The following is a 228,807-nucleotide window of genomic DNA, read 5'->3' as shown; positions in this document are numbered from 1 at the left end:
TCAGCTGCTGGAGCGTGCGCGTCGCGACCGAGGCGAGAGTCGCCCGCAGAAGATTTTCTCACCTGTACATATTTCCTTATAGAGGGAAACTTCTGCGGGTGGCTCTGCTAATCCAGCCGAGTCCGTCACCCTCGAGCCGGACGTCTTCCACACTGCTGGAATTGCTGTCTTCTCCAAGATGCAGCGGACTTGTCACCCGCTGTTTATCGTCGAGAGCTCGCTGGCCCGGACCTGCCAGAGGTCCCGTCTGTAGAGGGACGGGACAGTGGGACAGTGAGACCACCAGTGTGGAGAACATACGGGGCGGACCTGGGGCTGCATCCGCGTGGAGGCTCGTATCGAATCATGTCCCATGAACATCGAGGGGGTGGCTTTGGAGAGGGACCCCGGGACAGCGGTACTCAGTACGCTCAACGCACTGGGGAAACTGTCTCAGTGATGAAGACGACGGCCGGTGACGACAAGTGGGGCCATTGGCCACCGTGCACTGGTTTATTTGGATCCAAATGATATCTTTGGCGAATACCTGGGAAGCCGGGGTAAATTTGACCTACTTTGGCACAAACTTAATCTTTTCCTCCTGAAAGATCACAGGGGCAGGTCCATCTTAATGACTCCGTGAAGGGGCTCGAATGGACCTGAAAATAAACTCAGAACAACAACAAGCAGCAGCCCAGTGACCTTTAGCAGAGTTTAAAGTTTCATCGAGATGCTTTTTTTTCAATTAACAAGAGATGTGTTCATCAGAAACACAATGCCCCCTATTGCGCCGCATTGAAATTTTCGCATACTAGCTGCAATTAAGTGTTTTTTAATATAAAACGCGTCTTTTCACTGTATGCAAACGGTACATCCGGCGACCTACAACATTGGCACACGATTTAAATTGGCCGTGTTCTCGGTGGTAACAAGACCTTTTCCAAACTAAGTGCAACTGGTTTCTTTTCCTGTTTAAGCCTCGAAATGGGAACTAGTTTATCTGTTTTTCAATCAAGTAGCAATTTACTGCAACAGTTCAAAGACTCTACCTACCATAACAATTATTTTGTATTGATAAATTTGTCACTTTGGTTTAGTTTAATATATGTTTAATAAGACAAATGCCAGTTTCTTATTCGATTCGAATAAGGAACCAGTTCCTTATTCAAACCGAATAAGGCACTGTGTTTTCATTAATTAAAACTTATACAAAAGGTTTTGCAATATATATTTTAATTGGAAACCTACATATACAATGATCTGTATTTATATGTGGTACACGTTGGTTCATTTTTAATCGCATCCTTAAAGGAAGAAAATGCTAGTTCCTTAATTGGCTTGAATAAAGAATAAGGAACTGGTTCAAATTTGCTTATTTAGCCGCGAAGAAATAACTGGATTATCAATAAAAACTAATATGTTGAAATGTACTAGTTTGCATTATTTATATCAAATAAATGTAAAATAATTTAATATATATTCTATGTGTGATTGATATGAGTATTGGAAGAAGAAAATGTCAATTTGGTTTAAACCAGAAATCCTATGCATGCGCGAAGAAGAAACATGAATATGTACTGCAATACATAAAGTAAATGTATTTTAGTGGTTTTTTACTTAAAAATTGTATGTATTATTGTTCTTATAAACTTTATCAAATATGTTGATCTTGAATTAGGAACCAGTAAAAAGGAACCAACTTACTTTCCATAAAAAATGGCTATATTAACAATGTCTGCCCTGTTAACCCAACCACTTTAAGTCGGATCATCATAAAACTGCGTGACCATGTGTGTTGGCAATAATATCTTGACAAAGTGCAATAACCAATTGCTTAAAGCACTACTGAATTATGGCCCTTGAATTATTAAAAAGTTGTCAAATTAACATCGTCCGTTCTTTATCTTCGACTGTTTAAATCAAATAATTATTAAATTTGTTGATAATCTGTTTGGGCATATAATCCCTGACAAGTTAAACAAGACTATTGTCAAGCAATATAAGTCCCCTACCGTCTCCACCATTGTCAGAAATTCCAGATTTTTTTATATATATTTGTTGCCATAGCAAACATTTTTTTTATTTAGGAACAAAATGAAATGACGTGCATAATATCCATATTGCCATCTATCCATGTTTCAAGTTTCATGAAAAAATATTAAGAACTTCAAAAGTAATTGCAGGATCCAGAAAACCACCATTTTCAGCAGTATTTCTAGTCTATTTGTTGCCATAGCAACCAGAATTTATGACGTCAGAACAAAATGAAATGACGTGCATAATGTCCATATTGCCATCTATCCATGTTTCAAGTTTCATGAAAAAAATATTAAGAACTTAAAAAGTTCTTGCAGGATCCAGAAAACCACCATTTTCAGCAGTATGTCTAGTCTATTTGTTGCCATAGCAACCAGAATTTTTTACGTCGGAACGAAACGAAATGACGTGCATAATGTCCATATTGCCATCTATCCATGTTTCAAGTTTCATGAAAAAATATTAAGAACTTTAAAAGTTATCTGAAATCAAATTCAAATAGTTTTTTATTGTATTATCCTCAAACTTTGTGTCCATACTTGTAAACATAAATGTAATCTTGACTACCGGTAATTAAAGTAACATAACTACTCAAAATCAACGAAAATTTCGCACATTTTTTCGTATTTTTTTTTTTTTTATCAATTAAAACTCAGTGTTCCTTATGGCAGTTGCCGAAATTTCAACGCAAGATGTGGTCTGGTATAATAGATGTTTGCAGATACAAAATGCTCGTTTTTCGGCGTAAGCTGTATTAAGCCAGCTTTTCACCCTGACTTGACCTTTGTAAGTGTCCAATAATACTCAAATAAAATTTCCCGCGGCTAGGTACGAATGAATACACTTCATTTATTCCATTGGCTGATTTGAGAATAACACCAGAACATTGGAAACATATCCGCGTCTTTGTAACACTGTTTTACTGCATGAAACAATTTTATCTCTAATGAAAAGGCTCAATAGATGGAACAGTTTTACAATCAATTTTCGACATAAATACAGTTTGTGCGTTCACCTTTTATTTTCAGAGAATTACCAGCGCAAAAGCGTTTATACTAAAGGCTATGTTGTCATATTTAGTACTTACTTGCATTGCATTTCAACCCGCGAGGTTCGGGTCAATTCGCGGCCATTTGTGAAAGTCAGAGTTTATATACAGTTCATCACCGGAGTTCGCAGAAGGGGTTGCGATCATTGTGTTACACCGGTCTTACTGACAATAACGTAGTGACTGTAATGCATTGCATTCCAATCCGCAAGGTATCAAGGTCAGTTTGCGGTCAGTTGCAGAAATCTTTATATAAACGCCGTCTCGTAAACTTTGTGCACTTGAAGTCTGTTTTGATCAGAAAGATACTAAATCAAGATATTCGGCGATGTTATTGTGGTATGTCAATCATCGATTTTTGATATGGTTTCAACATTTGCATGATAAGGACCAATTTTGATAAAATTAATTAGAAATATTTATCCATTTAGACCAGTTTATTAAGCATGAGCACAGTAATTCGCTATACTATAATTATGCAATTAAATAAGATTCGAGTATTGCTGGCTGACCTATATGCACTCGTTTATTTTCATGTTTCTTGTGTTTTTCTATTCTGTAAATATAGATATCTGAGTAATAATATCACATAAAGCAAAATAAGCCACGAAATCTGGTATGGCGCACCAAAGGGGTCGAAACTTTAACTTCTGCTGCAGCAGACAAAAATGCTGCTCCAGCAGCATTTAAATGCTGCTTGAGCATCAAATTACTGCTCTAGCAGCATCTTTGCTGCTCGAGCAGTATCTAGATGCTGCTCGACCAGCAAAATTCCTGCCCGAGCAGCATTTTTTTCTGCTGCAGCAGAAAAATCCTGCTCGACCAGCTTTATTTTAAGAATAAGCCCTTGAACCCCTCAGCCAATCAAATTTGAGCTTACAAACGGACGACATAAGCTACCTCTACGGAAACGAAATAGACCTTAGAATAACTTTAGAAAAACTGCAACAAACTCATAATCTGTGTTTTAATCAATTATTATTAAATTCTCATCCTTTTTCCGTAGTTGTTCATAAAATAATAATTAAGCTTTAAAATCTATAAGTCATGTACGAACATGCCAATTTGGTTGATCAATTGCTCCAACGTTACATGATTTATGCGTATGTGTAATCTTATTCTGATTGGCTGATGCCATAATCTAAAAATAAATGCTGGTCGAGCAGGATTTTTCTGCTGCAGCAGAAAATATGCTGCTCGAGCAGCATCTAGATTCTGCTCGAGCAGCAATTTGCTGCTCGAGCAGCTTTTAAATGCTGCTCGAGCAGCATTTTTTTCTGCTGCAGCAAAAGTTAAAGTTTCGACCCCTTTGGTGCGCCATAATCTGGCGCAACACCCCGTAATTGATTTGCTTATGATGTAGCTAAGAACTGCGCAGAAAAAAGGCATCCGCTACTTTTTATCTCATAGAGATAACTTTTGATCGTTCATAAACACCGACCACAATCAACGCCGTATATCTTTTTTTTAAAGATATTTCTTGTTATAATTGTTTTGCATATTCAAATCCGTTTTAATTTACCTCAACAATATCTATTCATAGGACACATTAACACTCACATTGTGTTCGTGTGTTGTATGAATAGATATATTCGCTGGAAATTAAAATGGAATTGTGTCACAAATAAATAAAACGAGCTTTTTGTATCTACAAAAATCTATGTAATTATACCACATTTAGCGTTCAAATTGTGGCTTTTGCTATAAGGAACACTGATTGTTTAGGTGTTAACTTTATTTTACGAAATGCTTTACAAAATGTTCGTATATTTTTAGCGTTATAGAGACTTTAAGATAAACAGTTAGATCCTCTAAAGCAGTTTTGATTGATGGTCCTTAAATTATCAAGACTAAGTTTTCCTACTCTCTAACTAAAATAGTTTTTATCGTATCGCAATCAAACTTATTTTCAGAGTAAACATTTCTAACTCAAATTCCTATTTTGTTAACAAATAAATGTAGCATTGACCTTTAAACAGGCGTATTTTGAGACAAGTTGGCACTCTTTTACATGTACATATACATGACCCATTTGTTTAACTAACAAGAGATGTGTTTGTCAGAATTTGAAACACAATGCCCCCTAATGCGCCGCTTTTTTTTTGGATCTTTGACCTTGAAGGATGACCTTTCACCACTCAAAATGTGCAGCTCCAGGAGATATGTGCATGCCAAATATCAAGTTGCTATGTTCAATATTTCAAAAGTTATTGCAAAACTTTACTGTAAGGTTAAAGTTTTGGGACAGAATGACAGGCCAAAAACAATATGATCGGGGGCATAAAAAGTTATAACAAGAGCACCGCCTTGCGGGTGCAGACCGCTCATCTATTTTCTTTTTAAAGGTGAAGGGACTCTCATTTTCAATCACAAAGGAGGGAGGAGTGGAGTGAAGAGGGGTGTATAGTGTGGGGTTGTGGACATTTATTACATTATCTTCCAAAAAAGCGAAAAAAAAAAAAAAAAAAAAAAAAAAAAAAATCGGGGGGGGGGGGGGGGGGGGGGGGGTATAGTGTGAGGGTGTGGTGATAATTTGTGAGATGATCTTAAAAAAAAATAAAAATAAAAAAAATCAAAAAAAAAAATTTGGGGGGTGGGGTGGGGTGGGGGGGTGGGGGTATAGTGTGAGGGTGTGGTGGTCATTTGTGAGATGATCTTAAAAAAAAAAAAAAAAAAAAAAAATTAAAAAAAATTGGGGGGGGGGAGGGGGGGAGGGGGGGGGGAGGGCACGGGGGATGGTTTGGGTGAAATCTATAGTGGTATGTCAGGTAAGAGTAGTTTCATCAAAGTATCAATCAAATCTAATCATAAATAAAGAAGTTATGGCAATTTTAGCAAAATTTAATAATTTGACCTTGAGAGTCAAGGTCATTCAAAGGTCAAAGTAAAATTCAAGTTGCCAGGTACAGTAACCTCATGATAGCATGTAAGTATTTGAAGTTTGAAAGCAATAGCCTTGATACTTCGAGTGGATCGAAACACAAAATTTAACCATATATTAAAAGTTACTAAGTCAAAAAACGGCCATAATTCCGTAACAATGACAACCAGAGTTATGCAACTTGTCCTTTTACTGTACCCTTATGATAGTTTGTGAGTGTTCCAAGTATGAAAGCAGTATCTATGATACTTTAGGGGTAAAGTGACCAAAACATAAATCTTAACCAAATTTTCAATTTTCTAAGTATAAAGGGCCCATAATTCCGTCCAAATGCCAGTCAGAGTTACATAACTTTGCCTGCACCGTCCCCTTATGATAGTTCATAAATCTTGCAAGTATGAAAGCAATAGCTTTGATACTGTAGGAATAAAGTGGACCTAAACACAAAACTTAATCATATTTTCGATTTTCTAAGTATAAAAAGGGCACATAATTCTGTCAAAATGCCAGTCAGAGTTACATTACTTTGCCTGCACAGTCCCCTTATGATAGTTAGTAAGTGTTGCAAGTATGAAAGCAATAGCTTTGATGCTTAAGGAATAAAATGGACCTAAACACAAAACTTAACCAAAATTGTCAATTTTCTTAGTATAAAAAGGGCACATAATTCTGTCAAAATGCATGCCAGAGTTATCTAACTTTGCCTGCCCAGTCTCCTCATGATAGTAAGTAAGTGTACCAAGTTTGAATGCAATAGCATTGATACTTACTGAGAAAAGTGGAACTAAACGCAAAACTTAACCAAAATTTTCCATTTTTTAAGTATAAAAAGGGCACATAATTCTGTCAAAATGCACGCCAGAGTTATCTAACTTTGCCTGCCTAGTCCCCTCATGATAGTAAGTAAGTGTACCAAGTTTGAATGCAATAGCATTGATACTTTCTGAGAAAAGTGGACCTAAACGCAAAACTTAACCGGACGCCGACGCCAACGCCGACGCCGACGCCAAGGTGATGACAATAGCTCATAATTTTTTTTCAAAAAATAGATGAGCTAAAAATGTATGTTTGTTTATTTTTTGACCTTTGACATTGAAAATTGACCTTGACCTTTCACCACTCAAAATGTGCAGCTCCATGAGAAGTAAGTAAGAGATTGAACGGAGAAATGAATTTTTTTTTTTACCTTTGACCTTGAAGGATGACCTTGACCTTTCACCACTCAAAATGTGCAGCTCCATGAGATACACATGCATGCCAAATATGAAGTTGCTGTGTTCAATATTAAAAAAAGTTATAAAAATTAGTTTTTTATATTTTGACCTTTGACCTTGAAGGTTGATCTTGACCTTTCACCACTCAAAATGTGCAGCTCCACGAGAAGTATGTAAGAGATTGAATGGAGAATATTTTTTTTTGACCTTTATCCTTGAAGGATGACCTTGACCTTTCACCAAAATGTGCAGCTCCACAAGATACACATGCATGCCAAATATGAAGTTGCTGTGTTCAATATTAAACATGGGCTGTTTGTAAAACATGCATGCCCCCCATATGGGCTGTCAGTTTTAGTGGCAGCCATTATGTGAATACGTTTTTTGTCACTTTGACCTTTGACCTAGTGACCTGAAAATCAATAGGGGTCATCTGCCAGTCATGATCAATGTACCTATGAAGTTTCATGATCCTAGGCGTAAGCGTTCTTGAGTTATCATCCGGATACCATTTTACTGGTTTGAGTCACTGTAACCATTGACCTAGTGACCTGAAAATCAATAGGGGTCATCTGTGAGTCATGATCAATGTACCTTTGAAGTTTCATGATCCCAGGCGTAAGCGTTCTTGAGTTATCATCCGGAAACCATTTTTCCGTGTCGAGTCACCGTGACCTTTGACCTAGTGACCTGAAAATCAATAGGGGTCATCTGCAGTCATGATCAATGTACCTATTAAGTTTCATGATCCTAGGCGTAAGCGTTCTTGAGTTATCATCTGGAAACCATTCGGTGGACGGACGAACGGACCAACCGACCGACATGTGCAAAACAATATACCCCCTCTTATTCGAGTGGGGGCATAAAAAGTTATGATAAAAAACTTTGAAAATACAATGATTTTTGACCTTTGACCTTGAAGGATGACATTGATTTTTCACCACTCAAAACGAGCAGCTCCATGAGATACACATGCATGGTAAATATCAAGTTGGTATGTTCAATATTGCAAAAGTTATCAAACTTAAACCAAGGTTAAAGTTTTGGACAGACAGACAGGACAAAAACAATATACCCCCGATCTATAGATCCGGGGGCATAAAAAAACAAGTTGTAATTATGGAACAAACACAGGAAAACTTCAAATAGTTATTAAATTTATTCATTTTCTGTTAAAAATACATTTAAAACAAAATACATCAAGAATACAACATACTAAAATACACTAAATAAAAAAATGTGAGTTCCATTACAAAGGCAACACAATGAGTAACACAAATGGAATGACTACTACAGTATTACCATGAAATATCGAAATTAAAAGGCAGGCCATATGGTGAACACTTCAAAATGGTCCTGGCTCTGGGTAAACAGTGCTAAATGCATGTGCCTAAAGTGTCGTCCAAGATTAGAATGTGCAGCAAGCACAGGCTACTCAGGGTTGACACTTTCCACATATTGTAGACTTTCCCTTAAAAGAGACTTCCTTTAAATAAAAAATCCATATCAGCTGGAAAATGTCGTCCACAGGCATATCTGGGACAGCTCTTTAGCATTCATTCAACCCCATTTCACCACAGCATGGTTCATAAATACAAGTACACAAAACTTTGCCAAGCTCAGAAATAAGCAAAGTTTATCCTCAAGTGAAGTGATAAAGATTATGGATACAATTATAGCAATGTAAATAAAACAATTTCTTAGTATTGTGAGATGTGACATTGTGAGATGAGGATGTTCATTTTCTAATACAAATATTTTGAAAAAAAAAATTAAATATATTAAATATTTGATTGATTCATTAAAGAAAATTAAAATAAACTTTCCAGCACAATGTGACCTCATTGTTCCCCACTCCAAGGAGCTCTACACACAGACACATGCTAGTAGTGTACGAACGGACATTCACCTGTCAAGGGTTGACAGAAAACTAATTAAAACCAGTATTGATATGTTTTGTCAATTCAAGTATTGCCATTTAACATCTGCATGGCTAAATAACCATATGAATGTATAAAAGTCATGTTACTTTAACTAAAACTTCATTCAATGAAAGTCTGCAGTACATAAACTCTGTCGTGTCTGTTTTCATAGATCAATACACAAATACAGAATTTTTATGATCAAGAGAGGCAGACATCTCAAAATACAAAGACTTAACAGCAAAATACTTAGACACATATGTTGTGTAAATTGGAAGATGGAATTCTCACATTTCAGGTCTTTCTGCTCATGGATGTTTTATTATGCAAATGCCATGAATGAGATACCAAATGGTTGTCACAGCTTTAGGACTTACAAGCAATCCTCTATCGGTGAGGAGAAATCCATTTGTGATGATCTCAAAAGTACATTGTGTGACCTTATATGCCATGGTAAATGATTAATTGACTTTGTTTTCATGACAAATATACTTAATGTATATAATGTATCCTCATGACTTTCTTGTGATCTATGAATCATATAACAAGACTGCTTGTGAACAAGGTAGGGCCATGAAAAGACAATAAGAGGGCACAAATGTACCACTGTTTGCTCTAAATCAAATATAGGAATTTAAAACTGTAATAGCACGCATCATGTTCAACTGAGCTTGGTTCTAGGAAAACAGGGCTTAATGCATTAGCGTTGAGTGTCGTCCTTGATAAGCCTGTGCAGTCCTCACAAGCCAATCAGGGATGACACTGTCTGTCGAGAATAGATTTTAGCTAAGAAGAAACTTCCTTCTTACTAAAAATACAATAAAAGCAGGAAGTGTGGTCACTGACTAACCTATGCCGATTGCACATGCATTAAGCCCCTTTTTCCCACAACAAGGCTCAAATAATGGCATTCTGCTGCATTTGCAGTTTCAATTAACATATTAACAATAATACGTGTGCAATGCAGAAAAAAAGCCATCAAATGCATTTTTTTTTACAAATAATAACTGTAAATTACACATTCTCCAATGGAGAACTGTACATTCAAAGTGAGAACTTTCTGTAAGCTGGAGAGGATATATGTACAAATGCAAGAGCAGATAGCCAGAAAAATGTCACAGACTAGTGTCAAGTCACCATCACATATAGCACATCATAAATGACACATTAAAAGTACACATCAAAGTACAGAGGTACATCGTTATCTTCTTCATTTTCCAAACATCCATAATTTTATATAAATACAAAAAGGCTATTGTACAAACAATGATATTTTTAAGCAATTTCAAATTGGACCATCTGTAGTAGCCTCACAAAAACCCTACAAAACTATTATTTGGATAATAAAAACACCCACAAATATTTGAACATTTACACAGAAATTTCATATGTAGCATCGTATACACTCTTTTTCTTTTCCTCGGCTTTCTGATTTTTATTTGTATTTTGTTGTGCAAATCTATTTGTGTTATTTTGCATGTTATTTTGGTCGTTTTCTCGAGCGTTCAACATAACCCCACTCATTTCAAGCGCCTTCACAAAGGACATGGGTCTCTTGTAGTCCGTGTCATCCCCGCTCTCTGCAGCGTAAGCACCCTGACCACTGTACCCTCTAGCCTGCGCATATGCACCCTGACCACCAGACCCTCTAGCCTGCCCAGGCAGGGTCTGAACAACGTCACGCCGAGGGTTTCGCCCTACCCCAGGCCGGTCTAGATTATCCTGTGATCGTCTTGTCCTGGCATCAGGACGGTCAAGGTTATCCTGGGATCGTCTCGTCCTGGAATCAGGATAGCGGACATTCCCGTTGTTACCTGGTGGTGAAGTGTAGATCCTGTCAGCGTCCCGAAACCGCTCCTCACTAGCACTTCGTACTGGGTGTCCATTACTTCTATATTGCCTATATGGTGCTGTGGTTGATGTGTTTGAACTGTAGGCAGGCTGTGATTGACCTATAGGTGGTTTACTGAGCTCAGTTTTAGACACTTTGGGACTATTCACATTTGTTCTAGGTTTTGAGCTTTTGGTAGGTGAACAATCATCTTCTGGTTCCGCTAAAGGTGGTTTCACTCCTCGCCCTGAAGTAGAGTTGGCCACGTGCTGGCGCGACTGATTCCTGTCATATTGTGCATCCCTGCGCAGGCTACTCTCTGGACTGGCCTTGAGTTGTTGATAGCTGGCTCCGACCGAGGATGTCTGGATTAGAGGCTGCGAAGTGTCAAAAAGATTTGTGTAAGAGGCGGATTGCTTTTGTTTGGAGGGAGCAATATCAATGCTAAGACTCTCGTGGGAAGGGGAAGCATCCTCCTCATTATTGTCATCGTAATCCTCGACGAGTGATAGACGCATGCCATCTCGGTCCTGTCGTGCAAAGAATGATGGCAATATTAGTGGAGAAGGCAGAGCAGTATGGAAGCCTGCACAACACCGGTGTCAGCATGTCAATGACCGGTGTTGTGGCTCTACATAATCACATATAACAAATACACAGACACAAACTGTCCAGCACCTGATTGGTAACTAAGATCTGCGCGTACTATACAGGTGTGATAGCACTATACAGGTGTCAGAGTTCCCTGTGGAAGAAAACAGGTATGTGTTAATCTGAAGACACTCAACAAATAGTGCATACTGATATACCACCACAAGTGGGGCGAATTGCAAATTCTCACTAAAGAAACTTAAAATTTTAGTATCTGGAACATATTTAGGAGTGAAGCAGTCCTGTAAACTATATTATTAATGACTGTCAATAGTGGTCATGGAAACCATAGAAATGCCCACATCTTGGAATTTAACCAAAACAAATTATTGAATAATTTCTTTTGGCAAATTTAAAATAGTTTCATTTGTAAATTATCGGGACGGGTGATGCTCCCCAAAGGTTTTTTTTGTCACAATAATGCACTATATATTCAGATAAAAGGAAACGTCTTGAGGGCACAGTAGTTGGATGGACAAGAATTTTTTACACAAAACTTTTAAAGGGCCATAACTCTGTGAAAAATCATCTGACCAGAACCCGCTGATAATATGCACATCTCCTTTTGGTAGTGAAGCTTCCCATAAAGTTTCATTGAATTCCGGTCATTAGTTGCTGAGAAATAGCCCAGACAAAAATTGTGCACAGATGGACAGACGAAGCAGCGACTATATGCTCCCCCCAAAATAAATTTTGGGGGAGCATAAAAAGTGAAAAAAACTTTAATTGGAAAAAAGAGAATATGATGAAAAGTGTCTCATAGCGCTAACATAATTCTTAAATAACAAAGTAACCTGGTAGAAGTGTCACAACAACAAGCAACAACACTGCAGGCTTTCTGTACAACAATCAACGGGAAATCCTTTAATGCAAGAAGACATCTTAACCCTTTCCCACTCAGAAGCAAAGTGAAAATGGCTAAGTGCAAACAGCATAAAACCAGAAAAGCCTAGGAGAAACTCGCATTCTGTTCAGGTTTTATGCTGTTTGCTACTCATCAGTATCTAAGGGTTGGAAATGAAGCCTTTAAAACTTATATCTAGTAAGAAAGGTCTTTACTTTCTAAGGGACTACAATGCGTCAAAATACGTATCTAAGTGGAAAAGGATTAAATACATCATATCAATATGATAATAATTCATTTGAGCCACTCTCTGAGAAACAAGTCTTAACCCTTTGCATGCTGGGAAATTTGTCGTCTGCTAAAATGTCGTCTGCAGAATTTCTAAAATTACCATTTTCTTCGATTTTTTTCCAAAGAATACTATCAGAATAGCAAACAGTTTGGATCCTGATGAGACGCCACGTTCTGTGGCGTCTCATCTGGATCCAAACTGTTTGCAAAGGCCTTCAAATTTGGTTCCCGCACTGAAAGGGTTAATGCAGGTGAGTAAAGTATATTCCTAGATTAGCCTGAGCAGTCCGCACAGGCTAAACAGGTTTGATACTTTCCACCTGAACTGGAATTTCACTAGGACGAGACTTCCTTTAAACAAAAAAATCCATAAAAGTAGAAAGTGTGTTTAATGATTAGCCTGTGTGAACTCCCCAGGCTAATCTGGGATAACATTTTTCAGACATGCATTAAGGGCAGTTTTCTGAGAGCACGGCTCATTGAAACCATGAGCAGTAAGCACCAAGGAAGTTATCTGGGTCACAACATCAGCTGCATGCCTGAAACATTTAACACAAAGTCAGGGCTGCACCATAAAACAGTAAAATCTCTCATCATAGATGTATTGTATGTGAATCAGTGCAGGTATTATATTTATACAAATGGCCTGTGACATTTCTAAATGAGATACCCAGTTACATGTATTTCCCAGATTGGAATGTGAGTTTCCCTTCTGTTCAGGTAACCAATGTGACCAAGGAATGAAGATCATACATGTACCAGCAAATACCAATGTATGGATTGACTGGACAAATGCTGAACATTTACAGTACTTTTCACACTGTAATGAAACACACATCTCACAACTAAACAGGTTTAACTCCTTGAACAATAAGTTTTTTTCCTGTTCAAATTCAGGAACAGTAAACGGCCCCATTGAAAATAGAAAAAAAAATTACCAATTGAAGGTTTCCAAACAAATTAATTTGTTTAGATCTCAGCATTTAGTTCATCTCCTCATCTCCCATACATCATTTGAACCTTTGTAAATATAAAATCCAACACACTTTTATTTTTAATTTTGAAGCATTTGTTAGGAAAATAACAACAACACTAATTTTCCAATCTTAGTAAAAACACTGCAATTTTCCCAATCCACAGGAACCGCGTCCCATTCTCAAATGGTGAAAAAAAAACACAACTGAAAACATACTGGTATACTAAATAATTGTGTCGTTTGATTGTTCAGCTTTGTTTATGTATATCCATGTTTCTTTTTTCCTTCAATGATTTTTTTTAATAATTATACAAGACATGTGTACATAGGTCCTAAGGACAGTGAAGCCCATTCCACTCTTGCCTCAATATTCAGTGTATTCCAAAGGCAAGCTGTTTTCATAGTCAGATCTGAGTTATGACCTTGACCTTTGAGTTAGGAAGACATACAACACTTTGTGTTAAGATGGAAAACATTTGTGCAAAGTTAATTTAAAATCCATGAATGTATTGCAACGTTATTGGTGAAGCAGGAATGTTCAAGCTATTTTGTGGCCAAATTTGACATAATGTCTCCCAATAATGTTCATAAGTGGTAAGATATTTAAAAATTGCATGATTAATGACAAGTTACAGTCTAGGCAAGTTATTCTATGGCCAAATGTTAACTTTGACCTCTAAGTGTTAGCTTATCTTTTTAAGTTAAGGAGATAGGTGCTACATGAGACATATTGTCTTATTATTAACATTTATGCAAAGTTACTTTAAAATCCATTAGCATATGGCAAAGATATGGCTAAGACAAGAATGTTCAAGCTGTGTTATATACGAATCTGACCTTTGACCATTAAATGTGACCTTGTAACCTTGACCTTTGAGGTAGCGAGGAAGGTGTTTACACACAACACATCCTTTTATGATGTTTAACATTTGTAAAGTTATTTAAAAAATCCATCAATACAGGGAAAAGTTATGGTTTAGACAGAGCGTTTAAAACAGTAAGACAGCGCAGGGACGGACAGTGCGGCTGCTAAACACTGCATTCTTAGGAAGGCACACAAAAATCTGCTCCAAAGTCAGTGGCCATCCTAGAACAAAGATTCACAGGGCAGAAATCCTCAAAAACAAGTGTATGTGTAAATATTGAAAACAAAGTCTCATTTAAAATCCTCTTCAGATACAATGTATTTATCACATGCCATACCCTGTTTCCCATTTAATAAAACCATTACATATTTTTTTATATTACACATGTGTAATACAACATTTTTAAGCGTTTTCATTGGCTTAGTTTTCGTTTATTGACCGATCGCATATTGTTACTTTGCTGAAATGATGTTGCAACGTAAAATGACATCATGAAATGTAAACAAAATTCGGGATTTATCGTTATGTTTGTGTAAATATTTATTTGATTTGCTCATTTAAAAGCATGTGATAATAAAAAAAGATCTGACACTCGTTGTCATATACCATATTTTATTAAACTCTTCCAGGAAATTCGTTAGAAGGCTCGCCAAAGGCTCGTTTACTTACAAAATTCCTGAACCCGTTTAATAACATATGGTATGATATGACAACATCCTTTAAAATAACATATCAACCTGAGTTTACAATCAACATGTTTAGGGAAGGTTATTGAATTTTGATCCTTCCCAAAGCAATAAAATGTTGAAGTCATAAAGTGAACAAGGAATAATAGTAAGGTACATGCGTAGGAGAACTTGTTAAAAAATACAAGAAATAAGCATTTAAATCGGATAAACTAATACAGGTAAATCTTAATTAACAAGGGACAAATAAACTACAACATAGTTGACACATGCTCTGACAATTAATAAAAGTACTCTTTTGTAAAGAAATCACTACTTACATTTTTTACATTACGTTTTACACCATTGCTAGTGTCTGCATACATTTTGACTTCTTTATCAGCTGCTATATACGTGACCTTAGTTGAATCTAACTGTATAGTCCTTGTTTTTCTTACATATGACTTTAACCTGTAAATATCAGAGTACAGAGGTCTCATGAAGTGCAAAAACTACCAATAATTTAAATAATATATTAAAGCCACACAAGTCATGACTTAGCAAAGACATCTGATAATATGTTGCATCAAGGCTTAGGCTGTAGAAGGTGTTGGTATGCTATACAAGGTGTTGGTGTGTCAAAAAATCAATATCTTTACTACAGAGCTGAACAGGTTCAATATTTGTAACTTAATGCATGTAAACAACAATAAAAATACATCGAATTTATAACCACAGATTTCAAATGAATCGAAGTTCAGCAGCCGTATGAAAGTATTGCAGTAAATAAACACTTACTTTGGCCACACTGGTCCAAATAAAACATATCTACAGTTTTGGGAACATCCTCTTGTGAATGGATTATGACCTCCTTTAAACTTCCCTGTCACCTGAAGGTTGGAAAAATATCAAGTGAAACAAGTTTTAAATTTACTTGCAAATTATTACTTAATATATAAACACTGCATGAATATATTGCAGAAGAATATTATGTGAAACAAGAGCTGTCTCCATAATATGAAATATGCCCCCAATAAACGCTTTGATAGAAGTTATGAGCATTTTTCGAAACCTAAACGCAGACCCTAAGTTCAAGGTCAAGGTCACAGATGTCAAAATTTGTGTGCATGTGGAAAGGCCTTGTCCATATACACATGCATACCAAATATGAACGTAACATCTGAAGGGACATAGAAGTTATGTGCATTTTTCAAAACCTAAACGCAAAAGTGTGACGGACAGACAGACGGACGGACAAACGGACGGACAGTGTGACTGCTATATGCCGCCATATCGAGGGCGTAAATAGCACAGCACCATTATTCTGTAAAACACGTATGCCCCCATCTCCCCCGCGACTTGAAGGAAAGTTGTCTCTATGACAATGACCTTAGATCTGTTGCTTTGAAAATAATAACGAGTCCTCTTTCTTTGACACTAAGCAGATAACTACTTTATATAATCTTAAGATATAATGTCAATACCAATTTCATCATACAAGTCTTGTGACCTTGACCTTTGACCTGATGACCTCAATCTTAAGAGCTGTATTCCTTTCCACTTAAACAACCATTAAACCAATTTGCATAATTGGTCAAAGCGTTCTTAGTATACCATGAGAATGAATTTCCTTTCACAGGCCCTTGCTACAAACCCCTTTGACCTATAAATTAAAAGGCATCATTCCAGCAACCAGCATACCAATTTAGATAACTGTCTGTCGAAGTGTTCTGACAAAATAGAGTCCCAAAACGAATTTCCTATAACAAGCCCATGACACCTTTTACCCTTTGACCTAAAAATCAACAGGCATCTTCTCTTTCTCAGAAGAAACCACTATTCCAATTACCATGATTTCAGATCAATGCATTCTTAAGATTTCATGTGGAAACAAATTTACTATGACCCAAAATTACATGAACCAGTGACCTCAATCTTCTACCTTTTAACCTCCAAATCAAAGGGCATCTTTATTTCCAATCATAGCAATTTGTAGGGTTGAAGGTAAAAGTTCTCTAGATATCACGCAGAAATGAAAGGTCTACTGACCAACCTACCGACCATCCCAACCATCGACTCACAATATAACAAGAGCACCGCCTTGCGGGTGCAGACCGCTCATCTATTTTCTTTTTAAAGGTGAAGGGACTCTCAATTTCAATCACAAAGGAGGGAGGGGATGAGCGGAGAGGGGTGTAAAGCGTGGGGGTGTGGACATGTATTACATTATCTTCAAAAAAATGCGGAAAAAAAAATGCAAAAAAATGCTAAAAAAATTTCAGGGGTGGGATGGGGGTGGGTGGGGGGGAGGGGATTCTTGAGTGCCATGGTTGGACGGTATTTAAAAAATAAAATAATAAAAATAAATATTTGTGTTTTTTAACCGTTCCAAAAAAAAATAATTTGGGGGGGGGTGGGGTGGGGGGGGGATGTATAGTGTGAGGGTGTGGTGGTCATTTGTGAGATGATCTTAAAAAAAAAAAATTAGGGGGGTGGAGGGAGGGCACGGGGGATGGTTTGGGTGGAGTCTATTGTGGTATGTCAGGTAAGAGTAGTTTTGTCAAAGTATCAATCAAATCTAATCATAAATAAAGAAGTTATGGCAATTTTAGCAAAATTTAATAATTTGACCTTGAGAGTCAAGGTCATTCAAAGGTCAAGGTAAAATATAACTTGCCAGGTACAGTTACCTCATGATAGCATGAAAATATTTGAAGTTTGAAAGCAATAGCCTTAATACTTTAGAAGTTAAGTGGATCGAAACATAAAATTTAACCATATATTCAAAGTTACTAAGTCAAAAAAGGGCCATAATTCCGTAACAATTACAACCAGAGTTATACAACTTGTCCTTTTACTGAACCCTTATGATAGTTTGCGAGTGTTCCAAGTATGAAAGCAATATCTATGATACTTTAGGGGTAAAGTGGACCAAAACACAAAACTTAACCAAATATTCAATTTTCTAAGTATAAAGGGCCCATAATTCCGTCCAAATGCCAGTCAGAGTTACATAACTTTGCCTGCACAGTCCCCTTATGATAGTTAATAAGTGTTGCAAGTATGAAAGCAATAGCTTTGATACTGTAGGAATAAAGTGGACCTAAACACAAAACTTAACCAAATTTTCTATTTTCTAAGTATAAAAAGGGCACATAATTCTGTCAAAATGCCAGTCAGAGTTACATAACTTTGCCTGCACAGTCCCCTTATAATAGTTAGTAAGTGTTGCAAGTATGAAAGCAATAGCTTTGATACTTAAGGAATAAAATGGACCTAAACACAAAACTTAACCAAAATTTTTAATTTTCTAAGTATAAAAAGGGCACATAATTCTGTCAAAATGAACGCCAGAGTTACCTAACTTTGCCTGCCCAGTCCCCTCATGATAGTAAGTAAGTGTACCAAGTTTGAATGCAATAGCATTGACACTTTCTGAGAAAAATTGAACCTAAACGCAAAACTTAACCGGACGCCGACGCCAAGGTGATGACAATAGATGAGCTAAAAATGAAAACCAATATACCAACACTTCTTCTGACGAGAGTATATTTACTGTTTCTCATAAGTTTATATATGCAAAATTAGTTTGTCTTGTTTACAATTATAATTTTAAATAGGGAGTTTTATTTTGTCCTTTTTCCCTTTATGTTGTACTTCTCCTTAAAACTTGCTTTTATAGGCAAAATGCGGAACAGTAATTGCACAAATATGTCACTCATAATGTTTAACCAAAACCACAGAAACAGGAATATTGCCTGTAATATACAATGAGACAATCATTATGTGAGCCTAGTTCTGGGAAAACTGGGCTTAATGCATGTGCGTTAAGTGTCGTCCCCGATTAGCCTGTGTAGTCTGAACAGGCAACTCAGAGAAAACACTTTCTGTTTTTATGGAGTTTTTCGTTTAAATTAAGTTGCTTTTAAACAAAAATCAAGTAAAGGCTGAAAGTGTCATCCCTGTTTACTTTTTGCACACGCAATGAGGCCAGTTTTCCTAGATCTAGACCTATATGTTTGATGAGCTTCATCACATACAGCTATGCTGTCCTAACCCGATATGTACCTGTTCATTTGTAGTTCTCCCACGTGACACCAGCACAATGTGGAAACAGGTGAGACCACCTACTGGCAGCACCAGTAGGCCTATGATACACATGGTCACAATGCTGAAAGTAAACATTAACATGACCTTCTAAAATTGAATTGTGGGATCTGACTCTATTTGATGTCCAATCCAGACTGAGGTATTCCCATTTAGCATATGTATATCATATCAAATGATGGGTATGTATCAGAAGCTGTCCTTATTTTATGACAAAACAAGAGATGTGTTTGTCAGAAACTCAATGCCCCCTACTGCCCCGATTTGATTTATTGATTTATTTTTTATCATTTGGCAGGTACAGATAATTATCTCCCTTTAAAGTTTATAACTTGCCTTGGATTTGGTCTTTTGACCTTGAATGATGACCTTGACCTTTCACCACTCAAAATGTGCAGCTCCATGAGATACACATGCATGCCAAATATCAAGTTTCTATCTTCAATATTGCAAAAGTTATCGCAAAACTTTAACCTAGGTTAAAGTTTTGGGACAGAATGACAGACAGGCCAAAAACAATATGATCATTCAATGCGGGGGCATAAAAATCAAAAAGTAAATATTGGTTTAAATGAACTGCAAAATATCCAAACTATAATCTCAAAATTGGCAAAAGTAAAAGTTTTCTTGCATTTGACTGCAATTAAATTATATATCTATTTAGTGACATGCAAAATAATTTTGACAGATGAAACGTGCTCATTTAAACCTCTGGTGGTATAATTCACAGGATAATATCTTTGAGCTTGATTGGACCATTACAAAAACACATATGGCTTTTTAGCAGCTTTTTATTTTGACATGTTTTCATACTTTGATCCCACTTATTGCCCATTTTCATCACTCTAGCTTAATATTTAATAAATGTGCAGTGGTGATTTAGTCATGTTTTCCTTTCCTTTATGTCTCAGTTTGTGAAGGACCAAATCTGTGTCAAAAGGACCATTACATTATATGATTAATGGTCTTTAACTCTCCTTCAGACAAAAAATTAGCGTCAAACACTGTTACAGTATTGATAATCTACATGAGCATAAAGTGTCATCCCAGATTGGCCTGTGTAGTTCACACAGGCTTATAAGGAAGACACTTTCCACTGTCGTCGTATTTTTTGTTCAATAGAAGTCTCTTCATGGCAAAAATCCTGTTAAAGGAAAAAGTGCCGTCCCTGATTAGCCTGTGCCCACTGCACAAGCTAATCTGGAATTACACTTTACCCAAATGCATTAAGCACAGTTTTCCCAGAAAGGGCTAAAATAATATACAGTAAAGCCCTACCTGACAATATTACTGATGGTTGTGAGGTTGCCCTTGTGATGCAGCACATAGAAGAGACTAAGAGTGAACAGGGTGATCATGAGAACACTCAGGGACAGCAGGAACAGGAAGAAGTAGCGGTAATTGCGACGACCGATGCAGTTGTTCACCCAGGGACAATGATGGTCAAATGTCTGAAAACAAGGAAATTCTTATCTAAAGCTTTGTCATCAGTCACTGCTTTGTCACAGGAAATATCCCTGCGCTTAACATGTCATGCCAGATTAGCCTGTGCAGTCTACACAGACTAATCAGGGACCACACTTTCTGCCTAGTCTAGATTTTCATTTGAAAGCAACTTCAAGTGAAAAGTTTCATAATGGCAGAAAGTGTTGTCCCTGATAAGCCTGCGCGAACTGCACAAGCTAATCTAGGACAACACTTTACGCAAATGCATTAAGCCCCCTTTTCCCAGCGCACAGCTCAAATAGATTGCTGCAAATGAAAAATGTATGTTTTACATCTTCACTTCATATTAATGACACCTTGAGAAATGTAGAAGTAGTTTGCTCCACAAACTTACAACAATTTATGCCTGCCATGTAATTATAAGTTTAAGGGCACATAACTCAGGAACTTAAGGATCAGTAGGCATGTAAAAACCTTGATGTTTACCTCGATGCAGTTGTTGCAGACACTGCAGTGGGAGCACCTTGGAGGTCGATAGAACTGGCAGGTGGCACACCACTTCATGCGTACTGTGATACCCTTGATCTCTACGTTCTTGTACAGAGGGGCACGGAAATCATCATCCTTTACTTCGTCTTCATGGGCTGTAACAGGCAGCCATTGAAAACAATATCTTATACAATGTAAATGGTATGCGTTACAGTTAGCTTCAATAGTTACAATAGAAGAATTGATCCTCATTTATGCATTCCAAAGTGTGTCATTCCAGACAACGCAGCGCACTGTGCAGATACAACACTTTCCACTTAGACTGGATTTTCTATCATATAAAAGACACTTCCTTTAAATGAAAAATTCTATATAAATTTGGATACCTTATCTGGGACTACACTCACATGCATTAAGCCCAGTTTTCCCAGAACAAGTCAATTAAATCAAAAGATCCTACTAAGCCATACAGGGACATTATTATCAAAGTTAAGCAATTAGCCTTTGAAAATAATCTTGTAAAAAACATACATATATTCTATATCACAAGATACTTCCATCTTCCACATGTGACAAGATACTTGAAAGTTGTTTATCAACTTTAGAATACTAAATGTATGCAGTATTTCACATTGTTAAGTGTGACATAAAAAAGAAATGAGCTGGGAAAACGGGGTTTCATTTATGTTCAGATAAGCATACAAAGGATGATACTTTTGATATGGAATTTTCGTTGAATGCAAGTTTCTTCATAGCAAGAAAAAAGTTTAGGTGGAAAGAGTTGTCCCTGATAAGCCTTTTGGACTGCACGGGCTAAGCTGGGACAACAGTCTACGCACATGCATTCAGCACCCGGGCTAATCTGGGACGACAGTCTACGCACATACATTCAGCACCCAGGCTAATCTGGGATGACAGTCTACGCACATACATTCAGCACCCGGGCTAATCTGGGACGACAGTCTACGCACATACATTCAGCACCCGGGCTAATCTGGGACAACAGTCTACGCACATACATTCAGCACCCGGGCTAATCTGGGACAACAGTCTACGCACATGCATTCAGCACCCTGGCTAATCTGGGACGACAGTCTACGCACATACATTCAGCACCCGGGCTAATCTGGGACGACAGTCTACGCACATACATTCAGCACCCGGGCTTATCTGGGACGACAGTCTACGCACATACATTCAGCACCCGGGCTAATCTGGGACGACAGTCTACGCACATACATTCAGCACACAGGCTAATCTGGGACGACAGTCTACGCACATACATTCAGCACCCGGGCTAATCTGGGACGACAGTCTACGCACATGCATTAAGCACACAGGCTAATCTGGGACGACAGTCTACGCAAATACATTCAGCACCCAGGCTAATCTGGGACGACAGTCTACGCACATACATTCAGCACCCGGGCCAATCTGGGACGACAGTCTACGCACATGCATTAAGCACACAGGCTAATCTGGGACGACAGTCTACGCACATACATTCAGCACCCAGGCTAATCTGGGACGACAGTCTACGCACATACATTCAGCACCCGGGCCAATCTGGGACGACAGTCTACGCACATGCATTCAGCACCCAGGCTAATCTGGGACGACAGTCTACACACATACATTCAGCACCCGGGCTAATCTGGGACAACATTCTACGCACATACATTCAGCACCCAGGCTAATCTGGGACGACAGTCTACACACATACATTCAGCACCCTGGCTAATCTGGGACGACAGTCTACGAACATACATTCAGCACCCGGGCTAATCTGGGACGAAAGTCTACGCACATACATTCAGCCAGGGGTTTTTTTTAGAGAAAGGGGAAGACGCTGGACGCTGGGTGAAAGGGGAAAAAAAGAGTGCGAAAGAGAGATATTAGGGGAAAAATTAAACTGTTCATTTCAATGTCTATAACTCATCAAAAGAGACTTGTCTCTGTCCTTTTTGTTCTTAAACACATTTAACAGGTATTAAAGTCAAAGTCCTTAATAAAGTTGCAGGTGTAGATCTAATAATGGGAAATGTTTTCAACTATATTTTTGTACTGGGGCCGGGGGACGATGTCAATTTTGTGATTTCAATTTCATGATGAATGGGTTGACGATCTTGATTTGCTACAGTATTGGAAGGGAAAGGAGCGGCAGCTGCCGATTGTCTACTTTCACTTTCACAATGTTCGATGTTGATTACCTCGGAATCCTGCTGGGTTATAACGGTTTTCAATGATTCTTTCTTAAAAAATGCCTCGATGCGTTCAGTATCTTCCGAGTTCGAATGTTTTATTTTGTTTGTGTAAGAACGCTAATTGTGAGACATTATTTTCTGTTTTCACGTTTATACCTCGGCTTGCACATAGCCCGGATGAAAATTCGACTGGTTTCCGGTAATTAATTGACGAAACACCCTTTTCGCGCAAGACCGGTATCCAGTAAAATAGTCACATGATTATTACGATTAGTTGCCCAGTTTACATGACGTTATTTAAGAGCTATATTTAGAATAACTGGGATTCCCAGATGTTGTGTGTTCGTCTGGAGAGAGAGAGCGCGAATTCGTTGTACATGGTGCAAATTGGATAATTGTCGAATGCCCCAAGGAAAAATAAACATTTCTTTGAGAGAAAATATTATATTTTGGTGAAAAATGATATTTTTGGTGGGGAAATTGTATTTTAAGGGGAAAAATTCTGGTAGGGGAAGACGCCGAATATCGGCGTCACTTTCTTAGTAAAAAAAAACCCTGATTCAGCACCCGGGCTAATCTTGGACGACAGTCTACGCACATACATTCAGCACCCGGGCTAATCTGGGACGACAGTCTATGCACATACATTCAGCACCCGGGCTAATCTGGGATGACAGTCTACGCACATACATTCAGCATCCGGGCTAATCTGGGACGACAGTCTACGCACATACATTCAGCACCTGGGCTAATCTGGGACGACAGTCTACGCACATACATTCAGCACCCGGGCTAATCTGGGACAACAGTCTACGCACATACATTCAGCACCCGGGCTAATCTGGGACGCCAGTCTACGCACATACATTCAGCACCCAGGCTAATCTGGGACAACAGTCTACGCACATACATTCAGCACCCGGGCTAATCTGGGACGACAGTCTACGCACATACATTCAGCACCCGGGCTAATCTGGGACGACAGTCTACGCACATACATTCAGCACCCGGGCTAATCTGGGACGACAGTCTACGCACATACATTCAGCACCCGGGCTAATCTGGGACGACAGTCTACACACATACATTCAGCACCCAGGCTAATCTGGGACGACAGTCTACGCACATACATTCAGCACCCAGGCTAATCTGGGACGACAGTCTACGCATATACATTCAGCACCCGGGCTTATCTGGGACGACAGTCTACGCACATGCATTCAGCAGCCTTTGTCCAGAGGGAGGCTCAAATGTTTATGGTTTTATATATATATAATTTCTTTAACATGCATGAATTGTAAAGATTGAATTAAATTCACAATGTCCAAAGTGAACAAGAGATGTGTTTGTCAAAAACACAATGCCCCCTAATGAGCCGCTTTGATTTTTTTTTTACATCTGACCTTGAAGGATGAATTTGACCTTTCACCACTTAAAATGTGCAGCTCCACAAGAAGTAAGTAAGAGGTTTAATGGACAAAAAAATATTATTATTTTTTAAACTGACCTTTGACCTTGAAGGATGACCTTGACCTTTCACCACTCAAAATGTGCAGCTCCATGAGATACACATGCATGCCAAATATGAAGTTGCTGTGTTCAATATTAAACAAGAGCACCGCCTTGCGGGTGCAGACCACTCATCTATTTTTCTTTTTAAAGGTGAAGGGACTCTCATTTTCTATCACAAAGAAGGGAGGGGGGAGTGAAGAGGGGTGTATAGTGTGGGGGTGTGGACATTTATTACATTATCTTTCAAAAATGCGAAAAAAATGCAAAAAAAATTCGGGGGTGGGGGGGGGTGGGGATGTGGGGGGGGTGGGGAGGGATTGTGCGATGGTTGGACGGTATTTCAAACATAAACTAATAAAAATAAATATTTGTGTTTTTTAAACCGTTTCCAAAAAAAAAAAAAAAATTTGGTGGGGGGGGGGGGCTAGGGGGGGTGGGGGGGGTATAGTGTGAGGGTGTGGTGGTCATTTGAAAGACGATCTTAAAAAAAAAAAAAAAAAAATGGGGGGGGGGGGAATTCGGGTGGGGGGAGTGGGGGGGGGGGGGGATTCTTGGGTGCGATGGTTGGACGGTATTTCAAACATAAAATAATAAAAATAAATATTTGTGTTTTTTAACCGTTTCCAAAAAAAAATTGTGGGGTGGGGTGGGGTGGGGGGTGGGGTATTGTGTGAGGATGTGGTGGTCATTTGTGAGATGATCTTAAAAAAAAAAAAAAAAAAAAAAAAAAAACACACAAGATGCGTTTGTGAAACACAATGTCCCCCTATATGACGTTTGACTTTAAAGGATGACCTTGACCTTGTGAAGGATGACCTTGACCTTCACCTTTCACCACTCAAAATGTTCAGCTCCATGAGATACACATGCATGCCAAATATCAAGTTGCTATATTCAATATTGCAAAAGTATTCATAAAATAAGCGATTTGGGCAAAATATATTTGACCTCTGACCTTGAAGGATGACCTTGACCTTTCACCACTCAAAATGTGCAACTCCATGGGATGCACATGCATGCCAAATATCAAGTTGCTATCTTCAATATTCCAAAAGTATTTATAAAACAAGAGCACCGCCTTGCGGGTGCAGACCGCTCATCTATTTTCTTTTTAAAGGTGAAGGGACTCTCATTTTCAATCACAAAGGAGGGAGGGGTGGAGTGAAGAGGGGTGGTTGGACGGTATTTCAAACATAACCGTTTAAAAAAAAAAAAAAAGATAGGGGGAGGGGTGGGGTATAGTGTGAGGGTGTGGTGGTCATTTGTGAGATGATCTTAAAAAAAAAAAAAAATTAGGGGGGGGGGAGGGGGGGAGGGGGGGAGGGCACGGGGGATGGTTTGGGTGGAGTCTATTGTGGTATGTCAGGTAAGAGTAGTTTTGTCAAAGTATCAATCAAATCTAATCATAAATAAAGAAGTTATGGCAATTTTAGCAAAATTTAATAACTTGACCTTGAGAGTCAAGGTCATTCAAAGGTCAAGGTAAAATTCAACTTGCCAGGTACAGTAACCTCATGATAGCATGAAAGTATTTGAAGTTTGAAAGCAATAGCCTTGATACTTAAGAAGTAAAGTGGATCGAAACACAAAATTTAACCATATATTCAAAGTTACTAAGTCAAAAAAGGGCCATAATTCCGTAACAATGACAACCAGAGTTATGCAACTTGTCCTTTTACTGTACCCTTATGATAGTTTGTGAGTGTTCCAAGTATGAAAGCAATATCTATGATACTTTAGGGGTCAAGTGGACCAAAACACAAATCTTAACCAAATTTTCAATTTTCTAAGTATAAAAAGGGCACATAATTCTGTCAAAATGCCAGTCAGAGTTACATTACTTTGCCTGCACAGTCCCCTTATGATAGTTAGTAAGTGTTGCAAGTATGAAATCAATAGCTTTGATACTTAAGGAATAAAATGGACCTAAACACAAAACTTAACCAAAATTATCAATTTTCTAAGAGTAAAAAGGGCACATAATTCTGTCAAAATGCACGCCAGAGTTATCTAACTTTGCCTGCCCAGTCCCCTCATGATAGTAAGTAAGTGTATTAAGTTTGAATGCAATAGAATTGATACTTTCTGAGAAAAATGGACCTAAACGCAAAACTTAACCGGACGCCGACGCCAACGCCAACGCCGACGCCAAGGTGATGACAATAGCTCATAATTTTTTTTCAAAAAATAGATGAGCTAATAAGCGATTTGGGCCACATATTTGACCTCTGACCTTGAAGGATGACCTTGACCTTTCACCACTCAAAATGTGCAGCTCCATGAAATACACATGCATGCCAAATATCAAGTTGCTATCTTCAATATTGCAAAAGTATTCATAAAATGAGCGATTTTGGCCATATATATTTGACCTCTGACCTTGAAGGATGACCTTGACCTTTCACCACTCAAAATGTGCAGCTTCATGAGATACACATGCATGCCAAATATGAAGTTGCTATCTTCAATATAGCAAAAGTTATTGCAAAATGTTAAAGTTGGCGTAAACAGACAGACCAACAGACAGACCAACAGACAGAGCAAAAACAATATGTCCCCCACTACTATAATGGGGGACATAAAAATTAGGGGGGGGGGATTCGGGGGGGGGGAGGGGGGTGGGCACGGGGGATGGTTTGGGTGGAGTCTATTGTGGTATGTCAGGTAAGAGTAGTTTTGTCGAAGTATCAATCAAATCTAATCAAAAATAAAGAAGTTATGGCAATTTTAGCAAAATTTAATAATTTGACCTTGACAGTCAAGGTCATTCAAAGGTCAAGGTAAAATTCATCTTGCCAGGTGCAGTAACCTAATGATAGCATGAAAGTATTTGAAGTTTGAAAGCAATAGCCTTGATACTTAAGAAGTAAAGTGGATAGAAACACAAAATTTAACCATATATTCAAAGTTACTAAGTCAAAAAAGGGCCATAATTCCGTAAAAATGACAACCAGAGTTATGCAACTTGTCCTTTTACTGTACCCTTATGATAGTTTGCGAGTGTTCCAAGTATGAAAGCAATATCTATGATACTTTGGGGGTAAAGTGGACCAAAACACAAAACTTTACCAAATTTTCAATTTTCTAAGTATAAAGGGCACATAATTCCGTCCAAATGCCAGTCAGAGTTACATAACTTTGCCTGCACAGTCCCCTTATGATAGTTAATAAGTGTTGCAAGTATGAAAGCAATAGCTTTGATACTGTAGGAATAAAGTGGACCTAAACACAAAACTTAACCAAATTTTCAATTTTCTAAGTATAAAAAGGGCACATTATTCTGTCCAAATGCCAGTCAGAGTTACATTACTTTGCCTGCACAGTCCCCTTATGATAGTAAGTGTTGCAAGTATGAAAGCAATAGCTTTAATACTTACGGAATAAAATGGACCTAAACACAAAACTTAACCAAAATTTTCAATTTTCTAAGTATAAAAAGGGCACATAATTCTGTCAAACTGCACGCCAGAGTTATCTAACTTTGCCTGCCCAGTCCCCTCATGATAGTAAGTAAGTGTACCAAGTTTGAATGCAATAGCATTGATACTTTCTGAGAAAAAAGGACCTAAACGCAAAACTAAACCAAAATTTTCAATTTTCTAAGTATAAAAAGGGCACATAATTCTGTCAAAATGCACACCAGAGTTATCTAACTTTGCCTGCCCAGTCCTCTCATGATAGTAAGTAAGTGTACCAAGTTTGAATGCAATAGCATTGATACTTTCTGAGAAAAGTGGACCTAAACGCAAAACTTAACCGGACGCCGACGCCAACGCCGACGCCAAGGTGATGACAATAGCTCATAATTTTTTTTCAAAAAATAGATGAGCTAACAAGAGGGCCATGATGGCCCTAGTTCGCTCACCTGAGAGGAGTCGGTTCATTCAATCTTTACCAAACGTCAAACTTGACCTAGATATTGTCCAGACAAACATCCTGGTCAAGTTTCATCATTATTGAACTGAAACTCTGGCATATGGAGTGTTTTTGTAAGATTTGACCTGGTGACCTATATTTTGAGTTGACCCCCCGTACCAAACATCAAACTTTGCTTACAAAAATAAATTTTATGACCAAGATTCATAAAATCTGAAACCAAATTGTGACCTCTAGAGTGTTTACAAGGATTTTGTATAATATAATGCAAATTTGGACAATCTAAGGGCAATAATTATGGCATTAATTATGTGATATATATAAAACCAATCTTTTCACCAAGTTTTATGATGATTGGGTAAAAAATGTGACTTCTAGAGTGTTCACAAGCTTTTTTTACTATGTATAAATATAAGAAAACTGCCCCACCCCCGTCAGCCATGTTATTCAACTGACCGGAACCATTTTTGAACTCAACTCTCATATCAAGGAAACAAATGTTCTGACCAAATTTCATGAAAATTCAGGGCCCTCACACTACTTTGGGGGAAGGGGTCCGCAGCCCTTAGGAGGGGGAATTTTCGCGGCGTTTCCCTTTTTGGGGGAATTTTTTACTTACTCTCTCATTATTTCATTCGTACATGTTTGCACTATATTCATTGCATTTTTCATAATTTAGTATGTTTGAAAAGATTAAATTGAAATAGAATTGAGATATAATAATCATGAGACACATCTTTCTATTAAAAAAAAAAAAAAAATTTTTTTTTTTTAGGGGGAATTTTTTCCCCCAAAAGGGGAAAAAAGTATACTTTTCAGGTGGGGGACTGCCGCCGAAATTCGGCGGCAGATTTGATAGATTGAGGGCCCTGAAATTGGGCCAAAAATTTGACTTCTAAAGTGTTCACATATTTTCACTATATACATACAGTCCAACCACGGCCGGTCTGTGCCGCGACCGTCGATTAACACTATATAATGCACCCCTCTTAAGCGGTAAACCCGTTTCTCCGGCCAGCGGCCAGCAATTTTGCATCCCAAATGTTAAATTACCCCCATATGAGTGGTCACGCGCAAGTAAGTCAGTCATGTACATTGGCAAAATTACACAGACGAAACGGCGAAAAAATCGATACGTACTTCAGTCTGCGGTTTAGGCTCTGTAGTACTGAAGCGTGATGTGTGATAAACATTTTGACAGCCAGTTTGCAAATTGCAAGTAATTAGCGGCGGATTATCGGGTTATCAGGTTAAAAGCAATATGCGACCGTTTGATCTTTTTGTTTCCGCACGTGCGAATAACACCTATTATTACTGGAAAGGAGATTCTTAATTTATAATTTATTATTTGTAGCTCATACTATTTCAAGCACACATTTATGACAAGTATCGGCTAATTAAAAGTTAAAAAGAACAACGAAACTTTTAACCGAAATCAACTGCTGATCTACATGTTCTCTGTGCTACAAAGTTTTTATCCAAAAATCAATACACGCATGCTTTCGAACCATGGGTATGGCTGAGTACATTGGTGCATAATTTTCGCGTGCTTTTGTCGGGACAAAGGAAATACACGATGCTAGAATTTGTAAACGTCTCGTTAAACAATCAGGAGTGCGTTTCGGATTACAAATTATTATTCTCATTTGGGAATAAAAACAAAACATTAAATTTGTTTTATATTTACAATGATTTCAATATAAAATTTGATAAAACTCTTTACGCGGCGAAAAAATGTTTTTATAATATTATGCATGAAAAGCACGATTACCAGGAGGATTACACCCGGTTGCTATTATCAGTCTCTTAAGTAACTGGCCACGATTTTATCGTGAAGGAGATCACTGTCGGGACCAATTCTTGCGGTAGGTATTCAAAGCCATAAAACTGCAATTAACCGATTAAATTATCGATTTATAGTGACACGGGAGTAATGCACGCATAACTGATTCACAACTGTTCCCATCTTAAGTGCATTGGAGCCATACAACGCGCACTGTGTAAACAATGAATCATGAGAATGATTCTTTTTCATTGATTTGATTCTGATGATGATGATATTGATGATGATTAGAAAGATGCATAGAATATTTTTTTGAATGAAAATGCTGTCTTATAGCTGATTTTAGAAAGGAAGAAATAAAATTATTTTAAGTCTATACATTGTTTAGTACATGTACACATATTTACCATTTTGTTTATACAAAAATCGAACAGTTGGCCATGCACTCATCAACTCCAGACTCCCTATGACCCAACCCCCTCTCAGCGATTTTCCTCCTTCTTTATAAAGTACCGGTAAACGGTACTTTCCCAATCGAACGAAAATTCCCAAATTCCCAAAACGGTACTTTCCCAATCAAGCGAAAATTCCCAAATTCCCAATCGGCATCTGGAAAAATCCCAATCAGCGTCCGAATTTTTTCTCAAAACGATAGAAAGTTTCGTAAAAAACCAACTTTCGGCGAGCGAACAAAGAAAATCGTATAGTTGTGTGTAACCACGCGCTCGATTAATTTCGGGTTTTATTATTCAGCGCATTCAATCAATAGAGTTGTTACTGTTTCCGGTTCTTTTGCCAGGCAGCCAGCGTACTGTTTTACGTCGGTTTGTAACCTTATCGCAGTTTGAAATGAGTCATAATAGCAAATATTATGCCAAAAAACCAATCGGAACCATCTATCACAGGACACATTGACAGCAATAATGATGCTGTGCAGGGAGGGATGCAAGCAACTGAGTGATGATCAAACATCAAAGATTGTTGAAATTTTCACAAAAATGAAAGAGAGAGACATTGCTTTAAAAGAGATTAAAACAACTAGTAATTGATTTGGTGTGTTCTTTATAATATTTTGTTATTTATATAAACTTTATAACTTAATGGTCATTAAGGCATGCCTGCAAATGATTATTTAAATGGGTATGTTCAATTAAGTATGAACTGTATGATGTATTCAATAAGACCCAAACTTCACGACGCGATTTTCCCAATTTCAGGATTTCACGACTCGATTTTTCCCAATTTTGAGGTTTTCACGACTCAATTTTTCCCAATCGGACCGGTACGGGTACTTTTCCCAATTGGACAAGGAAAATCGCTGCCTCTTAAGAGGCCACCCCGCTTAAGCAGCCAATTTGGCTGTTTCCCTTGACTGGCTGCTTAAGAGGGGTTGGACTGTATAGAGAACGGATGGACGGACGGACAGACGACGGACAAAGACCGGTAACAAAAGCTCACCTGAGCAATCAGGTGAGCTAGAAAAAAATATCAAACCTCGAATAACAATTAACACATAAATGATACACACAACTACACTGTATTATTATGAAAACATTAATAGGGGAGTAACTACTGTAAACTTAAATGCAATATTTAGAAGAGTTGTCTCGCATGTTACATGACCTTAATTCATGATTGTTTACAAGCCTTTTTACTTGGAAAACCGACCCCCCCCGGCAACCATGTTTTTCAACGGACCGGAACCATTTTCAAACTTAACTCGCGTATCTAGGAAACAAAAGTTCTGACAAAATTTCATGTAGATTGGACAAAAAATGTGACTTCTAGAGTGTTCACATGTTTTCACTATATACATATAGAGAAAAAATGCCCTGCCCACTGGCGGCCATGTTTTTCACCGATCTGGACCATTTTCTACCTCGTCCAAGGAATCAATAAAACCAATGTTTTGACCAACTTTCATGATGATTGGGCAAAAATTGTGACTTCTAGAGTGTTTACAAGGTTTCTCTATAGCCAAATAAGGAAAACTGCCCCGCCCACTGGCGACCATGTTTTTCAACCGACCAGAACCACTTTTGAACTCAACCAACAGATCATTAAGACAAACATTTTGACAAAGTTACATGAAGATTGGGCATGAAATGTGACTTCTACAGTGTTTACAAGTTTTTTCTTTTTTTGACCTAGTGACCTAGTTTTTGACCCGGCATGACCCAGTTTCGAACTCCACCGAGATTTCATTGGGACAAAGCTTCTGACCAAGTTTCATGAAGATCGGACAATAAATGTGGCCTCTAGAGTGTTTACGAACAAATGTGGACTGACGGACAGACGACGGACAAAGACTGGTCACAAAAGCTCACCTGAGCAATCAGGTGAGCTAAAAAGTAATGATAAAACTTGAACCACGGTTAAAGTTTTAGGAAAGAAAAATACAATGATATTTGACATTTGACCTTGAAGGATGACCTTGACCTTGATTTTTCACCACTCAAAATGAGCAGCTCCATGAGATACACATGCATGGTAAATATCAAGTTGCTATGTTCAATATTGCAAAAGTTATCAAACTTTAACAAAGGTTAAAGTTTTGGGACAGACAGACAGACAGACAGACAGGACAAAAACAATATACCCATGATCTATCGATCCGGGGGCATAAAATCCATGTCAGTCTCAAAACTCACAATTTAAAAATAAATAAATAATGTTTACAAAAAAGTTTTAACTATTTGCTTACCTCTTGGGTAAATACCAGGATCCATGAAAGTCGCTAATCCAAAGTTAGCAACAACAAATATGATTAACAGGCCAACATATATTGGCAACCCCAGGCTGACTGTGTACAGATAGGGAAACCTGAAAGCAATCATTGAAAACTAATAATTATAATTGTAACTGAAATATATAACAAGAGCTGTCAGAAGACAGCCCGCTCGACTTTTCGACTGCTTGACAGTATTATGTACCATCATGGTGAAATTGTTATATTCCATAAGGTCAATGTAATATAGTCATATTCTAACTGGAAGAGGACCACAATAACATATTGATCGCTCATGTTTTAAAGAAGTGGTACATTATAGACAATTCTGAGTTCAGGTATATTTTCCACAATCTATTGAGCATTTGTAAAGACAAACTAATAAGATTATATTTTAAGTTTGATAGCAATAGCTTGGGTGGGATGGTTGGACGGTCTTTCAAAAATAAATCTTTGTGGTTTTTTTACCATGTTTAAAAAAACAAGAGCTTGTCACAGTAGTGCCAAATCCCCGCCAAAATGTGTTTGCTTGTTGAAAACATTTGTTTTAGAGAGTAGAATAATATTTGTACATGTAAAACATGCCACCTGTGTCATCTATTAATATTTCAAGGATCAATTAGTTATATAGTGCTGGAGTTATGCTGTAGAGAATAAAATATATAGAAATGAAAGAAAGGGAGGTAATTTCAAAAGATGACTATAAACAGTTACTGTTCTTGATCACTGTATTTTTCCTTAAGGTAGTGCACCCGTAATTGGCACCTATCCAAATAAAATCTAATCTATTATTTTCTTAATCAGCATCATTTCACTGAACTACATGCAATTTTTAGGTAGTCTTTCCATGCTTTAAAAAAAAAAAATACTGATTTTTTCAAAACCACCCCCACACTCGGCTTTTGTTCAGTTTATGTGCACCCCTGGGGTATATGAAGGTTCCATAATTCATCCAGATTTCCAAATATGGGCATGCAGTTGGTGTGTACAGATGCAGTAAAGGTGTTTAAAGTTTAAACAAGATGAAAAAGGTTTTCTTTTACAGACATTGATTTATTTTTATAACTGATATCTATGGAAGAGAGCCATGAAATGTAAGTGGTTTCAGCCAAGTAGAAATTGGGTTGGTTAAAAGTGACATAAAATTCAAAATAGTATCATTTAAGTAATATTTTGAACTTTTTATTGATACACTATATAAAGCAAAAATACCAAGAAACAGACAGATTTACCGTTTACTTTTTGAAATAAAAATAACAAGGGACAAAATTGTCACAAAACCAGGTTTTCATTGTGAAAAAAAATCTGATTAAGGGAGACAACTCAAACTGAACTTTTGAAATGAACAAACAAAATTAACCCCCTTTGTAAGTTTGTTTCAAAATAAATCTATTTTAAGTTGTGGTGACCTTGACATTGGAGATATTGACGTGATTCTTTCGTGCGACACACCGTCCCATGATGGTGAACAAATGTGCCAAATAATTGTAAAATCTCACAATGAATGACATAGTTATGGCCCAGACAAGCTCATTTATTGCCAATTTTGACCTTTGAACTCAAAGTGTGACCTTGACCTTGGAGATATCGACGTAATTATTTCGCGCGACACACCATCCAATGATGGTGAACAAATGTGCCAAATGATTTTAAAATATGACAATGAACGACATAGTTATGGCCCGGACAAGTTTGTTCCGCCCGCCCGCCAGCTTGCCCGCATTCGCCAATCTAATAACCAGTTTTTTCCTTCGGAAAACCTGGTTAAAAATGCAACACGCATGGTTCGTATTTTCAGCAGTAAATCACCCAATTTAGCCATAACGTTTTAATTTTAAAAATTGAAGAATGTGCATAAAAATTGCAACAATTTAACAATAAACATAGCTTATATGCCATATTAAATCAAATTACGTAGGAAAAGAAATAAAACGCGTCGCAAAAAAGTATATGTCGTCGGCAACATTTGAACCTGCGCGAGAATATCCCAAAAGATATCAAGTCACTCGCCTTAACCACTAGGCTACGGCACCTATTATTAGGCTCTTTAATCTTCGAAGAAAATCGCGGGAAATCATAAGGGGTGCACTACCTTAAACTCATCTATTCATTTTACAGTGAATACTTCAGTGTTCAAATTATAATATTATTGTAAAAAGGGCTGTTTGTAAAACATACATGCTCCCCATATGGGCTGCAAGTTGTAGAGGCAGCCATTGTGTGAATACATTTTTTGTCACGGTGACCTTTACCTTTGACCTAGTGACCTGAAAATCAATAGGCGTCATCTGCCAGTCATGATCAATGTACCTATAAAGTTTCATGATCCTAGGCCTTATTATTCTTGAGTTATCATCCGGAAACAATTTTACTGTTTCGGGTCACCGTGACCTTGACCTTTGACCTAGTGACCTCAAAATCAATAGGGGTCATCTGCGAGTCATGATCAATGTACCTATGAAGTTTCATGATCCTAGGTGTAAGCGTTCTTGAGTTATCATCAGGAAACCATTTAACTATTTCGGGTCACCCGACCGTGACCTTGACCTTTGACCTAGTGACCTCAAAATCAATAGGGGTCATCTGCGAGTCATGATCAATCTACCCATTAAGTTTCATGATCCTAGGCATATGTGTTCTTGAGTTATCATCCGGAAACCATTTTACTATTTAGGGTCACCGTGACCTTGACCTTTGACATACAGACCTTAAATCAATATGGGTCATCTGCAAGTCATGATCTATCTACCTATGAAGTTTCATGATCCTAGGCATATGCTTTCTTGAGTTATCATCCGGAAACCGTTTTACTATTTCGGGTCACCGTGACCTTGACCTTTGGCCTAGTGACCTCATAATCAATAGAAGTCATCTGCCAGTCATGATCAATGTACCTATGAAGTTTCATGATCCTAGGCCCAAGCATTCTTGAGTTATCATCCGGAAACCACATGGTGGACAGACCGACCGACCGACAGACAGACCGAAATGTGCAAAGCAATATACCCCCTCTTCTTCGAAGGGGGGCATAATTAGTATATTGGAACCTTTAGTGGGCCGTAATATTTTCAATTAGTTCATACAATCGGGAATCCTCAGACAATTCCGCCATAATGTGGTGTAGCCCACTGTCCGAAGCGTTCAGATTGTTAGTTCATATAGACACCGTTTTGGGCCGGTGTCAATATAAAAAGTTACTTCCGCCGAAATAAGTACGGAAAAAGGTTCTCTATTAGATGCATTTTGGTTAGGAACCTTTCATAAACGGAGTTCGCGCCCAATATTTTACAATTCGTTACGAGACCCAAACCGTCGGGAAAAGACATTGTGAAGAGTATACTATAACATTTAATAGCGCAGGTGGTGACAGATTCTGAAATATTCGGCTCAAAACACCGCTGCGATTCCGTTTCTTAAAAACTAACAACATCGTGATTTCCACTGGCTTGTCATTGATGGAGAGGGTTTGGCAATGTGAGTATGATCTGAGGCTGAAAGGCAGGAGTGTTGAAACTGGTTTAAACAAAATGACTCAATCATCCATTTGTTAATATACAATTAGTACTAATATTTACAAACAACCATTGTCACTGTGAAATACTAATGACTTAATTGAAATAAGAATTGCTGACAATTATCAATATCCAAAAATGACGCGCTTATCTGATCCAGAAATATATGAACGTTTCGATCAAATTGTAAAAAAACTAATTGACAAATAGTTTTGAGGGAAAAACTAATTGTTACAAAAAGCTTGCAGTGAAAACATATTGACCCAAAATCTTATCTGTTGCCCTGGTACTTGCAAATTCGGAATTACTCGAAATACTTGGCTTTGTCCGTTGCCAAAACATATACATTTAAAAGAACTGTTGATGTGTTTGAAACTTTGGATTAATATCAATATTATGCGAAAATAACATATCATGTATGTTGTTTTAATTTGCGCATTATGGATATATTTACGTTCTATGTGTGTTTATTTATGCCAGAAAATAGTTTATGCGGCTAATATTTCCGATTAAACTGCTGCCCGGATTCTGGGCGGCGAGTTTCTATGGAAAATCGGGTTATCAGTTGCAACTTCCAGCGATCCTGAGGGTCAATAGCTGGGAGTTGTATTATTTCAACTAATATGCTATAGTCTGGTTGAGTCAGTGCCCTCAGACTACTTTGGGGGAAGGGGTCCGCAGCCCCTTAGGAGGGGGAATTTTCGCGGCGTTTCCCTTTATGGGGGATTTTTTTACTTACTCTCTCATATTTACATTTGTACATGTTTGCACTATATTCCTTGCATTTTTTATAATTTAGTATGTTTGCAAATATTAAATTGAAATAGAATTGAGATATAATAATCATGAGACACATCTTTCTATTAAAAAAAAAAAATAATAATAATTTTTTTTTAGGGGGAATTTTTCCCCCCAAAAGGAGAAAAAAGTATACTATTCAGGTGGGGGACTGCCGCCGAATTTCGGCGGCAGATTTAATAGATTGAGGGCCCTGTGAGTCGTGTGTAATTTTCATAAAGTTGTTACATCACAAATATTTTATAAATATATGACCATGAATCATAATGAAAATAATTATTAACCTTTCTTCTTTAAGATTTGTTGCTTTTTTCCAAATGTTTATCGTCTTTAAACATCAAAATAATTGACTGTGTTGATAGTGTGAAACGACCATCATGAAAATAAGCTTCCGGTTGATTGGTGGGTTCTGATTGGCTGCCAGAATTTCAAGATTTGCATACTATAAATAGCCTTTCAACTGACCTTGCAGGACAGGTTAATTTCTTGTGAAAAAAATGTCAACAGACGATGTAGCATGGTAAATACTCATAAATAAACAATTTTGTGTTACTTTGAAACACTATATGAACGATACATAAATGAGGAAATACTTCATAAGGACCTATCAAGTTATAATGAATTATTACACTATTTACTTGTTTTTGACGCATTTTTGATCGGAAAAAATGGTGACCGTGTCAAAACATTTTCTGTAACGAACTGCATTATGTGCGAACGTTCTATCGCGAGATTTCACGCGATTTCTATACCCACGACTCAACCAGTAACAACCATACCATACCATGTTGCAGTATACACTACGCGGCCCGCGATTTTTGCCTAAATCACCGACACGCGGTGGTCATTATTTATTTTGGGTGAAAAATCATCGGAATCTTGCGCGTTTTATCATGCTAGATCGAGCACGATCACCGCCAATGCGATAAATATAATCTCTGTGGTGATTCACGGTGATTCACCGCGCTTCGTCGCATTCCCGGTCAACGTGGTGAAGAACGATTTTCCTACGTTACATGTACATATATAATCTTTACAGAGATTATAGCAATATGGGATTATTAGCATTGTTGGTAGATATAATTGAGTATCCTTTTTAAAATGTCAACATGTATTTCACACCCATTTCCCCGACAGTTTTTTTTTGTCTTTTTAAATGCTGCTTATAAAACAAAACGGTGTTCGCACCTAGCTGTATGATACCGCACCCAGAGGAGTGATAATTGCGTTTTTGATTATGCAATTAACAGTTTGAAGCCATGGAGAACTCATAACTGATTGTAATGTAATTGTCGTATTTTTCCGAGTCTCTCAATTCCCCAATACATACGTTCCGTCTTTATCCATTACTCGATAATCCTGCATATGCCCGATTTCCAGTTTAAAAGCGAATTCTGGTTAATATTGACAATAAGAGTCCCAAAGAATGTCATACACAAACGTTGGAAATTATCAAATGAATTGCGGCATATGTTTCTATTTAAAGATTTGATGAAATAAGCGTCTGATCAGATCAGTTGTATTGTACATGCGTAAATCACCTGACACGGTTTGCACGCGTCGTGTACAGCTATTTTCGGTTACAAATTCTAGCCACAAATACATAGTGCAAATGAATTAAATTAATTTATTTGTTCTGATAAAAAGCGCACGAAAATTGGTGTGTGTGTGTATTTATTTGTAAATAAACATTTCATAGTGGGTAAAACATTGATATCATTAATTTTAATTTCCATTAAAAGTTTCGTTGTGAATTTCAACTTAATTACCGGGGTACCTCGCGAAATACTTGGCATTGACATTTCCTCTAAATAAAATATAATTAAAACACCCTGTATTGTAACCGTTACGCTGTTTCAGTTCCTTCGTTATTGAAACAATTATTGCATTGTATACTGACTACACACAAATGTCATGTACAGTTCGTAATATTCTTCAACGACCAATAAACAAATAAATTTAAGTTTAGATTTAATGCAACATGTACACGTCATTTTCTGGGAATCAAGAAAGGGAGTTAATATTGTGAAAATAAACCAATATCTGTTTATTGAAATTGTCAAACTTATATTATATATATACAGTGAAAACTCTCTTTACGACCACCTCGGTATTCCGACCAACTCGCTAAGTCGACCACCATTTTTCAGTTCCGATTTGTTCCTTCTTTATTTCAATGGTCGTTACACTCACTAATCCGACCAACCCGCTAATCCGCTATTACGACCACTTTAATCAGTACCAATTATCGATATTGTTCTTAATTGACACCCGCCAAACGACCAGTAATTTTCACACCTTACTTGATCTGATGTTGTGGTACTATCGGGCTTGTGTACGAAGCCATTCTGACCCAATTAACCACAATTAACGACAACGGTTTTTGGCATCGATTTGCGACACAGGTGTTAGATTTTCGGCACTTGTTATAATTTTAAACCCTTGATTGACAATTAGCTATTATTATTATTGAGTCTTTGATGGGTAAATTGGTAGTTGTTTGGTACACACTTTAAAGATTTATTACGGCGAATAATTTAACAGTTAGGTTATTTGAGTAACACGGTTTTGTTCGTGATGGATATAAAAACCGACTTTTATACCATATCGTTATTCAAAATGGATAAGCGAAAACGGAAAGAGTTGTGTTTAAAAGAAAAGATTGATTTGATCGACGCAAGTGATGGGAAATCTCAACGACGATTTATTCGGCATTGGAAAGACTCGGGTTCAAGCTATTCTAAAAAGAAAATCTCGACTTTTATTCGACAAAATGCTAAGCAGACGACAATTGACTCATTCGTTAAGTAAACATCAAGGATCTTGATGAAAAGTACATATACATGTATTTACACTTCTTTAATGAACAACTTGAAATACTATCTTTGTACAATGTATAAATACAATGTATAAACGGATGACTGTTATATTGTATGCAAACAGATAAAAGTTCAGTGAATATTTACGTTGTTGTAATTATATGTCCATCAAATTCATGAAAACTCAGAATTAAGACCACCTCGCTATTAAGACCACTTTTGAAAAGTCCCACAAGTGGTCTTAATAGCGAGTTTTCACTGTATATATATATATATATATATATATATATATATATATATATATATATATATATATATATATATATTAGCAATCCTTATGAAAATAAATATCGTTATTTTAAATGTTTTTTGCAGGTCTGTTTCCAAGAGCATAGACTATATTGGAATTACCTGTGTGAGCTACTTCAATATGTTAACAGCTATACAATCATTGTTTTGACAGACGACACGTGCTTATCTTAAGTTTGTTTCTGGTACAGGTTTTTTTTTCCACTTTTTGGGAAGATAGCCCATGGCTTTGGAATTGGGAATTTTATCGGCAATTTCATGAAATTGGGAAAATAAATTCATTAGCCTTTTTATTCCAAACGAAAAGTCCACTGATAATACTAAATTTCATATAACTCTTTATAATCATTCAAATGAAAAGAACAAAATCATTTACTACTTTGTTATATGTAATTGCATTAAAATTGTGATAAAATACACATTAGACACTTCTTTCTAAAAAAAAAAAAAAAAATAAATATTTTTTTTTTATTTTTTTGGGGAAATTGGGAATTTTTTGCCACATTTTGGGAAAAAAAGTATACTTTTTGGGATTGGGAACATAGCCGAATTTCGGCTATAAAATCGGGCCAAAAAAAACCCTGTGGTAATACACAGGATATTGGATGTTCGGGGCTAGATTGGATAATAAAACAAAGACGCAGTCGGCGGTTTTCAGCAGAACTTTTGTACTTACCAACTTAATCGATAGTGCACATGCTTATCTAACATTTAGGGATCATCAACACGGGTCCTAGCAACTTCCACGGACCATAATACACAGCCCGATGGTTACTTTTAGTAGCACACGTGGTCAGAAACTAACAAGTTCAAGTAATATAGCACAGAGATTATGCAGGGCTCGAAATTAACACTCGCACACTCGCAAAATGCGAGTGAAAAATACCGATTGCGAGTTAAGTTTTCAGCCACTAGTAATTTTTTGCGAGTAGAGAAATAGCGAAAAAAAAAAGTATTATTGCTAAATGCGTTCGACGTCCTGAACGCTAATCCATAGGTCATAGAACGTCCTAATACCCGTATGCGGAAACGCGCACCTTGTATATAGACTGGTATACTTATAGTACAGATACGAGGATGGTATTGGTACAAAGAACGTTAAACAGTCGACTAATTCACACGTGTTCATTGAACTTGAACATACATGGCGTCGAAGCGAAAAATAACATGTAGTTTCTTTTTGCCCACAGATGGAAATAACAATACGATAGATAAAGCAAAGTTAACTGTTGAATAAAAAAAACGATATTAAATTATGTGTCCAGCAAAATTTGCGAGAATGTTTTTGATTTTGCGAGTTGGTATTAAAGCTGCTCGCAATGTTTTGCAAGTAGAAAAAAAAATTAAATTCGAGCCCTGTTATGATCTGAAAAATTGCACGAGGTCCGAAATGAAACAGAATGCCACCAAATCAAACGATTTACAGCCTAATTTTAAGTGAAACAAACTATGTCAGAAACATTTAAAATAACGATAATTCCGAATGATCACAGCTTCAATTTTCAAAAGTATATGCTGTTCATCATTGCTCGAGAAATAGTAAAGACAAACGTTTACTATTGTTCCATCAAATAAATTTTACACGCTACTATTTTATTAAATAGATCTAGCAGCCCAATTGCGATTGGAGACGCGTACAACATCTGAAGCAATTTGTAAATTTAAATTTAGATACACATGTTAAAGTCATTTTCTGAACATCGGGACGAAGTATAAGTATTCATTTTACAAATAAACCATTTGATTTTATTCAAATGGTCGACATTTTTTATATTTGTGTCGTCTGTGTATTTTCGCAAGTTTCATGCAAATATATATCGTTTATTTCAACGTTTAAAGCAAGTCTCGTTTCCGAGATTAAACTTGTAAATTTCTTCAATGTGGTTACTGACCTACAAAATCATTGACAGATGACATCCGATGGTAATTGTATGAAGTATGCAGAGAAGCTGACGAAATGTTAAAACAATCGCGTAGAAGTAAAAATATCAGGTTATTATCTGTACCTGTTTCTTATATCAGCGAATTATCGCCGAGTGCCTCGGCATGATTCAGAGTGAAAACTTGTTGTGTCTGCGGAGAAACTTTGAGAACAAAAGAATCTGTAGCTGCGAACTTTGTTGGTTGTGCGTGAGCCGTACTGTTCAATTGTTATTTCAACAAATAAAGATATTGTTTGGAAATCAGAATTCGACATTCAGCAAGTACGGTGTTTACTTTCATATTGGAATACATTTTCGCGATATAATGTGATCGTCAATAATAATGACATTAGTTAATAAGTTGAAATTTAACAAGGGCTGTTTGTAAAACATGCATGCCCCCCATATGGGCTGTCCGTTGTAGTGGCAGCCATTGTGTGAATACGTTTTTTGTCACTGCGACCTTGACCTTTGACCTAGTGACCTGAAAATCAATAGGGGTTATCTGTGAGTCAAGATCAATGTACCTATGAAGTGTCATGATCCTAGGCAAAAGCGTTCTTGAGTTATCATCCGAAAATCATTTTACTATTTCGGGTCACCGTGACCTTTGACCTTGTGACCTCAAAATCAATAGGGGTCATCTGCGAGTCATGATCAATCTACCTGTGAAGTTTCATGATCCTAGGCATATGCGTTCTTGAGTTATCATCCCAAAACCATTTTACTATTTCGGGTCACCGTGACCTTGACCTTTGACCTAGTGACCTCAAAATCAATAGGGGTCATCTGCGAGTCATGATGAATCTACATATGAAGTTTCATGATCCTAGGCGTATGCGTTCTTGAGTTATCATGTCTGACAACCACCTTAGTCCAACTTGTTGACGCTCTCAAATATTAAGCTACTTTTTATATAGGTAATATTTGGAGCGTCCAACGGCTGAACCATTCGATTTGTGCAAGGAATATTTTCCTTCTTTGTCTATATTGTTGCGCAAGGATTTTGTGCGCAACATTCAAGCCCCAATATAAGACACTTAATATCAACGGATTGCAATAATATTTACATACCTGTGTAGATAATTCATTTCTCGATAATGTTCTGTAAAAATTATGTAATGACACTTTGAATTTTGCACGCCTGAGCAATTTAAATCCAACCACTATTCAATTTTTCAATATCTCTTGATTCGCTCGCTGTGTAGATATAAATCGATAACACGACCTCGATGTAAAGCATCTGGTTTAAAGTGGAAGAATAAACAGCGTAAAATACAGTTTGCATGCGTCTGTTGTGGTGCAGTGTGTTACATAGTAAACCGATGTTATACTTTTCTGGATTAATTTAGCATTGTTTTTTTTCAAAATTGACAATTAAAAAGGTTCTGAAATAAATAACATCTTTTATTTTTATACTGTACATAAATAAGATTGATACAGATCGTACAGAATACCGTCCTATGTAACGTAGAATGTAAGTACATAAAACAACACAGACAGAGGTGCGAAAAAGACATGCATAAATACTCACTGAAACTTAAAACAGTGAATAGAAACTGCACCATATCTGTTTTGAACATATGCTTATTAAATCGACAAAGATTAGCATACTAGATCTAGTTAGGTAAAAGTCGGTGTTAAAAGCTCATGTTAAATAAAATTACGCGTACACGTTACACCGTAATGCCTTCTTCTGATTGGTTCATATTTAAATCAGTTTCATGACATGGCTACAGGTCAGTGATTGTTTTGCAGATTTAAGCAGAAGTTTAACTGAAGAATTTATGCCTTTCTTACTTCGAATCGACGATATTTGATGTAAAAATGGACTTCTGAATGAGTTGGTAATGTTATTTTGCAATTTTACGCAAATTGATGAAAATTTAAACTTTCTGGTTTCCACCACAAAAAAGGTCCTTCAACGATGAGACGTTCCAAAGAATTTAGCCCATATAAAAAGTATCTCTAAATTCTTTGCGCGTCTTATAAATTAGACTAACAAAACCTGGTGGACGGACCGACAGACCGACCGACAGACTGACCGACATGAGCAAAGCAATATACCCCCTCTTCTTCGAAGGGGGGTATAAATATATAGTTGTCAACGCCAATCACAGCGATTTGCGGTGTTTTACGATGATTCAACAGCTGATCTTTATCGCGAGATGGTCGCAGTGAAATCACTGCGGAATCACTGCGAATCACCCGTAGAGTGTTATCACGGTGAATCAACGTGATTTGCGGCAAATCACTGCGATTTGCCACATTGGCCCAAACGTGGTGATTTAGGCAAAAATCGCGGGCCGCGTAGTGTACTTCGATTTAGCTTAAGGAACTTCAGGACTGCATACAGTTGTATATTAATTTACTGACTAGTCACAAACATTCGGACAAAGCAAAGGTGATTTTTAGGTCATGGCAATAACTCCGGTTGTTTTTAAGAAAAACATACCCCACCCACTTATATTTCTATGCAAAAATAAGATGAAATTCTTACACAAACACTACGAATACTCCACTTGTCCCCAAAAGAAGTGTCCAGGCACACACAGCCGGAATAATTTTGGTGGAGCATTCACACTTCGCCATGATGACCGATCAATGTCTTCACATTAACCACAACATTTTGTTAAAACTGCCGTTATAAAAATTGACTTCAGAAGTTGTGCAGACATTTTTTTCCAAACCGAACAACACAGAAAATACAAACAAAAAATAGTTCAGAATTTGTAAGTGTTTCAGCCGAATCTACTCAAGTAAACCAATTTTATTTGGTATAAAAAGTTAATAGAACTAAAAAACTTTAATTTGCTTATTTGAATAGCTTTTTATATGTAATTGCTTGCACATTAACTCGATTCACATTTCCGTTGACAGTCGCGTGCCGAAACGGCTCGTGAGAGAAACTTCCGGTTGTCTGAAAAGCTAAGAACACAATTTGTTTTTTTTTAATATGGGAAACCATCATGCCCGTCCGTCACATCAAAGATCTGATCAAATCCCAGAACATCCCATTAGAAGATCGTCAAGCAAGTCAAGTTTCGCGTCTTCGTATTTACCAGCATTAGAAAAACTTTTTCAAGTAAGCGGTGTCTGTTATCTTTTTCCCGTGAAATTAATCCTACACACAATATTCATTGAATGTAGGAATCAGGGTCGTGATTTCTCCTCCTTTCAGCTGATTTGCCCCTTTTTAATGTCAACCTGAATTTTTAAATACCTATAAACTTAGCTTCGCCTAACTCAATATACACCTTTTTTTATCACTGTAGTCCAACTTGTTGACGCTCTCAAATATTAAGCTACTTTTTATGTTTTTTTACCTTGATTTACCTTGATCTTCGGGCCGTAATATTAGACAAAGTCTATCGTGGCCCCTCTTCTTTAAAATGTTATACGCGACATAGTGCGCTACACAGTTGATTTAAATTTTTTCTTATTCCAGTTCTCTTTGTTCAAATTTGATTTGAACACATTTAGGGATGTTGAAGAGACAGTTTCTTCTGAAAGGGCATTCCACATGTTCACTGTCCTAGCTCCAAATGAATTTAGCTTTACATTATGATGACACTTTTTTTTGATGAATTTTAGGTGATGACCTCTCAAATCCCCTTGAGCCAAGTTAAATATATTGCTCCATTTTAGGTCGTCCATTTTAGGTCGTCCAATCCGTAAATAGACTTATACAGAGTAATCATATCACTCCTATCTCTTCGGTACTCCAGAGTTGGTAGACCAAGGAATTTTAATCTTTCTTCATATGGGAGGGTAGAACATGCAGGAACCAGTCGTGTAGCTCTCCTCTGAACATCCTCAATCTTTTTAATGTCCTTTTTAAGATATGGCGACCAAACATTTGATCCATATTCAAGAATAGGCCTAACTAATGATTTATAGAGAGGAAGCAACATTCTGGTAATATTTGGAGCGTACAACGGAGGAACCATTCAATTAATGGTGGAATTTTTTCCTTCTTTGTCTATATTGTTGCGCAAGGATTTTGTGCGCAACATTCAAGCCCCTGCCGGGATTTTAGGCCAGGATTTATTGGTAAAATTAGCAACATAAACTATTTTCTGGCATGAATTAACACAAATAGATCGTCAATATATCTATAATGAGCAAATTAAGATAACTTACATGATGTGGTGTGCTCGCAGAAGAAAGATTTTAATCAAAGTTTCAAACACGTCAAGCGTAAATGTAAATGTCAACTTGTTTGTATATCGAACAGTTTTTATTAACCAAAAGAAAAATTAAAGGAACGCATGCGGTGTGTTTACAACATGTACTAAGTAACGGTTTACCTATGCTTTTCTCCGAACATACAATTTATGTTTTTAAGAAAGGTTATTTTCAAATATTAAATATTTGTTTTAAATGGACAGAAATTTTATATATAAATTGTTCAAATTTTAATTAATACTTATGTTAATTGTATATGAATAGCGCTCAGACAACAGACATTAGAAAGAAACAAAAGGAACGATGACCCTTAGATCTGCCGTAAGGGAAATATAACACAACAGCATCTACAGCAGCAACATTTATTAGCTCTAAAGCATACAATTGCTTTTAGCCATAAACAAAATAGAAAATAACAAAAGTGTAGTGCATGGATTATAAGAATTATGAAAACTAGGAATTGATAGAAGTTACAAAAAGTAATCACTGATAAGTAACATAAGTTGTATGACTTTCAATTGATAATGACTTATTCATCAGATACTTTAATAAGGTAAGACATAAATTAAAAATTCACTTCTTAGTAACATAAGACTTATCACTTTAATATTGATATTGAGTGTAATTCATTGACTTCTGAGATAGACATTATAATACATTATAACAATAAGTAAAACACTGGAGCATGATTTAAGAACAATGATTTATATAAAACAACCCATTCAAAGTGTAACTTGTATTCATACATATATTCGAACACCATATATTCATATGTATAGATACATATAATCATGGATTTCCCCAGGCGATTTTAGCCCAGCGGACTAAAATGCGTGCGCTTGACATATTCACAAGAGCTTGCAAGCTTTAATCCGAATGCTGTCTACATTCGGCCAACGTTCAATCAAAACATGCACGCTCTTATCAGCGCTCTTATCAGCGGTGTGTGCATAAGGGGCATAGGTAACACGTATGAACGATTTACGGGTCGTTAATGGGTATCGATTATGGTCGTAATATCATAATAATGGTCGATAATGATCTATTATTACCGGTACATGTGGAGGTAGAGCAATTAAAGATATGCTCAAATTGTTTATTTGTTTTATTTTAATTAGTTTAAACCTATTTATTTTAGCTCGATTGCATCGAAAGCCGTATGCTTTTATAAACGCTCTCGAATCTGTTTCCTGGGACTAGAACCAGTACTTGGTGTCTTTTGAGGGAGATCGAAGGAACGCTCACAGTGAGGTTTTAACCCGTGACTTCCCCATCGCCAGGCGGACACCATATCCACTACGCCACGGCGATCTTTTAAATATTTTAATTGTTAACGACTATTGCAGAAAATAAACAAGTATAAAGAACTTGCTTCAAAAATAAACCGTAACTGATGGGTGTTGCGGTTGTGCGTAATTTAAGTTATGAATACAATTAATTGGAATCAAACGTCTTATTTGATTGCTCCCGACCATTTAAAATTTGTTCACACTATTTTCTTAACGGCGACTATAACTTCACAGTACCAACATTTAATATATTCAGGTACAATATATACATATATATAGTTTCTCTCATATTTACGGAATTCGCTATATACCTAAAACACATTTTTCTTTAGTCTCTGTGCATGACAGAATACAATATAATAAACGACAAGAAAGTGGAAGCAAGATTTTCCATTGGTCACAGAATGTTTTTCAATCATTGTTTTGCTTTCTGTTTATTTTGGTTGTTATTTAATTTTATAATATATGACTTGACTGAAATGAATTGAGGTCAAATACATAAATATTATGAAATTTTGTGTTTTAGTAGCTCCAAAGTAGTGTGGATTTTGATTTATAACATTTAGAAAGTATATAAAGAAATCGACACCAACCACCTGCCGCTGTGCCTGACCAAATTTCTGGGGAAATGCCAGTACATATATATTCTTCGCTTGTTATTCTTGTCTGTGTATCATTACATTCTCATCAGTGACAATTATCAAATGAAAAATCTCTCCAAAACACCTATCACACCAACACATCCGCATTTTGCACAGCACCTCGAACAACACTGACAAAGATCACACTCACATACAGAACAATTCTTTAAAACGCAACCTTCCCTAATGCATAACTCACTTTCACCCATCTCTTTAGTTAACAAAGTCTTTAATACTGACAGCCTCAAGCACTCAACACTCTTAAACGTCTCTCTCAGTCCACTGTCTCCCACTAACGAACGACCGTAGGGATAGACAACTGCAAGGGACGGTTTCCCATCCCGGCCTGCCCTCCCCACCTCCTGCCAGTATGACAAAGGATTTCTTGGTGCACCCCAGTGGACGACTAGACGAACATCCGCAATGTCAATCTGTAAATGACCAGATGTTAGATTTGTATTTTCAACACGGAACATAATGCCCACGTTATCGACACATAATAAGTTCACCAATGCATACATACGCATTGCCCTGTACGCCATGAATTAATCGCTCTGTACTCAATCAATTTATCAATAACTTGATAATTAATTCGATAAATGAAGAGACTTCAATTATTAACAAGGTTCATGTATTCAATGTACCACATCTCCATGCCGTAATATCTAGATCAAACAAACACGTTTCGTTAATCTATTTACAGAAAGCTCGAGTAGTTGGTCACATTATTAATTGTCCAGTAACTTACCCCCCATTCCAAAGGCCACAGTCGCCACCACGATCTTCACACTTCCATCCCCGGAAAACTCGTTCAGGATTCGATTCTTTGATAAGTCGGTGGTCGAAGCATGGAACATCTATTTCAATTTGTATGTCAATACATGCATATACCAAAAACACTCATATGGTAAACAAATTAACACATGCATTACCGCCTTTCAACTTTATGTACGTCTTCAATGCGGACTCGAAATATAAAATGATTTAATTAAACAATAGTAAATTATGCTCGATTGGTTATTGTCGGCTCAGATACTACTTCAAGTACCCGGTGTAATTAAAAAATATACTGCAAAGTATGTGGGGTACAGAAAATATATACCGGTTTTAAAAAGTATTCCGGAGTATGACCGGGTGCGTATTTTCCGTATCCGGGGTACATTGTAGAATACTTCTGAGTACTCGGGGTACTTTAAAGTAGTACCTGAGCCGACAATGACCAATTGAGCGTAAATTATGTGTGGTGTCCCTCGTGGTTAGGCTTTCGCTTTCAATAAGCACGATCACACACAGGGAAATGTATGTAAATTTATCAGCTGTATGTGTATATGGTACCCCAGGTACTTTAAAGTTTACTACACTGTTCCCGGTGTATGGAAAATATACTAAAAGAACCCCGTCGTATTGCCGGGTGCCTTTAAACGTATTATTCGTACCCGGGGAACATTTAGTTTACCTAAGGGTACACGGGGTACTTTAAAGTAGTTCCTGAGCCGACAGTGACCAATTGATTATGTGTGGTGTCCCTCGATTGTGCTTAGGTTTTTGCTTTCTGTAAATCTTTTAGCTGTATGTGTTTATATTTCATTATAACAATGCATATGCATTTCTTTGTTCTTTCTTGTTTTGTTTGTTTAGTTTCTTTTAAGGTGTTTCTTTTTATACGCCCGTATAAAATACGGGACGTATTATGTGAAACCCCTTGGCGGCGGGCGGCGGGCGGAAGGCATCACTTTGTCCGGACTCTAATTCAAATTGTATTCATTCGATCTTCACCAAACTTGGTCAGCAGTTGCATCTAGTTGATATCTAGGCCAAGTTCGAATATGGGTCATGCCGGGTCAAAAACTAGGTCATAGGGTCAATAAGTGCATTTTCAAAGGGGCCACTTTGTCCGGACTCTATTTCAAATTGTATTCATCCGATCTTCACCAAACTTGGTCAGCAGTTGCATCTAGTTGATATATAGGCCAAGTTCGAATATGGGTCATGCCGGGTCAAAAACTAGGTCATAGGGTCAATTAGTGCATTTTCAACGGCGCCACTTTGTCCGGACTCTAATTCAAATTGTATTCATCCGATCTTCACCAAACTTGGTCAGAAGTTGTATCTAGACAATATCTAGGTCAAGTTCGAATATGGGTCATGCCGGGTCAAAAACTAGGTCACAGGGTCACTTAGTGTATTTCAAGCATTTAGCATGGTGTCCGCTCTCTAATTGAAGTAGTTTTCATCCGATCTTCACCAAACTTGGTCAGAAGTTGTATCTAGACAATGTTTAGGTCAAGTTCAAATATGGGTCATGCCGGGTCAAAAACTAGGTCACAGGGTCACTTAAACCATTTCAAGCATTTAGCATGGTGTCCGCTCTCTAATTGAAGTAGTTATCATCCGATCTTCACCAAATTTGGTCAGAAGTTGTGTCTAGACAATATCTACATGTAGGTCAAGTTCAAATATGGGTCATGCAAGGTTAAAAACTAGGTCACGAGGTCTATTAGTGCATTTCAATCATTTAGCATGGTGTCTGCTCTCTAATTGAAGTAGTTTTCATCAGATCTTCATCAACTTTGGTCAGAACTTGTGTCTAGATGATATGTAGGTCAAGTTCAAATATGGGTCATTATAAAGTTATCAAGTTGTCCAAAGCCTTAAAACGGGCGTATCTTGTGACAGTTTGGCACTCTTGTTTCCATTTCTTTATACTTTGTGTGTGTGTGTGTGTGTGTGTGTGTGTGTGTGTGTGTGTGTGTATGTCTGCAATATTTTCTATGTATACATGTATATTAAATAATCTAGTCTAATAGCCGAAAACAAATGTGGAATATGTTCAATGAATATTTTAATTGGTGCAGAAAGTGTTTCATAGCATTTCAACCCTCATTCACTTAGTAAAATAGTTAAAGTTACACCAACACCACATAGTATCTTTATTTTAATAACAACTTGTTTACAATGCAAACATACGCCCGATATTATTAAAGTTACTAACGGAACATGCCACTTATCCGATCGCAGCGAAATTACAGTCAAAAGAATGTGTCCTAATTCAAACAACTATGTAATACACAATACAATTTCAACTGCTACCATAAGACCAGATCGTCAGATACCACTGTGAAAACAATTTGTGCAGTCTAACCCTTTCTTTCCCTTTGCTCTAATCGACAATAACAACTTCCGCCATAAACAATTTGATGTCAATTTTATGTTTTGAGCATTTCTCAACAAAGTAGACGCAAATTGACGTCGATTGTAACAGGTATTGTGTTTTTAACAATGTATTAGGTTGATTTAACTCGATTTTAACTCGACATATGTGTGACATTATTTTTTACATTGATTTTAATTTTACAAAGAAGAACTATGAGCTGTACGTATGTACTCATAAAAGCTCAGAGCATTCAAGAAGAACTATCAACGGATAGCAATAATATTTAGGCCACGACTTTTTTTTTTATTGGTTTACAAAAATTATTTTGAAAATGGTCCATCGGGCGGTCGAAAAAAAAAAAAAAAAAAACATTGGAAAAAAAAGTTAATACTAATAACATCAGAACAAAGACAACATATCTTTTATAACCTTAACACAGAGACAAAAAATCAAATTATGCAATGAAACACATCTATATCTTCAAATAAAATGAGTCCTAAAAGCACCTTTTGTAACATCAGGCAATTTTAAACACTCCATTACATGACATGCGTTCTTCTCCCATTAAAACGAAAAACTGCGCTTCATTTCCATAATTCGATGCGCACCATTACGCAATGCGATGCCCGTTGCATAAATCTTATATAAGATAAACTACTCATACACAAATTACCCGGTATGTGTTTGCTCTTACTCGACTTATGAGATCGTACATGAAAAAAAATCGAGGTAGATCGATCCATGCGTCGTCGCGGTAAGGTTTGTCAAAGTTGTTGTTGTCATGAAAACTCGTTGATTTACAACGCAAAACGTCTTATTTGAACTGACGCGAATTAATTTAATCATATTTGTCAACTTCGCTTTTGCTTTATTTTGATAATTTAATCCGAAGTTTAATGTTAGCAAGTGTTTTTTTTACTGGAATTGTAAACAAGGAGTCAGTTAAAGTCTTCCGAAAATGTGCAGTCTGTGTGAATTGACAGTTTGACGTCATCAAAGGAAAGCCGCTTTTTGTCGGAAGCAATAAAGCGACAAATTTCGCGCCGAAAAAAATGGCTTCCTTTGTCTAGCAATCAACATGCCGAACCAATTGTGTGTTTGTTTCTCAATTGCAATCCTCCAATTTAATAAAAGCACGTGCATAGCTCCGCCTTCGAATCTTTTTTTTACTGGAATTGTAAACAAGGAGTCAGTTAAAGTCTTCCGAAAATGTGCAGTCTGTGTGAATTGACAGTTTGACGTCATCAAAGGAAAGCCGCTTTTTGTCGGAAGCAATAAAGCGACAAATTTCGCGCCGAAAAAAATGGCTTCCTTTGTCTAGCAATCAACATGCCGAACCAATTGTGTGTTTGTTTCTCAATTGCAATCCTCCAATTTAATAAAAGCACGTGCATAGCTCCGCCTTCGAATCTTTTGCAGAGAACGGAGGCGGAGTTTAACGGTCAATTGAGCTAGTGTTTTACGCAAGTTGAGTTCCGATTTGCCGAAATTACTCGACCCTAAGCATTGAAACGACAAATACATTTATCAATGATTTTCCGAGATAAACCGATTTGTTCCGATTTCCAAACTTTCTGTACAGTTCCTATAAACTATGGCGGACGTGTTTACAAAATTCCTAAACACATATATCGTAAATAATGGCAGTGTTTTATTGGATTATTTATACTAATTATCAAATGCTTTTTTATCTACTATAATATCGGGTTTGTTTAATATAATTAACATGTTAAACAATATAGTTGCGTCACAGACTCGGAAATAAATTTTGATGGGGTCGACATTTTACTGACGCTGATTTTCTTATTGTCTGTAATTTTTACCCGAAATAAATTTTGAGAAGTACCCATAAAAGGACTGGTACATAATGTGTCACATTGAAAAATATCCCGATCTCTGCAATATATGTGAACCAATCGTTGATTGTACTTACTTGATTTTATTCGCAACCGTACTCAAACCGGATCGTTTTTTTTCTCGCTTCGCTCGTTTTGCAGTGCGGTCGGGTATAAAATATTTAAAAAAAAGACGATTTTCCGATTTTATTTTTTTTCCCATTTTCCAAAAATTAGGGTCGGCGGTTTTGTAAACCAAGAAATATAAAAGTCGTGGCCTTACATACCTGTGTAGATAATTCATTTCTTTATAATGTTCTGTAAAAATTATGTAATGACACTTTGAATTTTGCACGCCTGAGCAATTTAAATCCAACTGCTATTCAAATTTTCAATATCTCTCGATTCGCTCGCTGTGTAGATATAAATCGATAACACGACCTCGATGTAAAGCATCTGGTTTCTATGTGGAAGAATAAACGGCGTAAAATACAGTTTGCGTTTGTCTGTTGTGGTGCAGAGTGTTACATAGTAAACCAATGTTATTATACTTTTCTGAATTAATTACGCATTGTTTTTTTTTCTAAAGTGACAAAAAGTTCTGAAATAAATTTCATCTTTTATTTTTATACTGTACATAAAAAATATTGATACCAATCATACAGTATATCGTCCTATGTAACATAGAATGTGGGTACATAAAACAACACAGACAGAGGTGCGAAAAAGACATGCATATAAAGTTGCTGAAAGTTAGAAGAGTGAATAGAAACTGCACCATATCTGTTTTAAACATATGCTTATTAAATCGACAAAGATGAGCATACTAGATCTAGTTAGGTAAAAGTCGGTGTAAAAAGCTCATGTTAAATAAAATAATGCGTACACCTTACACCGTAATGCCTTCTTCTGATTGGTTGATATTTTAATCTGTTTCATAATATGGCAAGAGGTCAGTGATATTGTTGTGATTTAAGCAAAAGTTTAACTGAAGAATTTATGCCTTTCTTAACTTCAATTCGCTATATATGAGGAAAAAATGGACGTCTGAACTAAAACGGAATGAGTTGGTAATGTTATTTTGCAATTTTACGCAAATTGATGAAAATTAAAGCTATCTGGCGTCCAACACATTTTGGGTCCTTCACCGATGAGACGTTCCAAAGAATTTAGCCCATATAAAAAGTATCTCTATATTCTTTGCACGTCTTATAAATAAGACTATTATCACTGTTGATAGGATTTTCCTGAGTTGATTGAGTAACTCAGGTAACCTATCAATCTATTTCTTTTTAACCCCCCACGCATGGCCATAATGTATCAGTATTGAACATAGTCATTATTATAAAAGAAGAAGAAGAAGAACCCTGTAATAAGGGTTGGGCATTTTCCTCCCTTGAGGTGGTTCTTAAATCACCTATCGTACGATTCCCTTATTTCGAGCATAACCTAATTTCTATCACTTTGTTTACATTAAGAATGCGGCTCATGTAATTACGTCACACATGTGCGCTTTGAGCATTTTGTTTTACTAACATTACTACGCTTGAAAATAATTAGGCCATCCTTAAAAATTGTTTGGCATAACCCGACCGACACACTAAAATCGGCCCGACTGAATTTTTTTTTTGTTACTCTCCCAAAAAAATTTTTTTTTGCTCGCTGAAACTTCTTTCCGCTAAATTTTTCCTTTCCGCTTTTTATCCTTTCCGGTTATTTGCGTCATTTAATTGAATGCTCTTTCAAGGATATCTATAATAGCAATAAACAAAACGCACACCGGTATTTATTTGAGTCGCCTATTTATTTGACATATGCATATGCTATTAATTAGACTTTAAATACAATTAAACCACTCCTGTTTTTTTCAGGATAATTTTGGAGTAAAAAACAAATTAATTAATTATCACCGTTCATTTCAATTCGGCAATCAGCAAAGATGTGTAATATTATTGCCATATAACTAATTATTTAATTATCACTCTTTAATTCAGATCAGTAAATATTTGGTAGAAAGATAAAAAGTGGTCAGCTTAGAAATATTTATTGACGGGTATTGTCACGTTTTTGTTTCATTTGCTTATCTCTTTATACGACTTTCCGATCGGTTGCTATTTTGAAGGCAGACGGCGATATTAAATGTGTATTCAAATTATAAAACATCTGCGCATGAATGACCCAATATTATCCGATAGCTCCACCTGTTCTCACGTTTCATTCGACAACGTCATGTCATGTGTAAGCGAGCTCAATGCTGATTGACCAGCTACCATGTGCACTTCATTAACAATAAGGTCAAGCAATGTCTAATCGGGTACAGACCGGGTTTCGTTAACTGTTCGAATTGCGAACACTTTCATTGCAACAAAGAAACAAATATAGAAAACCAGTCCGGATTAAAATGGTGGATGTTTTCAGCGAAATGTTACTAGATTTTTGCATTTTCGTGATTTAGATTTTTCTTGAGCCAAATTCTCAATAGTTTCGCAAATGACTCAAATGGCGAACGACAGCGCGAGCATTGCAAACGTGTTATTATTGGAATAAATGCTCACTATTACAGGGCTCACGCTGTCGTTCGCCATTTGCATAAGTATAGCTAAATTTGCTCAAGAAAAATATAAATTGCGAATATGCTTAAATCTCGTTAAATGTCATTGAAAACATCGCCATTTTAATCCGGAGTGTTTTTTTTAAAACTATTTTTCTCTATGAACAATTTTAAGCGCATATGTTAGCTGGCCAATCAACATTGACTTCGCTATCGGGTAATTTTGGGTCATTCATGCGCAGATAATGGAATATACAGTTGATATTGTCGTCTGCCTACAATATAACGGCCGATGGCAAAAGTCGTATACAAAATAAGCAAATGAAAAGAAGCGTAACACTCAATAAATTATTTTTAAGCTGATCACTTTACAAATTTCTACAGACGATCGATATGAATTAAAGGATGATAATTAAAAAATTAGTTACATGTTGAAGATGTTGCACCTTTCTGTCCTTGATTGAAATTAAAATGTTATAATTACTTTGTTGTTTTTTACTCACAAACTATGCTATTGTTAAGTAATATGTCAACCAAATAGTATATTAATTACCTTTTTGCTAGGTTACTTGTTTTCATTTTCTGTAGTCAAACGATATGCACATTTGATTTCATGTGCAAAATGCGTACAATTTTTCAGACTGTCGTTTTCGGAAAAAGTATTTTTCGTTGATTATATTTTATTTTCGAAGTTCTTAATAGAAAAAATAGCCTTACGAATACACGTCTGATGATACGGACTGTGCAGACAAATCTTTACAAATTTCCTTTCATGAGGCAGAAGACTTGGAGCTTAATTTGATAATTACTTTTCAGTTTGGTATATGTCGGAGTTCAATGTCAGAAAAAAAAATATTTAAAAAAATAAAATCCCTACCTACCTACCCACCCAAATTTACCTGGGTCGGGTTATGCCAAACAATTTTTTAAGGATGGCCTTACAGACACGACTTAAATAAGGAAAAATCCAGTTTAATTGCATTTAAAAATCTTGCTTCAAATGAAATCATTCAAATGTATGCCTACAGGGCTCAACATTAACGGTTGTCCGATTGCCCCTGGCAAGTAAAAGTTGGGTCCGGGCAAGTTATTTTATAATCTAGTTGTCCGCCCGGTCAAGTGCAAAAAAGAACAAAGAAAAATGTGTGTTTCTGTGGTTAAATAGTACAAATAATCACGAATTATTTGACTAATGCACGAATTTACCTCGGCAATGTTGTTTGCGGTTGTCCGAACAAACTACGCATGGTGCGCATGCATTTACAAATTCAGGCTTTTTCCGCCCTATGCCACGGGTCCGAAATTCGGCCCCATTCCCAATGCAAATCTGGTTGTTTTTTTCCCAATTGAAAAAAACAATTCCCAATTCAAAAAAAAAAAAATTTTTTTTTTTTTTTTTTCTCCTTAAAATTATATAAGTTGACCTGATCCAGTGTAGAAAATAGAAAGTATTGCATTATTAAATTATCTGTTGCCTTGAATTTGTTTTAAAAACTGTAAAATATGTTAATGATTATTTAAGACTTTCCTTATTTTCCTCAAAATACGGCGCTTCACGCATTTATTTCACCTCAAAAAATGCCGAGCCTTTTCCCCAAATTCAGATTAAAAAACCTGCACTTATCACACATGTTCATAATATTTTGTAAAACTTTAATAATAAGTTATCCAAATAGTCGTTATTTACCAGTTAACGGCTTCTTTGAAATATAAGAAACACTATTTACATGCGATAATTTTTCCCAATTGAGCCAATTTTGCCATTAATGTTTTTCCCAAAATGGGGGTTTTCATGACTCGAAATTCCCAAAATTCCAGTGTGGCGTTTTCCCAAAATGGAGCGGAAAAAGCCTGAAATTTATTTTTAGAAACGTCGTAAATGGCTTGGGATTCCAAACACCGGCTTTTAAATGATATTATGATTATCTTTTTCATTACTATTCAGTTACAAATAACATCGTTGGTGTTTTCAGTCACGAAGAAAACTGCTAAAATTATATAAATATAAAAACAACAACAAATGGCTTCGGTAGATATATATATATATATATATATATATATATATATATATATATATATATATATATATATATACACAGAGCTCCAGATAAGGGTCGTATTTTCGTAATTACGAATTATTTTCAAGTCCGTTACGTATTTATTTTAAAATCTTGTCATACCATTAAGAATTACAAAATCAAGTTACGAATATTATTTTTACGTCGGTTGGTATAGATTTTTATTGAGTTCTTTTCGCGTATTAAAGATCTTTGCGGTGCTTATATAGAATGGTTATTGGGTTTGTTTAACAAAGCGCATTTTTTCCAATAAAAGCGGCGTATACAGTCTTATCTGTCAAAAAACAATGGCGGCGCCCAGAGAGCGTCCTAAAAAACTGCAAAGCGCCCAAAAACACGCTTTTAACATATTGTACGCAAAGTGAGCCGAAGTTGAATATTTAGAAAGACATTATAGAAAAGATCTTATACATGTTGGATGTTCAGTTGCCGACACAGTCGGTAAAACTAAACAAAAACGCGACAAGACGGGTCCAAACTTAAACACAAAAAAAACATTGAATGAGTGGAAGGGACAAGTCCCGTGGCTAATCGTTGAAAAGATTGAAGGGGAGACCCGTTTTAAATGTGAAATATGTAAAAATTTATCTATGGCATGCAATCTAAACACAGTTTGGGCACATGAAGGTATTGGAAAAATAAAATTGTATAATACTGAAAAGACACTGTTGAACTCGTATAAATAAAGTTGCTAGTATGTTTATTTTGATTTTTTTTGCATGAAAATAAACATTATTATTTATTTTTAGGTCATTTAGAAAAAATAAGAATTATTTTCCAAAACTTAGAAGTTACGTAAAGAATAAAATTTCAGAGTTAAGAATTCTTTTTGAAAATCTGGTAGTAATTTAAGAATTTAACAAAACCTTATCTGGAGCTCTGCATATATATATTTCATATTTTGCGACATACATTTTCAACAATCTTTTGCTTTACGTCAATTGACATTTTTGTTACGGTTCACGTGTTGTTTACAGTACTGTTAGCAGACGAGAAATGTCTAGTTTATTTAGCTTCGGCTTTACAAGTAACTGTAAGTCTGAAAAATCCAATGAAAAATGCACAGAAATTTCATCCGAAAGTGCCAAACAGTATGAATTGAAGCGAAAGGCAATTTTTTTTACCAAAATGGAAAAGTGATTTTGAATGGTTGAGATATGATGAATCGTTAGAAGCAATGTTTTGCAAACCATGTGAACTGTACAGTGATGACAAGAGCTCATCGTTCATTTCTGGGTGCACTACTTTTCGCCTTGAATCTATAAAAATGCATGAAAAAAGTTCATCACATATGCTTGCTTGTTTATAAAAAATATGAGGTTTACAGATAATGTGATATTTCATGTTTAGGCAAGTGGCTTTACGTTCACGGCAAGTAGATTTTCTAAGTATTTAGTACTTGGTTTTTAGGTTAATGTTGAGCCCTGGCCTATTTCGTGCATTTTTTCTGTTATCTTCATTAAACTTGCACATAAATTGCAGACCACTGCACTAGTGTAAACACAACACTTTCATGTATTTGATTTATTTTAAAGAAAATTCTTTTACTTTTTCACGATTCCCAGAAAATTGTGCGTGGAACAATCTGTGCACGCACATCGCGAAAATAGTTGACATGGTGATATACACTCGTTCAGTGGGTAAACCCTGTCCTGATTGGATGATATAAATGTTATCAAATCTTTTATTAGGAACATATATGCCGAAACTTTATTTGAAGAAAATGTGAACGTAGTTTTGTTTTCAATTCTTGAGCACGTTTTCGTGTCAATGTTGCTCAAAAGAAGATTGACCTATACATTTTTAGAAACTGAAGGATTAATTTAACTTTTTTAGCTCATCTATTTTTTTTTTTTAATTATGAGCTATTGTCATCACCTTGGAGTCGGCGTTGGCATCAGTGTCCTGTTAAGTTTTGCGTTTAGGTCCACTTTTTTCAGAAAGTATCAATGCTATAGCATTCAAACTTGGTACACTTACTTACTATCATGAGGGGACTGGGCAGGCAAAGTTAGATAACTCTGGTGTGCATTTTGACAGAATTATGTGCCCTTTTTATACTTCGAAAATTGAAAATTTAGTTAAGTTTTGTGTTTAGGTCCCTTTTATTCCCTAAGTATCAAAGCTATGGCTTTCATACTTGCAACACCTACTAATTATCATAAGGGGACTGTGCAGGCAAAGTTATGTAATTCTGACTGGCATTTTGACAGAATTATGTGCCCTTTTTATACTTAGAAAATTGAAAATTTTGGTTAAGTTTTGTATTTAGGTCCACTTTATTCCTACAGTATCAAAGCTATTGCTTTCATACTTGCAACACTTATTAACTATCATAAGGGGACTGTGCAGGCAAAGTTATGTAACTCTGACTGTCATTTTGACGGAATTATGGGCCCTTTATACTTAGAAAATTGAAAATTTGGTTAAGTTTTGTGTTTTGGTCCACTTTACCTCTAAAGTATCATAGATATTGCTTTCATACTTGGAACTCTAGCAAACTAGGGTACAGTAAAAGGACAAGTTGCTTAACTCTGGTTGTCATTTTTATGGAATTATGGCCCTTTTTTGACTTAGTAACTTTGAATATATGGTTAAATTTTGTGTTTCGATCCACTTAACTTCTAAAGTATCAAGGCTATTGCTTTCCAACTTCAAATACTTTCATGCTATCATGAGGTTACTGTACCTGGCAAGTTGAATTTTACCTTGACCTTTGAGTGACCTTGACTCAAGGTCAAATTATTAAATTTTGCTAAAATTGCCATAACTTCTTTATTTATGATTAGAATTGATTGATACTATGACAAAACTACTCTTACCTGACATACCACAATAGACTCCACCCAAACAATCCCCCGTGCCCCCCCCCCCCCCCCCGAATCCCCCCCTATTTTTTTTTTATTTTTTTTTAAGATCATCTCACAAATGACCACCACACCCTCACACTATAACCCCCCTCCCCCCCCCCACCCCACCCCCCCCCCCAATTATTTTTTTTGAAACGGTTAAAAAACACAAATACTTATTTTTATTATTTTTTGTTTGAAATACCATCCAACCATCGCACCCAAGAGTCCCCCCCACCCCTCCTTCCTTTGTGATTGAAATTTGAGAGTACCTTCACCTTTAAAATGAAAATAGATTAGCAATCTGCACCCGCAAGGCGGTGCTCTTGTTTATAACTTCTTTTAACAATTTAACAAGTTTATGTTTTATTGGCAAACATAAACATGTTAAATTGTAAATAGAAGTTATAAAAAGAGTTTAATTAATCCTTCAGTTTCTAAAAATTTGTTCAATGAATTGAATTTTCGAAGTTTTGTTGACCTCATGCCTATTGCAATCAAGTACTCTCGCTTTCAGATGTGACGTCTCGACTCAAGGTAAACAACGCGCATAGTGTATGTAATTTGCGGGTGTGTATGGAACTATCAGCTTTGCATGGTTAAACACGCTGTAAATAAACAATTTTGACATGGATTTAATGGGAATGAAATAAATCTTTAAAGGTACATCGTTTATTGCGGCATTGTTTGAATTAATTCAGAAATTCTTTTACTTGTATCCTTAACTGCTCAACTCAAGGTAGTTGGAGGATACAATAAACACATTTTTGTTGCAGTAAACAAAGAACGGGTAATAGACATATCTCGGCCCTATTTCACCAAAGAAAGTGTTTTAGATAGACAACTTTACTTTGATTGAGGAAAATGGGAATTAATTTATCTGCTTAAAGTGTCGTCCCAGATAAGCCTCTGCAGTCCCAACAGGCATAACAGTAGCAACACTGCCTAAACTGGAATTTTTTGCTAATTTTTTTTTTCTGTGAACAAAAATAACCATAAAAGCTGCAATTATTCCTGATTAGCCTGTTCAGACTGCAGACACTGGCATGACACATGACGCACTTGCATTAAGGCCTATTTTCATGTTTTGTTTCAGAAACTTGAGCTCACTGCAGAGGAAGACAATGGCCATCCAGGGGAGATCACCAGGGCTACATTTGAGGTAAAAGTGGTCCTGTGAGACCTCCATATGTTAGTGTAGGTACCACTTTCAGATATATGAATAAAATCAAACTTTTCTCCCCCCTCCCCCATCACATGATTTATTTAATGCGTGAATGCAAAATTTAATGAGTGAAATACATGCACTCATTGACTGAAAACATTACCTGTATCTATTTTTAGATGTATGGCACACTTGGTAAATATGATTATGAGTCTTGTCCTTGGAAAACTTGGCTGAATGCATGTGTGTAAGGTGTTGTCCCAGATTAGCCAATGCAGTCTGCACAGGCTAATCACGAATGACTCTTTAATCCTTAATCTGATTGAACATGTCGCAGTGGTGTAGTGGATATGGTTTCCATTGAGCGATCAGGAGTTCATGGGACCAAGTCCCACTGTAGGAGCGTTCTTTAGATTTCCCTCATAGACACACAGTACTGGTTCAAGTCCCAGCAAAGGACTTAAGAGAGTTTTCATATTAGCCTTAGGCTTTCTATGCAATCCAGCTAAAACAAAAAGTTTTAAACTAATCTTATTTTTGTTTAGAAGAGTCTTGCTGTAAATGATAAATTCCATAAAAAGCAACAAGTTTATTCCCTGATAAGCCTGTGTGGACTGAACAGAATTATCTTGGTAAACAATGTATACACTTTCATAAGCCCAGTTTTCCCAGAATGTTGCTTATATGTTCATGACATGCCTGCTTCCAGGGTGTTTTCAAAGGCCCTCTGCAGCTGTTTGGCAAGCTCTTGTATGAACAAATGGTGACCAACAATCACCATAGCGACAAGGTGAAGGAGCGCATCAGCAGCGAGCAGTTTGTCAAGTCTAGCAAGGCTTTACTGAGTCTGTTTGACGCGACTGATCAGCACAAGTATTACTTCAAACTCTTCGCACAGGGAAAGGAATATCTCACTCGTGATGGTAACCACTTCACTTTTCAGCTTTTCATCCATGCTCTAAGAAAACCGGGTGTAACACAAGTGTCGCCCCATATTTGCCTGTGCAGTCCAGGGTGTAACACAAGTGTCGCCCCATATTTGCCTGTGCAGTCCAGGGTGTAACACAAGTGTCGCCCCATATTTGCCTGTGCAGTCCAGGGTGTAACACAAGTGTCGCCCCATATTTGCCTGTGCAGACCACACAGACTAATCAGACACAACACTTTATGCTTTTATGGAATTTGTCGTTTAAGGCAAGTCTTTTCTTAATGAAAATCCAGTTTATAAAGTGTTGTCCATGATTAACCTGTGTAGATTGCACCAGTTAATCTGGGATGATACTTTTTGCACATGCATTAAGCCCAGATTTCCTAGAAAGAGGACATCACTTTTCACCTTTTAATCGTTTAACTGCTCAGATACGCATTCTGACCCTTTTGTAGTTCGTTAGAAAATCAAATTAAATTAAAGATCTTTCTTGATAGTTTCAAGTTCTAGATTGGTGCTTAGCAAATAAAGTATTAGCCAAATATCAGCATTACGATGAAAATCCACATCATAAGCAAATAAATATTGTTTATTTATTGGTGCTTATCCCATGATGTATGGTAGAATACTAAAAAATCAAAGGGCTATGACTCTTATTGAAGATAATATTACACCCATGAAGTTTCATTTTGGAAGCTTGTTTCAAAGATTTCAGTCTGTGATCGGGTCAGATCGTTGACAAGTGGGTCACGCGAGTTGTGTACCATGTTATTTCTTAAAAATTGACCCAGCATTTTATAAAAATAATGCAAGATATGTACATTTTCAGAAAGGAAATTCATTTCTGCGTTTAATAAGATCGAGTTCATTCCTAAACAATTCAGTTTGAAACATACAGCACCACATTTATAATAACACTAACCAAAACTGTATATGAGCCTCCCACTTGGGAAACTGGATGTAATCCATGCTTATGAATGTTTTGTTGTATGTTTCATATTGAAATGTATAGGAATTAGTCACATGCCTTAAGGTATTAACTTAAGTGTTGTCACAGATTAGCATGTGCAGTCTGCATAGGCTAATCAGACACAAACAATTTCGGCTTTTATGATTTATTTTTCATTGAAAGGAAATCTTCTGAGGGAAAATCCAGTTCAGGCAGAAATTGTTGTCCCTGATAAACTTGTGCAGACTGAACAGGCTAATCAGGGACAATATTTAACACACATGGATTAAGCAACATTTTGACAGAGCCAGGCTCATGTGTGTATTGACTTGCCAGTGTGTGTGTGTTTTCGTTCAAAATCTCTATTCAATAGATGTTCTGATCATGGTGAACATTGCCTTACAGATCCACTGATCATGGTGAACATTGCCTCTCTCTATTTTATAGATGCAATGATCATGGTGAAAATTGCCTCTCTCTATTCTACAGATTCACTGATCATGGTGAATATTGCCTTACAGTTCATGGTGAATATTGCCTCTCTCTATTCTACAGATGCACTGATCATGGTGAACATTGCCTTACAGATGCACTGATCATGGTGAACTTTGCCTCTCTCTATTCTACAGATGCACTTATCATGGTGAACATTGCCTCTCTCTATTCTACAGATGCACTTATCATGGTGAACATTGCCTCTCTCTATTCTACAGATGCACTGATCATGGTGAACATTGCCTTACAGATGCACTGATCATGGTGAACTTTGCCTCTCTCTATTCTACAGATGCACTTATCATGGTGAACATTGCCTCTCTCTATTCTGCAGATGCACTTATCATGGTGAACATTGCCTCTCTCTATTCTACAGATGCACTTATCATGGTGAACATTGCCTCTCTCTATTCTACAGATGCACTTATCATGGTGAACATTGCCTCTCTCTATTCTACAGATGCACTTATCATGGTGAACATTGCCTCTCTCTATTCTACAGATGCACTTATCATGGTGAACTTTGCCTCTCTCTATTCTACAGATGTACTGATCATGGTGAACATTGCCTCTCTCTATTCTACAGATGCACTTATCATGGTGAACATTGCCTCTCTCTATTCTACAGATGCACTTATCATGGTGAACATTGCCTCTCTCTATTCTACAGATGCACTTATCATGGTGAACATTGCCTCTCTCTATTCTACAGATGCACTTATCATGGTGAACATTGCCTCTCTCTATTCTACAGATGCACTTATCATGGTGAACATTGCCTGTCTCTATTCTACAGATGCACTTATCATGGTGAACATTGCCTCTCTCTATTCTACAGATGTACTGATCATGGTGAACATTGCCTCTCTCTATTCTACAGATGCACTTATCATGGTGAACATTGCCTGTCTCTATTCTACAGATGCGCTTATCATGGTGAACACTACCTCTCTCTATTCTGCAGATGCACTGATCATGGTGAACATTGCCTCTCTCTATTCTACAGATTTACTGATCATGGTGAACATTGCCTCTCTCTATTCTACAGATGCACTTATCATGGTGAACATTGCCTGTCTCTATTCTACAGATGTACTGATCATGGTGAACATTGCCTCTCTCTATTCTACAGATGTACTGATCATGGTGAACAAGGTCTCTTTCTATTATACAGATCCAATTATCATGGTGAACATTGCCTCTCTCTATTCTACAAATGCACCTATCATGATGAACATTGCCTCTCTCTATTCTACAGATGCACTTATCATGGTGAACATTGCCTGTCTCTATTCTACAGATGCACTTATCATGGTGAACATTGCCTGTCTCTATTCTACAGATGCACTTATCATGGTGAACACTCCCTCTCTCTATTCTACAGATGCAATGATCATGGTGAACATTGCCGTACAGATGCACTGATCATGGTAAACATTGCCTCTCTCTATTCTGCAAATGCACTGATCATGGTGAACATTGCCTCTCTCTATTCAACAGATGCACTGAACATGGTGAACATTGCCTACGCTCTCACCCTGGCCTCATCCATGATTGCATTCAGGAAACAGGCAAAAGATGACAAAGTCTTCGAGTCCGTAGTCAACAGCATGGTGAGTAACATTCTGAGAGACATGGGCCATCAGTGATAGCTTTATTCTTTCCTATAAGAACTAAATGGGCAGTAGCAACTCAGTTTATTGTGCTTTTATTGGTGACTGCTACATGCTGCTTAAAAGATTGTACTATTGGCAAATATTTTGAACTAAATGCAATATCTGCAATACAGTCCAACCTGCAATAGCAGCCATCTGAGAACAACTGTCACCTGTCTACTTCGGTCAGTCTGGATTCCCCCTGGAAAAAAACCTTCTATTTTACACCTGAGAATAATGGCAACCTGTATGGCTAATGTCTAGTTAATTTCACTCCAAAAGCCATGTTTCAGCGGTCACAATAGCAACCCCTATAAAAATTTCAACTCACAAAAATCGTTAATGTTTTGATACTATCTTAAAGATCTCATAAAATCCTGCTCAGATCAGTTCGAATTATTACTTTATCGCAACTACTATCAAAGTTATGGTAATTTGAATCTTCGGAAAAATAGCAATTTTGGTGAATTTCTTCCTTATATTAAGCTTTCAAGTTGTTTGGCGATGCGGACCCGCGTTCTATAATTTTAGGTTTCTTTTTTCTGAAGTGTTTTTCTATACATGGTATAAAGTTGAAATTTGGCATACTGATGGCATTTTTCCTGTAGATTACAATGAATGCATTATTTTGTTGATCAGAAATGGGTAAAGTACCCTAATTTTCATGAAAAAGTGACAAATTCGTGTTTTTTTTTCGTAACTTTAATCGTCGAAAAGCATAACATCACAACATGTACTTTTAAATAGTGAAAATCTTTAATATGTCAATACTACATTAAACAAATAAACTGCAATAATGTCAAGTGCTTACATTTGGTACAATTCAATGAAACATCTCAATATTTCAGTACTAAAACATTCAAGGACAATTTAAAGAAATATTTTATGAGTTTCTTTAATTTGAAATAACCCTTCCTCGTTCGACACGGCACATATTTGTATTAGCAGTTTGCATTGAGTCAACTGACTTAACAATTGTATAACCAGTATCATTTTTTACACAAAGCCGTTTCTCAGTAATTGTTCAACAGTTTGAAAACCAGGAACTTCCTTCTTACATACTAACTTCTTTTTATTCTCAAGAATTCTGTTAACTTTAGATGTCTGAGTTAATGTGAACATATTCTTACAGTCATCATTTAGCATATAGAGCATTACTACAAAATGTTGTAAGTTATAACCATTCATCTTCGTGAAGTTGAATATTTCAATGACGATCCCATTTGTCAATGAACTGGGTTTTTCAACTTGCTTGGTTCTGGATCTGGATGGGTACGTGGCAGGGCCTTTTGGCATTGGCGCAAATGTAGAGAGGGTGGTTTAGTCCCACTGTAGGACAGTTGACCTGAAACTGCATACTCCTGATACTGTGTCTGCGCACACTAAACTTTCTTATTAATTGTTCCAATCTATAGATGTCTTAGGGGAAAAAAGTTCTTATATAGTAGAGTGTTACACTTATTGGTATGAAACACTTAAGAATTTTTATGCCCCCCTTCGAAGAAGAGGGGGTATATTGCTTTGCTCATGTCGGTCGGTCGGTCTGTCTGTCGGTCCGCCCACCAGGTGGTTGTCAGACGATAACTCAAGAACACTTGGGCATAGGATCATGAAACTTCATAGGTACATTGATCATGACTCGCAGATGACCCCTATTGATTTTGGGGTCACTAGGTCAAAGGTCAAGGTCACAGGTGAAGGTCACAGTTACTGGAAATAGGCATTTTAAGGATTTAGCAATGTTCAAACAAGGGAAACAACTACCGTTTATGCATGTTCGTTTGGTCACAGCATTTGCCTCCCTTGTAATATATTTAAATTTTACCAAATGTAAGGCTAACTGCACCGCCACCGCCACCGCCGCCGCCGCCACCACCGCCGTTGTTCACAATGACAAAAAACGTATTCACACAATGGCTGCTACTACAACTTATAGCCCATATAGGGGGCATGCATGTTTTACAAACAACCCTTGTTGTAAGAGTAATTTTCAACAATGTTATCTGCTTTAAAGTTTGAGAAAGTCTTAGGGGTAACTCTGCGTTGAGATTGTCCGACTGGGGTAAGGAAGTCTTGGCTAGGCATGGCTGGTACCAGCCCTCAACCACTTTAAAAAAGAAAATCAGTCTGTTGGCCTGTCTTCTCTCCTGGAGGGGTTATGATGGAGTTGCAGCAGAGTCCCATGTCCTAGAAGAAGGGACCTGGATACTCCATCATTTCTCTTTGAAGTCTTTTACCTTTAACACACTGAAAAAATAACAAAACATATCAAATATGTATTAACTTATAAAATGCATATAAAAAATCGTTTTATTATCTGACACTTGGTGACAGCTTTGCAAATTCGAGTAATTAAAATTTTAAGTTCGTACCCGATTCAAACAATACATTTTTTAACTAAATACTGATAGAAAAACGTATTTATTTATCTGTTTTGATTTCTTTTGATATAAACAACCATTTCAATGCGATTATTTGAAGCATGCATAACACGATGCTGAAATATTCATTCAGATAATTGTTATGGTTTGCGTGTCAACTAGCGAACGTTGCCATCGATCCGAAAAGCTGGTTTTAATATTTATGCCCCCCTTCGAAGAAGAGGGTTAGGGTTAGAGGGTTAGGGTTAGGAAGAGGGGGTACATTGTTTTGCACATGTCGGTAGGTCGGTAGGCCGGTCAGTCCGTCCACCAGATGGTTTCCGGATGATAACTCAAGAACGCTTAGGCGTAGGATCATGAAACTTCATAGGTACATTGCTCATGACTGGCAGATGACCCCTATTGATTTTGAGGTCACTAGGTCAAAGGTCAAGGTCACAGTAACTCGAAATAGTAAAACGGTTTCTGGATGATAACTCAAGAACGCTTACGCCTAGGATCATGAAACTTCATAGGTACATTGATCATGACTGGCAGATGATCCCTATTGATTTTCAGGTCACTAGGTCAAAGGTCAAGGTCACAGTGACTCGAAACAGAAAAATGGTTTCCGGATGATAACTCAAGAACGCTTACGCCTAGGATCATGAAACTGCATAGGTACATTGATCATCACTAGCAGATGACCCCTATTGATTTTCAGGTCACTAGGTCAAAGGTCAAGGTCACAGTGACTCGAAACAGAAAAATGGTTTCCATATGATTACTCACGAACGCTTACGCCTAGGATCACGAAACTTCATAGGTACATTGATCATGACTGGCAGATGACCCCTATTTATTTTCAGGTTACTAGTTCAAAGGTCAAGGTCACAGTGACAAAAAACATATTCACACAATGGCTGCCACTACAACTGACAGCCCATATGGGGGGCATACATGTTTTACAAACAGCCCTTGTTAAATTACAATTTTTTAACATAATTCAAACGCAATAAAACAGAAAATGATCATTACAAACTTTTTCTTGTGTTTACTGTATAGTTAACGCGAGTATGGTTTAATTAATTCCGACTAATATGAACGATACCGATTAGCGAAGCAAAACAAAAATGGTGCCTCCCTCTCGCAGGTAAATCGAGGTCAAATTGTATAAATGCGCGTCTTTGGTCAAATATGCGAGTACCTAATTCTCATTTGCGGATAATAATTTTGGTATCAAAATTTAAGTTAGACTTTCTACTTTTTAGAACTATGTTCAAAATTTTGATCGGTCCATCTAAAGTCATTTTATTCAATGTCAAAGTCGGGTACTATTTTCTTGGCGAAGGATGGTCCTACGTTGAATGAAAACATTGTAGTAAATTCATTCATTCGCGAACAATATGACGTCAATCTCATGAATATTCATGATGTTTGACATATCCGCAGTTGTATTGTAAACACACACATGTTGATGAAAGTAGTCCTAAAATCGGTACGACGCGGTTGGGATATTTCTTCTCATAATTGTCTCAATTAACTACATATTTAGTTAACATTATGAAATAATAATGCAATAAAATTTATATGCATGATGAGATAAAACATTTCTCTTTTAATAACTTTTTAATTGTTTGCTTTACATCATAAAATAATGGTTTTATTGATAATTAAGTGAGAGTGGTATTGGTTTTTTCCACTATTCTCCCATTGAACTGATAAGAAATCGGCTTTTATCGGGGTTGCTAGTCACAAGTCAGTTGTTTTAAGGTGCGAAAAGTAAACACTCAAATCAATCTGCCCTGTTGTCTCTTATCTCTGGGCCTCAGTTATATTGCCATAGCATGTGCGCGTGACAATATCAATATATCTCTATCGCTGATAAGATGTCAACAATAACAATAAGCTAGTTAGTCAGGCCTTTTCCTACCCACTTTGAGAAAACATTTAATTTCAGGATTGGGATTTTTTTCGCGCAAAACGTCCACTGATTTGGGAAAACCTAATTTAACATTACTCTTTATAATAATTCAAATTAGTAGAACAAAATCATATAAATTATACTTATATACTTTGTTTGATGTAATTGTAACAAATTGAGACATATGAATCATTAGACACTTTTTCAGAAAAATTTATTGGGGGAAAAAAATCTGATTGTTTGGCGAGGCTGTTTTCGGGGAAAACCCAAGCTATTGTCATAGCTGTCCGCTAGAGGTGTCGTGCTAAAACCTTAACATTGGCTCTAAAATGAAAGTGCTTCCACCTACAACTTTGAAGCTTCATATTTAGATGCACCTTGATGAGTTCTACTCGCCACACCCATTTTTGGGTCACTAGGTCAAAGGTCAAGGCCACTGTGACCTCTAATATCAAACATTCAAGGCTCTAAAATCAAAGTGCTTCCACCTACTACTTTACAACTTCATATGTAGTTGCACCTTGATGAGTTCTACATGCCACACCCATTTTTGGGTCACTAGGTCAAAGGTCAAGGTCACTGTGACCTCTAATATAAAACTTTACCAAAAACCTTAACATTGCCTCTAAAATCAAAGTGCTTCCACCTACAACTTTGAAACTTCATATGTAGATGCACCTTGATGAGTTCTACATGCCACACCCATTTTGGGTCACTAGTTCAAAGGTCAAGGTCACTTTGACCTCTAAAAAAAAAAAAAAATCTGACAAGCTTTCGCAGCGGAGCATGGCACCCGTTATGCGGTGCTCTTGTTTATATACACTAGCGGTTTTGGAATGGGCTGGTTTTATAGACCCTTAGATTCGCCAGAAAAATTCCTCTGAGTGTTGTTATTAGTGATCGTCATTTGTGGCAAACAGAATTGCAACCTATGTAACAAACTTTGGGCATTTATGCAACTGGAAAACTCCAGTTCGATTTCCAGGGGAGAGGCTGACACCACATGTTATTGCCAAGGCCCGAAACCCGAGTTGCTTTTGTGGTTGTTTGAATGTAAATGCTGCTTGTGTGATGTTTGCATACAAATAATTTTTACAAAGCTTTTGGTGTCTGTTTCTTTGAATGAGACCGATACTTTTATGCCTTACTTTCAGTTTGTAACAGTGATTCGCTATTAATACTTTTTCCAACTTGACATCAATGACCCATGACAACGAATATTTGAAAAATATCTTCCAATGAGTGTAATACGAACTGGGGGATTAAGTGAATGAACGAAATGCACTAGTAAACAACAATATTATTGTTGATAAACTCATAACTTTAATAAAAGGTACGAATATTATTCAATTTATATGATATTAATTTGTATTATTCAATAAAAGTAATTTGTGTTATACTTAATTATTGGCAATGAGACTTTGTTTACATTACACTGTGTGCAAACAACTGGGTGGGGTAGCAACGAAACAAAACTACCAACTGGCCAACCATCTTAAAAGAGTTCATCAGAAAACAAAGATCACCTGTCTACAACAGTCACTTTGGACATTTCTCTTGACTAACTGCTGTTCTTAGGGTGGATTGTAATTACATTGACTAGAATCAAAGACTATTTAATAAATGTATTTTGTGCTTGTTTATACCCAGCCACAAAGCGTTTGGGTGTATTATAGCTATGCCCTTTGCCTGTCAGTCTGTCCGAAACACTTAAAAGGACCTTTTCACAGATTTTGGCATGTTTTTAAGTTTGTCATTAAATTGATTAAAGTAAACAGCTGAACAAACGAGTTCCAGTAGGAAATAAAAATAAAATATAAAAAAGACAAAAAGTAATTTACACCTGGGCTGAACCACTGACCCTGGAAGAAAAGTATTGCGCTTAAACCATTCAGCCATCCGAGCTGACATATTTTTGCATGTATTTTACTCCAAATATAAGCAATTTTTTTAATGTCACAAAATATAACAATAACAACAAAACTTTACAATCATACAATTGTTTTGCATTTGTAAGGCTTTATAACTTTAAAGATTTTAAATCGTCGAAAGATGCATATAATGGATATTTGTTTTCTAATGGAAATTTCTCAAAAAGGTGAAAAGGTCCCTTTTAGTGTCTGCTCCATAACTTCTGTAATGTATTTTAATTAAATTTTCGTCAATTGTTGAGGGTATTGAGACTATGTGCTGAAGGCATGATATAGTCGTGCTGGATCAAGGTAGTCGTTTTTCAAGGTCAAAGTTTTTAGCTTCAATTTGTGTGTCCTCTACAAATCTCCTATACCTTCATAAGATTTTCATGAAACTTCCTTCACATGTAAAGGGCATTGGGCCATCCTTAAAAATTCTTTTGTTTGGCATAACCCGACCGACCCACTAAAATCGGCCCGACTGATTTTTTTTTTTGTTTCTTTCCAAAAAAAATATTTTTTTGCTCACCGAAACTTCTTTCCGCTAAATTTGTCCTTTCAGCTTTTTATCCTTTCCAGTTATTTGCATCATTTAATTGAATGCTCTTTCAAGGATATCTAGAATAGCAATGAACAAAACGCGTATCGGTATTTATTTGAGTCGCCTATTTATTTGAGACATGCATATGCGATTAATTAGACTTTAAATACAATTAAACTGCTCTTGTTTTTCTCATATCCCTTTAATTAAAATACGCTGCTGTTGTTAAGGATAGTTTGGGAGTAAAAATAAACAAATTAATTAATTATCACAGTTCAATTCAATTTGGCAATCGGCAGAGATGTGTAATATTATCGCCATATAACTAATTAATTAATTATCACTCTTTCATTCAGATCGGTAAATATTTGGTAGAAAGATAAAAAGTGGTCAGCTTAGAAATATATTGACGGGTATTGTTTCATTTGCTTATCTCTTTATACGACTTTCCGACCGGTTGCTATTTTGGATGCAGACGGCGATATCAAATGTGTATTCAAATTATACAACATCTGCGCATGAATGACCCAATATTATCTGATAGCTCCATCCGTTCCCACGTTTCATTCGACAACGTCATGTCATGTGTAAGCGAGCTCAATGCTGATTGGCCATCTACCATGTGCACTTCATTAACAATAAGGTCAAGCAATGTCTAATCAGGTACAGACTGGATTTGGTTAACTGTTCGAATTGCAAACACTTTCATTGACACAAAGAGACAAATATAGAAAACCAGTCCGGATTAAAAAGGGCGGATGTTTTCAACGAAATTTTACTAGATTTTCGCATTTTCGCAATTTAGATTTTTCTTGAGCCAAATTTTCAATAGTTTATGCAAATGACTCGAATGGAGAACGACAGCGCGAGCATTGTGAACGTGTTATTATTGGAATAAATGCTCACTACTACAGGGCTCGCGCTGTCGTTCGCCATTTGCGAAAGTATAGTGAATTTTAGTTTAGAAAAATATAATTTGTGAATATGCTTAAATCTTGTTAAATTTCATTGAAAACATCCGCCATTTTAATCCGGAGTGTTTTTTTTAACTATTTTTCTCTTTGTTTCCATGAACAATTTTAAGGGCATATGGTAGCAGGCCAATCAACATTGAGCTGCTATCGGGTAATATTGGGTCATTCATGCGCAGATAATAGAATACACAGTTGATATTGTCGTCTGCCTACAATATAACAGCCGATAGCAAAAGTCGTATAAAAAATAAGTAAATGAAAAGAAGCTCTTTATAGAAAAAATAGACTAACGAATACACATGCGGTGATACGGACAGTGCAGAAAAATCTTTACCAATTTCCTTTCATGAGGCAGAAGACTTGGAGCTTTATTTGATAATTACCTTTCAGTTTGGTATATGTCAAGTTCAATGTCAGAAAAAAAAATTACTAAAAAAAATTAAAATCCCTACCTACCATCCCACCCAAATTTACCTGGGTCGGGTTATGCCAAACAAACAATTTTTTAAGAATGGCCTTGGGTCTATGTATGGAGGGCATGAATCAGTCACACCTGCTCAAGGTCATAATTTAAGGTAACAAGTTTGAGCCTATATTTGTATGTCCGGTCCATAACTCTCATACTTATTAAAGGATTTCCATGAATCTTGGCTACAATCTTTAGGTCATTGAGACAATAGTAGAATTAGTCAGTCACGCAAGGCAAAGTTCAAGATACTGCTTCAAGGTTTAAGGTTTGAGCCTTTTTTGTGTCTGGTCTATACAACCTTTACCTATTGAAGGATTTTTATCCAACTTTGCAAAATGTAAAGGTAATTGCGACAATGTGCATGTCATGATGTGTAATCATGGCCTGTCCAGTGCTTTTATGCCCCCGGATTGAATGATTGGGGGTTAATTGTTTTTGACCTGTCTGTCTGTCTGTCATTCTGACTATCATTCTGTCCCAAAACATTAACCGTGGTCTAAAATTTGCAACATTGAAGATAGCAACTTGATATTTGGCATGCATGTGTTTCTCATGGAGCTGCATATTTTGAATGGTGAAAGGTCAAGGTCATACTTCAATGTCAAAGGTTAAATATATGGCTTCAAAGCAGAGCAATAGTGGGCATTGTGTTTCACAAACACAGCTCTTGTTGTTATAATGGCATGTCCTGTGTTTGTGATATCATGGCCTTTTCTGTGTTTTTGCATCATGCCCTGTCCTGTGTTTTTGTTATCATGGCTGATCCTGTGTTTGTGTTATTATGGCCAATCCTGTGTTTGTGTGTTGCAGTTTGGCATGAAGCCAGATATCAAGTTTCCAGAGATGCAGAAATGGCTGGACAACAACTGTCCTAACATGTTTTCCGGCGTACACAACTGGGTCTACACGATACTGACAGGCTCCAAGATGCCAGAGGAAATGGTAAGCATGGTCATCATGGTTAGCCTTGTTCCCTAAAACTGGGCTTAAAGCATGTTCATAAAGTGTTATCCTTGATTAGCCTGTGCAGCCTGCACAGGCTAATCAGAGAAGGCACTTTCCCTCTTAACTGGATTTTTGTTCAACAGAGCCTTTCTTTAAACGAAAAATTCAATAAAAGCAGAAAGTGTCGTCCCTGATTAGCCTTTGCAAACTGCGCATGACACTTAACGCCCATGCATAGGCTCAGTGTTTTCAGAACACAGCTGTTCTATAATAGTATCCATGTTTAATACCCGCCCGCAAAGCTGTTAATTAGATTATAGGAATGCCTTTAGTCTGCCCATCTTTCCTTCACTTGGCACAAGGTCAAAGTTATTCTTCTAGGTTAAAGGTTCGAGCTTTCACACTTTTTGTGTCTGGTCTATACCCCCTATACCCTTTAAAGGATATTTATCAAAATTGCCTCAAATGTAAAGGTAATTTAGACGATATGTAGAGTCAGTCATGTCTGTTCAAGGTCATTGTTAATTGACTGATATGACAATGGAAAATCAAAAATAATTTCTTAAGTAATATTTTATTTGATATGAACATTCAATAAGAAGAAAATGAATAAAATATTAGCCTCTCTGTGGGAAAACAGGGCTCAATTCATGTGATATAAGGGTTGTCCTAGTTTAACCTGTGCAGTCTTCACAGGCTATACAGGGAAAACACTTTCCACATGAATTGGATTTTCACTGGAAAGGGAATTCATTAAAAGGAAAATACCATAAAAGTGGAAAGTGCCCTAACTGCTTATCCTGTTTAAACAGGTTTGCGATGGCTAATCTGGGATGACACTTTACACAGATGCATTAAGCTCAGTTTTTTCCAGAACATGGTTCATATCTTCCAAGTTGTGCCTTCTCTGTTTGTCATTGGAACCATGTACTTGCATGATTGTTCAGTGATTTTTTTTCACCCAATTTGGAACGGGTCCGGTACCCATGCCATTGGGAATTTTTCGCGTCGTGAAATCACCAAATTGGGAAAAAAACGAGTTGCAAAATCTTCCAATTGGGAAAAATCAAGTTGTGAATTGTACCAATTGAAGAATGGTATTTTAATGACTTTGTTTAACTTTTGTCAGCTTTAAATGACACAGGAAAGCAACATTAACTTTTATTTCACAGTCTTGCACAAACAACAACATGCTTTGGAACACAGATGTTGTTGTAATTAGTTGCATAATTTTACCCTTTTAAATTGCTGAATACAAGATGTGCATTATGAATCCTACTAATTCAATTCTCTTTATTGTAACTTAAATAAGCAATCAAGTATAAAAAACAACAACACAATAAACAACCAGAAGACTTAGGGCATTCAAGTGTACATGAAAGTGCTTACTACTACTGGACCCATGTACTGGCATGCTTGTTGATGCTGGGTATACTACTGGACCCATGTACTGGCATGCTTGTTGATGCTGGGTATACTACTGGACCCATGTACTTGCATGCTTGTTGATGCTGGGTTCACTACTGGACCCATGTACTGGCATGCTTGTTGATGCTGGGTATACTACTGGACCCATGTACTGGCATGCTTGTTGATGCTGGGTATACTACTGGACCCATGTACTGGCATGCTTGTTGATGCTGGGTATACTACTGGACCCATGTACTGGCATGCTTGTTGATGCTGGGTATACTACTGGACCCATGAACTGGCATGCTTGTTGATGCTGGGTATACTACTGGACCCATGTACTGGCATGCTTGTTGATGCTGGGTATACTACTGGACCCATGAACTGGCATGCTTGTTGATGCTGGGTATACTACTGGACCCATGTACTGGCATGCTTGTTGATGCTGGGTATACTACTGGACCCATGAACTGGCATGCTTGTTGATGCTGGGTATACTACTGGACCCATGAACTGGCATGCTTGTTGATGCCGGTTTCACTACTGGACCCATGTACTGGCATGCTTGTTGATGCTGGGTATACTACTGGACCCATGTACTGGCATGCTTGTTGATGCCGGTTTCACTTCTGGACCCATGTACTGGCATGCTTGTTGATGCTGGGTATACTACTGGACCCATGTACTGGCATGCTTGTTGATGCTGGGTTCACTACTGGACCCATGTACTTGCATGCTTGTTGATGCTGGGTACAGTACTGGACCCAGGTACTTGCATGCTTGTTGATGCTGGGTACACTACTGGACACATGTACTTGCATGCTTGTTGATGCCGGGTACAGTACAGTACTGGACTCATTTACTTGCATGCTTGTTGATGCTGGGTACCGTTCTGACTCAGGAGGTAGCCCCAGTTCCCATGTTGGAGCAGCTGTCGGAGGGGAACCATGTCATGTGTATGGGCATGCTGTATATGCTGACTGCCTCCCTGCCCAACAAGTACACACACGTTGAGAAGGAAACAGAGTCCACCTCACAGCAGGGAACCAAGAACCCACTGCTCACATCATTCCAGATACTCCGGAAACTTGTAAGACTGCACATTTTCCTTCTATATGTGATAAGATGAAACATTTGAAATCCTGTAATAATATCTCTCATAATAACTATGGGACTTAGTGTTCATTACTTTTATAATAATTATGTAGTTGTGTTTACACCACCTATGTACAGTATTTTGTTTTACTAATTGGGAAAAGTGCCAGTACCAGCCCAATTGGGAAAAATTTGCACGAAAAACCCTAACATTGGGAAAATTCGTGTCCTGAAGTCTGCAAAATGGGAAATTTGTGTATTTGAATTTTTTCTCCAAAATACTTAAAAATTGATAACTAAGTGTTTTCAAGCTGTCAATATTATATTAACTTAGGTTCAAGTCATAGAGCTGCATAGGGAAACTAACTAAATGTTGCATTTTATTTATAATTTATTTTTTTATTTTTTTCAAACCTTCAATTGGAAATTTTTTGACAGCAATTTGGAAATTTGTAGGTTTTTTAGCTCACCTGTCACGAAGTGACATGGTGAGCTTATGTGACCGTGAGATGTTCGGCGTCCATATGTGTGCGTGTGCGTGTGTGCATCCGTCAACAATTTGTTTATGTAGACAGTAGAGGTCGCAGTTTTCATCCAATCTTACTGAAATTTGGTCAGAATGTTCATCTTGAAGAAATCCGGGTTGGGATTGTATTTGTGTCATCTGGGGTCGAAAACTAGGTCATTAGGTCAAAAACTAGGTCACATTATAGGTCAAATTATAGAAAAACCTTGTGTAGACAATAGAGGTCGCAGTTTTCATCCAATCTTTATGAAATTTGGTCAGAATGTTTATCTTGATAAAATCTGGGTTGGGATAGTATTTGGGTCATCTGGGGTCAAAAACTAGGTAACTAGGACAAAAACTAGGTCAAATAATAGAAAAACCTTGTGAAGACAATATAGGTCTCAGTTTTCATCCAATCTTTATGAAATTTGGTCAGAATGTTTATCTTGATAGAATCTGGGTTGGGATTGTATTTGGGTCATCTGAGGTAAAAAAGTAGGTCACTTGGTCAAATAATAGAAAAACCGTCAACAATCTGTTTGTGTAGACAGAAGAGGTCACAGTTTTCATCCAATCTTTATGAAATTTGATCAGAATGTATATCTTGATGACATCTGGGTTGGGATTGTATTTGGGTCATCTGGGGTCAAAAACTAGGTCACTAGGTCAACAACTAGGTCACTAGGTCAAAAACTAGGTCACTTGGTCAAGTAATAGAAAAACCTTGTATAGACAAAAGAGGTCACAGTTTACATCTAATCTTTATGAAATTTGGTCAGAATGTTTATCTTGATGAAATCTGGGTTGGGATTGTATTTGGGTCATCTGGGGTCAAAAACTAGGTCACTAGGTCAAATAATAGAAAAACCATGTGTAGACAATAGAGGTCACAGTTTTCATCCAATCTTTACAAAATTTGATAAGAAGGTTTATCTTGATGAAATCTGGGTTTGGATTGTATTTGGGTCACATGGGATCAAAAACTAGGTCACTAGGTCAAATAATAGAAAAACCTTGTGTAGACAATAGAGGTCACAGTTTTCATCTAATCTTTATGAAATTTGGTCAGAATGTTTACCTTGATGAAATCTGGGTTGGGATAGTATTTGGGTCATCTGGGGTCAAAAACTAGGTAACTAGGACAAAAACTAGGTCAAATAATAGAAAAACCTTGTGAAGACAATATAGGTCTCAGTTTTCATCCAATCTTTATGAAATTTGGTCAGAATGTTTATCTTGATAGAATCTGGGTTGGGATTGTATTTGGGTCATCTGAGGTAAAAAAGTAGGTCACTTGGTCAAATAATAGAAAAACCGTCAACAATTTGTTTGTGTAGACAGAAGAGGTCACAGTTTTCATCCAATCTTTATGAAATTTGATCAGAATGTATATCTTGATGACATCTGGGTTGGGATTGTATTTGGGTCATCTGGGGTCAAAAACTAGGTCACTAGGTCAACAACTAGGTCACTAGGTCAAAAACTAGGTCACTTGGTCAAGTAATAGAAAAACCTTGTATAGACAAAAGAGGTCACAGTTTACATCTAATCTTTATGAAATTTGGTCAGAATGTTTATCTTGATGAAATCTGGGTTGGGATTGTATTTGGGTCATCTGGGGTCAAAAACTAGGTCACTAGGTCAAATAATAGAAAAACCATGTGTAGACAATAGAGGTCACAGTTTTCATCCAATCTTTACAAAATTTGATAAGAAGGTTTATCTTGATGAAATCTGGGTTTGGATTGTATTTGGGTCACATGGGATCAAAAACTAGGTCACTAGGTCAAATAATAGAAAAACCTTGTGTAGACAATAGAGGTCACAGTTTTCATCTAATCTTTATGAAATTTGGTCAGAATGTTTACCTTGATGAAATCTGGGTTGGGATTGTATTTGGTTAGTCAGGTGAGCGATTCAGGGCCATCATGGCCCTCTTGTTTTGTTATTGGGAAAGTGCCGTTTTCAGGTACTTTATAAAGAAGGATAAAAATTGCTGATGCAGGAAGTGCTCAAGGTGACCTATTGGCATGTCCATATGTCTTTTATGCAGTGTGTGTGGTGCTTTGTCAGCTTTTTATCTTGGTACCATTTTATAGGCCTGATTTTTCATCCAATCTTAATGTAACTTGGTCAAATGTTTATCGGGACAATATCTAGGCAACTTAAAATTGGGTCATCTGGTCAAATATTAGAAAAACCTTGTTACAACTCTAGAGGCCACATTTATGACTCAATCTTTATGAAACTTGATCAAAATATATATTAAGACAATATCTAAGCTAAGTGTGAATCTGGGACACGTGCGTCCACAATCTAGGTGATCAGGCAGTGATTGTTTTTGCTTTTATTTGTTACAGCCTGTGCCATTTGAATTGGGAAAATTAGCGCGATAAACCATGAAATTGGAAAAAAAGTGTGATAAACCATGAAATTGGAAAAAAAAGCAATATAGATATCATTATAAGTAACATAATTAAAATTATTTTTAAGCGCATGTTCAGGGGGTTTTCAAGCCATTTTGGGAAATGGAGTCTGGTCAAATTGGGATTGTTTTAATTGATCAAATTAGCAAATTTGGGAATTATGTATTGACAAAAGTTTAAAAGGACTTAATTAATGTTATATATTTTGTATGATGTTTAAATAAAAAGTTGAGATCTAGAGGTTAAGAAATCATAAGTCATAAGAGACTTCTTTCTCAAAAAAACAAAAAAAAAAAAAAAATTAATTTGGGATTTTGGGCGGAAATTTTGGTCAGCTTTTTGGGGAAAAAATGTTGATTTTTGCGATTGGGAAGCAGCCGAAAATCGGCGGTAATTTTTAGCAAAAAAAATCACTGTCAGGTCATATCTTAGAAAACCTTGCTGTCTTCCTAGATGGCCTTATTTGAGATTCAATCTATCAGAAAGTTAAAATCTATCAGAAAGTTAATCTTGACAGTATCTGGGTCACATGTGTCCAAAAACAAGGTCACCAGATTCAATCTTAGAAAAAACTTACTTCCAGTCTATAGGCCATAATTAGTGTTGATGTAAGAATGTATATCTTAAGCAATATTAAGGTGAAGTTTGAATCTGAGTTATGTGTATTAAACAACTAGGTCAACAGGGCAAATCTTTTTAAAACCTTGGGAAAACCTTTTTACTATTTTAGATATTAAGGTAGCTTATGTAACAATTCTTATTATAATTAAATATAGGATTGAGTGAATAACTCCTGTTTGACTGCAAGGTCATAATAGTTACATTTAATTGTGTGTGTCATTTGTATGTTATTTTTATTTGATGTTTGATTATTTTATGCCCCCTTTGGGATATGTCAGAATATAGCAGTTGCACAGCACATCTGTAGGAAATTTCCTGTCTAAGCCATAACTTTGCACTATATTTATGGATTTTAGTTAACTTTGCACAAATGTATACCATCATAAGATGCTGTGTTAGTTTAGCACGGTCTCCCATCCTCGGAAGTCAATCTAAAAGCTAGTCATATTGTCAAATTAAGCCATTAAATTGCCTGACAATTTATGTCTCAGCTTTATCCTTGCCCTATTTGGAGATAAAAAACCTGGGCATTTAAGTCAAACATAATAAGACAATATTTTTCTTCTAATAACCCTCTCCTTACCCTAAAGGCCAAGTTCAAGAGTAGAGGCCATATAAACAAAATAGGCCATAAAACCGCTTGAGAATTACGGTCTTTGCCATAACTATGCTATATATTGATGGATTTTGAAATAACATTGCCCAAATGCCATCCATCGTGAGAAGAAAAGTCAAATTGTAAAATATCTCCCTCAAAGGGAGGCAGTGACACCTTGGAGCTCAATGATTAAATTAAGCCATAAAACAGTTGTTTAGACTGTAACTTCGTAATTATATCCCCACAAAAGAAGTTAAGGGGGGTATATAGGAGTGAACTTGTGGGTCTGCCTTTCAGTCTGTCTGCCGGTCGGTCTGTCTTTCGGTCTGTCTGTTGGTCTGTGTGTCGGTCGGTCTGTATTAAGTGTCCGCTCTCTTTTTCAAGTTGTTTTCATCTGATCTTCACCAAACTTGGTCAGATGTTGTATCTAGATGATGTCTAGGTCAAGTTGGAATATGGGTCATGCCGGGTCAAAATCTAGGTCACAGGGTCACTTAGTGCGTTTAGACATTGAGCATGGTGTTCATTCATCTTATTCAAGTAGTTTTTATCCGATCTTCACCAAACTTGGTCAGAAGTTGTATCTAGATGATGTTTAGGTCAAGTTTGAATATGGATCATGCTGGGTCAAAAACTAGGTCACAGGTCCACTAAGTGCATTTTAAACTTTGAGCATGGTGTCCGCTGTTTTTTGTGAAGACAACATGCAAAATATTCTGTGCCAATGCGGCATGTGGGGGTATTTTTCACGTCTGTGACAAAGCTCTAGTTTGTCATGCTCTTTTAAGATAGCTTACCACAAATTACAACCATGAGGAGAAAGCATTTGGAGGTTAACAACAGTCATCATACTTGAAAGTTCATAGGTCAAATTTTGCCATTTCACAGCTTGAAAGGTCCTGCATCAGCCATAACTTTGCCATATTTTGATCTGACGCATATGGTATTTATCTTGAAATGAGATCAGCTTGTAAAACTTGTTTTTCTACCTGAAAGGTCATTGACAAGGTCACATTTCAGATATTGAATATGGATATTAAACAGCAAATTCGGACTATAACTTTGTCATTCACCATGCTATTTTAAGAATATTTACCTCTTACAGTACAGCCAACGCGGAACAAACATATTTTGCGATCCGCGGAGTATAGGCGCAATGAGTCGATGCTGAGTCGACCATTGAAGCCGCGTCAGTATGCGGCGGCACGTCGCATTTCGCCGCGATGCTTCGCATCTGTCCGCCAAAGCAAGCCGCGATCTGCGGTATGATGCATCATAAAATAAAAATCTTTTAAAATGATTAGTTAGCAGGGGTTTCACTGGCCCCAAAAAAGTTGTAGCCACTTGATCGCGGTGTGAAAACCGCAAGTAATTCCAACTTTATTAATAAGGACAATCATTTAAGGAACCTTACTACATTAATGAATAATGGCATTGACTATATTTTTATTAGCTCACCTGATTGCTCAGGTGAGCTTTTGTGACCGGTCTTTGTCCGTCGTCCGTCCGTTCGTTAACCGAAAACACTCTAGAGGCCACATTCATTGTCCGATCTTCATAAAACTTGGTCAGAAGCTTTGTCCCAATAAAATCTCAGTCGAGTTCGAAACTGGGTCGTGCCGGGTCAAAAACTAGGTCAAAAAAAAGAAAAAACTTGTCAACACTGTAGAAGTCACATTTCATGCCCAATCTTCATGTAACTTTGTCAAAATGTTTGTCTTAATGATATGTTGGTTGAGTTCAAAAGTGGTTCCAGTCCGTTGAAAAACATGGCCGCCAGTGGGCGGGGCAGTTTTCCTTATTTGGCTATAGAAAAACCTTGTATACATTCTGGATGTCACAATTTTTGCCCAATCATCATGAAAGTTGGTCAAAACATTGGTTTTATTGATTTCTCGGACATGTTCGAAAATGGTCCAGATCGGTGAAAAAACATGGCCGCCAGTGGGCGGGGCATTTTTCTCTGTATGTATATAGTGAAAACATGTCAACACTCTAGAAGTCACATTTTTGGCTCAATTTTCATGAAATTTTGTCAGAACTTTTGTTTCCTAGATATGTGAGTTAAGTTAACAAATGGTTCCGGTCTGTTGAAAAACATGGTTGCCAGGGGGACAGCGCAGTTTTCCTTATATTTATATAGTAAAAAGGCTTATATTGTAAAAAGGCTTGTAAACAATCATGAATTAAGGTCATGTAACATGCGAGACAATTCTTCTAAATATTGCATTTAAGTTTACAGTAGTTACTCCCCTTTGATTATTAATGTTTTCATAATAATACAGTGTACAGTACAGCCAAAGCGGCACAAACATAATCCGCGGCTACGCCACGGCCAGATTATTAGTCCGCGGCAGCCGAATCGTGTGTTCACGCGGTAAATCCGCCGCATACGTACGCGGCGGATCGAGTGAAAAGATATCCACCTACATGTACATACATGTATGTGTAGCGTAGAATTAATTACGCGCAACTGTTTATGTTTTGTTCGATTATCATTATTAAATTTGTAATCCGAAACACACTTCCGAATTTTAATGCTAACGCGTCCTTTGGCAAATTCTAGCGTCAAATAAACAGTGCTAAAATATCCTTTGTTTCATAAAAAGCGCGCGAAAATTATGCAGACATGTAGAACGTCGTTTGGAAAGTTTGGGTGTATTTTGTGTTGTATAAATACATGAACATCACGTCAGGCATAAATTGTGTGTTCAGTGGAGAAAAAAAACGCCCCGATTAGACGTTATTTCATCATCTCTATAAATAGTAACAAATGCCAAAATGTATTTGATACTTAAGGAAATATCGAGAATGTTTGTGTATCGTAAATATTTACCAGCATTTGCTTTAACACTGGAATATACGGGATTATCGGGTAATAAGTAGCGATATTAACTGTATAATATGAACAAAATAAAACGTGTTTATATACGCATATTCAAACAATAGTTATAATAAGCTGATAATTAACAAAACAACAAATACGTCGTCACCGTCTTGATTATTGATGTGGCTTCAAACTGCTAATTTTCTCAGCTAAAATATAATAGCGGAATCAACATGCAATTAATTTATAAATCCACCATATGCTGGAGCCTTGACCACTTGTATGTGCGAAAACATAATTACGTGACCTTGTTTATGTGTGAAATACATACGCTAGGGGCGGGAAACAAACTTAATAATTGGCCAGACACATTTACTATGCTTACATGTATATGCTAATACAATCCGCGCACAATAAATTTATTATGATTTTAATTATTATTATAATTGTTCTTTCAAAATTTGTTAACTACATGTAACTAATAATTAAAAAAAAATTATTTCATGATCGCATCGACTCGGCATCATGTCGCGGACCGCGGCATGCCTCGGCGGACAGATGCGAAGTTTCGTGGCGAAATGCGACTTGCCGCCGCATACTGTCGCGGCTTCAACGACTGACGCGGCATCGACTCGTTTCGCCTTGCCGCCGCGGATCGCGAAATACGTTTGTTCCGCTTTGGCTGTACTGTAGATTTGTGTATCATTTATGTGTTAATTGTTATTTGAGGTTGGATGTTTTTTAGCTCACCTGATTGCTCAGGTATGCTTTTGTGACCGGTGTTTGTCGTCCGTCCGTCCACATTTGTTCGTAAACACTATGAGGCCACATTTATTGTCCGATCTTCATGAAACTTGGTCAGAAGATTTGTCCCAATGATATCTTGCTCAAGTTTGAAACTGGGCAATGCTGGGTCAAAAACTAGGTCACTAGGTCATAAAAAAGAAAAAGCTTGTACAGAGCTCCAGATAATTTTTTCAGCCGAGGGGTATTTCACTCATGAATTTTTTAATTGATGAGTAAAAATCATAATCCGATAATTTTAAGGAGTATTTATGTTCAAAGGACCTGAATTAATAATAAATTGTACTTGTAGTGTTAACTTGCTATTACAAGCAGTTTTGTACACAATAAAGCAATAACTTTTGTTTTATTTAATATACTGTCAATAATAGGGCGTACACTTTTTTCTGGTGTTACTAATGACGATGTCGACTTAATAGAGATCGACCATTTATAACTGGCTCGCCATTGATTTTTGTTTAATTTACATGACAATAAAACACAAAACATGCAGACGCTGCTGAACATGTCACAAAAAGAAAAGCGCTTTCGGGACGGTCTCGGGTCGTTTCGCCCTTAATCCCGTTCGCCCTCTGTCACCCCGGGTCGTTTCGCCCAGGGTCGTTTCGTCCTTACAAGTGGGTTGTTTCGCCCTTATTTAATTATTATGTAATATTAGGCTTTTGTAAATGATTCTTTCTCTCCTAATAGTATTTGTTTAACATATATGGAAAATTAAGATTTTTAATACAAATTTTATTATTAATTGCAATTTAAATTTAGTACTTGTTTATGATATATGGGAAATTAAGATTATTTAATTATTACAAATTTGATGTTTGCTCAATTATCCGTTTGATTTTAATTGCAATTAATTAACGGAAACGTTATGATTCATTGTGTCACAAACGTAAAGTATTACGCTTAATTAGTTTGGCAGAGGTATGATGCATTGATTTGCCAGTTAAAATAATTTCGGGACCAATTTAACAATTATCAAACACACTTAGATCGGAAGACGTGTGATCAGATGATTGACTAATTACTAGCACAGAAACATCAAAAGGAGACATTATAAAGGCGTGATATTGTTTTTATAAACTTTAAGCCAGTTTGCATCTTTTGATCTCAAGATATTCGCCGAAAGTGTATATAAAAAGCAACTTGGCCATGGCAGCGTCATTCGTGAATTTATATTTCGACACGTTCTTATGGCAGACGAATTGTGTATTTCGTGTGATCGGATAGTCTCACCTCGCCAACATGCCATCACATGTGATTTATGTGACAGATGGCAACATCGGACATGTGATACAGGTACGAGATGCTTATCTATTTTATTTATATTTCGTGTCGGCGCTATTTGTCTGCATGTTGTCGTTGTTATAAAATACGCTGTTTGTCATAAAATTTTATATGTAATACAATTTCCATAGTTTAATAATTAATAATCCTGTCCATTCTTCGATTTGCGGTATTAACAAATATTATTTCTACCATATTTCAACTTCAATTAGCTTCTCAATCATACAATTTTTACAAAAATCAAATGTTTATTTATTTAATACTTTAATAAAATTTACCAACATTTTTAAAATTTGTTGAGTTACGGTTATACATTAATTATTTAAATATTAAATTGTAAAGCATTAACAAATTAAAAAATTTATTTATTTAAGTATTCCATACTACAGCCTTATCTCTATACAACCCCTATCAGTAATAGCCTTATCTACTCCTCGATAATCAGTACCCTCATCAGCTCTGAATGACTGACAGATTATCTGTTTATTGTAATTTTAGTGGTGAGAAATACGGTATTGTTACTGATTAGGAGACAGCTGTTTTCAATATCTTTCATAGCTCATTTAAAGTAAAAAATATAAGCTTGTACAAAATTTATAACAATTAAATAGAAATTAGAATACAAATAATAAAAAAAAAAAACATGAACGCGGAAATAGAGCTCTACATAGACTTTCAAAATGCGTAGTGCATATGGAAAACCGGGTCTTATCAGTGTATATCAGGGTCTTCTGTTTAGGTATATCAGCCAAGGAGTATCACCTTATTTCAGGTTGGCACCACAAGCTGAATACTACCGTTAGATATGGTGGCTGCTCCATCTACGTTCTTGTACCAACCTTGATGACTGAGGCAGAGATCAACCAAATGCACCAAGTTGGAGGAAAAGATACAATCCCTGTGGGACAAATACATGGGGAATGGAGTAACCACAACACATTTCTTAAAGTCCGTGTCCAGATTGTACGGGCCGTCCGACAACATGACGGCAGACTTAGTTGTCGGATTGTCTGGGGAGTGAAGTGGATAGTGTTATCAAACAGACGATGAAGTCTGTTACGGACATTAAAATAAGCAAAACTAAAAAAAAACTGTTGTAAAATACAAAGTTTATATCAACTGATTGTGTGTGTATTCTACCACATTGTGTTCAATGTAATTTTGATGTGATTTGCTAAGTTGTTTTATGTTAGGTAAAATAAGATGTATGTCAAATTAGTGTGTATGTGTGCTTCGACACTGGATTGAATGTTTTGTTCATTAATAAATATAAAATGAAATCTGTATTTCGATGTGATTTTCTCAGTTGTTTTATGTTAGATAAAATAAAATGTATGTCAAATTATTGTGTATGTGTGCTTCGACATTGTATTGAATGTTTTGTTTATACATGTGTATTCTTATTATTCATATTAGAGCTATCAATATATATGCAATATAAATAACTTTGTACTTTGTTTTATTTCAAAAGACAAAATAAACAGTAATTAAGATAATATAATACTGTATTAAACAATATCCCATTCAGCTTCTGACAAGCCTAAGATAAATCCTTTAATATCGCTATACGTATAAAAATAAGGGCAAAACGACCCAGGAATAAGGGCGAAACGACCCAGGGCGAAACGACTCGGGGGGCGAAACGACTCGGGGGGCGAACGGGATTTAGGGCGAAACGACCCGGATTCTTTCGGGACAGGGACTGCCGGTCAGGGCGGCACAGATCGTGACGGTCATATGAAAAACAAACAAGCAGCAAGTTTTCGCATTACATAATGACTCTAGTGGATTAATTGATTGCAAACCGGATTTTAATATATCTAACAGTTTAAACATGTGCTTAGTCAAATTATCTGAATGGTAAGCGGGTGGTATCCGTAAAACTTGTTAATTATATATGTGTATTACGGCTGCCATTTAAAAAGTGCTTGAAGGAAAAAGGTGTTTCCATAGTGCCACACAAGAGATGAACTAATAGCAAAACTTATATGCTTGAAGTTGGGCGATTTGGGTTTTTTTCGAATGTGATGTCAAATGTTTTCACCATTAGCGTATATCGATTTTCAACAATGCAGCGGAGAGTCCGTTGTGTCAACATCAGCCTTTATCGTGGGCCAAAATGAAATGATACCGTTCTGAGTGAGGAGTAAATTAGGTCGGGAACCACATTATGTACACAGATGGTGATGTCACTACGTTTTTACTGGTGTGGACACAATGACGGGAACCAGTTATGATTACATGAACTTATTTTCATGTATAAACGGCTAATACGCATTGAAATTGCACACGATACGTAATCCGAATTTAGCCAGGAGTTTTTTACTCAACAAAATTTTAAGCCATGCGTATTTTCTTTTTTTTCATGCGTATTTTACGCAAATACGCATCTTATCTGGACCTCTGAGCTTGTAAACACTGTACAAGTCACATTTAATGCCCAATCTTCATGTAACTTCGTCTATATGTCTGTCTTAATGATATGTTGGTTGAGTTCAAAAGTGGTTCCGGTCCATTGAAAAACATGGTTGCCAGTGGGCGGGGCAGTTTTCCTCACATGGCTATAGAGAAACCTTGTAAACACTCTAGAAGTCACAATTTTGGCCCAATCATCATGAAAGTTATCAAAACATTGGTTTTATTGATATGTCGGACGAGTTGGAAAATGGTCCAGATCTGTGAAAAAACATCGCGGCCAGTGGGCGGGTCAATTTTCTCTATATGTATTTAGTGAAAACATGTGAACACTCTAGAAGTCACATTTTTGGCCCAATTTTCATTAAATTTTGTCAGAATTTTTGTTTCCTTGATACGAGAGTTGAGTTGGAAAATGGTTCCGGTCAGTTGAATAACATGTCTGCCGGGGGGTGGGGGCAGTTTTCTTATATTTATATAGTAAAAGAAAGCTCTAGAAGTCATATTTTTTGCCCAATCATCATGAAACTTGGTGAAAAGATTGGTTTTATATATATCTCAGATGAGTTTGCAAATGGTCCCGATGGGTCAATAAACATGGCTGCCAGTGGGGTGGGGCAGTTTTCCTTATGTGACTATATAGAGAGAAACCTTGATGATAGGTCACCATTTCAAATCTTACAAAAACAAAAACACTCCCTACATGTATTGAGTTTTGGTTCAATAATGATTAAACTTGACCAGGATGTATGTCTGGTCAATATCTAGGTCACGTTTGACATTAGGTAAAGATTGAATGAACTGACTCCTCTGAGGTGAGCGAATTTCGGCCATCTTGGCCCTCTTGTTACTTTTAGAAGTATGTTAATACATAAATAACAATAAGTACCTTCATAAGTCTTAATAAAATTTATTTTATATAAATAACATTTTTTTCTACTTGATACTATGATATTATATAAATAGTCTATAAAGCATCATATAAAAATCATATCCGCTAATTAAAACGTGAAATTAATAATTAACAAAGCAGCGTAAATCTAGGTTATGCTACACAAATGTTCATGTAGGTGTATATCTTTGCACTTGATACGCCGCGTACGTATGTGGCGGATTTAGGCCGCAAAAGTACACAAGATTAATATAGACTGGGCGTCGTCGTGCGGATGATGCCGCATGCCTCGGCCATACGCCGCGTGAACACACGACGCGGCCGCCAAGTACTAATGTTCTGGCCGTGGCATGAACGAGGATTATGTTTGTTCCGCGTTGGCTGTACTGTATGAAAACCACTTGACCACTGCATTTTGAATGTTGAGCCTCCCGGGCGTACTTTGTCCAGGATTTTCCATGGAAATCCATGGAAAATATGAGGCTGGAGTATTTGGACTAAGTTTCCGGCCTTTTCCAGCGTCAATATTTAAAAAAAAATATGGAAAATTTCCATGGTTTGTGGAAATAGCCTCGAATAGTTTCCATGGTTTTCGAGGTTCCCTGGAATTATTACCATGGAACAATTTCCAGCCTGCAATAAAAAAACCTGGAACATTTTCCAGGGTTTTCCAGCCAGCATGGAATAAATACCATCCGAAAACTCCATGTAATCTGGAAAACCATGGAAAACATGGATTTTTTGCCATAGTTTTCCAGATAACATGTAGTATTCGGACGGTATTTTTTCCATGTTTAATATTCCATGGATGCCTGGTATAACATGGAAAATTGTCCACCTTATACCATGGTCACTGAAAAGGAAAAAGAAATTCCTGGTCCAAAAACAATATTCATGTATTAGATGAATACAATACTCACAGCTTAAATAAATCATAATTTAAGGTAAGATTAAAACAAAACCAAAAATCCACATAATGCCTTAGTTTCTAAGATGTATTTTTTTGTTCTAAATTCATCACAATATAATATCAGATTACGAAATGTATTGAATTTATTTAACAAATTATTCAAATTAAACAAGTTTTGTTAAATACATTCTCACAAAGCCTCTAGGTCCGTTATCAATCAAAGCGCTGAAGGCACTGAATTTGTTCGCTGTTGTATAATCTTAGACGCAACTCAGTTTTCAAAATAATGTTATAGCTTTTTATATCGCAAGTTTGAAATGATCACAACCCATTCAAATTTATAAAGAGTGTGTCTTAAACACAAGTCGAGATGTGTGTTGTTTTTTTCAAATCATTGATACAGCTAATCAGTGTGCACAGGCTAATCTTATTTGATATTCATTAAACACCAGAGAAGCAGTATAAAAGGGCCACAAACTCACCAAATGTCTACTTTTCAGATGTACACTGGTGTGTAAACAGCAGAAAACAAAAATGATTATTTTCATAATATTTAAGTTTGTATTTAATATTTTCCAATGAAATTTGGCATGCATATACTTTAGTATACAAACAATATGTATGTGTAATTAGGTGCTTGAAAGTTATATAGTTATTGACTTACAGAAAAAGTTTTTTGTTGTCTGCTTGAAATTCATATTTCGCTGTAAATGCTAAGCACTGCCCACTTGAAAAGTTATGAACTTCTCTCAGCCAGTAGCTAGCGAATGACTCAAATCAAGTTTACATGTAAATACAGATCCAAATGCTGTCTGCTCAAACACATGTTTCTATTTATATTTTTAACACTCTAATGTTAGCAGCAAATCACTGGCAGGTAAACCCAGCCTACTAGTTAATGTTGGTAATATTTTTACCACCGCAAAATCAAGCAAGTGAGATCCGGCTTTTAAGCCCCCTTTTCCCTGAAAGCAGCCAATATGTACAGATTTCAATGATAAAACCCTAGACTGGCCAAAGTTGTCTTGCTACAAGTTGTTAAATACTCTCTATGTACTTTGTGAGAACAGGTAGATGCGGTGATTAAAGCAGACGCTTTTTAGCAATGGTCTGCTTAAGTTACTGGAGTTATCCACACAGGCAGTCACGGGTTACAGTTCCTGCCGTACCTAAGCCCATACTGATCCATACTGATTTGCAAAATTGCGTCTGCATTATATGTGAGATTCGCTCACAAATGAAAATCAGGCCCTTACATTACAGAACAGGCACTTCTTTAAAAGTTGAAAAGTATAATACAACCTTCACAAAATGTACTAAAAGTAACAAAATACAATCAAGTTAAGTTATATAAAGTAACAATTCACAAACTCTGTACAAATGATATACAAAAAACAAAATGAAAAATTAAAGTTTTTTAAAAAAATAGCTCCTTCATGTATGTCACAATATATGCAGCTGCCCATGAGCACCAGGGTACTATTTTTCTCAGCTGCTTTCACTTAAATGCAATGTAGGTGTTCATTTCATTAATATACTTTAATATAATTTTATTGTTTAAAGAAATTCAGAACATAATGCATGTATTACTTTCCAAGTGACAATTTAAAATATAATTGCAAGTCTAAAACTTGTGTAGGCAGCTTAGTAAAACAGTACCCAGGTGAGATAAAATTACAGATTTTTAAAACTTGTGTGTTAATTAGCTGGGTTCAGTAGGTCGTTGATTTTTTATAGAACTTGTACTGGTGTTATCCTGTACGGATCCTGCATGATCTCTTAAAGGCCCTATAAAGGTGACAAATAAATTATTATGCATATAAACTTGCCTAATTTTTACCGGATTTCAGTTACCCTTGCATAAAAAAATGCTAATAACACAGCTGAGGTGCAACGTTGTCAAGAAGTATTGAAGATATACCCGTTTCATAATTGGAAGAAATGTTTACAACTTTGCAACTAACGTGATGTGTAGCCCCAAAGCGGTGACGTATGCTAAAAATTGCCAAAAGAACATTCACTTTTAATTCTATTTAAAACTACTTTTTACCAGCAAAAAGTAACTAATTAGATCACGTTTTGACCATTAAGAGACATACTTTGTGAGTAATACCGGAAAACATTGAAAATCAACGATATATTTTTGGTGACCTGAGTCACTTTCACTTTCCTGAGTAAACAGCGATGTAAATAAACTGATTGTTTGTAATCATGCTTGACTTGGAGGACACTGTATTTTGAGCTCAAAACAAGTTGTATTGCTCATATTTTTATGGTAATGTCCAATAGCATATACATATTGTTTTTTGATAACCTTTATATATAAAATACGGAAAAAATATTTAAAAATCGGTAAATAATTACGGATCTTCACCTTTATAGAGCCTTTAAAGAAAAAAAGCAAACAATATTACAAGAAAGTCTTAAGTTGTTTACTTTCATCTGTAAAAGCAAATGTGCAGCAATCATACGATTGAATATCTATACTTAATGCTCATTCATATTTTAATTTATTTTAGATATTTCATATCACTGCTCAATTTGGTACATCTGATTTTTTTTGTATTTTAGCGAACATTTACTAGTGTAAGTAGTAAACAATTCTTTTCCATTTATTGAAATTTATTCTCTTAAAGTTTGCAAGCGGATTTTAATCTACTTGCGAAAAGGCAACAGGAAATCTGAGAATTTCAAGTGAATAAATTGGTGATTTTAATTATTTTTTTAGCTCGACAATATATATATATATATATATATATATATATATATATATATATATATATTTTGTGGAGCTATCCTACTCACCCCGGCTTCGGCATTGCTGTTAGCATTAGCGTGCAAATGTTTTAAGTTTGCGTACTACCCCAAATATTTCCAATGTCCCTTGACATATTGCTTACATGTTTTGCATACTTGTTTACCATCATGACCCCAACCTATTAACAAGAGCAGACATCTGTATCTAGCATTTTGACAGAATTATTGCCCCTTTTATACTAAGAATATGCTTATTATTGATAAATCTATCTTAAAGTTTGACAAAACAACACTTACCTGACATACCACAATGCACTCCACCCAAACCATCCCCCACGCCCCACCCCAGAACACCATCCCCCACCCCCCAACCCCCCCCCCCCCCCCCAAAAAAAATTAACAATTTTTGTTTTCTTATTTTTGAAAGATCATCTATTAAATGATCACACACCCACATTATAGCCCCCCACCCACCCCCCCACCCCCAATTTTTTTTCTTCTTATTTTTGAAAGATCATCCATTAAATGATCACACACCCACATTATACCCCCACCCCTCTCCATGATGGCTTACGTTATACTGTCAAGCACTCGAATAGTCGAGCGCACTGTCCTCTGCAACTCTTGTTATATGACTCTTTTATTTTGAAATTTATATTGTTTTTTTTTCTTCTTAAATGCTTGAAAATGGGGTACACTAGCATGTATCTGGAAACTCAAACATATTTAGGACTTTTATATTCAGATATTACTATATGATAGTAATGCTAATGTGCTAATGCATATAATAATAACCTGTAATTGAAACAAGACCCATATATTGGATACCAAAATGACTTAATACTTTCAGGTGGTTAACACTAAATTACTTATATGAGCCCGGGGCATAACAATATTTACCATGAATTTGTGGCCCTGTAAGTCCTCTTGGTAAATGTTCCTAAAGAGCAGCTTTGCTGTCTTGGGTTATTTCCCTGCCAAACTGCAGTATCTTTCATCAACTGGTCAACTACAGTTAAAGCACATTTATAATAAAAATGTATAGGGAACATAATTCAAATATTGTTTTAAATATTTAGTTGTAAAATGGTCTTTATAAAAGAACTTAAAACGAAGTGAATACATCGCAAAGCATAGCATAACTTAATTTGTTGGTAAGATTAGAACACATTTATTATTGCTTTAATTAGAATGATGTGTAATTCTATTGGTATGAAAATACACAGTGAAACCTAAAAACCAATGCCATTGGTTTAATTTATTTATTTATAAACATTGACATCATTAATGAGCATTGAGTGCTCATCATTTACAGCACAAAACTCCCTTAGCCTCAGTTCCCAAGCCATGCATGATAAACGTCTGATACTACATTCAACCTTATTAATTTCTCCACAAAGGTTTTATTACTCCCTTTATCAAGCTGCAAACTGCACTTAGTGAAAATTCGTGTGACAGCTGCTTTTTAACTAATATTTGCCATACTATTATCTCTAATATCACATAAAAAGGTCTGCAATGATGACAGAAGAAGAATAAATTTATAGGAATATTTAGAAATAATGAAAAGCACAAACCTTCAGTTGTTCTATTCATAGACTGACTGCTGAAACACTGTAGCCATCACTCTTAAACAACACTTCCTGTCACTTTCCAAATGATATCAATACATTATTATTTTAAGAACTTGTTGTTAATGGAAAAACTGATTAACTCTACTGTTTTTGAAATCACTTTAACTTCATTTTAAAAACAAGTTTAGCCTGTATATTTTCTACGTGTCTACTCCAGTATTTCAATCTAAGAGGTAAACTTTCTGTATTTGAATTCAGCCAATCAGAAAAGGCTGTTATAACCAATAGATTAGCAGCAGGCATACCAACATCTGACTCACACACAGAGCTTATCATAGACTGTTAACAGCCCTGCATTATCATTTTATAGAGATAACTCTCTCCTACTTTTTGTTCTGTACTTATACTATACAGAGTTACGTTTTCTTATCTGCTTAAAATGCATGACTGTTAAACCCTGCGAGAGAGGTGGGCAGAATCCTGATAATTCAGCCAGAAGAGAAAAGGAGCTTTGATATTGTATTGCAATACATCTCAATAAGTAATTGTGAAATTAGAAAAGAAAAAAATATCAGTCTGTTGACAGACTAAGCTGATCAGATAGTTTGTTAATTGAAAACCTGGACTGAAGTTTGATATTGAGAGAACTCAGAGTGTGTATACAACAGGGTTAAGGAATTTAACTTGTAGAAATTTCTTTGAAAGTTACTACTTCTACTACTACTACTACTACTTCTGAAAAACAACAACAACAGCTGCTGCTGCTGCTGCTACTATTACTACAGACTACAACTGCTGCTGCTACTACTACTACTGCTGCTGCTACTACTATTACTACTGCTACTGCTACCACTACTACTACTGTTATACTACTGCTTCTGCTATTGTTACTACTACTACAACTGCTACTACTACTGCTACTACTTCTGCTACTACTGCTGCTGCTGTTGCTGCTAGTTTTGTTATTATTACTTCTACTACTATTACGACCACTACTGCTACTATTCTTGTAACTGCTAAAACAACAACACACTAATAACTGCTACTACTACTATTGTCACTTAAAGTTGCAGCAATAGTATAATTATCAGTAGTTTAAGTTTAACTGCTGATAATTATACTATTGCTGCAACTGCTCATACAACTTTTACAACAACGATTTTTACTAATACTCCTACAACACTTTCTACTGTCAGCACCACCATGACTACAACTACTACTACTTCTACTATAACTACTACTATTTCTGCCTAAACTTATAAAAATAATATAAATTTTATTTGACTTAAAAATACCAGTAAATAATGTTAAACATCATATTCATTAAGTTTACAATGGACTTTAGTCATTCAAAACAAGGCAATAATTTTTTATAATATTTCTTTCTTCCTTTTTAGCTCACCTGAGCACAACGTGCTCATGGTAAGCTTTTGTGATCGCCTTTTGTCCGTCGTCCGTGGTTCGTTGTGCATTGTCCGTTGTGCGACGTCAACATTTGCCTTGTTCACTCTCTAGAGGCCACATTTATTGTCGAATCTTCATGAAATTTGGTCAGAAGATTGGTTTCAATGATATCTTGGATGAGTTCGAAAATGGTTACGTTTGCTTGAAAAACATGGCTGCCAAGGGGCGGGGCATTTTTCCTTATATGGCTATAGTAAAATCTTGTTAACACTCTAGAGGTCACATTTATTGTCTGATCTTCATGAAACTTGGTCAGAAGATTTATCCCAATAATATCTTGGATGAGTTCGAAAATGATGCCAGTTGGTTGAAAAACATGGCCTCCAGGGGGCGGGGCATTTTTTCCTTATATGGCTTTAGTAAAACCTTGTTAACACTCTTGAAGCCACATTTATTATCCGATCTTCATGAAACTTGCTCAGAAGATTTTTCCCACTAATATCTTTGATGAGTTCAAAAATGGTAACCTTTGCTTGAAAAACATGGCTGCCAAGGGGCGGGGCATTTTTCCTTATATGACTATAGTTAAATCTTGTAAACACTCTAGAAGCCACATTTATTTCCAATCTTAATGAAACTTGGTCAGAAGATTCATCCCAATCATACCTTGGACGAGTTCGAAAAACATGGCCACCACAGGGGCGGGGCTATTTTCCTTATATGGCTATAGTTAAACCTTGTTAACACTCTAGAGGTCACATTTATTTTCCGATCATCATAAAACTTGGTCAGAAGATTTGTTCCAATGATATATTGGATGAGTTTGAAAATGGTTTTGGTTGCTTTAAAAACATGGCCACCAGGGGCGGGGCATTTTTCCTTATATGGCTATAGTAAAACCTTGTTAACACTCTAGAGGCCACATTTATTGTCCAATCTTCATGAAATTCGGTCAGAAGATTGGTCTCGATGATATCTTGGATGAGTTTGAAAATAATTATGTTTGCTTGAAAAAAATGGCTTCCATGGGGCGGGGCATTTCTCCTTATATGGCTATAGTAAAATCTTGTTAACACTCTAGAGGGCACATTTACTGTCCGATCTTCATGAAACTTGGCCAGAAGATTCATCCCGATAATATCTTGGATGAGTTCAAAAATGATGCCGGTTGGTTGAAAAACATGGCTGCCAGGGGGCGGGGCATTTTTCCTTATATGGCTATAGTAAAACCTTGTCTACACTCTAGAGGTCACCTTTATTTTCCGATTTTCGTGAAACTTGGTCAGAAGATTTGTCCCATTAATATCTTGTTATCTCAGGTGAGCGACTTTGGGCCTTTCAGGACCCCTTGTTATGATAAATGTTTATCCATGTAAAATACACATTTTAATTCTTTGTGCAGTTCAGTTTTAATTGTACCGCGATTTTGTTCTTTTTGCTTTTAATTTTGAATAAAATGTTGTAGGGTCGCAGCAAAATAATAGGCTCGGTGGGGGAACCGTAACCACAACATTATTTTGTTTTGGCCTAAGGTCAAGTCTTCAATAATTGGTTTCTGCAAACTCAGGCGAGCGCTTAATGGCAATTATGTCCTTTTGATTTACAATATTATGTTCTGCCATTATTATATTGAAGGCTCGGTTAAGTCGCTGCCAAAGTTGGAAGAAGCTCTATGACAGTGATGAACATGGGCTCTCTATGAACAGGTAATAACATACTCTCTATGAACAGGTATGAACATAGGCTCTCTATGGACAGGTATGAACATGGGCTCTCTATGAACAGGTTTGAACATGGGCCCTTTATGAACAGGTATTGACATAGGCTCTCTATGAACTGGTATGAACATGGGTTCTCCATGAAAAGGTATTGACAAAGGCTCTCTATGAACATGTGTGAACATTGGCTCTCTATGAACAGGTATGAACATGGGCTCTCCATGAATATGGGCTCTCCATGAACAGGTATTGACAGGGCCTCTCTATAAACAGGTATGAACATGGGCTCTCTATGAACAGGTATGAACACATGCTCTCTATGAACAGGTATGAACAAAGGCTCTCTATGAACAGGTATGAACACAGGCTCTCCATGAATAGGCATAAAAATTGGCTCTCTATGAATAGGTATGAACACAGGCTCTCTATGAACAGGTATGAACATGGGCTCTCTATGATCATGTATGAACACGGGCTCCCTTTGAACAGATATGAACACAGGCTCTCTATGAACAGGTATATACATGGGCTCTCTATGAACAGGTATGAACACAGGCTCTCTATGAACTGGTATAAACAAAGGCTCTCTATGAATATGTATGAACACAGGCTCTCTATGAACAGGTATGAACATGGGCTCTCTATGAACATGTTTGACCACGGGCTCTCTATGAACATGTATGACCATGGGCTTTCTATGAACAAGTATAAACAAAGGCTCTCTATGAACAAATATAAACATGGGCTCTTTATGAACAGGTATGTTCATGGACTCTATGAACATGTATGAACACAGGCTCTCTATGAACATGTATGACCACAGGCTCTTTATGAACAGGTATAAACATTGGTTGTCTATGAACAAGTATGAACATGGGCTCTTTATGAACAGGTATGTTCATGGACTCTCTATGAACATGTATGACCACGGGCTCTCTATGAACATGTATGACCACGGGCTCTCTATGCACAGGTATGAATAAAGGCTGTCTATGAAAAGGTATGAACACAGGCTCTCTATGAAAAGGTATGTGCACAGGCTCTCTATGAACAGGTATGAACACAGGCTATCTATAAACAGATATAAACATTAGCTTTCAAGGAACAGGTATGAACATGGGCTCTCTATGAACAGATATGAACATTGGCTCTCTATAAACAGGTATGAACATGGGCTCTCTATGAGCAGGTATGAACACAGGATCTCTATGAACAAGTATGAACATGGGCTCTCTATTAACAGGTATAAACATGGGCTCTCTATGAACAGGTTTGAACATGGGCTGTCTTATTAACAGGTATGAATATGGGCTGTCTATTAACAGGTATGAATATGGGCTCTTTTAAAGACTTTATGAACAGGTATGTGAGCAGAACTGGCAGGAATACTGGAATTCCATTGTCTGATATATTTACAAGTCATTGCCATGTTCTGAAATTTAACCTCAAGGGCGTGGAATGTCACTATTTTTGTTTATATGGAACTGGCTGTACAATGGAATGGCCCGAGCGGGCGGCAGTGTTGGAAAATATTTGTCCAGAGCTTTACTTTGTTTATTAAAGATGGATTTTCAGAACAATTTCATAAGGGATGAGCATGATAAGGCAATTATTTGGCTTCTTTTATGGATTGCAAAATTATATAAATGCAATGTTGATGTTTATTGGTTATTAACAATGTTTGGGAAAAAAAAATGTTGTGATATAAGTGTTCCTAAGTCAAAGAGAAATCAACCAAATAATCTTTACTTTGATTGTGGTTATTATATGAATCCTCCCTCTATTCAACATACATGACTGTGAAATTCATTCGAACATGAAATGGTGTAATACTTGTATATAATTTAGCCATGTTCCGGGAAAAATGTGGCTTCATGCATGTGCATAGTGTCATCCCGGAGTGCTTATCAGGAACAACACTTTCCACATAATATTATGCTATATAAAAACTTACGACAACAAAAAATGCAATACAAAGGTTAATTACAATAGGAAGATCCTTACACAAGTACATTGGTTTAAAAACAGTAAGATGCAAATATTCTGCAACTTTTAAACATCTAAAAATTGTTTAACTATGTTATCTTGTTTCGGTATACAGATTTATTTGGTTTACATTTATTTGCATAATTTAGAGAGCACTTGCCTGTGCTTTCTATTAGGTCATCGCACTATTATAATAGATAACAGGCAACTTCAAACTCATGGGAAAACCCCATTCTTTCCTTGCTGCAGTTTTGCCCCATTTAAACTTTTATGTTTGCAGGCTCTTTGTTTTTCTTGCTGAATCGCCAAGAGTAGGAACTTCCTCAGTCCTCGCTTGAGCTCCGCTAATTAATGATTTAATGATTATCCATGAGAACTAAGTCATGCTTCCGACGCTGCCTGAAGCTTATCTTGTCTGCGCTTGTAAATTTTCTGATATTGTGGTGGAAAAATAAATGGAATTTATTGTCCCTCAAAAAAATGAAAACTCGCATTTTGTATGTCATTAAATCTTTGTTACCAGATCAATCTGGCGTTGAAAATTTGGCAATTGCTATATATAACACTTATTTATTTATGGGTTAACTTTATCTAACAAACTGTTCGTTGATTTGGAGTGTTTATGGATCTGTAAACAAAAAAATCCATAAAAGCTGACTGCAAAGGCTTATCTGAGATGACACTTTGAAGTTACGCGCATGCATAAAGCCCAATTAATACTTGTATATGTTTGTTACAGATTCAGCCATCATGTCTTGGGATACAAGGACTCTTCATTAACCTTGATATCGTTTGAGGGTCGAAACATTTACTGTATAGCATCAGATGATCCTTGGAGGTAAGTTTCATTCTTAATGTTGCTATGTCCAACAGATTATGCTTGACTTCATTAACCATCAACTGTTTGACAATAATGTCTTAAATATTAATTTTATCTGAAAGCAGGATTGCCACTTTACTTGAAAAGTCAGGAAAATTTGATTTTTTTCAAGGTCAGTGAAAAGTCAGGGAATTTAAAAAAAAATGGTCAGTGAAAAAAGAAATTTCAGAAAAGTCAGGGAAAAGTCAGGGAAAAATAAAATTTGGGTTGATGCATAAGTTATTTAGTGGCTATGGCAGTCTTCAAGTATCATTTGTATTAGTAGATTCAACAGTATATTTTTGTTGTATATTTTTCGCTTGAAATGTTTTGACTATTTCTATGTACATAAAACATTAACATGTGTAAAGCATGTTCAAAAATGTAAATATATCTGTTTTCTTGTTGCACAATAATGTTTGCCAAAGACCATGGCTAGTTGAAATTATCATTGGAACTAAGTTCTAACAGTTATGTACATTTATAAATAGATTTATTTCTATTAACATTTCCCATTACCCATACTCATATGTATTCACCTATGCTTGTGTCTAGATGTTAAAGTATGATCATAGTATGTAGTGGATATTGTATATGAACAGTTTTTTTGTGTCAGGTTTTGTGCTACTACTGTATTAACATCACATGTATGTACCTATAAAAGTATGTTTTGTTATAGATTTTGAGACATAATCATATTATGTGGTGGTTGTACATGCATAACTTTTTTATGACCCCCACAACTATAGTTGGGACATATTGTTTTTGCCCTGTCTGTCTGTTGGTTTGTTTGTGTGTGTGTTTGCGTCAAACTTTAACATTTGCCATAACTTTTGCAAAATTGAAGATAGCAACTTGATATTTGGCATGCATGTGTATCTCATGGAGCTGCACATTTTGAGGGGTGAAAGGTGAAGGTCAAGGTCATCCTTCAAGGTCAAAGGTCAAATAAATGGGACATAGTGTTTCACAAACACATCTTGTTGTCTTTGGTTTTGTGGTATTTACTATAACGCCTTGCATCATGCATAGTTTAGTGTACAAGTAGTACTGCTTTGTTATTTGTTAAATATTTTATGTTAAGGAATAAAATAGACACTAAATGAGTGGATTTGGTCGGCTGTATGAGGACGAATATTTTAATATTATTAAAAAGATTGTATACAGCAGTGTTCAAAATAAATGTCTGCCATAACCAAGCTTTTCAGGAATGGACAATGAGGAAACTTACCAGCTATATCTTATACAAGCATGTTTATGCTAACATCTGTGCTAACAGATGGATCATGGACTTTCTCTACAATAACCGTTTTCAGGATTTTTTTCACGCAACACTTTCAGATATTGTGCTGATTTCTGGTATGTGAGTTTTCCTACATGACTTAAAGGTGAAGTGTGAGTTTTGTTCCGGTCCATTTTGCAAAATTTGGCTCTGGACTTGAAATTTCTCTAAAATTTGTGCTGTGCTGTTTTAAAGCGAAGTAAGGGGCATTTTGTTTCACAAACACAGGTCTTGTTTAAAAAATTATCCTTTGTATGGTTCCAATTTTAACCAGCATATATAGAATGATTTTTGACATGGGATTAGAACAATGTGTGTATCACCGATTGGGTCCCTTTCAATGTGATGAGCCTCACGCTGGGAAAACTGGGCTTAATGCATCACTCTGAAAAAACTGGGCTTAATGCATCACTCTGGGAAAACTGGGCTTAATGCATCACTCTGGGAAAACTGGGCTTAATGCACCACTCTGGAAAAACTGGGCTTAATGCATCACTCTGGAAAAACTGGGCTTAATGCATCACTCTGGGACAACTGGGCTTAATGCATCACTCTGGGACAACTGGGCTTAATTCATCACTCTGGGAAAACTGGGCTTAATGCATCACTGTGAAAACTGGGCTTAATGCATCACTCCGGATAAACTGGGCTTAATGCATCACTCTGGGACAACTGGGTATAATGCATCACTCTGCGAAAACTGGGCTTAATGCATCACTCTGGGACAAACGGGCTTAATTCATCACTCTGGGAAAACTGGGCTTAATGCATCACTCTGGGAAAACTGGGCTGAATGCATCACTCTGGAAAAACTGGGCTTAATGCATCACTCTGGGACAACTGGGCTTAATGCATCACTCTTGGAAAACTGGGCTTAATGCATCACTCTGGGACAACCGGGCTTAATTCATCACTCTGGGAAAACTGGGATTAATGCATCACTCTGGGAAAACTGGGCTTAATGCATCACTGTGGGAAAACTGGGCTTAATCTATCACTCTGGGAAAACTGAGCTTAATGCATCACTCTGGAAAAACTGGGTTTAATACATCACTCTGGGAAAACTGGGTTGAATGCATCACTCTGGGAAAACTGGGCTTAATGCATCACTATGGGAAAACTGGGCTTAATGCATCACTCTGGGAAAACTGGACTTTATGCATCACTCTGGGAAAACTGGGCTTAATACATCACTATGGAAAAACTGGGCTTAATGCATCACTATGGGAAAACTGAGCTTAATGCATCACTATGGGAAAACTGAGCTTAATGCATCACTTTGGAAAAACTGGGTTTAATGCATTACTCTGGGAAAACTGGGTCTAATGCATCACTCTGGGGAAACTGGGTTTAATTCATCACTCTGGAAAAACTGCAGTGCTTTCCACAGGAATTTTATCAGGCGCCCTGGGGCTGACCGGGGTGGCTTCGGGAGCGCTGTCCCCTCCCGACGCTGATTTTTTTCAACGAACGTGTCTATTGACGTTCTGTGGTGCGTTATAACTCTAATAAAACAGTGTCAAAAGACATCATTTGGTGCGTTATGACTCTTTAAGAAACCCCTCCCGCTATAAAGTCATTTAGAAAGATATTTTTTAATTGTTTTATAACTGTCCCGCATAGATCCCGACTTAAACGATTCCCCAATACATCTGTATCAACCTGACTATTACTGCATACTTACTACTTTTCAAGTTTCTATTCATTACCCGATAATCCCGTTTATTACATTTTTAAAAACACTTTCTGGTAAATATTGACGATGAAAGTGCGCATTAATTTTTTTAACACAAACGATGTCATTTTTGTAAAGTATCAAATAAATTTCGGCATAAGTGATTATTTATAGATTTTATGAAGTGTGTGTTCGGATTACAAAGCGTTGCCATTATCAGTCTTCTAAGTAACTGGCCAAGATTTCTGCGGTTATTAAATGTACGTCATGAGTTGTCTGCATGATTTAACTGCAGGTATTGCCAGTCTACGAGTGCAGTCATACAAAGCATGCGCTCTCATCGGCCAATATTGATTTTCCAATACAACGACACTCCGCCTGTAGTCGGGCTTAAGTTGGGTAAAGCGACAATAGATCATAAATCAGCTTTCAAAATTTTCGGCGAAGTCGATGTCGCTTTGATCTTAAGGATGGTTAGCTGCAGTAACTGACAAAATACTCTAATCGGAAAATTTCAGGCGCCCCGCGGACTCTGATTTCAAAATTCAAGCGCCTGGGAGAGGGACCGTTAAATGGCCTGTGGAAAGCACTGCTTCGGGAAAATTGAGCTTAATGCATCACTCTAGAAAAATTGAGCTTAATGCATCACTCTGGGAAAACTGGGTTTAATGCATCACTCTGGAAAAATTGGGTTTAATGCATCACTCTGGGAAAACTGGGCTTAATGCATCACTCTGGAAAAACTGGGCTTAATGCATCACTCTGGGAAAACTGGGCTTAATGCACCACTCTGGAAAAATTGGGTTTAATGCATCACTCTGGGAAAACTGGGCTTAATGCATCACTCTGGAAAAACTGGGCTTAATGCATCACTCTGGGAAAACTGGGCTTAATTTATCACTCTGGGAAAACTGGGCTTAATTTATCATTCTGGGAAAACTGGGCTTAATGCATCACTCTGGGAAAACTGGGCTTAATGCATCACTCTGGAAAAATTGAGCTTAATGCATCACTCTGGGAAAACTGGTCTTAATTTATCACTCTGGGAAAACTGGGCTTATGAGGGAAAGTGTTAGTCTGCGAAGACTAATCAGGGAAAGTGTTTGTCTGCTAAGGCTAATCAGAGAAAGTGTTAGTCCGCTAAGGCTAATCAGGGAAAGTGTTAGTCCGCTAAGGCTAATCAGGGAAAGTGTTAGTCCGCTAAGGCTAATCAGGGAAAGTGTTAGTCCGCTAAGGCTAATTAGGGAAAGTGTCAGTCTGCTAAGGCTAATCAGGGAAAGTGTTAGTTTGGAAAGGCTAATCAGGAAAAGTGTCAGTCTGCTAAGACTAATCAGGGAAAGTGTTAGTTCGCTAATGCTTATCAGGGAAAGTGTTAGTCCGCTAAGGCTAATCAGGGAAAGTGTCAGTCTGATAAGGCTAATCAGGGAAAGTGTTAGTCCGCTAATGCTAATCAGGGAAAGTGTTAGCCCGCTAATGCTAATCAGGGAAAGTGTTAGTCCGCTAAGGCTAATCAGGGAAAGTGTCAGTCTGCTAAGGCTAATCAGGGAACGTGTTAGTCCGCTAATGCTAATCAGGGAAAGTGTTAGTCTGCTAAGGCTAATCAGGGAAAGTATCAGTCTGCTAAGGCTAATCAGGGAAAGTGTTAGTCCGCTAATGCTAATCAGGGGAAGTGTTAGTCCGCCAATGCTAATCAGGGAAAGTGTTAGTCCGCTAAGGCTAATCAGGGAAAGTGTCAGTCTGCTTAGGCTAATCAGGGAAAGTGTAAGTCCGCTAAGGTTAATCAGGGAAAGTGTTAGTCCGCTAAGGCTAATCAGGGAAGTGTTAGTCCGCTTAGGCTAATCAGGGAAAGTGTCAGTCTGCTAAGGCTAATCAGGGAAAGTGTTAGTCTGCTAAGGCTAATCAGGGAAAGTGTTAGTCCACTAAGACTAATTAGGGAAAGTGTTAGTCTGCTAAGACTAATCAGGGAAAGTGTTAGTCCGCTAAGGCTAATCAGGGAAAGTGTTAGTCCGCTTATTCTAATCAGGGAAAGTGTTAGTCCGCTAATGCTAATCAGGGAAAGTGTAAGTCCGCTAAGGCTTATCAGGGAAAGTGTTAGTCCGCTAAAGCTAATCAGGGAAAGTGTTAGTCCGCTAAGACTAATCAGGGAAAGTGTTAGTCAGCTAAGGCTAATCAGGGAAAGTGTTAGTCCGCTAAGACTAATCAGGGAAAGTGATAGTCCGCTAAGGCTAATCAGGGAAAGTGTTAGTCTGCTAAGACTAATCAGGGAAAGTGTTAGTCGGCTAAGACTAATCAGGGAAAGTGTTTGTCGGCTATGGCTAGTCGGGGAAAGTGTCAGTCTGCTTAGGCTAATCAGGAAAGTGTTAGTCCGCTAAGGCTAATCAGGGAAAGTGTTAGTCCGCTAAGGCTAATCAGGGAAGTGTTAGTCCGCTTAGGCTAATCAGGGAAAGTTTCAGTCTGCTAAGACTAATCAGGGAAAGTGTTAGTCTGCTAAGGCTAATCAGGGAAAGTGTAAGTCTGCTAAGGCTAATCAGGGAAAGTGTTAGTCTGCTAAGACTAATCAGGGAAAGTGTTAGTCCGCTAAGGCTAATCAGGGAAAGTGTTAGTCGGCTATGGCTAATCAGGGAAAGTTTCAGTCTGCTAAGGCTAATCAGGGAAAGTTTCAGTCTGCTAAGACTAATCAGGGAAAGTGTTAGTCTGCTAAGGCTAATCAGGGAAAGTTTCAGTCTGCTAAGGCTAATCAGGGAAAGTTTCAGTCTGCTAAGACTAATCAGGGAAAGTGTTAGTCCGCTAAGGCTAATCAGGGAAAGTGTTAGTCTGCTAAGGCTAATCAGGGAAAGTGTTATTCCGCTAAGGCTAATCAGGGAAAGTGTTTGTCCGCTAATGCTAATCAGGGAAAGTGTTAGTCCGCTAAGGCTAATCAGGGAAAGTGTTAGTCGGCTATGGCTAATCAGGGAAAGTGTAAGTCGGCTATGGCTAATCCGGGAAAGTGTTAGTCGGCTATGGCTAATCAGGAAAGTGTTAGTCCGCTAAGGCTAATCAGGGAAAGTGTTAGTCGGCTATGGCTAATCCGGGAAAGTGTTAGTCCGCTAATGCTAATCAGGGAAAGTGTTAGTCTGCTAAGGTCAATCAGGGAAAGTGTTAGTCGGCTATGGCTAATCAGGGAAAGTGTTAGTCCGCTAAGACTAATCAGGGAAAGTGTTAGTCCGCTAAGGCTAATCAGGGAAAGTGTTAGTCCGCTAAGACTAATCAGGGAAAGTGTTAGTCCACTAAGGCTAATCAGGGAAAGTGTAAGTCTGCTCAGACTTATCAGGGACTAATCAGGGAAAGTGTTAGTCCACTAAGACTAATCAGGGAAAGTGTTTGTCGGCTAAGACTAATCAGGGAAAGTGTTAGTCCGCTAAGGCTAATCAGGGAAAGTGTTAGTCGGCTAAGACTAATCAGGGAAAGTGTTTGTCAGCTAAGGCTAGTCAGGGAAAGTGTCAGTCTGATAAGGCTACTCAGGGGAAGTGTTAGTCCGCTAAGGCTAATCAGGCAAAGTGTTAGTCCACTAAGACTAATCAGGGAAAGTGTTAGTCCGCTAAGACTTATCAGGGAAAGTGTTAGTCCGCTAAGACTAATCAGGGAAAGTGTTTGTCGGCTAAGACTAATCAGGGAAAGTGTTAGTTCGCTAAGGCTTATCAGGGAAAGTGTTAGTTTGCTTAGGTTAATCAGTGATGAGACTTTAAACTTAGACTAGATTTTCATTTCGAAGAAACTTCCTTTTTACCAAATACCATAATAGCAGAAAGTGTAGGCTCTGATTAGCCTTATAAGACTGGGACAACTCTTAAGGCACATGCATTAAGCCCTGTTTTCACAGGTTAAGGGTTAAACGCTAACCCTGGACCTTGGCTCAGTTATAAATGTTTTTCATTATGAAAGATTTAATAAACATAAAATGTTCATTATGCATAATGATGTTAATCTTCCATTATATCTTGCTTATAAATTAATTTTTCTTTAAATGTTTTCTGTATTATATTCAGAGAAAGTGTACAAAAGTTTGGTCGTGAAGATGCCTGCGTCATTCAAATTTCACCTGTCTTCAAAATAGTGCAGTGTAAGAAACTTGCATTTTATATGTTGTGGATGTTGTCCAAATCTTGCATACAAGAATCCAAATTTAAGGTTTGCTGTTCTTGTCATTTAGTATTTTTGCTATGCTAAAAGAAACTTTGTAACCAACTAATATAACAATTTTAGCTGTACGGCGTATTATTTTTATTAAATCATCATGTACAGGAATAACAAGAAGATGTGTAACTAATAATTAAGTATTGCTGAGTTGAATGTTCATGTTAGTATATGAATGTAGGTTTTTTTATGTGCTGCAAATCCTAAACAGTTAATTTGTTTTTGCTTTTATAAAATATGTCAAACTATGCCATTTGTCTGTGTTTCTTTTCATGATGTAACAAGCACATAAGAAAAAACGGATTATATTCTTGAGGAAAATGTCAGTTTTCCTTGATTGCATTGGCAAGTCTTAAAATCCTTACAGGAGAAACATATGAGCCTTTTTCTGGGAAAACTGGACGTAATGGATTTGTGTTGTCTTGTCCCGAAATTAAGCCCGTGCAGTCCACTCAGGCTAATCAAGGACTACACCTTCAGTCTCTTCTAAACCAGGCTAATCAAGGACTACACCTTCAGTCTCTTCTAAACCAGGCTAATCAAGGATTACACCTTCAGTCTCTTCTAAACCAGGCTAATCAAGGACTACACCTTCAGTCTCTTCTAAACCAGGCTAATCAAGGACTACACCTTCAGTCTCTTCTAAACCAGGCTAATCAAGGACTACACCTTCAGTCTCTTCTAAACCAGGCTAATCAAGGATTACACCTTCAGTCTCTTCTAAACCAGGCTAATCAAGGACTACACCTTCAGTCTCTTCTAAACCATCCACTCAGGCTAATCAAGGACTTCACCTTCAGTATCTTCTAAGCCATCCACTCAGGCTTATCAAGGACTACACCTTCAGTCTCTTCTAAACCAAAATCCAGTGTTGGCATAAAGGGACGACACTTTGCACCTTAACTGGACTTCTGTTCTAGAATTGACTTCCTTTAAATGAAAATTTCCATTAAAGTAGAAATTGTCATCCCTGATTATACTCTGCGGACTGCACAGGCTAATCTGGACCAATACTTAACACACATGCAATTGGCCCTGTTTTCCAAAAAAACACAGCTCAAATCATTTAGTATGTGAAGCCTGCAGATACACTCTGCTTGTTACAGCCGGTGGCCCACTGTTGATGTGGAACCTGAGTGACCGTGCGGCCCCCAAGGGTATCTACATAGGTCAGACAGGCAAGGCCAACATAATCACCGTGCCTACAGAGTTCAACGCTGTGCTGCACTATGGGGTGAAGTGTGAGCTGCATCAGATAGAGGTACTCACTTGTAGCCGCAGGAGGGACTTCATGTCTGTTGTAAACTATAGTAACTATTCATATCATCCTATCCTATTCCTTTTCTTTGACTCTTTATATTTTAGCTCATACAAAATAAGAGCATTAATATCTTTACTTGATGTAAATATTATATGTAATAAGAAATAGACAAAGCAAATTGAAATAACATTTTCTGTGACTATCACATTTATTAAGCTGCTGTTGTTGTTGTTTCAGATGTGGGGGTGTGGAGGTGGCGAGGCATTCCAGGCTCAGCAGAAACAAAAACAGTGGGAGAGGAAGGAGGTGGAAAAACACGCCTCCAGAAAGGTGAGTAGAGCACTGGGAGAGGAAAGTGAGTAGAGCAGTGGGAGAGGAAGGTGAGTAGAGCAGTGGGAGAGGAAGGTGAGTAGAGCAGTGGGAGAGGAAGGAGGTGGAGAAACACGCCTCAAAAAAGGTGAGTAGAGCAATGGGAAAGTGAGTAGAGCAGTTGGAGAGAAATGTGATTAGAGCAGTAGGAGATGAAGGAGGTGGAGAAACGCGCCTCTAGAATGGTTAGTAGAGCAATGGGAGAGGAAAGTGAGTAGAGCAGTGGGAGAGGAAGGTGAGTAGAGCAGTTAGAAAGAAAGGTGGGGAGAGAAAGGTGATTAAATCCATGGGAGAAAAAGGTGAGTAGAGCTGTTGGAGAAAAAGGAGGTGTAGAAACATGCCTCTAAATAGGTGAGTAGAGCAGTGGGAGAGGAAGGTGGGTAGAGAATTGGGAGAAAAGGTGATTAGAGCAGTGGGAGAGAAAGGTGAGAAGATCAGTTGGAGAGAAAGATGAGTAGAGCAGTGGGTCGGAATGGTGAGTAGAACAGTGGGAGAGAAATATGAGTAGAGCAGTGCGAGAGAAAGGTGGGTAGAGAATTGGGAGAAAAGGTGATGATAGCAGTGGGAGAGAAAGGTGAGTACAGCAGTGGGAGAGAAAGGTGAGTACAGCAGTGGGAGAGAAAGGTGAGTAGAGCAGTTGGAGGGAAAGGTTAGTAGAAAATTGGGAGAGAAAGGTTAGTAGAGCAGTTGGAGAGAAAGGTGAGTAGAAAATTGGGAGAGAAAGGTGAGTAGAGCAGTGGGAGAGAAACGAGGTGGTGAAACATGCCTCCATGTAGTTACTTTGATGACTTGGTATTTAAAATGGAGGGTAATTGGGAAATATGTGTTTGAAAGTATTTAAATATATAATAGAAGGCTTAATACAAACCTTGCTAAGTGAAAACTTTGAAAATGCTTTCAAGGATGCATCACCAGCTATGCATCAATCAAAAGTTAAAAACAGATGGGTAAAGCATAGCATGTGTCACACAGAAGGCTCTATTATTCAAATCATACCCTTGTTTTCATTGTCCTTAAATTATCAATCTGAAATATAATGTTACAGGTTGAGCTTAGTGTGAAAGGTTGATCTTAGTGTAAAAAAATACTAGGCAAAACTTTGTCCAAGTAATGTTACATAACGAATATTTAGGGCCGTTATTGTTCACATAAAACAATTGGATTTTAGAAAATTATTAATAAATATTTTATTATAACAGCCATAATAACAAAAATGGAATTCTTGAATTTAGGAAATAATTCATAGATGTTAAATTACCAAGATTATAATAGTATAAATAAATAATAAAAAAATTGATTAAAACTACTTTGTATACCATACCTTAGAAATGGCAAATATGCAGGCTCATATGTTTTTGCGTTTCAGACCAACTATGTGACTTGTAACAGATGCTAAAATGATTAGTTACCAGATTGCAAATATGCATACCTAATGTGAATATGTTACTGCGTTTGTTTTTCATCAAGTTCAATATTGTGTCTACCTTAATAGATATACAAATAGACATCATATATATAACGTAAACTAGACACAGAGAATGCACGTTATGAAAGTTATTGCCCATTGCTTGTTTCACTTATTAGTCATGTCTTGGGTAAGTTCGTGCAGCAAACTTTTTGTTTTTAATTTCATGTTAAATGACTAATGTCCATATATGTCCGTAGCATACATCATATTTACGTTGTTACCTTTGGACATGTGACTTTGCACCATTGAGTGTTTCAATCTATATTAATATATTCACTTCAGTAGGGAAGGCAGTACACGTTAGACAACCCTAGGTCACAATTACTTGTTGTCGCTGCATATATCTTGTTGTTTAGAATATTTTACAGACATTGGAAAAGGTGTTAAGAGATAAATCAACAGAAGTAAATTGCAATGAAAACTGAAATGGACTTGTGTACGATGTTTTGTCACTTTTGGGCACTTTATTTGTTTTACTTGGTTGATACATTTTGCTGATGGTTTATACCCTTCCACTAAAACTTCAATATTAAAATTGAGTACATAACTTCACCCATAGTTGTACATATTTGAGTCGTGTTCTGATAAAACTGGGCTTAAAGCATGTGCGTAAAGTGTCGTCCCAGATTAACCTGTGCAGTTTTGCACAGGCTAATCAGGGACGACACTTTCCGCTTAAACTAGATTTTCGGTAAGAAAGGACTTCCTTTAAATGAAAAATACCATTAAAGCGGAAAATGTCGTCCCTGATTAGCCTGAGCAGACTGCACAGGCTAATCTGGGACGTCACTTTACGCTCATTTTGCCCAATTTTCAGAGAACAAGACACATTTTATGCCTGTTTCAGCTGCATCTGGATACCAACTGGGATGAGAATCCTGACAAACAGCTGCTGTCCTGGGGTGGGGTTGAGGTCAACCATCAGTACAGTCAGGGTGGGGCAATGTGACCACTCACGCTTGCTCTACATTTGAGGTTCTACACACCTTATCAAGAGACAATGCCATGTTTATGTTTGTTTGTGGTGTATTTATGCTCCTCCTGTTGGAGATTTTGTTTCATACGTAGATTTTAATGTGTTTGTCTGCAAATGTAAACAAATTAGTGCCTTCTTTGTGCAATTGAACACACACAAACTGATTCCTCCATGTTTCATTTCTTATGAGGAAATACTGAATTGAGTTGTTCAGTAAGTCCATGTTAACATATGTTTCAGGCAGACAACTGTTGTTCAATTTTGTCATTAACCTTGTCTGTGATGTAGCAGTTTGAAACTTACATAACTGGACTGATTGGTACTTGACCACACATGCATAACTCAGCTTGAAACATACATAACATACTTGTTCCTGGCTTCTCATTACAAGAGTCTGGTACCTGGTCTAAAACTTACCTAACAAGACAGACTGGTACCTGGCCTTGTACTTATAAATCAAGACATTTTGATACCTAGCCTCACACTTACCTAACAAGACAGACTAGTACCTGGCCTCACACCTATATATCAAGACAGATTGGTCTCACACTTACACAAGACAGATTGGTACATGGCCTCACACTAATATAACAAGACAGATTGGTACCTGTTCTCAAACTTATATATTAAGACAGATTGGTACCTGGCCTCACACTCACATATCAAGACAGATTGGTACCTGGCCGCACATGCAGACCTAAGCTTGTCTGCTATATCTGTAACATTAGTCAAAATATCTTCCACAGAAATCCTTCATTTTATTCTCATTTACTTTTATGATTTGTTTAATGTGCATATTATGTTGCCCTATTTTGTTGTTGTTGTTGTTATTTGATGAATGCATTTATTGAGTTTTTTCTGCATATATTAATGTGTGTTGATATCTGTTTATACTTGTATATATTTTTATGTTATCAGACTTTTCAGTCGATGTTTCCATAGATCTGACTTAAACATATTCATTTTGTTGTGCATTTTGATTTGAGAACATAGCATGGACCATGATTATGAATATATAATATGGTCCTGTTAAAATCAAAATTATATGTATGTTGACATTGTATTACTCATTGGCAGTGCTGAATGTATTTGCTGGAATTAATGTGTGATTGTCACAAGACGATACACTCAGGGTAATTATTTCGTTTTTATAAAAAGTTGCTGTTAAATTTCAAAAAAGGCCTCAAAGTAGTTTAGATACTGTAAAATAAATAATGGGCAGTTTATATTGAACTTGCAGATGCTGAATCAAAATAGCTTTCTGTAAACTGTAAATACCGTAATTACACAAGTTTTTGGACACTCTAAATTTTCGGACACCCTCATTTTTAGTCCAAATATTTATTTGTGTGACTCTAAATTTTCGGCCATGCACGTTTGTGTCCATATTGAATGACTTTAAATTTTCAGACAGTTTATTATTAGCTCGACAATTATATATGAAATATATATAGTGGAGCTATCCTACTTACCCCGGCGTCGGCGTGAGCGTGCAAAGTTTGCGTACCATCTCAAATATTTTCTATGTCCCTTGACATATTGCTTTTATATTTTACATACTTCTTTACCAACATGACCCCAATCTATTAAAAAGAGCCGACAACTGTATCAAGCATTTAATAAGAACTATGGCCCTTTTTATGTCCCCCACCCACTATAGTGGGGGACATATTGTTTTTGCCCTGTCTATTGATTGGTTGGTTTGTGTTCATTTGCTCCAACTTTAACATTTGCTATAACTTTGCAATATTGAAGATAGCAACTTCATATTTTGCATGCATGTGTATCTCATGGAGATGCACATTTTGAGTGGTGAAAAATCAAGTTCAAGGTCATTCTTCAAGGTCAAATGTCAAATATATGGGTCAAAATTGCTCATTAAATGTACACTTTTGCAATATTGAAGATAGCAACTTGATATTTAGCATACATGTGTATCTTATGGAGCTTCATATTTTGAGTGGTGAAAGGTCAAGGTCATCCTTCAAGGTCAAAGGTCAAATATATGGGGGGACATAATGTTTCACAAACACATTGCTTGTTTCACTTAGAATATGCATATTATTGATAAATCTATGTTAAAGTTTGCGTACCACCTCAAATATGTCAAGCATTTGTATAAATTAAGGCCCTTTTTTCACTTAGAATATTGAAGATTTTGTTAAGTTTTGTGTTAAGGTTCACTTTGTTCCTAAAGTATCACAGCTATTGCTTTCATACTTCAATTACTTTCCTTTTATCATGAGGGTACTGTACTTTGCTAGTTGAATTTGACCTTTACCTTTGAACAACCTTTACTCTCAAGATCAAATTAATAAATTTTGCTTAAATTGCCATCACTTCTTTACTTATGATCATATTTCATTCATACTTTGACAAAACAACACTTACCTGACATACCACATACCACAATGGACTCCACCCAAACCATCCCCCACGCTCCATCATCTAATAAATGACCACACCTACCCATTATACCCCCCCCCCCCTCCCCTTCCCCCTCCCCTGGCATTTTTTTTTATGTCCCCCACTATAGTAGTGGGGGACATATTGTTTTTGCCCTGTCTGTTGGTTGGTTGGTCTGTTGGTTTGCGCCAACTTTAACATTTTGCAATAACTTTTGCTATATTGAAGATAGCAACTTCATATTTGGCATGCATGTGTATCTCATGAAGCTGCACATTTTGAGTGGTGAAAGGTCAAGGTCATCCTTCAAGGTCAGAGGTCAAATATATGTGTCCAAAATCGCTCATTTTATGAATTCTTTTGCAATATTGAAGAAAGCAACTTCATATTTGGCATGCATGTGTATCTCATGGAGCTGCACATTTTGAGTGGTGAAAGGTCAAGGTCATCTTTCAAGGTCAGAGGTCAAATATATGTGGCCCAAATCTCTTATTTTATGAATACTTTTGCAATATTGAAGATAGCAACTTGATATTTGGCATGCATGTGTATCTCGTGGAGCTGCACATTTTGAGTGGTAAAAGGTCAAGGTCATCCTTTAAGGTCAGAGGTCAAATATATGTGGCCCAAATCGCTTATTTTATGAATACTTTTGCAATATTGAAGATAGGAACTTGATATTTGGCATGCATGTGTATCTCATGGAGCTAAACATTTTGTGTGGTGAAAGGTCAAGGTCATCCTTCAAGGTCAAATATATGGGGCAAAATTGCTCATGTAATGTCACTTCTGCAATATTGAAGCTAGCAATTTTATATTTGAAATGCGTGTGTATCTCAAGGAGCTGCACATTTTGAGTGGTGAAGGGTCAAGGTCAAGACCATCCTTCAAGGTCAAACGTCATATAGGGGGACATTGTGTTTCACAAACACATCTTGTTTAAACATGGTAACAAAAAAATAAATGTTAATTTTATTTTTGAAGGACTGTCCAACCATCCCACTCAAGCTATTGCTATCAAACTTGAAATAAAATCTTATTAGTTTGTTTGATGTCTTTACAATAGATGTGGAAAATATACCTGAACAAAGAATCGTCTATAGAGTACAATGTCTTTAAGAAATAAGTGATCAATATGTTTCAATTATGATCCTCTTCCACTTAGAATATGACTATATTACCTTAACCTTATTGAATATGAACAATTTCCCCATGATGGGTTACGTTATACTGTCAAGCACTCAAATAGTCGAGCGCGCTGTACTCTGTGTTCAATTTTATTTTACCGGAATTATACCATGTCATGCTTTCCTGGTTACACTTTGATCATGATCATGGTTTCCTGGTTACACTTTGATCATGATCATGTTTTCCTGGTTACACTTTGATCATGAGGTTTTACAGCCAGACTAAGGTCATAAAACCTGATGGACGAATGCTTTTAGGCAATTAACCATTAAAGTTGTGTTATTGGGTAAATAACTTAGTTTACTCGTAGTAGACAATGGTTTCACCCTATAGCTTAAAGTGAAACAAAGATAAAGTATTTTAAACTATACCACATTGAATTTTACAATCAAATGTGTGATAATTAGTTGAAACATTTGATGCTATACACATTGCATACCCGTATCTAATCATCAATCCAATATTTTTAGTGTGTCTCTAAATTTTCAAACAAAGGTTTTTAAGTGTCCGAAAACTTTTCTTCGGTAAGCGAGATGGTAGTCTCAAAGGAAATTTTGTATTAGAAGATAAATATTCTATGTGTAATAGTATTTTAAGTTAATTAAGTAAAATTACATTCTAATCTAATGAGGACTTGGCGGATAAAAAATCAATGAAATGTGTATTCTAAAGAGAGATTTTTATATTTTTCATGGGGAGCATATAGTTGCAAGTTTGAAGTTCCTTACTTCCGTACTTCCTTCCGTCACACTTTTGTTACAGTTTCTCATAGCTCCTTCAATATTTTACCGATCTCTTACATATTTGGCATGTAGGTACCTTGCATGGACCTTTACCTTTTGATGAGGTTTGAGGTCACAGGGGTCAAGGTGATTAAGGCTAATAAAAGATTTTTCTGTCACAATTATGTTACAGTTTCTTATAGCACATTCAATATTTTTCCGATCTCTTATATATTTGGCAGGTAGGTACCTTTCATGGACCTCTACCTTTTGATGAGGTTAGAGGTCACTGGGGTCAAGGTCACCAAGGCTAATAATAGATTTTTCCGTCACAATTTTGTTACAGTTTCTCATAGCGCCTTCAATATTTTACCGTTCTCTTACATATTTGGCATGTAGGTACCTTTTATGGACCTCTACCTTTTGATGAGGTTTGAGGTCACTGGGGTTAAGGTCACAGAGGCTAAAAATATATTTTTCCGTCACAATTTTGTTACAGTTTCTCATAGCGCCTTCAATATTTTACCAATCTCTTACATATTTGGCATGTAGGTACTTTTCATGGACCTCTACCTTTTGATGAGGTCAAGGTCACCGAGGCTAATAATATATTTTTTTAGGTGGCTATTAAGACAAAGATTGACAAAGTGCATAATTGGAGAGCATCCTTCAGTTTCTTTGATATTCTTGTGTTGTAACTATTAAATGTTGTATTTATTTATCAATGTTTAAGAAAGATATTTTGGATAATTAGGACAGGAAGAAAATGAAAATATGGTATTTATAAATACAGATTCCTTATGAGACTTTACATGACGTTTGTAAACTCATGGAATTAAGTCTGGAAAGCAATTATCAGTCAACCACTTGGCATGACTTAGTGTTAAAAAACTGTTTTGTTATTTTTAAAGTGGTGATATTAAGGTTAATGAAAGTGGGTCCTCTGGTAGTTTTAATATTTTAATAGTCTTATATGCAAGCATAGTTCATTCATGACCATATTACAACATTGAACTTGTGCTGCTAACTAGTTATCTTATATGCAACAAGGCTCAAAGACCATAATACACTCCATGAGAATATATAGAATATTTGTTGGATTCGGTGGAATATCGATTTTATTTCACGAGTGATCATATAAAATAATATTTTCATGAGAGGCGGAGCCACCAGTGAAAATAGGTATTTTTTGCTCACCTGTCACGAAGTGACATGGTGAGCTTATGTGACCGTGTGATGTCCGGCGTCCGTTGTGTTTGCGTGCTTGTGTGCGTGCGTCCGTCAACAATTTGTTTGTGTAGACAGTAGAGGTCACAGTTTTCATCCAATCTTTATGACTTTGGACAGAATGTTTATCTTGATAAAATTTAGGTTGGGATTGTATTTGGGTCATCTGGGGTCGAAAACTAGGTCATTATGTCAAAAACTAGGTCACATAATAGGTCAAATAATAGAAAAACCTTGTGTAGACAATAGAGGTCGCAGTTTTTATCCAATCTTTATGAAATTTGGTCAGAATGTTTATCTTGATTAAATCTGGGTTGGGATTGTATTTGATTCATCTGGGTTCAAAAACTAGGTCACTAGGTCAAAAACTAGGTCAAATAATAGAAAAACCTTGTGTAGACAATAGAGGTGGCAGTTTTCATCCAATCTTTATGAAATTTGGTCAGAATGTTTATCTTGATGAAAGCTGGCTTGGGAATGTATTTGGGTCATCTGGGGTCAAAAACTAGGTCACTAGGTCAAATAATAGAAAAACCTTGTGTAGACAATAGAGGTCGCAGTTTTCATCCTATCTTCATGAAATTTGGTCAGAATGTTTATCTTGATGAACTCTGGGTTGGGATTGTATTTGGGTCATCTGAGGTCAAAAACTAGGTCACTAGGTCAAATAATAGAAAAACCTTGTGTAGACAATAGAGGTCGCAGTTTTCATCCTATCTTTATGAAATTTGGTCAGAATGTTTATCTTGATGAACTCTGGGTTGGGATTGTATTTGGGTCATCTGAGGTCAAAAACTAGGTCACTAGGTCAAATAATAGAAAAAACGTCAACAATTTGTTTGTGTAGACAGTAGAGGTCACAGTTTTCATCCAATCTTTATGAAATTTGGTCAGAATGTTTATCTTGATGAAATCTGGGTTGGCATTGTATTTGCGTCATCTGGGGTAAAAAACTATGTCATTAGATGAAATAATAGAAAAACCTTGTATAGACAATAGAGGCCGCAGTTTTCATCCAATCTTTATGAAATTTTTTCAGAATGTTTATCTTGATGAAATCTGGGTTGGGATTGTATTTTGGTCATCTTGGGTCAAAAACTAGGTCACTAGGTCAAATAATATAAAAACCTTGTGTAAACAATAGAGGTCACACTTTTCATCCAATCTTCATGGAATTTGGTCAATATGTCTTGATGAAATCTGGGTTGGGATTGTATTTGGGTCACCTGGGGTCAAAAACTAGGTCAATAGGTCAAATATTAGAAAAACCTTGTGTAGACAATAGAGGTCACAGTTTTCATCCAATCTTTATGAAATTTGGTCAGAATGTTAATCTTGATGAAAACTGGGTTGAGATTGTATTTGGTTAGTCAGGTGAGCGATTCAGGACCATCAAGGCCCTCTTGTTTATGATCAGAAGTGAATTAAAATCGATATTCCATGGAATCCAACAAATTTTCTTTTTAGTTTATGCTTTTTTCACTGTTAATTTACATTGTAAGAGTTTCATTGGATAATTTCGCTGGATTTATGACGTCATTTCATTAACAAAAATGACGTCCTTTCACAGTAAAACTGTGAAAAATATCAACATTTTTCTCTGTTATTTTTCACTGTTTAAAACAGTGAAATATCAATGTTATTCACTGATATTTCTCTATAAATGACCGGAAAGCATAAAATAAGATTTACTTCATGAAATGTAAGGCATCAAATTGCAGTTTTGTTTTATTGAGCAATTCCAAAAAAATAATTGTTTCTAAGTAAATTACTGTAAACATAAGAGAACATTTATATTTTGGTAAATTATCAGGGTAATTAAGTGACAGATAACTTATTATTAAATTATTGTTTTAAAGTAGAACTGAGTGTATATAATCAAGGTTTTAATTGTATTTGTCAGGAATATGTGTTTATATGAGGACTCTGGTCCAGAGATGATGTTTGCTCAGTGAGTGCTAATTAAATAAGCCGAGTTTTAGGAAAACTCGACTTATTGCATGTGTGTACAGTGTGGTCCCAGATTAGCCTATCCTCTCTGCATAGGCTTAACATAGACAACTTTTTCTGCTTACACTGGATTTGTGTTTATTATAGACTTCCTTTGAGGACTTATTCCATAGAAGCTGAAAGTGTCTTTCCTGATAAGCCTGTGCAAACTGCAAGGGCTAATCTTCAAAGACTCTTTATACAAATGCATTAAGCCCTATTTTCCCAGAATGAGGCTCAAATAATAGAATCTCTTTGAAAGTGCATGCATGAACTATTTGGATCTTGCACTGATATTTAAATATTTTGAAGTCATCTAAAGAAATAACAGTCTCACTTTGGGAAAACCGTGCTTATTGCTAAATATAGTTAACTTGTTAATATTAACATCAAGTGTATTAATATATCAAATTTGAAATCAAACAAGACCTAAAAACCTGTTGTATTAACAATTTAGATGCATGTTATTGTTACTGTTGACAGTTAACATATAAGTTGTTGCTTAATTTAGCTTACTTAATATATGACTATTGTAAGAAAATTGCTACATAATTTGATTGTATGTGATATCTGCAGTGTTGTTGTTTTTTAGCTCACCTGATCACAAAGTTTTTAAGATGAGCTTTTGTGATCACCCTATGTTTTGATGTCTGTGTGTAGTGTCCAGACTGCGACGTCAACCTTTAGCTGGTACATGTACCACTCTAGAAGCCACATTTTTAGCTCATCTATTTTTTGAAAAAAAATTATGAGCTATTGTCATCACCTTGGCGTCGGCGTTGGCGTCCGGTTAAGTTTTGCGCTTAGGTCCACTTTTCTCAGAAAGTATCAATGCTATTGCATTCAAACTTGGTACACTTACTTACTATCATGAGGGGACTGGGCAGGCAAAGTTAGATAACTCTGGCGTGCATTTTGACAGAATTATGTGCCCTTTTTATACTTAGAAAATTGAAAATTTTGGTTAAGTTTTGCATTTAGGTCCACTTTTCTCAGTAAGTATCAATGCTATTGCATTCAAACTTGGTACACTTACTTACTATCATTGGGGGAACGGGCAGGCAAAGTTAGATAACTCTGGCGTGCATTTTGACAGAATTATGTGCCCTTTTTATACTTAGAAAATTGAAAATTTTGTTTAAGTTTTGTATTTAGGTCCATTTTATTCCTTAAGCATCAAAGCTATTGCTTTCATACTTGCAACACTTACTAACTATCATAAGGGGACTGTGCAGGCAAAGTAATGTAACTCTGACTGGCATTTTGACAGAATTATGTGCCCTTTTTATACTTAGAAAATTTGAAAATTTGATTAAGTTTTGTGTTTAGGTCCACTTTATTCCTACAGTATCAAAGCTATTGCTTTCATACTTGCAACACTTATGAACTATCATAAGGGGACCGTGCAGGCAAAGTTATGTAACTCTGACTGGCATTTGGACGGAATTATGGGCCCTTTATACTTAGAAAATTGAAAATTTGGTTAAGATTTATGTTTTGGTCCACTCTACCCCTAAAGTATCATAGATATTTCTTTCATACTTGGAACACTCACAAACTAAGGGTACAGTAAAAGGACAAGTTGCATAACTCTGGTTGTCATTGTTACGGAATTATGGCCCTTTTTTGACTTAGTAACTTTTAATATATGGTTAAATTTTGTGTTTCGATCCACTTTACTTCTTAAGTATCAAGGCTGTTGCTTTCAAACTTCAAATACTTTCATGCTATCATGAGGTTACTGTACCTGGCAAGTTGAATTTTACCTTGACCTTTGAATGACCTTGACTCTCAAGGTCAAATTATTAAATTTTGCTAAAATTGCCATAACTTCTTTATTTATGATTAGATTTGATTGATACTTTGACGAAACTACTCTTACCTGACATACGACAATAGACTCCACCCAAACCATCCCCCGTGCCCTCCCCCCCCCCCCTATTTTTTTTTTTTTTTTTTTTTTTTTTTTTTTAAGATCATCTCACAAATGACCACCACACCCTCACACTATACCCCCACCCCACCCCCCCACCCCTCCCCCCCCCCTAATTTTTTTTTTTTTTTTTTTTAATCTCATATCACAAATTACCACCACCCCCATCACAAAATAACCCCCCCACCCATTTTTTTTTTAAAAACGGTTATGTTTGAAATACCGTCCAACCATCGCACCCAAAAAATACCCCCCCCCCCCCATCGCCCCCGCCAACCCCTCACCCCCCCCCCCCCCCCCCTCCCCCCTATTTTTTTTATTATTTTTTTTTTTTCGCTTTTTTGGAAGATAATGTAATAAATGTCCACAACCCCACACTATAAACCCCTCTTCACTCCACCCCTCCCTCCTTTGTGATTGAAAATGAGTCCCTTCACCTTTGAAAAGAAAATAGATGAGCGGTCTGCACCCGCAAGGCGGTGCTCTTGTTAAATCCCACCTTGATAAAACATGGTCAGGATGTTTATCTAGACAAAATCTAGGGCAAGTTGGAATATGGGTCTTGTGCATCCAAAAACTTGTTACCACGCAAGAGGCCACATTTATGACTTAACTAGATTGTTTCTTAGGAAAACTGTTATATGCATGAGCAACATTTAGGACACAGTCTTAAGAAACTTAGTCAGATTCTTAATCTGGACTATATAAAGGCTGACTTATTAATCTGGGTCATGTGCGTCTAGAAACTAGGTCACCTGACCATATCTTGAAACAACCTTGTCACCAATCTAGAGGCAGAAAGTTCAAATCAAGGTCATATACGTACACAAAGTAGGTCAAAAGGTCAAATGTTAGAAAGCCTTGTTGTCACTCTCAAGACCACATTTATTACTCAGTTCTGATGATACTTTGTCAGGACGTTTATCTTGGCAATATGTACGCCATGTTTCAATCTGGGTCAAGTGGCGTAAAAACCTAGGTCACCGGGTCATGTCATTTGTTGTACTTGAGCTCAGGTGCGCGTTTAAGAGCCATAATGTCCCTCTTGTTTCTTCAGGTGTTTTATTCGGAAGTTTATGAATTTACAAATAAATAAAATTACCAGAAAAGTAATAAAATCTGTGATAACAAAATACAATAATGTTGTTTTTAATGGTTCTGATTTTTAATCTTGTACTGGTATAACTGAAGGGGACTATACCTCTGTCTATCTGTATGTCTGTCTGAATCTGGATCTTGCAAGAACTCAACAAGTTGAGGACATAGGGTATATGGATATGTGGCCATGTTGGGAATAAGCTCATTATTTATGTTTTGTCTATCTCTCTGTTTGTCTTTTTGGATTTTTTTTATTTGATAACCGAAATGTATTTCAGCTAAATTGATGAAACTCAGTATCTGGATAGAGGGCTTTATGAGGGATATGAACAATATTCCAGTATTTTTGTCAGTCAAAATGTGTCTGTGCTATGGTTACAGAATTAAGTGATAAAATGTTCATCCCCTCTGTCCGTTGGTCCGTCTGAATCTTGATCTTGTGATAACTCAAAAGTATTAAAGCCAAGTTTTCCGTGTGGATAGAGGGCCATGTGGGGAATATACATCTAAATATGAGTTTTGTTTGTTCGTCTGTCAAGTCCAAAAATCAGGATTTTGCCATAACAAACCAGTATTTTAGCTAGGTTAATTAAACTTAAGGAGATCCTTTTCTTACTCCAATAACTTTAATGTGCAGTTTTGTCTGTGATAAAACCTGCAGTTCCATGGAGACTTGCCGACAACTGGTAGTTTGTTTGGTTTTTAGTAAAAGATTGAGTTGCTGCACTTATGTCACTTTGAGTCCATACAAGGCTGCTCTTCATTGACTGTCTGTGTCATTAAAATAAGATGTACTGAGATGAGTTCATAGTCTGGCTCTCACATTGGTGGACATATATATTTCAACTGTTACTGTAAATTATACTGATCACACTTTCAATTAGTAATAGACCCGCAACACAAAGGAAAGAGAGGTATATATGACTAGCCATGGATGTCTATCAGTTTGTCTGTAGACGCATATTTATCCGGAGTTTTCCTACACTTATCAAGATACATCATTAGATGGATTGTTCCTCATGAAATGAAGTTGTGAATGTGAATTTTTATCTTTCTTCGTTAAAAATCATAAAAGTTATTCCCCTGTTTTAGTTCACCTTGCATGAAGTGTTCTTGGTGAGCTATAACTACCAGATGGACTAAATCAAGCTTGGTGGGTTTTCATCTTTTGGTAAGTTGAATACTAAAGAGGAATCAAAATGTGCATGCTGATGATTTGAAGGGAAGAAAATCAACATTCAACTTTAAGGTCAAAGGTCACTAGGGATTTGAACATGCAAGCCATTATGTACAAAAAACCATATTGTTATATGGGGAACACTTGTCCACTTAGTATGTTGAACACTTGTCTAGTATCGGGAAAACTTGTCCACGTAGTATTGTGTCCACTTAGTTAGTATGGGGAACACTTGTCTACTTAGAAAGTATTGTGAACAATTGTCCACTTAGAATGGGGAACACTTGTCCACTTAGTTAATATAGGGAACACTTGTCCACTTAGTATTGGGAACACTTGTCCACTAAGTTAGTATTGGGAACACTTGTCCACTTCCTATTGGGAACACTTTTCCACTTAGTTATTACTGAGAAAGCCTGTTCACTAAGTTAATATGGGGGGCACATGGCCACTTAGTATGGGGGACACTTGTTCACTAAGATAGTATGGGGGACACTTGTCCACTTAGTTAGTATGTGGGACACTTGTCCACTTAGTATGGGGGACACTTGTCCACTTAGTTAGTATGGGGAACACTTGTCCACTTAATTAGTAAGGGGAACACTTGCCCACTTAGTAAGGGGAACACCTGTCCACTTAGTATTGGGAACACTTGTCCACTTAGTTAGTATGGGGAACACTTGTCCACTTAGTTAGTATGGGGAAAACTTGTCCTCTTATTTAGTATGGGGAACACCTGTCCACTTAGTTAGTATGGGGAACACTTGTCCACATAGTTAGTATGGTGGACACTTGTCCACTTAGTTAGTATGCTGGTTAGTTGGGAGGAAATGAAGAAGCTTATCAACTTTGAGGTGAACCAGTTAGAGGTCAAAGTAGCCAGGGCTTGTTACGTCAAAACTGGGCTTGTAACTTCAACTGCTTCCATACAATATCTAGAGCACACTTAAACATCATCAGATCATAAATGAGTATAAGTAAGTTGTGAGTGTGGACATATTGATTTTGAAGACAAAAGGTCAAGGTCACAGGGGTCTGCAATATTAAAAAAGAATCTGAATACATAAACATAACAAAGACTTAGCTGCAAGTTGGAGGAGAAGGTGTAAACATATTTGACAAACAAATTAGAAAATCTGATCTTAACAACATGGAAGACATTTATAAAAAATGTACTGATTGTTCTCCATCAATGGCGGACCCTTCATGCTAATGATATTGACCTCACAAGTGACATGAGCAGCGAACTCCAAGGCCTCACCCACAGATTGAAAGATCAGGAGCAGATGGGATGGAGGTCAGCTCTGAGAAATCAAAGATCATGTTTAACAGCATAAGCAACATCAGTGGAGACATCACCATGAACAGTGTGAAGCTGGAAAAAGTGACCGGCTTCAAGTACCGGTACATGGGAGCAACCCTGTCAAAGAATGGTACCAGTACCGTTGCGGTCTAAACAAGATCACTGAGATAGCCAGACTGAGAAGGATGTGGAAAAAAAGCTCATCAGCTTTCTCACCAAGTACAGGCTCTACAAGTCCCTTGTAGTCTCCATTCTTCTTTACGGCTGACAGGTCTGGACACTTCAGGCAGACACAGAACACAAGATACAGGCCTTTGAACACAAATGTCTATGACGACCGCTCCACATCTCCTACATAGTGCACAGGACAAAGGAGTAGGTCCAGAACATGACAGCAGTACTTGTTTGCTCACAAGAGCCCTTCTTGCAAAGAGGAAAGCTGGCTTGGTTTGTTCACATCGCCAAAAACAATTTTCTGTACAAGATTTAGCTCCAGGGCATGCTAGAGAGCATGCTAGAGGGAGGTCGCCATCAGAAAAAAGCTGTATGTAAAATGTGAAAGAGTGGACGTCCCTCCCCATGGATGAGTTACTCCCAGCAGCCCACAACAGAACTGACTGGCGGAGGATCTCTGTTTTGTTGTCTCACATCCTCCAACAGCCAGACCAGTCAAGGGAATAATGATGATGATGAGTGATTATTACTTCACAGTGTTTGCCATAAAAAGTCTTGCTTAAGAACTGAATAATGTCTACCCCATAGCCTAAATGTGGAGGTCTTGGGGGCGTTATCTTGCCAATGTTATGTACCCTAAAATATGTGTTTTAGGAAATATATTTGTACATATAAAAACAACGTAATATGTTTTTATTTATTTTATGAAATATCTGCATGACAATATAAATATAAAGTACTTATTTGAACATAATTACATAAATATAGTTTATTTAGGCGATTTACATGTACACATTAGTCATTTATAACATTACTTACAGTTAAATTTGTGTTATAACACATGATGACTGTTAGTAACCATTCACAAGGTATAGATTGCAGATATTAACCAGACAATTTGACTCCTAAGAAATAAACATGAGCCGCGCTCAGAGGAAAGTGGGTTTAATGCATGTGGATAAAGTGTTGTCCCACTTTCCACTTTTATGATATTTGTCGTTTAAAACAAGTATCTACTTAACAAAATTCCATTTAAGGTGGAAAGTGTAGTCCCAGATTAGCCTGTGTGGACTGCACAGGCTAACCTGGGACGACACTTTACGCACATGCATTAAACCCCCCCCTTTTCAAAAGCACGGCTCATATATAAAGGTACAGTTTTATTAGTTTTAGAAGTACCAGTCATCAATGAAAGAATATTGCATTGCACTGGGAAAACTGGGATTGATGCATATACATAAAGTGTCATCAAAGATTAGTCTGCAAAGGCTAATCTGGGACGACATTACCACCCATATGCAGAACGAGTACATAGACACTTAACCCATATGCAGAACGAGTCCATAGACACTTAACCCATATGCAGAATGAGTCCATAGTTTTTAGTGTATGTACACAATCTGGGACGACACTTAACCCATATGCAAAACGAGTCCATAGTTTTTAGTGTATGTACACAATGTTCTCAATAAAATGAAAGTCTCTTGTAGAACTAACTTATGTAAGATATTCTCAAACCATGTTGATTATGCACTCAATAATTTTATATAATATTGCAAAAAAACACAACAAGCTGGTGAAAATTAAATAAAGATAACATATTTCAGCAGATCTATAATATTCATCAATACACTGGAATGTGTAATTAGTCAGAATAGTTCACACTCTACAAAATGTTTCTGATATTGCAGCTTTATGCCACATCCTGTCCCCATCAGAGAAACTATTCCTAAATTATGTTTAGCTTTACTTCAAGTGAACATTAAATTATAACAAATGTGTCAAATCCAAAAACTTCTGTGAGCAAAATGGATGAAAGGTAAATGAGCCCTGCCCTGGGATAAAGGGACTTAATGCATTTGCTTAAAGTGTTGTCACAGAGTAGCTTATGCTGTATGCACAGGCTTATCAACGAAGACACTTTTCACTTAAAAATATGTGGTATTTTTCATTTTATGGAAGTCTTCTTTGCAAAAATCCAGTTCTGGTGGAATGTGTCATCTAAGATTAGCCTGTGCAGACTGCACAGGCTAACCTGGGACAACTACATTTTTGTATATGCGTTAAGCCCTGTTTTCCCACAGTGTGGCTCAAATCTGAAGCAATAGTACTAGTTGAAATCATTTTTTACAATAAAAAAACAATATTTACACCAAAAACAGACTTATAATTAAAAAAAATCCCTTTAGTTTTCCTTAGCACCTTAGTGCCCTCTGGTCCAGTAGGGGATGTAGGTGTGGCCTGGCCCAGGTGTGGGGATGTACAGGGTGTGGCCCAGGTGTAGGCAGCCTAGGGCTGTGGGGTGAGGCACTCATCCTTGTAGTCAAAGCTCTGGAAGAGCTGACAGACCACGATCACATAGGCTCGCAAAGGCTTCTCATACACTTTCATGTCCTCTATTACCTATATAACACCCTCATAGAATTAGGATTCAAACTTATAAACTAGTGTCATTAGCACTATTAATTAACATGTATGGAATTTTAGTGACTTTTTATGTGTGATGGTTAATCATATCGCATTGATTTATATATCTTGATGGACAAGCATTTCATTTTCATATTTCTGTTCTAAATGGCAACATTCTTAAATACATATATCTTAGCATTTGTTTACAAGCATGCAGCCAATAACACAACTAAGCAATTTGTCTACATTAATCTGGGACAGCCCCCATACATTGAACTGATACAAACGATCGAAAGAATGGACTCACTACATGCCTCCCAAATCATTTGATTTCAGGGGCACAACAAAACATGTTCACAATGTAAGCTACTGAGTAAGCCAAATTGCAACAACAAACAACAACAAAAGCTCTCAAGAAAGTTGAGGCATGCTTACCTCGTCATCTTTGTCTTTCTCTCCATGGGCAAGGTTAGTCATGAGTGTCTCTTTGTATGGGGACAGCATCAGGCCTCCCTGCAAACAAGATAGGACTCATAATAGATTCAGAAAATGTTCATATGAATCCCACTCTGGGAAAACAGGGCTTAATGCATGTGCTTAAGTGTTGTTCCAGATTAGCCAGTGCAGTCTGCACAGAAAAATGAGGGACGACACTTTCTGCCTCGACTGGATGTGTTTAAAAGAAGAGCCTTTTTTATAACAAAAAATTCTATAAAAGCAGAAAGTGTTGTTCATTATTATCCTCTGCAGTCCGCCAAGGCTAATATCATGCCATCTACAAAATACTCTTCTCTAATTGGCTGTTTGATGTCACATGCTGACCCCATATATTCTATATGGTGTCAGTAGACTATATGGGGCAGTAGAAACATTCCATAAGTTTTGTAATTGTTATATGATGTTCTTGAATTTAATATTTTCGATAATACTAGTTATAAAAAAACATGTTTGTATTTGTTAATTTGATGAGATGGAAAGTTGGCGTGATATAATCGTTACAGGATTAGTTACAGACCCGATACGGGATATACGGTTCTGTGGAAAACCATATCGGGGCTTGACCTTCGGTCTTGCCCCGATAAGGTTTTCCACAAAACCGTATATCCCGTATCGGGTCAGCAACTAACCCTGTAATTATTAATATGGGACTATTCTTTACACACATGCATTAAGCCCCGTTTTCCCAGAATGCAGCTCAATTATCCTCTATGAAGCCTGTTATTGTGACAACGTGTCAGGCTGTAACTATCCCCATTAGCAGCCATATTTAGGTAAATTCTGAGAATTCTAATATCCCAGTAATAACTTAGCTGTTGCCTTACAAAAGTCTGAGATATTTTGTATACATGGAATATGATGGAAAAAGTACTGTTATTTTAAATACCAAATGATTTTCCAAATAGAAAAACGGTTGTCAACTTTGTGTGTTATTTGCTAAAAAAAAATAATATGTGAACGTTTTCCGATTTCGACATTTATTATGCTATTTATTAAATAAAGTCCATATAAACAATCATTCTATGCACTTTAACAGGGCTTCAGTTATAATTAAAGTCACAAAGTTCTGATGCTAATTTTCCAGACAAATATTTTGTTTGTAATAAATGCATTTAATTTTGTTAATGTTTGAAAGCGCTTGAAGCAAATAGAATACTGTAAAACCATTTAGTTTTGATTGGCATGAAATTTCATAGTTTAAAAAAAATGCCTTTTTAGATGACAAATACATTTGAGGATTTGTGAATTTGGAAAAAACACCTAGGAATGTGTGTCGGTCATTTTCTTATTTGTCTGTAAAACTTGTCTGCCCTTAATGGCAATGTAGGAGAGGGAGGCACTTGCACTAATTGGGCCCTGTTTATCACATGCAAATTATCTAGTCCTTTATTATTCGGTGATAGTAAATGGCCCTTTTTATTACATGTCAATTAACTAGTGCATTGTATGATTAGCAGATTAGCAGGACTGGATGACCTATTGTCCAAATAGTTTCATTCAATCACAATTATGGCCTTACTAAATAAATAATATATAAATATATAATAAATAGGCCGTGCTATGTGAAAAGTGGGTTAAATGGGTGTGCATAAAGAGTCGTCCCAGATTAGCCTGTGCAGTCCGCACAGGCAAATCAGGGATGAAACTTTAAGCTGTTATTATATTTTACGTTTCAAAAAGTCTCTTCTTAGCAAAAATCAAGTTTAGGCGGAAAGTGTCAGCTCTGATTAGCCTGTGCTGACTGCACAGGCTAATCTTGGATGACACTTTACGCACATGCATTAAACCCCCTTTTCATAGGGCATGGTTCAAATATTTATTTTTCATCTAAAACAAAAGCGCAGAAACTATACCAATCAGGTGTTGATAACATATCATCATCTGTTTAATTGCATTAGTTGTCTACTATATGCCTCTTGTTGGGTGTTTAAAATACACAAAATGAACATGAAATTAGTTAACAATTAGAGATTATCCTTCTTATTCTACCAAACAAAGTTAACGGTATTGATACAGCTTTAATGCACGAGCGTTTTACAGACGATTACTGTCAAGTGCCAGCTAAGTACACCATGTAATGTACTCTCCTTTGTCTTGTATCTGAATGTATCTGGATTGCGAAACCAACAAAGGATGTATGTGTTGATTACGCTGGATAAATATCTTTCATGCCTACTGTAATTCAGTATAAATTTTCTTTATACATTACAAATAATTATTTGTTGGGATCTTGTTTTTGCAAATCCGTCAATCCTGGCCTAGAATCAATGAAAATTAATGTCCCACAAATGTTAATCGTTTTACAGAACATGTATATGTTTTACTTTACCCCTTGGTACTAGGCAAGACCCATCACCTATACAGAAAAAAAATTCTGCAAAGTTTAATTTTTGAAAAGTATTTGGAGACTGAACTTTTAAAATTTCATCCTTCACTGACCTTCACAACCATCCTTGAGGCCATGTTGTGATACTTGGTGAGTGTTTTCTCGTAAGCTGCCTTGCATGCTGCCTTCACTGCCCCACTGTCAGACTTGCCCCCAGGCTGCTTGCTGGCCACATGCTCCTGTATCAGCTCCCAGAACACCTCGCACAGGTACTCCAGACCTCTGAAAAAATTGGCTACTAATGAGTCGCATTCTGAGAAAACTGGGCATAATGCATTTGCGTAAAGTGTCGTCCCAGATTAGCCTGTGCAGTTTGCACAGGCTAATCAGGGACGACACTTTCCGCTTTTAAGGTATTTTTAGTTCCTCCTTACTGAAAATCAAGTTTAGGCGAGAAGTGTCATCCCTGATTCGCCTGTGCGGACTGCACAGGCTTATCTGGGACAACAATTTACACACATGCATTATGCCCAGTTTTCTCAGAACGCGACTCTAATGCAGAACACCTCCACCTAGTTTTTTACCTAACTGGACACAGTTTCTAACACAGCTGAGATATCATTGGGAAAAAATGTTCCAAACAAGAGTCGTGAAGATTGGACATTAAATGTGGTGTAAAGAGCGTGAACAATTTTTCACTATAGCCATATATAGAATACTGCCCAGCCCCCTGCAGCCATGTTTTTTTAACAGACTGTTACCATTTTCGAATTAATCAAAAATATCATAAAAAATAACTTATTTCCTTGCCTAAAAAATGTTGAACACTACATTAAAAACTAACAATAAGATAACTTAAATGGCTATTCATGCAGAACACCTCCACCTAGTTTCACAGCTGAAATATTATTGGGGAAAAATGTTCTGACCAAGTTTCATGAAGATTGGAATTTAATGTGGCCTATAGAGCATTAACAATTTGTCACTATAGCCATATATAGAAAACTGCCCCGCCCCCTGACAGATTGGAACTGTAATGTTTCAGACCCTTATAGGGATGGTTAAGATAAAGACGGAGTTTGTTTATATATTTATTTACACGCACACACACACACACAGAAATACATGTACATACAGTCCAGCGTTATATTTGAGAATGTTTACTAGCGAACCCCGGCCATGCGCCACACACGCTGCGTCTGCAACGCTGGATGATGATTGGTGTAGGGCAGGGTTAACCGAAGGTTAGCATAATTATGACTGACTGCTGGACATTACATCCCTTCTATCTTCAAAATAACAAAATGCATATTTCAAATTATTATTAAAGTAAATTTAGATTAAAAAGTAGAGTGTCTGGAGAGTGTCCTTATTAACACGCACACACACACACACACAGAAATACATGTACATACAGTCCAGCGTTATATTTGAGAATGTTTACGAGCAAACCCCGGCCACGCGCCACACACGCTGCGTCTGCAACGCTGGATGCTGATTGGTGTAGGGCGGAGTTAACCGAAGGTTAGCATAATTATGACTGACGGCTGGACATTACAGGAACTATTTTCCAACTCAGCAAAAATATCATAAAAAATTTATTGTGGAAATTTATTCTGAAGTTTCATGAAGTTAAGACAGAAACTGTGACTTCTAGATTGTTAAAATGATTTTAATTTAGCCATATCTGGAAAACTACCCCGACCCCTGGTGGCCATGCTTTTTACCAAACCGTAACTATTTTCAAAATCAGCTCAGACATCATTAGAACAAATGTGCTGACCAAGTTTAATGAAGATTCAGCTATAGATGTGGCTTAAAAAGTGTTAACATACTTTTTCTTTTTTTGAGCCTAGTGCTCTAGTTTTCGACCTAACATGACCAAGTTTCAAACTTTGACATTAAGACAAATGTTCTTAATCAGTTTCATGAAGATTAGACAATAAATGTGGCATCTAGAGTGTTAACAAGGTAAATGTTGACAACACACAATGGAGGACACATCACTTACGACGCCCGACAAATCAGACAAAAGGCGATCACAGAAGCTCACCATGTGCAAGTGAGTCATAAATGACAATTCTTCTCCATCCATTAACCATTTACAAGCTGCTGGTATGTGTGGCTTGTTGTTAGCCTGAACATAGTTACATGAATTGGTCTCTTCACGGCTAACAATAAATCATATTTTATCAAAACATTGAGCTAGTAAAAGCCTAAAACAGGAATATCATATACCTTTCTGGCAGTCAGTAAATTCTGGCAGTCAGTAAATTATATCAATAAGTCCTTGCCTTAAAATTGTTGAACATTACATTAAAATACTAAAAATAAGATAACTAACAAGTTCAGCCAGTCATTAATGTTAAAGAGAATGGTGTCTTCAAGAGACCTCTGGTTTCATGCTTGTAAATATTTACAATAAATAACCTAATACAGAAGGTCATTAAACATGTCAGTCTAATTATAGAGAAAATATTTTTAATCAAATTACAAAATCATTTTGATTAGATGCTTATCAGGGACAACACTTTCCGCTTTTATGTAGTTTTTGTTTAAAAGAAGTCTTTTCTAAAAGAAAATCTTGTCTAGGCAGAAATTTTTGTCCCTGATGAGACAACACCTTATGCACATGAATCTGGCCCCGTTTCCCCAGAGCGACACTTAAATTTAAGGCTGGCATAGGATTACAAAGTGTGTACCGTTTGAGCCAAAGCGCCCCGACCGTCCCAGACTTGTCATTCTTATCCTCTTTGTTTGCCTTCTCATTCTGCAGCAGATCCTTCAACAAATGAAGTCCTTTCTTGTCTGTCTCATACTTGGTGCGCACTTTCTGGAAAACAAATATTACTCAGATGCATTGAAGCAAGAGAGCCATGATGTCCCTGAAGCATCACTCACCTGAGTTAAAGTAAAACCAATTGTTGAAGACTTACCCTGTGACAAAGATTTTGACCCCACTTTAACCAAACTTAAACATGGCCCTGGTAAGGTCAAGATGAACAGTCTGACAAAGTTTCATAAAAGATTGAATTAACAATGTGGCTAGTAGAGTGGAAATATGGGTTTTCTAAGATTTTACCTAGTGACCTCATTTTTTTACATAGGCGACCCACATTAAAATACCCAACACAAACCTTCAGCTGCATCAGCAGGAGAAATATCTTATGTTACAATGTGGTTCTTTATTTATTGCAAAAAACGAGGAAAAAACAAATGTAGTACACAAAAAGCATATTTACACAAAACGAACAAAACTGGGGTCACTGCCTTAGAACAGTTAACAACTCTGCCTAGATATTGTAAAGATAAACATTCTGAGCAAGAATCATCAAGGGAGTCATATATGTGGCTACAGGGGTAACTAGAGCTTTGTCACAGACGTGAAGAATACCCCCACATGCCGCATAGACACAGAATATTTTGCATGTTGTCTTCACAAAAAAAACAGCGGACACCATGCTCAATGTTTAAAACGCACTAATTGTCCCCATGACCTAGTTTTTGACCCGGCATGGCCCATCTTCGAACTTGACCTACACATCATCTAGATACAACTTCTGACCAAGTGCGGTGAAGATCTGATGATAACTACTTGAATTGGAGAGCGGACCCCATGCTCAATGTTTAAAACGCACTAAGTGACCCCATTACCTAGTTTTTGACCCGGCATGACACATATTCGAACTTGACCTAGACATCATCTAGATACAACACCTGACCAAGTTTGGTGAAGATCGGATGAAAACAACTTGAATTAGAGAGCGGACACTTAATACGGACCAACAGACCGACCGACAGACAAGCTCACTCCTATATACCCCCCTCAACTTTGTTTGTGGGGGTATAATAAGGTTTTTCAAAGATTGACAAGTTGACTTAATTAGTTTTAGGACCCACATGACCCACATTGGAACTCTGCCTTGATTATAGTGAAGATGATCATTTTGACCAAGTTTCATCAAGACAGAGTCATAAATGTGGCCTCTAGAGTGGTAACACTGTAATAAAAATTATAGACCTTGTGACCTAGTATTTGGATGCATGTGACCTACATTCTTACTTGGATATTGTAAAGATAAACATTCTGACATAGTTTCATCAAAATTGAGTCATTTATGCGGCCTCAAGAGTGTTTAGAAATTTTTCTAAGATCTGTCCTGATGACCTAGTTTTCTTGTACACAAGTAACTTAAATTTAAAATTGGCCTAGATATTGTCCATATATACATTCTGAACAAGTTACACGAAAGGTTGAGTAATAAATCAGGCCTATAGTGGTTACAAGTTTTTCTAAGATTTGACCTTGTGACCGAGTTATTGGATGCATGTAAAACTAGATTAGAACTTATTCTAGATATTGTCAAGACAGACAATCTGTATAAGTTTCACTTAAATTGAGAGGGAAATGTGGCCTCTAGTGTGGTAACATTGTTATTCTAAGATTGGACCAGGTGACCAAGTTTATGACAGGTGACTGGCATAAGGTTCCATTTCCTATCCACAAAAGTTTATGTAAAGCATGTGAAAAAGTATCTAGGTAACTGAAAAATAATTATTATTAAAAAGAAATCTATTTTTTTGGCGCCTCGTGAAAATTTTACAAAATGGCAGTTACACTTCTTTTTACATTCAGAAGATGACATGTGTTTGTTCGTGTCAATTTGGAAAATTTGGTAAAAAAAATGATTTTTATCAAAAAGGTGGTCTTAATATTGATGTATGTCACCTAGATAAACACAAACATGGAAAAAAGTAATTGTCAGTTACATGACTTATAACTGTCAGTAGACAACTTGTTTAATTTTGTTTTAAAATAGAAATATTTGCACACATTTTTAATCATTTTCGTATTTATATTATTTTTTATTATCCAGAAAATAAGAAGACAAATCTCCTCTTTTTTTATTAGCTCATCTGAGCACAATATGCTCGTGGTGAGCATTTGTGATCCCTTTTAGTCTGTCGTCCGTTGTGCGTTGTGCGGCGTCAACATTTGCCTTGTTAACTCTCTAGAGGCCACATTTATTGTCCAATCTTCATGAAATTTGGTCAGAAGATTGGTTTCAATAATATCTTGGATGAGTTCGAAAATGGTTACGTTTGCTTGCAAAACATGGCTGCCAAGGGGCGGGGCATTTTTCCTTAAATGGCTATATATGGCTATAGTAAAAACTTGTTAACACTCTAGAGGCCACAGTTATTGTCTGATCTTCATAAAACTTGGTCAGAAGATTCATCCCAATAATTTCTTGGATGAGTTCGAAAATGATGCCGGTTGGTTGAAAAACATGGCCGCCAGGGGGCTGGGCATTTTTCCTAATATGGCTATAGTAAAACCTTGTTAACGCTCTAGAGGCAACATTTATTTTACGATCTTTATGAAACTTGCTCAGAAGATTTGTCCACTGATATCTTGGATGAGTTCAAAAATGGTAACCTTTGCTTGAAAAACATGGCTGCCAAGGGGCGGGGCATTTTTCCCGATATGGCTATATATGGCTATAGTAAAATCTTGTTAACACTCTAGAGGCCACATTTATTGTCCAATCTTCATGAAACTTGGTCAGTAGATTCATCCCAATAATATCTACGAGTTCAAAAATGATGCCGGTTGGTTGAAAAACATGGCCGCCAGGGGGCGGGGCATTTTTCCTAATATGGCAATAGTAAAACCTTGTCAACACTCTAGAGGCCACATTTATTGTCCAATCTTGATGAAATATGGTCAGAAGATTTGTCTAAATAATATCTTGGATGAGTTCAAAAATGGTTACGCTTGCTTGAAAAACATGGCCTCCAAGGGGCAGGGCATTTTTCCTAATATGGCTATATAAGGCTATAGTAAAATCTTGTTAACACTCTAGAGGCCACATTTATAGTCCAATTTTCATGAAACTCGGTCAGAAGAATCATCCCAATAATATCTTGGACGAGTTAAAAAATGATGCCGGTTGGTTGAAAAACATGGCCACCACGGGGCGGGGCTATTTTCCCTAAATGGCTATAGTAAAACCTTGTTAACGCTCTTGAGGTCACATTTGTTTTCCGATCATCATGAAACTTGGTCAGAAGATTTGTCCCAATGATATCTTGGATGAGTTCGAAAATGGTTTTGGTTGCTTTAAAAACATGGCCACCAGGGGCGGGGCATTTTTCCTTATATGGCTATTTATGGCTATAGTAAAACCTTGTTAACACTCTAGAGGCCACATTTATTGTCCAATCTTCATGAAAATTGGTCAGAAGATTGGTCTCAATGATATCTTGGATGAGTTCGAAAATAATTATGTTTGCTTCAAAAAAATGGCTTCCAAGGGGCGGGGCATTTTTCCTTATATGGCTATAGTAAAATTTGTTAACACTCTAAAGGCCACATTCCACATTTACTGTCCGATCTTCATAAAACTTGGTCAGAAGATTCATCCCGATAATATCTTGGAAGAGTTCAAAAATGATGCCGTTGGTTGAAAAACATGGCTGCCAGGGGGCGGGGCATTTTTCCTTATATGGCTATAATAAAACCTTGTTAACTCTCTAGAGGCCACATTTATTTTCCGATCTTCGTGAAACTTGGTCAGAAGATTAGTCCCAATAATATCTTGTTATCTCAGGTGAGCCACTTTGGGCCTTTCAGGCCCTCTTGTTATCCAAAGTGTATAAAAAAGGTAGCTAAACATGCGAACAACTTTTATTATTCATGATGATGCAAACTAACTAGCTAAATGTAGCTGTCTTTCTGGGTAGACATTTAAATCTTCATTGAAATTGAAAGAAAACTCAGTCTAACATGTAATCATATAATTGTGTTAAAATTTCAATAGAAACATTAAGATGGAACAGGAAAATGTAATGAAATGCATTTTTAGATAAAAAGAGAATTCCTAGTATCTCATTTCTTGCAGTGAAACATTTATAAAAAACAGACGTACCGGCAGCTTTATTTGTCATATGCCTTTGTTGTATCGTAATTCCACTGTATAATTATTTTATAATTCTTGGTTTTCTAATCTATTTACCTTCACATTGCCAAGCATGTCATCCCTTGTCATTGAGAATTGTGACCCCATTGATCCTGCAATATAAAACAAACAAACTGCAGTGCATATGCTATGCCAAGAAACTGTGCTTACAGTACCATTCATTTTTTTAACAATGCATGGGAATTATCAAGATGTAATGTGTTCTGTTACAATATTCACAAGCATTATTAAGGCAGTTGATATAAAACAGGGCTGCTGATATTTAATCCAAATCTCTAGATATCATCTATATAAAACTTCTGACAAAGTTTGGTGAAGATTGGAAGTAAACTACTTCAATTAGAGAGTGAACACCATGCTCAATGTTTAAAACGCACTAAGTGACCCCATGACCTAGTTTTGGCCCAGCATGGCCCATGTTCAAACTTGGCCTAGAGATCATCTAGATAAAACTTCTGACCAAGTTTGGTGAAGATTGGATGAAAACTACTTGAATTAGAGAGCGGACAACATGCTGAATGTTTAAAATGCACTAAGTGACTCTGTGACCTAGTTTTTGACCCGGCATGACCCATATTCAAACTTGACCTCGATATCATCTAGATACAACATCTGAACAAGTTTGGAGAAGATCGGATGAAAACAACTTGAATTAGAGAGCGGACACTTAATACGGACCGACCAACCGACATTCAAGGTCACTCCTATATACCCCCCTAAACTTCATTTGTGGGGTATAAAAAAAACTGGAACATTTTATTAGAATCCCCAAAAAGAAATAAATGGGTTACAAAAGTCACAAGTGTTAAACAACCTTTTAAAAAAGTGTATCATTAAAAATCAAGAGATGTGTTTGTCAGAAACACAATGCCCCCTATTGCGCCGCTTTGAAGCCATATATTTGACCTTTGACCTTGAAGGATGACCTTTACCTTTCACCACTCAAAATGTGCAGTTCCATGAGATACATATGCACGCCAAATATTAAATTGCTATCTTCAATATTGCAAAAGTTATGACCAAGGTTAAAGTTTAGTGACAGACACACAGACTCACACATACAATGACAGACAGGCCAAAAACAATATACCCCCGATCATTCGATCCGGGAGCATACAAATCATTTCAAACTTTCTAGAAAATAAATTAATCTTGTTACATTATGAATGTTTTTCCTTTCGTAACAATTAAGTTCCAAAGTTCACTGATTAATAACATTTTTAAGACTGACTGTTCATTTTATCAGAATTTGCCACAGAGATAAAATGGATTGCACAAGTTTTATAAGTAATAAAGACTTTTTACACACTAGAATAATGGTTAAGAAGATTGTTCAATTTTTCTAGAAACATATATACACTTCCTAAACGCTTCAAAACAGTGTCAGACATTCTGTAAGACAACCTGTCAAAACATTTTGAAACAAAATGAAAATTACAGGACCAATAAAATCTTGTGTATGTTCACGATCCCTATAAAGGTATTTTTGTTTTTGTTAACATTCTTATACATAAAATAATACAATATTCCTCATTTTAATTAAAAATATATAAAATTGTAAAGTAAATTAAATTAAAACCAACTGACTAAATGCACTAAAAACAACAACACAACATTAATTTGCACATTGTACATACGTTAACTAATGTGCTATTGATAACGTTATAGTTGTACAATGTACATGTATGTGTTACCATTTGATGGCCTATGTTTTGAGGTTTATATAAACAGCTACACCCACCTCATGGCTTGCCTGCGGCATGCTTTTCATGACCCATAGCTATTTTAGAGTGGACATTTAATAAAAGAGTATTCCTTAGAACTACGTTTATCAAGGCCCACACTTTCTACCTTAACTGGAAACTGGTTCTTTGCTAAGAAGAGACTTCCTTTTAACAAAAAATATCATAAAGCAGAAAAGTATTTCCCTGTACAGACTGCACAGGCTAATCTGGGGCTACACCATGTATGTATACATTTTTATAATTTGTGATGAGACCAGAAAATCTATACTGATACATCTTGCTAATTTCTGTATTAAAGCATTTAAACTTAGAGCCAAAAATATATGGAGAATATTTATCCCCAGAATTGAAATTTTGTATATGTAATCCAACTGCAAAAAGTTTTCTCAATCAGTTATGGATTTTTAACATCCACTTAACTATTTTCTAATTAATAAAGAGCCTTCTCTTCTTTATAACATTCTCACAAAAATCATATATAAGTTAAAATGCATAAACAAAATTGTTGTTATATTGACACATGTGTATGCATTTATTATTGCTGTATTGTTATTTTGACGCTGAGCTGTATATGCTTAGGTTGTAAATAAACATTTCTGTTCTGTTTATTCACGTGCATTAAGACCGCTTTTCCCTAAACCAGGCTCAATTATAGTATTGTTAGATACTTTTCCAATCAATAAACAACTGACTTGTGCAATATTGATACCCTTTTAATGTAGAATCTTTTACAATCGTATTTATATTATGATTTGCTGTTACACCAAGCGTTTTCTATATTGGTTTTCATTTATGACCTGGTCATGCTACATAATCTTTTAAATATTAATCCAAAAAAGTGTGACTAGTCGGATCATTATGTAAGTTGATAAACAATAAAGTTTAACATGCTTTTGTATGAATAAAGTAGTTTCTTATATTCCAAACCCTCCTTAATCCCCCCCCCCCAGATATGCGTCTGCTCAATTTAAATGGAATAAGTGGAATATAAACTTATTTGAAAAACTTATGGCACAAAAACTACAATATTTCTAAAATTTAAATACAGCTAATTAGGATTAAAATATGTGCCTATGTTTTAAAACAAAATAGCATCAATACTTCATAAATTTTATTGCATATCTAATAATCATTTCAAGAATGTATCTAAGCATTTCTCAAAAACAGCAATTAGAAGTCAACCAAAATGAATTATGTGTACCTTACCATGTTAACTTTCTGTATTTAATTATCATTACATAAAATATATTTCAGATAAGAACAAGATGTGTTTGTGAAACACAATGTCCCCCTTTATGACGTTTGACCCTGTAAGATGACCTTGACCCTTCACCACTCAAAATGTGCAGCTCCATGAGATACACATGCATTTCAAATATAAAATTGCTAGCTTCAATATTGCAGAAGTGACATTACATGAGCAATTCTGACCCATATATTTGACCTTGAAGGATGACCATGACCTTGACCTTTCACCACTAAAAATGTGCAGCTCCATGAGATACACATGCATGCCAAATATCAAGTTGCTATCTTCAATATTGCAAAAGTATTCATAAAATTAGCGATTTGGGCCACATATATTTGACCTCTGACCTTGAAGGATGACCTTGACCTTGACCTTTCACCACTCAAAATGTGCAGCTCCATGAGATACACATGCATGCCAAATATCAAGTTGCTATCTTCAATATTGCAAAAGTACTCATAAAATGAGCGATTTTGGCCACATATATTTGACATCTGACCTTGAAGGATGACCTTGACCTTGACCTTTCACTTCTCAAAATGTGCAGCTCCATGAGATACACATGCATGCCAAATATCAAGTTGCTATCTTGAATATTGAAAAACTGCAAGTGTACATTAAATGAGCAATTTTGACCCATATATTTGACCTTTGACCTTGAAGGATGACCTTGACCTTTCACCACTCAAAATGTGCAGCTCCATGAGATACATATGCATGCCAAATATCAAGTTGCTATCTTCAATATTGCAAAAGTTATTGCAAATGTTAAAGTTGGCGCAAACCAACCAACCAACCAACAGACCAACCAACCAACAGACAGGGCAATAACAATATGTCCCCCACTACTATAGTGGGGGACATAAAAATACTAATACTTTTGTAGTGCACTGAATAAGTTTGGGGATTTTAGATTAATTTGTCCATGTTTTTCAAGTGGTTATGGGTAAAACACCTGCCCAAGTAAAAATTCACAATTTTATGGGTAAATGTCATATTCCCTATTTAATCTAATACCTGTTATTGACTCACACATGAGAATTTAACATTCGTGGTGTGTACTAGTCTCTTAACAATGGGCACTAAATGACCAGGGTGGAAAGACCATCTGCTTTATCCAACACTATCTCTCATTACCCAACTTAAGTGTCTCAAGGGTGGGTAAAAGTCAAAGTGGACTTCATACAAATGTTTAATACACACACAGTGTGGTCCTGAACATTTGAGAGAAAAACACTGCTGCCAAGTTTTGCAACTTAAACGGTGCATCCAGCCTTCGTTCATTCAACTGGACAACAATATTGCAGATACCAAATATCATTTTATAGAGGATCAACACTATGAGTGTTCAGCCATTCTTGAAATTTAGTAATATTCAACTGTTCATTTCACCCACTTGAGGTAACCAATAAGCAACTTGTTAAGAGTATCCATGTCCCAAAACAGATACCCATTTTCAATTCCCTCCACATTTTAATGTGATTGGAAAGGATTTCAAAGGATAACTTAAGCAGGTTTGTCATTAGATACTAATTGCCCATCAAAGTCATCTTTTTAAATAATTACAAAATCAGTTGTTTTTTATTTGCCATGATGTTTGCATCACATAGGAGCCTGTTAAAACTTTTGCCAAATCTCTTAGGTCTACATGAAAATGGATTGTTTTTAAAGTAACAACAGAGGACAAAATGCACCCAGTGTAGGATTCGAACATATAACATAATTATCATTACTATACAGGCCTCGACACTAACGGTGTCCCGGGAACCCGCGGACACCAGATTTTGGAAAGGGTCACCAGTTCTTTCAAGCTGGGTGATCCTCCGGGAACCCTAAATTTATAGAACCACGTCGTATTGATTGACCATTTGATTCCGCTAAATTATCTTTTATTTCTTGCCTTGATGATAAGAAGAAATCCCGAAACGGTAAGTAGTTTATTTTTAATTTCTCGAACAAGTTCCTATGTCCGTTAACTCCGCCTATAAGAAACTGTTTTCAATGAATGTCTCAGCGAGAGGCCAATATTTCCAGCTGTAAGTCAAATTATTCTTGGAAAAAGCATCAAACAATCAGCGCTCAGGCAGCCAAATACACGCCAACCCCACGTGAAACTGTATTAAATAACAATACATTTCACAGATTATTACTGACCTTATCCCAACGAATGTCTCACCGGTAGGGGACTAATAATTAGGTAAATAACATGTTTTGAGATTACCAAACTATGAATACATATAGGTCTACATGCATGAATGATCGGACAAGTTATATCACGATTATGAATGCAGTGTAATCTGTAAAATTTAAAGAAAGGCACGTTTTTATTCTCAGACATTCACATTCACTTTCGCAAACTTTTCTGAAAGGAGTTATGTGTTACATTTTAGATTTACAATGGCAACTGAATTGAATATTGGGAAAAAAAATGTGTAACAGTATGCTTCTTGTCCTTATTTGCCCTTACGCTGTGCGTCGAAACAGGAGGAAACCCTAGTTTGAGTTAGGGTCACCAAAAGTTGAAAATAGGGTTCCCAGAGGGAACCCTGTCAAAAAAGTTAGTGTCAAGGCCTGCTATAAATAGTAAGAACATGATGTCCCGAGTGGCCTGTAATTTTGTATCAGGCGTGGCTGGCGTGCAATATAAATTATATCGGCCAGCCAAGCTGGGCTGATTTTTCATATCTGAAAAGAATCGGATCATGTGGCTTATACTCAACAAAATGGCATCCTCATTCAGTCTTAGCCAATGTTGTTAAATACAACTATTGCTTTCTCACAGACGTGACGAGTACCCCAACATGCCGCATTGACACAGAATATTTTGCATGTTGTCTTCACAAAAAACACCAGACACCATGCTCAATGTTTAAAACACACTAAGTGACCCCGTGACCTAGTTTTTGACTTGGCATGGCCCATGTTCGAACTTGACCTACACATCATCTAGATACAACTTCTGACCAAGTGTGGTGAAGATCAGATGTAAACTACTTGAATTAGAGAGCAGACACCATGCTGAATGTGTAAAACGTACTAAGTGACCCCGTGACCTAGTTTTTGATCTGGCATGGCCCATGTTCGAACTTGGCCTTAAGATCATCTAGATAAAACTTCTGACCAAGTTTTGTGAAGATCGGATAAAAACTACTTGAATTAGTTTCGTGTTGGAACGCTTTATAATTTTCAGGTTTTCAAATCCTCAAAAGATGCATAATTATACTGGATATTTTAAAGCATGGTAAATGTTCAGTATCACTATTTTCTCACACATATCATAACTAAAATGAAAATTTGCGAATCTGAAACAACTTTTTTTAATTTTGTCAATTAAAAAGGGGAAAAAGCCCCTTTAACACATGTCATCAAAACACAAAATTTAATAAACAACAAGCTTACCTAAATAACAATTGTAATCCAATGCCCACGACAATACAATTAGAGCGATATGCACTTCCATTTTCTGTTCTTCTATCCATTAATCTTAAATTATTTAAAACCATACTATTTGTTGGAAACATTTTTTTTATCTATACTACTCGTCTGGCCAACGATTCAGGAAATCGAATGACCGGTCGGAGGAATTTATTTAATTCCTTTTTAAGTTACCAAGTATGCATAACAAAGACACAATCCAAAACACATTTTGGTTTCATTTGATGCTTAAAACAATAGTTTATCATTAAATAAACCACCATGCTTCATCCTTAAAATCCAGATAGTTTAGCTTAAACTGGTGTGTTTCGTCACAGAACATAACACCAGATACGTCATATAATGCATAAAGAATTGAATGAAAGACAATAAAAGTACTGAAAGCTGGTTCGGATGAAATTTTAGTGAAGGGCAAACTAGGATGATATGTAACAGTGCCCCAGATAAGCTGCGTATCTGCGTTTTTCACCCTATTTAAATGTTTAAAAACGCAAAGAAATACAATATCATGCGTATTGAAAACGCAGCTAATTTGACTTTTACTCTACATTTGTAATTCATCAAATTTGATGCGTACGGTACAATAGCTTCAATCAAATGCTTTGCTCATTTTCTGTATTTTTTCTTCGGAATTATTATCGTAACGCGGCGATGCTTTCATTTAGCAAGCGCCTAGATGACTGAGCAGGAAAACAGTCAAAGTTATTCAAACGCTTTGCAGACTTGATTTCATAGTTAAATAAAGCGTCTGACCAAATTATTTACGACGACATACATAATTTTCAATCTAACTGAATCTGTTGTTCATTGTGCATGCATTTGTAAAGCGTCTGTACTTTAACTTTCTATTACGATGCCAAATAATCATGTCCAATAGTGGCCGAAAGACGTGCCCGATTGTTGCCCCAAAATATCAGTCGATCGCAAACTTTTTCGAACCAAGATAGCAAGAGCCAATAAGTGCTGAATCATTTGTGTTATCGATTTTTTTAAAGTTTAAAGTTTATATTATGGACGGTTTCAATGGTTAAAGATATTATGAAATTTCTGTTTATTAAAGTTAATTATGATAGTTTACAGTTTTACTGAATCAATACAAGTGTGCAGCTTAAACAGAAGTAAAGCAGAAATAATTTTAAGGTATGTATTTTTATAACTCGATTCACCCTATTTCAAGAATAAAATCACCCTATTTTTCAAAATCAATGGGTGAAAACCCTATTTTTAAAATAATTATCTGGGGCACTGTGTAATATAAACAATTACATACAGCAGAGCTGGGGCCGACATCTACAATCTGCCCTAGCCAAATAATGGCCCTCAAGTCGTTATGTCACCAGCAGGCTGCTTATAGACATCCAGCCCTTCTCTGCCATGTGTTATTGTCTTAACACAAGGCCAGTATCAGAAGCATGGTGCTCTTCTAACTGAACAAACCAGGGGTTTGGTTTTAACCTATCACACTACAATCCTCAATTTAACCTTTACAGGCCGACCTAAATGTACTTTTAAGGCTGCAGTGGTACATGGGCTTCTTACCTAGGCGACCAGGCTTAAATTCTTGTTTTTTGGGCATGTGAGTTTGGTTGGTGGTCATCATAACGGAAGGATTTCCTCCAGGTAATCCGGCTTCACCCACAGCACAAGACCAGACCAAAATTGAATGTCTTTCAGTAAAAAACTAAATAGTTGGAAATTGCAGCTATAACTCAAAATTCGTCCCATCTTCTGTGAATTCATTTAGCAAACAAGCAAATTCGTTGAATTGATATCCCCCGCTAATATGCTTCTGGACACAAAAGTGTTATATTTGACACTCAAACAAGCATTTTTTCAAGATACAAAGGGCCATAACTCCGTTATTAACAGATGGTGTACTATGCCATTTGGCGTGCATCATCCTTTTATCTATATATATACTCATACAAAGTTTCAATGAAATCTGCCAAAGCACTTCCAAGATATGGCTCCAGTTGGACGGAAAGAAGGACGGACGGAAATACGGACGGATGTACAACGCCAAAACAATATCCCTCCGCCTACGGTGGCGGATAATTAAGAAGAAGGTTGGGACACACTGAGTCAGGGCATCGTGAAAACGGGAATGCAACTTGGGAACAGTCTAAATTGGCTGGGTACATGTTAGTATATTATCCGTACCCTGGGTATTAGGTATTAGTATATTATCCGTACCCTGGGTATTATGTATACTTAAAAGTTTTCAGTGTACATTAAAGTATTACCCGCGCGACAATGACCAAACGAGCGTTACTACGTCTACTACAGTAACAGAGTTTAGTAAGGTATGCTGACGTACCCACAATGGCGACGGCACCCATTGCTGCCTCAAGAAAATCTTCAGTTACGATTTCATCTATGCTTGATATTGTTGGGAACAATTTTTGTTGTCCAATTATCGAAGGCATGTTTTCAGTTCTTCGTTTTGTTTACACCGGCAAAAAAGTAGCGAAATCCGGTTACATGTGTCAATTTATTAACACAAAGAAGCTATAGACAATAATGATAAGGCTACACTTCATCCACATCTACATGACACAAAACTTAATTCTGCTCTATGCAGGGAAATTTATAGAGAAGTAGTAAAGCAGGAGAGTAAAAACAGGAATTTACATTGTTAAATAATGTGTGATTGTAGAAAGCACTGAAGAACACGTCTGGATCTATCTATCTATCTATCTATCTATATACACTGCTAGTCGCCAACAATAAGCATTACAAGCAGGCGCGTGTCAGTGCTAGGAAATTAAGGAAGAAGTGTATAGGAGATAAAAAGTAATACATAATGTATTTGTGAGACATAGAAACAAGGGTGATAGTGTTAGTTAAAAGAAGAAATATACAGATAAAAGGTTAAAAACAGCCAACCTGCTTAGAAACTGTTGTCTAGTTTGGTCACCCCCAGCCTAAACTGGTCCAGGGTAGGTGCCTGTACAATATTGGCTGGTAGAGAGTTCCATAGGACAATAGTGGCTGGATAGAAGGAAAATTTATAGTAGTTGCTTGGAGTGGGGATTTGTCTGAATGAAAGAGGGTGCAGATGTCTAGTGAGCCGGATCGGGGGAGTGACGTAGGGAGGCATTGGTACAGCAACCAGTCCGTGGACAATTTCATAGAACATCAGTAGCCGGGAGTCATACCTTCTGTTCTCAAGTGAACGCCACCCTAATTTGTCTAGCATGTGTGTGACACTGTTGTGATATGAGTAGTCATTTGTAACCCATCGAGCGGCCCTGCGTTGGACCATCTCGATCTTGTTTGTGTTGTGCTGTGTGTGTGGGCTCCACACTGAGCTACCACACTCAAGTTGTGGGCGGACAAGGGTTTTGAAGGCAAATTCTCTAATGCGTGGGTGTTTTATGGGAATGTTGCGTTTGATGAAGTTAAGTGTTTGACTGGCTGTTGCAGTAACCTGGTTTATGTGTTTATTCCAGCTGAGGTCAGATGTGATGCTAACACTCAAGTATTTAGCATCTCTAACTGTTTCAAGGGTATGACCGTGGAGTGTGTAAGTGGATTTGTAGGGATGTTTTGACCTGGATGTTCATAACCGTACACTTGGAAGGATTAAATTCCATATCCCAAGAGTGTTCCCATTTTTGTAGATCTTAGAAGACTGTTATACACTATGGTGGTTCGGAGTCAAGAGGGGGAATTTTTCGGATTATTTATATCTGAGCATTAATAAAGAGGCTCGAAATATTCGCTTGGATGTTGAAGTTGTTGAGAAAGATCTTTTAGAACATTTATGCACTTTCAATGAATGGGACAATTTGAGTTTCGCTTGTCCGTCGGTCCGTTCGCTCCTTTTCCTGCTGTCGGATTTTGTTTCGCGTAACTCACACAGTTTAGCTGCTAGAGAGATCATACTGTATCAGCCTGTGAATTAGCTCACATCCATATTTTTGTTTGGATGTTTACGTTATAACCTGATTCATGACATTAAAAAAAAAGAAAAGACATGTTTAACTCTTGTCACACGCCGCATACACTCGAAACTAAAGCTGCGTAAGTGGTGAACATTTACACATATATTGATATTGAGCACTTCCAAAGGCAGCAGCGACGAATGCGTCATGTCGCTCTACATCCACATAGAGGACAAGATCGACTTAAACGTCATGGCGCTCTACATATACCGGCAAGAGCGACTAACACGTAATGTTGCTCTGCATTTACAGAGAGGGCTAGAGTGACCAACACGTTCAGGCGTTCTACATTTAAAAAGAGGGCAGTAGCGACGTACATGTCATATCGCTCTACCTTCTCAGAGAGAATAAGAGCGAATCACACGTCATGCTGGTCTTCATTTACAGAGAAGGTAATAGCGACTCACACGTCATTGTGCTCTGCATTTGCAGAGAGGACAAGAACGAATAACACTTTATGGCGCTCTACATGCACTTTGAAAGACAGGGCAAGAGTGACTCACACGTCATTACGCTCTACATTTACCAGGAAAGGACAAAAGTGACCCACACGTCATCGCGCTCTACGTTAACAGAGAGTAGAGCGACTCATACTTTTTGGCACTCTACATTTACAGAGAGGGTAAGAGCGAATAAAAGTCATTGCGCTCTACTTGGAGAGTAGAACGACTAACACGTCTAGACGCTCTACATTTACAGAGAAGGCGAGAGTGGCTTACACGAAATTGCGCTCTACATTTACAGAGAGGGCAAGAGCGACTCACAAGTCATTGCTCTCTATATTTAAAGAGAGAGGGCAAGAGTGACTCACACAATATATATTGTGACATCTACAGAGATGGCAAGAGCGACGTGTACATCATTTCGCTTTATATTAAAAGAGAGAGTGAAAGAGCGAAACACACGTGATGGCTCTCGATTTTTACAGACAGAAGGCAAGGGCGACTCGCACGTCATGGCGCTCCATATTTACAGAGAGAAATAGAGCGACTCACATGTCATGGCGCTCCATATTTTCAGACCGAGAGCAAGTGCGACCAATACGTCATGGCGCTCTACATTTTTAGATAGAGAGTAAGAGCGACTCACACGTCATAACGCTCTACATTTAAATAGAGTGTTAGAACGAAACACACGTCTTTGCGCTTTATATTTACAGACAGAAGGCAAGAGCGACTCGCACGTTATGGCGCTCATATTTTCAGACAGATGGCAAGAGCGATATTTTCAGACAGATGGCAAGAGCGACACACGCGTCAAGAAGCTCTACATTTATAGAGAGGGCAAAAGCAAAGCGCATGTAATGGCGCTCCATATATACAGAGAGAGAGAGCAAAACCGACTCGCATATCATGGCGCTCCATATGTACAGACAGAAGGCAAGAGCGAGTGACATGCAATGGCGCTCAATATTTACTTACAGAGAGCAAGTGCGACTCATACGTCATCGCGCTCTACATTTACAGAGAGGGGGCAAGAGCGACTCATGCGCCATTGCGCTCTTCATTTGCAGACATAGGGAAAGAGCGAATCACACGTCAGGGCACATTTGCAGAGAGTATATGACAATATGATCTCTACATTTGCAGAGAGTATTTTACAATATAATCTTTAAATTTGCCGAATATTTGACAATATCATCTCTACATTTGCAAAAGGTCTTTAACAATATGATATCTACATTCACAGGGAGTATTTTTCAATATGATCTAGTATTTGACAATATGATCTTAACATTTAAATAATGTATTTGACAATATGATCTTTACATTTACAGAGAGCATTTGACAATGTGATCTCTACATTTACAGAGACCAAAGAGTATTGATAAAAAGATTTCTACGTTTACAAAGAGTAGTTGACACTATGATCTCTATGATCACAAAGATGATTTGACAATATAGTTTCGCAATCTAAGTAATAATATGAGACTTGTTCTGAGAAAACGGGGCTTAATGCATGTTAGCAAAGTGTTGTCCAAGATTGGCCTCTGCAGTCGAACAGGCTAATATGGGCAAATACTTTCCGCTTTTACGATTTTTTTGTTTAAATGGGGTATCTTCTTACCGAAAATGCAGTGTATGCGGATAGTCTCGACACTGGTTTAAAGGTGCGGACATCAGTGTATGCGGATAGTCTCGACACTGGTTTGAAGGTGCGGACTGTATGCGGATAGTCTCGACACTGGTTTGAAGGTGCGGACTGTATGCGGATAGTCTCGACACTGGTTTGAAGGTGCGGACTGCAGTGTATGCGGATAGTCTCGACACTGGTTTGAAGGTGCGGACTGTATGCGGATAGTCTCGACACTGGTTTGAAGGTGCGGACATCAGTGTATGCGGATAGTCTCGACACTGGTTTGAAGGTGCGGACTGTATGCGGATAGTCTCGACACTGGTTTGAAGGTGCGGACTGTATGCGGATAGTCTCGACACTGGTTTGAAGGTGCGGACATCAGTGTATGCGGATAGTCTCGACACTGGTTTGAAGGTGCGGACTGTATTTTTTTTATATATATACCACATTTATATAGCGCCATTTTCATACTCGCGGGTGCGTTCAAAGGCGCTTTACATGTTTTTCCCTGATCACTGGGTCACAAGTCGTCCGTTAACATCTTGGCGCAGTATGCAGCCACGGCACATTGGCTTATTTCCCTCACAGGTACCCATTTATACACCTGGGTGTATGCGGATAGTCTCGACACTGGTTTGAAGGTGCGGACTGTATGCGGATAGTCTCGACACTGGTTTGAAGGTGCGGACTGTATGCGGATAGTCTCGACACTGGTTTGAAGGTGCGGACTGTATGCGGATAGTCTCGACACTGGTTTAAAGGTGCGGACATCAGTGTATGCGGATAGTCTCGACACTGGTTTGAAGGTGCGGAATGCAGTGTATGCGGATAGTCTCGACACTGGTTTGAAGGTGCGGACTGTATGCGGATAGTCTCGACACTGGTTTGAAGGTGCGGACTGCAGTGTATGCGGATAGTCTCGACACTGGTTTGAAGGTGCGGAATGCAGTGTATGCGGATAGTCTCGACACTGGTTTGAAGGTGCGGACTGTATGCGGATAGTCTCGACACTGGTTTAAAGGTGCGGACATCAGTGTATGCGGATAGTCTCGACACTGGTTTGAAGGTGCGGACTGTATGCGGATAGTCTCGACACTGGTTTGAAGGTGCGGACTGTATGCGGATAGTCTCGACACTGGTTTGAAGGTGCGGACTGTATGCGGATAGTCTCGACACTGGTTTGAAGGTGCGGACTGTATGCGGATAGTCTCGACACTGGTTTGAAGGTGCGGACTGCAGTGTATGCGGATAGTCTCGACACTGGTTTGAAGGTGCGGACTGTATGCGGATAGTCTCGACACTGGTTTGAAGGTGCGGACTGTATGCGGATAGTCTCGACACTGGTTTGAAGGTGCGGACTGTATGCGGATAGTCTCGACACTGGTTTGAAGGTGCGGACTGCAGTGTATGCGGATAGTCTCGACACTGGTTTGAAGGTGCGGACTGTATGCGGATAGTCTCGACACTGGTTTGAAGGTGCGGACTGTATGCGGATAGTCTCGACACTGGTTTGAAGGTGCGGACTGCAGTGTATGCGGATAGTCTCGACACTGGTTTGAAGGTGCGGAATGCAGTGTATGCGGATAGTCTCGACACTGGTTTGAAGGTGCGGACTGTATGCGGATAGTCTCGACACTGGTTTGAAGGTGCGGACTGTATGCGGATAGTCTCGACACTGGTTTAAAGGTGCGGACTGCAGTGTATGCGGATAGTCTCGACACTGGTTTGAAGGTGCGGACTGTATGCGGATAGTCTCGACACTGGTTTGAAGGTGCGGACTGTATGCGGATAGTCTCGACACTGGTTTGAAGGTGCGGACTGCAGTGTATGCGGATAGTCTCGACACTGGTTTGAAGGTGCGGAATGCAGTGTATGCGGATAGTCTCGACACTGGTTTGAAGGTGCGGACTGTATGCGGATAGTCTCGACACTGGTTTGAAGGTGCGGACTGTATGCGGATAGTCTCGACACTGGTTTGAAGGTGCGGACTGTATGCGGATAGTCTCGACACTGGTTTGAAGGTGCGGACTGCAGTGTATGCGGATAGTCTCGACACTGGTTTGAAGGTGCGGACTGTATGCGGATAGTCTCGACACTGGTTTGAAGGTGCGGACTGTATGCGGATAGTCTCGACACTGGTTTGAAGGTGCGGACTGTATGCGGATAGTCTCGACACTGGTTTGAAGGTGCGGACTGCAGTGTATGCGGATAGTCTCGACACTGGTTTGAAGGTGCGGACTGTATGCGGATAGTCTCGACACTGGTTTGAAGGTGCGGACTGCAGTGTATGCGGATAGTCTCGACACTGGTTTGAAGGTGCGGAATGCAGTGTATGCGGATAGTCTCGACACTGCTTTGAAGGTGCGGACTGTATGCGGATAGTCTCGACACTGGTTTGAAGGTGCGGACTGTATGCGGATAGTCTCGACACTGGTTTGAAGGTGCGGACTGTATGCGGATAGTCTCGACACTGGTTTGAAGGTGCGGACTGCAGTGTATGCGGATAGTCTCGACACTGGTTTGAAGGTGCGGACTGTATGCGGATAGTCTCGACACTGGTTTGAAGGTGCGGACTGCAGTGTATGCGGATAGTCTCGACACTGGTTTGAAGGTGCGGACTGCAGTGTATGCGGATAGTCTCGACACTGGTTTGAAGGTGCGGACTGTATGCGGATAGTCTCGACACTGGTTTGAAGGTGCGGACTGTATGCGGATAGTCTCGACACTGGTTTGAAGGTGCGGACATCAGTGTATGCGGATAGTCTCGACACTGGTTTGAAGGTGCGGACTGCAGTGTATGCGGATAGTCTCGACACTGGTTTGAAGGTGCGGACTGTATGCGGATAGTCTCGACACTGGTTTGAAGGTGCGGACTGTATGCGGATAGTCTCGACACTGGTTTGAAGGTGCGGACTGTATGCGGATAGTTTCGACACTGGTTTGAAGGTGCGGACTGTATGCGGATAGTCTCGACACTGGTTTGAAGGTGCGGACTGCACAGGCTAATCTGCGACGACACTTAACGCACATGCATTAAACTCAGTTTTTCCATAACGAGGCTCGAAATATATATATATAACTTTTAATGTACATACAAAGTTTGTAGGTATATACTTACAATAATATCGATTTCGACATGTGCTTTTGCTTCATTTCAGTTACCAGAAAATAAATGTTGAGACTATTCTATAGTAGTTTTGTAAATATTGAAAGAACGAGGGGAATTTATAGGTTATAATAATAAGGGAGAGTAAAAATTGATTTAAAAAATCCATAATTAGGCATACTAGGCTTATATCTTTGTTGAAAAAAACAACAACGTATATGCTGTGCGCGTAAATTACGCACTAGTTTTTGGTAGTCACAAGATTAGCTAAAAAGGAGTAAAGAGAAAGGAGAGTAGAGTGAACAAATAACCTATCCTAATATTAAAGGATATGGACAAGATTATTTATGAAGTCATTGCAAAATTGTGACATTTTTATTATGTTGATCAATTGTATCTTTATCAAAGGCAATATGCGTTTTAAATATGATTATCATTTTCTTAACATTTTATCCATCGGCTCTTGATTTAGTACTGAATATGTAAGATTTCATGAGAATAATTGTGCAGTTTATTAGTGACTCCGTTTGAGTACTAAATACAATATCATTTAAATTCAGATCAATCTGTAATTGTTTTCTGTTTAAAAAACAATGTTTGACTTTAAGGTATTAAGTTACGTTCATACAGATATGAATTAGTGGGTAATATGCATATAAGAACATTTCATTGAAAATTGCGTTAAATAGTATGTATGTTGGTTTTAAGCCATTTATGCCTAGCGTCTAGAAAAAAGGCATTGGCAAACAGCGTAGACCCAGATGAGGTCAGGGTCTTCGCTCTTTGCTTAAAGGAATTTCTGAATGAAATATTCCAAATATAGAAATAAATATACAAGACATCCCTAATTTTGGAAATTAATTGATCCAATTTAGAAGGATGGGAGAGTCCACTAGGCATAAATGGGTTTCTTAAATTTGGTGAAATCAGCATGTTTCCAGTCAATACTGTGATCATAGGAAGACATTATTTGTTCCCACTAACTTTCTGGTTTGGTTTTGTTTTCGTCTGTTTCGGTTTGTTGTAGATTATACGAGTATTTACACTTTCTTTTTGCTTGTTGTACCTTTTCAAGTAATGTGTTTATTGTTAAAGTTGACTAATTCCATTTCAAATACTTTAGTTAGTAAGCTACTTTGGGATACTTTGAATTAATGTGTAATATTTAAGATAATCGGTTAAGGGTAATTCATAAAGGACTTTAAAGCTTCAAATGTATAATAGTTTTTTTTTAACCTCAAGTCATTTATATGTTCAAAGAACTGTATACCCATATTTAACCAGTGAAGGGAAAAATAGTATTTTGGTTATTTCTATTGTTGACCTTTCCCATATTATCGTTGTATTGGAATTTTGTATGTTATCTAACCGCATGACTTTTTTTTCTCAATCAATTACGGATTTTAACATCCATTTAACTTTGTTAAAAAAAAATAAAATAAAGAGCCTTCGCTTACATATTAAATTCTCACAAAATCATTTACTAGTATTTGTAAAAATGCATAAACAAAATTGTTCTTATTTTAACCATGAGTTTGTGTGTATTTATTATTGCTATGTTGTTATTTTGACGCTAAGCTGTATATGCTTAATTCGTACATAAATTTTTTTTTGTCTGTATTTACATTGCATGCTCTTTAATCTGATCTAATCGTGTTTCAATGCGGTATATTCTGCCAACCCTATGTAACATGACCCGGATATCATAAAAAAAAACACATTTAGACAGTGTTAGTCAAGTTTATATCCTTTATTTATTTAATGATTAAAGTTTATGTACGTGCATGTTTTACCGTGAACGTCATAAAATACTAATAGTCAACACTACGTCAATGCATATAGTTACGTCAATGCATATAGTCAACGATGGTAGAAATAATACACAAGCGCAAGTACGTAGTTGTTTAACTCATTTTCTTGTGAAGTAAGTACCATGATTGTATACGGTGTATTCCTAATGTTTATTTAGGGATTTGATAGGCACGAGACAATACAGTAGCTCAGACAAATCCCATGTGATTATAATCCACATTGATCAAACCACACCTGGGCGTCGGGGACACTATCTTGTATATCGACAGACTTTTAACAACATGAAACGATCAGCTATCTTTCCATGCGCACACTTTTAAGTGACATAACCTCAATTGACGTCAATGAAAGAAAGAGCAGCCCATTTTAGAAGCTTATTCTGTAAAAAAACGATTTTCCCACATATAATCTTTCTTTAATAATTCAGTGTGTCGATTTCTTCAACTAGACCATGGTTTTGACTTGATTTAATCAATTTTAAGAGATTGGGTGCTGATAGACAATAGCACTATAAAGTAAAGATCGTTTGTCCAAAACCTTCATCACAAATCAAGCACTCGACCAGAACGCATAAAAATGTTAGCAAGACGACTGATATTGGCTGCTGCTGTACTGATTGCCGGTGAGTTATATTTTGCATACATATATTGAAATATTTAATTTAATTACATTGTTTCATCATGTGCGTTTTAAATAAATCACATGTTTATTAATATAACTATTCATTTGGAACTCAAACTGTTCTCCAAGTTTAGGATTATTTTTTCAAACGATTTTACAAACTGTGACAAAATGTGACCTATATGTTTTCCTCAAATAATTCATGCAATTATGTTCAAATTGCAGGAGTGACTTGTATTCCGGTGAAGAGATTTTGGTTGGACGACATACAATGTGAGGAGAAGATCAACTGTACCGGCCAGGACTTAAAACCCGTCTGCTGTACAGACGCGCAGACGTACGGCAACGAATGCGAGATGAAATTGGAGAACCAGAAAAAATACTGCAAGTAAGAAAATGCCTTTTCATATTCATACATGCATCATTGACAACGGGGACCTGTATTCATGTTCCGTTTATATACCGGTAAATCATTTCATGATCTGACATTTAAAAAGTACATAGAACAACTAAAAGTTTTTTCATATAACATTTAGTTTTTAATTGGACACAATCATGTAACTTAATTGTTTATACAGTTGCACGCGCTCCCGAGTTACACATGTTGCTAAACTCCCTTGATATACCTGACAGAGGCATATGAAACAAAAATGTTACTGCCGTTTCAGGATTGGGGATTTCAACCCGATAGCGGTCGTACATCCTGGACCCTGCAAGAACGCAAGCCATGATGGAAACCATGTCAACCGATTTATTCGGGCGCTTTTTGGCTAAGCAATACAAAAATACTAAAACAAACTGTTGCCGGAAATGAGATTAATATTTACAATGCTCAAACATTGACAGAAAAATATGACCACGAACAGTGTTGTTCTGTGCAAAGTGTCCGTCCGTATGCCAGCTCAAATCAGAACTGATTTAGACGAACTTATCGTTTCGTGCCTACAGTGAAGCACAAACAGATCACTCGAGGCTGGTCGCGTACACGTTTGCAGCCGTGTGGACACGTGACAAGGAATTTATTTTCCGCTTCGTTTGACAAACACCATATGCTATAATGAGATGCTTTTAATGTTTATAACTTTTAATTGAAATTCGTGCTTATGTATTATGATTGTAAGTATTTTGTTTTCAAGTTATGATTTGATAGCAACATGCGATAATACGGTATTTCACTTATGTGATTTGAACATGATTGAAACTGATATGTAATACTGATTGATACCATGTATATACTTTCTGAATGTTCGTGTATTTTAAACTAATGATTGAATCTCTTGTTTATGTTCATATATGATGTGTTATTATTAAAATGTTTAAAAGTATGTTTTATTCATGTTGATATTGTGCAGCTAATTTAACGCACTCGCCAAAAGGTTTTCACGTTCCAAATTTAAATGAACTTAAAAATCACGAGACCTGATTGTAAAATGGACTCATCGACTGCATGCTTGCTCGGTAGTATAATTTTGTTTTACTAAATGCTATACGAAGTATTTATTCAGCTATAAATTAACACATACTTATCGTTTCTAAAACGATAACAACAATACTAAATCATCATTGATACAAAAAATGGTCCCCGGGACACTTTTCGCGCATGAAAACCTTTAAGTTAAATCGTATTGAACAAAATATTCGGTACATCAAGTACATAATGCGCGACCTGATGTTGCACCCGGGTGTTCAATTTAACAAGACCCGTGCATTGACATATGCATGTGTACTAATGGTGCTTAATTTTTTTATGTAAGGATTTCATCACTATTTAAATAGTGGTGATAAATATGTGAAAAGATGGAAGATAAGGAAGTTTTAATACGTACCTATATTTTTTGGGATTTTGCCACTATACGCCCCAGAAACCGTTCAATAAATTAATATTCAAAAGTAAGCAAATACTTCTGAAATAGTATTTTGTGTAAAAGTTTGTATTCGTATAAGTCATCGATACATCTATTTAGATGATTGCATTGACATAAGGAAAAGTTGTTAAGGACGTTGTTTATTGCAAAGTTGCAATATTGTTCAAGAAATTACATATGTACTCATTAAAACAACCTACGTGAGTTTGACGTAGTTACAATGCAGAAATTAAAAAATAAATAAGATAAACAGCGACGATCCATTTCCGGTTACCACGATGCAGAACTTAAAGGGATCTTTTCACGCTTTGGTAAATTGACAAAATTGAAAAAAGTTGTTTCAGATTCGCAAATTTTCGTTTTAGTTATGATATTTGTGAGGAAACAGTAATACTGAACATTTACCATGGTCTAATATAGCCATTTTATGCATCTTTTGACGATTTTAAAACCTAAAAATTATAAAGCGTTGCAACGCGAAACGATTGAATAATTTGGAGAGTTCTGTTTTTGTCGTGAAATTTTGTGAAACTACGAAGATTGCTTATATAAGGTATAAAATACGTCAAGTAAGTGTACTCGACGGAATAGCTCAGTAGTCTAAAGCGTTTTTACTTCAGGACTCTGGCAGGACTCCAGGGGTCACTGGTTCGAAACCTGGTCCGGGCAATGTTCTTTTCCTTTTTTTAAATTTTATTCTTGATTTTTTACTGGAGCTTTTACGATCCAATGTTTACATGTATCGATATAAAGCATTTAATGAATAAGTTAAAAAATGCCAAAATCTGTGAAAAGGCACCTTTAAAGGCATGTTATGTCTAATGCTGTGGTAATGCATTGGCTGGTAAATGGACGCTTAATTGACTGGTACACTGGCGATGTATTGATTTATACAGTGACGATGTATTGATTTGTACAGTGACGATGTATTGATTGGTACAGTGACGATGTATTGATTGGTACAGTGACGATGTATTGATTTGTAGGCTGACGTGTGGTGAATGGTACAGTCAAAATGTATTAACTTATACAGCAGATTATGATATAACGATGCGTTAACCGGTAATGACGATGCATTGACTGGTATATAAGTGCACTGTGGCGGTTAAATAAGACATGAGGTACACATGAATCATAATCATTATACTAACCCTTTGCATGCTGGAAAATTTGTCGTCTGCTAAAATGTCGTCTGCTGAATTTGTAAAATAAGCATTGTCTTCACTTTTTTTCAAAGAATACTATCAGAATAGCAAACAGTTTGGATCCAGATGAGACGCCACGTTCTGTGGCGTCTCATCTGGATCCAAACTGTTTGCAAAGGCCTTTAAAGTTCGGTTCCCGCACTGAAAGTGTTAATAACGACGCTGATTTATATTCACTCGTTAAAGATTAAAAAAATGTTTCAAAATTCGTACCTCATAATGCTAACATATTATTAATTACGCTCAATGGGTCATTGTCGACCTGAAATGGCCCACAAGTCACCCGGGGTGACTATAGAAGCCGATTCTTGTCACCCTAGGGTGACTTCAAGCTGACGCTATTAATTACGTTTACTTTGTTAAAGGTGCCTTTTCACAGATTTTGGCATTTTTTAACTTATTCATTAAATGCTTTATATCGATAAATGTAAACATTGGATCGTAAAAGCTCCAGTAAAAAATCAAGAATAAAATTTAAAAAAAGGAAAAGAACATTGCCCGGACCAGGTTTCGAACCAGTGACCCCTGGAGTCCTGCCAGAGTCCTGAAGTAAAAACGCTTTAGCCTACTGAGCTATTCCGTCGAGTACACTTACTTGACGTATTTTATACCTTATATAAGCAATCTTCGTAGTTTCACAAAATTTCACGACAAAAACAGAACTCTCCAAATTATTCAATCGTTTCGCGTTGCAACGCTTTATAATTTTTAGGTTTTAAAATCGTCAAAAGATGCATAAAATGGCTATATTAGACCATGGTAAATGTTCAGTATTACTGTTTCCTCACAAATATCATAACTAAAACGAAAATTTGCGAATCTGAAACAACTTTTTTCAATTTTGTCAATTTACCAAAGCGTGAAAAGATCCCTTTAACGTTTATCTTGCAAACGATTCCAAACTCGATATGTACAAGAAATATTACACATTATGGACAACACTTCATAGCGAGTCATTATATGCAATATTTTTTACTGAGTACATCGCATGGCGTGCCCTAACTGTGTGAATGGGGTTATCTAAATAGTGAACTTAACCTTAACCTGACTGGCAATCGCACGATTGGCCTTCAAAACGTTGTAAAGTGGTTTCACCTACATCAATCGCCGATTGACGTCAATGTGTGAAAATGGGGAATCAAAACTGATAAAGGCAATGCTATGAGTGGGACTCAAAGATAAACATTTGTATTCACAAATCTCTTGTTAATCAATTAATGTACGTTGTATCAGCTGAATGGGTTGTTCAGCAGGATTATCATTTGCATTGACAGTGTATGCAGTCAGCGTCGGTAACTCATATATGCTTGTAGGTCTCCATTAAAATTATAGTTAAAATCCGAAGGAAGTAACCAATATGAAAACAAAATTATTAAATACAGATTCATTTGTGATATATCAGTGACGAATAATATAGTGTGGAAAAGATTAAACGCAAATCATATAGCCGAAAAGTCTTGGAAAGTTCAATACACGACATTTATATATATATATATATATATATATATATATATATATATATATAAATTAATTATATATATATATATATATATATATATATATATATATATATATATATATATATATATATATATATATAAAAATTAATTATAATTAAAAAATACTATTTTAAAAGCAAAATATAGGCTTGTGCATACAGATTTATCTTTGCAATTCAGAATATTTAGCATGTTCACAAAAAGCATCTTCATTTTTACAACGTAAGGCGCTTATTTGGCAACGCAAGTACAAATGTATGTTCAGAATTCACACTTGCTACATAAACCATGCTTACAACCTAATCCATTTATGCCTAGCGTCTAAAAAAAAGGCCTTGGCAAACAGCGAAGACCCAGATGAGACGCCGCATGATGCGGCGTCTCATCAGGGTCTGCGCTGTTTGCTTAAGGGAATTTCTGTAAGAAATATTCTAAATATAGAAATAAATATACTAGACATCCCTAATTTTGGAAATAAATTGATCCAATTTAGAAGGATGGGAGGGTCCACTAGGCATAAATTGGTTAAAGAGACCTTGGGAGGATTGTTTCCTCAAACGTCATACAGCATGAGCTGTCAGTGTCCTGGGTTACATCTTAATGTTAACTGTTTTCACACTAAATTAAGTGTGACGTGTTGTGTATAATATACATGTTTTATCTATGGTTTGACATGTTGAATTCAGATTAGGTTTTGCAAATAGTTACACTATCGTTTTCTTCAAACTCCGATTAAGTATTTGTTACTTCAATATGTCAGTTTTCCTCGAATTCTTTAGCAGGACATAGCACTGAAAGATGTTGTGTGGCCTCTCTTTAAATCAAACTGTTGCTACGCGCCGTGTTATTTCGCCCCAATTTTCTAAATACGAACACATGATAATATAAACAGTGATAAACAGGTATTGGTAAAGGAATATTAGGGGACAAAATCCTTCGATATACATGTCTCTTATCTGGCGTTTGGAAAAGGGGGAAACATATGCTAGGTGGAACATACGATTTTTAGTAGTACTCAGCTAAGGACTTTTACACAATTGGACTGACAATAGCTTTATGCATAAATATATTAACGTACGAACCAAGATGTTGGATACATTATTGTGTTTACTTTAGGGCTTGGGTCGTTTTGAAATGGACAAAAGATACCACTGTAATTAACTGTTGCGTTGTTTTTTATTCCGCGAAATACGAACAAACCGATCACGTTTGAAGAAAGCACAAAGTGCAAGCGTGATTTTTTTTTGCTAAACTATCACAACTATTAGGGGAATGTTAGTTTAAACCTTTTTTTTTATTTAAGCTCGATTGCATCGAAAGCCCTCAGCTTATTAAAACGCCCCTAGTCCGTTTGCTGGATAGAACCACTACTTGGTTGTCTTTAGATGATAAAAAGAACTGGTGGTGCGGTGGTCGAGTGGTAACACTCTGGTCTACCATTCCAGAGGTCCCCGGTTCCATTCCCGGCCAGGGCACTGGAAATTTCAAAAATGCTTCAAGTGTTTCCCACCCATCTAGAGATGTACTGGTATGAAACCCAGATAATTCTCGCGTGTATCGGTGCTATACACTGAGCATGTAAAAGAACCAAGGGATCTATTCGCAAAGAGCTAGGATATCGCACCCGGATTCCTTGTATCCCAATACTGTCTCATCTGCTTGCTGTCTCTTCAGCAAAAACCAAAGGACCCCATTGGAAATAAGTGCTTGCACTTTCATGGGTTATCCTTGACCGCAAGGTAAAAACATCAACAACAAACAAACAAACTCTCTCACAATAAGGCTTGAACCCTAAGCGGGCGCCATATCCACTACGCCACATCGATCTTTGCAAATGAGCGCGAATATTGGCGAGCTTCTAGGCGAAAAATGTAAAGCGCCTTGAACGCACATCTCGAGTATGAAAAAGGGCGCTATATAAATGTGGTAAAAAATTCATAAAAAAATGTTAAATCAGTTTTGGATGTGAACCGAGTCTAAATCGGAACGATTGCATTGGCTATCTTGTCAATATAGCATTTTCATGTTATGGAAACTTCAGTGTCTTGGCACCTCTTTGTAACAAAGTAGTTTGTTAAGAAGTTTATATAAGCAGCTCTTTGCAAATATCATACTTTTATTGCGGTCGCGGTGCGTTCATGTGCATTTTATTATTGTGTTCGTTACATTTTATGTTTGTTTTATGTTGCATGTAGTGTTGTATAGAATATGTGACGGCTATTCTGTCTATACCGTAATTACTCTAAGATTTCGGAAACTTAAAAATATTTTTTTCTTTCGTGTTCGAAAATTTAGATACGAAAAATCATCAAAAAGTACGGGTGTCCGAAAAAAATAGCGCGAATAAATAATGGGTATTATGTGTCCATTTACTGTCTTGGTGAGATTCAGTCCCCAGTCCTGTGTGCGTTCAGCCATGTACCGTGATGTCATACATATTTTGTCCAGTCAGTGTGAGTGGTTTATCATCAAACAGATTTTGACTGTTTATGTATAAATGCATTGGAATACTATGGGAAATATTGCCCCATTAGCTGGTCTAAGGTTTACCATCAAAGTTGCAAAGTTGCAAACTTACTTTGAACACCTTTTTCATATTTTTAAACCACATTTCTAACCTGGTGAGTTTGTATTGTTCATTTAAATAATTGCATTTGTAAAATTTACATGCGGTGTGCTTTGTATAAAATTGAATGTCTTTCAGTATATTTGATTGGATAAATTATTTGTTGAAATTATTAAAATCTCTATTATTTACAATTATGTTATGTATTCACATTTTATTGTATGTCATTTGTTTGTTGTATTTTTAAAAAAAATATTTCTTTATTTGTGAGAATAAACTGATTGTTGTGAAGAGCTCTGAGGTGTTGGGTTTTATTTGACAACCGCCACACCACTACATATGTATTTGTCCCGATTGAAATAAATCATCGTTGACGCCCTAAAATATCACATTGTCTTAATTTGTATTATCAATACCATATTGGTTTAAACGGACGCCGAATTGCCGACGACTTAATCATTTATTAGCCAGGCGTTTTGTAACAAACTTTACTGATTTTGCAAATAGTAGTGGGACTTGTTCACAGACACGGACATTTTATGTGTATCAGTAAATGCCTTCTAATGCTAGATTGACACTTGACACGACACTTTACGCACACGCATTAAACCCAGTTTTCTCAGAACGCGACTCATATTATAAGCGGAAATGTAGTTCAGCGCTCTACCAAATTGAAAATACCGCCCGACTTATAATATGCTATTAACAATTATGCCATCTTGTTACGAATGCAGGGTACTGAGACTTTGACTGGGACACACATGTGACCGGATTTACTGTTTAACCGTTTTGACTCACTCGGTGTTGCAGATTTTTTTTGTTTACAGGTTACATTACACTAAATCATTGTGTATCCCTCCGTGGTCCATTCGAAAGTAGTGCCTATTTCTAAAGAGTTCCTTTTCTCTTCTTGAATATAAGCCATTTAACAATGTGAGACATGTCTTTTGTGGTTATTTGTAATATCCTGTATGTGTCTGGAGTACTTTGATGCCTTGGATTGGAAGCTAACTTAAAAGATGAACTTTTGAGGGTGTGTTTTCTATTGTGTGGGGCTTTTGTCGAAATTAGGATTCCGAAACGCGTTTTTCTACGGTGGGTTCATTCGACAGCCATTTACTTTCTTAGAAGTTGCGAGACGGTATGTTTTTGATTGCAATTATTGGAAGATGAAAGATCCATCTTTAAAATGATACCAGGTTCGGAAAAATTGATACGTCGGAAAGGCAAGAAAAATGCTGTGAAAGTTGTCAGTTTTATAATGGGACCCTATGGGAATCGGAATTAGTGTAATATAACCTACAACGTCAAGAGGTTGTCAACTTGTCACACTACTGCATCAAATCTGGTTCTATAAGAAACTAACGAAGAAAATGGACGCCGGTAATTCGTCGGAACCAAAGGTTATGTGGAGACCTTGCAAAGATGGGACTACCAAGTACAGGTTACTGAAAAATCGAGTCGAAAAGAAATATAATTGTTGCTTTGGTGGGTTTATTTTCTTAGGTTGCATACAACTAACTTCGTATAGCAATGTATTGCATCATATTTATTCATTTCATATATAAAGTAGATTATTGACAAAATATAACTTGCGAGAACTTGCCCTAGAAACACATTTTTAGCTCATTGCACCATGCAGTGCTCATGATTAGATATTGTGGTCAGAAATTTGCTTTAGACTATCCTAAACCACAGCGCAGACGTCCATGTAGCTGAAAAGATTCTTCTGTGAGCCTCTTTCAAAATTAAAAAAAGAACAACTCTGGTTCACTCCATATGTTGGCTGCAAAAGCTAAAACTAGATTTCAGTGGTTGAAACTTTTTCTCTGAAACCACTGCTCTGATCTTTTAACTTGAATGTTACATGATACCTATAGCCAACGAGGAGCAATAACCAGAGAATCTGGATAATTAATTAAAATATAGTGTCACTGCAATTTGGCTAGAAAATGTTGTCTTTGTTAATTGGTGCTCCATTTTTCAATTTAGGCTCAATTAAGTTCTACCTTGCTTGACGTCATTTAAATTTATGAGCTTCGTTAGAGCTGGGAATACGGTGTTGAATGGATGTGCCTTAGGTGTCAATCCAGATAAGCCCTGAAAATCAGCACAGGCTAATCAGGGACAACACTACACTTTAAATCTATTTTCAGTTTTTTGGAAGTATCTTCATTGCAAAAATCCAGTTTAGGCGGAAAGTGTCATCCCTGATAAGCCTGTGCAGACTGCACAGGTTAATCAGGGATGACACTTTACATTCATGCTTCAAGCCCCATTTTTTTCCCAGAATAAAGTGGAAAGGATAGTTGAATTGCCTGTATGTAAGGATATATTGATATCAGTGAAGTTGTATAGCCTGTAACAGAAACACTTCTTGTTAAACTTACAGAGGACTACAAGTCATTTCACCGCTGGTCCTGTCAGAACTACAGTGAGTTCTGGGAGGAAGTGTGGACATTCACAGACGTGAAACACTCCCAGCCCTTCATTAAGGTGAGATTGCAAGTAGGCTGCAGGTGAGGATGGAGAGTTCAAGTGAGTATTGTCTCCAGGTTTCTTATGAATACAAGAACATCTACCAGTAACCATTACACTTTCTGACATAGAATTTATATATGGGTAAAAAATAGGTTTAAAATATTTTAGTTGAAAGATAATTTGCAATATTGTATGAAATTACTCGCAAAAAGTAACACCTGAATATTAAAATAATAATGCTGTTTATATAATAAGTTTCGTATTCATACAGTTCTTATGGTACACAATATTTTTGCAATCTAGGGACTATTAACTGTGTGTTGGGCAATAAATATCCCACTGTTTGAATACTCTTTGAGCCTCACTTTGGGAAATAATTTCTTTATTTTTCACACACAAGCTTATCAGGGACAACACTTTCTGCATAAAATGGATTTTTTCGCTAAGAAAGACTTCCTTTAAACATATATAATACCATAATGATCAAAGCGGAAAGTGTTTTCCCAGACTGCACAGGCAAATTTGGGACCACTCTTTACGCACATGTTTTCACAGACTGCACAGGCAAATTTGGGACCACTCTGTACGCACTTGTTTTCACAGACTGCACAGGCAAATTTGGGACCACTCTTTACGCACATGTTTTCACAGACTGCACAGGCATATTTGGGACCACACTGTACGCACATGTTTTCACAGACTGCACAGGCAAATTTGGGATCACTCTGTACGCACTTGTTTTCACAGACTGCACAGGCAAATTTGGGACCACTCTGTACGAACATGTTTTCACAGACTGCACAGGCAAATTTGGGGCCACACTGTACGCACATGTTTTCACAGAGTGAGGCTCAAATGAGATGAATCAGGGGTCGTATTCCAGAAACATCTTAAGTCGTTTCTTAAATATTTTCACTTAATTTCAAAATTACAATGTTTTGTATTTCTTTACTAAATAAAGACATGCATGTTTTTTTTGTATTCCTCAAATAACATTGACATAATGATGTTATTTTTATGTAAATTTTGATGCCTAACTATTGCAGTATGAAATGAAACACTTCCCGATTTAAGGATAAAAATAAAATTTAACTTAAGATGCTTCTGGAATACCATTCAAGCTGGGTGTGGAAGTTCTTACTGATTTACTCTTGAGCATCAAGAACAAAAATCATTATTGGTCTAAGCTAAGCAAGTAACACACTATAGATTCATGACTGGTTATAAACAATACCAAAGACATTGCAGACATTACTTTCCTAACCTAACAAGTATTATGCTTTTTATTCATGACAGGTAATAGACAAGACCAAAGGAATTGCAGACATTCCAGAGTGGTTCACTGGCAGTCGACTCAACTTTGCTGAAAACCTTCTCCGCTATGATGATGACAATATTGCAATCTACAGCACAGGTTTTTTTATATTTTATATTTGCATGTCCTACCATAGTTGGGCATATAAGTTTACCCTTTTCCATCTTTCTGTCCACTTGTCTAGCAGATTCTTTGTCATGAGTAACTCGACAAATGTTTTTGCTAGAGTGTTAAATTATGTGGACTGCACAGGCTAATCATTTACGACATTTTATGCATTATGCATTAATCCCAGTCTTCCAAGAACAAGGCTCATGTTAACCCTTTGCATGCTGGAAAATTTGTCATCTGCGAAAATGTCGTCTGCTGAATTTCTAAAATTAGCCATTTCTTCGATTTTTTTCAAAGAATACTATCAGAATAGCAAACAGTTTGGATCCTGATGAGATGCCACGTTTTGTGGCGTCTCATCTGGATCCGAACTGTTTGCAAAGGCCTTCAAAATTCGGTTCCAGCGCTTAAAGGGTTAAGTTAGTGTAAAAAGATGGGATCATAAAGATGCCCAAATTTGAAGGAAAGTATCTTCTGTAATGCATAAGACAGGTTTGAATGAGAAGAATGCTCTACAAACTTATTTCTAAAGGGCGTTGCTTAATTTCTGTCATATCTCACCCAAATTTACTGTGCAAAACATTCATACATCTTCTGTAAACTACAACTAGAGGTTGTATATTGTTCATAAAAATCTCTCTTGAGTGAATTTATAATATCAAACTGTTATATTGATTTTAATATTCACAGAAATAGATTATGATTAAAAATCGAATCACAAGCAATGCTCAAAATATAGAACAAATTTTTGTGGCAATCCTGTTACTAGATGTATTTATTAAAAGAATTGACTGTTTAAATGTAAGTGAGCAATAGGAAATGTTTTGTATAAACAATTATGAAAAAAAGATAAGTTTTACAATTCCAGGTGAGGGATGCGATGGGATCGCTACATTGACATTCAAAGAACTGCGACAGAAAGTAGCCGTCTATGCTTCAGCTCTGGGACGCCTTGGGGTCAAGGTTGGAGACAGAGTGGTTGGTAAGAATGGAGGTTGTTTGTTAAATGCCTTGGGAATGTTGTGGGGCATAACTTTCAATGCTGAAATGTGCACTGAAGTGAGCGCTTATAAGCCACCTCCTGAGAAAACTGGGAGAATTGCATGTGCATAAAGTGTCATCCCAGATTAGCCTGTGCAGTCTGCACAGGCAAATCAAGGACAATACTTTCCGCTTTTATGGAATTTTTCGTTTAAAAGAAGTCTAAAACATAAATCCAGTCTAGGCCGAAAGTGTAATCCCAGATTATCCTGTGCTGAGAGCATAAGCTAATCTGGGATGACACTTTACTTACATGCATTAATCCTAGCTTTCACAGAACACTGCACATATTCATTGCAAGTTCTCTTTTGCATTGCGTCTTGATGAAGGGCTCTGAGATAAAACATTGTTAGCTGTATATCATTCTTTCCTAAATGTGAATAATGTATATTTATGTATAAAACTGCAAATAATTCAAATACAGTTGAAATGGTAATATGAATGACAACAATTTTGATCAGGTCATGAAAGGTAAGACGATGAGTTTGAAGTGTAGGCTATGTGAGTCATATGACATGCTGTAGCAAGATTTATAAGTTTACTGCTATGCTTTGATACATGATTAAAATGTGGTGAGAAGCTATAGTTTGGTTTATTCTCATCAATACCATGAAACAAGTTTTTTACTGCATTAAATGCATTGAAGTAAATTAAATTTTATCATCAGTTGGATTTTACGCTCGGCTAAAATCAGGACTCAAGGGGAGTTTTTTATTAACTTGTAGCACAATAGGTTAGGCATATCAATAAACTTGTTTGATATTTTGTATGTGAAATCAGATTGTGGTCCTCTACAAGATTTTTCAAATTATTGCCCTGGTTTCAAAACTGAGGGTACAGACTATGCCCTATTACATATGTGAGCAATGGAGGACTATCTTGGCCCTCTGGTCTTTTACTAAATATAAATTTTGATCATATGTTTTGAAAATTAATTGTGTACAGTAATTACAAACACAAACTACTTTGAAATACAATTACATGACTTAAAAATACTCTATTTTGAATTCGTTGTATTTTAGCCTTGGAAAACAGATTCAATGAATGCGCATTAAGTGTCGTCCCAGTTTAGACTGTGCAGTCTGCAAAGGCTAATTAGGAAAGACACTTCCCGCCTAAACTGCATTTTCACTAGAAGAATCTTGCTTTAAACGAAAAGCACCATAAAAGCAGACTGCACAGGCTAATCTTGGACAAGACTTTTCACACATGCTTTTACCCTTACCCACTTATAGGCAAAGTGAAAATGGCCTATGTGCAAACACACATAGTAACAGTAACAGCAGTCTGTTCAGGTTTCATGCTGTTTGCTGCTCATCAGTATCTAACGGTTGGAAATGAAGCCTTTAAAACTTGAATCTAGTAAGAAAGGTCTTTAATTAAATTTAACTTTCTAAGAGACTACTAACGTGTAAAAATAGGTATCTAAGTGGTTAAGGGGTAAACAAGTTTTTTTCCAGTGCAGAGCTCATTTGTATTTTCCAGGTTACATTCCCAACTGTCCAGAAGCAGTGATAGCCATGCTGGCTGCAGCAAGTATAGGTGCCATATGGAGCTCCACGTCACCTGACTTTGGAGTGCTGGTAAAACGCTAGACAGTATATTGGAGTGCTGGTAACAACCTGTGTAGTGTTTTACTCCAAATTATTAGTATTGCCCTCTATTTACAAACTGAAGTTGTTGTTAGCCTATACATATTTTCATACTCATCATACCCATAACCCCCTCTCCTTCTCTGTACATAATAAGAGGGTATGCTGGGATAACCCTAACCCTTTTAACTTGCATTTCCTTTATGCTAACCCTTGGGTAAAAAAATGTTTCTTCTAAGCAGCTGAAACTTTAAAGACATATAAACCAACATGTGTAGTTGTGTACCTCTATATTTTTATGTCAATATTTTCTACTTAACCTTAGTTATTACCCATTTATTGACGCATTTCTAGTTTGGATGGGTTTGCATGCAGCTAATATAACACATGTTCAATCTCTTGCCTCCTGTAGAGCTGAGATTGCTCTATGTAACACATCCAATCATTGCCTCCTGTAGAGCTGAGATTGCTCTATGTAACACATCTAATCATTGCCTCCTGTAGAGCTGAGATTGCTCTATGTAACACATGTCCAATCTCTTGCCTCCTGTAGCGCTGAGATTGCTCTATGTAACACATGTCCAATCTTTTGCCTCCTGTAGAGCTGAGATTGCTCTATGTAACACATGTCTAATCTCTTGCCTCCTGTAGAGCTGAGATTGCTCTATGTAACACATGTCCAATCTCTTGCTTCCTGTAGAGCTGAGATTGCTCTATGCAACTCATGTCCAATCTCTTGCCTCTCCTGCAGACCAGAGAATACTCTATGTAACACATGTCCAATCTCTTGCCTCCTGTAGAGCTGAGATTGCTCTATGTAACACATGTTCAATCTTTTGCCTCCTGTAGAGCTGAGATTGCTCTATGTAACACATCTAATCATTGCCTCCTGTAGAGCTGAGATTGTTCTATGTAACTTATGTCCAATCTCTTGCCTCCTGTAGAGCTGAGATTGCTCTATATAACACATGTCCAATCTTTTGCTTCCTGTAGAGCTGAGATTGCTCTATGTAAAACATGTCCAATCTCTTGCCTCCTGTAGAGCTGAGATTGCTCTATGTAACACATGTCCAATCTTTTGCTTCCTGTAGAGCTGAGATTGCTCTATGTAACACATCTAATCATTGCCTCCTGTAGAGCTGAGATTGTTCTATGTAACTTATGTCCAATCTCTTGACTCCTCAAGAGCTAAGATTGCTCTATGTAACACAGGTCAAATCTTGCCTCCAGTAGAGCTGCATGTCCAGTATCTTGCCTCCTCTAGAGCTGAGATTGCTCTATGTAACACATGTCCAATCTCTTGCCTCCTGTAGAGCTTAGATTGCTCTATGTAACTCATGTCCAATCTCTTGCTTCCCGTAGAGCTGAGATTTCTCTATGTAACACATGTCCAATCTCTTGCCTCCTGTAGAGCTGAAATTACTCCATGTAACTCATGTCCAATCTTTTGCCTCCTGTAGAGCTGAGATTGCTCTATGTAACACATGTCCAATCTTTTGCCTCCTGTAGAGCTGAGATTGCTCTATGTAACACATGTCCAATCTCTTGCCTCCTGTAGAGCTGAGATTGCTCTATGTAACACATATTCAATCTCTTGCCTCTCCTGCAGACCAGAGATTTCTCTATGTAACTCATGTCCAATCTCTTGCCTCCTGTAGAGCCGAGATTGCTCTATGTAACACATGTCCAATCTCCTGCCTCTCCTGCAGACCAGAGAATACTCTGTAACACATATCCCTTGACTCTTGTAGAGCTGAGATCGCTCTATGTTACACATATCTAATCTATTGCCTTTCATGCAGACCAGAGATTGCTCTATGTAACACATATCCAATCCATTGCATCTTGTAGAGTTGAGAATGCTCTATGTAACACATATCTAATCTCTTGCCTCTCCTGCACACCAAAGATTACTCCATGTAACACATGTCCACTCTCTTGCCTCCGCTAGAGCTGATATTGCTCTATGTAACACATGCCCAATCTTTTGCCTCTCCTGCAGACCCAAGATTGCTCTATGTAACACATGTCCAATCTCTTGCCTCTCCTTCACACCGGAGATTGCTCTATGTAACTCATGTCCAATCTCTTGCCTCCTGTAGAGCTGCATGTCCAATATCTTGCCTCCTCTAGAGCTGAGATTGCTCTATGTAACACGTGTCAAATCTCTTGCCTCCTGTAGAGCTTAGATTGCTCTATGTAACACATGTCCAATCCACTCTCTCTCCCCCTGTAGAGCTGAGATTTCTCTATGTAACACATATCCAATCATTGCCTCCTCTAGAGCTGAGATTGCTCTATGTATCACATGTCCAATCTCTTTCCTCCTGTAGAGCTGAGATTGCTCTTTGTATCTATGCAGGGAGTTCTGGAGAGATTCAGTCAGATCCAGCCCAAGGTCATCTTTAGTGTGAACGCTGTCCACTACAACGGCAAGGTCCATGACCACATAGAGAAGCTGGAGAAAGTTGTAGAAGGTGATTGCACAAACAGCAGTTGTGAAATGCTAGTGCTAGTCTTGTGAAGCCAATGTGGATATAGGAAGTTGTCATGTTAACAAATGATGCCATTATTTGATCATTCTGTTTAAAAATACTGGTACTGAGCACTAAACGTGTTGTTTTTTATGATTTTTGTGTGGCAGAAGGTCCAAGACCAGTGATTCTCAGGTTCTTTCAGGCTTATTTGTTAAGTCTGGTGTTTTCAGGACTTGCAGACATACAGAAAGTGATTGTCTTCCCCTTTGTGTCTACTGGACCGTGTGAAATCAGAAATATTAAACACAGGTATTAAAAAACACATGTTTGAGCAATTAGTTCTGTTGAAGTATTTCAACATTCATTTGTGTTTGTGTACATATGTATGCAAACTATGCAATATGCTGCTTACAGCAGTGTATTGTGCAGTTTGGAAGAAGTTTGGCAATATGCATGTGTTTCAAGTGTCATTCCATATAAGCCTGTGCAGTTGCATTTGCGTTTATGGCATTTTTAGTTCATCTATTTTTTGAAAAAAAATTATGAGCTATTGTCATCACCTTGACGTCGGCGTAGGCGTCGGCGTCCGGTTAAGTTTTGCGTTTAGGTCCACTTTTCTCAGAAAGTATCAATGCTATTGCATTCAAACTTGGTACACTTACTTACTATCATGAGGGGACTGAGCAGGCAAAGTTAGATAACTCTGGCGTGCATTTTGACAGAATTATGTGCCCTTTTTATACTTAGAAAATTGAAAATTTTGGTTAAGTTTTGTGTTTAGGTCCATTTTATTCCTTAAGTATCAAAGCTATTGCTTTCATACTTGCAACACTTACTAACTATCATAAGGGGACTGTGCAGGCAAAGTAATGTAACTCTGACTGGCATTTTGACAGAATTATGTGCACTTTTTATACTTAGAAAATTGAAAATTTGGTTAAGTTTTGTGTTTAGGTTCACTTTATTCCTGCAGTATCAAAGCTATTGCTTTCATACTTGCAACACTGATTAACTATCATAAGGGGACTGTGCAGGCAAAGTTATGTAACTCTGACTGGCATTTGGACGGAATTATGGGCCCTTTATACGTAGAAAATTGAAAATTTGGTTAAGTTTTGTGTTTTGGTCCACTTTACTCCTAAAATATCATAGATATTGCTTTCATACTTGGAACACTCGCAAACTATCATAAGGGTACAGTAAAAGGACAAGTTGCATAACTCTGGTTGTCATTTTTACGGAATTATGGCCCTTTTTTGACTTAGTAACTTTGAATATATGGTTAAATTTTGTGTTTCGATCCACTTTACTTCTTAAGTATCAAGGCTATTGCTTTCAAACTTCAAAACTTCATCATGCTATCATGAGGTTACTGTACCTGGCAAGTTGAATTTTTACCTTGACCTTTGAATGACCTTGACTCTCAAGGTAAAATTATTAAATTTTGCTAAAATTGCCATAACTTCTTTATTTATGATAAGATTTGATTGATACAAAACTACTCTTACCTGACATACCACAATAGACTCCACCCAAACCATCCCCCGTGCCCTCCCCCCCCCTCCCCCCTCCCCCCTCCCCCCCCACCTAATTTGTTATTTATTTTTTTTTATAAGATCATCTCACAAATGACCACCACACCCTCACACTATACCCCCCCCCCCACCCCACCCCCCCAATTTTTTTTTTTGAAACGGTTAAAAATCACAAAATATTTATTTTTATTATTTTAGGTTTGAAATACCATCCAACCATCGCACCCAAGAATCCTCCCCCCCCCACCCCCCCTCCCCCGACCCGAATTCCCCCCCCCCCCTAATTTTTTTTTTTTAAGATCATCTCACAAATTACCACCACACCCTCACACTATACCTCTCCCACCCCACCCCCCAATTTTTATTTTTTTTTGAAACGGTTAAAAAACACAAATATTTATTTTTATTATTTTATGTTTGAAATACCGTTCAACCATCGCACCCAATAATCCCCCCACCCCCCCACCCCGGATTTTTTTTTTTTTTTCATTTTTTTCCCGCATTTTTGGAAGATAATGTAATAAATGTCCACACCCCCACACTATACACCCCTCTTCACTCCACCCCTCCCTCCTTTGTGATTGAAAATGAGAGTCCCTTCACCTTTAAAAAGAAAATAGATGAGCGGTCTGCACCCGCAAGGCGGTGCTCTTGTTGTTTTAAGGAACTCTCTTCTATCTAAATAAAATCTTATCAAGGTGGAAAGTGTTGTTCCTGATTAGCCTGTGTGGACTGCCCAAGCTCATCTAAGAGTTACTTTAAGCACAGGCTAATCAGGGATAACACTGTCCGCCTACACTGGATTTTTGTTTACAAGAGACTTCCTTAAGCAAAGCAAACAAAAGCGGAAAGCGTCGTCCCTGCTTGGATTGTGCAGACTTATTAGCCTGGGACAATTTGTATGCACATCCATTAAGCCCCATATTCCAAGAGTGTGGCTCATTTGTGTTTCAGTATTCTGCTGGATGACTTTTACAAGTTTGGGTTGGAGAATGGTGAAATTCCGAATCTCACATTTGAACAGCTGCCATTCAATCACCCTCTGTACATCATGTTCTCATCTGGGACCACAGGGGCACCCAAGTGTATCGTCCACTCTGCAGGGGTCAGTGATGTTGTCCTTCTTAGTGGCTACATATAGCCTTCAACAGTTTTCTGCTAATTATCCCCCGCCATAGGCGGAGGGATATTGTTTTGTCATTGTCCGTCCGTCCGTCTTTCCGTCCGTCCGGAGCTATATCTTGGAAGTGCTTTGGCAGATTTCATTGAAACTTGGTATGAGTATATATATGGATAAGAGGATAATGCACGCCAAATGGCATTGTACACCATCTGTTAATAACGGAGTTATGGCTCTTTGTATTTAAAAAAAATATTTTTGTGTGTGTCAGGAGCCATATCTTGGAAGTGCTTTGGCAGATTTCATTGAAACTTGGTATGAGTATATATGGATACGAGAATGATGCACGACAAATGGCTTTGTACACCATCTGTTCATAACGGAGTTATGGCCCTTTGTATCTTGAAAAAATGCTTTTTTGAGTGTCAAATATAACACTTTTGTGTCCAGAAGCATATTGGCGGGGGATATCAATTCAAGGACTTTGCTTGTTGACATCTTATTTGTATATATAAATAATCCATATCAGAAAACGCACATGCACCTGCAACATTGCTTGAAAAACTACTTTAAATAACATCAAAACCTTTTTACTCTCATTAATCTATTTCATATGATCGAACCCCATAAAACATAATATAGTAATTTTAACAGTGAATTGTACATCTAAAAGGGAAAACTACATATATATGAGTCACATTCTGAGAAAACTGGGCATAATGCATCCGCCTAAAGTGTTGTCCCAGATTAGCCTGTTCAGTCTGCACAGGCTAATCAGGGATGACACTTTCCCCTTTTATGGACATTTTTCGTTTAAATGAGTCTCTTCTTAGCAAAAATCCAATTTAGGTGAGAAGTGTCATCCCTGATTAGCCTGTGCGGACTTCATAGCCTGGGACAATGCTTTGCGGGCATGCATTAACCCTTTCAGTGCGGGAACCGAATTTTAAAGGCCTTTGCAAACAGTTTGGATCCAGATGAGCGTCTCATCAGGATCCAAACTGTTTGCTATTCTTTGAAAAAATCGAGAAAATGCTAATTTTAGAAATTCAGCAGACTACATTTAAGCAGACGACAAATTTCCCAGCATGCAAAGGGTTGAGTCTCATTTCCCCAGAGTGAGGGTCAGATGATTTGTAATAAACAAAACATGTTGTTGTACAGATGATTAAATCATGTAATAAATAGACAGTCACTTGGGTATTGATGGCACATAATTAATAGACAGTCACTTGGGTATTGATGGCACATAATAAATAGACAGTCACTTGGGTATTGATGGCACATAATAAATAGACAGTCACTTGGGTATTGATGGCACATAATAAATAGACAGTCACTTGGGTATTGATGGCACATAATAAATAGACAGTCACTTGGGTATTGATGGCACATAATACATAGACAGTCACTTGGGTATTGATGGCACATAATAAATAGACTGTCACTTGGGTATTGATGGCACATAATAAATAGACAGTCACTTGGGTATTGATGGCACATAATAAATAGACAGTCACTTGGGTATTGATGGCACATAATAAATAGACAGTCACTAGGGTATTGATGGCACATAATAAATAGACAGTCACTTGGGTATTGGTGGCACATAATAAATAGACAGTCACTTGGGTATTGATGGCACATAATAAATAGACAGTCACTTGGGTATTGATGGCACATAATAAATAGACTGTCACTTGGGTATTGATGGCACATAGTAAATAGACAGTCACTTGGGTATTGATGGCACATAATAAAAAGACAGTCACTTGGGTATTGATGGCACATAATAAATAGACAGTCACTTGGGTATTGATGGCACATAATAAATAGACAGTCACTTGGGTATTGATGGCACATAATAAATAGACAGTCACTTGGGTATTGATGGCACATAATAAATAGACAGTCACTTGGGTATTGATGGCACATAATAAATAGACAGTCACTTGGGTATTGATGGCACATAATAAATACACTGTCACTTGGGTATTGATGGCACATAATAAATACACTGTCACTTGGGTATTGATGGCACATAATAAATAGACAGTCACTAGGGTATTGATGGCACATAATAAATAGACAGTCACTTGGGTATTGGTGGCACATAATAAATAGACAGTCACTTGGGTATTGATGGCACATAATAAATAGACAGTCACTTGGGTATTGATGGCACATAATAAATAGACTGTCACTTGGGTATTGATGGCACATAGTAAATAGACAGTCACTTGGGTATTGATGGCACATAATAAAAAGACAGTCACTTGGGTATTGATGGCACATAATAAATAGACAGTCACTTGGGTATTGATGGCACATAATAAATAGACAGTCACTTGGGTATTGATGGCACATAATAAATAGACAGTCACCTGGGTATTGATGGCACATAATAAATAGACAGTCACTTGGGTATTGATGGCACATAATAAATAGACAGTCACTTGGGTATTGATGGCACATAATAAATACACTGTCACTTGGGTATTGATGGCACATAATAAATACACTGTCACTTGGGTATTGATGGCACATAATAAATAGACAGTCACTAGGGTATTGATGGCACATAATAAATAGACAGTCACTTGGGTATTGGTGGCACATAATAAATAGACAGTCACTTGGGTATTGATGGCACATAATAAATAGACAGTCACTTGGGTATTGATGGCACATAATAAATAGACTGTCACTTGGGTATTGATGGCACATAGTAAATAGACAGTCACTTGGGTATTGATGGCACATAATAAAAAGACAGTCACTTGGGTATTGATGGCACATAATAAATAGACAGTCACTTGGGTATTGATGGCACATAATAAATAGACAGTCACTTGGGTATTGATGGCACATAATAAATAGACAGTCACTTGGGTATTGATGGCACATAATAAATAGACAGTCACTTGGGTATTGATGGCACATAATAAATAGACTGTCACTTGGGTATTGATGGCACATAATAAATAGACAGTCACGTGGGTATTGATGGCACATAATAAATAGACAGTCACTTGGGTATTGATGGCACATAATAAATAGACAGTCACTTGGGTATTGATGGCACATAATAAATAGACAGTCACTTGGGTATTGATGGCACATAATAAATAGACAGTCACTTGGGTATTGATGGCACATGATAAATAGACAGTCACTTGGGTATTGATGGCACATAATAAATAGACAGTCACTTGGGTATTGATGGCACATAATAAATAGACAGTCACTTGGGTATTGATGGCACATAATAAATAGACAGTCACTTGGGTAATGATGGCACATAATAAATAGACAGTCACTTGGGTATTGATGGCACATTTTCAGACTGTCACTTGGGTATTGATGGCACATTTTCAGACTGTCACTTGGGTATTGATGGCACATTTTCAGACTGTCACTTGGGTATTGATGGCACATTTTCAGACTGTCACTTGGGTATTGATGGCACATTTTCAGACTGTCACTTGGGTAGTGATGGCACATTTTCAGACTGTCACTTGGGTATTGATTGCACATTTTCAGACTGTCACTTGGGTATTGATGGCACATTTTCAGACTGTCACTTGGGTATTGATGGCACATTTTCAGACTGTCACTTGGGTATTGATGGCACATTGAGTCATGTAATAAATAGACTGTCACTTGGGTATTGATGGCACATTAAGTCATTAGATAAATAGACTGTCACTTGGGTATTGATGGCACATTTTCTTTTTGAATTTTTTATATGAACCTATTTTATATTTGTAGGGAACGCTCCTGAAACATTTAGAGGAACATGCTATACAGAGTGATCTGACACGAGATGACATCATGCTCTATTATTCCACGGTAAATGTGTAATTAATGAATGCTAGCATCCATCATTTCTTTTCAATAAAAGCTTTCATGAATATAATAATATAAATTATTTCAAAGATAGGGACGATTGATTTTTATTGGTACGCAACACTTAACATCGAACAGCGTACCCTAACCCTAACGCTAACCCTTAACACCTTACACATAACAACTAACGCAACACCTTATAATCTTTTTTATCCTATATATTTCCTTAGTATCGGGGGCTACCGCCCCCGAATTCCCGCTTTGTCGATAGTGGTAAACAACTGCGTACCGGTAAAGTTCAATCTAGCCCAAAGATATAATTCTTTCTTAATTATCAAAGTGTTATTTATTTAATGTATGGTTTGGCAGAGGACAATCTGGGAAGTTGTCATGGTGGGGGTTGTCTTGAAAAATAAAGCTATATGTATGCATGCAAACCATGTATTATCTGTTGTGTTGTTTGATGTTATACTTTGAAATGCTAAAAATCTTGTCTTTGATATGTGTATTTATGGAGTGTAAAAACAAAAATGTCACCAACAGTCATTGCAGTACTATTATTTGTTAATATACACAGGTGGCATTCAGGGAACATATTTTACCTAAATTATGATTTAGCAATACTTAAACAGAATACAGATATGCAGATAGTTTTTTTCTACGCAAAACTTATTTTGATATATTTCTTTCCTTGTATCAACTGTCTGCATGTGCTGATTTCATTGTCTGATAAATTAGCCTCGTTCTGGGTAAAAATTGCTTAATGCATTTGCGTAAAGTGTTGTCCCAGATTAGCCTCGACAGTTGGCACAGGCTAATCAGGTACAACACTTTCTGCCTATACTGGAATTTTGTTCAGAGGAGACTTCCTTTAACCCTTTGCATGCTGGGTAATTTGTCATCTGCTAAAATGTCGTCTACCGAATTTCTAAAATTAGCATTTTCTTCGATTTTTTCAAAGAATACTATCAGAATAGCAAACAGTTTGGATCCAGATGAGACGCCACGTTCTGTGGCGTCTCATCTGGATCCAAACTGTTTGCAAAGGCCTTCAAAATTTGGTTCCAGCACTGAAAGGGTTAAATGAAAAATTCCACAAAAGCAAAAACTGGTTATCCTGTGCAGACTGCAGAGGCTTATCTATGTTAACACTTTACACACATGCAAACGTCCGGACCCAGTTTCTGACCTACTGAGGTTACCTTTGGTCCTTGCCTGCAGGTAGGTTGGATGATGTGGAACTGGTTGGTGTCCGTGCTGGCAGTGGGGGCGGCCATTGTGCTCTATGACGGGTCCCCCATAATTCCCCAGCCCAGCATTCTCTGGGATATAGTGGATCACATTGGGTATGTACAGCCAGCGTTCTCTGGGATGTAGTGGATCACATTGGGTATGTACAGCCATAATTCTCAATGATATAGTGGATCACATTGGGTATGTACAGCCAGCATTCTCAATGATATAGTGGATCACATTGGGTATGTACAGCCAGCATTCTCTGGGATATAGTGGATCACATTGGGTATGTACAGCCAGCATTCTCAGTGATATAGTGGATCACATTGGGTATGTACAGCCAGCATTCTCAATGATATAGTGGATCACATTGGGTATGTACAGCCAGCGTTCTCTGGGATATAGTGGATCACATTGGATATGTACACTCAGTCCAGCATTCCCAGTGATATAGTAGATCACATTGGGTATGTACACCCAGTCCAGCATTTTCTGGAATAAAGTGGATCACATTGGGTATGTACAGCCAGCGTTCTCTGGAATATAGTGGATCACATTGGGTATGTACAGCCAGTCCAGCATTCTCTGGAATATAGTGGATCACATTGGGTATGTACAGCCAGCGTTCTCTGGGATATAGTGGATCACATTGGATATGTACACTCAGTCCAGCATTCCCAGTGATATAGTAGATCACATTGGGTATGTTCACCCAGTCCAGCATTCTCTGGAATAAAGTGGATCACATTGGGTATGTACAGCCAGCGTTCTCTGGGATATAGTGGATCACATTGGGTATGTACAGCCAGCTTTCTCTGGAATATAGTGGATCACATTGGGTATGTACAGCCAGCATTCTCTGGGATATAGTGGATCACATTGGGTATGTACAGCCAGCATTCTCTGGGATATAGTGGATCACATTGGGTATGTACAGCCAGCGTTCTCTGGGATATAGTAGATCACACAGGGTATGTACACCCAGCCCAGCGTTCTCTGGGATATAGTGGATCACATTGGGTATGTACAGCCAGCTTTCTCTGGGATATAGTGGATCACATTGGGTATGTACAGCCAGCTTTCTCTGGATATAGTGGATCACATTGGGTGTGTACAGCCAGTCCAGCGTTCTCTGGTATATAGTGGATCACATTGGGTATGTACAGCCAGCATACTCTGGAATATAGTGGATCACATTGGGTATGTACAGCCACCGTTCTCTGGGATATAGTGGATCACTTTGGGTATGTACAGCCAGCATTCTCTGGGATATAGTGGATCACATTGGGTATGTACAGCCAGCGTTTTCTGGCATATAGTGGATCACATTGGGTATGTACAGCCAGCATTCTCAGTGATATACACTGTAACTCCAATATAGTGCGGTCCGTTGTAACGCTGTGTCCAATATAACGAAAAGGGTCCTTGGATCCCGTTTTTTCTCCAACCTTCCATTTCTGATTCAAATCCATGTTATGCAACTTCATACATTATTTTCAGAAAATTCAAAGAAGCCGGCGATCACAGCTTGATTGCTTTATCCGTCCGTTTAACTGATTTTAATTGATTAGAGGTTAAACAACACTCGACAGCTAATTGGTGTTAATCTGTTGTGTAATGTCAATAAAGGTGTGAAAACTCGCGAGTCCGTGTTTATTACATGTATTCCCTATCAGAGCGGTTCAGTGCGCTAATTTCAATAAGGCACTTGCAAGTGCAAGCGGAATAATTATCAAATTAAAGTTATTTAAAACGATTACCTGTTTATGTTTTGTATTTATCGTGTATTGTATTTCATTGTATAAACTATGGCTGTGTAAGTGTGTTATCGTTTATTATATGCTGCACATGCTTGATAAATAAAAATATCTGTGTGTGTGTTTAATGTTTCAGTACGTATGCGAAAAAGAAATAAAAAAATCCTGCGTTTTATTTACATGCTAAGGCAGTGTAATAGTTAACAGAGATGCACTTAAATGTTTGCCCGTTATCAGAAAGTCCACAGAAAGCACGTTTTGAACATGCTGCGTATGACGCAATAAAATATTTCTTTGTACATGTATCGTATTGCATTCAATCTAAATTTAAATTCGCTCGTCCAATGAAAGCTGTGTCCCATAATGCACTGTACTAATTTTTCTGAAAAATGGCGTAGGCATATGAATTTGTTTACAAAATTTGTAAACATATTTCTTGTCATAAATGTTATACAATATTTTTTCGTAAGTGATATTGTAATTATATTGGATTATCGGATAAATCTGCACATTAGAAAAGCGGTATGTATACTGTTATCGTTCGATTCGTTTTATATGCATGTATTTGCGGATGACAACACAGCATGACAATACACAGGACCTTTAGGCTTTATTATATGCTATACTTTACTTGTTTTTATAGCCCTCTTAAATAAATAAGCTCAAAACTTATAACGCTGTCCGTTTATAACGCTGTTGCGTGGCTTGGACCCCCTCTTCCGCGTTATATTGGAGTTACAGTGTAGTAGATCACGTTGGGTATGTACACTCAGTCCAGCTTTCTCTGGGATATAGTGGATCACATTGGGTATATACACCCAGTTCAGCTTTCTCTGGGATATAGTGGATCACATTGGGTATGTACAGCCAGCATTCTCTGGGATATAGTGGATCACATTGGGCATGTACAGCCAGCGTTCTCTGGGATATAGTGGATCACATTGGGTATGTACAGCCAGCATTCTCTGGGATATAGTGGATTACATTGGGTATGTTCAGCCAGTGTTCTCTGGGATATAGTGGATCACATTGGGTATGTACACTCAGTCCAGCATTCTCAGTGATATAGTAGATCACATTGGGTATATACACCCAGTCCAGCTTTCTCTGGGATATAGTGGATCACATTGGGTATGTACAGCCAGCATTCTCTGGGATATAGTGGATCACATTGGGAATGTACAGCCAGCGTTCTCTGGGATATAGTGGATCACATTGGGTATGTACAGCCAGCATTCTCTGGGATATAGTGGATTACATTGGGTATGTACAGCCAGCATTCTCTGGGATATAGTGGATCACATTGGGTGTGTACAGCCAGCATTCTCTGGGATATAGTGGATCACATTGGGTATGTACAGCCAGCATTCTCTGGGATATAGTGGATCACATTGGGCATGTACAGCCAGCGTTCTCTGGGATATAGTGGATCACATTGGGTATGTACAGCCAGCATTCTCTGGGATATAGTGGATTACATTGGGTATGTACAGCCAGTGTTCTCTTGGATATAGTGGATCACATTGGGTGTGTACAGCCAGTCCAGCATTCTCTGGAATATAGTGGATCACATTGGGTATGTACAGCCAGCGTTCTCTGGGATATAGTGGATCACATTGGGTATGTACAGCCAGCATTCTCTGGGATATAGTGGATCACATTGGGTATGTACAGCCAGCGTTCTCTGGGATATAGTGGATCACATTGGCTATGTACAGCCAGTCCAGCTTTCTCTGGGATATAGTGGATCACATTTGGTATGTACAGCCAGCTTTCTCTGGGATATAGTGGATCACATTGGGTATGTACAGCCAGCGTTATCTGGGATATAGTGGATCACATTGGGTGTGTACAGCCTGTCCAGAATTCTCTGGAATATAGTGGATCACATTGGGAATGTACACCCAGTCCAGCATTCTCTGGAATATAGTGGATCACATTGGGTATGTACAGCCAGCTTTTTCTGGGATATAATGGATCACATTGGGTATGTACACCCAGTCCAGCTTTCTCTGTGATATAGTTGATCACATTGGGTATGTACAGCAAGTCCCGCTTGTTCTGGGATATAGTGGATCACATTGGGTATGTACAGCAAGTCCCGCTTGTTCTGGGATATAGTGGATCACATTGGGTATGTACACCCAGTCCGGCTTTCTCTGGGATATAGTTGATCACACAGGGTATGTACAGCCAGTCCAGCTTTCTCTGGGATATAGTGGATCACATTGGGTATGTACACCCAGCTTTCTCTGGGATAGAGTGGATCACATTAGGTATGTACAGCAAGCGTTCTCTGGGATAAAGTGGATCACATTGGGTGTGTACAGCCAGCATTCTCTGAGATATAGTGGATCACATTGGGTATGTATAGCCAGCGTTCTCAGGGATATAGTGGATCACATTGGGTATGTACAGCCAGCTTTCTCTGGAATATAGAAGATCACATTGGGTATGTACAGCCAGCTTTCTCTGGGATATAGTGGATCACATTGGGTATGTACAGCCAGCGTTCTCTGGGATATAGTGGATCACATTGGGTATGTACAGCCAGCATTCTCTGGGATATAGTGGATCACATTGGGTATGCACAGCCAGCATTCTCAATGATATAGAAGATCACATTGGGTATGTACACCCAGTCCAGCTTTCTCTGGGATATAGTGGATCACATTGGGTATGTACAGCCAGCGTTGTCTGGGATATAGTGGATCACATTGGGTATGCACAGCCAGCATTCTCAGTGATATAGTAGATCACATTGAGTAAATACACCCAGTCCAGCTTTCTCTGGGATATAGTGGATCACATTGGGTATGTACAGCCAGCGTTCTCTGGGATATAGTGGATCACATTGGGTATGTACAGCCAGCATTCTCTGGGATATAGTGGATCACATTGGGTATGCACAGCCAGAATTCTCAGTGATATAGTGGATCACATTGGGTATGTTAACCCAGTCCAGCTTTCTCTGGGAAATAGTGGATCACATTGGGTATGTACAGCCAGCATTCTCTTGGATATAGTGGATCACATTGGGTATGCACAGCCAGAATTCTCAGTGATATAGTGGATCACATTGGGTATGTACACTCAGTCCAGTGTTCTCTGGGATATAGTGGATCACATTGGGTATGCACAGCCAGCGTTCTCTGGGATATAGTGGATCACATTGGGTATGTACACTCAGTCCAGCATTCTCTGGGATATAGTGGATCACATTGGGTATGTACAGCCAGCTTTTTCAGTGATATTGCGGATCACATTGGGTATGTACACTCAGTCCAGTGTTCTCTGGGATATAGTGGATCACATTGGGTATGTACAGCCAGCATTCTCTCGGATATAGTGGATCACATTGGGTATGTACAGTCCGCATTCTCTGGGATATAGTAGATCACATTGGGTATGTACAGCCAGCGTTCTCTGGGATATAGTGAATCACTTTGGGTATGTACAGCCCGCATTTTCTGGGACATAGTGGATCACACTAGGTATGTACAGTTCGCATTCTCTGGGATATAGTAGATCACATTGGGTATGTACAGCCAGCTTTCTCTCGGATATAGTGGATCACATTGGGTATGTACACCCAGTCCAGCTTTCTCTGGGATATAGTGGATCAAATTGGGTATGCACAGCCAGCATTCTCAATGATATAGTGAATCACATTGGGTATGTACAGCCAGCATTCTCAATGATATAGTGAATCACATTGGGTATGTACAGCCAGCATTCTCTGGGATATAGTGGATCACATTGGGTATGCACAGCCAGCTTTCTCTGGGATATAGTGGATCACATTGGGTATGTACAGCCAGTCCAGCTTTCTCTGGGAAATAATGGATCACATTGTGTTTTTACTATGAAAAGCTGTATGTTAAAGAAAAGTGTTTCATACAAAATAGCTGTGAATAAATGTATGTTAAATTATCTACTTGAGATAAAAAAACTCAATGTCATGGTTATTATAATGATATATTGGCAAATGATATTCTAGTTATATAAGAGTTCTCTGATTTGAGTAAATACACTTTTTAGCTTCAATTATCTTAATTTTTGGGCATAAATAGTATTATCTTATAATTTAAACAATTAATTCGTAGAAATTTCATATAGATTTATTAATTTATGTTTAACTCAAAAGATCATTGTGTACAATAACATGCCTGTAATATGTATTTCCAGAGTAACAGTTCTAGGCACGAGTGCTAAATGGCTGGCTGTGATGGAAGACAGAGACCTGAAACCTGGTAAGTTGAATGGCAGGCCTTGTAACTGTAAGAAAACGTATCCGAACCCTACTGCTGTCTGAGGTTTAACTCTCTTAAAAACTCTTATACACACATTTTAGATGGATATATGTCTGCTGAAAATACATGGTAATGAGGTTAGGCTGGTCAACATTAATGGACCCTAACCCAGTACGTAACTGCATTAATGAGCGTTAAGACTTATAAATTCCGTCGCATATGGCTTATTACATGATAAAGAACAATAAATAATTATATTTATCTGTTACGAAACAGTAAATAGCGTAGGTAGAAAGTGGGAATGTCCATGTAAACCTATGATATACGTTGTCATTCACAACCTATCACATGTACTACCTGAAACACCTTATTTTCTTTATAAAGTGTTTAAGTGTCTGAATAACAAAATATGCCATAAATATTGTGGATACCAACAGGTGTATAGGAATTATGTGACGTCTATATTCCTTAAAAAAGCTTGTAAAGTGTGCTACACTTTATGATACTATTGTAAACCAGCCAGAAAATTCCCCGACCGCCATGGGGATCGAACCCGGGACCTCCCGGTTCCAAATCAGGCAGACACTCTACCTCGTCGCTATAAAAGCTAGCTCATATAGCAAGGCAGTATAAGTTCCCCTTATACCGAACTCTGCTACACTATATCAACTGAACACATCAAAGCAATGACACATGTAAAGTGGTGAGCACAAAAAATACAAAAATTCATGACATGATAAAGTATGCCTTGATAAATTGTGATAATAGGGTTTGAAGAAATATTTGCTTGAATTCAACATGAAACTTGTCGATAATGTTAGACAATGTAATGTTAATTGAAATAAAATGTAATCGCATCACAGGCCCAATAACTTTGATCAGATGTCCTGCTTTAACATTAGTTGTTGTCCATGGAACATAGAAGTTGTTTTTCATGTAGAGTCTGTTGTTGTTCAGTTGAATTTATTGTTGTTGTTGTCAAGAAATTCGGCTTTTTCCTTTTTTTCGTCCAGGCTGATTTTCACGTGGTTGGGGTAGCTGGTCTGAGGCTCACATTGAGACTGGTTTATCTGTTTTTATTTCCATTAGAACTATTATCCAATCCATAATTATTTCATTTAGCCTGTTTTTGCTTTTGGTTGTTGTTTCAATCATTGTCATTGAATCAGTTGTCATCATTTCTTCCGGGCCAAGAGGATATCCAAATGATCACTTTGCTTGCAAGGTGTTAATTCTGGCAGTAGACATGATAGCTTTCCTGCAGAAGATACATATTGAACCTTCAGATGAATATTATACACACGTCAAACAGTTGAACCATAGTGTTTAATGTTGGAGGTATTTTTTCCAGTGATGTGTCACTTATGTCTTTCTGAAGATTCTCTGGCTCTGGTTTTTTAAGCACCGAGGACCATGCATTTGACTTTAAGAGTCAGACACAAAAGATTTCCCCTTGCTTTATATGTTCATGAAGTACCGTCATCAATTTGTTGTGGATTGTGGACAGCTTTGTGTTGAAGCGTAAATTTTTTGTAAGCATTGTGTCAAAGCTTTGTGTTTTAGCGTTGTGTTGAACCGTCCGTTATTCTAAATTATGGCATAATTGCAAAATTATCCCTGTAAGTTATTTTTAGCTCATCTATTTTTTGAAAAAAAAATTATGAGCTATTGTCATCACCTGAGCGTCTGGGTCTGCATCGGTGTCCGGTTTAGTTTTGTGTTTAGGTCCACTTTTCTCATAAAGTATCAATGCTATTGCATTCAAACTTGGTACACTTACTTACTATCATGAGGGGACTGGGCAGGCAAAGTTAGATAACTCTGGCTTGCATTTTGACAGAATTATGTGCCCTTTTTATACTTAGAAAATTGAAAATTTTGGTTAAGTTTTGTGTTTAGGTCCATTTTATTCCTTAAGTATCAGAGCTATTGCTTTCATACTTGCAACACTTACTTACTATCATAAGGGGACTGTGCAGGCAAAGTTATGTAACTCTGACTGGCATTTTGACAGAATAATGTGCCCTTTTTATACTTAGAAAATTCAAAATTTGGTAAGTTTTGTGTTTAGGTCCACTTTTTTCCTAAAGTATCAAAGCTATTGCTTTCATACTTGCAACACTTGCTAACTATCTTAAGGGGACTGTGCAGGCAAAGTTATGTAACTCTGACTGGCATTTTGACGGATTTATGGGCCCTTTATACTTGAAAATTTGGTTAAGTTTTGTGTTTTGGTCCACTTTACCCCTAAAGTATCATAGATGTTGCTTTCATACTTGGAACACTCACAAACTATCATAAGGGGACAGTAAAGGACAAGTTGCATAACTCTGGTTGTCATTTTTATGGAATTATTAAGTTATTTTTTTGACTTAGTAACTTTGAATATATGGTTACATTTTGTGTTTAGATCCACTTTACTTCTAAAGTATCAAGGCTATTGCTTTTAAACTTCAAATACTTTCATGCTATCATGAGGGTACTGTACCTGGCAAGTTGAATTTTACCTTGACCTTTGAATGACCTTGGCTCTCATGGTCAAATTATTAAATTTTGCTAAAATTGCCATAACTTCTTTATTTATGATTCGATTCGATTGATACTTTGACAAAACAACTCTTACCTGACATACCACAATAGACTCCACCCAAACCACCCATCACGCCCCCCCGAATCCCCCCCATTATTTTTTTTTAAATTAAAGATCATCTAATAAATGATCACCACACCCTCACACTGTAACCCCCCACCCCAAAAAAATAATTTGTATGCCCCCGGTAGGGTGGCATATAGCAGTTGAACTGTCCGTCAGTATGTCAGTCTGTCTGTCCGTCAGTCCAAAAAAACCTTTAACATTGGCCATAACTTTTTCACTTTTGAAGATAGCAACTTGATATTTGGCATGCATGTGTATCTCATGGAGCTGCACATTTTGAGTGGTGAAAGGTCAAGATCAAGGTCAAATGTAAAAAATATGGCGTTTTTCCGTCCCGAAAACATTAACATTTGCCATAATTTATTTAATATTGAAGATAGCAACTTGATATTCAGCATGCATGTGTATCTCATGAAGCTGCACATTTTGAGTGGTGGAAGTTCAAAGTCAAGGTCATCCTTCAAGGTCAAAAAAAAAATTAAAAAATTTCAACGCGGGGTTCTCATGAAGCTGCACATTTTGATTGGTGGAAGTTCAAGGTCAAGGTCATCCTTCAAGGTCAAGGTCATCCTTCAAGGTCAAAGGTCCAAAACATATATATAAAAATTTCAAAGCGGCGTTCTCATGAAGCTGCACATTTTGAGTGGTGGAAGTTCAATGTCAAGGTCATTCTTCAAGGTCAAGGTCATCCTTCAAGGTAAAAAAAATTCAAAAAAATACAAAGCAGCGTTCTCATGAAGCTGCACATTTTGATTGGTGGAAGTTCAAGGTCAAGGTCATCCTTCAAGGTCAAGGTCATCCTTCAAGGTCAATGGTCAAAAAAATATATACAAATTTCAAAGCGGCGTTCTCATGAAGCTGAACATTTTGAGTGGTGGAAGTTCAAGGTCAAGGTCATCCTTCAAGGTCAAGGTCATCCTTCAAGGTCAAAGGTCATTTTTTTTTATAGTTCAAAGCGGCGTTATCATGAAGCTGCACATTGTGAGTGGTGGAAGTTCAAGGTCAAGCTCATCCTTCAAGATCAAAAAAATAAAATAATTCAAAGCGGCGTTCTCTTGAAGCTGCACATTTTGAGTGGTGGAAGTTCAAGGTCAAGGTCATCCTTCAAGGTCAAGGTCATCCTTCAAGGTCAACGGTCAATTTTTTATTTTTTAAAACAAAGCAGCGTTCTCATGAAGAAGCACATTTTGAGTGGTGGAAGTTCAAGGTCAAGGTCATCCTTTAAGGTCAAGGTCTTCCTTCAAGGTCAAAGGTCAAAAAAATATATTTCAAAGGGGCGTTCTCATAAAGCTGCACATTTTGAGTGGTGGAAGTTCAAGGTCAAGATTAAAGGTAAAAAAAAAACATTTTTTTTTTCAAAACGGCGCAATAGGGGGAATTGTGTATCTGACATACACATCTCTTGTTTTTTTCAAACATGGTTAAAAAACACAAGCATTTATTTTTATTATTTTATTTTTGAAATACCGTCCAACCATCCCACCCAAGAATCCCCCATTTTTTTGCATTTTTGGAAGATAAATGTAATAAATGACCACACCCTTACACTATACACCCCTCTCCACTCCACCCCTCCCTCCTTTGTGATTGAAATTGAGATAGGTCCCTACACCTTTAAAAAGAAAAATAGATGAGAGGTCTGCACCCGCAAGGCGGTGCTCTTGTTTTAAATATTGTCATTACAACTTAGTAAAACATATTTCTTAACAGAACCCTAATGGCTTGAAAAGACGTCTTAAAATGTGTTTAAAACAAGTGCATGACAGCTTGACAAATGGCATATATGCATCTTTGAATTCATAGACCTCGTATTCACTTTTTTACTGCCTTAAGAAATTCTAGAATGACAATCTAACTTTTTGATCTGCTCATGCTCATGATGTTTTTTTAATTCGCCCGTTTTTAAAAACCGGACGTATTATAGTTTCACCCTTGGCGGGCGGTGGGCGGGCGGCGGCCACAGCAGTGTCTGCTCTCTAATTCAAATAGTTTTCATCCGATCTTCACCAAACTTGGTCAGAAGTTGCATCTAGACAATATCTAGGTCAAGTTCGAATATGGGTTATGCTGGGTCAAAAACTAGGTCATGGGGTCATTTTACTTTTTATTTCTAACTTAAACATTTTTAGAATCCCTTTCTGGACATATAAAATGCCATAATTCTATTGATTTATTTAGCTTTTCCATTCATGTTGTTGCTACTCCTGGCTTGCGATCGTCTTTCTGGTAGTACCCTGGTCTATCCTTTCTGTTGACGTTATGTTGTTTTTTTGCTCATTTATGTCCGTGTTGGAGTATTTCGGTCTGATCCTGGTCACAGCACGACTAAAATGGGTGACATTTAGTGATTGTAAGAAAACAAATCCGAATTCTACTGCTGACTGAGGTGAACTCACTTAAAAATGCCTCTACCCCAATTTAACCTGGCTATATATTTACTGAAAAAACATGATCATAAATAATTTTGGTTATGTGGTTACGCTTTTCAACAATAATGGAGTGTAACCCATTTCTTTATTGCAATCATGTGCGTTTACATGGATAATTTCCGTTGTATATGGCTAATTACGTAGAGATTACCAAGCAATATTTATATCTGTTGCTCACGAAACAGTAATTAGGTAGGTAGAAAGCGTGGATGTCCATGTAAACCAACATTGAACTGGGTGTAAACTTTATTTGTAAAGATGATGCATAACCTTTAACTTTTGATGAGGTCAAAAGTCAGCTGACCATCTGTAAAAACAGAAACTGTTTCTAAAAATAGAATTACACATAAGCCTGCAATGAGAAAAAAGGTAAATATGATGTACCATAAAAATTGAGCATAGTATTCAATAAGAACGTTACGAATGTACTGCTGACAATATGAATGTTATGCATAATCTTTATTTGATAAGTTTTTAACTGTAAAAACTCTTGTTTTATTTACAACGGCTGTCAAACCCTGGTTTTTGTAATAATAATCCTGCACAAATTTTAAGTGTGTTTATGGCAGATAAATCTACCTGTTTCTTAACGTAAACAAAACACTTGAATCTTTAAAGGATCCTTTAAACTTATTGTTACATTTTTAACCAGGTTTTTCGAAGGCGGAACAACCTTGTCCGGGCCATAACTTTGTCGTTCATAGTGAGATTTTAAAATCATTTGGCACATTTGTTCAACATCATTGGACAGTGTCGCGTGAAGAACTACGTCGATATCTCCAAGGTCAAGGTCACACTTTGAGTTCAAAGGTCAAAAATGGCCATAAATGAGCTTGTCCGGGTCATAACTATGTCGTTCATTGTGAGATATTAAAATCATTTGGCACATTTGTTCACATCATTGGACAGTGTGTTGCGCGAAAGAATTACGTCAATATCTCCAAGGTCAAGGTCACCATGACTAAAAAAAGATTGATTTTGAAACAAGGGAGGTAACTACATGTATGAACATGTAGCAATGCACATTTTGAGTTGTCTCTCTTTATCAGACTTTTTTCAAATTGAAATCAAGGTTTCCACAAGTAAAAATAGTTTGAATTTGAAATAAGGGGGGTATTAATGCACATTTTGAATTGTCTCCTTTTATCAGACTTTTTTTTTTTAATTGAAAACCTGGTTTTGTGACATTTTCTTGAATTTGCTTTTGTAAAGCCAAAGAGTCATGTCAGGGTATAAGAAATTTAAAGAGACGCATTGTTTGTGTAGGTACAAGCCACAAGCTGGAGAGACTGAGGATGATCCTGTCTACGGGATCTCCCCTGATGCCTCGCAGCTACGACTACGTCTATAGGGACATCAAGCCTGACCTGCTACTGGCATCTATCACAGGTATGCCCCTGTCTAAGGGCTAACATTGATTTCCGAAGCTAGGACTACGTCTATAGGGACATCAAGCCAGACCTGCTGTTGGCATCTATCACAGGTCTGACTATGTCTTTACAGACATCAAGTGACATTTTATTGATTATAATACAACTATTTTGTAACTCTGGAGTACACGGTTATGATATTCAAGTAAAAATATTGTTCAATTGTACGAACAATTTCTTGTAAAAAGACGCACATTTGTTTGTTTGTGTGTTAGTTTATCATCCTGAATTAAAAATTACTTAAGTTATGGCTCTTGTTAAACTAAAAATTTCTGTAGCATTATTATAATTACTAGTATATTTGATAAGCAAACATTTACATATATACAAGTACATGGTTCACAGTTGGTATGTAATATGTTGTAGCACCCTCAGCCAAGGTTCATTGAATAATGACCCTGGGGTCTAAACTGACCACACCCAGCCTGTCAAATAGATACATTCTTGTATCGAAATAACTTAACAATCTTCTCTGAAACCACAAGCCCAAAGGTTTAATTGTTGGTATGCCACCCTGTATTATGGTTCTCTATAAAAAAATGTGTATCATGCCCATTGGGACAAAACTAGACTCGACAAAATTTTAATCCTATATAAGAAACTATAGAAACTATATTAGATATTAACATAAAACTTCATGGGTGTATATATATCAACGAGGAGAAGTGCCAATCACATGAACCATAACCCTACACTTTCTAAAATAAGAGTTATAGCCCTTTGTTGTTTTTGTATTGTGTAACATTTCAGGGCTTTAGCTCAGATAGGATACAATATTTTAACATGAAACTTCATGGGTGTATAGATGCTAATGAGGAGAATTATAATGCATAAAAACAAATACCCTACATTTAAATATTTTTTTTAGGATTATACAATATATCAAGGGATTTGCACCCATCCATAAACAAAATTTATTTGGGTAAGGATATCAATTCAACGAATTTGCTTGTTTATGTTTCAACTTGCAACATATTACTACAAGCAGTCAACTGGGCCTGGGTATTTGTCACTACAATGAAAAAATCTAGTTGTTTCTGTAATAAGTTTGAGAAAGCATGTCGGTATCGTCATAGTGGTTAGTGTTACTTGGTCATTCATTGAAGTAAAGAACATTTGAAAAAAGATTTCATTAACGATTTTTGTATGTATATAATTTAATCGTTCTTCATATTTATGTGTTTGTTTTAGAGTGAGATAATACAATGTTGACATTAAAACAGTATGCTGTATAAGCTTTTTTGAAATTGAATATAACAGATATTATTATCCCCCGCCATAGGCGGAGGTATATTGTTTTGGCGCTGTCCGTCTTTCTGTCCTTCCGTCCTTCCGGCACTTTTGTGTCCGGAGCCATATCTTGATATTTCTTTGGCGGATTTGATTAAAACTTGGTATGAGTATATATATGGATAAGAGGATGATGCACGCCAAATGGCATTGTACACTATCGGATAATAACGGAGTAATGGCCCTTTGTATCTTGAAAAAATGCTTTTTTTGTGTGTCCGGAGCCATATCTTGGAAGTGCTTTGACGGATATCATTGAAACTTGGTATGAGTATATATATGTATATATATGGATAAGAGGATGATGCATATTGGCCTTGTCCAACAGTCCAGAATACTTTTGTGTCCAGAAGTATAATGGCGGGGCATATCAATTCAACGAATTTGCTTGTTTCTTTATGTTTGTTGTTGCGTATTGCAGGAGGTACGGACATCATAGCCTGTTTCATGGGTCAGACATGGGAGTGCCCAGTGTACAGAGGGGAAGTGCAGCAGATGTTACTGGGATGTGACATGGGAACACTGGATATAAATGGTATGTCAGACTTGGGAACACTGGATATAAATGGTATGTCAGACATTGGAACACTGGATATAAATGGTATGTCAGACATGGGAACACTGGATATAAATGGTATGTTAGACATGGGAACACTGGATATAAATGGTATGTCAGACATGGGAACACTGGATATCAATGGTATGTCAACCTGGGGAACATTTGATATAAATGGTATGTCAGACTTGGGAACACTGGATATAAATGATATGTCAGACATGGGAACACTGGATATCAATGGTATGTCAGACATGGGAACGCTGGATATCAATGGTATGTCAGACATGGGAACACTGGATATCAATGGTATGTCAGACATGGGAACACTGGATATCAATGGTATGTCAGACATGGGAACACTGGATATAAATGGTATGTCAGACATGGGAACACTGGATATCAATGGTATATCAGACATGGGAACACTGGATATTAATGGTATGTCAGGCATGGGAACACTGGATATAAATGGTATGTCAGGCATGGGAACACTGGATATAAATGGTATGTCAGACATGGGAACACTGGATATCAATGGTATGTCAGACATGGGAACACTAGATATCAATGGTATGTCAGACATGGGAACACTGGATATAAATGGTATGTCAGAAATGGGAACACTGGATATAAATGGTATGTCAGACATGGGAACACTGGATATAAATGGTATGTCACTGCTTGAAATGTTTAGCATTAAGGATATACCAGACACACATTTAAGAAATGTTACCAGGAAAAATATGACTTTTTTCCATGGGCTATATGGTTTCATGAAGGTTATTCTATAAATTTGACTTTTATAGTGTTAAAAAGGTTTTACTACAGCCACATAAGAAATATTTCATCATACACCAGTAAGAAAACATCACGAGACAGAAGCCATGAAGCAAACAGATCTTGTACAAACAAGTAGCGTAATTTAAAACAAGTGTGAGCACTATTTCACTTGTCTTGATTATGTTTTTCCCAATGAGCGATTGAGATATACAAATTGTTATCCCCCGCCATAGGCGGAGGGATATTGTTTTGGCGTTGTCTGTCCGTCTCTTTGTCCGTCCGTCCAGCACTTTTGTGACCGGAGCAATACCTTGGAAGTGCTTTGGCGGATTTCATTGACACTTGGGAAAAGTATATATATGGATAAGAGGATGATGCACGCCAAATGGCATTGTACACCATCTGTTTATAACGGAGTTATGGCCCTTTGTAGGTTAAAAAAATGCTTATTAATATAAGCTTAAAGCTTTATCTCCATTAACACATGAGCCAGAGCCATGAAACTTGCCACTTCTCAATCATCTGGGGGTGCTTCACATTGAACACCCATAATCCTAGGGGCTAAAGTCAAGGTCACACATTTAGGTCAAAGGTCACACATTTGATGAATTATTCATTATTTAGTCATTCCTTTACTATGCATCAAGGGATTCTGTAATAACTGTCCACAATTGTTCTCCATTATCTAGCTGAGTGTCTAATAATAAGATTCAGGTTGCTAGGGTCATGGTCAAAGTCACACACAAATGTCAAAATCACACATTTTGATTAAATATGCCTTATTTGGTAAGGATTGTACCATACTAAAATGGATTCTCAAAATGTCCTGGTGTAATTGTTCTCAATTATCAGGCATAATTCTTCACTTATACCTTTTTTTTTTGTTCTACACTCATCCATCAACAAAATTTATTTGGCTGGTGATATCAATTCAACGATTTTGCTTGTTAACTTTCCATAGCGGAAGTTAAATAATATTAGAGCTTTGTTCAGGGATTAAACTGGGATTAATGCTTGAGTGTAAAATGTCGTCCTAGATGATCCTGTGCAGTCTACACAGGCTAATCAGGGATGACACTTTCCACTTACATGCAGAGCTCCAGATAATTTTTTCAGCTGAGGGGTATTTCACTCATGAAATTTTTAATTGATGAGTAAAAATCAAAATCCGATAATTCTTAGGAGTATTTATGTTCGAAGGATCAGAATTAATAATAAATTGTACATGTAGTATTAACTTACTATAACAAGCAGTCTTGTACACAATAAAGCAATCACTTTTGTTTTATATAACAGTTGTTTTGTTTTGCCCTTGGCTTATAAGCAGCCATAAATCTCTTTTTCCGTCTTGATTCGGCAAGCCACTGTTTAGCACACACTGTACAGCCACGATCAAAATCTTCAAAGCTTGGCCCACAAAACTTGTTAATTATATGTTTTTTTCGACATAAAAAGTGCTTGAGAGTAAAGGTGTTTCCATAGTGCCACACAAGCGATGAACTGATAGCAGAAATTAAATGCTTGCAGTTGGGCGATTCGGGTTTTATTGAATGTGATGTCAAATGTTTTTATCATTAGCGTAAATCGATTCTCAACAAAGCAGCGGAGAGCCCGTTGTGTCAACAGCTGCCTTTATCGTGGGCCAAAATGAAATGATACCGTTTTGACTGAGGAGTAAATTAGGTCGGGAACCACATTCTATACATAGATGGTCATGTTACTACATTTTTACCGGATTGCACACAATGACGGGAACCAGTCATGTTTACATGAATTTATATACAGTATAAACAGCTAAAACGCATTGAAATTGCACACGATGCGTAATCCGAATTTAGCCAGGAGTTTTTTTACTCAACAAACTTTTAAGACATGCGTATTTTCTATTTTCTCATGCGTATTTTACGCAAATACGCATCTTATCTGGCCCTCTGCTTACATGGTATTTTTCATTTAAAGGAATTTTCTTCTTACCGGTACAAAAAATCCAGTTTATGCGGAATGTGTCCTTCCAGATTAGCTGGTGCAAACTACGCTGGCTAATCTGGGATGATGGACATGCACTAAGCCCAATTTTACCAGAAGTATCCAAACGGTATGGTTTAAGGCAAGTGTGTACTGGATGAAGATGGTGAGTTGGTGTGCTTCACTCCCTTCCCGTCCATGCCTGTGAGGTTCTGGAATAACCCGGATGGAACAAAGTACAAGAAAGCATACTTCAACTCTTACCCAGGTACCGTTTTGAAAGTGGTCATTTATAAATGATGGCCTACTAATACTAGTACCTATATACCATTCTCAAACTGGTCATAGCTAAAAAATGATGGCCTTCTCATTGGACCTATGTACCATTTTGAAAGTGGTCATAGCTTAGAAATGATGACCTACTAATGCCCATGTACTTTTGTGAAAGTGGTTTAGCTTAGAAATTATTACCTACTAATACTAGTACATGCACCGTTTTGAAAGTGGTCATAGCTTAGAAATGATGGCCTACTAATACTAGTACCCATGTACTATTTGGAAAGTGGTTAAAGCTTGTAAATAATTTTCTTCAGATATTTGTTTCAGTAAGGTATCCATGTAAATATTGTATATGACAATGATATGTATGTAAAAAATGTACAAGTCAGATAAATGATTTGAAACGTTTTTTTTTTTTTTTTTTTTTTTTTTTTTTTTATATATAGTCTTTATTAACCTCGTCCATAGGTATGTGCAGGTCGAGGCCATCCTGCTCCATACCTTACAAAAGATTGTGTTAGTAGCTCAAGATTAATATATATAGATATACATATACATAGACATTGCAAAAAATCATACACGAATTCATTACATTATAATACAAGTATTATAATAAAAGTACATGCACAAATAACACATATAATTTTTATCTATCTGTGAGGTTAATAAAGATTAATGTATATGTAAATACACAAATAAAAAAAAATTGAAGAAATAATGGCATGTCACCAGTGTACTAAAAAAATGTTTACTTGTACATATTTTGTAACAATGAAATATATTGGCTTGGGTTCATTCTATGAGTATTCTTACAACTGACCAATTAGGGAATTTATTATTTTGAATAGTTGTCTGCTTTTGGATATCCCATGATAAAAGTAGACTTCTCTTAAGTCCTGGAACATTGGGGATTTTGTTTGTTTGTTTACACATGAAGACATATTTTTTAATTTCAAGAAGCAATATATTGATAGGATTCATTTTTTCCATACAAATTCCTAGAATCATGTCTTGGCAAGAGAGTAAAGGCATATTGACATTATTTATATTCAATACGTTCGAGACATGTTGAACAAATTTTTGGATGTGCTCACAACCCCAGAAAAGGTGAGTTAAAGTTTCCTCATTTTGATTACAAAAAGTACAATTATTATCATCAACAATTTTCATTTTAAAAAGAAGATATTTAGTACCTAAAATTCTACGTATTATTCTAGTATGTAACCATTGTAAATATGTGTCTCTTGTTATTTCAAAAACAAAGCTGTACACATACTTCCAGTCAATATTATTAAAAATTGCATTCCATTTTGTTTCACTTGAAGGTTTTTCAGTGTTTGAAATAAAAGTTTCATATACTAGTTTATTTTGTTTCTGGGCAAAAACAAATTTAAGGTACCAAGAAATATAAGCTCCATCATTGGATGTTGCTTTTACAGATGCAAAACCTGAGTTTTTTATGAAATTTGCTACATATCTTTTTAGCCCTTCGTAGAATAAAAAATTGATATGTTTACCTGTACAAGCTTCAATTTCTTGCTTAGACTTGAATTGTCCAGAGGTACATAATATGTCTCTTATAAATTGTATGCCACGTTCATACATACTTTTTTCATAAAAACTATTATCACCGATCTTTAAGCTGTTGTTATAAAAAAGTGGCATGTCAAGTACATCATCAGGTTTTCTTATTTTAATTTTGTTTATGTACATTCTATAATATTTCAGCACATCCTTCCAGAAAGAGTTTGTGAGATTTTCAACAATTTGTCTATATAAGCATTTCCCATATTTATCATGTTTTTAACATCAAACAGTGAATACACAAGTTGGAAACATTTTCCTGTACATGTTACTAATTTCTTTATCCATGTTAGCTTCATACTTTTTTCAAATGAGTAAACATCAATCCTATTGAGCCCTCCATCTTCATAAGATTTTATAAGTATATTATGCTTAATTTTATTAGGTCCATCCCATATGAAGTTGTTAAAACAATTTTGTATTTGTTTCAAAATATTGGATCCTGGGCTAGGAAGGGAAATAAATAAGTGTGTAAAAAGGGGAAGCAACAATGTTTTAACTATGATTATCTTTCCTAATGGTGTAAGATATCTTCTTTCCCAAAATTGTATTACACTTTGTAAACTTGCTATTTTGTTTTTGAAATTTAACTCAACCATTTTCTTTAAATCTACATCAAATATAATGCCTAACACTTTAAAATTTGTTGTGCCCCACTGAAGTTTGTACTTAGTTTTAATTGAGTGAGTGCTATATTTGTTTGAACCTATCCATATCAAATTTGTTTTGTCAAAGTTTATTTCAATCCAGACTCTGAAGCAAAATTATGTAATAACTGCAAAACAGCATTAAGTGAGATATCAGAACCATCTAACAAAAGAGAGGTGTCATCTGCAAATTTAGATATCTTATATTCAACATTTTCTATTTTAATTCCTTTTACGTTTTTTGAGTTTCGAATTAGAATAGCCAAAATTTCTGCGCTTAAAATAAAGATATATGAGCTGATTGGGTCTCCTTGACGGCATCCTCTTTCAATTCTTATGAAATCTGATAGATACCCATTAATCTGAATAGTTGTCATGGTGTTATATAAGAAGAGACGGACCCATTTTCTGAGCGTAGTACCAAAATTAAAATGAAGGAAGGTTTTTTCAATAAAATTTAAGGAGAGTGTATCGAAGGCCTTTTCAAAGTCCAATGTCATTAAAAGTCCAGGTATTTTGTTATCTTCTGTGTATTTTAAAATATCGTATAGTAGTCTTGTGTTTTCTCCAATATATCTGCCTTTGATAAAGCCAGTTTGGTCGTTGGAAATAAGTTTATCCAGAACAGTCTTTAATCTATTTGCAATTGTACCTGAGGCTATCTTATAAACAACATTTAAAAGTGTTAAAGGTCTAAGATTTTGTAAGAATTGTCTTGGTTTGTTTTCTTTTGGTATGCATGTTATGATTCCCTGTTTTTGTGTTATTGATAAGGATCCTGAGATGAAGGCATAATTTAGACTTCTGAGAATAAAAAATTTAAGATCCTTCCAGAAAATTTTGAAAAACTCTGTTGTGAAGCCATCTGAGCCTGGGCTCTTCTCATTTTTCATATTTTTTAGTGTAGCAGAGATTTCTTCAATTGTCAGCAAGCCTTCTAATGTCTGAGATTCCTCATTACTTAGTTTAATTATTTGATATTGTTCTAGCTCATTAAAGATGTCAGAATTACTATTGGTTTCATTTGTTATTGTTTCTGTATATAATGTTTTGTAATATTTAGCAGCTTCGGTTAAAATTTCATTTTGATCATACACATTTTTGCCATCATTGTTTATAATATAAGGAATAGTTTTACAAGATGAATGTTGTTTTTCTAAATTACAAAAATATTTTGTAGGTTTTTCACCATCATCTATCCATTTTGCTCTTGATTGTATGAATGATCCCTTTAATTTAGTTTCATGTATATTTGATAATTCCTGTTGCAGTATATTTAGCGCATCAATGTTCGTTTCATTAATATTTTTTTCAAGTGTTTCAATTTGTTTTAAAAGAAAAGATTCCCTATCGTTCCTCTGAATAGACTTGTAAGATGAAAAAGATATTGTTTTGCCTCTAATTTCCATTAGAAGAGTTTCTAAAAATAGTTGATCATTTATAGTAAATTGCAACAAGTTATCATCAATAGTATTAAGTAATTCTGTATTATAAACAGGTAGGCAATACTGTTTTTTAATTTCTTCAATTTTTGATTTAATAATATTTAGATATTCTTCATCATATAATAATGAATTGTTGAACTTCCAGAGTCCTTTACCATGGGTTACTTCACAGAGATTTAAATCTAAAGTTATAACTGAATGGTCAGATTTGTAGCTAGCTTTAATTTCAGATTGTCTTATATGCTGCACAAGATTGCTAGTGACAAGGAAGAAATCTAGTCTGGCTTGCTGAAGAGTATTTGGTTTTCTCCATGTATATTGGTTAACATCACCATTGATTAATCTAAACGTATCTATTAAGCTTCTATCATTTATAACATTAGATAAAAATTCTCTTGACTTTTTGTTGTTATCTAGGTTTTTATAATTTGAATAATCTAGTTTAGTATCTTGTATAAGATTAAAATCCCCACATATGACATAAGTGTCATTTCCGTATATGTCAATTTTAGAAAAAAGTTCAGCATAAAAATCTGGTTTATCAGTATTGGGTCCATATACAGTACATAGAGTAAATCTTTTTGTATCAAATGTTAAATCCAAGAGTAAGTAATTTCCAGTTTGATCTGTTATGGGGGCATGAATTGTTACTGCTGTATTCTTTTTAAACAAAATGCAAACCCCTCTAGAGTTAGAAGTACCATGACTGAAAAACAATCCCCATCCCACTGAATAGATACATGTTTTTCTGTTGATGGAGTAAAGTGACAATCTTGTAAACAATATGCATTTGCTTTTTGGTTTTTCAAATAGTTTAATACATCATTACGTTTTTATGCCCCCCTTCGAAGAAGAGGGGGTATATTGCTTTGCTCATGTCGGTCGGTAGGTCGGTCGGTCGGTCCGTCCACCAGGTGGTTGTCGTATGATAAGTCAAGAACGCATACGCCTAGGATCATGAAACTTCATAGGTAGATTGATCATGACTCGCAGATGACCCCTATTGATTTTGAGGTCACTAGGTCAAAGGTCAAGGTGACCCGAAATAGTAAAATGGTTTTCGGATGATAACTCAAGAACGCATACGCCTAGGATCATGAAACTTCATGGGTAGATTGATCATGACTTGCAAAATGACCCCTATTGATTTTGAGGTCACTAGGTCAAAGGTCAAGGTCACGGTGACCCGCAATAGTAAAATGGTTTCCGGATGATAACTCAAGAATGCATACGCCTAGGATCATGAAACTTCATGGGTAGATTGATCATGACTCGCAGATGACCCCTATTGATTTTGAGGTCACTAGGTCAAACGTCAAGGTCACAGTGACCCGAACTAGTAAAATGGTTTCCGGATGATAACTCAAGAATGCATACGCCTAGGATCATGAAACTTCATGGGTAGATTGATCAAGCCTCGCAGATGACCCCTATTGATTTTGAGGTCACTAGGTCAAAGGTCAAGGTCACGGTGACCCGAAATAGTAAAATGGTTTTCGGATGATAAACTCAAGAACGCATATGCCTAGGATCATGAAACTTCATAGGTAGATTGATCATGACTCGCGGATGACCCCTATTGATTTTGAGGTCACAAGGTCAAAGGTCAAGGTCACGGTGACCCGAAATAGTAAAATGATTTTTGGATGATAACTCAAGAACGCTTTTGCCTAGGATCATGACACTTCATAGGTACATTGATCGTGACTCGCAGATGACCCCTATTGATTTTCAGGTCACTAGTTTATTCTGTTTTCACACTGTCCAGTAAAGAGACTTACAAATTGAATTTTTGACACATGTTAATTCATAATGATGTATAAGCCTTTGTTTCTGTGCCAGTAAATACTATGTTTATGTAAATGACGTGAGAATTCAACATTTAAAAAACGGTGTGCGGTAAAAATGCCAGAGGTAAAATTGCCATAGGTAAAAATACCAGAGGTAAAAATGCCATAGGTAAAAATGCCAGATGTAAAGTGGTAAAAATGCCATAGGTAAAAATGCCAGATGTTAAAAAAGTAACATAGAGTTTTGAGCAATATTTTTTAAGGATATTGAGTATTGTACGGAAACATTTCTTATTGAACATGTTATTTTTATTCTACTTGTCTCACTAATAAATTTAGACTATCATTTTGTTATTGTGCTTTATTCGTTCTGTTTATTGGTTGGGATTTTTTGTTTCTTTGATGAATCGGTCATTAAATAACACTTGTTAAATTCCTTTTAAAAGCTATTTTTATTGATGTAATGGAATCTTTTGATTTTTGAGGACAATAAATTATTAAAGCAATGTGACAAACAAGCAGGGTTTTGATGGTGATTATGTTTACATTAATTATTAAATAAGGCATGTATTGATACGTATAGCTAATTAAAGCATTTTAACTTAGAGCTGATAATATATAGATTTATTACAGAGTAAATTCCCCTCCCCCACAACTGAAATTTTGTACATAATATTTATCTGCACTTTTTTTCTTAATCAATTGCGAATTTTAAACATTCACTTAACCCCTACAATACTCAATATCCTTAAGAATATTGCTCAAAACTCTATTTTATTATATAACATCTGGCATTTTTACCTATGGCATTTTTACCTATGGCATTTTAGCCACTTTACATCTGGCATTTTTACCTCTGGCATTTTTACCTCTGGCATTTTTACCTATGGCATTTTTACCTCTGGCATTTTTACCTACATTCTTAAAAAACCAATGTAATATGATATGTAATATTATATGGCAACAGGACAGTTTTGATTTGCTGGGCCAATTCTATTTAGCTTGACCATCCAAGCGGTTGATAGCTTTGACAAACTGGTGGTCTGAAACATTGAGAAAATGTCACGATTCACTGACAATAAATCAAACATGTAATTCTTGCTACGCAACTTGCATTTAATTTTGTCAATTCAAATTATAAATAAAAATATAATTAATGTTTAATCTGCTTGTTAATTGAAAAACAGCAACACAGTTTGTATGTATAAAACAATGTTAATACATAAATAGGATCAAGCATATTAAAATATCCACTTAGATTTAGTTACTGTACAGGATTTGTAAAGTAAGGTTAATATTTGTGTATTGAACAAAAATAACAACAGTGTAAAGAAAAGTTAATTTGGGGATGTTCTATCCAAACCCTGATAGTTCAGATTTCCTCAAATGCCAAGTAAAGATTGTAAATTTCAACCCACTGGTCTGGTTAGTTTTCAGAGGCACATATAATTAACTTTTAGGCTAGGTGTCTCATTTGTACATGCATTACTCTATTAACTCCAAATCAACTAGTACAAGTGGTAGGCCAGTATTACATGGACTGGTGTTCACTGTTTACACAGTTTCACAACCCCATCTGATGCTGGTCAGTATCTTGGCAAGTGGCCAAAGTTGGGAGTGGAATTAATGGTCTATTACATAACTGGTTTCTGTGTGTGGTAAACACATGATACTGGTCATGTGGTCAAGTTGCACTTGTATACATTTGCCCAATACACAACACTACCCTTGGCTATTTTTAATCAGATTGCATTGCTATCTATGGTGGTCATTGACTAGGGGAGTTAACTGCTATAAATAACATGTTTCATTACCATTAATAAATAAAACATAACAAATTGTGTGCACGTTTCACATATTGTCAAATAAGTCAAAATGTGTGAAAGGAATCCAAAAAATCAAAGACTCAATCATATAATGGATATAATTGATTAGTATAGGTCCTGATTGGTTTTTGCACTATTAATTGGATACATTTCACAGGTCATTGACATACAGTGACAAAAAACATTCACACAATGGCTGTCACTACAACGGAGAGCCCATATGGGGGGCATGCATGTTTTACAAACAGCCCTTGTTTATAGTCGTTAAGGCAACGGCAGTTGTAAGATAAAATCTTAAAGTCAACCATTTGTAAAGATTGTGAAGTTTAAATTATAATTTTGGAACATCATACGAAAGAACCCAATTGCCAATAAACGTAAAAAATTACAGTTTGTTATGAACTTAATGTTTAAAATATGTACATCAAATACAAAAAGTTTGGTTCATTACACAGGTGTCCACATCTGTATTTAAGTGAAACATTTACAACAAGTGAAATAGCATAGCATGCTGTTTTTGTACCAAATACTCAGTTTTAATATTTTAATGTCAAACACAAACACACACACACAAACAGGTTAGCTTTTAAGCATTGCAATATTATGATCCAAAGTAGTCCCTGTTTATTAAAATTATTGAAGCAATAAATAGGCTTTGATTCGCATGTTGTTTTTATATCAAATCTCATGAGAACCACAACATATTCGAAAATAGATTTGAACTGCTATGAACTAGCCATACAATTTAGAGAAGAATATTCGGTTAGATATTTTGAATGATTTGAAACCTGGCCCTGTGTTCACAAAACGATTTTGCAATTGAGAATCCATTTTAACTGACATCGATTTTCATTTTTGCCTATCAACTTATATGGAAATCCATTTTCAATGAGAAGCAAAATTGATTTTCAATTGCAAAAAAATGTTTTGTGAACACTGGACCTGGAATGACTTCTCTTCAGGTGTGTGGGCGCACGGAGATCACTGTCGCATCAATAGTCAAACTGGAGGCATTACAATGCTTGGCAGGAGGTAGGAAGTAGAGACATGTATTTGGAAAACATTTTTAACCAGTAATCAATTCTGAGACCAGTAATTTCAGTGTCAGGAGCGGTATACATTTTTATAATCATTGACACAATGGATCCCAGTAAACCTTTCATTCTGTTAAATTGTACTTTCGAAGAATGTCTTCTCAGTTTATTACCAGTTTGTCTGTTGATCTAAAACAATTTTCACTAAGAGTTCATTTTAATAGTTGACCATCTTTTCAGTTTACTATCCCCCCTCCCCCCAAAGGCAAAGGGATATAGTACATGTATTGTTGTTTCCCGTCAGTCTTTCTGTCTGTCCATCCGTCTCTCCTTTTATCCATCAGTTGGTCCGTCTGTCATAAACTTTTCAGGGCTATATCTCAGAAACTGTATAAGATATCAACATGAAACTTAGGAGAAGTGCCATGCATAAGAGCCATAACCCTACACTTTCTTAAATAAGAGATATTGGCAGTTGTTTTCGAATGACGTTACTTTTCAGGGCTATATCGCAGATGCCATACAAGATTAAACATGAAACCTCATGGGTGTTTTGATATCAATGAGAAGTGGCATGCTTTAGAACAATAGCCCTACATGTTTTTAAATAAGAGATATTGCGCTTTGTTGTTTGTATCATGTAACTTTCCATGGCTATATCTCAAATACAATACAACATTTCAATATGAAACTTCATGGGTGTATAGGGATAAATTAGAAGAAATGAAATGCACAAGAACTATAACCCTACACTTTCTTAAATAAAAAGTATTGCCCTTTGTTGTTTTTCATATGATGTAACTTTTCAGGGCTTTATCTCAGATACAATTCAATATTTCAACATGAAACTTCATGGGTGTATAGATATTAATGGGGAGAATAACCTTTCACAAGGACCATTACCCTACACTTTCTTGAATAAGAGTTATTGTCTTTTGATGTTTTTGTATACTGTAACTGTTCAGGGCTAAATCTCAGATACGATTCAAGATTTCAACACGAAACTTCATGGTTGTTTAGATATCAAAGAAGAAAATTGCAATTAAAAAAACAATAACCTTACACTTAATTATTCTTCTAAGGCAAGTAAATTTTATTTACAAAGTCGGATACACAAAGTCGTAACATAAGCTCTAACTTGTGCTGTAGCTGCTGATCTTGACTTAATGTATAAAAAAGTGCCATAAAATAAATAGAGTAAAACACTGAACGACAAATATGGACACAACAGTGCGACAAGTAAAAAATGTTGTAAGAAATCGAATATCCCCTCAAATAAGATTTGTGAGGAACTGAGCAGCAGCTACCTCACAAGACAGAGTATACATATAATTAAATGTATGCACTTAAAGCAAGGATAGCACAATGTTAAAGCCATATCATTCAAAATAGACATAGGCTAGTACAAATATGACTAAGGACATATGATTAAGACTAGTATTTAGCACAAATAATCAAGCACATGTAAAGCATATGAAGCTCTCCAGGCTAATAAAGCTATTATGAGCATACAACTGAGCATTCTAGATTTTGATAGGCTATCTATGAACTATAAACTAGCAGCAACAGAGAACAAAATAATAGTAGCAAAACAACATAGAAAAGCTGGCAACATAACATGGCAAAATAATGAAATAACAGAAATCCAGGTATATCGCTGCCAAAGCTATTGAAATGACAATTATGTGACATTGCACGAGGAACAAGAGCAGTTTTTTCCATGGCAAGTGTTTGCTAGAGATCTGAAATGATTAAAAGAGGATGTTTTCCTGAAGTTTTCCATAGGTCATTCCATAGTTTGGCAGCAGCATACCTTTAAGAGGATTGTACCATATGTCAAGGGATTTGCACCCATCCATAAACACAATTTATTTGACAGGGATATCAATTCAATACATTTGCTCGTTTTTTTCTTGCAGCGATGGGACCTTAAACCCCAATGGAGTTCGGTTTGGCAGTTCTGAAATTTATCACATAGGTAAGTACATGCATATTTATATAAATAATTTAAAATTCTGATTTTGTAAAGCCATCAGAGTCAGTTTAATATCTAGAAAGATAATATAACAAGTTGCTACCTCATTCCACAACATTACAACAGCAGTTTTAATGTAAGATCTGTCTTTTGCTATAGGTGACCACACTGCTGCAAAATATAGTTTTAATCAATGCTGAGCTGCGAACTCCAATAAAATCTCAGTTGATCGTCCCAGGACTCTCGTGTTCTACATGTACTTCTAGAAACAAACAGTTAATTTTAATGTTTAGGCCACTTACATAGCCAAAAAGTAGAGTGTGTATGTTGGGTTAACATAAAAGACATTGATTCCCCACTTAAATGATATTACACATTGATATTCAGAAATCTTCCTTTTGCATAGTGATCTTTTTGAGATTATTTATAAGTTATTGTGTGGTAAGTTTAAGTTCATAATATTGCCAATATGATCCAATGTTGAAAAATTATTGAAAGACTTAATTGTTAAATTAGTGACTATGAACGAATTTAGCAAAATTAAAAAACAACTCAACCTTGAATACCAATAAAAAGTTTTTGCTCTCTATATATTTCTATTCGATCCTGTTTGTTTGCATGCAGTGGATTCATTGCTCTCTATGTATTGCTATTCCTGTGGAGTAATTGATCTCTTTTTATGCCCCCGGTAGGATGGCATATAGCAGTTGAACTGTCCGTCAGTCCGTCCGTCAGTCTGTCCGTCCGTCTGAAAACTTTAACATTGGCCATAGCTTTTGCAATATTGAAGATAGCAACTTGATATTTGGCATGCATGTGTATCTCATGAAGCTGCACATTTTAAGTGGTGAAAGGTGAAGGTCAAGGTCATCCTTCAAGGTCAAAATTCTAAAAATAAAATCCAAGGGTAGTAATAAGCTTTAAAAGGGAGATATATCTAAACCTGCCAAACCTGATACCGTAAATTTGCGGCCATAAGTCGACCTAAAAACGCTCCCAAAATTGACTTCAAAAGTCAACTCGACTTATGGATGAGGTACTCAATAAAAATAAAAAATAAACATATTTCTGTGCCTTTTTTTAAAGTAATAAATCTCCAAAGCGGAAGAATAATGACTGTTTACGGTAAGGCCGACTCGTCTTTTACTTAAATGTCCGCCGATAATAAAATACTCATGTTTACATTGGTTTTTAATGCAATAATCTTCGTAATAAGTCCAAATAAAAACATGTAAAAATAACTTCGAAAATATTAAACATTTGTGAAATACGGTAAAGTGGCGAAAAATAAAAATAGCAATTTGTCTATCGATACATCGTCCGTTGTCTTCTAAGAACAATAGAAAATCGACTGCTGACACTTGTACCCATTTAAAGTTAATCCGTGTAAATACAAACTGTCAACAGGTGCAGATGTCTTTATGCCACCAATTATCGCTTCTCGGCCTTTTGACTAAGATCAAAGTGTAAAGTGTAGTGTTGGCATCCTTTCGATCATTTGTCTATAATTGCGTCACGCCTAAAATAGTTATCCGTTAATGATATGCACAACGGTTCTGCTGCAAACTACTTCTGACCAATCAAAAATAATTACTCGATTGTTGGATACGCCTTTAACCAATCGCTATTGTTCAACTTCACATTGTATATTTTTTGATTGGATGAAGGTGTGGTTTCGTTGATTTATTCACAACTGTCCCACAATTAATGCATAATCGTTTCGTAAATATATAGATCTTATCTGAGTGAAGATTTCATTCATTGTTTGATTATAATAATATTACGCACTCACCCTGGATTATTAAAAAGTGTAATTGGACATATAAAATACACGATTACTTTCGATTATCTGCTAAGTATTATTAGAAAAGACGTTTTTCCAGTATGCAGAAAATATTCCTCGGGTATCTCGTGATTTACGAATATGTAACAGTCGAATAGCGAGCTATGCGAGTGTTGGTAAATTCACGTGTTTCACGCATAATGGCGAAAGCGTTGTTGATTATTTGAGAGCAAGTTACAATTATTTTGACCATATTATGAATTTCTGCGTTCAAGATTTTACCGAATTTTCACATCAATAGCACTAACATTTGAATACAAAAATATATGCTCATAATATAAACGCTGAAAGTTATTACGTTAAATGGGATAATAATTTTGATTTGTGAAGTATATATTAAGTTCGAAATAATGAATGATATGTTATTATGATTTTGAACAATAAAATATATTTTTCGTGATAATAAATAATTGAAACGTTGAATGTTTCATTTTAAATATTTTTTTATTATTAATATCCCAAAAAATGTCAACTGCCGGTACAAAAGCCCTCAGAACCATGACTAAAACGTCACTTAAACATGTCCGAGATATTGAAGAAACTTACCCCCCGACTTATGGCAGAGTCAAGGCAAAAAACCAAGTTTTTCTAGCCACATTATACCCCTCGACTTATGGCCGAGGTAGACTTATGGCCGCGAATGTACGGTATATTGAAATTTTATTTCAAAGCAGCATAATAGGGAGCATTGTGTTTCTGACAAACACATCTCTTGTTATTGCTATTTCTGTTTGTTTACATGCACTGGAGTCATTGATCTCTATGTGTTTCTATTCCTTGTTGTTTGCATGCAGTGGAGTCATTTAAGGAAGTCCAGGATAGTATCTGTGTGGCCCAGCGCAAGGAAGACAACTCCGAGGAGAGGGTGGTGCTCTTCCTTAAGATGACTCCTGGCTCACAGTTCAACGAGGATCTCGTGACACAAGTAAAGACATGCATACGGAAATACCTGACTGTGAGACACGTGCCCAGTGTCATACTTCCTTGTACTGACATTCCAGTAAGAATCTGAACGTTGACATGTGTTTGTTTAAATATAATGAGTTCATTTACTTATGTTACATGAACTTATGATTATTGTGTTCAACTACTTTATGAGGAAGCATCTGCATTTAAATAAGCATTTTTATGCCCCTGGTAGGGTGACATATAGCAGTTGAACTGTCTGTCAGTCAGTATGTCAGTATGTGTGTATGTCAGTCTGTCCGTCCGTCCGAAAACTTTAATGGCCATAACTTTTTCAATATTGAAGATAGCAACTTGATATTTGGCATGCATGTGCATCTCACGGAGCTGCACATTTTGAGTGGTGAAAGGTGAAGGTCAAGGTCATCCTTCAAGGTCAAATGTCTAATATATGGCGTCTCCGTCCATCCAAAAACTTTAACATTGGCCTTAACTTTTGCACTATTAAAGATAGCAACTTAATATTTGGCATGCATGTGTATCTCATGGAGCTGAATATTTTGAGTGGTGAAAGGTGAAGGTCAAGGTCATCCGTCAAGGTCAAATGTCAAATATATGGCGTCTGTCCGTCCGAAAACTTTAACATTGGCCATAACTTTTTATGCCCCCTCTTGAAGAAAAGGGGGCATATAGTGATCGGACTGTCCCTAGGTTTAAAAAAATGCTCATAAGTTCTATGTCCCTTGAGATATAACCTTCATATTTGGTATGCATGTGTATATGGACAAGGCCTTTCCATACGCACAAAAATGTTTACCCCTGTGACCTTGACCTTGAACTTAGGGTCCGCGTTTAGGTTTTGAAATCTGCGTTTAGGTTTCAAAAAATGCTCATAACTTCTATGTCCCTTGAGATATAACCTTCATATTTGGTATGCATGTCTATATGGACAAGGCCTTTCCATACGCACAAAAAGTTTGACCCCTGTGACCTTGACCTTGAACTTAGGGTCCGCCTTTAGGTTTCGAAATCTGCGTTTAGGTTTCAAAAAATGGTCATAACTTCTATGTCCTTTGAGATATAACCTTCATATTTGGTATGCATGTGTATATGGACAAGGCTTTTCCATACGCACAACAATTTTGACCCCTGTGACCTTGACCTTGAAGAAAGGGTTCGCGCTTAGGTTTCGAAATCTGCGTTTAGGTTTTGAAAAATGCTGATAACTTCTATGTCATTTCAAATATAACCTTCATATTTGGTATGCATGCGTATATGGACAAAGCCTTTCCATACGCACACAAATTTTGACCCCTGTGAACTGACCTTGAACTTAGGGTCCGCGTTTCGGTTTCGAAATCTGCGTTTAGGTTTCGAAAAAAGCTCATAACTTTTATCAAGCGTTTATAGGGGGCATAAGTCATCCTATGGAGCAGCTCTTGTTCAATATTGAAGATAGAACTTGATATTTGGCATGCATGTGCATCTCACGGAGCTGCACATTTTGAGTGGTGAAAGTTGAAGGTGAAGGTCATCCTTCAAGGTCAAATGTCAAATATATGGCGTCTGTCCGTCCGAAAACTTTAACATTGGCCATAACTTTTTCAATATTGAAGATAGCAACTTGTTATTTGGCATGCATGTGTATCTCATAAAGCTGCACATTTTGAGTGGCGGAAGTTCAAGGTCTAGGTCATCTTTCAAGGTCAAGGTAAAAAAAATATAAAAATTTCAAAGCGGTGCAATAGGGGGCATTGTGTTTCTGACGAACACATCTCTTGTTTAAAAGTATTTTGCATATATAAAAGATTTCATTTAACATTATAAAAAGTACATTGAAAATTGGGTTAGATTTACTTTGGGAGAAAAGCCAAGGTGTGTGTGTGTGGGAGGGGGGGGATGGGGTTACAAACACACATTAGTTCCAATATGTAAATTTACCTGTAATAACTCTTGTTTAAATTTCATTTTTTGTGTTTTCCAATATAAGGTGTTTTTGTTATATGCTTTTCAGTGGAACATATATTTTTTAATTGGTAAATGAAAATTAAATATCAGTGAAAAAGATAAGATTAATTTTTATTTTATGCTTTCCGTTGGTTTATAGAGAAATATCAGTGAATTAAAACTGATAATCTCACTGTTTCAAACAGTGAAAATAAACAGTGAAAATTATCGATAATTTTCACTGTTTTACTGTTAAATGACGTCATTTGTTTTGACGAAATGACGTCATTATTCCAGCAAAATTCTCCAGTTAAACTCTTATAAGGTAAATAAACGGTGATATAAAGCATAACATAAAGAGAAAATTTGTTGGATTCGTTGGAATATCGATTTTAATTCACCTGTGATCATAGAAAATTAATTTTTTTACTGTTGTCTGCGCCACTTGGAACATATTATTTTCTATGATCACTTGATGAATTTAAATCGATATTCCACCGAATCCAACAAATATCCTCTATTTGTTTATTGCCATCAATGTAATAGAACACATTGCAATAATTATTTATGAACAAGATTACTTAACCAGAAGTCCATGAAAAATATCAACAACACTATCAATTAACAAGGACTTGCACATTTTTTTAGTCTTTTGCCCCATGATACTTATGCGAAAACAATCTTTCACTCAATTATGATGTCATATAGTTCACAAACATATCATCCTTATATTTCTCACGTATTTTTGATTAACAATTATACTTAATAAATAAAATAAATAAAGTTTGGTCCTTAGGTTTATAATTGAATTTTATTTGACATGCAATTATTAAAAACAGTATTTTCAAGAGTGGTATATTTTGACAGTACACACTCAGTGGTAAGAAAGTGGAAGTGGCCGTACGGCAAGTCATCATGGGGCGTGAGGTTGTACAGAAAGGAGCCCTGGCCAACCCAGACAGTCTGTTACAATACCACAACATCCCCGAGCTCCAGGGATACTGATTACACACAATGGTGACCAGCTGATGTTGATATGTGAAGTTATTGTTACGTCACTGTTAAATTGATAATCGTAGCAATTGTTAGTTGGCAAACTAGATCACAGGAATGTTAAAAGACGTTGGCCAATTGCGTGCGGCTGCTTGTCATTGACTCGAGTATATATTGGTATAGGATTTAAGAAAGAATTATTGAAAAATCTCCAGTTTTGAAATTGTGTTGCCACTTTCGCCACTACGTCACAAACGGTGACTATGGCTTTTTTCTGTATTTGCCGGGTCCACCATTCCATTATTTTTTTCGCTTTCTTATAGTTTGAAAAGTTAAAATATGTTATTTATATAGGTACTGATTATTTATGTATTTTTTATTTATTACAGTATAACAGTTTTAATGTTTTATGAGCTCACCTGGGCACTATGTGATTATGATGAGCTTTTGTAATCACCTTGTCCCTGTTGTTTGCTTTGCATCGTCCACCATCTAAATTTACTTTGTGGACACTCCAGAGGCAACATTTATTGCTCAATCATTATGAACTTTTTGAGTTTCCAATAACATCATCCCCGAGTTAGAAACTGCATCCTGTGGGGTCAAAAACTAAGGCACTCATGACCCTTTAATAAATAGCTCACAAACACTCTATAATTGATTCCAATCATCATCAACGTTGCTTACAATAATTGTTAATTGATATCTAAGCTGAGTTAAAAATGGTTCCATTCAGTTGTAAAACATAGTCAACAGGGAGCGGGAGAGTTGTCCTTATATGGCTCTAGTCGAAAATTGTGAACACTCGAGTTGTCATATTGTTTGCCCAATTGTCATACAACTTGCCTAGAGCATTTGGTCTTATGATATATCAGCCATGTTTGAAAATGGTTCCGGTACGTTGAAAAACTTGGCTGCCTGAGGGTGGTGCAGTTTTTCTTATTTGGGTTTAATGAAACCCTTTGAACACTCTAGAAATCTTTTCCCCCCAAGTTCATGAAACTTGCTTAGCGCATGTGGTTTAAAGGGGCCTTTTCACAGATTTTGGCATGTATTGAAGTTTGTCATTAAATGCATTATATGGATAAATGTATAAGTATATAAAAAGCTCCAGTTAATTATTTTATACTTTATATAAGCAATCCTCGTAATTACACAAAATATAACAACAACAACAGAACTCTCCAAATTATTTAATCGTTCGCGTTGCAACGCTTTATAATTTTCAGGTTTTTAAATCGTCAAAAGATGCATATAATGGATATTTTAGATGATGGTTAATGTTCTTATAACTAAAACGAAAATTAATGAATGTAGGACAACTTTTTTAAATGTTGTCAATTTACCAAAACTTGAAAAGGCCCCTTTAACCATGTTCTAAAGTAGTTAAAATAGTCTGTTGATAAACATGTCTACCAACGGTTATAACGTTATCTCAGCTGAATTTGATAATGCTAAATCATAATGATACTTCTTATTATGTCTGGGTTCTGTTAGAAAATGGTTCCGTTCTATAAAAAGATACTTGGCTGAGAGTTTTCCTCCTATGGCTACAGTTCTTTTCATTACAAGCCCAGTGCAGTTAAGTTTATTTAGATATCAGGTGAGCGCCTTTAGGCCTTAGCAATATAGTTATACACAGCATGATCTTTTTAACATGATCGATATTATTTATGGAACTAAGGGAGACCAATACATATTTCATTGTTTATGTGAATTTATGAATAAATATGTTTACGATTGTCTCGTTTTTTATTCTTTTTTGATTTACATAGCCTCCTCTTTTTAACTCAGTTTTACTGAAAATAACACATATTATGTGAAGTTGGAATAAGCCATCAACCATGCAATGAACTGTGTTATTACATAAATGCTTTATAGGCAGTTATGGATGATATATTTATTTGTATTCGTGTAGTTTTGTTTACTGATTAATAAAACAGACTGATTAATAAATAGACATGCAGTATAGTTTTAATCATACAAAGTAATTCGCACTTGGGAAGTCTTTTTCTCGAGCACGGCGCTAATATGCTTACATTTAATTATTTTTAATGAGAATAAAAGCTTATTCTGTTCTAATGATATCACAAACAATTGATAATTATCTTCAAGCACAGTAATTGACAGTGAAACTTTGATATTTTGAAAAAGCAGAGGAAATGGACACTAGCACATGTTAAATATGCATTGGTGAAGAATCACGAAATGGCACCAAATGTAACCAATATATGCACCGATTAAGGTCAAGGTGAAGAACAGTGGACAACCGTAGAGCATTCACGTACGTATGCGTCCAAACACTAATAATGTAGAGCTTGAACATAAGTGCATTTTCCGTTTGCTTATATAGGCCATAGAGCTAGTATACACTTGGGGACTTTTCTAACGCATCACTTTTCAAACTTAAATATCTCAATTATGAGTAAATATATGGATTTAAATTTTTACATACGATCATTAAACTACATTCTATGCAAGCTCACGATAAATTTATTCATCCGTGACAATTGGACGCTTTAGCACGTGGGGAAGGTGTGGTTCCATATTTTTGCCCGTGAAAATGTTGAAACGCGAATGAATTCTAGTTTTATTTAGGTGGGTCCTTGCACATGGAAAATATAAAATTAATTAACAAAACAATATAGTTCGTATGAATATTTAGGAGCGCAATCGCGCACTTTGCCTTTTACAGGCTACCTTTCCCACTTGCTTTAAAGCGTCCGGTCGTCACGGATGAATGATTTTATCGTTAGATAATATTAATAAAAATATGTACTCATTACTGAGACATGTAAGTTTTAAAAGTGTTGCGTTATAAAAATCACCATGTGTAGTACAAGACGATATACATGTTATTCCAATTTAATTTCAATTTAATAATTCTAGGTAAGTTTTTACACAAGAAAAACATAACATTAATTAAAGAAAACAATATGACTTGTATGAATATTCAGGAGCGAAACATGCAAGCCGGTCAGTTATTAATACCAGGGACCTATTGTTTGTATAGGTCCCTGTTAATACGTGTAAGTTTATGCGTTTTACTTTTCACATTGTTATTATTTAACATTGTACGAGTTTGCGAATTTGACTTTTGAAATGACGTATTTAATTTGTTAAGTTTTATATTTTGTTGTTTTTCAATTTCAATTAAATTTTCAGGAATTATCAGATATGTGTTGAATTATTCTTGGTCCAAATGTTAACACAAGCCGTTCAAAAATACAGGAGCTATGTTCATATGATTAAGTGATGCTTTAGAAAAGTCTCCAAGTGTAGTGTCATTTTTTTTAGTCCACGATGCTTAAACCGTTACAGGGCATTATAAACAATAACGACTTTCTTAAATTGTTATGGTTGTATATCAAAACTGATTTTGCAAACGTTTCAATTATATACATTCATAGAAACAAATTGCGACAGTTGTACTATTTTTCACACAGTCATTTCAATTGTAACATTTATAAATGTGGTGAAATTTACATAACAGGACATACATCAGAATCATGATGATTATCGTTTTTGGTGGTGAGGTAAAAGGTGTCTTACAAGCAGCTTATAGTGCTTTTCTATCAGGATTGAAATGATGCAGCAAGGCAAAGATATATGAATAAAGAAATATTTTTTACATCGATGCAAGACAGCGGGAGATCTCGTGTTATCTCGCGGCTCTCTGTTATCGGCAGTTATCACGCATGACTCCAGCGTTTACGCACACTTGATTACAATAAATCTGATTTTATTATTTCGCACAGAAGAATTGAAACAAGTGAAACAAAAATGATTTTTTTATAATAATGACTAATTTACGATATGTAAGTGAAATAAGACTGAAATTACTAGATTAAAAAATATGTAGACAATACGTGATATTTAATGCCGAGTAAGCTTTTTGTTTAAGTATGCGTTTTATCATTCCACTGCATTGATGTTAGAACAATGAAAACATATCAGACCAGGACTTAAAATACATACCGAAGATGTTAAAAATTCATCATAGGCTAGAACAATCACAAAAACACACCGGAAAACACTTGCAGATATCAATCGATTCCAAAAATTTACTATAAAATAAAGGCAAAACGAAGGAAATTCACAATTTATCACGTGACCATCTCGATAAATATCTTGCCACGCTTCTGCTATACATTCGCAAGATGGATGGTTATAAATACGAGCGAGTCTCACTGCGAGGCATCATGGGAAGCATTGAGCGTAAACTTCAAAGAGCCAAGTACCCAAACTCCATCATTTTCCCTCACACCAGACAAACTTGAAACTTGAAACTTGCTAATTTGATGAAACGCCAATTTATATAATTATATTCAATGGCGTTGTACAAAACATATATATGTACATAAAATTGATAAAAAATAAGAGGTATTGATAATATTATGCAGCATTAATTAAAGGATTAATGATCTTAAAATGTGTGATATAAATAAGAATGCTGTAAGGAACTTAAGCAATAAAACAATACCGGCTACACTATAAAACACAGTAAAAGTAAAATATTATGTAATAAATTGATATAACTAGAGTTAAGACAATAATTATAATGATAATATGAGCAAATATTTGGCAACATAAAGAAACTGTTTTTCATTAACTAAAAGGATAAGTAAAAGGATATTTCTGCACTCTGGCTGTCGGATCCCACAGCTACCGGTCACCTGTCATACTTAAGGACACTTCTTTTGGGTTTCAACCTTATTCGAACTATCGTGACTACAAGTCACAAATAGACTGACCAAGTGTGACTAGACTACAAGACACAACTTGAAGGTTAAAATTACAGTGTGACTATAAGACACAACTAGAAGGCCTAAGCATGACTAAAAGACAGCTGGTTGATGTAATTCAATCATTGAGCAAAGAAGCCCTAAAGATTCTTGGTTACCAGTCACTTGTACAATAAATATCCTTTTCGAGCAAAGAAGCCGGTACAATTCTTTAATTGCTTGGTCCTATGAGTCCTAGTGACAAATAAGCCCGTACAATTGAGTCTCGATTATTTTTTTAAAATCACAGGTATTCAAATTAAAATAGGTTGTAAAAGTCTCTGAAGAGAAATGTTTTCAAATTCCTTTTGAAAATGTTTATTGATGCGGAAGTCCGGATGCTTGATGGAAGGTCATTCCACAGTTTCGGACCAACAACTCCGAAACTCCTGTCCATGAAAGTTTTTCTCTTTGTGCGTTTCATAACATAACATCCGTCATACGAGACGGTAGATCGTAGGTTACGTGCTGGTACTTTTTCTTTTAAAAGTTCTGTAAGGTATTTTGGCGCGTTACCAACAGAACAATTATACATGAAGTTCAGCAATTTGAATGTTATCCTAGCCTTTACTGGTAGCCAGTGTAGTTCATACAAGGCATCTTTTTAACTGTCATATTTCTGTCGGCCGAGTACCAATTTGGCACACATGTTTTGGATACGTTGCATTTTGTTTATTTCGCATTGAGCTGTTCCATACAAGATGAGATTACAATAATCTAGATGGGATATTACCAAAGACAAAACGAGTATTTCTGTTGCTTCTTTTGTTAAGTATTTCCTTATGTTTTTGATTTTAAGGTAGTTGTACATGGCTGTACGGCACTTAATTGTGATGTGTTCTTTAAAATTTAGTGTTTCGTCTAAATATGCACCCAAATACCGTATGCATTTTTCTGCTTTAACAGTGTCACCAGCAATAACTATTTCTTTAGATTGACATTTATTTAATTGGGGTCTACTACCGAACATGATGAATTCCGTTTTTGATGCGTTCATTTTCAGTTTATTCTCGTTCATCCAGTTGTTAATAACGAGTGCACAACTTTCAAGTTCTTGAATGGCAGTTCTTTCAACAGAAGTAGGTTTGAATCGCTTGTTTGCGGTGCGGTCGTCTGCAAAACCGTAGACTGTGATGGAGGGAGGAACGACATCAAACAGTGTTCCAGCGTACGTCAGGTAGAGTCATGGACAAAGACAACTACCCTGGGGGACACTATACTCCAAAGAACGTGCCGCCGATAAAGCTGAATTAACACTTATGCGACAGCTTCTTGGACGGAGATACGAGTCTATCCAGTTTAGTGCCGTGCCACATGCACCGTATTGTTTTTGCAACACGTCTAGTAGAATGTCATGATCGACTGTATCGAAGGCAGCACTCAAATCAATGGCGATAAGTGCTGTAACCTCTTGTTCTTCCATACCTTCGAGTATATCATTGACTAGTCTAAGTAAAGCAGATTCACAAGAATGGAATTGTCTGTAGGCTGACTGATTTTTTGGAAGGAGATTGTTTTCATTTACGTGTATATTGAGTCTAAACAGAGCAGCCCTTTCAATCACTTTCGATAAAAATGATAAGTTGCTCACTGGTCTATAGTTGGCATAACTCAGGTCTAGTCCAATTTTCTTAAGAAGTGGTCTTACTATTGCCTGTTTAAATTTTGAAGGAAACACTCCTTGACTCAGAGAGAGATTAACCAATTTTGTCACGAACGGTAGTAACTCGTTTAAAATGATTTTAGTACTCTTGTTGGCAATGCATCTAGTTCGCATGATTTTGTTTGAAGATGATTGATGATCTTTTTCACTTCATCTTGGGTTAGCTCCTCGAACATACCGAAACATGGCACTTCCTTGTGATCGGGTGTGAATTTTTCGAAACTTGCAAGGGCATCTCGAATTTTGTTAATTTTATCCAGGAAGTGATCGGCAAAATTTTCAGCTATCGCGGTGTCGCTTGTGTCCAGACTGCCTGGAAGCAAAAAAAGTCGAAAAAATCAAGCAAAAGACAAATATTATCACTGTTTTTACAATAAATATGGTATGCAATTCTAAAAAAAATAACATAATTAAAATAAATAGCCTCGCCGTAATTTTATTCTTAGCTTCGCCTGATATATTACAAAACGAGCAGGCAGTAACCTGTTATTCTCTATCAGTACCGTCTTTGCATAAAAAGTACGGAATGTGATGAATGAAGTATTATTATAATGGTGATATCTAAATCAATAGCCTGAAGCAAACTGTGTAATTTTAACATAAATATTTCTGGAGAACTTGATTTGTAGACACTAAATAAGAATCATTTAAGGTAATATACCAATCTATTGTGATATATATTAGCGACAATTTTAAGATATAAGACCGAACCTTTTTCAAAAGTACATATCAGCCTTTGTCTTAGAATTTATTATTTCTTTAATAATATTGCCTCTCTTATTATCATGTAACAGGTAATATAAAAACATATAGCCTGAAACCAACTTTGTGAATTTAACTTATATACTTTCGGCGATCGTTCCTAAACTGACTTATCTCTGTATTAAAGTTCATAAATTTTATTTATTTTTCTAAATAGTCTATTTTTTATTAAAATTAAAAACATAAAACAAACAGAGGTTTGATCTGTTCTTATTATGGATAGTATTATTCGATGTAAGCAAAAAATTCGATGCAGCTGTAACACTTTCGATCGTTAATAAAAAAACAACTTATACTAGCATCACAGTAGATTGATTATTATAATGACATTTCTGCTATCAATAATTTCAAGGTTCATATAATATTGTTTTTTGTGTGCTCGCATTTCGTTCGTCGTGCGTCGTTCGCTATAAACATCAATCTTATTAATCCTTTAGGGGCCAGATTGTCATAATCTTCATGGTCAGAACATATGCGCACATGTTACCTTCGAAAGTTCGAAACTGGTTAACTTTGACAAAACTTTGACGACATCAAGTGTTCGCGGATCGACTCGGAATCGACAATCTGGTCGCCGAGTCGCCGCGTCTGTTCGCCGAGATATGCCGCATCCCATCTCCGCAGCATGCCTCGGCATGAAGCCGAGGAAATTGGTGATATGACGCCGAGTCACTCGGCGAACAATCTTATTAACAATAATTTGCCTCGGATAGAAACTGATTTCGAGTTTCGCATATAATTTTTATTAGAGTAACTACGTTCGGACCTATACAAGCAAACTCCCCCTCCCCCCAAAAATATAAAATCAAATAAAAATAATTTGTTTGGAGAACAATTTTGGATTATTACCAGATATAAAAGAGTGTCTCCTTTTCCAAATGTCAACATGTATTTCATACCCATGCACATGGCAGTTGTTTTTATTTCTTTTAAGAAGCCGATTATAAAAGAAAACCGTGTTCGCACCTAGCTGTAGGATCCCGCACCCGGAGGAATGAGAATTGCGTGTTTTATGCTATAAACAGTTTGAAGCCATAAAAAGAAACCCATAACTGCTTGTAATAATAATAACGTTGAGTGAGACTTTGAGTTGTATTTTTCTTAACCCCTTTCCACACAGATTCGTATTGTTCTGTTCTGTTCCGTATTATCCCAAGTGTATCGCGTCCCCGATACATACGTTTGCAACTTTCTTAATCGCATACATGCAATTTATCCCGTCCTTATCCATTACTCGATGATCCCGTATATGCCCGTTTTTTCATTTTTGAAAAGCAAATTCTTGTGAATATTGACGAAAAAGTGCTTAAAAATTTCATTAATACAAACGTTTGCAATTTTTCTTAAGTATCAAATGAATTTTGGCACATTCTATTTAAAGATTTGATGAAATAAGCGCCCAATCAGGACAGTGGTATTCCAACATGCGTAAATCACCAGACGCGATTTGCACTCGTCGTGTTCAGCTCATGTTCTGTTTCACAGTCGAGCCACAAATAATAACGCACATGAACATCACGAATTTCTATGTCCTTATAAAAAAACGCGCGAAAATCGGCGTGTGTGTATTTGTTTGTAAATAGTATTAGCCTTTTATTATCCTTAACTCCACCTTCTCTGACTAGTTTAGTTCCTTTGAGTCTCTGATGAGCGCCTTAGGGTCTATGGCTGTTTCGTTTTCAAAGTCTAGCCCTTTCCGGATTATGTCTATTTATAAATTAAAGTATTTTACATTTGATTAAGCTTAAAGAAGAAAATTCATGTCCCTGGTTCTTTCTATTTAAACAAAATGATATTATGATTAAACGTATTATCGTTTATTCTTTTTTGTCAATGATGTACAAATTTAAAATGTCTTTTTAAAGAGGTTATATAATGAGTATAAATTATGTTGTGTTCTCATACTACATTTGTATTATCAAAATTCTCTGTGTATTTTATTTCAGATTACCGGTAAGCCAGCGACGGTGATTCCAGTTTTGTATCAATTTATGATCATATCTCAATACAACATGTAAACATTTTTTAATTTGCTTTGATCATTTGGAAACCACACTTAATTAAGGATGTTATTATCAGCAGAGGGGTCTACCAAAGCCTTTGCAAGATAAAGTACAGTTATGTGACATTTTATGTTGAGAAACTGATCAAGATAAAAACAAGGATTGGTAAATCAGACACACATTGTAAAACACATTTTTAAAATTGTTGCAGATGATGTTTAGTTAATTTAAGTATAGATCATACCTTTATAATTGATGAGTTAAAAATAGGTGTTACCTAAATGATTGATGAAAATGGGCTCGTTTACAATGAACACGGTACTATGGATGATGATAATGTGTGTTGTCGAGAAAATAAAAACATATTTTCGGCTAAATGACTGAGTTCATCTTTATTTAGACAAATTTGATTGCGGTCAAAGAAAAAGAAAAAAAATGATAAAGGTACAAAACAGGTACACTATTGCACTCTCCTCATAGTGTTTATTATCTTTGCAGTGTTTATTAAACAGAGAGCTGTTATTAGAGTATTGTTGATACAAATTTAAATAAACTGCACACAGTGGCGCTCAAGTCAGACAGGTATAAGAAATGACAAATGACAAGGAGACATACTTCTGACAAAGCTATTACAAGTTTTCCCAGAAATGTAAGATATGATCTCGAACATTTTGTTAAAAGAACACATTTACAATGGGTAAAACTAAGGTTAAAGGTGCAAAGGTACCTTCCAAACAATGACTAGCAGTGGGTCTATTCGTAAACCAATGGGTAATAAGTTATCAAAACAAAGTTTGAATCGACGGGAGCTTCAGGGTGACGATTCTGGAATAATTACTCAAACAAGGACAGATACAGATTCATGGCTGCCTCGGAAAACTATTCTTAGGGAATATTGTGAGAGAACACAGCTTCAATTACAGCAAATAACAAAAGATGTCGCCCATAAACTGTATATAGAACCGTATAAAACGTTGCACTAAAATGTCGCTGTTTATATACCTAGATCATTCTTTAAAAGGGTAAACACTGGTAAAACAATTGACATCTGGGGAAAAATTACTGTTCGAATGGCTGAGGTTCATAACGTTCTTCAATTATGAAGGTTAAGGAACACTAGAACTTTCACCTTTGAATCGGAAAGAGGGGTCTATACTCATCGACAATCGTTTTTCAAAATGGCGGACGTGCTATGATTTTGTGATTGTTTCACAACACATTTATTAAACAATTACGAGAATCACAACTCTGGTGTACTTTTCGCGTGTTTCGACAAAAAAATTAACTCTGTTTTATTTCTATGGAAAACTTAAATAAAATTATTCCGAGCCAAAGTATAACTACTTTCACAGGCGGGATTCGAACCCGAGTCGTCCGGATCAAAAGGTTACCGCTTTCACCTCTTGTACATCGCACCATACGTATTTAAGCTAATGTAATCAATTCGCGAGTTATTATAAATGGTAAAGAACAAAACACATTTTGCGTTTGTGACGCTTTATGATAGCAATAATAATTACTCATAAAAATCTGCCTTTTCAGTATACATTTATGTCAGCGTTGGTTGTGTATTCTAATGTATACATTGTTTTTATAATGTTTGAATCTGAGACAAAAAGTAGGACAATTTAAAAAAAAACACATTAAGAACACGAATTTCAACTCAAAATTTTTAATAACTGAAAGATAAAGGTCTATATTGAACAACTCAACAATAGGATACAGTGTTTGAACACTCAAATTAACAAAATTTGAAATCCGTTTATATTTTTGAGCACTAGAATTAAATAACGCACTTTTTCATCGGTAATGATTTCTTCCTTTTCCTTCAATAATAATAATTATTAAAAGTCAAACAGGAGTATCGCGCAGTATAATATAACGTTAGTAATGTCTGTCTAGTTCGTCTAAAGAGCGATTGAAATGAGAAACTTCGCGTCCGCGCCCGTTCCACCACGGAAGACCCAGGACGTCGAGATCTATGACGACGCCCCGAGCTCGTCATAAGACGAAAACACGTACCTACTGACGCACCGTACCCGGGTGTAGTGTCTGACCCTCGACCCTAATGACCGGGTTATGAAGGGCCGCAAAAGCTGTAAGTAACGAAGATAACAAATGTTATAAAAATATAAATATATTATTTATTTTTAATACATCGGAATTATATTTATCAGTTGTATGTAAAATGTTACGCAATTTCAAGCTGTAGCATAGAATATCATTCAATATCATTTGCTTCCGTTGCCATCGTGGATAAGTTCATCCGTTTCCCGGCGTCGCACCCAGGTGGACACTACAACCTGGGCAAGCAGAAGAGTCAACCATGAAAGTGAACAGGTTCCTGGCCCTCTGCGGGAACGCGGAGGGGGACATGTTGGAGGACTCGCTGGTGTGGGCAGAACACATGGAGGTGCACGACTCTTATCTGCTGAAGTGCAACGCACCCGGAACCGTCCGCGCAGCCCTGATGACCGTTCGGGCTATCCTGAAGTGGTGCGGTAACAAGGGTCATGCGCCAGCAGGCGCGATGGAAGAAGTAAGATTAGACATAGGATTGATTTGATAATTTTGGAGTATTTATGTATTTAGATAAACTTTGCATTATTCTCGAACGGCACCATTTACAATCAATTATTATTTAAAGGGTCAATATATAGCAAAATTAGCACCGGATTCGGGTTCAGGGAGACACAATTACACAGATTGGACAATGTTATTGTTTTATTTCACTGGAATTTAAGGTGTACTGGGTTTTGCGCTTATGTTAAAACGGCTGTATTCTTATCGAATGTTACCAATGAAACTCAATAATTCTTTAACGGGTCAATATATCGGAAAATTAACATTCGGATTCAGCGCGACTAATTGATATAGCTTTCACTATCTTATTGTTTGATTTCGGTGGAGCGAACGCGCTACCGAGCGGGCGTATTTCGTTTTTGAATGTAATTAGTACGTTATTAGGAAAAGGGTGCTTAATGCAAAACATATATTTATTATAACGTTTGTATTTCTTAATATTTTTTTCATTTTTTTTTTTCAAAGTTTTTTTAAACAACACTATTAACAGTTTATGAATTAATATAACACAATTTGAAAACAAATTTGTTATATGATACATATGCTGTTTTTTTTTAAATAAAAAAAGATAACTTTTTTATTCTTGAGTTGTTTTCAAAAATTTTTCAAACTTTAAAAACAGCACTATAAACTGTTTAGGTTTTATTAAACAATATTTATTTTTTTGTAATGTTTGTATTCCAAGCGTAAATAAAACAGCTATAATCAATATATGTTTTGCATTAAGCACACTTTAAAGTACTCGTTTTAAAAGATTCACGTACTCGTAGTTGCGCTTCAATTTACAGAAATTGTCCTTGTTTTCAACTCGGCCACCTAATGAATTATGTTCGCGTACGTCATAAATGCTTATTATTAACAATATAGTATTATTCAACACGTCCATATAAGAGAACCGACATTTAGATTAAATCTTCAAACATTAACAAATAATTTCTTTGACATTTATTAAGCCCCGATTGCGTATATTAATAGTCACTATCACATTCAAAGTTTGGAGTCTTTTCTAGAGACTACAGGACATAGAAATCACAATAGCAATATTTTCTTCTTTATACTTCATTATAAAATTGACGATTTTTAACGAGTTTATTACATAGTTAAAACACATACTTAATAATAATAATAAAATATATTGAATTATAATAATGGTCTTCCACACATGTTGTTCACTCTAGCAATTTTATAAGTTTTCAAATACATGTACATCAAAGGAGCATTGAACACAATAGGAAAATAATTATGCTCAATGAGCGATTCAGACTTAAATTTTCGTTAACAATGATGTAACAGCTGTAATAGCGATGCATGCCTGTCGGTAACGATATTACATTCATGTGCCGTCAATAAAAAAGTAGATATTGAATTTTATCGGAAAAAGCATGACGAGGTTTAACATAACCAAGCACACTCTTAGCAAAATAGTTGTAACATGAGGTCCTGCGGGAATAAAATGTATATACTAGTCGCATTTGTTGCGGGAGCATTTACAGCCTGGATGCTTTTCGCCTTTGGAGTCGCATCTATGCAATCGAGGATAATTAAATCTTCGCCAAACAACATTTACGTTCATAGGAAAGCATGTGGAAGTGATTCTTGCATCCAACGAATGTCTTCAAGTCTGACAAACACAACAGTCGAACCAGTAAATCTATGCGTTGGTCTGAAGGTTCCGGGCTTTAAGGAAACACCAATTTGCATTTACGATCCGAAAATTGATGCTCATATATCGGCGTTGTTGTCGGCAAGTGGACTTTGGGAATGTCATCTGTTAACAGTTGTACACAAGATTCTTTCACGAGAACCGGACGTGGAGTTTATGGACATCGGCTGCAATCTCTGACCCTACACGATCACCGTTGCTCAGCGGGAACGAAAGGTAGTCGCCATCGATGCAAACAAACGTAATCTAGAACTACTTATGACGAAAAAAACTTTACGCTGTTGTGGAACGCTTTGTCAGAAAAGGTGGAACCAATGAACCTAAGATTAGAACCCAAGAATATTGGGGGTGCAACTGTTGAGAGTGGTGGAAATTTCTCCAAAATCGGTACTACGGTACAATCGGTGATGTTCGATGATCCAATTGGACATTTTGGAAAGCATTCACTTTTCATAAAAATGGACATTCAAGCCAGTGAATGGAAAGCGCTCATGGGTGGCAAACAGTTCTTTGAATCTGTGCATATCAAGTACATACTCATGGAATGGGGGCTTTACAAAAACGACAAATTATGTTCCGGCGAGTACATTATCAATTTCCTCTCTGACAGATCATTCCATGCATACGATCTTCAAAATATAAACAGAGAGCTTAAAATCAAAGACAGGTACTCGTGGCCGTTCGATATACTATGGATGAAGACAGCATAAGCTTTTCCCATTACACAAGATGATTAACCCGTGATCATCACATAGCTTAAACGCTTTCTGGTTAGCTTACACATACCAAAGGTTTTGTTTGATGTCTTGTAAAACATATTTTATTATTTCTAGAACAAAACTGACTTGTAAAATATATTGTCATTTAAGAAGTTACGTAAAACATGGACGATAATGAAAGGATGGACAATTAGAAGTCGCATACTGTTGTAGTGACTTAACCAATACTATATATTGGCTTTTAACACGATAATTATGTCGATTTTGATATCCTTGAATGCTTTCTCATAGAATTAGTCTATATCAAATTGGCAAGTGTTGGCCGACTTTCGTCCTAATATATTTTTATATAATAAAATAATACCAACTGCGATATCGATATAATATTATTTCAACTTCATTATTTGTACATATTTTATTGCACGTATGTTGCTGTCTACAACTGTATATAATATAAAATTATCATTAAGATTTTTCTTTTTTTATTTACCACGTACGCTTTCTTTTGAAGTGACCAATGTCACCTACGGAACTTATTAAGAAGTGGTTTGTTTAATTCCGTAAAACACAATTTAAAAATTTAAATTCGCAAATAACACTATGAGTATACAAAAAAAGCAAAGTGTTAACATTCAAAGAATGTTACTTAATAAATACAGATGGGCTTCTTCATTTTGTGTTGTGTTCAATTTATGTAAAAATATTTTGCTTCTAAAACGTTTTCAAACCTTTGATAGTATGCATCATCCAGATAGATGAGTTCCTTAACACTATTCTATTTATATGTTTACCATCAAAGATCAAAGGCTAAGGCTACAATGCATTCAATTAACTATGTTTAAAAATTAAAAAAAGTCATTTATGATCCCTGAATAAAATTAACTTGCGAACAAACCCTTAATAGTATTAAAATAAGATAGTATGTATATTTTATTCGAGATAATGCCTTTGCCTTTTAATCAATTGACATGTCAGAATCATATTCAAACCTTTTTCGTTTAGATTGGCATCAAACGGTCGC

At 36.7% G+C, this 228,807-nt stretch overlaps 5 protein-coding genes across 12 annotated transcripts; 3 read left to right on the top strand and 2 right to left on the bottom strand.

Annotated features, from left to right (window-relative positions):
• Positions 1-8,303: 8,303 nt before the first annotated feature.
• Positions 8,304-45,650, bottom strand: LOC127838917 (palmitoyltransferase ZDHHC8B-like). Of its 2 annotated transcripts, none has more exons than XM_052367039.1 (8): positions 45,211-45,650; positions 33,327-33,445; positions 21,245-21,402; positions 20,591-20,763; positions 19,274-19,376; positions 16,004-16,095; positions 15,547-15,676; positions 8,304-11,442 (listed from the first exon to the last, which is right to left on the bottom strand). In XM_052367039.1, exons 1-8 carry the CDS (start codon positions 45,300-45,302, stop codon positions 10,453-10,455), a joined length of 1,857 nt encoding a protein of 618 aa, XP_052222999.1. In that variant the 5' UTR covers positions 45,303-45,650; the 3' UTR covers positions 8,304-10,452. The 2 variants fall into 2 exon arrangements, with proteins under 2 accessions (XP_052222999.1, XP_052223010.1); XM_052367050.1 differs by having other exon boundaries at positions 8,304-11,289.
• Positions 45,651-45,660: 10 nt separating this feature from the next.
• LOC127838930 (uncharacterized) lies at positions 45,661-121,006 on the top strand. 6 transcript variants are annotated; one of them, XR_008030051.1, is made up of 14 exons: positions 45,661-45,795; positions 62,392-62,457; positions 63,170-63,383; positions 66,333-66,445; positions 75,479-75,610; positions 77,925-78,113; positions 93,975-93,989; positions 98,774-98,844; positions 101,582-101,680; positions 108,684-108,757; positions 109,938-110,092; positions 110,330-110,422; positions 112,777-115,629; positions 115,922-121,006. XR_008030051.1 is itself a non-coding variant. In XM_052367071.1 (13 exons), the coding sequence occupies exons 1-13, from the start codon at positions 45,667-45,669 to the stop codon at positions 112,876-112,878; spliced, it is 1,452 nt and encodes a 483-aa protein (XP_052223031.1). In that variant the 5' UTR covers positions 45,661-45,666; the 3' UTR covers positions 112,879-121,006. The 6 variants fall into 6 exon arrangements, 2 of the variants coding, with proteins under 2 accessions (XP_052223031.1, XP_052223040.1); XR_008030062.1 differs by having other exon boundaries at positions 112,777-117,652; positions 117,806-121,006; XR_008030073.1 differs by having other exon boundaries at positions 112,777-119,001; positions 119,147-121,006.
• A 5,799-nt stretch (positions 121,007-126,805) lies between these two features.
• LOC127838990 (glycolipid transfer protein A-like) lies at positions 126,806-147,270 on the bottom strand. The gene is made up of 6 exons (XM_052367137.1): positions 147,085-147,270; positions 138,375-138,430; positions 134,058-134,188; positions 131,469-131,637; positions 128,967-129,044; positions 126,806-128,525 (listed from the first exon to the last, which is right to left on the bottom strand). The coding sequence occupies exons 1-6, from the start codon at positions 147,191-147,193 to the stop codon at positions 128,412-128,414; spliced, it is 657 nt and encodes a 218-aa protein (XP_052223097.1). The 5' UTR covers positions 147,194-147,270; the 3' UTR covers positions 126,806-128,411.
• Positions 147,271-156,126: 8,856 nt separating this feature from the next.
• Positions 156,127-157,654, top strand: LOC127866513 (uncharacterized). Its single transcript, XM_052407071.1, has 3 exons — positions 156,127-156,330; positions 156,555-156,717; positions 156,998-157,654. The coding sequence occupies exons 1-3, from the start codon at positions 156,285-156,287 to the stop codon at positions 157,101-157,103; spliced, it is 315 nt and encodes a 104-aa protein (XP_052263031.1). The 5' UTR covers positions 156,127-156,284; the 3' UTR covers positions 157,104-157,654.
• Positions 157,655-164,333: 6,679 nt separating this feature from the next.
• Positions 164,334-215,351, top strand: LOC127838852 (acetoacetyl-CoA synthetase-like). Of its 2 annotated transcripts, XM_052366863.1 has the most exons (18): positions 164,336-164,952; positions 165,857-165,960; positions 167,242-167,359; positions 168,240-168,353; positions 169,898-169,995; positions 172,367-172,481; positions 172,712-172,790; positions 174,971-175,121; positions 178,908-178,988; positions 180,207-180,331; positions 186,167-186,231; positions 192,583-192,705; positions 194,458-194,571; positions 197,483-197,608; positions 205,874-205,943; positions 207,865-207,923; positions 210,558-210,763; positions 213,484-215,351. In XM_052366863.1, the coding sequence occupies exons 1-18, from the start codon at positions 164,838-164,840 to the stop codon at positions 213,619-213,621; spliced, it is 2,001 nt and encodes a 666-aa protein (XP_052222823.1). In that variant the 5' UTR covers positions 164,336-164,837; the 3' UTR covers positions 213,622-215,351. The 2 variants fall into 2 exon arrangements, with proteins under 2 accessions (XP_052222832.1, XP_052222823.1); XM_052366872.1 differs by lacking the exon at positions 197,483-197,608 and having other exon boundaries at positions 164,334-164,952.
• Positions 215,352-228,807: the final 13,456 nt, after the last annotated feature.

This window comes from Dreissena polymorpha, chromosome 1 (assembly GCF_020536995.1).
Source record: "Dreissena polymorpha isolate Duluth1 chromosome 1, UMN_Dpol_1.0, whole genome shotgun sequence".
Classification (NCBI taxonomy): Eukaryota; Metazoa; Mollusca; class Bivalvia; order Myida; family Dreissenidae; genus Dreissena; species Dreissena polymorpha.
The sequence above is the reverse complement of the archived record's forward strand: the minus strand, read 5'-3'. Positions and strand labels throughout refer to the sequence as shown.

Excerpts from the sequence above, each read along its gene's own strand:
- LOC127838917 (XM_052367039.1), bottom strand. The coding sequence starts at position 45,302 with ATGGCGAAGTGTGAATGCTCCACCAAAATTATTCCGGCTGTGTGTGCC. Across the intron at positions 33,446-45,210 it reads GGAGTATTCGTAGTGTTTGT|GTTTCCCTATCTGTACACAG; the intron begins GTAAGAATTTCA and ends GATTGCTTTCAG. Across the intron at positions 16,096-19,273 it reads GGAGAACTACAAATGAACAG|GTGACAGGGAAGTTTAAAGG; the intron begins GTACATATCGGG and ends TCCAACCTTCAG.
- LOC127838852 (XM_052366863.1), top strand. The coding sequence starts at position 164,838 with ATGGACGCCGGTAATTCGTCGGAACCAAAGGTTATGTGGAGACCTTGC. Across the intron at positions 164,953-165,856 it reads GAAATATAATTGTTGCTTTG|AGGACTACAAGTCATTTCAC; the intron begins GTGGGTTTATTT and ends TTAAACTTACAG. Across the intron at positions 165,961-167,241 it reads ACTCCCAGCCCTTCATTAAG|GTAATAGACAAGACCAAAGG; the intron begins GTGAGATTGCAA and ends TATTCATGACAG.
- LOC127866513 (XM_052407071.1), top strand. The coding sequence starts at position 156,285 with ATGTTAGCAAGACGACTGATATTGGCTGCTGCTGTACTGATTGCCG. Across the intron at positions 156,331-156,554 it reads TGCTGCTGTACTGATTGCCG|GAGTGACTTGTATTCCGGTG; the intron begins GTGAGTTATATT and ends TTCAAATTGCAG. Across the intron at positions 156,718-156,997 it reads AACCAGAAAAAATACTGCAA|GATTGGGGATTTCAACCCGA; the intron begins GTAAGAAAATGC and ends CTGCCGTTTCAG.
- LOC127838990 (XM_052367137.1), bottom strand. The coding sequence starts at position 147,193 with ATGCCTTCGATAATTGGACAACAAAAATTGTTCCCAACAATATCAAGC. Across the intron at positions 138,431-147,084 it reads GGGTGCCGTCGCCATTGTGG|GATCAATGGGGTCACAATTC; the intron begins GTACGTCAGCAT and ends TTTATATTGCAG. Across the intron at positions 131,638-134,057 it reads GGGGCGCTTTGGCTCAAACG|AGGTCTGGAGTACCTGTGCG; the intron begins GTACACACTTTG and ends CAATTTTTTCAG.
- LOC127838930 (XM_052367071.1), top strand. The coding sequence starts at position 45,667 with ATGGGAAACCATCATGCCCGTCCGTCACATCAAAGATCTGATCAAATC. Across the intron at positions 98,845-101,581 it reads CATGGGCTCTCTATGAACAG|ATTCAGCCATCATGTCTTGG; the intron begins GTAATAACATAC and ends TGTTTGTTACAG. Across the intron at positions 110,423-112,776 it reads AAAAACACGCCTCCAGAAAG|CTGCATCTGGATACCAACTG; the intron begins GTGAGTAGAGCA and ends TGCCTGTTTCAG.